Source organism: Anolis carolinensis, chromosome 5, assembly GCF_035594765.1.
Source record: "Anolis carolinensis isolate JA03-04 chromosome 5, rAnoCar3.1.pri, whole genome shotgun sequence".
NCBI lineage: Eukaryota > Metazoa > Chordata > Lepidosauria > Squamata > Dactyloidae > Anolis > Anolis carolinensis.
This window is the reverse complement of record NC_085845.1, coordinates 184,452,772-184,730,878: the sequence shown is the minus strand read 5'-3', so window position 1 is coordinate 184,730,878 and position 278,107 is coordinate 184,452,772. Positions and strand designations below refer to the sequence as shown.

Here is a 278,107-nt window from a genome sequence, read left to right as displayed (position 1 = left end):
CCATGTTCTTGCCTGACGTTTCGCCCATATCTATGGCAGGCATCCTCAGAGGTTGTGAGGTACAGATCCTTTGGAGATAGGTAAAGCCTACAGTTTTATACAGCTATGGGTGTTGGATCACTGCACAGAGATCCCAACATGCCATCTCTATAAAATATCAAGAAGGAAGCAGGCTTATGAATAAGTAAGAAACAAAGGCAATATTGAAATGTAAAGAAGCAATGTTTATAGTCTAAAATGTAAAAAGAAAGGGAAGCATATAAATAATATATTTCTAATTAAATTTTCCCAATTTTTAGTGCTGGATTTCTGGTGAGCGAATAACATCATCAAATTAAGTAATTTCCACATGCTATTATTTGCTTCTTACTTTCTAAGTCATATTGGTAATGTCCAGTTCTTTCAATATGCTGTGTATGTAGACGTTAACAAAGAAAGAAGCAGTTGTTATATCTACAATAAAAATGACATTTCAAAAGATGTGACAGTGGACCTAGATTTATTTGTAGATGAAGTAATTTATTAATACTGTTTAGTGTAATATCTAAAATATATTACCTTTTCACATTGATTCTATATGTTATGAATAGGCCACCATAATTGCCCCCTCTTGCATATTTTATTATATGTTGAGCAAATTAGCTATTGATAAAGCTATTAGATGGTTGAGAACAAGGGAGTTTAATCTCTTGGTAAGTGGTAGCATCAGAGTACACGTGACTCCCTGAGCACTTGGCTTCCACCATAATGAGAATTCCTGTAAGCAAACGGGCTTTCAGTATAATTAAATATGCTTTGTTCCAATCAATGATTAATACACTGACATAATGTTTTGGCTTGTATAAAAACATGTCTACTCGTAACTTCATTGGCCATTACCATTTTTGTTATTTGCTACAGTCTTTACATCACTGCATTAACTTAATTGCTTTAAGTGTGATACACCTTTCCTCTTGCCAGCAGACTGGATAAGAGTAGTAGTTCAGGTCAATTTTCACAGCAATATGGGAAATTAAGCCAGGACCCTATAGAGGAAAACAACTGGTGGAACAAATCATTCGGATTTAAGTTTGACTTCCTTTTTGCTTGCACAAGGAGTATCCAAGCGGTATCTCCCTGCTGCAATTTCAAGAGCAACAGCCTGACCACCTCATACATGTGTATAATGCCCAAGGAGGAGGTGTCCATCCAATGTAACTTCCCAACAGAGATCAGCACTGCAGTATCTACAATGGCTTCATTCCTCATTCCCTAGCTTTGTGGCATCTTTGCAACCAAGGCAATAGACCCTGGAGAGAGATAAGAAAAAGATGGTTGTAGATGCAGCTCCCATGTCATGTTATTTGGCATTCTAACGTTTGCAGAGTGTTCTACTTAAATACTACAAGCACAATAAAATCACAATGTGAATACATCATTTTCTTGAGAGTCTTACATGGGGAAGCAATTTGAGCAAGAAAATGTGGGCTCTTTTATATATCACTCTAAAATCTAATATACCGTAATGAAGAATGACACAGAACTATTTTAATAAAATAAAGAGAAGTAAAATCAAGTAAGGGAAATTACAGTATAGTTATACTGTCTGTTGTCTTCATCTTGCCATTCCATCTGCCTGAAGGTGATTTATTAAGGAACTAGAGAAACCTTTTTTGTACATTTTCAGAAATGTACCTTATGTACGTCTCTGAACATACTAATGTCTTGTTGGTTAATGTCTTGTCTGTGTCCCCAGGTTTCTGATATTTTCTATAGCTTGCTGTCACTTGGAGAAGAGTTTGGGTTAGATCTCTGATATACATGACTTATGACCACTTCAGTCAGGCAAATTGATTTTATTTTTAATTCCATGGTTTGACATCAGATTGACCCAAGCTGCATATAGAATTAGCCAGTGGCCATGGCAACCACATCTGCTGCTGCAATATATTTTTTCCAATTGATGTGATCCCATAAATTACTGCTGAGGGCAATTTTGTCCATCTATAGTTTATACTGACAGTTAGGAAAGAGTTTATAGAGATTAAGATCGACTGGCAAGAAGGTTCCCCTTCTACACAGCTCACTGTGTTCCTCTTTCCTCCAGGTGTGATGAATATGTCACACAGCTGGATGAGATGCAGAGGCAATTGGCAGCTGCAGAGGATGAGAAGAAGACCTTAAACTCTTTGCTGCGGATGGCTATCCAGCAAAAACTCGCCCTCACGCAGCGTCTGGAAGACTTAGAGTTTGATCATGAGCAGTCTCGGCGGAGCAAAGGCAAACTTGGAAAGAGCAAGATCGGCAGCCCTAAAGTAAGTGAGGAGGCATCAGCCACCGTGCCAACCATAGACACTTTCCTCCTGCATAGTCAGGGCCCACAGCAACCAAACATACTGGTCAGCAGTGGCACTCAGAGGAAAAGGTATGCATGCAGTCATCTTTATAGTACAGTGCAGTGGCCTGACCTGAATTAGGGTCACCCACTAAATTGAAATTATTTATATATATTGGTTGGGGATAATGAGAGGCTGGGGAATGGGTGGGACAGATAGTGGTTTTTCAATATGTGGCTTTTAATCCCCCCTGCCCATAATATCTTCTTGTCCTTTTTGATATGGCTGTAAATCATATCCTATTGAAATTTCAGCATATTCTGTATGTCTTGAATGTACCTGCTTTCCGTACTGCAAAATGTAGCTTTGCTGGGGAGGTGGTGGGGAGAGCTATATCCAAGAAGCACATTCACAGCCAAAGGGAACCAATCTGTTAAATGAACTATGGTGCTAATAAAGTAGCCCCTTTGCTCTTCGGTACTGAAATACGGGTAGAACTGTGTTTGCTTCATTGTGCTTCTCATGTGTTAAAATGAACAGATCTTCAGGACTGAATTACTTTTATTGAAAAAGCAGATGAACATGATTTGCAGAGCATAATCTGGTTTTGTGGTTGACCTCTCAATAGGAGGGATGTGAATCACATAGAACAATGTCGGCAAATGGCCCACCACTTTGGGAATGATGGTATTGGGAAAGAGACAATTTCCAATAAATATCTAAATAGGATTTCTATTGACTGAAGATCTTTGGGACATCATCATCTGATTACTACCTGTTCAGTGTAAATGTTAAACGTAAATACTGTCAGTGATGCAAGAGAGTATACATGGAGCCTAAATAATAAATAGTCATTAAAGTATCAACTGACAAAAGAGATTTGGAAGGGAGAAGGAAGCAGAGAGAGTATCTCTGGTTTTCACTGCCTGTGACTTGCCAAGCTATACACAGCCATGTAGAGTCTCACTAATCCAAGCCTCGCTTATCCAAGCCTCTGGATAATCCAAGCCATTTTTGTAGTCAATGTTTCCTGGTGCTAAATTCGTAAATACAGTATTTACAACATAACATTACTGCGTATTGAACTACTTTTTCTGTCAAATTTGTTGTATAACATGAAGTTTTGGTGCTTAATTTGTAAAATCATAACCTAATTTGATGTTTAATAGGCTTTTCCTTGATCAGTCCTTATAATCCAAGCTATTCGCTTATCCAAGCTTCTGCCGGCCCGTTTCACTTGGATAAGTGAGACTCTACTGTATAATGTTCTGCCAGATTCTTGGCAACATCCAAGAACAGTATCAAACAGGCAGCCAAACTTAAGAGAATTTTCAAGTAGCCAATAAAAACAGATCTTATCAAACCAATGGCAAGTCATCATACATGGCTGGGGTTCTTTGCTCAGCTTGATTGGCCACAAGTTAAGCAGCTACTCATGACTTTCTAAATATATGCAGTCAAGACATACCTGATTGGGAAATATGTCCTGCTGTGGGATGATAGCAATGATAGAGTGGTGGTGTCAATATGTTGGAGTTGTTTTGGAAGCGGGAAAAGAAAAGTAATGTGATATTGTCATTCAAGGGGCCATTGCTTGGTAATTAAAGTAAAAACTCTTTTGTTTCCGTATGTATTTTTTTCTTGGATCTCCTGCAAGACTATTCTCACCTTCCCCTTGTGATCAGAGCCATCCCAGGACTTCAGGGACTCACCTACTGCCTTTATTAAGAACCCCCCCTGATCACGCCTCCACAGAATCATATCTTCTGAGGGGCCCCCCTTCCATGAGTGAATTCTTCCATGGGCACCGTCTCAGCAAGGAAAAAAGGTTAACCGTGGCCATCCCAGGTAAACATTTTTTCCTTGGGTGCATGTGGTGCAAAATGATTTGCTGAGTCTAGGAGGAGTCCTCTGCAAAGACAGCACATGTGGCATGGACATTTTCATGATTAGCCCATCGGCCATATCAAAACACTTGGCAAACACATTTAACACATACACGTTTAACACATACACATACAGCATACAGGCCACAGTACAACACAAATTAAAATGAACAAGCCCTGCACGTGATTTCTAATTTGAGCAAATTTTTAGATCTTTGATACAGAAGAATCCTCAAGCTGATTTAGAATAGCCCCACTGTAGTCATTCAGTGTATCACATTTCTATCTGCCTCAATTTAAGTCATGGTTTGAGGCTCTGTTAACCTCTTCATAAACCATGAAGCTGTGAATGAAACTCAGGGTTCAAACTTCATTTATCTCTCTCCTCCTTCTCAATGTGCAAGGTCTCAGTGCAAAGATCTTAGCTTGTTTTAAGCCAAGATTCACTATTAAGTCTTGGCCATGGACTCTCTATGTTTATGAGCTAGGAAATTAAAATAAAACCATGGTTTATTTTCCTGAGTGTATATAACTTTAGTTTAACAGGAATCTCACCACTCTGCAGCTTCATATAACCTTATTTATGAACCCGTTGAATGATCATGCAGACCAGGCCCATGTTACTATATCAAAAACCGAGTTTTGTTTGTTTACATTATATTTGAATTTTCTCCAGTGTCTCATCAGAAAAAATACAAAAGGTGGTAAAATGTAAGAAGAGTTGTATGAAGCATCTATGACGACTTTATTGGATATTGTATTTCTTGATATATTATCCAGTAAAGTCATCATAGCTTCTTCATGCCCATAGATAGCTGGATATTTTCAGAGCGGACAAATTATCTTTTTTAGCATATACAAGCAATATTTTTTTCTCCTTCAAGGAAAATTGTAAAGGTAAATGCAGTATGATAGATAAGGCTTAGAGATTTTAAAATTATATTTTCAGGTCCAAGGAAGTTTCTATGGAAAGCTGTGAAACCTTAGGAAAGTGAGAAGGAAGAGGGAACTTCTTGATCACAGTCCAAAAGATCTGGTTTCTGTGGGCTCAGCTGCATTTAACTCTATGCCGGACCAAGGGCAGTGTCTTGAATTTTCACCCTGAATATACAACATCAATTTTTTTCATGCCCTTGAAAGTGGCATACTGAAAAGTGTATAATAATGAATCAGAGGGGGAATACCATAGAAATGTAAATCCCACAGGGTAGTGTATAAGAAGATAGATAGATGATAGATAAATAGATAGATATGTGATAACTAGGTAGGCCTAGGAAAAATCCATTTATGGTCTTACATACATATTTTAAGCGGAACAGCTTAATATTTATATCATAAATAGCATTAGAACTTATTTCTCTACATGGAAACCATCTCCAATTGTATTCACTGGAATATAATTTTGAAGACATCAGTTTCCTGGTGAACCTGAATGATTATTTATAAACTAGGATTTCCCTAAGATGATGGTCTACAAATGTGTTTGGCTATAACTTCCATCACTCCCAGACTGGTTCAGACACAAAGCTAAGCCAGGATTTTTTTTCATGCAATTGTGGTTTGTTTAAATGTTTTTACCCACACCAGGTAAAACAAACCATGGCTGGTTTTTTTTGGCAACACAGTCCAATTTGAATCCAAGGTTTGGTGTTGGTTTAAATCCTGGATTGGTTTAACTATGGTTTATAATTATATCTGAACCTAGTATCCTGGTTTATTCCCACTTTTTGTCTGTACCTTGATCAAACTTCTTGCTTAATCCATAAAGGTGTAGAAAAAGGGCAGAGAAAAAGCAAGCTACATCTCAAGGCTTAACATTTCTCACTTGCTTCTGCCTCTTCCTCAGCAATTCCTCATGTATCCTCATTCTCTTTGTTAACAGTCTTCTTTCCATTCTCAAAGTCTGCTACTGCTGGAATGCCTATGTTTTATGCTGATTTTTGTTTAGAAAGGAAAAAATGAGTTAAAGAACCCATGTGTATTTTAACATCTATAAAGTACTGGAAAATGTTACAATATTGAGAATTAAAATATGATGCTTGATTTTAATATCAACATATTAAAAACAGAAAAATCTCAAAGGAAAGAAAGGATTAATTTTTTTATTGGTTAATGTTTGCCTAGCTGTGTTGCTGGGAAGGCATTTAGCTAGTATCAGCTGGGCCATGGGTCTACTCCTAATTTGGTCACATATTTGGGTTCTTTCAAAATTTTGCAAAAGTATTCTGGTCAACATCACAAAATAGTTATTATGGGTTGTGTGACAGATCAGAAAATAATAATATTTTATTAATATTTTATTTTATTTCTTAGCTGCCACTCCTCGTAGCTTGAGGTGGGTTACAGCATAGTTAAAGCACATAAACATTGTAAAGATTCTATAAATACACATATTAAATGTATTTCTATAAAAGATACATATTAAAATGTATTTCTATAGAATACATATTACAATACCCAGAATAGAGATTAAAAATGCAGGACATGAGTTTAAAATTCATGATTAAAACTAGCTCGCTAGGACTGCCAGAAAAGATAGGTCTTTAGGTTGTTGCTAATCAGGAAGTGAACAACTTTACCACAAAACCACCTAGTTGAAATGCAAAATTAACAGATTAGCAAATGTGAAAGCTGTGAAATTTTAATAATTATAGACGGTGCCTGGAAAATGTGGAAGATAGGAATTAATATCTAATAGTAGAGACTGCAAAGCATTTCATGTAAGACATGTACTACTCAAACATGTAGACAAGCAAAGTGTATTCTCCAACCCACATTCATCTGTCACACACCCCAACAAAGACAACACAAATGTCATAATCAATTTCTTTAAAACATTTACATGGATATACTCAACAAAAATATTTTAGGCTCTACAAATATTCAATGCATGCTGCAAAGACATACTTGCATCTTCCAAAACTTTACAAACAACCCTCACAAAAATATTATCTGCAAATACCAATAAAACATTTCAAATATATAAGCATTCAGCCTCTCAACCTGAAAAATACCAACTAGGACCCCCAGTCTCTATGAACACAAATACAGCAACAATTTCCAGATAATGGGGCACAGGGGATGATGTTGGGGAACTGCCAGAAGAGGTGAAAGAGAAACAAATCAGCAGTTGGCCAGATCAACTTTGCTTGACGGACTCTGACTTGTTCAGCAAACCATAGTTAAAACAAATTTTGGTTTAGGATTTTCTGTAAATGTACCCATAGTGTGATTTTTATACCTAATTGTGACAGGCAACCAAAATAAAGTAAATTCTAATGTTGCCTTGGCAAAAATGTCTCCTGTGTATCCTGCTCATTGCTTACAATATCCTCTCTTCTACCTCTCAAAAGTTTTGCCACCAGTGGAACGTTACCAAAGGCAGATCATCCCTCATGAGGAGCACTTGAGAGGAATTTTCATGGATTTGGCATCTAGGCCCAGTACATGTTACCAAACACAAGGTGGGGGCATTTTTGGTCATATAAGTAATTCCACCATCACTGATAATTGCATTGTTTGTGCTAAAACTGATCCCAAGCTAACCTGTTTTGGTGGAATTGATTTGATGTATTTGGGATTCCTCCAAATGGAATAGGTTAATATCCTGGCATTCTTAATTCAAAACAGAACAAAACAAAAACAAACACCTCTCTTGTGCTTATTTACACCCTGCCATTTGGTTGAGGTACTTCATTTTGATCTCTTACAAGCTAAACTGAATTTATTTATTTATTAAACAACGTCAAGCAAAAGATGCCAAAACACAACATTCCTTCTGAAACATAAGCATGTTGTGGTTCAAATAAGTGTCTAGGTGAACCTGCAGGTTCCCACTGAGAAACCTTCTATTTTCATTTTTACTTTTTAATTTATGCCTTTAAAGGGTAGTCTTCTCTGCAAACATTGTCTGCCCTTGATGCCAGCTAATTTGGAGACACATAAAAAAATCTTCTGATTTTCCTGTTCTTCTTGATTGCAGATTGCAGAAGGCTCACAACATGACTGGATGTGATTTTGTAGTTATGGCTTCTATAAGTTGGAACATAAAATGCTGACTTAGACAGGTGAACTACAACAGAGTAGAGACATTTCAATGTATTTTGCCCCTTCAGAGGCCACTAATATGTGTTAAGCCAAACTATGTTTTTAAACAACATGCTTAAGATGCCCAATTTCACTCTGAAGGAGAAGTAGCCACATTAGCTGTGGTCCTGATTCCATCTGGTACGTTTAACAGTGCAACCTTAATTTCCATGAATTAGCAATAAAGAGTAATTGGAAGTTCAAAAACAGCATAAATAAATGGACATGAGACATGTGTACTTGTAAACAATGCTAGGACTGTCTGTAGGGGCACTATGATGGTGATGATTCTTGCACAAGGAGAAAACCAAAAAGCCAAACCAGGAATTTTTACCTTGCTTTCAACAAAAAGGATACCAGGGAGCGTCCAAGGGAACTGCATGGCACTGTCTGCCCAAAACAACACAGACACTGTTAGGGTTTGCTTGCTCACATCCCACCCATGAGTCCACTCCATTCAAGTTATTGGCCAGCATATTTGGGGTATTACAGCAGGTATATTTCTCTATAGAGGTGTTGCGTATTCTGATGATGTAGCAAAATAGCCTGCCAAATTTTCATCCTTTTGGTAGATGGATTTAGAAAGCAACAGGTTATTTCTGGTTTGAGATTCTCTGTAGTGTTTTGCAGAATTATATATTGCTACTTGTTAAAAGTTTTGTTCCTGAGGATCAGTGTGATTTCATTCAGTTTGATGAACCTACATCCTTCCACTGAAAGATCTAGCCATTTTAACCCTATGGATTATATAGGAATTAAATTATGTGGCATAATTTAAACATTATTTAAATTAAACATTAAAACATTAAATTATGTTTTAAATGTTTACATTTTAAAATAACAGGAACTAAATATGTATGTGTGTCTATCTCTCTCTGTGTGTGTGTGTGTGTGTTGTATTTCTTCAATTCTAAGACACATTTTTTCCATAGAAACATCTCCAAAAATTGGGTGCTTTTTTCTGTTGGTGGTACTGAAATTGATGTACATTTTTCAATCAGTGGCATCTTAGAATTGAAGAAACATGGTGTATAGAGAGATAGATAGATAGATAGATAGATAGATAATATATAAAGCACTTTAGACCTGGGAGTTCACTTGATAAAACTTAACATTTTTCTCAACGGATGTTAATAGACAAAAACTTTTATTGGAATACGTGTTCCAAAGAAGATGGCACCAAATGTACATCCCTTGTTCCTAGTACACATTCAAATGGTTTTCCTGCTCTTAATAGCATTCTAATATACAATACTCTGTGTGGTAGTGATTTTATTTACTGAACGTGTAGGTTGCCAGGAAATCATCTTATGGCAGCATTTGGAAAAGAGGTGAAGATTTTTTTTTTTGCCCATCCATTTCATATGAACAGATTCCAAAATAAATTGCTTTGGCATAACAAAACATGACTCACTGGAAAAGATAATAGTGCCAGGAAAACTGGAAGGCAATAGAAAAAGACTATGTATTACAGATGGATGGCTCGGTAAAGGAAGCTATAGCACTGAATTTGAAAGACACAAAGAGCCTGATAGGAACTGGGGCTCTCGGAGGTCTCATATTCATAAGGCTAAAGTCAACTTGATAACGCACAACAACAACAGCAAGCAAGCAAGCCCACAATCCTAACTTTAGCCTGAAGCTGTCGAAGCACAGAAAGGAGAAGTGCTGCTCCTCTTGTAGTGATCAAATCCCATTTCCCTTTCAGAAGCAGACCTAAGGGTGCCCTACAAACAAAGACATATGGATATGGTAATGCTGTATCTCAAATGCTTTTGCTTCCTCCAACTTAACTTTTCTAGCCTTTGTGCTAACATAGTAAAATTGTCCAGTTATATTCAATCAGAAGACAATAAAAAAACTGCTCTCTAACCACATCCTGCCCCAACTATAGCAAAAAGGCACTGCAATTGATTTAGCAGTGCTCTGGCAGTGGATTTAATCTGCTTCCCCCACCAGCCCCATTGCAAGTATGATTGCTCTATACATTTTTTTTTCTTCTCAAGAAAATTTCCTTTTTCAAGCACAGTAACTGCAATCTATTATCATCAACCTCAGTAATTGTAGTTTGGTCCCCGTTTCATGCATGGAAGGTCTGGTTCATATGTAACATTTATGAAAATCAGATGGGAATGCAAATAATAAGGACCAACTGTTTTCACTAAGTGTGAGAAGGGACACCTCCCACTTGTGAAGGTTTAAGCTCTTGTACAGTTTTAGAAAATATGCACTGATATATTGATGCAACCAGAAATATGATGTCGTATGCACATTATATTCTATGTACTTAATTTACTGAAGGCTGTAGGATTATGATGGGCCACTTCACTGAGACCTTAGGTCTAAATCCAACAAGTTCTGGAACATTAGTTCTCAATCTGGGGTCCCCAGGTGTTTTTGACCTAGAAAAGCTCATAGAAATCCCAGCCAGTTTACCAGCTGTTAGGATTTCCGAGAGTTGAAGGCCAAAAAATCTGGGGACCTCAGGTTGAAAACCACTACTCTAGAAGGTTACACAGTTCCCAACCCTGATTGAGGTCCTAGATCAGCCCCATACAGTTTTTAAGATCCAAAGAAGTATACAACTATTCCCACATGCACAACTGAAGTTTGGAAATGAATGTCTCAAATAATAGTCCCATAATATAAGACTATATTAATAGTCCTCTAATTTCCTAAGAGAATGGAATGATTCTTGTTTACTAATGAAACTTGTTTTATCTGTGCTTTTTGCATAGATTTCTCCTTCAATTACCTTGCTGGAGCTCCCTCTACTGAATGGCCTGGGAATCAACTATAAAAATAGTTAACTACTGCTATAAATTGATCAAATCATTCAAAGACACTTGTAAGATGAAATGTGATTCTGCAGTTTAAAGAAGAAACAAACAAATTGAGAAGTCCCTATAAATATATTCCAATTGTTTTGGGTTCTGACCAATAAGGGAAAACGGTAGACCAAAGTTGATCTGTGACTGTTTCCTACTGGCAAACTATAAACCCCAGTTCTTTTTAATCCATAGGTTTTTCAAATTATGCCTACTTCTGTAAACAAGATAAATTGTAGAGGGGAAAGAATTTGGCTTCTGCAGAATGCATTCTAGTCTGCAGAGAGGAATTTGCATCTGAAGCTTTTCATGTATTGATACCATCACGTTGTTAGGGTTTTTTGCTCCAGCTGTGTTGCTTTGGATTTAGTCTTTACTGGAAAGAATACGCCAAGACACACAACGGCTAAAGATACCAGATGCCTTTATTGTTTGGAATACAACAATACTGCTCATGTATATAGGGCCTATGCTACAACATCATAAATCACCCAAAGGCCATGGCACCTTTCCCAAATACCAGAACCCACTTTCCTCCACCTCAGGGCAGTTGACTTTAATGGCTGTGTCATATGTCCTTGCAGCATCGTCTCCTCCCTTTTGGCCAAAGGCCATGTGTTCTATGTCAGGGCTGATAGCTGGATGGCCTGAGTGATTGATCCTGACACATATATAGACAGAACATTGAAATGAGAGGCAGCTTCCATTTGCAGGGATCCTGTTTACACTCTGGAGTCCAGCAGAGCAGTTCTATAAGGATAACCATAAGGCAAACTGCAATAATTGGGCTGCTCTGAAACGAATGCTAGCACGTTCTTTTGTGTCCATTTCATTTTCTAGTTTTCAGTGTTATTTTATTTTGTCTGCTATTTAACATATCACATCTCTGCCTGTGTGTCTCATCGTTATTTTTGATCCTTCCATATTTGATATGTTCATTCAATTAAACCAATGAGTATTACCTGTGTGTATAATCATTCCAGCTGTGGTATAAGTCTTCGTAAACAACAGTTTCAAGATTAGGAAAAAAAACCCTTTGTTTCACTTGGTTTAACTTTTTAACAAAAACTAGTTAAACATACTTTTACCTCTTGGTGCCACTGCTTTGTGCTTATTCTTCTGATCTGGTTAGGTTTCCAAGTACTGCAGTCAAGACTGAGACCGTGCATTTCATGCTGAGCAATATGATTTAATAGATGTAATGCCTCAAATCCACTGCTGTGCCTCACATACTAACTTCTGAATTTTCATTTTGAAATTTATAAGACAAGTTCACTTTACTATTTATTTTACTGGCGTTATGTATCTTATTTCAGAGCTTAGGCAAATAAAGTAACTGAGAGGGAGAGGATACATGTCTAACTGTCAGGTGTTATTGCCAATTATTAATTTCAACAGTTGTGGTCTCACTAACAAAAAGAATAGTTCACAGTTAAAGAATGCATTCATCTCAAAGTTGTTGTTTACAGGTTCTTACTGGTTGTAAGTTTATTACAAGTGTGATCACTAATTGAAAATGAACCTGCAAATGGCACACTGTGAGAATGAAATCGCCTTATGGTTGCACTGGTTTCGATCACATGGGTGCAATTTCTGGCATGCTGTTATAGAGCATTATGCATGTTTAACACTGGTCACGGCACTGCATCCCCAGTTTTGTGTTATGTGATTTTTCTGAATTTTGTCAAAAAAATTGCTTATAATGATACTATCAATTCTCATCTAGTGAACTATTCAAAAGTAATATGTCAAAAATAATCACATAGATATGCACTATGCCACATATTATGGTATGGTAATAGCTTTAGGTTGTACCTTTGAAACTCTTGATCTGTTGGTACTTTTATCCAACCTTAAATGGATCCAGCAAATTATGTTAACTTCAGATGTATGCCATGTGGAATGGTTTCAGAAATTCGCATGCCAACAAGAGCTATTTTCTCCTGAACTCATGAACCTATATGCCACGTTTTAATATGAGCACTTACATTCTTGCTGCTAAATGTTGTTTCTGTGTACTGTACAATTTAGGAGATACGTTTTTTAAAAATATTCTTTTTCTGTGTCTATTACATGACTAACCTGTTGACTAAACTATCTGTCGATTTAGTGAGGAATGAATGAAAACCATGTATTTACAGGAACATTAGAACATTATAAACAACCATTTGCAAAGTGCAGAGTAACATGATTATTCTATGTATTCATTCCAATATGTTTGCTACTAAATAATTAATAATTTTCATCTCAAATTGGAAAAGAAGCTATGAAAACCTATAAATGAATATTTTAAGAGCCCAGTTGCTTGCTTCCAATCAAGCAATTATGTCATATTTTTTCTATCAGAGTATTAGAAGTACCTAGATCAGTGGTTCCTAGCCTTTGGTCCTTCAGTTGTTTTGGACTTTAACTCCCAGAAATCCCAGCCTGCTGACCAGCTGTTAGGAGTTGTGGGGGCTGAAGTGCAAAACACCTGGAGGACCAATGATTGCGAATCAGTGCCCTAGATGAATTGTTACTATTTGGAGAAATACACAATTCAGGTTGCCGGATCAGATCAATGGCTCATCCAATCAACCATCCTGCTTCCAACAGTAGTCAGCCATAGGTCTACAACCCTTGCCCTCCCTTGGGCATGAAAGCAAGAAGTCTTTTCTGTTGTTTGTCTTTAACATCCAGATATAGATTTCTAACGTCCTGATATACTGCCCACAAACATTGAAATTCCATTACAACACTGTGACTATGATTGTGTCTCTTGCTTCCTTTAGAACCACCTAGGCCAGTGGTTCTCAACCTAGGATCCCCAGATGTTTTTGGCCTACAGCTCACACAAATCCCAGCCAGTTTACCAGCTGTTAGGATTTCTAGGAGTTGAAGGCCAAAACATCTGGAGACCCACAGGTTGAAAACCACTGACCTAGGCTAATGAGCATTTTCACACCTTGTCAGTAAATGCTGTAAGTTAATGTTCCATGAAGAAATCAATTCTTTTCACCCAAAAGCTACTGGGAATATGAAGGAGGGAGGATATACATAGAAAGAGAACATACGATCTCAACTGTTTCTTTGGTCTGAAATGTAAACACAATCCAAGCATGGAATACTTTTACAGTAGAGTCTCACTTATCCAAGCTAAACAGGTCGGCAGAAGCTTGGATAAGCGAATATCTTGGATAATAAGGAGAGATTAAGGAAAAGCCTATTAAACATCAAATTAGGTTATGCTTTTACAAATTAAGCACCAAAACATCATGTTATACAACAAATTTGACAGAAAAAGTAGTTCAATATGCAGTAATGTTATGCTGTAATTACTGTATTTATGAATTTAGCACCAAAATATCACGATATATTGAAAACATTGACTACAAAAAATGGCTTGGATTATCCAGATAAGTGATATCTTGGATAAGCAAGGCTTGGATAAGTGAGACTCTACTGTATTAGTGTGACTTGTATTGGAAGAACAATACCTTGCTTGTATAAAATGGCTGCTGGAAATGAAGGTTGGCATGTTTGTAACCTGAAACTAGCATATTAAATATCAGGTTAACATTTATTTTCTATTTATTTTCAAACAGATAAAATAAACATGTGAAAATAGGGATTTTTGCTCAAAAGTAGGTAACTTGGCTATTTTAATAACCTTTTCTATGTTGTTTCCCATTCCTTCAGGGAGCATTTTGATGTCCCTTCAGATTCTTTGAAGGAAACTTGACTTTCTGATTATTTTGACTCCTCAGGAGTCTAGTAAACTGGGTCCAATGGGTATATATAGTTTTTCCAGCTTTATTACTGAGACTAAATCCATCTAAACCAAGAATGGACAAACTTCGGCCCTACAGTTGTTTTGGACTCCAACTCCCACAATTCCTAACAGCCAGTAAGTTGGCTGGGATTTCTGGAGGGCCACCTGCAGGGCCAAAGTTTGCCCATGCCTGAGCTAAACACATGAAAACTTGCACAGAAATGGTTGTCAACACTACCTGTGGGTTAAAAGCAGTTTGGATTGGTTGAGATATCTTCGGTGCTAACATCTAAGCACCTAGAAACCTACTGTACACTTGAGTGAAAATACGAATCCATTAAGGTAGTTTGGGATTAAAAACAAAACATTATTGTAGGCAATCTGTTCATCTCCACATATTACTGGACTGCAAGTCACATCATCCTCCATCATTAGCTATGGTAGATAGGACTGAAGCCAGTTTCAGTTCAGCAATATTTGCAAGACAGTGAAATGTCATATCCCCATAAGATCAAATTAGTTTAATTTTATCTCAGCAAACACAAAAATGATAGAATTGCAGTCAATGAAAAAGAGGATACGGACTCCAGCTGCATATACATGCCTGGAGCTTTTTAAACTATGTGATGTTTGGGACTAGAAGTTTTGGATTTTATTTATTTTTGTGCTAGTAACTGGTACCATATTTATGCCCATTGACTGCAACTGTTGCTTCCCCCCTGAAAATTATCCATGGACTGCCATTTTGAGTAGCACTATCCTAGAAGGTATAATTTGTTAGATTATCACTTACCAGACTGCAGAAGACAATGAAAGGGCATTTGCCAGAACTATTACTTCAATAGGTCAGAACTGGCCCTGCCATATGTCCAATACCATATAGCAATTAGCAATCTCATTTCGTGTCTGATTTATTTATTTATTTATTTCCAACATTTATATCCCGCCCTTCTCACCCGAAGGGACTCAGGGCGGCGTACATAAGTGGCAACAATTCGATGCCTACACATAATTAAAACATAGCAATGAAAATTCAATTAAAACAATATAAAAATATAAAACATATGGTTAAAAATCAGTTCATCCAAAATCCGTGTGCGATCTTAAAACTTGAATATGTATCTTCACTGATTCCTAACTGGTGTTCTGATATTGGGGTAGTCACGTGGCATGAGTAGGGTTGTCTTTCCTCCTCTCCCCCCTCATTATTCTGAAGCAGGATGAAGTTGCTTTTACTCTATTCTTCTCTTTTCTTTGCATTATCATTTTTCCATAATTGTGCCATTCTGGCAAAATAAAAAAAAATTGCAAGGTGTACAGGGTAAGGCATATACAGGAAGGTGAGATTTTAGCAAAATAGTTAGGAAGGCAGAGTTGTTGGACAATGCAGCACCAAAGCTGCACCATGGCATGATTGCAGAGAAGTGTGATAATGATTGTGCCAATATTGGGAAGTTTTTGTTTGCTTCAACAATGCAGTTGTAGAGAGAGAACAAGCTGGTATGATAAAGCCCTTGCCCATACACAAACCACCACAATGCATTCGTGCTTACTTTAGTGTTGCTCTTCTGTTGAGGCTATATCTTGTTCCCTTCACTTCTTTCTACATGGATTTCAGAAATGTGATATAGAAACTAAATTAAAATCAATTATATGAGAGAGGGAGAGGGAGGGAGGGAGGGAGGCATCTGGCTGGCCACTGTCCAAAATTCTGGACCAGATGTAGCTTAGGTCTGGAATCACTCATGCAACAACAGGATGTTAGGTAGTGGATGCTAATAGGATTACAGATAAATCAGAACCATTGAAAAAGAAGAGGGGAATTTCTCAAGTTGGTTAAACCTTCATATATACAGATGCTATCCTTGTCTCAAACTAGGTAGCAATACCTCAAATAACCACCGAGTAAAGATTTAATGTGCTCAGTGTTCTCCAGGTATCGGGGTAACCAAGTGATTTAGCTAATAAAGTAATTGAAAGAACAGATTAACCATTGTTCTTTAAGTAAATAAATAAGAACAGTAATGATGCATGAGAGCAAGCCTGATATGTTCCTGGAGGCAGTTCAAGCATACCTACCCTTTGGGTTATTTATCTCCTATTATATCTAAATAGTGGTTGTCTGCTGTTTGCATTGGAGCTTTAGGCATATTGCTTTGGAGGACAGAGGTACTATTTTACTGTTTTGCTTTGGGGAAAGTGTAGCTATTAAGCTTACGGTAGAGCTTAGGAAATAGCAATTACTGGATAATATGAACAACTAGCTAATATGACACAGTTGCTTCAGGGTAAAGTATTGCCTCAAATAACAAACTCAAAAGGCTGGAAGGGTTTCATTGGAGGTCCTGGACTCAGATTTCAGAATATATGAGGTTTTAAGGGGCAACCTCATTGTGGTCTTTGCAAGACATGATAGCATTAGGTCAGTGGTTCTCAACTTATGGGTCCCTATGTTGGGAGTTGTTTTGGCCTACAACTCCCAGAAATCCCAGCCAGTTTACCAGCTATTAGGATTTCTGGGAGTTGAAGGCCAAAACATCTAAAAACCCACAGACTGAGAATCACTGCATTAGATGGTTGTTTGAAAACTTAATCTTTGTTTTAGAAATGAATATCTATGCAAAAATTACACTGATTAATTCTGTGCTGAGGCTTCATGTGAGATGTATAGAAAAGAACTCGGTTTAAAAAAATTCCTTCGTACTAACAGCAAAAATAAATCTATCAAAGACAGCTTTAACGGTTCAGGGCATTTGCCTCTATTGTGGTAAAAAAGGCACAGAACACTTTGTGATCACCATGGAATAGCATACCGCAAAGTCATAAATGAAAAGCAGGAAAACACCTAGAAGCCATTAATAACTGATAAAATGTAAACAAAACCTTATGTGACTTGTTCCATTGTTGCTGAGTTGCTTTATATTCCTGTGCCAGATGCAAACCAATGCAGCGTAGGACAGATTTCAGTAGAAAGTCAATGCTTATTCAGTCAAGTTTTTTAATTCTTTGAATACTAAGGGAACTAAGTGAGAGGTTGATAACATGCAGAAGAACAGCACTAAGAATATCATCTACAGCTTAACTCACATTCACCATCTTTTTATATTGCAAAGCCATTGAACATATTAAAATTTCATGCAGAATGGGATCTTGTGTTTTTCTTGCATATGATTACTATAACTCAGGCATGGGCAAACTTCAGCCCTCCAGGTGTTTTGGACTTCAACTCCCACAATACCCAACAGCCTACCGGCTGTTAGGAATTGTGGGAGTTGAAGGCCAAAACACCTGGAGAGCTGAAGTTTGCCCATTGCTGAGCTATAGCTCCTCCTCCTAATCCCAAATTTGCTTTGTCACACAGAAACACACTGACTCTTAGGTTAATTAATAGTCCTCTCTGTGTCAGCTTATGAATTTCTTTCTATAAAATGCTGCTGTATATCCTCATACTAAGTATTCATGAATGTAATGGAACTTGCTTTTTGCTAACAAAAGTCTACAAACCAACTTTTTTATCGTGTCATAAGCGATTTGAGAACATACTGTAAGTCGCTTCTGGTGTGAGAGAATTGGCCGTCTCCAGAGACGTTGCCCAGAGGATGCCTGGATGTGTTCACTGGAATAATAATAAGAAGAATAATAATAACTTTATTTTTATACCCCGCCCCATCTCCCCGAAGGGACTCGGAGCGGCTTACATCAATTACAGTAAAAACAATCGTTAAAATCAACATAAGGCTTCTCTCATGTCCCCGCAAGCTAGAGCTGACAGATGGGAGCTCACTCCATCTCTCAGATTCAAACCGGCAGCCTTCAGGTCAGCAACCCAACCTTCAGGTCAGCAGTTCAGCTGGCACAAGGATTTAACCCATTGCACCACCAACTGCTCCACATTGTTTATTCTGTAAGTGCTGTACATTTCAGCATAGAACCCTCAATGTGAATAAATCCTGGAACCATGAAAGAGAATAACTCATTATACAGTAGAGTCTCACTTATCCAACACTCACTTATCCAACATTCTGGATTATCCAACGCATTTTTGTAGTCAATGTTTTCAATGCGTTGGGATATTTTGGTGCTAAATTCGTAAATACAGTAATTACTACATAGCATTAATGTGAAATGAACTCCTTTTTCTGTCAAATTTGTTGTATAACATGATGTACTGGTGCTTAATTTGTAAAATCATAACCTAATTTGATGTTTAATAGGCTTCTCCTTAATCTCTCCTTGTTATCCAAGGTATTTGCTTATCCAATGTTCTGCCGGCCCGTTTATGTTGGATAAGTGAGACTCTACTGTACTTAGAAATCTCTTGGCTCTACTCCTTTTATGTAAAGTAGTTTATTGCTGAATTCAGTTCATAAAACATCAATATTTATTTATTTGCCTTTAAAAAAACTTTCCAGCCTTTCAGCACTGAACTGAATGTGGTTATACAGCTTCCTATTTATATTACTCTACAAAAGGAATAGGTCCACCATTAAATATTAGTAACATAACTATATAAATAATTGAAGTGTAATATTTTTCCCTTCCAAAAGACCTTCTCAAAGTAATAAACATACTGTCTTTACCTTGCCAAAATATGTACAGTAATTTACTTGAACATACATAATATGCCCCACAGGAGGGCAGTGTAGCTTTCCACAGAAGGAAAAGGGATGCCATTAAAAAGGGATATGAAGGCTTATCTAAAAAGTCCCTCCAGAGGAAAAAGTTCCTGAAAATATTGAGGCTTTCCAGTTTCTTTTTGTTTTGGTTTTATCTGCATGTTCCTGGTTTTGCAACCAGACATTTTCTTAAAATATACCAGATTTCCCTCTGTTCTTCCTCCTCCTCTCCAACTGGACTTAGGCAACCGACTTCCACCAATTTCCATTGTACCCTTTGTAATATTATTTGCTAATATTTGTAATATTATCTGCCAAGCATTAGGATCATTTTCTTTTATTGCTAGCATTTCTCTCCCCCCCCCCCCCCCCCGGATTTCTGTTGTTCTGGATCCTGAGGAAAACACTGTTTCTTGATAGTGAGCAATTTAGTTAATTTCAAGATAACACAAATATACAGCTATAGAGAGGTACATTTCATTTCAGAACACACTGGGTTAATTTAAACTGATCTGGGGAGTGAGAATTAAGAATCCTTGGTAATGCTAGATGTTCCCCAAGAAATAATTTGGGATCCGGAAAATATCCTGCACATCTACAAAATAATATTGTTTTGCACAGGAGCAAAACCTGGGACTTTCAGATACTTTTTTCTTGTCTGGAGAGGCTCTGAATTAACATGGAAAACAAACAAAAGCATACTAAAATTGCTGGGACAACAGCTGAAACACAGTAGCAATATTAATTCTCACATCAGGCATATATTTGCATTTCTATATTAATCTTCGTGCAGAACAGTTTAATATAATTAATCCTTTCTCTCCTCAGTATGAAGATGTATATTTACAATAATATTTATGCTAAAGCCCACTCTGCAGACAGACTGCAATATCTCTGCTTTGTAGGGGTATAGAGACCAGTCACCCAAGTACTAACTTAGCACAAAATGAAAATAATCACTGAATATTTTCTGCCAGATGATGAAATTATGATTTCTCTTTGTGCCTTATCAGAAGTATGGGGAAACAGAAATGTAGCATGACATTAGAAAAATAATTATTTGTCTGGACTATGTCTCCCAGAATCCCTACTGCCACTGCTGGCAAGGGATTCTCAGAGTTGTCCCCCCCAAAAAATAACATTTCCAGGCCCTGAAAATTGGCACAAAGATAACATATCTGAGTAGTTTCCTAAGCGTTCTTCTAGAATATAATTAGAATATTCCAAGTGCTTTATGAGTTCAACGCAGAAAAAAAGTCAGCATACTTAAGTTCTGGAGAGGATAGTTGTATTCAGTACATATATATATGTATGCATGAGATCCACTTTTTAATGTAATTATTGTAAATTAGAAAAGCTCATTTTCTCACTTTCCCTCCTAAAAAACATAAAGTAAATGGCTGTGATTCCAGTTTTAGAGATGAGAAACCGAGGCTAAAGGATATTGATTTGTAATGTCAACATGATGGAATTTGAACTTTTACCTACACCACACTTAGATCAGACTCCATATATACTGTAGATACTTTGCACCTTGAAATTTTTTTAGTAAAGGTTCATAAAAAAATCAGTAAAACTTTTAAAGTCCAGTCAGCATGTAACTCTATGTAACACAAATTTTGTTCCTGGTTTATAAATGTCATTTCCTAAATGGTTCTATCATAAAAACATGGGAAAGATTTATTAAACTGCAAAAATTTTGTTTTTGTGGTCTGCATAAAAGTTAAAAATGGCATATTTTCATTAAGGAAAATTACCAATGATGTGCCGAGACTGAAGGAAATAATAGTATTACCCTCAGCCACAAAAACAAAGTTTCTGGAGTATAACAACTACTTTCAAAGTAAGTACTGCACAATTAAACACTTTCATTAAATAACACTTTCAAACTAGGAACAATTTTTTTTCAAATTTTGTTACATAGTGTAATCAGACTGTGTATTCCTCACTAAATCTCTTCCATTACTTGCCTTGTCTGTTTATTATTTACTAACCCCTTGTGTCGTCTCTTTGTATATATGTCTAATTTATCAGTTTCTTGTAGATTGTCAGCAGCCTGCTGCCTCCATACCGCCACTCGGCTCACAACTAGCCAGGAGGCAAGACTGTCCGACTGTCAGGTAATGTACTAACTCTTCCGTCTCTTCCTGTCAGACCTCACTGCATGCTGTTACTAGTCTGTCACAGGCAATAACTACATTTCCCCCTTCCTTTCCTATGCACTTATCACTCCCAATCCTATCTAAACTCTGTCTTCCTACTCCCCATTTTTTGTATTTTTTGCATTTACAGAAAAACAAATATAACAATAATAAATATATGTATATTCATAATGCAGGTTGTCTCCGTTATCTGAAATACTTGAGACTAGAAGTTTTTTTTTAATTCAGGTGGGAAAGAGGGCTAGCCACACATCTAGCAATGGCTGAGTTTGACTCAAGGAGCTGTCAGAAATTTGATAGGGAAAGAGGAATGTCGATAGGACTGTAGGTCCTGTAGGTTGTTTCAGAAAGCCCCTGTAAAAAGCAGGTTTCAGGGAAGGAGAAAGTCTAATGTCCCTGGGTGTTGATAGGAATGTTGGAAAGCTCAACTGTTCAGCCAATCTATGCCACATTCTCCTTCTGCACAGCCAGTGATGGCACACAGCAAGGTGGGAGCTCTGGAAACGGATTATAGGATGAGTGCAGCATAGAATGGCTCAAAATGTTGGAGCAAGGGTTTCTTGAGAAAAGCTAACTGAGCCTTGTGTGTGTGACTAGTTCCACTCCCTTAAAGGCAGAAGTGATAGCACCAGCAAAAAGTTGGTTTTTGGAATCTTTCCGATTTTGGATTTCCAGAAAACTGAGATACAACCTGTATACAACCACCTGATACCGATACAATGGATCCTGACCACACAGCTACATTATTCTTGTACATGCTGCACACAAAGGAGACAGTACATGGGGAAAACCCCTCCCACTTTGTATGTAGAGGGTGTGCAGCCCCTTGCAATAGGTTATGCTTTACATTATCAAAGTTCCAGGTACATGAAAGACAACAGTATTGTGCATGGCAAGTCAAAACAGAGGCAGCCTCGTGGTTTGCAGATTACCGTAGTTAAGGCATGCAGGAACATCTGAAAGAGATTACTAACAGGCAGATATCATCTGGTAGGTAACTGGAGAAGACAAGGTTTAAGAATCAGGTTTCTCTAAGGCTTTCATGGCTGGGATCACAGGGTTGTTGTATGTTTTCCGGGCTGTATGGCCATGTTCCAGAATTATTCTCTCCTGATGTTTCGCCCACATCTATGGCAGGCATCCTCAGAGGTTGTGAGGATGCCTGCCATAGATGTGGGCGAAAGGTCAGGAGAGAATACTTCTGGAACATGGCCATATAGCCTGGAAAACATACAACAACCCCAATCAGGTTTCTGTTATGCTTGTAGCATATTTAAATAGCATACTGCTATGCTCACCAGAGTACTTCTGTGCTTATTTTCTTCTTCCAAAAAGGAACAGTTCTGGCTTGGAGTAATTCCTGGCGTCTCCAAGACCTCTGTCTATAATCATGGATAAATACTAATCAGTGTAGATCAGGAGTAGAACTCTTGTAGCCCTCCAATGTTGTTAGGCTGCAGTTCTCAGCACTCCTCACCATTACCTATCCTGTCCAAGGGTGCTCGGTGGTATGGCCCAGCAACATCTGGATGTCCACATTGTCCTCATCCCTGGTGTAGATCATATTTAGCTATAAATGGACCAGATGAGTGGAGGGGCAGCTTCCTCTTTTCCTTAACAAACAGCAGCTTTGGAAATATCTGAACTATAGTGTGCAGAGGAATGTAAAAACCCTCCCATATACACTGGTTTCCTGCAACTCTCGGATACTCAAAATAATGAATATTCTTTTTTAAAAAATTGAGAATTAAATCAGTAGTCCATTTTGTGCTAAATAAGAAATTGTGATTTATTCATCTAACTCAGTGGTTCTCAACCTGTGGATTCCCAGATGTTTTGGCCTTCAACTCCCAGAAATCCTAACAGCTGGTAGACTGCCTGGGATTTCTGGGAGTTGTAGGCCGAAATACCTGGGGACCCACAGATTGAGAATCACTGAAACTAATTAATCAACTAAAATACCCTAAAAGACGCCGTTTGGTTCTGTGTAACTTGCACAAGAAAATCACATTAATGTTAGATTGAAAAGGCTTCCTTCATTCCAATGAAATATTAGGATTTTAAGTAATTCAAAGCAGTCAGCATCTAGATGTGGTATCCCATCCAGACCTGAACCCAGCCTAAGTCTTTTAAGCAGATGCCGTAGGATATATTCACTGTCACAGAAACAGCTTGCAATATTTGTTTAAGAACAGACTTCATTTCCAAGAGAACAATGTTTACCAAAGATCTGACAGGGTGTGGTTCAGTTATTCATATCTTGTTGGACAACTTTTGAAAAATCCATAGCAGAACAGAAAGCAGCCATAGCAAACTATACTAAATACTTAATCCATCTAAATCCAGTTTGGAAAGAAAGCTACATTTTTCCAAAGGGTGATAGCGGCTCATAATTCCTACTTGTGGGAGTTTACTCGTAACAGTATGTAGGTACTCCAAAGAGAGAGAGGGGAAAGGGTGTTTCGCACCCCCCCGTACACACACACACACACACACACACACACACACACACACACACACCATTTTCGCTTTTTCTTTATTTCTTGCAGATTTTTTTATGAATGGGTAGGAATAGTCCTTGGGGGAGGCTTCCTATTAGTGTCCCACAAATTATTAATGTATGTAAAAATAGACAGGTGAAACAGAAGAACATTTTATGGTTTAGTATTGTACAGAAACATTAAGAAATATGTGCATGTTGCCTCTGCTGAATGAGATTAAAAACTGCTTGGAGAGAAAAAGGTTATGTGATTGAACGTTCTCTGAAATAGATTGCTTCCATCATGATGCTTTCGTTAATGAAAATAAATACAGATTGCTTGCCACTAGTTTGCAACATGTCTTGTATAGCTTCAATATTCAAATTACAATTGAATGATGAAACATTACCATCTCTCTAGCTAACAAATTTGTAGTTACAGAAATCGTTGTGTTTAGTGGTCTTCTGCAACTCTGCTCGTATCTTCTTGTATAACAGTAATAAACATCCCTTGGATAGGCACTTAAAGAAATTTCTTGTTTCCCTTCTGGGCATGTGCAATTTTTAGACTAGTTTATTTATTTATTTACAACATTTCTACCCTGCCTTTCTCACCTGAGGGGACTAGTTTAAACTTTAAGGCCATTATGGGCTGAAATCCTCCCTGAAAATTTTGGGAGATGTATGAGGTCTGTCAACCTTTTTAAAAGAATTGTTTTGCTTTTAAATACTACATTCCCATATGAGTCTGCAACCTCCTGTTTTGTGAATGATTATGTAACCCAGTTTTAAAATGGCAAGCATTGAAAAAAATATTTTTTCACCTATAGCATGTGAGAACCTCAGCACAGTGGATATTTAGACTGCAATACTGTACAGGCATATCTCAGTTAAGAAAGATTTTTATTTAAAAGGGCGTGTTTTTGATATTTTTTTGCCTATCCATTTTGCCATCTTTTCTGGATGGAAGTTTTTTAAAAACAAAACACAAGCAAACAACAGCATTGGCATTGGGAGAAGAAGGCTGGTGGAAAAAACACAGACTTTTGGTATAATGGTGCAGCTGTGTATCTAAAGTAAACAATGCAATAAAGCTGAAGCTGGGAAAGAATAGGATTGTACTCTAGCCAATGCTTCTGGGGCTGTATGTGCCTCCTGGCAACAGGCAAGGTAAACAGCAGCTGACTTTCTAATCCTTTAGTATGGATGCATGAACAACAAAACAGAAAAGGCAAAGCAAATTGAGACAGCTTCACCATCTATTCCCAGCTTGTTATAAAAGGATAGATCCAGAAATTTGGCCAACAAAATGAAAACACTGTAATGAGAAAAGTAGTGGTGAAAGAGGTACAAATAATCCCTGGACGCATTTTGAAAGAAGCTTTAAATTGATTTCTAGGCAGTATGCCGTGTTTTTGATTCTGTATGCAAGATTTACTTAATCTAGTTCTTTTATTTCACATGCGCATATTGTTTATTTTGGCTAAAACATTAGCTGAAACATGTTGAAGCACTGGTCTTTTGCGTGGTGGAGGATAATTACTTTATTCATTCAATAATATTACTGGTACCAATTTTTCTGTTAAAGAGGTAATTGCCCAGGAACACAACTACTTTGTTAACCAGGTTGTTGTCGTTGTGTGCTTTCGTGTCATTTCTAAGCTCTAAGCCTTACCTTCCTCATAAACTGGAAATGACTTGAAATCACAGCAACCACAAAAGGCACTTCCATACAGGTCCAAAATCTGCTCCAAAGTGGGTTTAAGTAACCCGCTTTGGCACAAATTTCCATCCCCATAAGTTGCCTCCTCATGCCCTACTGGTGTGAGGAAGTGATATGCCAAGAGGGGAGGGGCAGAGGAGGAAAATCTCTCTCTCCCCCCCCCATCTTCTGGCATGTAATTTCCGCATGCCAGGAGGGCACAAGGAGGCAACTTACAGTGACCAGGTCCCTTTTACTTTACTTTTAGGGGTAAATGGGGCCAGGAGCCCAAAATGTTCGGGATGACAATGGGGACTCATCCCCAGGTAGTCCCAAGTAGGCAACTACTGGTCAAATGACATTCAGTATAATGCCAAGTTTTTTTTAACTTTGTTTGTGTTTTTAAATATATTACAACTGCACCCTTTGTTCACTTCTGACATGATAAAAAATAAAATAAAATTTTAAAGTCCCAAGACTACCCCACAGGCCCAAAACCTCATTAGACCCGGTCCTTTCAGGTTTATTCTTGGTTTATTCCAAATTAATTAGTTTCTACCAGAGGCATTGTTTGGACTCCTCTGGTAAAAACCAAAATAGGTCCCGGGATATGGGCCTGTTTGGTGAGCCGAAAGACAACCCCTCCACAGGTTTTCTTGGCAAAATTTGTCCACAGGTCTTTGTCTGCCTCTGAGACGGAGAGTGTGTGACATGCCTGCAGTCACCCTGTGGGTTTCCATGGCTGAAGCGGGTCAAATCCTGGTCTCCAGGGTTGTAATTCAACCTCAAAACATTACAGCATTCAGACTTTCTGAATAAGATTCAGTGAATTCCTCTGGAAAACATTCTGTAGCTAAGTAAAGTTGAGCTGTGTTGTGGTTTTCAACATATTCAACCAGGATAGAAATTTAACAGCTGCATTATCTCTAGCCATGGGCTTTGTGCCTATGTCAGAAAAGCTACACGTTGGTACTTGTTATGTGGCTGTTAAAGAACACAAATGTTTTGCCAAGGAAAATAAAAACAAAACATAATTACAACTATGAATGCATTGTCCAGAATTGAAAGTATCACTGTGTTCATTTAAATAGGCTCAATATTTGGATTATGTGTTTAATAGCCCCTGTATTTGTCCCAATTTTATTTAAACATTTTGGCTTTAAAGTTGGATAATTTGGAAAAAGACAGAAAGATAATCACATTATGTAAAATATATTTATCTTTTTTCCAACATTTGGAATATAGGATGTTTTCTAATAATAGTGCTATTCATCCTGTTAGTAGAGTTTTAATAGCTTAAAGAAGAAACAATGTCAACTCCCTAAACATTCTAAGCCTTGACTTAACAGTATTTAATTTGGTACAATAAAATGATAACTATACTTATCATATTTATTTGATAATCCAATGGAATTTTAAAATGAAATAAAATCTTTACTTGGTTTTCAAACGTGTAGCTTTGAACACAGGGGCTGGATTAGCCTAGTCATCTTTTACAGGACTGTGGTTTCAGGGATTGTTTGATTGTACAGTAGAGTCTCACTTATCCAACATTCTAATGTTCTGGATTATCCAACGCATTTTTGTAGTCAATGTTTTCAATACGTCGTGATATTTTGGTGCTAAATTCATAAATACAGAATTACTACATAGTATTACTGCATATTGAACTACTTTCTCTGCCAAATTTGTTGTATAACATGATGTTTTGGTGCGTAATTTGTAAAATCATAACCTAATTTGATGTTTAATAGGCTTCTCCTTAATCTCTCCTTATTATCCAACATATTCGCTTATCCAACGTTCTGCCAGCCCGTTTATGTTGGATGAGTGAGACTCTACTATACTATTGATTCTTTTGTGTCTTGTAAACCAATAGATAATTGTCTGTGTTGAACTAACACACGCTCCACATAAAAATGATGACACATTGTGAGAGTGTTCAAAGACAATCCTATGTCTCTTCAGAAGAAAGGACTCCTTCAGTGTGCATATGTGTTTGTCTGCCAACTTGGGCATGTATTTTAAACATTTCTCCCCTTCTTTTAATTTTCAGTCCTGATGTAGCTTTTCCAGAAGAACAGCCACATTCCAGCTCTCAGTGTACCCCCCTCAGTTGTCTACCTAAACCGCCTCCTTAACCCTAGTCTTCATATGCAACCTAAGAGTTGGGGGCCACCCCCCACAATACAGACTGAGTCGAAGATCTCACAGCAAAGGTACAGTTTGCGCTGAAGGAACCAGCAGGCATGACTGCCTTGTTGCTGTATCGATGAGTCCGGACACATATCTGCAGTCTCACAACTGAGGATGTGTGGAAGAACATAAAGCACAGTGCCCAAACTGTTGAGAAGATCTTCAAGGTTCCTCTGGTTACATCCAGATAAACATGTCTGCAGTTTGGACGTTAAAATCTGTTCCTCCCAGCTGTTCAGCTTGTGCTGCTAGTGAGTTGAGAACCTAAACTACTAACAAGCAGAACAAAGAAAGTACGATACAAAACCTTATTTTGACAGTCCATTTTCAAGCACCAACTTGTGTTTTCCGTTCTATGATTTAAGGGGTGTTACATCCGTCTTTTTTTGTTGTTGCTTTAACTACATTTGCACCATGAGTTTACATTTTATTTAAAACTGTCCTTGGTATGGGTTTTTATTCTATTAATGTTTTAATGGTGCAGAAATATTTTACATTAGAAATGATATGATTTCCCCCCCTGCCAGTTAGGGTTTTTATTTTGCAATCGAAGATTGTTCACTTGGTCAAAGAGTGTGGCCTGGTATTGTTATTGTTTTCTTAATTGCACAAAAACGTTGAAACTGAGTTGAATTGGAATGTGAACTTTGGGGGCATTCCAGAGAAAGTTGGATGTGCCTAAATCCCATTGAAATAAAATAGGCACAGAGTAGAACATTTTATTTAATTCCATTGATTTCAATAGAATTCTGGTGTGCCTAACTTTCTCTGTATTGTGTCCACTGACTTGTACTTTTCTGCTGCACTGGTATTGTTTACGCACTTGTTTTATAACTAATCTGAAGTTAGCTGCTAATTGTTTTGCTAGTTCATTGGAATCTAATTAAGCCTAAAATGGGTTTTCCTGAACAATGCATTAATGATGGATTATTTGTGATTAACTTTCAGTTTTAAGTGGGATTTTTTTTAGAGATTCCCTCCTTTTTTCCTTCCCTTTTTTATTTGTATGTGTGTGTATGTCTCAGATGAGCTGATGACTTGGTGCTGTTCTTTTTTTCTGTTTGGTATTTGGAAAAAATGCAAATGAACTTGAAATATGCTGTGGTTTATTTTTTACTGAAATGTTTAGGGTATTTTTCACTTGCTGCTCCCAAATTCAGTGTTACTAGGTTAAAGGCCTTATTCTGGCAAAAGAGGTAAGAAAAGAGAGTTAACCAAGTGTGACAAAATTTTTAATATCCAGATGCATATAGAAGTGAAGGTAATTAAGTTTAAAAAGACTGATATCTGGGATGGAAGGTTCTTGCTGTAGTGCATTTTTTCCTTGCCAAAATTCCCAACAGCTATAGAGATCTAGCTCATTGTCAGTTCAATGACAAATACTCAGGTGAAACACAATACACGGTTTCTGTCCCCATGCTACATAGTACTCCTGCTCTAAGATTCCCTCCTTTAACAGCTTTTTAAAAAAATGTTTGGTGGATATAAAGAACACAAAGGATGATAAATTTATTTTGCACAATACTCAGAAGCAATCGCATTGCTGGCTAAGCTTTGAGTTATCACTTTGAGCCTTTTGCTGGGTTCCCCAGATATAATGCTACCCAGGATTCTTAGCTCCCCATCAGGTAGCCTTAATACATTTTAAATACGAAAGGCCTGGACACATTTAAGTTTCCTTATCTGCTGCACAGGTCCAAAGGAGAGAAATGGCAAAATACCTTGAGCTATGCATCCATTTTGAAAGAAATCAAAAGAAGCTGGGAGAGTTTGGTCTGAACCATTTGAATCTGAGGAAGATTTTTTTTATAACCCAAAGGCAAATAGAGAGGGAATGTTAGCCTAGAAATCAGAAAGTCTAGTTGGCTAATCTTTGTGCCTAACAATCATTATCATGAAAAACCAAGGTGCTAAACACAGGATAATCCTAATCAGCAATTCATGTATTATAATTCCATCAGAGCAGTTGAGCTTTTCCAAGAGACAGAGGTGAAAAGTAATTCTGCAATGGAGTCCACAATCCATTCGAAAGCATCCTCTTTGCTTCTCAAGGATAAATATCGTAGAGGCTTAATGAAATGGAAATATACTGACTTTAAATGGTGTGTGTCTGGTACAGATCTTCTGTTAAAAAAGTAACAGCCATTTGCACGTATTCATGTGTTTCCATGTTGATTATCTTGTGATCCAATTCCAATTTTAATGCTATATCTTCTGTCCATATTCTTTTGTAATGGAAGAAGGAGTATCTACAAAGTCTTATATTTTAAGAACATCTGGGTCTGCCAATTACAGCTTTAAATTGGGCTTTTGTGTTTACAAATTAGTTACTGTGCAGATGAACTGACAATGTCTGCTTGTCTGCTGGGTACTTCAGCTATGAACATATTTCATCCATCCCAATGAACTCCTGATAACATTGACGTAAAAAGGATCTGGAATCCCATCCAGGAGCAGAGATGTCAAATCAATGTTGGTAAACACTCAAATGTGCCCCATGGAGGTTTGGTTTGATTTGAATGGTCAATGATCTATCCTACATTATGCGGTATCTAAGACCCTACACACACACACACATATATATATATAAAGCATGCACAATCATGTCTCATAGTATTAAATAGTATTGACATGAATGTGCACACACCAGCGTTTTTTCTGTTTATGTTAGCACCATTTAATAATATGGGGCATGACGATCTGAAGTCCGTTGAATTCACAAATTTGAAACCTACGGATCCAGAGAGACCACTTGGTTCTTACTCATGGAGAACAACAGGTTTTTAAAATACTTTGCTCCAAATTAATCATGTTCCTTATTTTATTTACTATGACACTATCAAAAAGTTATTTCAATTGGGCCAAAGTACAACTCAGAATGTTTGGACGGGTTAGAGTAAAGTGTTTGTGTATTTCAGATATGAAAAATATTGTCACTCTTGTATTAATTGGCCTATTATGAAGCATAATTAGGAATTATAAAAAACAATATTATAGGAAATAAACTCCATTAAGTGCAGTGGGGCTTTGTTCCCACGGATAGGACTGTATCCTGAAACTTCACTCCTAAGCACACTTGTTTTAAACCTGAAAGTCAGAGGGCTCAACTCTTAAGTTCACATCAGTTTTTTTTATAACATAGATTGTAATTTGAAGTAATGGATGAGGAGGGATCATTATTTTGAAATGGTGATTAAACATATTGGAAAGTATAATTAGGTTATATTAGGTTAAACTAAAAAGAAGAACTGTAAATGACATTTGAATATCTACAGCAATATACCCCCAATTCAAAGATTACTATAGGCATGTGTATGTCCACCCGCAATGTACAAGGGCAAAGAGGTGAGGGTGAAGAACCCATGCCAATTGGCTTTGCGGGGCCTCAACATCCCCAGTGCCAGTTTTCATGCCTGGGATGTGGATCGCTGTATATTTGTCTTGTGCAGCCGTGGGATCCATTCAGATCTCTATGAACAAAATAGATACTTCTAGATGTGGAAAGCTCCTACTCTGTGCTTAAAGCAAAAGCTGGGTTATCCATATACTGAAAGATGAATGGCTATAAACTCAAGATCAGGAGGAATCCCGAAGTGATAAGAATGACTGAAAGTTACAAAGGTGGCAGTGACATCCAAAAAGCCTCTAATGCAGTCTCTTGGCTATTTATAATCGGGAAGACACCTTCTTTTAGCCATTGGAAACGGCAAATGTTTTTCATAAGATTTTTTTTTGAACAAAATTACACTTTGTCCACAAAGTTAGCTTAACTGGACTTTACAAGTGTTCATAACATGGGATGTATATCTATCTAGCAACAGAACAGGCCAATGTTTTACGAAATACTAGGCAATACCGTACTATTGAAGCCTATAAGATTTCTGCCTAGCTGTTAATCTAATTCTACAAGTGTTATTGGTTGATACTGGTGACTGCTGTACAATTGTTTTATTTTAAATTATTTTGTTTCCTTTGGTTATAAAAGTGTTAAGTTATTTTGGAATTCCAAGCACTGCAGACCTGCATTAGAAGCACAGCCATTCTGTTATGTTTATTTTTAAAATAGCACTTCCCCTTCCCCACAATTGTACATCTTCTTTATCTGAAAGGAGCATATAGCTTTCAGAATTTTCCCTCCATTATTAAATTGTTTGGGTTAAATATTCTGTGTGATATGTATAAAAAAGAAAAGCAATGAATTGCATTGAGCCTCAAGGCAGAATGCATCTAAATATGCAATATAAAAAAGCTTGCATGATATAATTTCATGTACCCTTTCCCATAACTACAACGATGAAGCTAGAGAATTCTTATTTTATGAGATTATTCTTTTCCCCTCCCTAAATATTGGAAATGCATGCCTGATACAACGTCTATTAAGAGATGCACGGCTTAATTGCATTTTAATCTCTCTCCTCCAGAGTTCTTCAAAATTCTCGCTATTAAATCCGAAGGCGACAATGTGATAAATTGACAAGATACAAAGGAAAAATGGTACATTTGGTAATTGGAGTTTATTTTCTGTCCAACCCTATAGAAATTAGAGCCTTGTGTTTCAATTTGTGTGTTGACAGGAAGGTACATACGCCGTTCATTTTTATGCACTAATAAAAATTGCACTGATTACTTTGATATTTTGCAACACAAAGATTTGGTTTTGTTGAAACCTTATTAATTCTGTTTTGAAGATTTGCCAAAAATGTTTGGGAATCAGTCTTGCCAACAATGGTGCGGGAGGAGAGGAAGAGGAAAAAATAAGAATAATCTAGCTTTTAACAAAATATTTATTCATGGGTATGGCTTTGTGCACCATATCTTTGAATAAACAAAACAACACCTCACTAGTTATAGATCTAGTGCTTCAAACCATGTGGTTTGACTGTTAAAAGGTTGACTAAATTGATCCTTTGTAAAAAAAAAAAAATTAAAATCCTCATGTTTTGTGAATTTTGTAATCTATGAATGTTCCCCTTTGCATGAATATCTTTATCTAATCGACCACACGAAAGGACGTATTGTGTTATATCCAAATGGTTTTAAATACTGGTGCAGTTTGCGTTAAAACACAATTTGTATACTATACATTTGCCTGCTGTTAAGGTTGGCTATTCCTAAACTGAATTGAAGTTCTGTTGTAATGCCTTTTTGAGGTTGGATGGAGTATTTCTAGATGGTGGAGAATACAAATAGATGTGCTCATTGACTTAAAAGATTGAATGATAGAAACTTTTATTGTGTTGCAACTCTAATTTTAAGGCAAGAATGTTTACTAATTTTGGATTCCAAAACCATTTGATCTGAACGCTCTGAAAAATTGCCATGTCAAGCCCTCTCCCATCCTGGTCTTTATACATGTGGACAATCTTAGGCGAATTTCCTTGTGAGGGAATCATGTATTGTTACATGGACGATCATGCAGTTTGAATGGTTGAGAAACGAAAACAGTCCAGAATGGAAAACAATGTCATTAGAAACTAATAAACTGGTTCTTACATCATTATGTTTCAACTAAAATTATGGTGTAATGCATAACTATCCCAGTAAATAAACTGGTCATCTTTTGTTCATTGAACTCTGGGCTGTCTGTGTATGCTTTACTGTGGTGTTGTGTATTGAAAGTGCTACATGGTCCCTCAATCTTTCGTTGAAAAAAGTAATGGGAAGAGAAATCAATGGGTATTTATATTTTTATATTCTCTTAGAAATACATTGTCCCTGATTAGATGACAGCGAACCTTTGTAGTTCTTTCTTTCTCCTAGAGCTGCTAAAGTCCCTACCAGAAAGAAAGTTAAAAGGTAAAGGTTTCTCCTTGAAATTAAGTCTAGTCGAGTCTGACTCTGGGGGAGGGGGGGGGTCATCTCCATTTCTAAGCCGAAGAGCCAGCATTGTCCATAGACGCCTCCTAGGTCATGTAGCCAGCAATACTACATGGAGTGCCATTACCTTCTCACCAAAGCGGTACCTATTGATCTACTCACATTTGCATGTTTTAGAACTGCTAGGTTGGTAGAAGCTGGGGCTAACAATGGGAGCTCACCCTGCCCTGCGGATTTGAACTGCCAACCTTCCGGTTAGCAGTTCTTCAGCCTAGCAGTTTAACCCACTGCGCCACCGCAGCCCCATCAGAAAGTTATCTGATTTTTAAGCTCATAAATAGAAATGATGGTTCCTAACTAGTGGTCCGTGGTCTTCATTCACAGAAAACCTGAGTTGATGTACATGTATATAGTAGTGTGTGCATATGTATGTGTATGAGAGATAAAGCACACATGGAGGGAAGGCACATACAGAACATTAATATGAAATGTGTATCCTCGCTGTCGTGTGGCACCTTAAAGACCATCAATTTAACAAAATAAGTTATTCATCTGTATGTTCCCTCAAGTAATTTCCGAGTTATGGAGACCTTGAGGGATATTCTTGGCAGAATTTGTTCAGATTGGTGCTCTTGCCTTTTTTCCTGCTCTTGCCACCCTGCCCAGGGTGACCCAGGAAGCTGTAGCAAGGAGTTTGCAAGACCTGAGCAGAACTATTAATAACAGCTTGCCTTGGAGTTCTCTTGTTCACAGGGGAGATGTCAGGTCCTTAGTTGAACTTTGTTTTGTTGCTGATTGCCATCAAATCAGCAACAAAACAAAGTACAACCAAGAGCCCTTCCACACAACTATATAACCCAGGATATCAAGGCAGAAATTTCCCACAATATCTGCTTTGAACTGGGTTGTCTGAGTCCACACTGACATATATTCAAGTTCAAAGCAGATAATGAGGGATTGTATTCTGCTGTGTGGAAGGGGCCTAAGATTGAGCCATAGTGGAGGAGGTTGTGGCTTGTTGAAAAAATTTGCTGGCTTCCTGTCAATGGCAGATGCATATATAAATGATCCTTACACCTGTGGATGTCTGTTTTTGGTCCCTATGGAGGTTGTTATTTCTTTCCTCCCACCACAACAGCCAAATACACATGCTTATTTTACACCTGTGAAGCCCCCAGCCCCAGCTGTACCTGGTGGAAAGCAAGGATAATTGAGGGGGAAACATCTGATTAAATCTCCAGCACACTGCAGTGACTAAAGGAATAATTTCACATCTGCCTATGACAGCATACCTGGAAGCCTCTGCAATTCTTCTCTCCAACTTTCCACCAAGTAATGACTTTGAGGAGGGATTCAGCATCTCTCTGGTAGATCTGGCAATGATAAATTGCTCAGCATGAGTCTATCCTTGGCACTACTATTGTACACTAAGCTATGCAGGGTTGTAGTATTAATACGTTTAGATCCTTCCTCGGTTCAAGGCAACATTAAATAAGTATAAGAGATGGAGATTAAAATGCATACAAACAGGAACATGGTGTTAATGTGGAATTAAACTATAAATAGAGTTGCCATAAAACAGAAAGGTGTTGTGCCTTGCTGACGTATGGCAACCCTATTTTTGGCAAGATTTGTCCAGGGGCGATTTGCCATTACCTTCCCCTGAGGATGACTTGCCCAAGGACGCACATGTATTTCCATGGCTGAGTGGGGATTAAAGTCCTGTTCTCAGAGTAATAGTATGAACGCAACACTTGCTCACAAACTATGTAGAGAATTAAAAGCATTTATAGTATGACCATTAAAAAGGCAGTACTTAAAGACAGAGACCCCTGGCCATTCAGTTAAGCGTGTGAGAAGTAATGAGAGATAGGTAGTATCTTACCTTAAAGGTAAAGGTAAAGGTTTTCCCCTGACATGAAGTCCAGTCATGTCCAACTCTGGGGGTTGGTGCTCATCTCCATTTCTAAACCGAAGAGCCGGTGTTGTCCATAGACACCTCCAAGGTCATGTGGCTGGCATGACTGCATGGAGTGCTGTTACTTTCCTACTGGAGCAGTACCATTGATCTACTCACATCTGCATGTTTTTGAACTGCTAGGTTGGCAAAAGCTGGGGCTAATGGCGGGAGCTTACCCCGCTACCCGGATTCAAACTGCCAACCTTTTGGTCAGCGAGTTCAGCAGCCCAGCGGTTTAATCTGCTGCACCACCGGGGGCTCTTACTTTACCACTTGATAAATAGTCCAGTATTTGTACTTAGTTGGTGGTGGCACAGTGTGTTAAAGCCCTGAGCTGCTGAACTTGCAGACCAAAAGGTCCCAGGTTCAAATCCCAGGAGCGGAATGAGCGCCCGCTGTTAGCCCCAGCTCCTGCCAACCTAGCAGTTCGAAAACATGCAAATGTGAGTAGATCAACAGGTACCGCTCCAGCGGGAAGGTAACGGCGCTCCATGCAGTCATGCCGGCCACATGACCTTGGAGGTGTCTATGGACAACACCGGCTCTTCGGCTTAGAAATGAAGATGAGCACCAACCCCCAGAGTCAGTCACGACTGGACTTAACGTCAGGGGAAAACCTTTACCTTTACCTTTTTCCTGTCTTTAATCAGAATTCACAACTTAGAATATTAAACTTTCAATAGGTGATTGATGTCTGCCTTTATAGTTGTTATCACCCCATCTAAATCTAAATGTATAAAGGCAAGAGGGTAAAGGAGGCAGCTCACTAGACAATGGTATGAGAATCCAGAGTCTCCCCTAATACAGCCATCTTTGTAACCTCTAAAACAGTCAAAGCTGACTCATTACTTCTGCAAAATGAAAGAGAATAAATTGCTACACCTGTGTAACAAAAATCAATATGACCTGTAAAACGTCAATGACGCATAACAAGCACACTGGCACATAATTCATTGTGCAATTCTGCTTAACTTAGTACAAGGAACAGCAGGAGACATAAATACTGCTCTGGAAATCCTGCTTCATCATCCTGCTGGCACCTAAAATGTTGTTTGTAACCATATAAACGTTAATGTATTCTGATTTATTCTTAGATGGGGAAAGATCACACAATTACAGAGAATAACTAGAAGCCCAGCCAAGACATGTTTAATATTGGTGTCAGGTGCTGATGCAGGAAAGGTTTACAAGCTGGCACAGCTAATTTCCTTGTAGTTCTTCCACTTTGGCTAAAACTGAGCACAAGTTAAACTAGTTATAATTAATGCCTGAAGATCTAAAGTGGCCTCGATTTCTGGTGACAGTTCTTAGTCATAAGAACAATTTTATGCCAAATTTTGCATCAGTGGAATAGGTGGCGTCCGTGAAAAAAATGTCTGGAATTTTGGAACTAATCTCTGTTATTCCTTCCTTGCTGTCAGATAGAAAAAGAAGCAACACAGAGAGAATGCATTTCTATCTAATACAGCAGTCTTACCTATATTAAACAAGGCTTCTTCTCAGGACTGAAATCTCAATTATGATTTAGGAGCCATTTCTTTGTAACTGCACATAGTTACAATTTAAAATGTGTTATTGTTATAGATCCTGTCTCTAGAGAAAAAAATATAAAACATAGTAGCATAAGGAGATATATTGTACAGTATATACTGGGCCTGGGTAAACTTAAGCTCTTCCAAGTGTTTTGAATTTCAACTCTACAATTCCTAACAGCCTCAGGCTCCTTCCTGTTTCCAATCCGAAAAGAAACTGATCACAGGCAGACAAATATTAATACAAAAGAAAAATACTCTTCTCTGAGAACACCCAGAATATGTTCCCCTTCATTTCCAGGAAGGAAGAAATAGCCCAAAGACATCTGGTAATGTATGGAGCAGGATTTAAACTCTAAATCAAATATCTTTTAATTAAACCAGGGGTCCCCAAACTAAGGCCCGGGGGGCCGGATGCGGCCCATCTGTGATGTCTCATGGGCCTTGTAGTCCCGTTCCTAGTACTATTGTGGCAGACGAAGAGGAAAACATGGGATTTCCACCGGTTCAGCCAGAATCGGAGCCCCTGCACCTGGAGGATGTTTGCCCTCAAGAAGTCAGCCAAACAAGCCTTGGGCAGAATTCTCCCCCGTTTTCCCGGAGAGACAATTATAATAGAGATAGAGGAGCCAGGGAGGCGAATCGCCGGAGTGCCAGAATCGCAGCCAAACAATTAGCTGATTAGGTCTGCTTCCCTTGGGAAATTCTAAGGAGTCATGCATCTGGACAGAGTGGTTTCACTTCTAGTTCTCCAGGGAAAGTGTTCTTCTGGCGGGAAACGAGACCCTATTTAGGTGTTTTGCCGCGAAGGAAATCTTGCGGAGTCAACTCGTCAGCTTGAGGAGTGAGATCGTGTGTGGACTTAGTAATCCCAGTTCCTTGTTTCCCGGACCAAGTTCCAAGCCTGCCTTGCTTCACGTTTGACCGCGGACCTCGCCACGGACCTTGTTCTTGTTTCTTGTTTGCCTCGTATCAAGTCTTGTTTCGCCAAGAATCTAGTTTGTTTTCCAGCCCTGTTGTCAAGCTTCAATGGACTAAAAGACCTTGTCATCTCCCCACACTATTGCTTAGCAAAGTGTGTGTTTCGGTTAATGGATTATAACTTTGGACTCTAATATCTCATATTGGACATTATTTTCCTGGACTATATTTGACCTTTCCTGAAAGGTCTACTTCTGAACTTTATTCTTCACTTGTTTTTATTGACTTTATATATTCCTAAAATAAAGATATTAGATAGAATCTGGCCTCTGCGCATGGTTATTGGTGTTCTGTAGCCTGGGTCCTGACACCATCGAAGCCATTTATCCGGCCCCCATGGCACAAGGTGTTGTGACTGCGCCTTCGGGGATTATGGTTGATGGGGATGGAATTCGAAGAGGAAGAAAAAACCCTCGTGATGAGGGTTCACTGGAGGAGTTGCGCAGGAAGCGACTTAGAGAACTATATGGGGGATCTTCTGAGGAAGATTCAGATGGGGAGATGGATGCTGAGGAACAGGTGGTGGCTGGGGAAGCGGGCACTGAATGGGCACAGCCACCGGAGATGTCTGGGGATTTGGGGTCTATGGATACTTCTGAACCTGGGATTTCTGCAGGAGCTGATCCCAATTGGGATGCTTGGAGAAGGGAGGATGGTTCTTTAAGTGTTCATGGGGCTAAGTGTGGGCAGGATGATTGGGACTCCGACGAATTGCTAGGTACTCCAGATCCACGAGCTCTAGCTGTGTGGAGCTCAGACTCTGAGTAGATTTGGGACACCTGGTGTTTGGGTGTGAGTGTTTGGTCACCCAGGAGGAAGGGGAATAAAATGGGAATGTTTGGCCACTGCACTTTGCGTGTGGCAAGGTGTTGCTGAGGCGCCATTGGGATCTCTGTGTTTCCATGAAGACTGGACTTGGACTATGATTTGAATCTGCTGTTATCACCTAGCTTGGCTCTCGCTGTGTCTTATCATGGACCTGTTTTGGATGACTGCACCCTCTTCAGACCTTGGATCGGAATTTGACCTTGCTACTGTCTTCGCCCTGTGATTGATGACTACTATCGGCTTTTGACTCCTGGCTTGCTCTTTGGACACCGCTGTTATCTCCTGACCTGACCTTGGAATCCCGGACGACGTCTTTTCACCATCCTTTTGGAGCCTTCGGCTTTATCCACATTGTGGAAGCAGTCTACTGCATTCTTTGTTTGTTTGTTTGTTTCCTGACCAATTTGGTGTTTCCTTTTGGGAACTGTTCCTTTGAAAACTACAGAGCCGGCTGGCAGGGCTTGGACTCAGAAAGTGCAGTTTGCACTAAGTTTGTTTAGCTTTGTTTTTACCTGCTTGTGTTGCTAAATTATATTTTTGTTTGAACTGCTCTTGAAGCACTGATAGTGAAGTGTTTCAAGGTTTTTTCTGTGTTAACATTACTTTTTGGCTTATCTGCTGAATAAACTCTATTTTTGTTCGCTAATTGGCGTCTGACTCTTGACACAAGGGCAGAAGGGGGTTAGACTAAATGACCCAAGGGGTCTCTTCTTCTCTTACAACCATTATTATTATTATTAACATTGAGGCTGGGTGGCCATCTGTCAGGGGTGCTTTGCTAGTGCTTTTGATGCACAAAGGCAGAAGGGGATTGGACTCAATGGCCCAAAGGGTGTCTTCCAACCTTATTATTATTATTATTATTATTATTATTATTATTATTATTATTATTAACATTGAGGCTGGGTGGCCATCTGTCAGGGGTGCTTTGCTTGTGCTTTTGGTGCACAAAGGCAAAATGAGGTTGGACTTAATGGCCCAAGGGGTCTCTTCCAACCCTCTTTATTATTATTATTATTATTATTATTATTATTATTATTATTATTATTAGTAATAATAATAATAATAATTGAGGCTGGGTGGCCATCTGTCAGGAGTGCTTTAATTGTGCTTTCGGTGCACATAGGCAGAAAGGGATTGGACTCAATGGCCCAAAAGGTCTCTTCCAACCCTTTTTTTATTGTTGTTGTTGTTGTTATTATTTTATTGTATGACACAGCAAACAAGATAGATATGCTGGAATAATAATAATAATAATAATAATAATAATAATAATAATTATTATTATTATTATTATTGCTCGGTGGCCAACTATAGTCCAGCCCTCCAACGGTCCGAAGGATCGTGAACCGGCCCCCTGTTTAAAAAGTTTGGGGACCCTTGAACTAAACTGTGGCATCAAACTGCATTAAAGACATTGTAAAACTACAACTCCCAGGATTCCATAGAATTAAAGCAGGGTAATTGAAGTGATGCCAAACTGTGTTAATTTGAAAGTATCAATGCACTCTGTGAGTCCTGAAACAAAATCCCAGTGGATACTGAGGGTCCTTTGTTGGCCGACGAAAATAGAAGATTGGAAGCATTTTTTCCTCTTTCCTTTCTATATTTGTTGCATTCAGTGCAAACTTGTAATTAATTTTTTTTCAAGCTTGCGTGATGTGTTTTGTACATTTTGGCTGAACAATAAAACTCTCACTCCATGGTGGATTCTGTTTGATATTTGAGGAAACATATAAAGACAAAATGAATGCCTCATCTCAAGTATTTTTGCTTTTTCTTTCTTATATTATTTTAATGTAGTGTAAAAGTGTAATTAATTAAAATAAATAAATAAAAATCTTGCATGGTGTGCTGGGTGCATCTACACTGTAGAATGAATGCAGTTTGACACCATTTTAACTGTCATGGCTCAATGCTATGGTTGTTTGGTGAGGCACCACCCCTCTTTGGCAGAGGTTACAGCTCTTGTAAATCTACAACTTCCATGTTTCTATAGCATTGAGCCATGGCAGTCAAAGTGTGGTCAAACTATTTTAATTCAACAGTGTAGATGCACCCCATGAGTCCTGAAATGAACGCTCAGTGGAAACTGAGGGCCCATGGTTGGCCTAAGAAGATTGGAAGTATTTTTCCTTGTCTTTTTTTCTTTTCTATATTCTTTTCATGCAGCAAAACTTGCAATGAAAACAAATAAATAATAAAGACCTTCACATGGTGTGTTTTGCACACTTTGGTTGTCTAATAAACCTCTTACTCTGTGGCTCAATTTTTTTTCTCACTTGGAAGGCCAAAGACCTTGCAAAACTACCGTTTGCAAGATTCCATAGCATTGAAATATGGCAGTTGAAGTGGTGTCAAACTGCATTAATCTAGTGTAGATGCACCTTTACATGTCTTGCCTCAAGTATTTCTACCCTCTTTATTTTCTACTTCTTTTTAATACATGGAAAACTTGTAATTAAAATAAACCAAAAAAAGAAAAAGCTTGTATGGCGTATTTTGTATATTTGGGTTGGCTAATAAAGCTCAATTCTGTGGTGAATTCAACTTTTCCCATTTTGCCCTGAGAGAGGAAGAGCATAAAGGTAAGCAAAGACATCTGTCTCAGCTTCAACAGGCAGGGTGCTGAGGTGTAAAAAGGTATATAAAGGCGTATAAAGGTAAAGGTTTTCCCCTGACATTAAGTCCAGTCCGACTCTGGGGGTTGGTGCTCATCTCCATTTCTAAGCTGAAGAGCCGGCATTGTCCATAGACAACTCCAAGGTCATGTGGCCGGCATGACTTCATGGAGTGTTGTTACCTTCCCACCGGAGCGATACCTATCGGTCTACACACATTTGCATGTTTTTGAACAGCTAGGTTGGCAGAAGCTGGGGCTAATAGTGGGAGCTCACTCTGCTCCCCGGATTTGAATTTGACAACCTTTTGGTCAGCAAGTTCAGCAGCTCGGTGGTTTAACCCACTGCACCATCGGTGCCCCCCATAAAGGTGTATAGTTTGGTATAAAGTTAAACAGAGCTGACCAAACACACCTGTCTCTTACCATTACATACTTTTACCTGTGTTCTTAACATACATCAAGGGAACCACTGACTGCATAGGGAAGCTGATGAAGACATACAACCTACAAACTATCTATAGACCCACCAAGAAAATCCAACAAATGCTCTGTGCAGCAAAGGACAAGAGGGGTCCTCTCACCTCTGCAGGAGTCTACCGGATACCATGCAGCTGTGGGACCCCCAAGTCTACATAGGGACCCCCAAATGCAGCAGCATTGCCCAGACACGAATCAAGGAACACAAAAGGCACTGTAGACTAACTCAATCAGAGAAGTCAGCTATGGCAGAGCATTTGATGAACCAACCTGGACACAGTATATTATTTGAGAACACAGAAGTGCTAGACCACTTTAACAACCACTATGTCAGACTTCACAGAGAAGCCACTGAAATCCACAAGCAGGTGGACAATTTCAACAGAAAAGGGAAACCATAAAAATGAACAAAATCTGGCTACCAGTATTTTAAAAACTCTAAAATCAGGACAGTAGAAAGGTGTACAGTTCGGTGTAGAGGTATATACTAGTGTATTGTTTGGCATAAAGGTGTGTAAAAGTACACATACCTGTCACTCTTCACAGGTGACTGGAGGTGGGGCACTGAGGTGTATAAAGATATATAAAGGTGTATAGTTTGGTGCAGAGGTATATAAAGACGTATAGTTTGGTATAAAGGTGTATCATTTGGTACAAAGTCATATAAAGCTGTATAGTTTGGTATAAAGGTGCATAATTTGGAATAAAGGCAAAGGCATATAAAGGTGTATAGTTTGGTATAAAGATGTACAGTTCAGTGTAGAGGTATATATATTGGCATCTCATTTGGCATAAAGATGTGTAAAAGTAAGCTGAGTGGCCAAACACACCTGTCTCTCTTCACAGGTGACTGAAGGCGGGGCACTGAGATGTATAAATATATATATAAAGGTGTATACTTTGGTGGACAGGAGCCCATGATGATGCAGCGGGTTAAACTACTGAGCTGCTGAACTTGCTGACTGAAAGGCTGGTAGTTTGAAACCAGGGAGTGGGGTGAGCTCCTGCTGTCAGCCCCAGCTTCTGCCAACCTAGCAGTTCGAAAACATGCAAATGTGAGTAGGGTTGTTGTATGTTTTCCGGGCTGTCTGGCCATGTTCCAGAAGTATTCTCTCCTGACGTTTCGCCCACATCTATGGTAGGCATCCTCAGAGGTTGTGAGGCATGGAGAAACTAAGCAAGGCAGGTTTATATATATCTGGGGAAAGTCCTGGGTGAGAGAGTAGATCAATAGGTATTGCTCCAGTGGGAAGGTAACAGTCCTCCATGCAGTCATGCCGGCCACATGGCCTTGGAGGTGTCTACGGACAACGCCGGCTCTTTGGCTTAGAAATGGAGATGCGCGCCAACCCCCAGAGTCGGTCACGACTAGACTTAATGTCAGGAGAAAACTTTTACCTCGGCGGAGAAGTATATAAAGACATGTAGTTTGGTATAAAAGTGTACAGTTCGGCGTGGAGGTATATAATCGCGTATGGTTCGGCATAAAGGTGTGTAAGAGTAAGCCGAGCGGCGAAGCACACCTGTGCCTGCTCCCAGGTGAGGTGAGGCGGGGCGTTTCTGGCGCCCAGAGCGGCCAATGGAAGGCCGAAGCCAAACGGGGTCAGCGTCGCGCCTCGGGGCCGGCCCGGCTCAAGGCGGGGCGAAAGCAAAGGCAGGGCTTTTTCCTTTTAACTGAAGTTATGTGTTTCTTTTAAACAACACACGACGGGACGGGCGGCGGCAATCGCAGCAACAAGAGCCAGGATCCCTGCCTGCCTGCGTCTCTCCTGCGAGGGATGGTGAAGGATATGGAGGCGCCCGAGAACCCCAACTTCAGGCGCATGGCCATCCGGAGGAAATCCAACCCCGGTCTGCACAGCGCTGCCGCGGTTTTCTCGGCCGCCCCGACGCCGCCTCCTCGGCCGTCAAGCCTCCGGGAAGCCAGCCCAAGCCCAGGTAGGAAGCCCTGGCAGATTGGCACCACTCTGTTTGCCTTGACTCAATGCCACGGGATTCTGGGAGCTGTAGATTGACAAGCCCCTTTCAGGCATGGGCAAACTTCGGCGCTCCAAGTGTTTTGGACTCCAACTCCCACAATTCCTAACTGCGGGTAGTCCAAAACACCGGAGGGCCCGAGTTTGCCCATGCCTTTAGCCTTCTCTGCCAAAGAGCGTCACCAAACCCATGGCTTGCTGTGAGTTTTCCAGGCTCTATGGCCATGTTCCGGAAGCATTCTCTCCTGAGGTTTCGAACACATCTATGGCAGGCATTCTCAGAGGTTGTGAGGTCTGTTGGAAAACAAACAAGTGAGGTTTTGTACATCTGGAAGGTCCAAGGTGGGAGAAAGAACTCTTGTCTGTTGGAGGCAAGTGTGAATGGTGCAATGAATCACCTTGATTAGCACTGAAAACACTTGCAGCTCCAAAGCCTGGCTGCTTCCTGTCTGGGAGAATCCTTTGTTGGGAGGTGATTAGCTGGCCCTGGGAGCCCTCGGTGGTACAGCAGATTAAACTGCCAAGCTGCTGAACTTGCTGATCAAAAGGTCGGTGGTTCGGGAAGGTAACGGTGCTTCATGCAGTCATGCAGGCCACATGACCTTGGAGATGTCTATGAACAATGCCGGCTCTTCGGCTTAGAAATGAAAAAGAGCACCAGCCCCCCCAGAGTCAGGGAATACCTTTACCTAGCTGGCCCTGATTGTTTCTTGTCTGGAATTCCCCTGTGTTCTGAGTGTTGTTCTTTATTTACTGTCTTGATTTTAGATTTTTTAAAATAGTGGTAGCCAGATTTTGTTCATTTTCATGGTTTCCTCCTTTCTCTAAAATCACGACAGTAAATAAACAGGCGAATTCCAGACAAGAAACAATCAGGGCCAGCTAATCACCTCCCAACAAAGAATTCCTCCAGGCTGGAAGCAGCCAAGCTTTGAAGCTGCAAGGCTATTCAATGCTAATCAAGGTGGTCAGCTGCAACATTCACACTTGCCTCAAACAGACAAGAATTCTTTCTCACTTTCCTCATTTCTAACAAACTTCACAACCCCAGAGGATGCCTGCCGCAGATGTGGGAGAAATGTCAGGAGAGAATGCTTCTGGAACATGGCCACATACAGCCCGGAAAACTCACAGCAGTCCTGTGATTCCTGCCATGAAAGCCTTTGACATCACATACAACTCTCATGGTTACACAGCACTGAGGCAGGTTCAAGTGCTGTCAAACTGAACATTTTTCCACTTCAATCCACTTCAAATGCTGCGACTGCCTCCCTCAAAATTATGGAGTTTGTAGTTTGGGGTGGGGCCTTTAAACTGCTCATCCAGGGAAGCCCTGAGCCTCCCTAAAGTACTAGCCCCAAAATTCTGCAGGAGGCAGTCACAGTATTTAAAGTGGATTGAAGTGGAAAAATTCTGCAATGTGGGTGTAACTAACTACATTGTAGAATGAATTAGTTTGACACCACTGTAACTCAGTGCTATATAATTTTGGAATTTGTAGTTTAATGGCAGAGAAGGCTAGACACCTTTAAAAAATGCAGTTCCCATGATTCCATTTCACTGAGCCATGACAGTGAAAGTGGTACATTAGACTGCACTAGTTTTAGACTGAGTAGATGCAGCCTGAGTCACACCGGAGGATCTAGATCAGGCACGGGTAAACTTCAGCCCTCTAGGTGTTTTGGACTTCAACTCCCACAATTCCTAATAGCCATAGGAATTGTGGGAGTTGAAGTCCAAAACACCTGGAGGACCAAAGTTTGCCGGTGCCTGATCTGGATTCATATGAATGTAGGAATCTCTAGTGCTGAAGGACTTGGACATTCGTAGAGATGTATTCTGTCTGGTAATTTTTTAATTGGCATTTTTTCAACTTTTGTGAGGGCCCTGCACCTTTATCCCTCATGAATGTGGAGAGGTGATTGTATTTTATCCTTTCTCAAAAGATCACCATTTATGTATAAGTAATATTGCTTAACGTAGATTCATTCATGCCAAGTATCTTCTTTAACAGAACTGGGAAAGGTCTATCCTGTAGGGAAAAGGTTCGCAAGGCTAAAGCGCAAAATGAGATCAGGCTTGCCAGGGACATTAAAAACAACAAAAAAGGCTTTTTTGCTTACGTTGGTAGAAAAAGGAAGAAAAAGGAGGCGATAGGGCCTCTGCGAGAAGATGGGGTGATGGCGACAGGGGACAGGGAAAAGGCAGAACTGCTTAATACCTTCTTTGCCTCGGTCTTCTCACAAAAAGAAAGCCATCTTCAACCTCAGCAACATGAAATGGATGAAGGATTTGGGGAAATCCAACCCCAAATAGGGAAACAAGTTGTCCAGGAACACCTGGCCACTCTAAACGAATTTAAGTCGCCAGGGCCAGATCAACTACATCCAAGAGTACTGAAGGAACTAGTGGAAGTTATTTCAGAACCACTGGCGATCATATTTGAGAGTTCTTGGAGAACGGGAGAAGTCCCAGCAGATTGGAGGAGGGCAAATGTGGTCCCTATCTTCAAGAAGGGAAAAAAGAACGACCCAAACAATTACCGTCCGGTCAGCCTCACGTCATACCAGGCAAGATTCTGGAAAAGATCATTAAGGAAGTGGTCTGCAAACACTTAGAAACAGATGCAGTCATTGCTAATAGTCAAAACGGATTTACCAAAAACAAGTCATGCCAGACTAATCTGATCTCTTTTTTCGACAGAGTTACGAGTTGGGTCGATACAGGGAATGCCGTAGATGTAGCGTACCTGGATTTCAGTAAGGCCTTCGACAAACTAGTAAAATGTGGGCTAGACAAAACTACGGTTAGGTGGATCTGTAATTGGCTAAGCAAACGAACCCAAAGGGTGCTCACCAATGCGTGTTTGCGTCGTCTTCATCTTGGAAAGAAGTCACGAGTGGAGTGCCACAGGGTTCTGTCCTGGGCCCGGTTTTGTTCAACATCTTTATTAATGACTTAGACGAAGGGTTAGAAGGCACGATCATCAAGTTTGCAGATGACACCAAACTGGGAGGGATAGCCAACACTCCAGAAGAAAGGAGCAGAATTCAAAACGATCTTGACAGACTAGAGAGATGGGCCGAAACTAACAAAATGAAGTTCAACAGGGACAAATGCAAGATACTTCACTTCGGCAGAAAAAATGGAAATCAAAGATACAGAATGGGGGACGCCTGGCTTGACAGCAGTGTGTGCAAAAAAGACCTTGGAGTCCTTGTGGACAACAAGTTAAACATGAGCCAGCAATGTGATGCGGCTGCTAAGAAAGCCAACGGGATTTTGGCCTGCATCAATAGGGGAATAGCGTCTAGATCCAGGGAAGTCATGCTCCCCCTCTACTCTGCCTTGGTCAGACTACACCTGGAATACTGTGTCCAATTCTGGGCACCGCAGTTGAAGGGAGATATTGACAAGCTGGAAAGCGTCCAGAGGAGGGCAACTAAAATGATTAAGGGTCTGGAGAACAAGCCCTATGAGGAGCGGCTTAAAGAGCTGGGCATGTTTAGCCTGCAGAAGAGAAGGCTGAGAGGAGACATGATAGCCATGTACAAATACGTGAGGGGAAGTCATAGGGAGGAGGGAGCAAGCTTGTTTTCCGCTGCCCTGCAGACTAGGACACGGAACAATGGCTTCAAACTACAGGAAAGGAGATTCCACCTGAACATCAGGAAGAACTTCCTCACTGTGAGAGCTGTTCGGCAGTGGAACTCTCTCCCCTGGAGTGTGGTGGAGGCTCCTTCTTTGGAGGCTTTTAAACAGAGGCTGGATGGCCATCTGTCGGGGGTGCTTTGAATGCGATTTCCTGCTTCTTGGCAGGGGGTTGGACTAGATGGCCCATGAGGTCTCTTCCAACTCTACTATTCTATGATTCTATGATTCTATGATTCTATTTGTCTATAATTGTTGCTCAATCTCTTCTACACATCTACGCTCAAAACTAAATTGTAGTGATCTGATAGACAAGCCTTACCTAGTAAGGAATAAATGAAAAGTTTCCGGTAAGTGTTGACATATCCTTCTTACACTATCATGAGCAAACAGTGCAATAGGGAGAATTATGTGATCTTCCAAATGCTGCTGCTTTTCTAACTCATGGTGACCCTGTCACAGGACTTTCTTGGGAAGATTTTTTCAAAGGGAGTTTGCCATTGCCTTCCTCTAAGGCTGGGAAAGTGTGGTTTTCCCAAGGTCATCCAACAACTTTTCAAGATCAAGCAAGGAATTGAATCTTAGTCTCTCAGAGTACACTGTAGAATTGATGCAATTTTAACACTACTTAAAACCACTATGGCTCCATGCTATGGAATCCTGGGACTTATAGTTTGGTGAGGCACCAGCGCTCTTGTCCAGAAAAAGCTAAAGGCCTTGGGAAAACTAATTCCCAAGATTCCATAGCATTATGCCATGGCCATTAATGTGGTATCAAATTGCATTAATTCCATAGTGTAGATACATCCTAATCGAACACTCAAGCTACTGTCCCATGCTTCTGGTGAACTGCAACTCCCAACATTCTTCACCATTGATTAGAGAGAGTAGAAGTTGTAGTTTGACCCTACCTGGAGAGCCTAAATCCAAATGTTAAACTAGTGTGTGTGACTTTGCAGCATGTAACCCATGAGCTTAAAAATGTTATGTACTCAATCTCATTCTTTGGGCAAAAATGCATATGGATAGTTTCCCTTTTGGTTAAAACGAATATGCATCTGTGATGTCTTAAGTTAGTCTTGTGAATGAACCGGAATTTCTCTTTCAGCCTCAGGCCTTGTTGGCAAGCTTGTTTTTGTAAACATTCAAATATCTGGCCTGTAAAATCAAAAATATGGAACTCCACAGGTATCCAGAAGATTTTTTCACTGAAGCTCTGCTGTAGCCTCAATCAGCTTTGGCTATGTATTTATTCCATCCATATAATGTCTTTCCTCCATTGTGCCCATCTTTATCTTCACCATAATGTAGTGAGATAAGTCAGAAGCTAACTGACCATCCAGGGACTCTATGGAGGCTGGAACCTGGATTTCTGAAGCCATTGTCCAATAGTGGAACAACTATGGCAATTGGCTCTCAGTGTACTGACTGAGGACACTGTAAAGCTATGATCTTCATACTAAAGAAAGCACTTCTAATCTTCAAATGCATTTCCAACCATTAGTCTTTCTGGGAACACTTGTTTGCAGTTAAAGGAGCAGTTTAATGTCCCAGCCAGTGGAAAACAAAGACCTTTTGATTTGCTGATAAATATCAATTTTTGATATTGTGGACATTTTGTGGTGGCTGTTCATCAGATGAAGCTCACATATGATACCACCTACATTGGCTGTCTCTCAAGGGCAAAGGGAAGCACTTTCAACACTTTCATTGTGGTTGATTTCCCCCCTGAAGCTGTAGACTGATTCAGCCCAGCTCTTGGATGCCTATCTCCACCTACACGACTTTTATAAAAACTCAGCAAATCTGCAGCGGGATTCATTTCCCTTTCAAATCTATATAACATTCCATAGACTGCATGCAGCTAAATGCTATTGGCAGCTTTGGGCACAACTAGTGCAAGTGACCTTCTGCCTGGAAGGCCCTAAGATAATACTGTGTGTACATTCACATTTGAAGGCAAAGTACTGTGTGCTGAGTAGCAGTGAGATAAGATGCTTGTTGAGTCTTGTTCAGTTCATTTTCCATTTGTAGAAGGTGAACTAGACCTTGAGGTGGCCATACAACTTAACACTATACTCTTTGGTACTATATCCATTCTTCTATGAAAAGTAAACCTGAGCAGGCATAACTGCAAATATTTGTAATTCATGTTAGACGTTTGGAAATATGTTAGCTATTTAGGTTATTGCAGGGGAGCAGAGGACTTGACTGCAGCAGTTTTGTTTCCAGTGAGTTGGATAGTTCAGCACATGGGGAACTATTTTTAGAGAGGCCATGTTGTACATCCCAAAAAAGGAAAAGGTGTAATATTTCTATGTTAAAATATTTCTTTCATATATATAAAGGAACAGCTTTGGAGGAATAATCACTGTGAAAAAAAATCTTAACTGGTTACTCATTGATAGGACCAGTCAGTCTGCTTGTGTAACACAGATCATGATACCCAGGCCTGGGTTGTTATGGTGTTTGAGAATCCATACTATACTAGGCAATGCACCTGGGTTTTGGCCAGTGCCCAAAGCAGTTGGGAATTTATGAAGGTAAAGGTGTGGATAAGAGTAAATAAAGCCCAGCATGAGAAAATGGGAAACCTGGCCATATTGGCTAGCTCTTCCCTGTGCTTGCTTTTTATTTGGTAGCCCAGGAAAACATGAGGTAAGCAATTTGTCCTACGCAACTGACTGCAATTTGATCTTTAAAAAAATATCAAAATATTTATATCCTACCCTTTAATATTCTGAGGTATAAATCTGGCAAACAAATATAATCTGTTTAAGCAATTTAAAAGACAACTGAACCGTAGTATAATTCAGGAAGACTGAATTATTATTATGGTTCATATTAAGCAATTCAACCAGTTTAGAACGTATTACAAAGATGACGCAAAAGTCACTTGGCAGTTACAAATGCTGAGCAGCCACTGAAAAGGTTTGGATAACATATCTAACTGGGTTGTTGTATGTTTTCCGGGCTGTATGGCCATGCTCCAGAAGCATTCCCTCCTGAGGTTTCGAACACATCTATGGCAGACATTCTCAAAGGTTGTGAGGTATCTCACAACCTCTGAGGATGTCTACCATAGGTGTGGGCGAAAAGTCAGGAGAGAATGCTTCTGGAACTTGGCCATACAGCCCGGAAAACATACAACAACCCTGTGATCCCGGCCATGAAAGCCTTCGACAACACAACATACCTAACTATTTTGATGTTCAATTGAACTTCTTAACTAATTTAACTGTAATTTATTTGTTGTTAATTTACAGGTTTCTGTAAATTACAGGTTTCTATTATTTGTATTTATTAATACATTTAAGTTTTGAGTGACTTCTTTGTCACTCTGTCTAATACAGCAGATATATAAAAGAAATTCAGGATGACTCAAGAAGTCAAAGCTTGTCTGGACAAGATGCTATTTGTGATACAGTGTGTGAAACACTGCCAAAGTGCATTTGGGATGTCTGTGATCAGATTATCTAAGCATTTGCATGTTGTGAAACTGTGTCAACTGAGGCTGGGCTGCCTGTCAGTCAGGAAGCAACAGAAAGTGATCTGTCAACGATAGTCATTCCCCAGGAAGTCTATAAAGCAGGCATGGACAAACTTTGGCCCTCAATATATTTTGGACTTCAACTCCCACAATTCCTAACAGCCTATTGGGAATTGTGGGAATTGCAGTCCAAAACATCTGGAGGGCTGAAGTTTGCCCATGTCTGCTATAAAGGCTCCTTTACATGGGCTTCTAAATCTGAGTAAAAATTTAGGACACCACTGACATTAGGCTGGACCTACAGTATCATATAATGGATATCATCTGCTTTGAACTGAGTTATATGATAGTGTAAATTCATATAATCCAGTTTAAAGCAGATAATCCGGATTTATATGGCAGTGTAGATGGAGTCTCAGCTTAGTTTGAGACTAGACCACTTCACATGTTTTTCCTTATACAACCTGGCTCTTCATTTAGGTTTCAATGACAATGTCTTGGGTTTTGACAGTATTTTCTACTCCTATCTCCTCAGGATGTATACACATTTCATACCTTCATAACTTGGACACAGTACATATGGTTACATGTACAATTCTGCTATAATACATACCTGTATTTACTCGAATCTAATGCACACCTCAATTTTCAAATCCCTGAAATAAAAAAAAAGTATTTGCTGCTGAATGTAATGCGCAACAACAAAAACTGCACTCTTTGTAATATGGTCAAAAAGGTGTGTTGCCTGCTCAGAATTGCTTCATTATAAACAATTCTGTTAAAACACTAAGCTTCCAGCAATGGAAAAGAAAACCATGGGGTGCATCTATGCTGTAGAATGAATCTACTTTAATTGCCTTTGTTCAATGCTATGGAGTCATGGGAGCTGTAGTTTGTAGGTTTTGAGCCTTTTCTGCCAAAGAATGCTGGTGCTTCACTAAACTATGAATCTCAGGATTGCATAGCATTGGGCTCTGGGCATTTAATTAGAGATGGCTTCCCTCAAAGAGGAGCTCCAGGGTCAGCTCCTGAAGCACCTTCCCCTTTTGCTTTGGCTCAGCACTAAGATTAATATATGACGCGAACCTAATGCACGCCCCAATTTTGGCAAGGTCATTTAGCCCAAAAAGGTGAGCATTAGAGTCAAGTAAATACTGTGTTTTTCAATGCGTCTTGGCAATATTATGACTAACAGAGAAACATTAGTCACAGAATGTGAACTTTTAATTGGCTATACTGGGAATCTCATGAAACATGCAAAATTGGCACCTTTCTATATCTCAGCTAGTTAGTGCCAACCTTGCCTGCTTTTATGTTAGGTTTTAAGTAAAGAAGAGTCCGACCAGCTTTTTCCCCTGGATGAACCAATCAAAGCCACTCCTACAAGGCATTTTTAGACCTGCAAAATATGGTTGCCTCTCTGTATAGTCTGCCTTCCTCTTTCAGTTCTGTCCTCGTCGTCTCTCATCAATTCCTTCTCTTCTTGTCCCTCTGGTTACAAACCACTGCCACACACTTTTTGTTTAATGTAGTGTTCTTCACCACTGCACAGGTACAGGCAGTCCCCGAGTAACAAACATCTAACTTAGAAATGACTCATAGTTAGGAATGGGGTGAGACAACAGGAAGTGAGAGGAATCTACCTTTCGGAAGGGAATTTAACTCATGGAAGAGTCATCATGGGGAAAAGGTGTCTCCACTGAAGTTCTATCACCAATCCTTGTTTCCACAATAAACCACTTTTTTCAATATCCAATGATCACAGGGACAAAAATGCAGTGAAATCTTCTGAATAGGAGCACAGACAGCAAATGAAACACCACAGGGGTGTGAACTCTTCCTTATGCTATCCAAAGCTTGCATACACACACGCACGCATGTGTGTATGGATGGAGATACACTTAAAATTTAGTTGTTCTTACTTACATACAAATTCAACTTATGAACTTGGGGACTAACTTGGTTAGTCTTTAGCTCTATCCACACGTCTCCCTTGGTTAAGGCTGAGGTGCCTTGGTGGGAGAAGAGGGCATAAGGAAATATTTTTTTTATTTTTTTTATTTACAGTATATTTATATTCCGCCCTTCTCACCCCGAAGGGGACTCAGGGCGGATCACATTATAACACACATAGGGCAAACATTCAATGCCCATAAACAAATCAAACAGAGACTGAGAGACACACGCAGAGGCAAGTTAACGTTCTTCTGAGGGGATGTTCGATTCTGGCCACAGGGGGGAGCAGCTGCTTCACCATCCACACTGACGGCACTTCCTCATTCCAGGTCGTAAATTAGTTAATCTTGCCTCCCCACTTTATAAGTGGTACCTTATCTCCTACTTGATAGATGCAACTATCTTTCGGGTTGCTAGGTCAGCAACGAGCAGGGGCTATTTTTTATTTTTAATTGACGGGTGCTCACCCCGCCATGGGCTGGCCTCAAACTCATGACCTCATGGTCAGAGTGATTTAAGGCAGCTGCTCAACAGCTGCGCCACAGCCCGGCCCCAATAGGAGAGGTATTTCCATCTCAGCCAAACACCAACTCCGGCAATCTAACTCTTGCTCCTGGGTGCCTAAGCCTTTACAAATGTTGTTAAGGCCAGGCTTTAGCACAACAGGTTAACAATCAGCTGCTATAAATCTTGCCAATTGAAAGGTTGGCAGTTCGAAGCCCAGGTCGGGGGTGGGGGGGAGTGCCTGACCTTCAGCCCAGCTCACTGCTCACCTAGCAAATTGAAAACAGCTGTGAGTTGATAAATTAGGTACTGCTTAAGCGGGGAGATATTTTAATGGCACCATAAGGTAATACCAGAAAATGCTGGTGATAAAAAAGGAGGAGGTGTGTGAACAGGGGTCTTTGACATGGAGAACAGCACCCCCCCCCCCCCCCCCCGCCGCCTTGGCTGGACTCGAGCACAAGCTCTAGGACGCCGAAGATGGAAAATGCCTATGTACCTCTATCTGTACTGTGTCTATCCTATCAGCATATAACGGCATTTAATGTTAGCCGCATATGTGTTCTGTGATCCTCCCTGAATCCACTTCAGGATGAAAAAGCCAGAATATAAATACTGTAAATAAATAAGTGGGTTTGTGTAGAAAATATGTAGCCAGGCAAGCAGGGAAACTCCCAATACTCAATTTTATTTTATTTTCATCAGAATAAAATGTTTAATAAGTCAAATGGTTTTTGTTGTTGTGTGCTTCAAATCCTACTTACAGCAAACATACGAAGACTCTGTCACAGAGTTTTCTTGGCAAGATTTGTTCAGAAGTGTTTACCATCACTTTCCTCTGACGTGGCTTGACCAGAGTCACACCGAAATGCAAACCTTGGTCTCCAGGGTCATAATCCAGTTCTGAAACCACTACATTAGACTGACTCAAATAAATAGCTTATGTACAAGTAATATGGGTCTTGTTATTTTTAGAGTGAACATTTGTATAATCTGGAACCCAACTACTGTATTATAGCATAATTTACTGCAACCCATTCTTTTGCATTATAGCAGAACTTATTGCAACTCATTCTTTTTCACTATAGCCAATTAAAAGCTGTCAAGTGATGTTTATTTCTGGAGCAAATGAATAAACTCCTGGCATGTTTCTCATTACCTGCAACAGAGTGGTGTGTGTATATGTATGCATGTGTGTGACTGTGTGAGAAAGTGAAAGTGAGAGAGAATGAATGACATTATGGGTCATTCATTGTTGCCACTCTTGAAAACTGACCTCAAAATTGAAGCCATGGAAGAGTGATGTTTCTCTAAAAAATATCACTGATACGCTAATTGATAGTGTAAGTTATGTGGGGACTGGGGGCTCTGTAGAGATGTAGTATTAGAGAGAGCACCATAACTCTGTAGAGCAGGCATGGGCAAACTTTGGCCCTCCAGATGTTTTGGACTTCAGCTTCCAGAAATCCAAGCCAGCTTACTGGACTGGAGGACCAAAGTTTGCCCATGTCTGCAGTAGAGTTATGATACTGTAATTATTGCCTTAAAGCACCATAGGTTTATAGAGTTATACTATGAAGACCTATAGTGTGGTAGAGCGGTGCTAATATGGTAAAGTCTTGTGGAAGAAAACGTAAGCATTTCTACTAAAAGGCATAACTCCCCCCCTCCCCCTTATTTGAATATAATGAGCAAGACAACAAAATATGATTTGGTTGTTATTGGAAAAATAGTGTAACAGTTTGCTTTTGTCCTGGAATTACTAGTAATGGAATGATTTATTTTCAAACAGTCTCATTCTAGTCTCTACTTGTTCTGCACAAGACAATGCCTGAACCATGTTTGAAATCTAGTTAAGTATCTAACCTGTTTTGAAAACACTGCAGCATATCTGGCAGAGAGGGAGCCTACTGCAAATGCACTTTAGTTAATCAATATTGTTAATAGGTTGCACACAGAAAACCAGTATCAAAGTACAATCTTAAAATTATTCAGTAGTTGTTTAATATTGTAGACCACAAAATACAATTCTGTTTTAAATTAAGTTCCTGGAGAGACTTTGAGGAAAAGCCCATAGTGCAGTGGAACTAATTTCCCTGGAATACACTTGTCTCATGTATTTTGAGTTAAACAAATTATCTGCATCAGATAGCAAGTTGCATCACCTGCAATTATATCCTTCTACATAGGGAATAAAAGGCATTTACATTCCCTTAAGTGTTTTCTACAATATAGGAAAGACTACAGAAAAGCTGCGTTTTTTCTTGCTGGTCTAGTTGTTAAATTGTTGTCAAAATATACTTAATTGCTTTGGTTTCTTCAGTAGTTTCTTCAATAATACAATTTAGGTTATGAAGAATGTTTTATTAGACATGCATTGAACATTCTGAAATATATAAACTGTGATATGACTGCATCCTTTCCTTCTCTGCAATTAATGGAATGGAATATAGTACCTTTGGCACAAAGATGTCCTGCTGGGAATGAATGGTTACCGACTGCAGTGTTCTTCACTGAAACATATCGACAAGTAACTTTGCTCCTGGGTGCATTAAAGGAAATATCTGAGGATGTATTAACCTAGTTCATAATAATGTAGAGACTGAGCTGGAAAATGTTTGCTTGAGGCATTTGTGTGTCAGTGTAAAATATATGGGGATCCTTCCTAATCAAATGTTTTGTTAAATAATACAACAAAAGGAGAGATGTGTATTCTACAATCAATACAAAGAGCTCCATAAAACTCAATAAATTTAAATTATTTCTGTATCTCCCATTTTGTCCACTGAATAGTGAGCTACAGTTTAGTTCTGAAACTATAAAATGTGAACTGTAAAACCCAAATGATAGCCTTTATCCTGGGGGAGGGGACAGACTTTTGCCCAATAGATGCTTTGGATCTTAAGCCCCATAATGCCTTGCCATCAGGGGCGGTTCAACCGGTAGGCATACTAAGCGGTTGCTGAAGGTGCCATCCTCTAGGGGGCGCATTTGTCTAGACAGACAATTGTACATAGATAGAGATATATATAAGTATTTCCCATCTTCGGTATCTTGGAGGATTGTGCTCGGTTTGGGGGGGGGGGGGGCTATTGGTCCATCTCCCTGCCGAAGAGCTTTTGTTCGTAAACTTCCTCCTTGATCGAATCACCGACATTTTTCTGGCATTTCCTTATGGGTGCCTAAATATCTCCCCACTTTTAAGCAGTATCTATTTGTCTATCCACATTTTGCTTTCAATCTGCTAGGTAGGCAGAAGCTGGGCTAAAGACCAGGAGCTCACCGTGAACCGGGCTTTGAACTGTCAAGCTTTGATTGACCAGATTTACTGCAGTTGGTGGGTTATCTGCTGTGTTGCCACTCTTGTTTAATGTGGGGCAAAAACTCAAGATAGTGGGGAAAATTGAACTTTGGCAGTCTAAAATAAAATATCTATAGTCCTTTATACAAGCCATTCCCACAGGTCTGACAGATACTATCTTAAAATATTGTGATACGTATGTATGCCCCCCATTAATCAAAGTAAAAAAAATAAAAAAACCCAAACAAGCCTAAATATCACCCCTTCCAATAGATTTTGCTAGCAACAAAAAGTATCATTGGTCTGGTTTCTTAAATACTTTTTTGGGGCTGAACGTCAATAAACATAGCTGCCACTGAAAATTGAAGCAAGAGAGTTATGAAGCTCACCATTTTTAGTCTTTTCTATTGTTCAAAATTGATTTGGAAAAGCTCTGAGATTGTGGTTGAAATGACACCCCCCCCCCCCAAATTGACCCAATTCCATCACCTCTTAGCTTCCTACTATTTTATGATAAAAATAAATGACCTCAATTTAATATATTGAAGACATGTGTTCTCTTCTACCTACACGATATGAAATCGGGATTCGGCTCCGAGAGCAGTCTGGGGAGGGGGGTACCATCAACACAGGATTTCCCATCTTTCAAGGACTTTCTTTCAGTCCACATCCACAAATAATAATCAACTCATATGGGGATATATAGTATAAATAATTAAATACTTATTGCATTTGTGTTGTTGATAGAGGCTGGATGGCCATCTGTCGGGGGTGCTTTGAATGCGATTTCCTGCTTCTTAGCAGGGGGTTGGACTGGATGGCCCATGAGGTCTCTTCCAACCCTAGTATTCTATGATTCTATGACAAACAAGAGAAAATACGAGGGACAGAGTTGGTTTGTAATTCTTTTTTTTTCAATCCTGTGCCCTGTTTTGATCCTTAAATAATGGGAATAAAAGATTTGGGTATGAAAAATATATATATTTGGAGTCCCTTATGGGATAGGGCCCCAGTAGGCTCAGTATCAGATAATATTAATCATCTTCACACATAATTGCTTGCATTAAGTTCCAGCTAGGATGAGTAATAAATAATGGTTTTTGCTAAATGGTGGAGGAGATACCCACACACATATGTGGTGATGAGGCCCATCTGTGAATTGATTTTGAGTGACAGTCATTTCTGGTTTGAGCTCTGTTTCTGGGCAAAGGATCGAGCTGTTACGACAACTAGCACTCTTGTTTTACTTGCAGCCATCAGGTTCTCTGCATAACAACTAGATAAGAAATGTAAGGCTTTACCTCAGTTAACAAAATATATATGTTCTTGGGCACTTTTTAAAATAGAAAATTTGGTACCAGCAGTATAAATAACATGAAACAAAGAGGGATAGGTTCCTATGTTAGAAAAAAAGAGCATGCTTCAACAAATTTGTTTATCTAAAGGTAAAGGATAAAGGTTTTCCCCTGACATTAAATCCAGTCCTGATTTATTGTATCTGATTCTGGGGGTTGGTGCTCATCTCTATTTCTAAACCGAAGAGCCGGTGTAGACACCTCCAAGGTCATGTGGCCGGCATAACTGGAGCGTCGTTACCTTCCCGCCGGAGCGGTACCTATTGATCTACTCACATTGGCATGTTTTTGAACTGCTGGGTTGGCAGAAGCTGGGGCTAACAGCGGATGCTCACTCCGCTCCCCGGATTCGAATCTGCAACCTTTCGGTCTACAAGTTCAGCAGCTCAGTGCTAACAATAAAACAATAAAAACGTGGGAAATAAACTAAACCATTTTGAATGGAGACAATTTGGAAACTTCTTCCAAAATGTATCTAGGGATTAACTTTCTTTCAGCAATGTCCACTTTTGTAAAATTTCTGTTTTGATTTCCAGACTTAGAGATCTGTGCCTGTTCAACATGTTAAAAGGATCAGGTGAGGCAAGCTTATTTGCTGTTCCCATCTGTTTTGTTGTTCAAGCATGCTCACTAAGTCATTTTGAAAGCAGCTGCTGTTCACCTTGTAGACACGCAGTAACAGGAGATGAGTAGAGTGGAATCCCCTTCTTTTCCAGCTTACGTTTTAGTGCAGGCAGTCCCTGAGTTACAAACACCTGATTTACAAATGACTCATAGTTAAGAATGGGGGTGAGACAACATGAAGAGAGAGAAATCTACCCCTAGGAAGGGAAATTCATTCCTGGAAGAGTTATCAGGGGGAAAAGGTGTCTCCACTAAAGCTTTCTCACCAATCTTTTTTTCCACAACTGGACAAATTTTTCAAAATCCAATTATCACAGGGACAGAAAGTGAGGTGAAATGTTCTAAACAAGAGCACAGATAGCAAAAGAAACACCACAGGGGTATTTACCCTTCCCTATACTATTTAACCCCCGGTGGTGCAGTGGATTAAACCACTGAGCTGAACTTGCTGACCAGAAGGCTGGCGATTTGAATCCGGGAGCAGGTGAGCTCCCACTGTTAGCCCCAGCTTCTGCCAACGTAGCAGTTCGAAAACATGCAAATGTGAGTACATCAATAGATACCGCTCTGGCAGGAAGGTAATGGTGCTCCATGCAGTCATGCTGGCCACATGACCTAGGAGGCATCTACAGACAACGCTAGCTTTTCGGCTTAGAAATGAAGATGAGCACCAACCCCCAGGGGTACTCTAAATTGTTGTTAATTAGTTCAGTCACTCACGCATATGTAAGGAGTCTGGTTGGGTTTCCTGGCTTAACAACTGTTGTTCAACGAAGAGACACTTCAAAGGAACATTATTGCCATCACACAGAAATGTTACCAAAACATTTATTTGTTCAAACTAATTTTTTCTCATGATTACACATATAAAAGGCTCATACATCAATTGTACTTCTTTTCCCACAATCTAAGGGTATTTAACCTTTTATTGTATCCCGGTAACATCTTTATGGTTCCTGCCATTTGGTCCCCTCACCTCCACTATCCACACATGTCCCGATTTGGTCCTTTAAAGACATGGTGAAAAGGACTGTAATTCTTGTGGCCTTGGCAGGACCCAAGAGACATTTAGAGACTATATCTCATCAGCTGACACATTTTCTTACTGATAAGATATTTGGTGAGTTGAAGATGTCAGACCTTTGAGACATCAGCATCCATTCCAAGGGCTTTCTAGCTAGAGAATGTATGTATGTATATACTTTATTTTGATCCTGCGTATTTTCTAATATAAAGAGTCAAGCAACTGTTAATGTTAAAACACAATTAAGCAAGATATATTAAAATGCAATTTTTAAAGTTTCCAAATCATTTTTAAAAAGTTTCTTGCTCAATTGCATTTATTTTGGATATGGGTGAGCGTTTACTTTTGTTGGGGTTCTGTGCCTTCAAGTTGTTTTTGACTTATGGCAACAATAAAACAGGGATTTCGTAGCAAGATTTGTTCAGAGAGTGTTTGCCTTTGTTTTCTTCTGAGGCTGAGTGTGATTGGTCCAACTGAATTTTAGTAGCAGGCTGTCATGGATAGCTCTGAGGGAAAGGGTGAGGAGATGCCCGTTGAAGGACCAGCGTTAGAGCTAATGCCCAGCAGCTCCTTCAGCCAAGCTTAGAAGAAGAAGACTACCACTTCTCAGCCTGCAGAACAAGTGCAAGTAAGCTCTTCTGAGTAGGCAGAGGAAGGATTCAGTGTCCCAGCTTTTGTGGATTTGTGAAGAGAGAAGGCTCAACTTCGCTGGTCCTCTAGATTAGCAGAGAAATGAGCTAGCAATAGATGACACCTGAGAACCTAGCATATAAGGAGCGCAAGGGTAGCACCTTGTTGGCAGCAATGTCAGTGTTTGGAGCTGTGACCTCTGACTGTTTATTATCTTGGATTCATGATGTTTAGACTCTGTCTTTTTGGATTGAACTTGGATTCTAGACTCTGTTGGATTCTGCTTTGAACCTTGGAATGGACTATCAGCTTCCCTGGTGCTTTTTCCTGCTGCTGTTGTCTTTTGGCTGGAGTTTTTGGCATGAACTCGAATCATTTGTTAACTTCCCTCTTGTAAATGGGATCAAGGCTTGTGACACAGAGTGGAGATTTGAACCCTGGTCTCCAGAGACATAGTCCAATGCTCAAACAACTGCACCATCCTGGCTCTTGCTTTCTTTTATTTTAGTAAATGATATTTATGGATTTAGGTTTTGCTACAGGAATCACTACAATAATTTATTTAACAATTTTAGTACACACTTTGTCTGATATTGCTTTTCCTAGTGAAAAGTATAGGCTAAGGTATAAGTTAGGCAACTAATGGGAGGGCTTCATAGGTTTATGTCACTGATGAACTGCTTACTGATTTTAAGTATTTTTGCTCTTTTGTGTCCCAGATTTGGAGCTTCTAGTAGAGTGAGGGCTTGAAACTACAATTTGCCTTTTGTCTTGAGCTCATTGTAGGAACCTGTTGATATGAATTGAATATTAAAGCACTGTTACGAAATGTTGAATGACTGTTTGGAATACTAAGAAGGCACAAAAATGCAGTTTGTTTGGGAGCCACAAGCAACAGCCAAATAGAAAAGCTGAATCAGAGAGAAAGGAATATGGAAATGAGGTTCCACAGAATAACCCCAGAACTGATTGATGATATAAACAGCATCAAGTTGAGAGAAAAAACCTGAATGCGATGTAAACTACAGTCAGGGACAAGTAAGGAAAGGGCACAAAATACACTGACTTTATTGAAAATCATTAACAAGAGCTATGAAAAAGTAAGCGACAGGAATTTAATTTGTTGTCAGCAGCTTCCAGAAGCTAGCCAAAAAAAGGAAAGGTCGAACGTTCAACTGTAAACCTGTATTTGCATTTTCTTCCTTGGCTCTCTTCAGTATTCACTCCAAGTCTTTGCTATTTTCTGCTAGAAGTATGTTGCCATCTATGATTTCAAATTACTAGTGTTACTTCCTCCAATTTTAATGCCTCCTTTTTTCTGATTCCAGTTCCACTTTATGTATATAATATGTTCAACATACATGGGAAACAAATAAGGTGATAAAATGCAGCCTTGCCTGGCCTGCTTCCCAATTGGAAACTATTATGTGTCTCCTTATTTTGTCCTGAGTCCTACACATCAGAGAAATTAAATGCTGGGCTAAATCATTAGGGTAATCACATGTTGTATCAACTACTTGTTCCATTAATTACCATTATGAGATAGCATGATATTCAACCCAAGCTAGAGAGAGATCTCATTTTTCTTTGTGTTAATAGGTATTAACCTTAGGCTTAAAAAATTGGAGTACTCTCGGTTGTATCTGTTGGATGATAATGTTAAAAATGATATTATTTGAGGTATTAATATTGCTCAGAGCGAAATCATGCTTCTGTTTCCTTTTATATTTCGTGTTAACAGGAACTCATTAACATTTTTGTGCTAAGAATAACCTGTCTAACTCATCTAGGTGCTAAAAGTTCCCTTATAATTCTTATTATGTAGAGGCAAATGGCATTATTGAAATATTAATGCAAATGATGATGAGGGTGCATTTAATCTTTGCTAATGCCACTAGGTGAAAGTATGAGAGATCTTAGTAGATAGTTTTAGCAAAATATGTGATAGATGATATTTGTGTGCTTTCAGTATTTTGAGTGCAATTTAAAATAAGGCCTAGAAACCAGGTGGAAGTGTCTCAAATTGTATATATAGCAAACATTGTAAGGAGCTGCAGTGGCGTAATAGACTAAACTCTTGTGCCAGCTAGACTGCTGACCTGAAGGTTGTAGGTTCGAATCCGTGAGATGGGGTGAGCTTCCGTTTGTCAGCTCTAGCTTGCGGGACTTGAGATAAGCTTCCCGTAGGATAGTAACACATCTGGGTATACCCTGGGCAACGTCTCTGTAAATGTCCAGTTCTCTCACACCAGAAGCAACTTGCAGTATATTCTCAAGTCGCTTTTGACATGATAAAAAAACGAACATTGTTTAAATATTTTCTGTAGATTACAGTTTCTGAATATATTGAAAACTATTTTGTGTTTAAAAAGACAAACTGGAAGGAGAATATTACAAACATTTATTACTTGAGTTATGCTGGTAATTCTCTTAGGGTTTTGCAAAATGGTCATTGCTTTTATAGAAACCACTGGGTGTTTTTTGCATCAATGCAGTTTAAATGCAGTATAAAGTCTATATAGTAATTTTTGTGTGTGTCAGGAATGACTTGAGAAGCTGCAAGTCACTTCTGGTGTGAGAGAATTAATTGGCTGTCTGCAAGAACGTTGTCCAGGGGACACCTGGGTGTTTTTACCATCCTGTGGGAGGCTTCTCATGTCCCCGCATGGAGCTGGAGCTGATAGAGGGAGCTCATCCATGCTGTCCCCGGGTTGGATTTCAACTGGCAACCTTCACATCAGCAACTCAACCTTCAAGTCATCAGTCCTGCCAGCACAAGGATTTAACCCACTCTGCCACTGGGGCTCCTATATAGTAAATAATGTTCCTTCTCTCATTAATATTGTATACAAAATAAAAATCAATACAGTCAACTCTCAATTAACCAACACCCATGGAGATTAATAGATGTTGAATAAATGTAGTTTCTTCTTTATGGTCTCTGTGAAATTGTACATGTGGTAGTACCTGCACCTGCTATTAAAATAGGCCTCATTAATACTATACCATACTATACCATACCATACCATACACTCTGTATTGACTATGTTAATGTTGAAGCACAATTCAAAGCAAATGAAACAAATAAAGACAATCTTAATATAGTACAGTTTTACTATTGTACTGTATTATTAAACCAGCTTTCTTACAGCATTTTATTTCTTCGATTTTGTTGCCGGTTGTGTAAGAATTCTGGTTGATTGAGTTCCTGTTAACTGAGAGTCTACTGTAGTTTTAATTGGACTTTGGATGGTACTCTTTTTGCTGTTGGATTTTTAATTGTGAAGAACATACGTATAGTTTCACTTATTAGCTTTTTCTTTGGTGTAGCCTTCTCATTCCCCTGCATAAATGAATGCCAATATGAATTTTAGGGGCATACCTATCAATTTGAACCTGGGACCATGAAAGGAAAAAATAGACATTTTAATTGCAACGAACACTGACTTCACTGTAATTGCAATGGACACTGATAGTTCCTTTCTATTAAATTTTATGCTGCCTTCTAGCATTATATATTGTCTTTGTAGTTCCCCTTTGATTAGCAAGATCCTTTTTTAAAAAAGAAAATCTATCAGGCATATTTTTATGAGGAAGGAGTATGTAACATTAGAGGACACACTTCAAATAGACTTCCTCTGTCTGTTCCTTCCACTTTGTTCCAACCTCTGCCAGCAGATTACATTTACTTTTAACACACAGTGATTGCCTTTTCTGTTTTGAGGGTATGCAAAGTACCAGTCTGGCAAAAGAAATTCTTTACATGTGGCAGTCGTTCCCATCCCACCGCCCAGGAATTGTGTTTTCCAAAGACTTGGTCCTCCATATGTGTTGGAGGTAGTAGAGCTCTTGGTGGCTTCTCCAGATTCCTTACCTTCAGCAAGAACATGTTTTAGAGAAAAGAAAGAAAGAAAAGAAAAAAGTACACATTTTGCTATTCTAGATGGGAGGCAGAGAGTGAGCTCTCACTGTGTGCTTCAGCCATGCTTGCAATATGCTTTCACTCCACTTCCTGTAGTTTGACACTTTGATGGATATTCATAACAGGACACCTTCTTTACATACTAGTGGGAATTGTGAATAATTAATGGAACAATCTAGTGGTATGAATTGTGGAGAGATTAATGTAGAAAAGACTTCTAGTTCCTTGTCAATTTCATTCACAGTAAATTCTTTCTATCTGTACAGACTGTTCTTTGGCAAGGGGGCAATTTTGCTGCCCAAAATTTCTTGTGTGTAGGATTTAGATTTGAAGATGCATACGTGATATCCTCCAGCTCAGTTCTCTCTCACTCAATCATGGTTTGAAACTGGAAAGAAAGTGAAGGGACACAAGGGGCCTGATTTAATTTGATTTAATCTGATTTATAAATAGCAATGATATTAATAATAGTTTGATTAAATAAATAGTCTTCTTAAGTGTTGGAAGAGATCAATCAGTAGGTTTTGCCACAAACGCCACATACAGGCAGGGCAATAAAGCCTCGGGAACAATAGAGGTGAGTGAGGGTTAGAGATGGTGTTTTGTTTCAGTTTGATTTTGATAGATGGACATTTGTTGTTTGTTGTTTTAATGTCTGACCTAATGGTGCCATGTGCAGGATGAAACAAGATGAAAGAAGGAGCGGGAGTGAGAACAAGGATGTTTGTGAGGTGAATTGTACCTGAAAAAATATTATAAAAACCCTATGTGAAATCTCAGTCGGTGTGGCACCTTCCTTTCAGGATGGTCACCCTCAGCTCTATTTGCAAATAAATCTGTGTATTTCTATCTCCTCTGCCTCCTAGTTCCTTTATTGGAAAACCGAGACTAGGGGCTTCTAAAAGGTTTGCCTTCTTAAAAAGGGGCATTGCATCTGAGCCTCTTCAAAAGCAAACAGTGAAGCATTGCCATTATGAAGGCAGTACTTCTACAGTTGTGGAAGTTGAGTGGACTTAGTAATTCTGTCTCATTAAGAACTGTAAGGAATTCTGCTTGTGAAGTTTTCCTCTCATTTAGGCATCTATAAGTTCACAGAAAATGTAAAATAAAGGGAATGATTTTCAAAGCTAAAATCTCAAGGGTGATATAATACAGCTGTCACCAGGTATGACCTCAGATTGCATGAGTGAACACTGTCATGTTCTATACATGCATATTTTGTGACCTTGGCTAATAGTGAGCCCTAGGCGCACTGGACTCATTAAACCATATTCACACAGAGCTCTCTAAAAGAGGAATTGTATTGAACACACAGAAATGAAGATATACACAGCAATTGCACTGGGAGACAGCAAATATGATAAGAGTTTCATTAGTGGTAAACAGTACATGTAAGATACACTAAGATACTTAATAGAATACAAAGTAGCCTTGTTAACAGCATGATCCAGAAAAATACAAATAATATCCCTCCCTTGCTCTAAATTTTCAAAGGGCTGGATGAGCTGGTCTTTCAGGTCAGATACAGTGGTCATTTAGTGTAAATGTGTGAAGACCAGTAAACAAGCCTACTAAAAGTCAGATACCCTGAGTTCAAAACCCTCTCTGAAAAGTTTTTTTGTTTTGTTTTGGGGAAGTAGGGAGGACTCTTGTATTAAACTATATAGTGTGCAATGAAGCAACTGCCTTGGTTAATACCTCTGCTCATGGACTAAAAATTCTTAATGTAATTCAGTTCAGCTGTTTCTCTTTCTAATCTTCCTTTTGAATTTCCTAAGGACTGTGACCTGTAAATTCATTACTTTATATTTGGAAAGGTTGAAATGTTCTGCAACTGGTTTTAGGGTATTGCTATTTCAAATGTCTGAAGAATATCCATGAGAATATATACTGAAACAAAAATCGGTTTGCTTTAAAGGTCTTGCCACACTACATTTCTGTTACCCCGCCTTCCTACTTTATATCCCAATAAGGGTATAATTATGAGAAATTAGCTGAAAATGAGCAAATTTGCAAGGCTGTGAGAGTTTGAGGTTAAGAAGTTTAGAGCTATAGGGGATATTCATTGCAGGGGAAAGTGCAAAGGTTCAAAGGAAAGGAAAATATACTTCCCTTAATACATACAACCCAGAGAAAAAAGGAAGCATTTATGAGGAGCTGCAATGTGCAAGGAAAGTAGTCCCCAAAAGACAAACATTAGAGATGATGAAAGCTAGGTTCCTTTGGTTGAAACTTTCTTGTAGCAAATTAAGGAGCATTAACATTCCTGGCTGGAACAGAGTAAAAACAAGACAGGTAAGCTGATCACAGTTCTTGATTCCAGAATGCGGACTTTGAGAAATAGAATGAACTAAGAAGATTGTCTGACCAAAATCCAAAATTCAGGTGGTCTGTATGACTGGTTTCATCTAACAGGAGAAAGGTTTTTAGGCAGTGATTTCAGCAGGATAGAGAGCCACATCTTAGGCAATGATTTCAGCAATAGGTCTCTAGAAAGAGAAGGCAGACAACTCAAGCTCTTATGTATATTAAATTGTACCCTAATAATTTAATTAGGGCTATTGACACACCTATTGTTGTCACTAATGGAATTCAGAATAGGTGTTAGTTGCAAAATCAGATTGGAGAGTCCTTCTTGCTAACTGTTTCCTAGGCCAAAGAGTCAAAGTGGTGGTGCAGATTGTCAGGGTTGTTGTACAGATTTTAACTCAATAGCCAATGAGGAACTCAGAATTTCCCCACAGGATACTTCTGTTACTTAGTTGAATAGCCCTTTGTTGGCCTTTTTACTGCTTGCCAAAATAACCTATTTGCCTACGTTTCCACATAATGCAAATACCACCAAGTTTATTTACCTGTGGAGCATGTGATTCGTATATGTGTACTTCCCCTTTTGTTAGAAAAAACAGCACAGGGCAGTCAGTAGAATTTAACCTTGGAACAGCAGAGAGGTCCGAGCATTAGCCTAGTCCAGGCAAGGAAGGCATTGCAAAGACAAGAGACAAATGCCATAGATGTCTCTACTTAAGGTAAATTTCCTTTAAATAGTAAAAAAAATATATGTATGTTTACTAATAGTATTTGCCATTGTGGTGATATACCATGAGTCATATTATCTGGCTTTCTTGATTGATATAGGAATACCTTTCCAAGTTCTGAGATTTTTAGTATTATTTACTTTAGTATCACATACATGATATTTGACTGGTATGTGGTTTTCATAGAGGAAATTAAATTGTGCTCTTTGACATCTAGTTTTCTGTGTAATTTTTTGTAAAGCATTCTTTCATGGAATCTTATACTTTCATCCTGAAATTTCACAGCTCAGGTGAGTGACATAGTGAGAAATAAACTTGGCTATCATTGTCTAATTAAATCATCCAACCCAGACTGTTTTAGTTCTGAAAGCTTGGTATTTGTGAAACAGGTGAGAAGTTTTCTGCTGACAGTTTTCTTCTGCTGCAAAGGTAAAACATCACATGTAATAGATTGCTAATTTATGTGGCATACATCAACAGAATTGGGGGTTTAGTTTGATTTAGCAGCATTAAAGGAGCTGAGAATATTCTTGTGGGAAACAAATGTTCTGAGATCAAGAACATTTATGATCCAATATTAAAGTATTTGAAAATGTATTATCACATGAATAGATATGATAACATCTAGCAATGAGTAATTGCAAATAAAACCTGACATGGAAATACAAGGATGCATGTTGTTCCAAGGATAAGCCTGGACATAATTACTTTACAAATACATTCATTCTGGGTAATCACAGAAAAAACTACTGTAGTAAAAATTCAGTGTAATATTAAATGTATATACTTACTCTCATGGCTATACACACACATCTGTCTGTGAGATTAGAAGTCTGCAGGAACCAGATGTTTTGCTCCAATTTAATATTGTTATATGAACTCTGTAACTATGCTGTGGGATTAACCCCCACCGCTTCGAAATGCACCATCAAGATTCCTGTGTAGAAAGAGAGGAATAAAAAGAGAGATCAATTGTCTTAAAGATGGCCCTCCAAATAATAGCAAAAGCTGCACACCATCTGTCTTACGCATATTTACTTGGGAATAAGCTAGTGATATCATGAAGGGGATTTCTAAGAGTACTTTGTGTATGCATGTGAGAGCACTCATAGTAAGGATTATTAAATGATAGTGGGTGGGAGAAATAATTTTCCTTCCCCCTGGCTTTGCCCTCAGGCCCTAAAATAGCTACTGTGATGATGTGACAGTAGATTTAAAATTACAGCAGGATACAGACTGTCCTATTTTGGTGGTTTCATTAAGGCAGTGGTTCTCAACCTGTGGGTCCCCAGATGCTTTGGCCTTCAACTCCCAGAAATCCTAACAGCTGGTAAAATGGTTGGGATTTCTGGGAATTGTAGGCCAAACACATCTGGGGAACTACAGGTTGAGAACCACTGCATTAAGGGACGGTTGTTTTTACCTCCTAGAATATGATAAAGGGACAGAGAAGACTGCAACATCTATTGGTACTTTGTATTTTCAAGAAGAATTGTTTCTACAACATTGGGACTCATAATCATATTTCAGTAAGCACTATTCACAAAGTATATTCTTATAATTTTTGTTGGTATGCTTCATGTAGTTTAGAGCTAGTTTCTCTCTGATTGCCTAGTTTATTTGGTACCTCAAATCTGAGCAGACTCCCTGCCATGGAGAAATCACAGTGAGAACTTCCTTGAAAGATGACCAGCCAGTGTCTGATTAGAAAATCTCCAGCAAATGAAAGTCTTTTCCCCTTTATTTATTTATTTACAGTATTTATATTCCGCCCTTCTCACCCCAAAGGGGACTCAGGGCGAATTACAATGAACACATATATGGCAAACATTCAATGCCAACAGACAAACAACATACAGTTTAGACAGACACAGAGGCATTTAACATTTTTCCAGCTTCACGATTCCGGCCACAGGGGGAGCTGTTGCTTCACTGTCCACTAGTGGCTGTACTTCCTCATTCCTTTCCTTGTGTTTTGCTGGCAGTGTTTTACTCCATCCTTGCCCCAATGAGACAAAAAAAGCAGCCATTTGCTCCTTCCTCACCTTCTTTTTTGTCCAGAGTGGAGTTCAACAAAGGGGAGTCGTTCCAAGCACTTGAAGTGGAATGGAGCAGTGTCAGACATTTTTAATAAGGGTTTTCTTGCATAATCTATTCAGAGAGACTGCTCGACATTTTAAACAGAGCTTACTGTAAAAGCCAGTGTGCCTCTATTAAACATGCTATACTGTAAAAGGGAAATGCCATGGAGATTTGGATCATCAGGAGGGGACTTGGACTTTACGCAGTGATAGTCATAGTGTTGGAACCCTGTTCTGTGCAAGACTAGCTATAGTTAATTTGACAGCTTCACATAGGACAGAGTTTGCCTGGATCTTTGTGGAAGTTATTTTGCCACTGCTAATGTATTCGACTTTTTATTGTCAGTGCCTTATTGCCCTTTGTTCCCAGTGTCGACATGGTCCTTGTCTGCATTAATGATTCTCTAGAGCAGTATTTCCCACAATGGGCGATATTGAATGATCCAGGAGGGAAGTAGTAGCCTGGGGTGTAATTGTTGGGCAGTGAATAAAAATAAGAAGGATACATGAAAAAGAGAATAAAAAATTGTATACATTTCATCTGTTGTGTAACAGAGTTAAAGTCATAGTGATTACTTTATTTTCCAAGTGAACCCACAAAATGCGATTTATAACCAATCAGTAGTCAAGTCTCCCAACATGTATTAACAAGCAAGTATTGGGAGGCAAATGTGCTGTGCATTCTTGTGAAGTCCAGCATGAATATGTGCGTATAAGGACTTTTATATGGTAGGATACTATAAATAGGCAACATGTATGAAAACTAATTTAGATTGTTTCCTAATTGTGTGACAAGCAGTTAACAAGAGTACAAGTGTAATAAGTTTTTAGAAAATGTTATTAATGCTGTTGATAAATATTAATAAATTGATAGCAGTGTACCAGGTTCATCCTTCCCATTAGAATTTTTAGAGATGTTATTCGTAAATTTTATTTCAATATTATTCTTCATTATTTTAGTTTTCTGTGTGTAATGCAAATGTTACTATGGTTGGTTTTAATAAATAGTTTTATAATGTTGAGCTCTGAAGTGTTTTTTTTTACTACAGAATTTTTACTATGTTGTAGGACATTGTATATAGATACATAAAAGGAGACAGAAGGTATGTATCACGTGAGGTGCTGAGTAATTTTCCTTCTGAAAAGAGGGTGGTAGACCAAATAAGTTTGGGAACCTCTGCTCTCAAGGATTCTGACAATACAAGTAACATCTGAGACAAAATGTAGGCTTATGACTCGTAACATCATCACCTTTCTTCTCTTTTATGATTTTTACCATCCTTTTTTGATGAATAACCCAGTAATGCTTTGAAAACTTGGATAATGTATTTTAGCTGATCCAGTTGAGCTATCACTGCTTTGTGGGTTTTTACATTTTGTATTTTCCTGCATGGTCAACATGGCTACTCTAGAATATATTTCAGATTTTTTGTAATTCTGGAGCACAATTCTGGAGCATATGAAATATGTCAAAATGTCTCTCTTGTTCTATTACTGAGCTATGGTGAGAAAGAAAGAACCTATAATAGCAGGTGGATATTTAGAACAAACGCCTGGAGAAAGCTTCTATTCTGCTTCCTGCTGCACTAGAGCAGCATTTGCATCCATGCTTTAGTTTGTACTGTGACATTTCAACCAGTAGAGGTCAGTGGAGGAAATACATATGGGCCAAGAGTGGCTGCTTTATCTCTCCAGTGTGTGAAATTACTACAGTGAAAAATCTTTTCTCTTCCTGCAGTGCCCTAGTATCCTGTATTGCTTTGATTTGGTTGTATTTGAGGATAAAAATATATAATAATTACACTAAACAGAAAAGATAATTTTTTAAATTACAGCAAAGGAGATTCCATCTGAACATTAGGAAGAACTTCCTGACCATACAAGCTGTTCAGCAGTGGAACTCTCTGCCTCAGAGTGTGTTGGAAGCTCCTTCCTTAGAAGCTTTTAAACAGAGGTTGAATGGCCATCTGACAGGGGTGCTTTGATTGTACTTTTCCTGCATGGCATGGGATTGGACTGGATGGCCCATGTGGTCTCTTCCAACTCTTTTATTCTATGATTCTGCCCATTCTACGGTTGCCATAAAAAATAGATGCCTTATAATAGAAATTTACTTCAATTAGTTTTCTATTGTTTGACTGAGTGGCCTCTTCTTCTATTGGACATATTTTCAGTTCAGTGAGTAAGTTTTCACACACTGATTTGCACTTAACTGGCCTGTGTTTGTTGGATCCAACGTTAATGGCTTAGTATTTTTTTTCACTCTAGCAGTATTATTTTTCAATAGTAAAGACAACTTTTTATAAAAGGAGAGCTTTCCAAATTAAAACAATTAAAACAAAGGGATTCTTTTTTCTTTACTCATTTGATGAAATGTCATTGGGAAAGTCATTCATGGGCTTCAGGGGTACTGCTGCACACGTGCCTGAACCGTGTCATTCTTCTTCCCACTTGTTTTCTTTTTTTGCATCACATTGTATCTATTTTTGTTGTGAACATGAAGCCTAGCATTGCATAACATCTTACCTTATATGCGTGATGGAAATGTTGATGCTTCCATGGCCCCAGTGCACAAAAAATATTAATAACAGTTTGAATCTAAGAACCAGGTTAACTAATTAAGTTTAGGCAGTCATTTTCAGGGGAGTGCAATTGAAAAAGTGAATGATTTGATAGCAAACTCTAAATATAATCTTGGAGGCTTTAGAAATTTGCATCTTACACTCATAACATACTGTATGATATTACAGAGGCAACATTCTGAAGTCTTATTATTTCTCTAAAAATGAAAATGGTTAGCTATAACCATCTTTTCCTGATATTATAAATGAAGTAGCGGCCCCTGAATTTTACTTTTAATAACTGAGGTATCCTATAATGAATATAGTAGAATGTTTTCAGATGAATGTTTTCCACCTTAAGGAAAATAACAATAACAACAAAAATAATATATTTTAATTCGGTATATGCTTTCCACAGACATAGTTCATTTCATTAGATTCATAAATTGTGTCCTGATGTTGGTAGATACATATGTACATGTTAGTGTGAGTGAGTTAGCACTGTGAATAGTGGGGACTGAAGTGCAAAAAATATAGAGGGATATATGGATCACAGGCTCTGGATTTGTGATTTCCAGTGACAGTGGATTGTCATACCCCATGTTATGAAATGTTGGTGATGTGTATGCAGACACACTGAAGTTCACATGACTTATATTTAATAATATGGAGCATGATCATCTGCATTTTTTTTGGATCCACACGGGGGTCCCAGAACTGAACCAGATAGGGCGAGCACACTGTGCAAACAATGATAATGAACAGTACCAGTTGCAAAATGTTCTGGGATGGTAGTAGATCATAACTTGTGCCATAATACTTCTATAAGAAACATAACTGCACATCATGATGCATTGTGAAATGTCAATATTTTATTTTAAAAGTCTGTATCGTTCTGTTATCCAGGCGGAGACCACTAGGGGGCACAAGAGGGAGAAAGATAGTCCATTTCATGGGGGTGGAGGGTGGGTTGAAGGAGGAAAATCATTTCTCCCTGTTTTCCTGTTACTCCCCCCACCCATTTCCCTGTAATGGAAACTACCCATGTTTATGATATGGGAAAGGGGGAGGGGATCTAACCAGCAAAAACAGGGAAAATTGTTTTCCTCCTTCAACTCCCCTGCCCCATAAAATGGACTATTCTTCTCCCTCTAGTGTCCCCTAATGGCTTCTGTCCAGATAATGGAACAGTATCCCAATGCTAATACTGTATGTTGTTTGTCTGATGGCATTGAATGTTTGCCATATATATGTTCATTGTAATTTGCCCTGAGTCCCCTTCGGGGTGAGAAGGGCAGAATATAAATACAGTAGAGTCTCGCTTATCCAACACTCGCTTATCCAACGTTCTGGATTATCCAACGCATTTTTGTAGTCAATGTTTTCAATATAACGTGATATTTTGGTGCTAATTTTGTAAATACAGTAATTACAACATAACATTACTGCATATTGAACTACTTTTTCTGTCAAATTTGTTGTATAACATGATGTTTTGGTGCTTAATTTGTAAAATCATGACCTAATTTGATGTTTAATAGGCTTTTTCTTAATCTCTCCTTATTATCCAACATATTTGCTTATCCAACATTCTGCCGGCCCGTTTATGTTGGATAAGTGAGACTCTACTGTACTGTAAATAAATAAATAAATAAATAAATATTGGTCAGTTCTTACATTATGGGAGGAAGGGTGTTTGGAGGGAAGGTGCTAACTTTTCTGTTATCCATAACCTTTCTTCTGAAAAACATTTTCCACAGCCTTTTAGATTCTTGGCAAGAGTTATTTGTAGTTGCAAAGAAGGAAAGTTACTTCAATGAGTGAAGTGGTTGAGCAGGACAAATGTTCAGCACTCCCCTTCTTTTCATGCAGAACTTGAAATCCTTAGACAATCAGCTCAGTTTTATAGATTCATACAACTTGCTTCAAGTATGTGGTCACTCTCCTTGGGATTATGCTTATATCTTTCTATAAATATTACTTGAGTTACAAAGAAATAATGATTTCTCTCCTTTTGACAGTAATACCGTTCATTTCTCTTTAGCCTTAAAAGCCACAAAGGAAGTGAGACACTGCAAGGTCTTCAGTGTGTAAGCTTTGCATGTTCGACTTCAGATGTGGTTGTGTTCAGGAAGTGCACTCAGCTAAAGGGAAAACCTGAGGCTAGACATGACCTGTTGAAAACAACTATATCTAAGTTAATTTTCTCTGCTGACTTCACAGTGAGTTGAATTTGTTAATTAAGGTAGGTGAAGATAGGCTGGGATAATAGCTTGAAATAGTTTTTTTTTTTAAAAAAAAATTCCATTTATACTGGAAATATTTAATGTTAACATAGCTCTGACAAACAGGTAAAGGGAAAATATGAAAAACATTTATTTTGAGACTTTATTTTGGTAAGCATGTTCATAGTAGCTTTTGTGATCATCTATAGTTTAAGGCATTTTAATTGTCCAGTAAATTAATGAAAAATACATTATTGGAAATAAGTGCATGGACTTCTTAGCAGTCTATTTAGGAATAGCTGTGAATACTACATTTTATTATTTTTTATGTTATAGGCAATGAACTTGGCTTGTAGAAAAATATTCAATTCCCTTTTCAAGTAGCATAAATGTCAATGTTGTGTAAAATCATTAGAATGCATTCCTGACTTGTGAACATGTGGCAAAAACCCACATGTACCATGTTTCCAGAGGGAGGATATTCCATGTGACTTGCTTCATGAATTCCATAAAAAGTAATGCTGCAATAAGCGAAGCATATGTTTTAAAATGTCATAGGGCATGGAACAGGTATTTATTTAGTGTTTAAAACATAAAACATATTTACAAAATATAATGTAATTAAGCATGGCAACTGTTTTCCAGTATATATGATGTTATTTGTGACATAAGTTAAGTAGCAGGTTTGTATATGTATATTCAGTGCTCTGTTTGAAACTTTGCAAAATGATACTATTACAAATCCTTCCAACTTTGTATGAGTTTACACAAGACAAAGAATCACGGATACACATGTACTGCATAGTCCATTCTTTATATCTGGAGCAGGAGCACCAGTTAATGTAAGCAAGTATATGGCCATATGTACACGAAAAGATATGTGAGGGCAGCTTCTTGTGTTCATGTACACCACAGAGGCTGATTGACTTCTGTTCATGCCACCGCTGCCAGACATGATAGGTATGGGTTCTTATAGTGGCAAGTCGCTCCATACAAAAAAACTTGAATTGCAGAGCAGCTGCCGTGTGGTCACATTTCAACTGGTCATGGAGCAGCTGTTTCTCTGAATGCATGCCAATTTAGTGTTTAAGAAAATAAAATCTTTGTCCAGAATACTCTGAAGATGAGAGTTCAGTACTGCATGAAAACCAATGGGGATAAACTGCACAAATTTACACGAGCCCGTTTCCTTAAAACAAAACAGAAAAAACTATATTAACTGCAGTCTCCTGTTTGTTTGTGTTGTAGCACCAGTTATTTGCTTATATAACTTATCCGTAAGTTACTGACAACCTCATTAAGTCAGTAAATAGTGTTTACAGGAATAATGAAAGTAATCTAAGAGAAATTGGGAGGTTTTCTGAATGTAGAATTCAGGCATTTTTCTCCCTTCCACACTCTTAATCTTCCAGATGCCCATATAATAGGAGTAAAATCCTTCTTTGATGATGCTTCCTCTCCATGGGATCTGATTTTCCTTATCTAATCCTTTGTGTGTATGTCAGAGTTGAGAATTAAAAACATTATGAGATATATGCTTAGGACAATCCAAAGCATGTGAGAGTAGGGTGACTTATCCTCACAGTGTGTTTGCTAAGGAAACACTTTTGAAGTGCTGGATTCACATTTTTCCTTGTAGATGTGTTTGTGGTGCTACTCTTAAGAGTCTGAAAAGGATATTTTGAAATCTAACTCTAGATAGAACAAATCCTGTTTTTCTCATCTTAGCTCTAGTAAAATTATTTTAATAACTCTTGGGTTCTCCAAACAGCGAAAGTCCTGTTTTTCCTCCACTCTGTTTATAGTGTTATTATTTTGAAATATTTAGATACAAAATCAAATATGTCTAAAATTTGGGCCAAGCCTTATGTTACACTGAGTGAATAGCATGCAAACATATCTTTGGTTTTTCGTTAATTATCAAAAGAGGAAAATCTCAGTGAATGAGGAGGAGAGGTTGCCCGTTCCCCACTGTGGTGATTGAAATGAAAATCCCTCCATGGAAATCTTTCCATAAATGCCAACATGTTTTTTTTCTTTCTGGGCCGCAAGGGAAAAGTGTCAGATTACTTTCTGCACCATCAGTAATTATAAGGGGTAAGAAAAGGATGTATTTGCAGTGTGCAACTAAGGTGACTTGTTAGAGGAACAGGCTGATGTTGTGCCAGGACTTCGATTTCTACATCCTTTCTTATCATGGTTTCTCTCCTCTTGACATGTTTTAACTTGCTAATATCCTTCTTAAATTGTATTGTCCAGAACTGGATAGAGATACAACAGGTGAAGTCTAAATGGAGTAGAAAAGAATGGTATTTCTCCCTTGATCTAAACACAACACTTCTACTGATGCAGCCTATAATTCCATTGACTTTTTTGCTACCGATATCACATTGTGACTCAAATTTAGCTTGTCACCTTCATGTTTAATCTTTAAATCAGGAATGGGAACTGAGTGTCTTCCAGATGTCAATCAATCAATCAATTTATTAATGCTCCGACCAATGGTCATATGCATATACAGAAACAACATCAAAGAAACATCTATACAAAACACTATAAAATCCAACACTTAAAAGTAGGATGCAAGCAGGATAAAACAGAACATGCAAACTATACATTGTGAGGTGCAGCAGCACAAGTGCAACATGTGCTGAGAGCTGCACAATTACCGGTAAAATGCCAATGTATAAGATCAGTCATTTAAAAAACATAAGTAAAAATATCAACCAAGCATCTATAGAAACCCTGTAAAATTCCATGGTTAAAAGCGGGTGCATGGAGTATAAAACAGAGCTTGCAAAATATAACCGGTAAAAAGCCAGTATAAAATATCAGTCATATTAAAAACTAGATAAAAGCATCCCCAGCGCAGTCGATTGCAATGTCTGCAATCAGTCTTGCTCTGATTTTATTTGCTGCCAAGGTAAAGAGAGAGACCTTATATGTGATTGTGGAGTTGGTGTCAGATAAAAGGTAGAAGATCTTTTCTGCAACCGTGTTCAATTGTAGGTACCATAGAATAGGCCCTAAGAATTTATTTCTTCGTGCAGAGTATAGAGTGCAGGCAAACAAATAGTGGGGCAGGTCCTCAATTTCTGGGGCCCCGCATACGCATATGTCTTCCAGATGTGACTGATTCGTAACTCTCATTATCCCTCACCATTTGCTAAGGTAGGTGAGACCTGCAGTCCAGCAACATCCGAGGTCCACACAATTTCCACTGCTGTTTAAAATACATAGAGTGTAATATATAAACAAAATAGTCCACAATATTTTGGTGATCAAGGCAAAAAACCGTAATGCTGCTCCCAGTAGATGTTAAAAGTTTGCTAAAAGAATACTTTCAATAGCACCCTTAACTTACTCCTTTGTGACTGGCTAATATTTATTCCCATTTTAGGTTTTTGTGAAATTGGGAGAATTGACAAATTGTTGTCCTAAAATGAACTCAGAAAATGGAAATTTGAGTCCTGACTAAGAGGAGTTCCTAAACAGAATGAAACAATTGTGTTTTGGAATACCTAGAGTTAGTACCTGCAGAACAAGAGCTTTGGTGTTGGCAAACCCAAGTCACAATTGGTGTTGGCAAACCCAAGTCCCTCCCCGCCTTTCCCCGCCCAGTTCCACTCTGATTGGGGGGATTTCGATCCACCCAGTCAAAGAGCCAATCAGAGTGGAACTGGGTGGGGAAAGGCGGGGAGGGAGATTTGAATTGCTCCGCCTGTCTTTTTGCTTATAAAAATTGCTGCACTGTATTATGTGACATGTCATCACTGCGAGCGATTGCGTCTTGACATCCGCGTCAGCTGACTCGAAATAAAGACAACTCGGTTCTCTCTCTTCAAGATTTGGGTGAGATTATTGTGGGAAGTAGGGTTTTTAATTCGCAGTGCCCCCGCTGGCCAGGATCGAATCCTGCGGTCAGAGGGCATCAGTTAGTCCCTGCTCCAGGGACGAACCCTAAATTTGCTCGACAACAGAGCCACTACACAATCTGTTGTATTTACGGTAAATACAATAGATCGTGTAGTGGCTCAACAAAAATAATTTACCCTAAAAGTGCTCTTGCATTGTGCTAAAATAGAAAGTTGTATTTGAAAGTGGCCTTGTTTTTGAAAAATCTGACCCATTTTGCATCTGAAATGTACTCTGCATTTTTAAGCACAATGTTCTATTTTGTTTCAGAGAATTACACTCTTTAACATTAATGCTAGTGAAGATAAACAGTTAATGAGAGAATCCCCCTTTTGTAGTTGTGGTTTATGTTTTTCTTTACTGTACAACAATCCTTATTTCTTTTGTAAACATATGAAATAATTGAAGTGCATTTCAATCAGTTTTAAAACAAATCCCCAGATAGTTTTATATAGAAAAGCAAGCCTGTAGAACTGTTCTAACATAGAGAGGAAAGTACATTAAATTTTGGTTGTTTGTTTCATGGTTAAGAAAGCAAACACACGAGAAAGTGTCCTAGCAGCATTCAGACCACAAAACTGGAGAAAAGAAACATGGATAATATTTAATTGAGTTGTATTGATTTTGCTGTGTTCTCTGTTAAGGTACATCTCTAGAGAGCTCTGGCTATAGTGCAGATGGCTAGTGGGTTGAATAGACGCCGCTTTGTTATAGGATGCCCCATTTTGGGTTAAAGTGCTTTCTGCTTAATCAGTGAGGTAACACTGAGCTATAGCATGACTAACAGATTGGAAAGAGAAAGATACTGAATGAATAACTATTTTAGATATCCTAATAAGACTTCAATCTTAGAGCAAACTGGAGAGAAGCAATTAGTTTATGATAAGCTCCCTGACTGTAGGAAGTGTATGAAATGTTAGCAAATGTCACAGTTCAGCTCTGAATCAACCTTTATTCTTGATAATGTCAATTGAGCTATTTGATTAGCTTGCCTGTATTACTGCCATAGGATAATGTCAAGTTCTACCCAGAGCCGGCCATAGGTATTTTTCAAGTGTAGGCGAACAGAATTTTGGTGCCCCCCCCCCCCCAAACCAATCACTGAAAAATAAAAGCGTTGGATAAGCGAAAATGTTTGATAATAAGGAAGGATTAAGGAAAAGCCTATTAAACATCAAATTACATTAAGATTTTACAAATTAAGCACTAAAATATCATGTTTTACAACAAATCAACAGAAAAAGCAGTTCAATACCTTGCGGAGGCAGGCCACAGGAGACAAGGAGTTGCCTCGATGGCGCCCCCAACAAGATGGCGCCACAGGCAAATGCCTAGTTGGCCTGGTGGTTGAACCGCCTCTGGTTCTACCTTTAGTAAATCCAAAGTAAACTGAAAGCAATGTATATGTCTGATTCATCTTACATTTATAGTGCATGATACCTTCCCCACAATGCTGGAACTTGATCTTCTGGGCTTACTGTTGGATCCAGGATCACACTCAAGTTGTAGATCTGCACCTTCAGTAGAAGTTAAACCCATCAAGCATAGGCTGAATCTCTGTTCTCTGACCAGCCTTTTGACTGGACAGGGGCAGCTTCATCTGGTCTGGATTAAGTTTCAGTTTGTTCATCTTCATCCAAATCCATAACCAATGACAGGCACAGTTTAAGACCAAAACAGGTTCAAAAGCAAGTAATGGAAAGGTGTAACACAGGTGGATGATGGCACCAAACCCCAGAACTCCAGGCACTCTCTCCCAGTGGCTTCATCTGTATGTTAAATAGTATGGGAGACCGAAGTGAGCCCTAAGAGATCCCCCTGGCCAATGGCCATGGGTTTGAACCAGAACCCCTCAGCAGCAGCACCTGGATTCACCTTTCCAAGAAGGAACAGGGTCCCCAAGTTCCACCTCGTGATGCAGCTTAGAAGGATACTGTGGTCAATGCTTTCAAAAGTCACTAAGAAATTCAGCAGAACAGGGACATGCTCCTTCTGTCTAGCTCCCAACATAGGTAATCCACCAAGTCTACGAAAGCTACCTCTGTTCCATTAAGGTCTGGAACCAAACAAATGGATCTAGAACAGTGGTTCCCAAACTTTGGTCCTACAGGTGTTTTGGATTTCAGTTCTTACAGTTTCTAATAGCTGGTAGAACCAAATCAAACATTAGCCTTGCCTAGAGTAGATTCAAATCGATAGCACTTAAGTAATAGGCCCATTCATTTCAGCGGATCTATTACAGATACTACTAATATTGGATTTAGTCATCAATCTTTGCAAGGTGGTGGTGGTGGGGAATTACAAACCTGTCAAAATGTATGCAATTAGAAATTTTGATTTCCACAGTAGAATGAAACTTGTCCAGCTCATGAGAAATAACCTTAAGATTTTCTAAAATTTTGTCCCAACTGTATTCAGCATTTTTCATGCTCATTTTCTTTTCTTTTAAAATATTTTTTATTGAGGTTTTCCACAAACAAAACATTATACATAATATATTTTACATAAAATGGGGAAAAGACAAAATCGGGTCCAAGGTAAATAGGGGTAAAGGGGAAAGGGAACAAAAAGAGAGAGAGAGAGAGAAAAAGAAAAGCCACATACATACACACACACACACACACACACACACACACACAAAAAGTGGGGATAAAACACTATTTAGTCTTCCATCCTTCCTTCGCGGGATCTTAAAATTATTTGTCTTTAATTTTTATAGTCCTGGTTGCTCTATTATTGTCTATCTGAATCCTCAATTCCAAGGCTTGTTCCTTATTGATTATTCATATATTCTCTATATTAAGTCCAGTCTGTCTTTTTTATTGACTGACCCCTGTGTACTTTTAATAAAAAAAGTTAATTCATCCATGTCTCGAATCTCTTCAATTTTTCCCTGCCATTGTTCTTTCATAGGAATAGCTTGTGACTTCCATTGTTTCGCATATGTAATCCTTGCTGCCGTATTGATATGAACAGTTTATCTTCATTTAAATTAAAATTTGTTTCTGTGTCAGTCAGTCCCAATAGATAGTATTTTTTGAGATTTTCATGTTCATTTTCATAAGTACTGGGTTTCCAATATTTCTCCCTGTTTTTTTTTTTTAAAAAAACTGTTACTTTGTTGCGTATTTCCTCACTGACATTACAAATAGTAACTAAGTGATGAAATTCAGTACTTCCCTTTTTTAAAAAAAAAAAGGCAGTGAGTTTTCCCATACTAAGTGGAGACTTCAGATACAGTAAACTACTTACAAGATGAGAAGTGCACGTAACATCTTGCTGGATGAGTATCAAGTTAAATTATGTTCATGGGGATCTGTAAGTAAATCTACCTGTCTGATAACTTGTAAAGGTGAAATGCCTGGTCATTTTCATGTTATTGGAGCGAGTGTTGTGTGGGCATCTATCTGTCTTTGCTTAATCAAATGTAAGCTCAGGTTTGAGGGCAATGTAATACAGTGCAGAGGTGTATTGGGACATTATCGTTTCAAAGCACAGTATAGAACCTGCTTGGGCAAAGCCAGATTTTTTGGAATGCTTTTATTTTATACAGATTAACATCTCATAGCTAGACTTTCTCAGAATATGCCTTTTCCATGCTTTTATTCTGTTGTACAGAAAGTTTGAAAAGTTGGAGTTGAAATTTCTAATCCTTGTACCTGAAAGGTTAGTTTGTTTGGGCTCATTTTCCTTTCAAGGCTCCTTTTGTTATCCTCGGTGTACTGTAGTGACTTTTGCTGGTATACTTGGTAGTTTGTCTGTTGTTAGAGGAGAAAAAATGTGACCAGAGCCTGATTTGTCATTAACAGTGTGCTCTGCTAATGGGAGAAGGAAAGAGACAGGTGGGACCCCATATTTGTTTTCAACAGCTTTAGTCTCAGGGATTAGTGTTGTAGTAAGATTATTTCTCGTGAATGGAATATGTATCTCACTACTGTGGGGTTAGGAGCAAAGACATATAAAAAGTGGATTTTGTTTCATGTTTCATTAGATAGTTCAGTGTTGCAGGCACAGCTGTTTTGGCAGTGAAAAGGTTGCCATAAGATTACAGTATAGCAGTACAGTACTTTTGACAACAATGACAATGAAATACAATTTAAACCAAATAACAGCTACCTTAAAACTGCCCAGCAACTGTTACTATAGCAGCAGTTACTGGAAGTGGCAGGAATGAAAAAGGTGTTGACTGGAACAAGAATGTTATGCTTTTTGTTTAAAATTTTCAAAATCCCCTTTCATAGGATTTGGATGCAAAACATTTGCATTTCTAAAATTATATTCCTACCCAAAATATATGCAGGTTACAAAAGTGTTTAAACATGAAGTGTCCAGCTCATGGCTGTGAAGGGGGTGTTGGGTGTTGTATCAGGAAACTACAGTATATTGTTCTTGAGAGCAGTTAACTGTAGCATGATGCTAACTAGCTACTCACTGCAACGTCCTTGCAGACGGCCAATTCTCTCACACCAGAAGCAACTCAGGTTGCTCCTGACACGAAAAAGAAACAAAAAACTTTGTGAAGTCTGAGTTTGAGAAAAGGGGAGAAAACACAGAAAGGTAGTAAGTAAGAGACACTGTCCCATCTTGAAAGTGTTCATTGATGAGATAGGTTGGTTGTATAGTAATCTGGATGCATCTTTGCTCTCGGCTAACTTCTTTGACCTTCTGATGTAAAAGCTTACTCTTTCGGGTTGTCTAAACACTCCAGCTTCTTTGTCTCACCCTGCATTCTCACTGCCATTGCTATTTGAATGTAGGAAGAGAAGAAGAGGCCGGCACAGCTGCACCAGACCAGACCCAGCAGCTGAGGCAGAGCCCTCCTTCCCTCCCTCCCTCCCTCCCTCCCTCCCTCCCAGCTGCCACTCACTGGCCTGGCCTTTGAGGGAGAGAAGGGCAGGCAGCATCTGCTGGGCTTAAGCCTTCTCTCCTATTTAGATTGTGAGCCTGAGGGCAAGGAACTGTCAAATCAACAATTTGTAAACCACTCTGGGAGCTCTTTTGGCTGAGGGGCATGCTGTAAATAATCTAAATAAGTAAATAAATAAAATTGTTAATTTGTGTCCCCTTCTGGGCATGCAGAATTCCCATAGGGACACCAACAATGTTCCATTTTCTCCAGCGAGTTTTCTTTGATATATGTGATGACCCATGGGCCTTGTAGTCCTGCTCAGGACATTGTAATTCCTGATGAAGATGAAAACTTGGGTTTTTTACCTTCCCAGTCTGAACTGGATTCCTCTCAGCCAGATCTTTCCCAGGCAGATCTGGGAACCTTGCACCTGCAAGAAAGTTGTCTCCCAGAAGTATGTCAAACAAGCCCAGAGCCTACTTCTCCCGTATTCTTGCGCCGGGAGTTTTGTAAACAACAGAGAAGTTTGGATTCAGCTTCGCGCAGGAGTGCGAGGATTGCAGCTAAGAATGTGGCCAATTAAGACTGCTTCTCGTGAGAATCTTTGGGGAGTCTCACATCTGGTCTCAGAGTTAGCTTTCGGTTCTGATTCCCAGAGAACTGCTTCGGCGGGAAAGCTAGACTCTATTTAGGTGTTTTACCCGCGTAGTAACTTCGCGGAGTCAATTCGTCAGCCTACGGAGCGAGTTGTGTCTGGACAGCGCGCTCCGGTTCAAGCCTCGCTCCTGCTCAAGCCTTGCCTTGCTATCCAGCCTTCGCCTTGCTTCCCAGCCTTTGTTTATCTACGGACTTTGCCTTGTTTCCCAGGATCAATCCTTGCCTTGTTCCACGGATTTATCAAGTTATTCCACGGACCTTGTTCTTGTTCTTAGTTACCTTGTTCCACGTTCAAGCCTTGTTTCAAGTATCAAGTTATTTCCTAGCCTCGCTCAAGTTTCATGGACTAAAGGACCTTGTCATCTCCCCTCACTTTGCTTGGCAAAGTGAGTGTTTCGGTTATTGGATTACAACATTGGACCTTAATAATTCTTATTGGACATTGCTTTTTTGGACTAATTCTGACCTTTCCTGAAAGGTCTAATTCTGGACTATTTTCTACACTTATTTTTATTAACTTTATATATTCCTACAATAAAGTTATTAGATAGATTCTGGCCTCTGTGTATGGTTATTGGTGCTCTGCAGCCTGGGTCGTGACAGTTTGACTCCGCCACCCTAAGCACCAATTAACCTCGGCCAGAATGTCTACCGGAGTCGTACCTGGGCCGAGCGGCCAGCCGATTACCTACACCATCGACAAGGAAGAGGTGGACCGAATCCGTGATAAGCTCAATGCACAGGATGGAGAAATAAGGGGTTTGAAGGAACGCGGAGTTCGTCTTCCGGCCATGGCGTTGCCAACCAAGTTTACTGGAGAAGCTTCTAAGGTTCATGTCTTCCGTCGCCAATGTCAAGCTTATCTGGAGGCCCGTGCTGCCGAGTTTCCCCAAGAAGACATCAAAGTGGCATGGGTTTACAGTCTTCTAGACGGGCCAGCGGCCAGCTGGGCGACGGCACTGTTCGACCAAGCCTCTCCACACCTAAGATCAGCGCAACACTTCTTGGACCACCTCAAGGAGACTTGGGGAATCGAGGACAATTTGGAGGCAGCCGGTCACAAACTCCGTCGCCTTTTCCAAGGAGACAGACCTATGTCTCAGTATATAGCCGAGTTCCGAGTGCTGGCCCACAACACCGGCTGGAACGATGTAGCCCTCAGGGGACAATTCCGGGAGGGTCTCAACATTGAAATGCTGGAAGAAATCTCCAAGGTGGATCCTCCCCAGACCCTCGAGGCACTCATTGATCAATGTTTACGGGCTGAAGTCATGATTGCCAACAGGAAACAGTGGGTTCGAGGCCAGGGCAGTAGAGCCGGGGCAAAACCCCCCGCTCCCGCCAGCGTTCAGCCACGTCCGGTGTGGAGACCCCCACCGCCAACCCCATACCCCAGAGGAGGCGAGGAGGTGCCGATGCAGTTGGGCAATGTGCGTCCCAGACTAGATGCCGCCGAGAAGGCCCGTCGTCAACGCTTAAACCTCTGCTGGTACTGCGGGAACGGGGGCCACTTCGCCAGAGAGTGCCCAGCCAAAGGGAAGCCTGCCGCCCGTCTTGCGGCGGCGTCCTCCACGGAGACGAAGGCGTCTGAGCCGACTGGCACACAGCCGGCGGGGGAAGCCAACGACCGGGTGTAGAGAGGCTCGCCAACCCGGTCAAAAAATCCATCCAAGAGCCGCCAACCGGGGTCCTGTTCCTTCTCGTGGTTACATTATGGTCAGCAAAAAGGGGACCCGTCATGATCCACGCCATGATAGACTCTGGAGCTACCAACAATTTCATCGATAGAGAGTATGCCGACTCTCTGGGATTACAATATCATGATTTCAAGAATGCCCGTGTGGTGCAAGCCATAGACGGCCGTCCCCTCAAGACGGGCCCCGTAAGTCAGTGGTCGGAACCCACCAGGATGTGGATAAGGGAACATATGGAAGAGATTTCCTTCTTTGTTACCGAGGTCCCCCATTTCCCTGTGATTTTGGGAATTCCATGGCTGACTCTCCACGACCCTAACATCTCCTGGTCCAACAGAGAACTGCAGTTTGCTTCACCGTACTGCCAAAACCATTGCCTCGTAGCCAAGGTATGCCATGCCACAGACACCGAGCCCATCATCACCTTGCCAAAGAAGTACTCCGAGTATTGGGATGTATTCAATGAGAAAGAAGCCGAAAAATTACCCCCACATAGACCTTATGACTGTGCCATTGACTTGGTGGAGGGGGCCCCGATCCCGCGAGGGCATCTCTACTCCCTGACTGAACCAGAGCAAGAAGCTCTCAGGGAATTCCTAGAGACAAACCTTCGCAAGGGATTCATCAGACCCTCTCAATCCCCAGCCGCCTCCCCAGTGATGTTTGTGAAGAAGAAGTCAGGGGAACTACGCTTGGTGGTGGACTACAGAGCATTGAACAATATCACCAAGCGGAACAGCTACCCCCTGCCCTTAATCTCGGATCTACTGGATCGGCTTCGAGGAGCCAAGGTTTACACCAAGCTGGATCTTCGGGGGGCTTACAACTTAGTTCGTATCAGGGAAGGAGACGAGTGGAAGACCGCCTTCCAGACCAAATTCGGACTATTCGAGTCCCGAGTTATGAATTTCGGTTTATGCGGAGCCCCCGCAACGTTCCAGCATTTTGTCAATGACATTTTTCAGGACTATCTAGACAGGTTCTTGATAATCTACTTGGACGATTTTTTGGTGTTTTCTAGATCACAATCAGAACATGAGAACCACGTCAAAATGGTGTTACAACGCTTGCGGGACCATGGACTTTATGCCAAGCTGGAAAAATGCGCCTTTGATCTACAAGAGGTAGATTTCCTTGGTTACCGCATCTCGCCTCTAGGACTTTCCATGGATCCAGCCAAGGTTTCAGCAGTATTGGAATGGCGGGCGCCAACTAACAAGAAAGAGGTACAGCGTTTCTTGGGGTTCGCGAACTATTACCGCAAGTTCATTCCAGATTTTGCCCGCTGGTCCGACCCCATCACTAGCTGCATCCGTGGAAAACAGCCTTTCCGCTGGACTGATCAAGCAGAGAAAGGGTTCCAGCAACTAAAGAAACTATTCACCTCCCAGCCAATTCTACAGCACCCAAATCCTGGAACCCCTTTTGTGGTGCAAGCGGACGCCTCTGATGTGGCAATTGGGGCTGTACTCTTACAACCGGTGGGAGATCACCTCCATCCCTGTGCCTTTTATTCTCGTCAACTAACCACACCAGAGAGGAATTACACCATTTGGGAAAAAGAACTACTGGCCATAAAGGCAGCCTTTGAAACTTGGAGACATTGGCTAGAAGGGGCCAAATTTCCCATTGAAGTCCACACTGATCATCGTAATCTAGAACATCTAAGAACTGCCCGCAAACTAAATCAGAGGCAGCAACGTTGGGCTTTATTCTTTGAACGTTTCAACTTCCAGATCCATTATGTGACCCCAGCCCAAACCAAGCAAGCAGACGCCCTGTCACGTAAACCGGAATACGCTGCAGGACGCAAGGAGACCTTTGAATCCCAACTGCTACAACCCGAGAACTTTGCCACGCTCACGGTGGGGAACACCAAATCCATTCCCATTGGTTCAACTTCCCCTACTCCAGGACCCATCTGTGCTCAAGAAATCAGGGCTAGTCAGCAAGCAGATGCCTGGGCGCAGGACCAACTTCGCCAAGGTCTGCATTTCCCCTTTTCGCTTAAAGATGGGCTGCTCTGCTATAGAAATCATGTTTATATCCCACCCGGACCGGGCAGGGAAAAAGCGCTTCGTCTGTGTCATGACTGCAAACCAGCAGGACACTTCGGACTATTTAAAACTATGCATTTGATCCTAAGGGATTTTTGGTGGCCCAAGATCCGCAAGGATGTGGAAAAATATGTCAACACCTGCCCAGTATGCCAGCGCTCCAAGATACGAAGGGAGAAGCCCTCAGGGCTTTTACACCCCCTTCCTACCCCATCTCGCCCATGGGAAATAATTTCCGCGGATTTCATCACTGACCTACCACCTTCCTGTGGATTCACCACGATCTTAGTGGTGGTGGACCTTTTCACCAAGTTAGCCCATTTCATTCCCTGCGAAGGCCTCCCCACGGCCAAGGAAACTGCGGATCTATTTCTTCAACATGTTTTCAGACTACATGGATTGCCCAAGAGTTTAGTCACAGACCGTGGATCTCAATTCACCTCTCGTTTTTGGAAGGCACTACAAAAACTATTGGGCATAGACTCTCGCTTATCTTCAGCTCATCATCCCCAAACAGATGGGCAAACGGAGCGCACCAATGCCACTTTGGAGCAGTATCTTCGCTGTTATGTAAACTATCAACAGGACAATTGGGCTTCTCTGTTACCACTGTCTGAGTTTGCCTACAACAATGGAGTTCAAGCTTCTACAAAAGAAACGCCGTTCTTTGCAAACTACGGCTTCCATCCACGTTTCTTTCCCCCTGTCATTGAAACTTCAGAGGTTCCCGCAGCAGAGGATTGGCTGCAGGAACTCACAGCGGTGCAACAACTTTTGCTCCAGCAACTGGACCAAGCCAAGGAGGACTATAAACGCCACGCTGACAAACATCGCCAGCCGGGCCCCGAAATCAAGGTAGGAGATCGGGTTTTCCTGTCCACTCGCTTTCTGCCCTCCCACCGCCCTTGCCGGAAGTTAGATGCCCGTTTCATTGGTCCCTATCCAGTGGTGGCGCAATTTAACCCCGTGACTTTCAAACTCCAACTTCCGCGTTCAATGCGCATTCACCCAGTGTTTCACCGTTCCCTGCTCCTTCCGGCGGATGGTGTGCGACCTGATACAGACCAACCGGCCCCCCCTCCTGTTTTGATGAATGGGGAGGAGGAGTTCGAGGTTGAGGACATTTTGGATTCTCGCTTTCACCGCCGCCGCCTACAATATCTCATTGACTGGGTGGGTTTTGGCCCTGAGGAACGCTCTTGGGAAGACGCCTCCACAGTCCATGCTCCTGATCTAACCCGTCGCTTTCATCAGACCTATCCCACCAAACCGCGACCTCGCGCCTCGGGGAGAGGGCCCCAGTTTGGGAGGGGCCTTGAGGAGGGGGATAGTGTGATGACCCATGGGCCTTGTAGTCCTGCTCAGGACATTGTAATTCCTGATGAAGATGAAAACTTGGGTTTTTTACCTTCCCAGTCTGAACTGGATTCCTCTCAGCCAGATCTTTCCCAGGCAGATCTGGGAACCTTGCACCTGCAAGAAAGTTGTCTCCCAGAAGTATGTCAAACAAGCCCAGAGCCTACTTCTCCCGTATTCTTGCGCCGGGAGTTTTGTAAACAACAGAGAAGTTTGGATTCAGCTTCGCGCAGGAGTGCGAGGATTGCAGCTAAGAATGTGGCCAATTAAGACTGCTTCTCGTGAGAATCTTTGGGGAGTCTCACATCTGGTCTCAGAGTTAGCTTTCGGTTCTGATTCCCAGAGAACTGCTTCGGCGGGAAAGCTAGACTCTATTTAGGTGTTTTACCCGCGTAGTAACTTCGCGGAGTCAATTCGTCAGCCTACGGAGCGAGTTGTGTCTGGACAGCGCGCTCCGGTTCAAGCCTCGCTCCTGCTCAAGCCTTGCCTTGCTATCCAGCCTTCGCCTTGCTTCCCAGCCTTTGTTTATCTACGGACTTTGCCTTGTTTCCCAGGATCAATCCTTGCCTTGTTCCACGGATTTATCAAGTTATTCCACGGACCTTGTTCTTGTTCTTAGTTACCTTGTTCCACGTTCAAGCCTTGTTTCAAGTATCAAGTTATTTCCTAGCCTCGCTCAAGTTTCATGGACTAAAGGACCTTGTCATCTCCCCTCACTTTGCTTGGCAAAGTGAGTGTTTCGGTTATTGGATTACAACATTGGACCTTAATAATTCTTATTGGACATTGCTTTTTTGGACTAATTCTGACCTTTCCTGAAAGGTCTAATTCTGGACTATTTTCTACACTTATTTTTATTAACTTTATATATTCCTACAATAAAGTTATTAGATAGATTCTGGCCTCTGTGTATGGTTATTGGTGCTCTGCAGCCTGGGTCGTGACAATATACTTGAGCAGTTGTTGTTATCAGATACGATATTGTCTTTCACTATGGGTCAGTCAACGCCGGTGGCGAAGTGTATTAAAACGCTGAGCTGCTGAACTTGCAGACCGAAAGGTCCCAGGTTCAAATCCCGGGAGCAGAGTGAGCACCCGTTGTTGCTCCAGCTCCTGCCAACCTAGCAGTTCGAAAACATGCCAATGTGAGTAGATCAATAGGTACCGCTCCGGCGGGAAAGTAACGGCGCTCCATGCAGTCATGCCAGCCACATGACCTTGGAGGTGTCTATGGACAACGCTGGCTCTTCGGCTTAGAAATGGAGATGAGCACCAACCCCAGAGTCAGACATGACTGGACTTAACGTCAGGGGAAACCTTTACCTTACTTACAGGCAACTCAGTCCTGTAGATTAGTTGCAATGGGATATAGACTGATTCCTCCGGTTGTACTTAAGGCCAGCCCTTTTGCATCCAGATATGTTGTTGGTACTGAATAATGTTGGCCTTGCATTTGCTGGAGCTGGTTGACTTGTTTCAAAGCAGGGGTCCCCAAACTAAGGCCCGAAGCCATTTATCCGGCCCCTGCGGCGGCAGCTCCCTCCTCCTCCGCCGAGTAAGGTGCATGCAGCGTGGGGGTAGGAGGGAAAGGCATGCACCTTTCCCATCTCCTCCCTCGCCTGGTACGTTCCTTCCAAAGCTTTGCTTGTTTATAACGGTATTTTAATTATTATTGAATTAATAATTAATTAATAAGGGGTGCTTTGCTAGTGCTTTTGGTGCACAAAGGCAGAAGGAGGTTGGACTAAATGGCTCAAAGGGGTCTCTTCCAACCCTCTTTATTATTTTTATTATGATTATGATTAACATTGAGGCCGTATTTATTCCTGTTTTAGTGTTTTGTTTTTTTACTTCAAAATAAGATATGTGCAGTGTGCATACTGCATAGGCATTTGTTCATAGTTTATTTAAAAACTATAGTCCGGCTCTCCAATGGCCTGAGGGACTGCAAACTGGCCCCCTGTTTAAAAAGTTTGGGAACCCCTGTTTCAAAGAGTAGTAGAGACCACATAAGCGTTGACTCTGGGAAATGTCAACTTACTCAAATTACTTAATATTTCCTGTTCTTGAAATGGGCTCTTGTCCCAGGTTTAGTTATTACCACAACAAGATTGTGGCAGTGAAGATAAAATCTTACTCCAGCTGAAATTATTGTATCATTCACTGTATTTAGCTTTCAAAATAGCAGAACGTTCTGTTCACTTTCAGTCTTATACACTTACAATTGATTATTTTGTCACCTTTCATTAAAATTAATAGGCAAAATCTATTTGTTGGAGGGTTGACAGCTTTCCTTTTGATTCTTTTGGACGTGTATGCAGGAGGAAACTCAATTACATTAACAACATAAAGTAGCTGAATGATGAAATGACCTGATATCCATGTAAAAAGGTGATATTAAAAATGAATTGTCACCATTTAGTAGCCAGAAATTGAAGGACATGAATATACTGTAGGTGGACACACACAGAGGATCTAGTTGTGCTTCTGATATACTTCTCATTTTTTGTGCTGCGTATTGCTTCCCAGTCTCTGTGAGAATTACTTTTGTTCCCCTCTCACACAAGACTAATTCAGGAGTAAGGCATTTAAAAAAATTAAAAATCCCCACATTTTTATCTGAAAGCTCAAGAGCCAGATTTGTTTTTAATTATTCACTAGCATTACTGTAAATAAACGAAGCAACTGTGGTAAAAACTGACTCATTATAATTTATAATCCAGGAATTGGCATTGTGGTGATCATTTCTGTCTCCATGTATTGTCAAAGGTTTTCAACAAGGACACTGCCTCCTTCTTCCTCCTAATTTGATTTTGTTGACTCTTTGGACCACACAGTTGTGGTCACAGATAGGACAAACTCTGCTTGATGAAATACCAAAACCTGGCACATACCAAAACCTCGGCCTTGAACTGCCTCCTCCCAGAAGAACTTCAAACAACCAATTTCCAGCTTGAGTGGCTCATGAAATGGATCTTTGCCAGATTCTCAGAAAGTATGTGGGATCTTGTTTCTCCAATATTGAAGGAACTATTCTGAAAATCTAGCGGAAAGATTTTTGATTCTTCACAGTGGATAGCAAAGACCAGTTCCATTAAATTTCGGTCGCTGAAGGCAGAGTAGGAGTGATGCAGCACAAATTGTTTACAAATTTCATGCATTATCTAATTTGGATTAATTGTTAGACATTCTGCAAGCCACTGTAATGGGACATCAGATTCCTGTTCATTCACCGGTTTCCTTCTTTCAGACCATAGTGACTTTGAAACAGGGTCTATCATATTTCCTGCATGCTCAGCACAATACATTCATAGTTGCTGATCTCTGTACACTACTATTCTATAAATATTTAATAACAGCGTAGTTGTAGAGAGCCTAAAGGCTCAATTATTTGAATTACTGTAAGGCAGAAGTGGAAGATTTTATGAAATCTGCAATCCAGTATTATAGATTGGAATAAAGGGATATCAGAGGGCACCCAAACTGGAGGGGTTCTCATTATTCCTGCAATTAAGAGAGTAGGAAGTATATACATTCACCAAGCTGCATTTTGGAAACTTGATTGAAGGATCTTAAGATGAGGATGTCCTCTGAGGATCTGTATATCATCAATATATGAAAGAAAACGAAGAAGCTAAACTTGGTTGTATACTCTCGTGAAAAGCCCAAGCTCTGTGACAATCTATTTGCCAACTAAATAGGGCCCCATGCCTATGTAAATCCTTGCTAGATGAAGTAAGGCTGTCACTTCAGACAGGTCAGTTTTAGGCCACTAGGTCATCTTGTCTGGCCTTTGGGTTTCATATTGTTGTCCCCCACCCCCCTGAAATGGGATGGGAGGAAGTTAAGTAAACTCTGATGCTGAAACTCAACCAGCTTTCCTGCTCCTGCAGTGATGGGCTTGAACCGCATCCGCACAACCCAACCACAACTTTGAGTATTTTTATGGCTGAGTAGCCACTATAGGTATCCTGGAGGTTGCGGGTAAGTAAGGGATCCATACTTGGATTAGGAGTGCACATCTCAGCATCTGTAGAGCAAGCCTCTTCAATCTGTGGCCCTACAGGTGTTTTGAACTTCAGATCCCAGAATCCCTGACCAGACCATTGAACAGGCTTCTGGGAATTGGAGGCCCAAACACATGGAGGACCACAGGTTGAAAAGGCCTGTTGTAGAGGATCACTTTTGTAGCTCAAGAGCAGTGGTCCTCAACCTGGGGTCCCCAGATGTTTTTGGTCTTCAACTCTTAGAAATCCTAACAGCTGGTAAACTGGCTGGGATTTCTGGGAGTTGTAGGCCAAAAACATCTGGGGACCCCAGGTTGAGAACTACTGCTCAAGAGTGTCACCTTTCTACATTAACCACAGACAGGCATGTCTGCTACACCCGTATTTACTTTTCTCCTCTTTCAAACTTTGTATTTTTAAACTTTGTATTAGAAATCATGAGAAGTGGTTGAGGCTAATGAAAGACAAAACAAACAAACAAACATCTGGATGCATTTTGGAAGAAGCTTTCAAATTGTTTCTTGAAGATTTAAAGTATTTTACTGTACTTGTGCAAGACTTACCTAATCTGATTATTTTTAGATGCAAAGTTCTCTAGAACATGATTAACCGCTTTTTCTTTTTGGGGAGAAGGAACCTATTTATTTACATTTTTCTCCCATCTTTCTCCTCATAGGGACTCAATGTGGCTATCAGTGAACCTATCCGTATTCATTCCATGTTATTTCTACCTATGGTACCAAGCTTTATTTTTAAAAACTAATGTTCAGGAACATATCTACTTGGTTGACTGAGGTACATGGAACTAGCACATTTTTACAGTCTTAACAAAAGTTTTTCTGACATATTTTCTGACCTATTGCAACAATTTGCAATAAAATCAAAAAATGTGAAAAAAAAGTAAAAACTTGTAAATCTGTTAGTCAGGGAGGATACTCTTGAAATTCTTTTTGCGTGTGAAAAAAATTAAGCAATAATTTGCAGTGCTGCTTTTTATCATACTCTCTGTTCTTTGAATTGCTATACATTTCAAACTACTAACAGTCCTCTCTGTAATAATCCTTCTTTATGCCTTTTATGAACCTCTACTGTTTCCTCTGTTTTTGCTCCGATTCTTCAGTTATCCTCTTTTCTCTATCATAACTTGCAGGATACCTTATTTAACCATTTTTAAAAGAGTCCCCGGTGGCGCAATGGGTTACACTCTTGTGCCGGCAGGACTGCTGACCCACTTGTCAGCTCTAGCTCCCCATGTGTGGACATGAGAGAAGCCTGCCATAGGATGGTAAAACATTAAACATCCAGGCATCCCCTGGGCAACGTCCTTGCAGATGGCCAATTCTCTCACATCAGAAGCGACTTGCAGTTTCTCAAGTCACTCCCGACACACAAAACCCCATTTAAAAAAAAAAAAAATCCATCCTTTTTCGTGCTTCTTTCTTCTTGTCCTCCTCCTTGTAATCTTCCCATTTTTGCCCTATCTCTTTTGCATTTGTTCTCCTCCTGTCTTTTTCCCACTGATTTCATTGGAAGTAATGCATAGGACTCCCCCCCCCCCCCCCAGAAAGCCAACATGAGTACAGTGCTGCATGGCTTGCTTGCTGCTTCATGTTAGAAAAGAAATCTGATGTCAGTGGGTTGTTATCCAAGAACAGCATAGAGGCTTAATGACAGTGACCCTTACCACCTTCACCTTTGGTGGTCTTGTTCATTATCTCCAAAGAAGATGCAGTAACTGTTTCTACCTGATGCAGCATATCTGTCTTGTTTGGAAAGGAGCTGTGTTGGAAGGATCCCACATTGACATTATAATGCTTAAAAATGACCTTTAAATGCTCTCCCCAACCCCAAACAGTGGGTAGTGAGAAGCAGTGGGTAGTTGGAATATTTCCTGAGGGCAGCAAATAGATGCTGCAGTTGGCCTGTAGCATTTTAGTTGTGTCAACTTGTCTTAGGCTGCCCACCGCCTAGTTTAATTGTCAGTCACTGTGTATACAAAGTGGAAGGGGTGAAAAGCTGTTTTTACACATGCCCGCCTAATGTGTTTGTACAGATAGTCTGCTCTTTCATGACATAGCTTTAAAAATGCTTCCCAAAATGTATTTCAAAAAGCTTCCATTCTCCCACTTAAGCAGGATAGTGAAAATAAAGTTTTCCCATCTACCATCCCTCAAGATAATGGCAGGGGAGCTTTGCTAGGTATACTTCTATAAGCCATTACTTTCCTTTACTATATCGTTTTACCTTTATGAGAAATGGCTCCATGCAGTGAGTTGTGTCAATGAACACCAGTGGTCCTCACAGGGTTTTCAAGAAATTTTCAAGTTATAATGCTGTCTGCCTATATCTCCCGGTGGTTTAGTGAGTTAAACTCTTGTGCTGGCAGGACAGCTGACTTGACGGTTGTGTTGCTGACCTGAAGGTTGCCGGTTTGAATTCAACCCTCTGTCAGCTCCAGCTCCATGCGGGGACATGAGAGAATCCTCCCATAAGGATAGTAAAACATCAAACATCCAGGCATCCCCTGGGCAATATCCTTGCAGGCAGCCAATTCTCTCTCACCAGAAGCGACTTGCAATTTCTCAAAAGAAAAATAATCTAGAAAGGCTAGAAAATACTGGAATATTTTTGTTGAATAAATTCTTAAATTAAAAGATTGAATCATTCTTTCAAAAAAATTATATACACAGAAACTAATCTAACAAGTACAGATTATAGGTAGTCCCCAAGTTACGAACAGGTTGGTTCTTAGAATTTGTATGTAAGTCAGGACAGGTACATTTTTAAAGTGTAACTCCAGCCACATAGTCCTCATGGGGCTTGTTCTCCGGGCCCTTGATCATTTTAGTCACCCTCCTCTGGACACATTCCAGCTTGTCAACATCTCCTTTAGAGATGTTTCTGCAGGGTACTGATTTACAGTGGGACAAAATCCCTGGATGCTCAAATCTCATAATGTACAATGGTGTAGCAAAATAGACCCCTTATACAAAATGATGAGCAACTCAAACAGTTGCCAGAGAGGCTACAGCATAGTATGGCTCCACATCAGAGTAGTGTTCTGCACACTGCAAATTTAAAGTTTGCTTTTGGGATTTTTTCCTGGTGAATATTTTCAGTCTACTGACACCAAGAAATTCTATGGTTGGTTGAATCCATGAATGTAGAACCCGTGGATGTGGAGAACAAATGATATACTTTAACAGTATACTATATTTTTGTTACAGTACTGTTTTTTTTTCCTGTGCTGATTTATCATAGCACTTTTATTTGTTCATGGCAATTTATATTGTGTGCTGTTGCAATGGAACCAATTAATCAGAAAGCAAGGTTGACTAAACACATTTCCCTCCACCATCTGGAAATCTCTAACCTAAATAATAAATCCTCATATAAGGCTGTGAGTACATATAAACAGTTGGGAGCTCACTTTCAGATAGGCTTTGGGTTTGTGCTTTAATTCTAATCTGATTTTAATTGGACTGTTGTATAGATGCTTGCGCTTTGCTGTTAACCGCCTCAAGGCTTTTCCGTGGATATTTAAAATAAATAAAACGATTATATCGAAAGATGAGGCCTGCCCGGGGAGCACATACATCAAGGTTAACCCGGGTTTTGTTGATGCTGCAGTTTTGTGTGACATGAGAAGTCACCTGCTAGCCTTGCTCAGTATGTGCTAAATGTTGTAGGTCCCTTCGTTAGGGATTTGCAAAGCTGGAGCACAAAGCATGATTGTTACCAAATAAGCGGTAGTCACACACTTCTACCAATAGCCTTAGGAGGGTTGGTTACCATGGAATCCACCATCTGTTCACTCCCCACTGGAATGTGATTATCCTTGCTGGGTTGGGAACCAGGAAAAGCAAGGGAGTGTGTGCTGCCTGCAATTATCTGCAATGGAGTGTGTTAATGGAAGGCTTGGATTAGCTCGCTGGAGAAGCATGTAAGGGTTTCTTTAAGAGAAAAAAAATATTACAGAACCAAAAGCACAAGCAGTTTCTCACCAGGAAGAGTGAATTTCACTTAGAGAAGGTAAGCTAAATGCACATGTTTTTTTTTTTGTTTAATTGGTGGCAATGTGGGTTATAATAATTGATATTTCATCAATATGCTTTTATTGTCAGCCATTTCTTCTACAGAAGCGGATCGGAAAGGGAGGGAGGGTGTGTTTCGGTGTAACAGATCAAGGGTACAGGAAAGGGGTCTTTTGTCTTTTTTGTGTGTGTGCCTTTTTAAAGGAGGGAGCTTCGGCAAACCTTGCCTTAATTAGCCTTTCGGTTCCTTTTGCCAAATGTACAATACTGTGCATTTTTTCCATCAGGGTTCTAAAGAACGGATGAGAGATTTGCATGCTGCATTTCATGGAAGAATGATGGTATGAGAATCCATATTTAAAGATTTATTTCTGGGGAGCAGTTGTTCATCTGTATGGTGCCATGAACACAATAGATATGTGATTTTGGCAGGAGATGCAGATGATGCAGGAAATATACGATGGCCGGACATGAGGCTCATTTCTCTTTCAATATTAAAGACTCGCTCCATTAGACATTATTGTGCAGTGAGTTCTTGAACAAGTTTGCAGGGGGTGTGTGCCTGCCTATAGAAAACAATGTGATATTGCTTTCCTGGCTGAAAAAGAAATAGTTAAAATCAGAGCCACACAGGAAAATGTATGTCAGATGGTAAGTCAAGCTACTGTATGTGGTGTATATCTCAAATACATGATTTATATTTTTGTGCATAGATAATGCATAATTAGGTGGGACAAGGAGGGTTGCTTTGCTTTGGGAATTATCATAGTCAACCCCTTTCTGCTTATTTAAGGCCACATCACTTGTGTAAGGATTTTCCCTGCATTGGCTCACCCTCTCTGCAGTTTGTATGCTGCGGTTTGCTAAGACTACCATTTTTGTTTTATGTGATGTGGATAGACTAGCTTAGGCTCCCTTTAATTATGGGATGCCCGTCTCCTAATGCCACCAATCTGGCTGTCTGTCTGCCGCTGCACTTCACGTGTTAGTAGGTCAAAATCTGGAGGAGAGAACGGTTCGTATACCATTGTCCTGAAAAAAAAAAAAGACTTTGGAGATATCATTTGTACATTATCAGTTTTGAAAAAAAATGTATGTTAGCATTTTTTGAAAATTTCATATTGGCACAAAATCCTATGCAGTTGTCAAAAGTGCCATAACCTGAGTCCTCCTTATGTAGCAGTTGCTCCCTTCAGTTTTATGGTTGTTCAAGGATGATCTTTGTTTGTGGAGCTCCCTTTATAGGAAGTGTGAATGAAGAGCCTTTCTGGATGGATGTTTCTTAGCTGTGGAACCCCCATCTAAGAAGTAACTATTGGCATTGAAATATCCTCCATGAACATTTCCCCCATTTTCATGGTAGTAGACAATATGTGGATTTTGAAAATATTTACTGTATTATTATATTAGATTTAAAATTTTAACCTTGTACAGTAGAGTCTCACTTATCCAACATAAACGGGCCGGCAGAATGTTGGATAAGCGAATATGTTGGATAATAAGGAGGCATTAAGGAAAAGCCTATTAAACATCAAATTAGGTTATGATTTTACGAATGAAGCACCAAAACATCATGTTAGACAACAAATTTGGCAGAAAAAGTAGTTCTATACGCAGTAATGCTATGTAGTAATTACTGTATTTATGAATTTAGCACCAAAATATCACGATTTATTGAAAACATTGACTCCAAAAATGCGTTGGATAATCCAGAATGTTGGATAAGCGAGTGTTGGATAAGTGAGACTCTACTGTATGTAGTTTCCCCCAGAAAATATCTATTTCACTTCTATCAACATCTAACAGCATGATGTCTCTCAAATCCCCTCACTGGCTTCTCTCTGATCTCCATCAATCCCTCTGTATTTTCTGTTCTACTTTCTGTAATCTTTACTCTTCCACCATCCAATGGGCTCCACTCCCTTGAAGAAAATGCTGCCATTTCCCCAGTTCTCTTCTTGCTCTGTATGTTTGGAACAACCTCACAAAACATGTGGGATGGTGTCCTCTCTTCCTACATTCACATTATTCTTCATACAACACTATATTTTCTATTTTAAAAAATACAAGGTCAACTCCTTAGTTCCCATGCTTCTCTGTTACCTGATATATAAACTAATTATGAGCAAATTGATTTCCAGTTTGTCCCTGCTTCCTTTTCCTTCCCATGCTTCCCCTATAAGTTTTAGATATCTCAGGACGAGGACTTGTCCTCTTGTACTCCGTTAATTATGGACACTGGTGAAAACAACAACAATAATAACAACAACAACACTTACATATGCCTGTGCATGTTTTCTCAGAAGTCAGTACCAGGAAGATGTATGTAGAATTAAAGTTTAGAAATGCACAAGCATCAAAGTGATACTTTTTAATTGCAAAATATACTTTTTTCCTGCAAGGTGTTCATGAAGTAAAGCTGCAGAAGTACATAGGTAGATAAGCCTTGGTAAATGCAGGTCAAAGGCAACTCTCCTACTTGTCTTCCTTTTGCTGTCCTTGAAAGTTGCTCTTGTTTTCACCAAATTGCAAATGAGGAATAAGATTGTACCCAGACTCATCATTGCATAGCAGTCAAGGTAGTAAGAATTAGCACCATGAGATAGAAATTAAACCTTTTCCTTTACCTCAGCTTTTCCAACCCACAGGTCCTTCAGATAAATTGGATTACAACCTCTAACATCACAAGCTCATGTGGACATGCTATTCCAGGTCAGAGAATACTAGTTGACTTTTATCAGCAAAGTGTTTATGACACAAGAGATTGCTGAATCAGATCTTCTACAGTAGTACCTGCCACACTGATTCAGGTCAGTCTGTGGCAGTGGGAGAGAGGGCTATAAAAGTAACTAGTGGAAAGGTTAACTGGTTGGGTTAGACCGAAAGTCTCTCAAATTCAGATTCCTTTCTTGACTAGTATTTTATCATTTTGTGTTATAAAGTTGACATAGTCAGGGCAATTTTGTGGTTGCTTTATCCATTCTGCTGGTTATTCCCAATAGTCCCAGCATTGTAAATTCTCAGCCTAAGGAAATTTAAAGCCACCTTTTATGTATAGGATCATTAAAGCTTTTCTCCCTAAAGGGATGCCTTCCTTAGTTTTCACATGTATCTTCATATGTATCTTCACATTCCCTGAAGGCTAACGCTTGCATAAACATGAAGCAGAGGTCTTGAAAACAGAGGCTTCACGTCTAGAAAGTGGTTAAAGAAGTGTATATACCATTTCAAAGAGTTAACCAAAACTAGCATTGTGATTATTTGTGTTTGAATGAGCTCATTTCTCACATGATTCATATACACAGTTGGAGTCTTTTTTTAAATATTTTTCATGAATGCCAACCTTTGGTTGACATTTATGAAGTTTGATTGCATAGGTCACAGTGTTTGTGGTAAACCTTCAATTGACAAGTATTCCAACCTATTTTTCTTTCTTCCTGCTTTGTAGGGAATGTCTTTGTTTCCACAATTTTCATATGACAGCCACAACTTAGTGTAAACACAGCACTCTGCTGCCCCTCAGAAAAATTAGTTCTTGAGGTTTACTGTTTCCAAAGTATTGCTTACTAAATTCCAAATAGCTGTTGATTAAATGTTCGTATGTTAATTTTGTCCTGACAGACATGGCTTTGATCCAAGTGGCAATTATAATCTTCACCTATACTGTAGCAGTCACAGCTCACTATTATTTATCCTAACCTGTGTCCAATCTTTCTTCATGCACTTAACAGACAATTTGTTTAAGGAGAGTCTCTTTCAGAATTGCCAGAGGGAAAGATGAAATTGTATTAATGCTGTGCATCTAGGCTACAAGAGATGTCACAATGAATTTGTGTTTATTTTCTGTAGAAAAGGAAAGACCTTCCCATTTCTTTTGTCAAATCATCAGAAATGTAATGTAAGGACACGCAGCAGATGCTCAATGCGTATGTTTCTGTTCTTTCGTGTGTGGAACAAATGCATGGTTGAAAAGCAAGTCTGACATCAAGTAATTGAGTTTGACTCAATGTATAGAAGTCGAAATGAATAGCAAATAAACTGACCCAATTGTTTCCTACAAACAGACGAGTCTTTCTGTTCTTCTCTTTGACACATTATTCTGGAATGCAGTTGGGCATGACTTAGATTTGTCTATGGCATACAGGCTGTTGCCTTGCAGAGCTTAATTTTTGTTACATTTTCAAGGCTTTAGCGTTAAACATAATCTCAAAGGTTTGTGGGATCTTACTCAAGGGAATGTCTCTGACTCAAGGTTAAAACTGGTATCCAGTTTGAAAAAACATGGTCTCTGTTTACAAGCTACACCTTCAGTTTTGTGAACGGTGATAAAATGTCAGCAATACTGCATGTGGGAGGACAAACCAGCTGCTGTGATTTTGTTATTGCTGGAAAATATACAGAATTAGGGTTCAAAATGGCTTATGCTTTTAACGGGGTTAAGGAGACAACCTTAGTGTCTCCCTTTTATTCCCCTTTCCCCTTCCAGACTTAAAAATGTGCCTCTAAGGTTTAGAAATAATATCAGGTTTCCCCCTCTAATGTCTTTGCACGTGCTGTTATAAAAATACAGTATCCAATGCAGGAAAAAATATACACAATTACACATACAGTAGAGTCTCACTTACCCAACATTCGCTTATCCAATGTTCTGGATTATCCAGCGCAGTCAATGTTTTTGTAGTCAAGGTTTCAATACATTGCAATGTTTTGGTGCTAAATTCATAAATACAGTAATTATTACATAGCATTACCATGTATTGAACTGGATTTTCTGTCAAATTTGTTGTAAAACATGATGTTTTGGTGCTTAATTTGTAAAATCATAATGTAATTTAATGTTTAATAGGCATTTCCTTAATCCCTCCTTATTATCCAACATATTCGCTTATCCAACGTTCTGCTGGCCCATTTATGTTGGATAAGTGAGACTCTACTGTATATAATATGGGATTCATTTTTCTCTCCCACCCTTAATACAGCTTTTGCACCACATTACTACTACCTCTGAAAGTTCCCTGAGATTATATGGAATGGCAGTGGAGAGAACTGCTTGCTTACCCCACCTTCCTTAAAGAGGGTTCTTGACCTTGCATGAATGGAAATGCTTTCTTCTAGTACACATATGGGCAGCCAATGGCATTGGGAGGCTTTTTGTGGAGCCTGACACATTTGTAAGGTTCTATGATTGTATTTTCCACATGTTTCCTGCTCAGCAAACTGATCAGAGTACAGAGGAGCACATGGAAGTGAGCCTTCTTGTGTTTGCCAGGTCCACTTAGGAGGTGTTTTGCATGCTGGTGGGAGTGTGATTTAAATGAAGAATTGGGCACATGGCATGATTTGGCAAGATTATTCTTGTGATGACTTAACAGAAAAACGTGTTTAAATCATTCACTATCTTCTCTCTGTGCTTCCCATTGCCAGTCAGCTGTGCAATGGTTACCACGTGCAGTAGAGAAAGTCAACATGTATGAGGATCTATTTGAGATCTCCTCATTTATGCATGCTGAGATGGGATGGTGATAGAAAGATCTGAAGTTTTCTCCATCTTCAATCATAACTTACAAGTACAAGGCACCATTGAGCTGGATTTGGCACAAAGTTCCTTTTTCTTGTAGTCTTCAAGTAGCCTTTTGAAGCTGGAAAATTATCACTTGTGTACTGGCTGAGTAAAGAGGGAATTATTGTTGCTCCTTCTGGTGCAGTAAATTAGGTGACTGCTATAATCTTCATTGAGATAAAAACAGCTTTCTAACTGAAGGAATGCCCAGAGCTTGTAAAAAGGAATTCTTAGTTGTGTCTTCAGTCCTTTTGTAATGATAGAGAGAATCTGCAAATGTAGCTTGACATAGTTTTCGTGTTTTTCATGTCTTTCAGGAAAGATGAAGATGAAGGTACAATAAAATAGTAGGCGTGATGGTATGAATGTGACAATGGCATATTCGTTATTTAAAACACCATTGTTCTTCAAATTTTACATGTTTTTTAAAAAGAAGAGGAAGCTAATATTGTGTGAATTTGATTCTATATGTCAAATTATAACTTTGTTGCTAGGTGAATCCATTTTCATATTACGTTTTAACAATCAGCATAGTATGTATCTGTTTGGCAAAGGCTGGGATCACAGTATATAAGAGGGATCATACTTTGCAATCATTACATCAAATGGCTTTCTAGATGTTCACTTTCACAAGGGTGCTTTATTTCTCTATTCAGCTTTAACAGGCTTTGTAATAATTAACCATTAAATCATTTAACATACCTTTTTATTCATTGTAATAATCAGGCTCCCTGCACTTTCCATAGGCATCATGCAGACATTGCATAAAGGTTTTCATGTTTACATAATTCTCTCCCTTGTATTATTCTTTAACATCATAACAATAACTTAACCAGTAATCCATTCAGGTATCCATTCTCATCTGTTGAGGAATTGCACGTGTCTAAACAGGCATCTGTGACTACACCGGCATTCAAGGATTAATCTTGTTAAATCTTAACAGCATTCATTCATATATTTATATATTCATATTCTTAGTGTAGCCTTACTAGTATCAGCATAAATCAGCATTTTAGGACAGTATGTCAGGGCTAACAGGAATCTTCATTGCTGATTAAACAGTGTCTTCATACATTGGAAACTCACCATAAGACATTGTGCCCCCTGTGGCACAATGGATCTAAACCCTTGCGCCGGAAGGACTGAAAGGTCAACAGTTTAAATCCAGGGAGTGGGGTGAGCTCCCATCTGTCAGCTCCAGCTTCCCATGTGGGAACAGGAGAGAAGCTTCCCACAGGATGGTAAAACATCCGAGCGTCCCCTGGGCAACATCCTTGCAGACGGCTAATTATCTCACACCAGAAGTGAGTCGTTCCTAACACGAAAAAAATCTCTCTTTATGCCCACTAAGCTAATCAGTTGACCAATCAAAATAAACAATACCTGAGGAGTTCCCTGTCTTTCCTTATCTATAGCTCCACTATCGGATTCAGTAGACCTTGTAACTGTTCTGTCTCAGCTAGTGAACCTATGTAAAGGTTCATTTCCAGGTCAGTTAGGGGCTGTCCTCCTCTCTTGCATACAATCAGAGAGGCATTTCTTGTCTTATTTGAATTTCAGAGCATCTGGCATTTATCCCAGACTGTCATTAAAGCTGAGGCTGGTTTTCCACTGCCACACACATGCACACACTCATAGAACTAACTGCTTGTATTAATTCTCATGCCATTTGCCCATCTTATACTTTATAGGTGATACTAGGGTAAATTCCATCCTTTAAAATTATATGATTTGTCCAGAATGTTGGCAACTAAATATAACTGGCAATGTGGAACAGGAATCTCACCAGCATTCTCTAATCACACAGTTGATTGAGAGGGATTATTTTGGATCAGTCTGAAGTTATATTATTAATTATCTGATTCATCTCTTATATTTTGCTAGGAAATGCTATACAATTTTTAATCAATAAATTGGTATTGGGGATTAATAAACCCGCAGTATTGGGAACTGGGAAACAGGTTGGGAAGTGTTTTCAAAATCTCCAGAGTACACGATTCTGCAAGTAACTGCTTGATGTAGAGCTTGGTTTTACACATACAGTAGAGTCTCGCTTATCTAGCATAAATGGGCCGGCAGAATGTTGGATAAGTGAAAATGTTGGATAATGAGGGATTAAGGAAAAGCTTATTAAACATCAAATTACGTTATGATTTTACAAATTAAGCACCAAAACATCACGTTTTACAACAAAACGACAGAAAAAGCAGTTCAATATACGGCAACATTATGTAGTAATTACTGTATTTACAAATTTAACACAAAAACATCGCAATGTATTGAAAACATTGACTACAAAAACATTGACTACCAAAAACCTGACAACAGATAAAGATAGAATTGCATAAAATGAACTTACAGTAACAACATTGTCGGAAGTTAAATCGGTAAAAAGTTCAGTTCTGTTAAGGCAGACTGTATTGGATAATACAGAACATTGGATGAGTGAAGGTTGGATAAGAGAGACTTTACGGTAGTTTGAAATCATTAGACTCTCATTTTAAATGTTTCCTCCTAACAATAAGGAAAATGACATAGGAATGATATCATTTTGGAACCATACTTTAAGAATAGGGGATTAGTCAGGTTTTATGGAGTTTCTGTTTTTATTGTCCCAAACTGTATACCAGGTCAAGAAGCAGAGGAATTATGACAGAAAATAATGCCCAGAATTTTCAAAATACAAGCTTCCTCATAATTTTTGAATGCTAGAGAGAGTTGATATATTTTTTAATGGTGAGATCTGTGCAGCAGTGATGGACATTTGGAAAAAGAAATAATATGTTTATCTAGATTTATTATATAGAGATGCGTTCATGTAAAGTGGTTGTAACCATCTAGGAAAGAATTTTTGTGATATTGGTGGAAAGCACACTGAAAATAGTAGCTGATGAAAACGAGTTTGGTATTCTGAGGAATTCAGAAATAGATTGAAGATTATGTCAGTAAGTATTCTAATGATACCTAAATTAGTAATGGTTTTGCATTTAGTGTATTTTATTTTTACTTGTAACCCCATCTGAGTGGGAAACAGTGGAGCTTGAGCTATATATCCCAAGCTAACCATGATATCATTTCACGTCCATCCCCAACCTGGTGCCTTCCAGATGTTTTGGTCCAAATCTTGAAAGTAGCTAGGTACAAGTAAGGAGAGACTTGATTATTGCATCCCAGAAATTAAGATATAACTAAGTTGCATTACAATCATAATGGGGAAAGAGGATAATTTAACACATTTGGGGGTATAATTGTAACCTTTTTGTGATTTTTAAACCATTACTTTCACTAAGAAAACTCTGTGTACTTCAGTGTGACTTTACCCCTGGGTAAGGCACAGTGGTTTAAACCGCTGAGCTGCTGAACTTGCTGACTGAAAGGCTGGCAGTTCTAATCCAAGGAGTGGGAGTGAGCTCCTGCTGTTAGCCCCAGCTTCTTCCAACCTAGCAGTTCAAAAACATGCAAATGTGAGTAGATCAATAGGTACCGCTGTTTTCCTTCCTAGAACTGGAGAACCTAAAGATGGTAGTGCATGTGCTGGAAACCTCAAGGTTGGACTTCTGCAATGTGCTTTACATTGGGCTACTTCTACACCAAGTTCAGAAACTCAAATTAGTTCAAAACATGGCAGCCAGACTAGTTCAGGAAAATCCAGGAATGAGCATATTGCATCTAAATTATAGTCACACCACTGGTTGCCAATTAGGCAAAGTACAAAATGTTGGCTTTGACCTTTAAAGCCCTACATGGTTTGAGTCCAGGTTACTGACAGGATCACTTTCTCCCGCACAATCCGTCCTGAACACTTAGTTCCTCTGGGAGGTGACTACTCCAGCCTGCCAGAACCTGACTGGCGACTGTCACCCAGAGGATCCTTTCATTGTCCACCCCACAACTGTGGAAGGAACTTCTGGGAGAGCTCTGACAATTCAGCTAACAGAATTTAAGAGACAACTTAAGACCTATCTTCTTCTGGCAGGTCTACCTAGTCAATTTTAACTTGTATATTTTAACCTGCATTTTATTCATACATTTTAAGCTGCATTTTACCTGTATTTGTTATATGCATTTTAATAGTACATATAAATAGTACTGTTTATATCCCACCCTCTCTCCCTCATTGAGGGACTTAATTGTACATTTCCTTGAGTTGCAAAGAGAGTGGGTAATAAATTGCCTATTATGTATTATTACTACTACTGCTACTACTACTACTATTATATATAGGATTGCTGACTTAATCACCAACACCAGGGGGAGAGAAAGATCTTCTGATATCTTTATTCTCAAAAATGCTTTAAGATGACATTTTGTTAAGAAAAAACATTTTTTTAAAAATTCGCTTATACAGTAGAGTCTCACTAATCCAAGCCTCACTTATCCAAGCCTCTGGATAATCCAAGCCATTTTTGTAGTCAATGTTTTCAATATATCGTGATATTTTGGTGCTAAATTCGTAAATACAGTAATTACAACATAACATTACTGCGTATTGAACTACTTTTTCTGTCAAATTTGTTTTATAACATGATGTTTTGGTGCTTAATATGTAAAATCATAACTTAATTTGATGTTTAATAGGCTTTTCCTTAATCCCTCCTTATTATCCAAGATATTCGCTTATCCAAGCTTCTGCTGGCCCGTTTAGCTTGGATAAGTGAGACTCTACTGTATTTATTCTTGTAGAAAAATTATTCCTACTGTTTGAACAAACTAATTATTCTAGAGTAGAATGGGACTGCCTTTTAAAAAACATTTCAAGTGAATTTTTTCATATCGTACAAGTATTTCTATTACAGCTTTTGAAATTATATGAAATCCTGAGATGGTAAATTTCCTTGAAATAAATATTAATTTAGCCTAGTTTTCTTCTATATGAGGGCTATCCAGAAAGCCACACCCAAATACCACATCTCATGTAGTCACCATTCAAATCTAGGCACTTACCATAGCGATGAAGGAGCTTTGCAACTCCTTCCCCACTAAATTCTGCCGCTTGTCCTCAACCAGCCGGTCATCTCTTCCCGCAGCTGCGCAGCATCGCCAAAATGCTGCATTGCCAGCCACACGTCCCCATTGTTGGAAACAAGTGGTTGAGGAAGCAAGCGGCTTTCAACTGCATATGGTAAATGTTTTCTCCTATACTTTGTTCATTTTTAATTCTAAAACGTAATGTACTTTTTGGACAACCCTTGTATGAAGGCATGAAGAGTTTTCTTGGCAATCTGCTTCTATGTTATGAAGACCAGTCTTTTTGTTTAGAAGTATTGTGGTGGGAATTAGATATCTAGTTTGGACAGGGGCTTCTTTGTCTACGGAGTTACTGCCGCATATAAATCTAAACGTTTCAAAATTGTGGTCAGGATGAAGCCTTCCCCATTCTTAATGGAAAGCAGTAGCTTTTTGTCAACTTTGTGATAATAGAACTTGTATTTCGTCATGGTGTTTAAGGGCAGTTGCTGCTGCTGCTTTGTAAATGCTGGTTTTGTTGAGGCTGCTTAGAACAGATTTGCTTCATATCTTACATGCCTCTTTCCCCTTTACTTCAGTTGATTATGTAAAATAAGCATTGCACTGCCCTGTTTGATTGGAAAAGGCTCAAATCTTCATTTACATACTGCAGTTATTTAACTATACAGTTGAGGTGTAATTTGTGTTGCTCCGTGTTATGACTCTTCCAAATTACAATCTTTTCTCAGTAATAAATGAATGAACTTCTTGCTCATGCATGGCGCTTCCAGTCCAGTTAAGCAAGGTGGAAGAGCAAGGAGAGTGATATGAGAGACAAAAACTGGATGTAATCAAGACCTGCTTGTATTCTGTTTAATACATCTACTTCCTTGGGCTTTGGTCTGATCTGATTTAAAGTTGCTTACTGTGCAGAAAGGTGGACTGGTATCCTATTTAAGATGTCATAAACTGGACTTGAAACATCATAATTATTAAAATTCATCTTTATTGTCATTGCATCATTGCAATGACTAAAAGTGCCCTGCAAAGCAATTTTTCAGCAGTGTAGGGCCCACAACAGAAGGATTTTGGAGACAATGGAGAGTGGTGTTATGTGTGATTACACATCCTCCCTTCTTGCAGGAAGGCAATCTATTGGCTGCATTTAATCTCTCTATATAAATTCATCTGTATAAAATCTGACTAAAGTTGGGAACATTATCAGGGAGGAATGTTAAGTGGCACTATCCAAAAAAGTCTTATTGGACAATAGACAAAACCTTTCAAACCTTGAGACAAGAAGCAAAGGTAAAAAGTGACAGAAATAGGGTCAGAAACATGAATGTAACAGTTCAGCAAAGGAAGAACCTTTAGGTGATAATCAAAACTTTAAAACTGAAGAGGAAGCTTCTCTCAAAGCACTCAAGTGAAATCAATCACCGGGAGCAGATGGCTTACCAAAAGAGCTGTTCAGACTATAGAGATCTAATCCACCCAAATGCTAAGAAAAAATGCAAAGAAAACAAAAGTATGGCTCACAGACTGGATACGCTTTAATATACATTTTGATCCTCAAGAAAGGGGACACCAGGGATTATAGTAACCCTCAATCTATTGCATTAATCTCTCATGCACGCAAAGTGATGTTCAAGATTTTAAAGCAAAGACTTATTCCTTATATATATATAGAGAGAGAGTGAAAAATGCCAGATGTCCAAGTTGGGTCAGAAAAGGAAGAGACCACATTGCAAATATATGTTGGTTAATTGAACACATAGAGTTCACAAAGCCCATAGATTATCAAATACTACAGATTGCTCTAAAATGAATGTTATACAGAGTGTCTGCAAAGTCTATCATTTAAATATTGTACCATTTAAACGGTAGAGACTTTAAGGGCACCCTGTATTTATTACAGCTTCAGTTGTTTCTAGAACCTCAGCAAAATGCATGTTAGGGCCATGGTATTGATAGCTCCAGTTTGTAGGCTGCTTTTCTGTTGCACTCAACACAGTAAGGTTTGTGATTTTTGCACATGCATAATCTGCAGTAAAGAATAGACCCTTTTACCCAGCACATCTTTAAAAGCTATAGGAATATTGTTGTAAAGGTTTGGGAGAAAAATTGTTTTTTTTTTAGACTTTCTCAGTTTGAAAACATTGGAACTTCCGGTGGCGTGACAATGGCGACAGGCTGGGTTCGACCAGGGCTCTGGCTGAACCAACCGCTTAATTGACCTGGTAGAGCTGTAGCTCCCTCTCCTCCCTTGGATTGATTGGGGAAGAGACGCTGGTTCCATCGGCAACTCCGACGGCCCCAACGACCCTCGCCCCTCAAGGGTGAGGTTCTAGTGGGTCCGGGGAGCCGAGATCGGCGGGTCGACAAGCGGGAAGCGGGGACAAGCCTGCATTATCTGCCAGCCTAGTCACGGCATTTTCAACCAACAGAGAACAAGGGTAGCTGAGAGCTACCACAAGATAATAGTCCGAGACAACGATTACTATTTAAAACTCAGTAGCCGGCGATTTGACGAGCGGGAGCGCCGAAAGAGTTAGCCAGCAATTTAAGAATCTAGCAAACAACTCATAATAAATAAAACAACCTGTGCGGTTCCGTGCCAGACGAGAGAAGGGGAAGCGACTGAGGAGAGTCCGTGGGGTAAGAGTTGCAGAGTCGCAGAGGCGGAGTGGAGAGGTCCCACGAGGATCCGTGCCGTTTGGAAAAGCTGCGGTGTCCTTGGCGCCATATTGTTTAGTCTAGAGAGTGCCTTCTTTAAACAATCTGCAGGAAGTGGGTTCTGACGCAAGCGCAACCTCCAAAGACCCGGAAGAGACAGGAAGGAACCCAGGAGGGGTGAATGTTCCTGTGAGGACTCCATTTAGTGTGGCACAACGCAAACCTCAGCTAATTTATAGATAATGGAAGCAAATTAAGTATCATAGTGCCGTCTCCCACGGCGGGGACCTACTGAACCGCGGAAGGTACAGAGAAATAGAGGGCGAAACAGCAAACAAAAGGAGCGGCCCATAACTAAGGCAAACGGAAGACCGGTAAGAAGAAAAGAAGGGGGGCTGCCCATCCTACTTTCTCAGTAATAACCGGCCGCATGTTGTATATAATTGTTAATTAAATAATCGAGTGGTAGACCCTTCGTCATCTATACACTTTAGGGTAACAGAACGGATATACACAGTCCCATTTGTGTCCTTAACAACCACTAAACCACTAAACCCGGCAATGACAACCCCCAAGTGGAAATTAGAGAAAGATAAAATGGATTCTAGAATAAATGTAAGAAGGTCCTCTCTCCCAGAGGAGGGGGGTCTAAAAGACATTTTAAGAGAGATTAAGAAAATCTCGGAGAAGCAGGACCTACTACAGAATGAGGTCCAAATGATAGCAAAGAAACAAGACTTGCAATATAAAACATTTCAGGAAGAAATGGCAGACTTAAAGAGAGAATGGAGAGAGGAGATTGGCGTAATGAAGAAAGAAATTATAAAAAACTCAAATGACATATGTGATTTGAAAATAACAAATAGAAGGATTGATAAAACCCAAAGTAAATTACAGGAAAAGATTGAATCCATAGAAGAAAAGGGATCCAAGTTGGAAAAAATACAGGAAAGATTAGAATTTCAAGCCTTAGAATTCCAATTGAGATACAGAAATGTGCAAGAAGAAGAGAATGAGAACATAGGATGGGTGATAACACAACTAACAGCCCAACTCCTACAATGTACCGAGCAAGAGGCCTGTGGGCAAATAGATAGGGTTTATAGGGTGCAGTCAAATTTTACTAAAAAAAACAAAGCAATTAAGGATGTTATTGTCCACTTTCTGAAAAAAACTACACGTGATGAAGTGTTAAAAAGAAATGCCAGGAACCCAATTTGGTACAAAGAGAGAAAAGTGATTATTTTAAAGGAATACCCAAAGTCAACGCTAAACAGAAGAAGAAAATACTACTTCCTCACAGATGAACTGAAGAGGAGACAAATTAAATACAGATGGGAGAAATATGAAGGCCTAATGGCAACATACAAAGATGATAAGATTTGGATAACTACGGAAGAAGAAGCAAAAGACTTCTTTAGAATACTAAAGAAAGATGTCAACGTAAACAGAGCATCGTCATCATCAGGCAGCGGTAAAAACCCGAAAGAAACGAAGAAAAGAAGATTCGACTCACCCAAACAAAACGACCCAACAGTGGCCGAATTGGATTTGAATACAGATCAGGAAGACTCGGATGTGGGAGAACAACAGGAAGAGGAAAGAACCCATAGAGATGAGTAAAGTTAGTTGCCAATTAAAATGTTTCTCCAATAATGTTAATGGGTTAAATTCGCCGAATAAACGGAATAGATTATTTAACAAATTAAGAAAAGAAAAATACAATATTATAGCAATACAAGAAACACATATTGACCTCAAGCATATAAAACTTCTAAACAAGGGCTATCTAGGCCAATCTTTTATTGCGGCAGATAATGCAAAGAAAAGAGGGGTAGTTTTATATGTAGATGATAACTTTCCAGCTAAAGAAGCATTTAAAGACAATGAAGGTAGGGTAATTGCGGTAACCATAGATTTTGGAAAGGAAAAAATATTGATCTGTAATATCTACGCTCCTAATGGTTCCAAAACAAAATTCTCCAAAATATTGAGAGAAAACATTGATAAGACAGAATTTGACCATATGATACTCCTTGGAGATTTTAATGGAGTTTTAGATACAGAATTAGATAAAACAACTAAATCGAAGAAAATGAAGGGGACATCTTCCCTCCCAAAAAATCTTATAGCAGTAAAGGATGAATATGATTTAATAGATCCGTGGAGAGAATTGAACCCAAAGAGAAAGGATTACACACATTTCTCAAACAGGCATCAAGCATGGTCCAGAATCGATATGATCTGGACCTCCAAATCATTGCTGACAACAATATCCTACATAGACATACTAGTTAGAGAGTTATCAGATCACTGCCCACTAATAATGGTAATAAACAAGAGGTATGTGCCCAAAAAATGGAGGCTAAATGAAAACCTACTCAAAAAGGAACATGACATTGACAAAATTAAGGCTATGACCAGAGAGTATTTCAGTATAAACGATAACGGGGAAACAAGTCCCCAAACGGTGTGGGATGCATACAAAGCAGTAGCAAGGGGTTTTTTTATACAATTAAACTCTAGTAAAAGGAAGCAAAAAGATTTAGAATGGAGCAGATTGAACAAAGAAATTGAGGGAAAAGAAAAAGAATTAAAAACCAACCCCAAGAATCAGGAGTTAAAAAAAAACCTAGCGCTCTTACTTAAAATGAAAGAAAAACGGGATCTAGAAGAGGTGGCCAAACAAATTAAATGGGTTAAGCAACAAGCGTTTGATAACGCAAATAAACCAGGGAAGTGGCTCGCCAGATTAATAAGAAAGAAGAAACAAAATAGACAAATCACAAAAATTAAAATTGAGGGGAAAATAGTAAATTCGGATAAGGAAATAAGAGAGGCCTTTCAAAAATTTTATGAGAATCTATATTCTAAAGATAGTATAAATCCAGAGTCTATAACAGAGTATTTAGGTAAGCAAAAACTGGAGAAAATCTCAGATGAACAAAGATTGGACCTTAATAGGGAAATATCAGAAAAAGAAATCTGCAAGGCAATAAAAAGCTTAGACAGTAATAAAACGCCAGGTCCAGATGGCTTTATAGCAGGTTTTTACAAACTAGAGCAACCGGAAGTGATCCTATTCCTAAAAAAAATAATGAATCAGGCACTTCAAGACCAAGTCATTCCCGAATCATGGAAGGAGGCAATTATAACAATGATACCTAAAGAAGGTGTAGACCGGTCTGAGGTCAGGAACTATAGACCTATATCGCTTTTAAATACTGATTATAAAATCTTTACAAAAATCCTGGCCAATAGACTCAAAGATTTTTTGGATGGATGGATAGGAGAAGACCAAACAGGTTTCCTCCCCTCCAGAACTATTAATGATAACGTAAGAATAATTATAGATGCCGTGGAATTCTATGAACAACACAATCAAAGAGAAGTGGGTTTTCTTTCTGTTGATGCAGAGAAAGCCTTTGATAATTTGAATTGGACATTTTTTAAATTGTTATTCCAAGAATTAGACCTAGGTATCCAAATCCAAAACGCTATCAATAGTATCTACGAAGACCAATGGGCGAGAATACAAATTAACGGGCAAGAAACGAATAAAATTAAAATCAGTAAAGGAACGAGACAAGGTTGCCCTCTCTCGCCGTTAATATTCATTATGGCCTTAGAGATCCTCCTGAAAGCAATTAAAAAAGATACAAACTTGCAAGGTATTAGATTAGACAAACAAGACTATAAATACCGGGCCTTTGCGGATGATATTATTTGCATCATAGAAAACCCAATTCAGAACACTCAAAAGTGGATCTTGAAAATCGAAGAATTTGGAAAGGTTGCCGGCCTTAAAATCAACAAAGAGAAAACAACGATTCTTACTAAAAATATATCTAAAAAGAGACAAAAAGAACTACAGAACAGCTTAGGCCTGGAAACACCATCTAAAATAAAATACCTAGGGATTTGGATATCAGCAAAGAATAACCAGTTACTCGATTTAAATTACACCAGAATTTGGAAGGAAATTAAAAGCGATTTGGAAAAATGGAAATATTTAAATATCTCATTAATGGGACGAATAGCAGTAATAAAAATGAATATTCTCCCAAAATTACTTTACCTTTTCCAAAATATACCAATTATAAGAAGCACAAAATTATTCAAAGATTGGCAAAAAGAAGTTATGAGATTCGTTTGGAAGAACAAAAAAGCAAGGATAAAATACAGTACGATGATCTCACGGAAGAACAGAGGGGGATTAGAGGTACCAGACCTCAAATTGTATCATGACGCATGCGCTCTTTGTTGGTTAAGAGACTGGACTAAATTAGAAAAACTTAAGATTCTAAATTTGGAAGGCCATGATTTGAGAAAAGGCTGGCACGGGTATTTATGGTATGAGAAAGCAAAGATTGAGAAGCAATTTGGTAATCATTTTATAAGATCTGCCCTTCTGAGAATATGGGAAAAGTACAAATGTAGGTATTATACTAAAACCCCGCTTTGGTTATCTCCAGTAGAAGCCAACCACAGAAGATTATTAGGGTGGAGAAAGTGGCCTACATATAGAGAATTACTAATCATAGATAAAGAGAAAAAAAATTCCCCAAAATTAAAGGAATTAGCATCGATTCAAGAAATAAACAAAAACGTGTCATGGTACCAATACTTCCAAATTAAAGAGGCCTATAAAAGAGACAATCTGGTGGGCTTTGAGCAGGATCAGGGATTCTGGGACAAATTCATGCTTACAAATAAGAAAAACATAAGTATAATGTATAACAACTTATTATCTTGGGACACAGAAAGTGTGATAGTAACAAATTCAATGATACTATGGGCAAGGAACATAGAAAGACCTATTCAGATGTATGAATGGGAAACCATTTGGAATAAAAAAATTAAGTACACATATTCTGTAGATTTGAAGGAAAATTGGCTCAAACAGATACATAGGTGGTACCTAACACCAAAAAAGATCGGCCTAATGTACAAAAATATGAGTAATAGATGTTGGAGATGTAAAACCCAGATAGGATCCTACTTCCATATGTGGTGGAAGTGTAAGAAATTAGAAAAATTTTGGAATGTAGTCTTAGAAGAGAGTAATACAATACTGAAAACTAAATTTGATAAAAAACCAGAATTGCTCTTACTAGGTTTATATGACCCGTGTGATAAGATTGACCCCAATATAGACAAACTCTTTACCCTCTTTATTACCGCAGCAAGACTTGTGGTCGCTAGACTTTGGAAGTCCGCCCAAATACCAACAAAGGAACTATGGTTAGAAAAGCTACTGGAAATCAAAAATATGGACCAATTATCCTTCTTGATCAAGAGCACGAACGGAACAGCTGTGAAAGCTACTGACTGGACTAATTTTGAGGACTATTTAAAGAATAAGATACGAGTAAGCAAAGATTGATTAATAGATGGAAGAAGACTCAAAAATGGAAGTCAACCCACACACCCATGCCCCATCCCCCCCCCCTCACCCCCCTCCCCCCTGCCTGCCAAATCGGTTACACACACGACTATGGTGGTAGGATCACAATGTTTTGTTCTTGATATATGTTTGTTTGTTTATTTGTCTGTTCGTTGAGAAAATCATAATAAAAATCATTTGTACAAGAAACCCTATTATTAACAGTCCTTCTCAGGTCTTGCAAACTCAACAACATGACGGATTCCTTGACTGAGTCAACTGATCTGTAATGTGGGATTTGCCTTATTATTATCTTCTCTGGTGAATCATGCTATCTCATGAAATCTTGAAAATATGGTAGCTTCTGTTTAGTCATTTTTGCTTCTAGTAAGAGTTTAGGATTGATTTGTTCTTGGACTCATTTATTGGGGGGTTTTTTTGGCAAACAACATTATCAAAATGACTCTTCTCCAGCTCCACACTTGATTAATTACTATATAGTAATGAAAAAAATAGCGTGATAAAATGCAGTCTTGTCTGATCTTTTTAACAGTTGGAAGGTATTCTGCTTTTCCATGTTCTGCCCTGACAGTGTCCTCTTGTGCAGGATATGGGTTGTCTGTCAGGAGAATCAATTATTGTAGATACTTTCTCGTGATCTTAAGGCTCTTCTGTAATCTATAAAACACAAGCTGACTTTTATCTGAAAATCTTTGTTTGAATGAGAGCCTACAGATGGGAAACATTCAGCATACTGTCCATTCCAGTTCTCTTCTCTCAAAAGGGTTAACTAGGATTGTAATAATTGTTGAACCAGTTCTACAACTGGTTCATCTAAATCTGTTCCAGATTTGCGTAATAGTTTGCTGGAGTTACTAGAGACCATGAAATGGACTAATTGAAACAGAACCTTGATTAGAAATGGCAAGTTATTTGATTCAGTGTGGTTGTCATGGGTCTGCAAGTCACTTGCAACTTCTGCCGACCCTAACCCTAACCTTTCATAGAGTTTTCCTGGCAAGATTTGTTCAGAAATGTGCTATTACTTTTGAGGATGAAAGTGAGTGATTTGCCCAAAGTCACCTAATGGGTTTCTATGGTCAAGTGGGGATTCAAACTGGTCTCCTGGAGTCCTAGTCCAACACTCAAATCACCACATTGGTTCTCTGAATCAGTGTATAGGTAGCTTGTTTTTTTAAAAACAGTCCTGGGCTTAGTTGTGCACTTCTCAGATAAACTCTGCTGCCACAGGGTTGGGGATGCCAGTAACAATGGAAACACTGCTACACATCATTTACTGTTTACTCCCAAGGGCTTTCCCCATAGACTCAAACTGGGAATTACAGCACTTCATTGGGTACCATTATTTTTACAGGCATCTTTGGCCTCCGTTTTCAGTGACTATAGTGGCAAGATTGGGCTGCTGCTTATATTGTTAAGCTCCAGGGTGACATAAAAATGTAGACGGCTAGAGGAGCCCCTTGGACCACTTGTGTGTTATTGTAAGTACTACAATTCTCTTACACGTAGTCATTCATGTCTACTCTTGATCTTTACAATATTTTTCATTCCATTTCCGGTTTTAAAGAAACTCAGATGAATTAGAGCTGCAGTCCAAGCTTAATTTATTTCAAATGCATTAGGGAAGTGGTTCTCAACCTGTGGGTCCCCAGAAGTTTTGGTCTTCGACTCCCAGAAATCCTAACAGCTGGTAAACTGGCTGGGATTTCTGGGAGTTGTAGACCAAAACATCTGGGGACTCACAGGTTAAGAACCACTGCATTAGGGGGTTTTTTAAATAAAAGAAACATATATATTGAACATATATATTCAATCATTTATATCAGGCTGTGTGTCTTTTTCCCCAATATATTTAAATTTCTGAACTTGAGTTGCTTAGGGAAGGACTGATTTAAATCGCTGGTATACAGTGTACCTGTATGGCCCTGATGGACATGTGTGAGGCTGATGGAGAACATAAATATACACACATACATCTCAACAATATATATTCCTTTCTAACCTCCCTTGAAGGAGTGACTTACTTTGGGGAACTTTAAATGAAGGCTATGAACCAGAACAGTATAGTAGTTTGAGCATTGCTCTACAGCTCTGGAAACCAATATAGAAATCTCTGCTTCACATAGAAAATCATTGAGTGACCTTGGGCAATTTATGATCTTTCAGCCCCAGAGGAAGGCATTTATGGGTTCTTGACCCATTATTTACACCAAAGCAATTTAAATCATTCATTTAAATCAAGCTTGATGCTGTTCACATATATGTCTTAAAATTGGTACAAATCTAATCGGTAAACTATAATGGTTTACAACTCAATACAATAATTTGCAACATCAAAGAAGGTGTTTTTCTTTAGATAACTTGATTGTATTAATGTAGTACGTCGTACATAATAAATAAATAAATAAATAAATAAATAAATAAATAAATAATAGTACATAATACTCATCTATGTCAAGCAGCAGATTCTGCAATATATTAGAAAAGGTGTGAACGAAATGTTGCAAGCATGAAACAATTTTCATGCTATCCATCCATGTATTTTTGCACTTTTGACTGTAATCAGAGAAGAAAATGCTGGCTAGTTTGGCTCCATATTTCTTCATAGGCTCAATATTCATTTCAAATGATAAGTAACTCCATGTATGTGATACAGGTAACTTATCAACCTTCAGAAATGTAAAAGTATAGATTTAGTAGATCACATGTAATTGTAACTCTTTTAAAAATTGAAACAAAACTTTATTTTGTATTACAGGCAGTCCCAAGTTATGAATGAGATAGTTTCTGTAGGTTTGTTCTTGTAAGTTGGAATAGGTACATTTTTTTAAGTGTAACTCTTCCCTCCCCCTATATATATTCCTGTATACCAGTTCAGAAGATTTCACTTTCTATCCCTATGATAATTGGATTTTGAAAAAAATTGGCTTGCTGTGGAAACAAGGATTGGTGATAATGCTTCAGTGGAGACACTTTTTTCCCATGATAACTCTTCCAGGAGTGAATTTTCCTTCCTAGCGGTAGATTTCTCTCACTTCCTATGTTATCACCCATCTTTTTTACTATGAATCGTTTATAAGTCAGATGTATGTAACTTGGGGACTGCTTGTATTTTATTTATAATATTTTGATTTGGTGAAGGGGGAATTTATCTATTTTTACATCATTGTAAAAACTCTCCCCCAGTATTCTTACATCTTACAGGTCTCATGAGTACTGAAAGGAACTGGAAAGTAGAGGCCCTTGGTCATTGTATTTGATGTACACAGGTTTTTGCTGCTAGGTCTTTGCATTACCATTACTGTGGAACAGGGAAGTGCTGCAGCCTGAAGATAGCACATGAAAGAAAATTTTGCTCTACTGTTGCAGCTGTTTGCAGGGGAGCTTGCTTCGTTGCCTGATTTATAGCTTTGAAAACCACTGTAAAGTAACCATGAAAATTAGAATGATAGATAGTGTTTTGCAATACTTCTTGATTCTGAAAGTGACTTTCCCCCTAGTTTTTAGAGAGCCAGGAATAGTTACATAGAACTATTGAAATGTTGAACTGCTAATTAATGCTGACAGAAAAAGTAGAATGTGTCTTTTTATTTCATTCTGTATTATCTTAAGGACTCACTTATTAAAGATGAAACAACCCTTAGAAATGCAGAAATCCCAGAGTAAACAAATTACTGCCAAAAATTTTGTTGCAAACATATTTGATAAACTGTGATTTTGTATGAGAGGCACCAGGAGGTTGTGAAAATAGGAAACACAAACATTGTGTATGAAACAAGGTTTTTGTAGAATGAACCATCAAAAAGCAAATATGTCACGATCTTAGCCACTTGTGCGGTCTATTTTGGGGCATTTCAGCTTTTGGATTTCTGGAAAAGAGATACTCAATCTATATTTGCTAGTAATCCTTTGGCCAACCTCATAAGATAATCAGTATTGTCCTCCATATCAGAGCAGAAAATTGAGGCTTGAAGTGAGATAAATATCACCTTCCCTTTACTGAAAAGCTACATATACTTTATATTTTGTAGGGCTTTTTCATCACCCATTTAGAAGGAGACACATGTCAGGATTTTGATCGACTGAGTGTTGTTTTAGTAAATGTTTACTTAGTCTTTCCAAAGTACTTTATTATTAAAGGACACTAGAAATCTACAAATGCATGACATTGCTATTGTCAGAAATAGAAATCCCTTCTGGAATTATCTTTATAAAGGTTTCTGAGCCAGTTGCAGAATCACAATTCCCACCCAATGTGTCATTTCTACCTCTGTGAGAAAAAGATTCTACTTCCCCTAGAGCAGTTGCCAAAGGTACATTGTACATATCCATTCTTCCCTTTGCTCTTCGTGATATAACTTCAGGTGTCATTTTTGCTACACCAACAATGAACTATCAGACCAAGATCTTGTGTTTACCATGTATCCAATTCGGTGGATAATCTGGTCAGTGGAGGATGCCTGGGCATTGATTGAATTTTCAGCCAGCTCGTTGTACTATAGGCTGATTTGAAGCTCCTTGCAAAAAGGAGCATTTGATACCTCTTTAACACAGGCTTGTAAAAAAAGGGGTGTCTTGTCAATGTAATCAGGAGTTATATCTGTGGATCCCACTGATACTATGAATTCAGTGGTCACAAGCGTATGAGCTGCTGCCATAGCCAATGTTTTGTTTCAGTCTGATGATGATTGCTGAGTTCTTTTGATTATTCATATAGGCCTCACAGTTCCAAATTGCTCAATAATAGGACTTTGTGGATTCAGTATAACAATGTGAGATTGCAGAGATCTTTCACTTGGCTTTTATGCTAACGTTGGCTTTGGTTAGCATAAGCACTGCTAAGTACAAAATCGGTTGTAGACCTTTGGATTCGATTAATGAGATGGTCAGCACTGTGTCTGTCTTAATCTCTCACGAATCCTTTTATCTTTTTAATCATCCATGGATGAAGCAGCTGTTCTCTTACTTTCTTTTTAGGAACCAAAGGCTTCTAGGAATTGGAAACAGAATTTTAATTGAGTGAAATTGGTTTCTATTGTGGCCATTTGCATCAGAAACCTTAAACTTTCCTAGTATTTTGTAAAGAAGCACTTGAAATGCATTTTTCATATTCTATGAAGCAGATTGTGCCACTTGATTTTTGTTTTTTGTTTATCTTAAAATGTCATGGTGTCAATTTTTAATTTTATTTGCATATATTACTTTTAGATTTCAAATGATTTGATGGCTTTGCTACACTTGATAACACATTTCAGAAGTGTCAGTCATACCCAGGCTTAATTTTCTTTAAGAGGAGATCACTGGAGACTTACAATATTTTGCAATATTTGAGTTCACTTACTAATCTGGATAGATATCTATATCAAATCTCTAAGAGTGGGGCACAACCCCCCCTCCCCCGAAATCGTGTTAGTTCTAGACCTATTCATCTGCTATTCACTTAATAAAAACTACTGTTTTAATAGTCTTTTCTCATATCTAAATAATATCTTTTCATGAAAGGGAAATTTAGCACTGACTTCAATCAGAAGTCTTGATAAACACAGTCATTCTGTACATTACAGGATGAGGAACCTTTGGCATAGAAGCACATCCTGTGTAGTTTCCCTAACAAAAGATGTTGTAGACAATGGCACCAGGTTGTTTAAACCAGGAATTTGGTTCCATTAGTCCACACACATCCATTCTCTTCCCAGTCCTGTAACATTTGTGCCAATAGCAAAATCTCTCTCCTCCCCCTTTCCCTCTCTCCATATAGCAAAGCAGCACCATCCACATATAAGAGGAAAGATATCAGAAAGAGAGCCTTAGCTTACAAACACTAAAAAAACCCTTTGAAAAACACCTCCCAAACAAATAAAATACAAAAAGAACAACTCTATTTGTGTGTTCAGTTGTTAGAGGACACTGAATGTGTGTATCTTTTGAGATAGGAAGAGAGCGGTATGAATATACAGGCAGACCTCCATATCCACAGATTATGCACCCATGGATTCAACCATCCATGTCTTGAAAATGTTTTTTTTCAAAATTCAGAAAGCACAACACCATTTTTCTGTGCTGTCATAGAGAATGAGACTTGATCATCCATAGATGTTGGTTTCCCAGAGGAGTGTCTTGCAGTGGAAAATGATATGGCTGGTTGGAAGTTTGAACTATTTTTATTGCAGATCCAAGGTATTCATGATTTCTAAAATTGAGTTTTCTTCCTATTGCAAGATTTGTCAGTTGGTGATAAGAGGGTGTGGGTGTTTCACACAAAAGATTGGTAACACACAAGATATGATAGCTGAAATTTAAAAAACAAGAATGTCTGAAAATCGTGATTGTTATTGAGCCTTTTTTAATGCCAGCATTTTACAGTTTGTTGTCATGATGGGCAGAAAATTATTATCAAAGAAAGTAACATCCTAATTCTAGAGTTCTAGCTTGACTTTACCAAAGAGATTGTAGGCAAATAGCTAGGATTCATTTGTTTAAATGGAAGTAAATTCTGGGCTCAATGGGAAAGTCTTCCTGCAGTGTTTTATCTTGAGATTTTTGCACTGAGACTTACTGGCATGTTGAAACTTAGAATTAATATGGATTTAATCCACTCATATCTTTGCCGATTTGACACAACTAGGTACTTGGCCTTGTTTTCAGTTTTAGTGTGAGGACTGTCAGTTTAGACCTTATGAAGCAGTATCAAATACAGGTTCATATTTTCTGCACTAGTCTTGTAGAGCAGGATAGCACTATATTCACTTCCTTACATCAGTTATTTCTATCTAGACTTAAAACTGAATATTCCTGTTGAGTGAGGAGTGGAGGAATGAAGGTGTACGTCCTGAGGGTTGGGATTTCAGCAACATAATACCCTCTAATGCTAAATTAGGTTGTTTAAGTGCCTGTGTGTCTGAAAGCAAACAAAGAAAAGAAAATTGATGGAAGGAATAAGAATGAGCCTGTTGATAGTTAAACAATTGGTCTAAGTATGCTGGCTGTTGTGATTGTCAGGGAACAGACAAAGTAGAGATTGCTAGTACAAATGCTAACCATTTTTTCAGTGCTCTGGACATGGTTCAATAACATAATTGAAGGACTACCACAATACAGCTCATTGTCATCATAGGTGATCACTCTTGGTGGAGTATGGTTGTCTTCCAAAGGTAGAGTCTTGGGTTAGGATGGGTTAGGATGACTGAATCTCTATCAACTACCCATACAATACAGCTATATCTCAGTTAATGAAGTAGATGAGTTTCTAAATTTACTTATACAATACAGCTATATCTCAGTTAATGAAGTAGATGAGTTTCTAAATTTACTTCTTGGTGAACAAGGATAAAAAGATGTGCATGCAACAGAAATCCTAACTTCACATATATAGTGTGTTGGGGTCTGAGTTGATGTTGACTAAGCAGGAAAAAGTGTCTTGGATTGTGATGGGGAATTTGACAAAACATCTCAATGTGTAGCAGTTCTGAAAAAGGTGGATTCCATGATGAAATTTATTTGGAAAGGACATTTTAAAAACTGACACAATTGTTTTGATTTAAAAAATCTGCAGTATAATCACATAGCCAATATTATGAGTACCATTTTTAAAAGTGTGGTAGATCTGGAAAAGGTGCATAAAGACAGCAATCCAAATCCATTCTAATCCAATTAATTGCTATGATGAAAACTTGTACTTAGGCTGTTTATTACTAAAAAATTATACATGAATGATGTATACACTTGGAACAGTCTGGAGAAAGTGCATGTAGAAAGTATTTATCCCTCCATATAACACTAGAACCTAGAAGCACACATTGAATCTGAGAGCTGGAAGATTCAGGATGATAAAGGGAACTGCTTCTTCACAGAGCAAGTAGTTTAGGACTGTTAAATTCAGTGCCAAAAGATACAATGTAAGTTGTCAATTCAGATGGCTTTGAAATGGAATGAGACTAATTTCATGGGAAAGACTATTAAAGAAGATTGTATGCTACCTCCAGTACTAATGACAAAGTACTTTTGTATACTTGTTGCTGAGGCACACAAATGGGAGGTGCTATCACATGCACATCCTGCGTGTGTGCATTCCTAAGGCAACTGACATCCTTCTGGAGACAAAATACAGTGTTTGTATACTGGGCCGGGCTGTGGCGCAGCTGTCTAGTAACCAGCTGCAATAAATCACTACTGACCGAGAGGTCATGAGTTCAAAGCCCGGGTCAGGTTAAGCCCCCGACCATTAAATAGCCTGGCTTGCTGTTGACCTATGCAGGCCCGAAAGACAGTTGCATCTTTCAATTAGGGAAATTTAGGTAAGCTTTATGCGGGAAGCTAATTTAACTAATTTACAACATCATAAAAACTGCCAGCAAAACACGAGGAATGGAATGAGGAAGTACAGCCACTACTGGACAGTGAAGCAACAGCTCCCCCTGTGGCCGGAATCATGAAGCTGGAAAAAAAAGTTAAATGCCTCTGTGTCTGTCTATATATGTTGTTTGTCTGTTGGCATTGAATGTTTGCCATATATGTGTTCATTGTAATCCGTCCTGAGTCCCCTTCGGGGTGAGAAGGGCGGAATATAAATGCTGTAAATAAATATATAAATAAATAAAACTGTCTGATGTAAAATAATTCTTATGTTCTTATTGTGCTCCCACATTTTGTTGTTAACTGCTGTTAAGCTGACTTTGACTTAAGAAGAACCTATGAATGAAAGTGTCGAGGAGGTGAGGAGTCTTATAACCAAGGTGAAAGAAGAAAGTACAAAAGCTGGGTTGCAGTTAAACATAAAAAAGATTATGGCAACCAGGCTGACTGATAACTGGCAAATAGAGGGAGAAAATGTGGAGGCAGTGACAGACTTTGTATTTCTAGGCACGAAGATTACTGCAGACATAGACTGCAGCCAGGAAATTAGAAGACGTTTACTTCTTGGGAGGAGAGCAATGACCAATCTCAATAAAATAGTGAAGAGTAGAGACATCACACTGGCATCAAAGTTAAAGCAATGGTATTCCCCATAGTAACCTGTGGATACAAGAGCTGGACCATAAGGAAGATAGACACTTTTGAGCTATGGTGTTGAAGGTAAATTTCCGATAGTGCCTTGGACCACAAGAAGATCCAACTAGTCCATACTCCAGGAAATAATACCCGACTGCTCACTGGAGGGAAGGATATTAGAAGCAAAGATGAAGTACTTTGACCACATAATGAGAAGACGGGAAAGCTTGGAGAAGACAGTGATGCTGGGGAAAATGGAAGGAAAATGAAGAGGGTCCAACCAAGAGCAAGATGGATAGATGTCATCCTTGAAGTAACTGGCTTGATCTTGAAGAAGCTGAGGGTGGCGATGACTGACAGGGAGCTCTGGCGTGAGCTGGTCCATGAGGTCACAAAGAGTCGGAAGCGACTAAATGAATAAACTGCAACAGCATGAATGAAAGATCTCCAAGTCAGCCCTGCTTCAGGCCCTTCCTTGATTGAGTCCTATCTGTCTGAAATGTGGTCTTCCTCTTTTCCTACTGCTTTTTTACTTTACCAGACATCATGGTCATTTCTAGTGAGTCATGTCTTCTCATGTATGTCCATTGTGCAACAGTCTGAATTTAGTTATTTTGGCCTTTAGGGAGAGTTCAGGGTTTATTTGATTTTTTTTAGCAGTTTACCGAACTCTTGATATGGATGTTATGTAAATTAATGTGTGTCTACACTATGCTCTTCAGTCTTTTTCTTTTGGGTTTTAACCACAGTTTTTATTCCAGTGGCTTTTTAGTAAGTGGGATATGACCATAATTCTTGGTTTGATTTCACTTGGGAGTTGTTATGTTCCCCTCAAATCACCAGTTTAAACAAAATCCATTTATTCAATAGCAACAATGAAAGTATACTCCCAGTGCCACTTGTATTTTTTGTTTGACCAGTTTGCAGAAATATCTGTTAAATAACTTACTTTTTAAAACTTTAAATCTGCTTTGCTTTCTCAACCCATAAGGGTTCAGGGATTCAAATAATTGATGTACTGGATGCAGTCTTTCAGCTTTTCCTGGTGGTTTTCTCTAACAGTTTGAAAGTTACATAATTTGGCTTCCCCAGCAAACTATGTAACTGGAATGAGGTCTATGCTTTCCTGCCCCCTCTCAGTGTCTTGCTTATTTGCATGCTTGCTGATGCATGCTTTTCGCACAAAAACAGGCATGACTCAAGGGAGGCTGGGCAGTTTGTTCATGACGCTCTTCAGCTGTAAACTTCCAGTGAGTGGCGATTTAAAACTCCTCCTAGATCGGATCGGCAATCCTTGCAGCTGAAGAGCATTGTGAGCCTGTTATATGATCTTTGCTGTTACGAAATTGTTTCTTTGAGTACACAACACACACCAGTTTGATGAATGCTATCTAAATACATGATTACCATGTCGTCTGATCCAGGTAAAGGCTTTAGTGTTAGTTGTTTGTGTTGTTCTTTACTTGCTGTATCAAATTCGCTTAGTCTTTGGTGTAATATAATAAAAAACCTGAGTGTAGTTTGTGTGATGCTTCTGGAATGCTGTGGCCTCTCCCCTCCCCTGGGTTTGATTCAGTTGATATTATTCATAGGAAAGTGTAATGTCTGGTTAATATATCATTCACAAATATTTTTGTTAGTTTTCCCATTTCCTGAATGTGTTTGCAACGTTTCTTGTGCAGCTGAATTTACTGTTAAGTGATTTTTGTTTCCGGCTCCCTTCTTGATCTGACAGCCTGGGAGTTCTCTGTTTACCATTAAATTGTTCCTATAGTTCCTTTTTTGGTAAATTGCTTGTACTGAAAAATCAATTTCCTTTCTTATTTATTGAATTGCGGTTGTCCTAGGAATCTAATGCTGCAAAGTAGGTTTTCTTTAAAACACACATGTATGTGTGTATGCAGTAAACCAAGAAAATTCAATTTTAGGATTATGCATAAATTGTTTCTTATAGTTGTCATTTAAAGTTTAAATAAAAGGCAACTAATTAATAGGAGCCATTCTGATATTTATAATCTTATTCTGTAGGATACAAATATTAACTGTTTTTATCTCACCATGAAGTCATATTTAATTGAAATGAAACATTGATAAAAGCATATTTGGCATGTAAAATGTTCAGGAACATAAAAATCGAAGATACGAATGTATCCTGTGTTCATCCGTGCCTTTTTCTACATGCGAAAGTACACTGTGTGACCAATAATATTTGCTGAATTTAACAGTACAGGAGTGAAATATGCATCCCATTCATTTTTAATTGTTAATATCTTGCTATTCTTAAATATTTTCATTTATTAGATTAGAATAGATTATTTAGTGGATAGATTCAGTCAAAGAGACCACATCACCAAGTGTGCAACACTTGAGAAGGGTTATTGATAACAGGATGATTTAGGGTACATCTGTACTATAGAACTAATGCAGTTTCACATCAGTTTAAGTGCCTTGGCTAAATGCTATTGAATCCTGAGAGTTGTAGTTTGGTGAAGCACCGGCGCTCTTTGCCAGAGAAGGCTAAAAGCTTTGTAGAATTACAGTTCCATAAGTCCATAGCACTGAGCCATGGTAGTTGAAGTGACACCAAACTGCATGAATTCTACACTATAGATGAATCCTTGGTGGTCTCTTATTCATAGGTCTCATAATCGAAGATGACGTGGTGTCAATTAATACCATGATGAAAACAATAGAGATTGGAATTAGGCAGCCCATGGGCCACCTACCATCCTTAGGGTCTTTTGGTTCTGGTATTAATATATGCAGTGCACCATTAAGTATTGGTCTTTATTGATACCAAGACTTAATGACACAACTGCATATATGTGGTCATTGTTTATACCTCTGTTAATGGATTGAAATGGTTTTTGGGTATTGCTGTTTCTAATGTTAGATTTGAGTCCGTATATCTTCAGCCATAGAAATGTAGAGGGTCATTGCTGGTGCAAAATGGTATATATCAAGCAAACACATATCTGGTGTTGTGGGTGATGTTTTTGGCACCTGTCATATTGCTCTGTGAGGACAAAGTTGGGGTCTGGGTTTGTGGCAGGGTCTTGTCCCTAAATTACCCGTCATGTTATGCATCCTGTTGTAACTGAGTAGTAGGTTTAAGATTTGGAAGTTGTCTGTATATCAACAAAGAGCTACCTCCCAGGGAGAAACCTAGGATTCTGTAGGATTGGGTTTTTATTCATGTCTGGAGTGACTTGAGAAACTGCAAGTAGCTTCTGGTGTGAGAGAATTGGCTGTCTGCAAGGACGTTGCCCAGGGGACGCCCGGATGTTTTTAGCATCCTTGTGGGAGGCTTCTGTCATCTCCCCGCATGGAGCTAGAGCTTGTAGATGGAGCTCATCCATGCTCCATCTATGAAGATGCATAAAACTGAAAGAATACACTGGTTCCTTTTAAATCCATGATTAAAGTAAGCAGTCGGACAACATACAGTAATGTAAAATGCATAGACCAAGCTTTTCTAGTTCTATAAGTTACATTTGGAATAGTAAACCATCACACCTGCTTCCTAAGTAGCCTCACTGTATCTTCTTCAGCAAGCCATTAAAATGGTCTACACACAAAAGAATCCCAGGCTTATAAATAAACACACATTAGAGTCTTGAGTTAGCACAACTTTCAAGTTAATAGTAGGGTTTTCTTGTCCAGAATTTCATTCATGCTGGATTTTCTGAAGCTGCTTTGATTCAGTAAGTGGGTTTGAATAGACGTTCCTGAAAATCAGATTCATCTTGGAGACATATCTTGAGTTACTATAATCTGTTTTGATGGGTTTAACACAGATTAAAAATGTGAAATGTAAATTACTTCCCAAAGCAGAACTTTCTCCTGACTTGAACTAAGCTTATGATGCTCTTCCTGAAGAATTCCAGTCAGGTCACCAACGGGAAGTGCCTTGCCTCCGAAAGGACTTTGAATTCTTTGTGTTGTGATGTGAACACACAGCAGAGACTGGCTATTCTCTTGTGTTTTATAATCTGGTGGCTGTTAAGAAAGGAAAGTGCACTAGGAAATAAACAATTGTGCTTAAGGGGGTTGTGAATGAAGCAGACAGAAGCAGCTGCTGCATTTTACCTTCATCACATGAGTTTTTCCTTTTAACAGAAGAGGGTAATCTGCTTAGCTTTGGCACTATATTCCATGTTACATATTCACTATTCTCCCTTTTCTGCCACCTCAGATTAATGCCTAGCCTTCTTGGCATTCGTAGGAAAAATGTCTGCCTTTATATTGTTCTTGAAGAATGAAAAAAGTGAATAATCTTTACTGTAAGGACATTTGCTTGAACCATTGCCTTAATATTTTTAGAAACAGGATGCCACAGAAAGATGCTTCAGTGCACACAAACACCGGAAGTTTGAGAACTGACCAAACAATTTCATGATTTTATATTGTGATTTTTTAAAAAGATAATAATGAGAGATCGCATATTAGGGTTGTTGTTTGAGGTCATGTATCTTGCCCAAATATTTTCCACAGCAGTTTGATTTTATTTTTTTTCCTATATATAATATGAAGTTATTATTACATAGCAACAACTTTGTCATATACAGTAGCACTGTGCAGACAGCCAATTAATCCAGAATGAATTTTTAAAAATTGCATGGCACATAAATCAAATATGTCACCAACATGAAAGCATCTTGATTGTATTAGTGTAACTGAGAATAATCTTCTCTGTGGTAGAAAATAGTACTTATATTCACGTAACTATAATTAAAATATAAAAAGTATTATTATTATTATTACTGTTTTAATACAACAATTCTTCAGAATAATACTGGTGTCTAGTTTTTTTATCGTGTCAGAAGTGACTTGAGAACATACTGCAAGTCGCTTCTGGTCTGAGAGAATTGGCTATCTACAGAGATGTTGCCCAGGGGACACTTGGATGTGTTGCCATCCTCCTGGGAGGCTTCTCTCATGCCCCCACAAGCTAGAGCTGACAGAAGGGAGCTCACCCTGTCTGACGGATTCGAACCAGCATCCTTCAGGTCAGCAGCTCAGCCAGCACAAAGGCTAGTAACAGGTTATTATTTCTGACACCTCAGGCAATATATATTATTCTATAACTGTATAACTCCTCTCTGAATATAGTATACTGTACATTATAGCCCAAAAAAGTCCTGTGGAATCTTGAAGTCTTAACACATTATTATAATATGAGGTTCTTGTATATTAGTTGCTTAGCATGCCCCACTTGCATTGAAAGAAGCAGAAGTTATAGTTTCTGGTCCCTCAGGCAATATCTATTATTCTAAAACTGTATAACTCACTCTCCTAGCATACATTAAAACCAAAAAGTGCCCCGTGGCATCTTGCAGTCTAGGTGTGTTCAATTTCTGTTTAGAACACCAGGAAACAATAGGGAAGTGTTAAGATATACGGCATGTCATAACCAAGACAGGTATAAAATGAAAGATGGTATAACTACATAAACATCTTTCCACACTGAATTCTAGACATTGGCCAAAAATGCAGTAGGATGAGTGCAGAGACCGAGCAACAGTGGATACCAAAACCAATGGATGCTCAAATGCTATTATAGGCAAGAGTGTAGTAAAACAATGTCCCAAATGGCAAAGTCAAGGTTTGCTCTCGTTCTCTTGCTCTCCCCCCATATGTATGTCTCATAGATTTATTTATTACGGTTGATGACCAGCAACATAACATGTACAAGCATCAGAATAGCATACAAACATATGCAATTAGATATTAAGAAACACAGTGAAGAACAAGGTTAAAACACAGTATTGAATGTGGTAGTTAAAATGATATAAAACATTTATATGCTAAAATGGCAAATGTAAATGCTGAAGTAAATATTAAAACCTACTAAAACCTTGGCAACATCTTGCACCGACAAGCTATAGCTGCTGCACAAAAGCTAGCAACTTTGGCAGTAATTTTGGGGTCTTGGTCTGCCAAAAGATAATCAACATAAAACCTTACAGATCTCCCTGGTAAACTTTCTAAAATTGGATTTATAAAATGTCTACGAAGGTCTCGGTAAAAAGAGCAGTACAACAAGACATGCTCCACATGTATGTCTCAAGCTGTGGATGATTTCCTTCGTGGATAAAGATGTTCCATCCTATTGCAAGCCAAACTCTGCAAGTAGGTTAAGGTACAATTCTTAAATAACGAAATAATAATTGTAACAATGAATTTCCTTCAAGTAAAGAAAGGATTGGGGAGAAGGTCTTCTCTCTCTTCACCCTTGCACCTCCTTCGTTTTTCCCCATCTCACCTCCTCCTCATCTTCCCATCTTTCTTCATTATCCATCCGGCTACCTTTGCTGGTGTTTTTTCTCTTTCCTTAGTACAGTGGTTCTGTGTCCCCAGATGTTTTGACCTTCAACTCCCAGAAGTCCTAACACAGTGGTTCTCAACCTAGGATCTTCAGATGTTTTTGGCCTACAACTCCCATAAATCCCAGCCAGTTTACCAGTTAGGATTTCTGGGAGTTGAAGACCAAAATACCTGGGGACTCACAGGTTGAGAACCACTGCCTTAGTAGCTTGGGCTCAGGTTTTGGCTCCCCACACACACCTTTGATAGCAGCCACTTCTTCGACTCGGGGAGAGGAGGGCATAAGCCTTTCACAACTCTAACATTGAGCTAAAAGGACCCCATTTGGGATTGGGACCCAAGCTGTGCCCTAGTGCAGGGAAGTACTTTGATGCAAATAAAAATATCTGCTCCCTGCATTTCTGCATTAGCTTTCAGCACGATTCTCCAAACTGTTGATTATAAAAAGAAAAGAAAGGAAACCACAATGGCCTGAAATAAATCAGTATGTGACGTCCAGGATTAGAGTTCAAGAAAAAGAGAAGTGCCTTTTCCACACTTTCAGTTCATTTCATAAACTGCATTCTAAGGTAGTTTCTCTTTGTGATAGTTGCCCGTATACAGCTTTCATTATACAAAGTCATTTAATTATACACAAGCTTGGATTAACAGGCAACAATACACAGATGCTTGTGCTAGTATTAAAATTTTGATGTGCACAGCACAAGGTGTTTTCAAAGAGATAACCATTAGCCTTTATCAGCATAAAAAGGATGGAAGACTCTAGCAGCATATTTGATAATAACTGATTTATTTTAGTATGACCCTTTGTGGATTTTAATCTACTTCTTCGGACAAACTGTTACACTATTAAGCCAAAGATTTTAAGAGAACGATTGCATAGATGTGGGTGCGGGATCAATGTGTTACATGTTCCGGAAAGATTAAAATTGTGACCCTGGTATTAAAACAGAAAAAAGCTGTGTAAAATAGTACAGGCCTATAAATCCACGTGACACTGTGAAAGGTTTTGGTCTCTTAGTGCTGAGGATTGAAAACAAATTCAGAATGGTATTTATGATGACTTGCCCTTCATTCTTGTGTAGGATATTGGTGTATAGTGTTTCCATGTCTATTGTGGCTAGAGTAGAGTTATCTGACACACTGGGTAGGTTTTCCTCAAGAAGTCTATTGTATTATATTCCTCTTATAGTTTGATCTATGGGTCAATGTGTCAGATCATCAAACAGCAAGAGTTAAAATGCTTGAGCCATTCATTGTTGCATTTTGTATTTTATATATTTTGGGCGGTAGATAGAAAGTGCCTGGTCAGTGTTCCTGTGGTATGTCCATGCAGCACATTCATTGGGATTTCTCTGTGTAGTTTGTAGAGTACTTCTGGTGTTCATTAGTGGGATCTATAGATAATTTTCTGCAAAATATGGTGTTGGACAGTCTCAGCTTTTTGTAAGTCATCGATCTTGTTCGTGATAACCATGGCCCCTCCATTGTCAGCTTCTTTAATGACAATATTGGAGTTGTTTCTGAGACCGTGATAGAATTTTGTTCCATATCATTGAGAGTATGTGGTAAATTATATCTCTTCTTCAGTATCTCATCTTGGACATAGTGGCAAAGCCTTTATGCCATAGAAATTCAGTGGCCTATTTCAACCAAAATCCATGTAGTAATTTTATAGCACCCAGTGATTTAGCGTAATGCCTATGGTCCTATTGTGAGACCGAGGTGGTGCTTGTTCACTGTTCTTCTTGCTGGCATTGCAGTCCCTGAGATATTCTGAGTTATAGTCAGCAGTAGAAAGTCTCTAGATTACCGCAGAACTGTGTCGTATGTGGGTTTGGAGCAGCAAAAGGATAGGCTTTATGAAAGAAGAGACTTATCTGCCTGGCTCAGCTTGTGGTTGGATAGATTTACAAAATTATTGTCTGGGCTCAAAGTATTTCTGTTGTGGGCCACCACGGAGGCTTGTAGTAGGAAACATTCTTTTTCTTCAGAAAAAGAAACTGAATCATACAGAAGATTTTTGTTGTCCTGGAGAAATGTTGTCACGTGCTGAATTGTGCAAGGGGCTGTTTTGTGTATATATAGTTCCAGATTTGGAATTTCCTTTTTGATCTTTTGTTGTTTGCTATACAGAATGCTGTTGGAATTATTTAGAAGTTTCCTGATGAGTCTGTTGCACAATTGGATGCACTGTGTGTAAAGTAGCTATAGCTCAACTCCAACTTATTAATCACAAAACATAGCTTCACATTTGGAATATTTTTTTTATATTGTATACTCATATCTTGCTGATTTGAGGAAAATTATATTAGAAAACAAGGTCAGAGATGCTCATTTTCATTTCCCACTGGAACAGCTGTATGTGTCTTTGCAAACATCCCAACCCATGCTCTCCTTTCTCTAAAAAACAAAACAAATCCAGATGTCCAACTTGATCATTTTTGCAGAATTGCTTGTTGAACAACGTTATGCACTTTTGTTGAGGTAAAAACAGTAAAACTGAAGAAAAGTTGAAATAAATGCTTGTGTTGTTTTTTTGTAGTTTCTGGACAATTCTTTTTCCATCCTAAATATTCCCAAATCCATTCAATTTCTAGCACTCATGAAAGGTTGATTTTGTAGCAACAAACATGTGTTAGCTGGAAAGTGTATGCACCACAATAAGTTGTTTCCAGTCCTGCCTTCCTAATAAATGTACTTGCATAATATGTGCATATTTACACACATGTTTAAAGTGTGATAGTGGCTACTTCAGTGTTTGAACTAGCCATCAGTGTTTTGGAATAGAGTGATCCAATCCTTGACTACACATATGATTAAATATTCTGTTTTTTTTATTTTCCCTTGAACAGATGCTTGCTAAACTGCAAAATTTATTTTTATACAGCATAAAGTCTATGACACATTGTTCTTTTTGATAAAAGGCTATTGGAAATGTCTTCTGCCCTAGTATTTTCTTCTACAAAATAAATGCATAAATTATGACTGTTAGTGAAAATTCACAGAGTAGATAGAAGCACAGTGAGAAACACCACACTAATTCTGAGAATATATATTTCAATTTTGAGATTAGACCTGACCTGGTCTTATTTTCTCTTTACAAGCACCAGATAGTTATCTAGTTGTGGCTATTTCAGTGTAGGATGTGTGTATTCATAGTGGTTTATACACTTTTTGTATTCGGTGTATTTTTAACATATCAAGATCTTCATTTCTCATTGCACCTTGTTTCCATAAGATATCTAGACCATTCAGTTTTAATGCTAACTCTTGTGCAACGTTAGTCGGCGATAGTACCATGTGTCATCCTCTAGACCAGTGGTTCTCAACCAGTGGGTCCCCAGATGTTTTTGGCCTACAACTCCCAGAAATCCTAACAGCTGGTAAACTGGTTGGGATTTCTGGGAGTTGTAGGCCAAAAACATCTGAGGACCCCAGGTTGAGAGCCATTGCTCTATAATAACCTGCCACATTTTTTGACATTACTTTTGGCAAACATGGCCTACATTTGCACTATCCTCTTGTGAATACAGGTGGCCAATTTCTGCAGCTGTTCTCCCAGTGTGTCATTGACAATATTCATCTCCGTTTTTACAGCTGTGTTAGAGTTGTCATTTCACTAATATCTGACAATTTGGAAGACTACTTTGGGGAAAAAAATCAAATTCTTTTTCTTAATATTGTTGAAATATTCCCTCAGCTGAACTGATGTAATTGGATTTTTTTCTCTCCTTGCAGTTTGAAACCTTTGCAAATGATCAGCAGTTTGGGGTGGAGAAGGGAATTTGTATGACTTGTTCTTGGCTTAAGTAGTTTAAATCTCAAATGTTGTTTCTTCCAACACACACATAAGACACATTTTAAGAGGAGTAGTTAAAACTAAAATTGTTCCCCAAATCACTTCGATGCTCCATTATAGAAAGGCTGACTATTGATAATAATAAAAAACAGAATCACCTATCATTGCTTTTAAAGTTTTTTTCAGTTGTTGTTTCTTCTACAGAATTGCAATTTTTTTTTTTTCGTATCAGGAGCAACCGGAGTTGCTTCTGGAGTGAGAGAATTGGCCGTCTGCAAGGACGTTGCCCAGGGGATGCCGGGATGTTTTTGATGTTTTACCATCCTTGTGGGAGGCTTCTCTCATGTCCCCGCATGGAGCTGGAGCTGATAGAGGGAGCTCATCCGCACTCTCCCCGGGTGGGATTCGAACCTGGCAGCTTTCAGGTCAGCAACCCAACCTTCAAGTTACGAGGCTTTTATCCCCTAGGCCACCAGGGGCTCCTTAGAATTGCAATTAAGGAATATGAATGTGTTAGGTTTCTGCTTTTCTATTCGTTTTTAGAATTTCCTGCCCATAGAGAATTAGAAATGGTAGAATCTGGTTCTGGAAGCATCTCTAAAGCCATGTCTACTTTCCAATTCCACCAAATTATATACTCTTTCCAAGTGCCTACAAAACTGAGATTTACTTAAGTATTGATGTTTTGATAAGAGTATTAGAAGAATAAAGTAATGTTAAGACATTCCTTGGATTTCTTGCAAACTTTTATATGTTCCGTCACATATGTTCACCTTTGTTTTTGTCATTCCAGGTGGCAGCACATGTCCAAAGATCCTAACTCCACTCTGCTCAGCAAACAGCACAGCTAGGCTATATGAGCCAGGCATTGGCTATGACGTGGCACAGGGGATAAATGGAAACTTGCCAGTTAAGCACTCCCCACGGCCAACTTCACATCCAAAACCACAAGGTGAGTCACAGCTCTGCTCTGCACCTACCTCTGAACCTCAGGCTATTGCTTGAATCAAACACGGTATATTCTGTACTGCAAATAAAATATGGATAAATAAAATATAACTGCTCGCTTAGAATATTTGAAGATAAGCACATACTATCATGAAATATTTAATACACTGTATTAGGAATAGAAAAGTGTTGAGATAGTATTGGTGTTTAGCTTCTCTATAGCAGGGATTTTATACACTTTTCCATTTGCGACCCCTTTCCACCTGAGAAATTTTCCCGTGACCCCACGTATATAGGTATATAAAAGAGGTATAAAATGAAACATTTACTGATAATAAATCAGAACTTGCAAGGCTTGCTAAACAGCACCTGCAAGGCTAGCTGCTTCTCCTTTTTGTGGAGTACAGCTGAAGCATTTTCTGCAGACTCCATTGGAAATCCTGCACTTTGTTGCTAACCGATTGGTGTAAATGAGTGGCATTCAGAAACCTTTTACTGTGGCCAAATTTTTCATGAACCCAACCTTGAGCTTATTTGGGGTTGGGACCCACAGTTTAGGAAGCACTGCTCTACATTACTTAAAAGAGTACATTTTAATTGACTAAATCTCGCTAATGTGTTCCGATTGGAAATATATAGCAAATTTAGAATTGAGAAGTAATCTTGCTTTTCTGACCTGGGAGACAGTTCTAGGATATGGTGTCTCTACCTTTTAGTTCCTGAGATGAAAATATTGCCCTTAAGATATAAAAATTCTAAGAGAAACAGAAAGTGTTTTTCAGATATGTTGCTGTGACTGTCATTCAGTGTAATTCACAGAACTGTTTACAAGTAAAGTGAAGATAGTGACATTGTGAACAGCCTTTTGTCTTCCTCATTTGGGTCCTTTTTATCTCAGTTTGTTCAGTCAGATTTAAGTGTTTTTCAATGAAAATGCAAATAAATACAATAAGGCTACTGTAACAGTGGAATCCATAAACATAATTTCACTTCTTGTGCATACCATAGGCAATTCTCTGTTATGCTGCCCCTGGAAGTTACCATAGGGTTGTGCTGAAGGACCTAACACAATCCTAGAGATGATACTACTACTCTGGGGCCGGGCTGTGGCGCAGCTGTTGAGCAGCTGCCTTAAATCACTCTGACCATGAGGTCATGAGTTCGAGGCCAGCCCGTGGCGGGGTGAGCACCCGTCAATTAAAAATTAAAAAAAAAATAGCCCCTGCTCGTTGCTGACCTAGCAACCCGAAAGATAGTTGCATCTATCAAGTAGGAGATAAGGTACCACTTATAAAGTGGGGAGGCAAGATTAACTTATTTACGACCTGGAATGAGGAAGTGCCGTCAGTGTGGATGATGAAGCAGCTGCTCCCCCCTGTGGCCAGAATCGAACATCCCCTCAGAAGAAGGTTAACTTGCCTCTGCGTGTGTCTCTCAGTCTCTGTTTGATGTGTTTATGGGCATTGAATGTTTGCCCTATGTGTGTTATAATGTGATCCGCCCTGAGTCCCCTTCGGGGTGAGAAGGGCGGAATATAAATACTGTAAATAAATAAATAAATAAATAGGATAATCCTGCTCCTTGTATGCTAGGACAAATTACTTCTCTGCTCTAATACGATCAGGTAATTTAATGGCATTTGGTCATATCCTTGGTTCTAGGTAACTGCAGTCCAGCTAGGAAATGGGATACGTCTTCCTGTACGTATGTGTTGTTTGAGGCAGCTGTACGCAATACTTCTAATCTGAAGTAAAGCTTGGAACAGGTTCATGGAGATTCAGTGGAATTGCTGATTTAATGACAATCCGACGGCTAATCCACACTTCCTTGGATTAGGTTTTTTTCCCTTTTTCTCTGGATTGCAGAGTGGCAGAAGAAATAGATGGCATAAAGACAAATCTACCATGCTGTCCTTGGTGATGATGTGTGTGAGTGGGATGAATTTTCATTGGCAGTACTCCTCATACCTTGTCAGTAGAGCAGAATGTGATATTTGGTTTTTATAAATGCCAAGCCTATTTTACCTTTTAAGCAAGCAATACAAGCTGCTTCAGAAACAGATTTCAGAACGGAAGCTATAAAAAATAACATGTTAGAAGTAGATAGTTACATCTGTTTATTACATGAGTGTACCTACCAAAGGATGTTAGCTCATTCCGACCTTTTTCTGTTTCTTTATTTTATTAATTCAAGTATTTACATATTGCTTCTCTGCTCTAATATGGCCCTGAGATGATTTCCCAGCAAACCATTCCATTAAAATTACATAATATGCAATCAATAAGTATATTAGCTAGCAGGCTTAAACCCAATGTACAAAACTGTTGGCATCCAAAAGGAATCGCTGCTTTAAACTAAAAAAGTGAAAAGTGGTCCATTTAATCTCTCTAGAGAGAGCATGCTATAAGTGGGATTCTTCCATAGAAAAGACCCTGTTCTTTGTCACCACCGACGTATCTTTTGGCTAGACATGCAAGAACTCCTTGATAGAAGAGAGGTGACCTCTCAAGCATTTTGCCTGCAAACTGGGGGTTTCCATTCTATGGTTTCAGGAACCAACTTAAAAAAATGATGAAGACGACGATGATGATGATGATGATGATGATGATGATGATGATGATGGGCTTCTATGAGTTCAGATGCAACCATTCACAATTTGAAAATAATCCACTTCCCTTCCAAAAAAGCAAAGCTTAGATTTTGCAATTTTATATAAGGGACACAATTTTACTCACCGTTGCATATAATGGAACTTGAACACATCCACAGATTTTGATACCCTGGAGTCCAACTCCAGTAGCTACCAAAGGCCCATTGTTCTCTGAGTTGACTATCATCTTGCCATTCTCCATTAGGGACAGGTGTCACAGCCAGGTACTTTCCCTATGTTTTGATCAAAATCTAGCATGCTTGCACCAGGCACCTCTTCTGCAAACATATCTGTTTCCTCTCAGTGTCAAACTCTGGACTTGATGGAAGGAGAGAGCTCAGAGCTGTGACTCCTGAAAAGACAGAATTGTGAACAGCTAGCTGACTTTTAAAGATGTTGTGTCTTTGTGAGGGTCCATCTGGGTCATCGTCTTTCCAACATAGGACACATTCAAAAGAGTGACTTGTGGAGAAATGTGGAGTCAGCCTCTCTGTCTGATAATACTTCACTCTTACATCCTAAAAGATTTACATTTAAAAATATGTAGGCTTAAATACCAGGAAGACACCAGATCCCAAATGCTAAGCAGAACCCTAGACAAGAGTTGGATTAGAGTATGCCACCAAATCTCAGGCGCTGCAGGCTATATTTCAGAGAAAGGAACTGGCAAAACTAGGTCTGAATATTCCTTGCCCAAGAAAATCCTATGGAATTTATGGGGTCACCATAAATCAATAGTCAACATGAAGGCATACAGCAGAAGTGTAAAGCATCTCTTTTATTTTTATTCAAGAGAAAGTGTGCTTCTGTTACCAGATATTTCCTCTCTTCTTCACAACTTGAGGACTAGGGGCTAAATGGGTGAATTTACTTCATTCAAAAGTGTTTTGGAGTGCATGATCTGTGAAAGGCTTTTGTAGTTATTATAGCTGCCATATTGAGTAACTCCATGATAGAAATGGGTAGCATTACGTTTGGTGTGAAGAGAGCAGAGAAAGACTTTCCTCTATATCGCATAACATTAAAAACCAGGTGTACCAAATTTCAGGACTATATTTACTTTTACTAGCATTGTTCCGTAGGTTGGTGAATTTTCTAGGTTAGAGTCTTTCATGTGTTGTAGTTTAGAAACTAAAATGATCATATCACTTGCTAGAGTCCCATTTAAATGCATTTAAACTTTTCCTTACTCACCCCATCTGATTACATTATGTGTTTACCAGGCTTCAGCATTAGGTCAATTCTCATAAACATCATTATGCTGCATAACATTTTTCTTGATCAGGATTTCTCCAGATCTTCAAATCTTGCCCTTTGTTAGGCATTTTAAGGATGTTATGCAAATAGAGACTTTGAATTTTTCCTTATGGCCAACACAGCAAATTGTTTTAATTGCATCAAGAAGGATATAGATATATGGATGGAAAGACCCTTGTTTTGATTTCTTGAAATTAGTATATTTTTGTGCTCATATTCCTCTGAATAAAGCCTGTTTGGAGTATTGTATTAATTGTGTAGAAAACACACTGTCAACTAGAGTTGAAATTAGTGCGTAGTGTGACCAGTTCTCTCATAATCCACATTATTCTTGTTGAAATGTGGTAAGAGATACATATAATTTAAGTGGTACTTAGAATTTTGAACACAATTTGGTGAGATAGAACATGAGATTGCAGACTTGTATTTTGTAGCTGCTTAGCATTTTTTCTCTACCCTACAGATCAAAGAAAACTTATAATGTTTTCTTTCATTCTTCTTTGTGGCCATATGTCCAAGGATCTGCTTTTAATGGAGTGGAAAATTTTCAGTCTGTCTCCTACTTGAGCTTTGTGCTGGCAGATAACAAAGGGCTCTGACCTGATTTTTCAGAGTGCTATTTGGTGCTTGGTTTCTTTCTGAAAAGCAGCTTAAATCTCTGGAAACCAATTGCACTATTATATGCCATTTGTGAGCCCCAGCATGGGAGAGTAAATCCCTGAAAAAGAATCAGCTCCAGCATTCAGTCCTTTTTACATTTATTTTACATACTGTTTGTCATTTAAAGCAACAAATCTCAGATTTGAACTGAAAAGGGTGAGTAATTGTGAGCTGGAGGTGCTAATAAACAAGGCAATTAGAAAGTGAGATGGTTGGGTGTAAATTTCCTCATGATTTAGCCATGTTTCAGTGAGTTCAGTTTAACTCCTAACCTGACAAAAGAAATGTTTCCTCTCTCTTCCTTTCTCCTCCTTCCTGAAATGCCTAAAGTCTCTGTCCAAGGGATGGGTGAGGCTTTATTTCCAACATTTATACCCCGCCCTTCTCACCCGAAGAGACTCAGCAATTTTAGGACATGGGAAGCTGCTACAGTGGAAAGAAAGAATTGCCCGAAGTTCAACAGGCCTTTTGCACACACATCCCATATCAACCATGAGATTTTTTTTTCAGGGTGTGTAGGATGGAGGAGTGGATGGCAAATGTTCTCCCTTAAATTTAATTATCTTTGGAACCCAATCTTTGTGTTTGTCCTTAAAACAAGGCACAGGATGAACCTTTACTGTGTTTATATAGTTGAATCACATGTATATGGTTCAACATCATCTCAAGAAAGTGGAAGGAATAATCTCTGTTGTTACTTGGTCCTGACTTGAAAGATTTGTGGGAAATAAATAAAATACTAGAACTAATGCACTTTTATAATACTGGCCTACACACATTTTGGTGCCTCAAATGGTTGACTAGTTTCTGGGCGTTTTTGATCTGCTGATTCCAAAAAATGACACCCTCTCACCTTTAGTTTTTGAGATACAGAACATGTCATCTATCTACCAGTCTTTACTCTGCTCTCCCATAAAAACATCAGTGTTTAAATTAATCTTTTAAGCATGAAGGAAATATATTAACATTTAAACAAAAGTATATTAAATGAAAATCTTATTATTCCATACCAAAAATTAAAATTTTACATTTAATTTAAAAAATGCAACCATTTGATGCAATCTGCCCAATGTAATTTGCTGAATCAGCACCACAAATAACTCCAGTATCAGGCCTAAAAACCAAGGCATGAAGATATTTTTTGGTTGGGCTATGTAACCCTTGAGCCCCAATGGCGCAGTGGAGTAAACCACTGAGCTGCTGAACTTGCTGACTGAAAGGTTGGTGGTTTGAATCCGGGGAGCGGAGTGAGCTCCCAATGTTACCCCTAGCTTCTGCCAACCTAGCAGTTCGAAAACATGCAAATTTGAGCAGATCAATAGATACTGCTTCGGCAGGAAGGTAGCAGCGCTCCATGCAGTCATGCCGGCCACATGACCTTGGAGGTGTCCACGGACAACGCTGGCTCTTCGACTTAGAAATAGAGATAAGCACCAACCCCCAGAGTCGGAAATGACTAGGCTCAATGTCAGGGGAAAACCTTTACCTTCACTTATGTAACCCTTGGGATAGAAGATTGTCTTCTGTGGACATGCTTTGTATTTTGAAACTATGACACTAGATTTCTTTATTGTTTTGAGCCTAGACATCTCAAGACAATGGTCTTCCTTTTCATTACCCTGTTCTCACAGTTACATCAGTCCCCAAATAATGCGCAGTACTAAAGTATGTTTAGGGTTCTGATACCCACTATCACCTCAGCCTCTGCTTGAGAAAATAATTTCCCTGTACATCAGAGATTGACTGGAGCGCTCAGTCAGTCCCTTTCCAAAGGGCTGCCCTTTGTGAATCATGAATGGCACCTGTCTCATAATTGGGAAGTATCTCCAGAGCAGTGACATCAGAAATGCAGCAAGTGGGGATCCAAAGAGAGCAGGCAATTCTTACTTTTTCACTTAATTTATAACCATGTAAGATGCCTCTGTTTTCTACAAGGCAGAAAGTTTTGATTTCCTTTCACCAGCTTTGCTATCTCAAATACAGATGTCATATCTGCATTGCTGCACCATTCATAAGGAAGGGAGTGGATATCTCAATATCTACACAGTTGAATTATTTGATTTTGGCATTTGTTCTGGAACATTGCTTCCAGTAGTCTTCACTATGCTCAAGTTGATTTCTGTAATATGCCTTTGCTTATCGTCGATAATCCCATCTAAGTTATTTCCTCTTTCATGGCCTTCTTCCCCAGGATAATTCTCTGTCCTCCTTATTCCTCAGACAGTTAGTCTCAGCTTCTCCCCCTCCCTTGTAACAGATTTATCATCTCCCTGTAAGCTGGATGTTCAATTTTATGGCAATTATCTGATGTTCATTGGCCTAGATCTGCCTGTCAGTTCCAGGGAAAACATTGACTGGGAGACCACAACAGCAAGTAGGTGGATGTTAAACCACATTCAAAAACACTGAGTGAAATATATAGCTGTAATGAGCTATTATGACAGTTCGAAGAAAAATATGGTACCAGTAAATGCTGTCCTTCTGATTATCCCTTTGTGATATTTTCTTTCTCTCTCATATTTCTGCAAGACTTGTTTTAATGCAGGAACTAGGAGGAAGGGGTAGCTCATTTGACAGTCTAATAACAGAGGGAAAAGGATTGGTTGCCATTTCTTTATTTTTATCCAGGAGGATAACAAAACCTATAAGTCAATTCTTACCTGGGGATGGTGGGACTCCAACACATCTAGGGACAGTAAAGTTGAGAAAACTGCCTTAAAGTATGGGATGCCATCTTACAACCTATTTAGGTTTTGAAACTGGTCTGCATCTCTCTTCTCTTACTTCCACATCTGCTGTTCACTGATACTTGAAACATCTCATTTGTCAAAGATTACAAATAATAATTTTAATGGGATGTGGCTGGCATGACTGCATGGAGCGCCACCTATTGATCTACTCACATTTGCGTGTTTTCAAACTGCTAGGTTGGCAGAAGCTGGGATTAACAATGGCGCTCACCCTGCTCCCCGAATTCAAACCGCTAATCTTTCGGTCCGCAAGTTGAGCAGCTCAGCAACTTAATCTGCTGCACCACTGGGGGCTCCTGGGAGAACATAGATACACGTACAAATCAAACAATATCTTGAGTACCTCAGAACAAATACAGAACATTTTCCCCCACAACTGAATCACTATGTCCTTTGTCTTCATAATCAAGAAATATTAGTCACATGTTTTATATGGAAGCTGATGATTTCAAATTCAAACCATGTTATCTAACATGCCCACATATCTTACCTTAATCCTATAATGCATGTTGTTGTTTGTCTGTGACTGTCTATGTGACACATCTGCAATGTTTGCAACAAAGATACAGGGAAGAATGGAAGTGGCCTAGGAACTAAGGAATGTGCAGTCATTAAAGCAACCCAGGACGTTGTTTTTTTGTTGGTCCTTGGTGGCCAAGCAGTAAAGTGTCCTCCACCCACTCCAGATGACTTAACTTCAACGAAACTTTTCAAAGCCATATTCATTTGGACAAACATCTACTCTTGTGTACATACTCAACATGTCATGCACACATGTGCTCTCTTGTACACACATTCTAGTCATATACAGGCAGTCTCTGAGTTACAAACATCCGACGTACAAGCAACTCTTAGTTAAGAATGGGAGTCAGACAACAGAAAAGGATAGAAATCTTCCCCTAGGAAGGAAATTCACCCCAGAAATAGTTATGATCATGGGGAAAAGGTGTTTCCACTGAAGCTTTCTCACCAACTAACTACAATTTTTGGTGGGCGATGGAAATAATGCAAGGTTAGGGAATGCTGGCCTTGTGTGTTTAATTTATTATTACGGTCTGAAGTCCAAATTGTTTTTGAAGGGGGTAATGATATAATTTTGCATTGTCAGAAATTTTAGGAGTCTTGTTCGACAAGATATATAGGGAAGAAGCAAGAGGTGTGGTTAAAGGAGGAAGGATGGGATCATTTGAGGGACCAAAGAAAGAAACCTTGTGGTTAGAGTAAAAACTAGTGGTGCTAAATGAAACTTACTGATTATTCTCACCCACAAAGACCCTGCTGTGGCAGAATCTAGAATAGCCCTTTAAAGGCTATTTCTGTTACCTTTGTCATAGTGCACTGCTTATTAATGATGTAACATTTGAAAGTACTGCTTGTGTTCCCATTTCATTTATCTATAAGTTTCTACAAGTGTGAATGGAAAGAGGACAGCAGTTTTTGTATCATGGCAAAGCCCCTCAGCAGAAACAGAAATCTATGTGATCTGGTGATCTTGGAAAAGGGCATAAACAATCCCATAGAACTTTTGGGGAATTCTTGGGTTTGAACAGCATTGATGTGTGACGTTCCTAAAATACGAAATACAGCTTAGTGTGTATTCCTTTTTCTTGCAGTGCCTCCCAAGCCATTACATCTGCAGAACTCACAGTCATCCATTGCCCACCAGTCCCCTAGGCATAAAGCTTTATATCCCACGAAGTCAAGAATGGAGCACGTTACTCCTACCTCTTCTTGTGTGTCAAAAGAAAAAAGTAGTAAAGTGTCTGATCTCATCAGTCATTTTGAAGGAGGCAGGTAAACACGTTTCGTTTTTATTTCTAGGTTGCAGATTAATAACAGAATAAGTGATCATGAATGAAGAAATGGTGTGTGTTCCCTTTTTACCGCAGCATACAGGGAGCTGTTTTAATGTTTGTCTATAGCAGTGAAAGAACCCCTCAAAACCTGCTAATTTTAGGTACACTGTTGTAATTGTCTCGGCCCCTTGCCACTTGTTTTGAAAAGATCTAATTCCCAATTGAATGAAATGATCCTTTTTTGAAAATGGAAGCAGGAGGCAGAAGGTTCATGTAACACTAAACACACACATAGGGTGAACCCTATTTTATTGCAGTGAGAAAACCAGCCCTGTATTGGAACCTCGCCCTGCCACACATTGTTTTGGGATCAATAATCCTGAATCTATTGTAGAGGGTCTAGGCTACTGGGGAGGTCTACACCTGCCATACAAAGGAAATATATGACAGTATAATACAATAAAACCATAGAAATTAACAGTAATACAACTATAGTATTATATATAAAGCATAGCACAGTAAAAGCAAATTGGAAGCATAAAAACAACAGAGCAAACTGAATATATACATTGAACTGACCAGGTGCAAAAGAAAAGTAGGTTAGCAGCATAGCTTGCTTATTATATGTCTGTTGTATATTTCAAACTGTAGTCTGCATTCCTATCCAAATTTAGCAGATATTCTGGTTTTGCATTAGATCGTAACCCAGGTGATACTGAACATCATATAGTTAGCAACAGATTGGATTTAAAGTTTCAGCTCACAGTTCACTTGGTTTGTTTTATTTTTTTTGAGTTGTCTCCTATTGGTTTCTGGGAGCACGAGGTTTCTTTGAAAGAATGATGACCTTAGAAACGTTTTAAAATATATTCACCATTAGGCGATGGTGCTTTATTATAGCAGATTATAGAAGGGCACCTGATGTTTTGAGGGCAGTGGGGTAAACATCTGATGCAGGTTTTTTTTAGTAGATACAGAAAATGATAAGAATATACATGATTTCTTTTCTATACAGATACAGTAGTCTCACTTATCCAAGCCTCGCTTATCCAAGCTTCTGGATTATCCAAGCCTTTTTTTTTAGGGTCAATGTTTTCAATATATCATGATATTTTGGTGCTAAATTAGTAAATACAGTAATTTCAACATAGCATTACTGCGTATTGAACTACTTTTCTGTCAAATTTGTTGTAAAACATGATGTTTTAGTGCTTAATTTGTAAAATCATAACCTAATTTGATGTTTAATAGGCTTTTCCTTAATCCCTCCTTATTATCCAAGATGTTTGCTTATCCAAGCTTCTGCCGGCCCGTTTAGCTTGGATAAGTGAGACTCTACTGTAGTTAGGTAGATAGAGTGGAGGATGGTTGTTCTGGACATTGTAGGAATAAGAGTTTGGAGTTGGAAAGTAACTGTAGAGCAGACACCCTCAAACTCCAGCCCTCCAGCTGTTCGGGCTTCCAACTCCCAGAAGTCCTAGTCGTTTTGTTCGGTGGTCAGGAATCCTGGTAGTTGGAGGCCCAAAAACAGTAGGAGGGCCAATGTTTGAGGAAGCGCCTGCATTAGAGGATAAAACACAAGTGTTCGGTATAGGGAGGGACCTCAGAGTAAATACTGTTCCTGCTTTCAGATCACTTCATCCTATATAACAGTAGCGGTGGCACGCGTGCTAGAAGGAGCATGTAGCACCTTCTCTCCTGGCACATGCACTGCCCCCCGCCTTCTCACTCACTCGACTGCCCTCCCACTTGCTTGCCTGCTTGCTCGCCCACCCCCCACTTGACCATTCACCTGCCCCCACTTGCTCACTCACCCATGTCCCCTCACTCACCTCCCTTGAGTTTCCACCCCCACCCCACCCCCCCCCCCCAGTTTGGGCACTCTATCTCAAAAGGTTCACAATCACTGCGATATAATATACAATATGATGCCCATACTCACAATGCTAGAATCTATGATTTCATTAGAATCATAGAGTCGGAAAAAACCTCATGTCCAACAAAATACTCCTCCTTAGGCATTTTCTAGATCTATGAAAACTATGGTATTCTTGGGCCTGAGGTCCTTCATTTCAATACGGTTCACTACAGGTAGTCCCCGAGTTACAAACATTTGCCTTAGAAATGAGTCATATTTAAGAACAGAGGTGAGACAACAGGAGGTGAGAGAAATCTACCCTGAGGAAGGGGAAATTCATTCCTGGAAGAGTTATTATATCCTGGTAGCACTATTTGTTTTTATTAACTATAACAAATGTTTTTCCTTGCTAGGGAATTTCTGAGATAGGTAGCAAATCCATGTTGCGTCAATTTTCTTTAACCAACTAACCATTGGATTTTTTTAAAAAATGAAAATGAAATAAAAATATTTAATTATGTATATCCAGCTGTACTTTTCCGGAGATGAAAATGGAAGTTAAAGAGTGTACAAGGAAAGGGAATCTCAGGGGTATGGGTGGAAGTAATACTTAAAATATGTCAGAGGATGGGGATAATTTGCAGGGGGATAATTTTGCTCTTCAGAATTATTTTGTAAAAGAGCTTTACAAATCAGCAGCTGATGCAACAGATACTTATATCTGCGGAATTACAACTCACAAATTACAGATAAAGAAGCCTTATTCTCTTCTTTGCTATGGAGGGAGGGACCCTAGCTTATTCAACTGTTTCTGCTGGCTGGAGGAACTAAGCGGGAACCATGAGCAGCATGTAACAGCACTTGCAATTGTGAAATATTATTGTTATTGCTACTGTGTTATTATTATATTTATTTATACCCCACTTATTCTCTCCACAAAGGAGACTCAAAGTGGGTTATTATAGGATACTCATTATGATGATAATATTTCATATGGCATTTGAAGAATCATGGTGCTTTGACAAAGCAGTTGACCAGTGTAAATACAGAATCTTTAAAATATATGCTGAACATGCTGAAAAAGAGACTACAAGAGCCATCCACTCAAACCCCTTGCCATGTAGGAATATGCACTCTTCCTGTGATTATGGTACAACTATTATTTAAACCAGTAACTACGTGGCCACATGTTTTAGACAGGGGAAGAGAATATATATTAATGTATAAGTTGACCTTGTTTATAAATCAAAAGCAGGTCTTGGGGCCCAAATTATGGACTTTGAAATGACCTCTGGATAAATCAGACCAAGCTGTCATCTTTCGCCATTCTACTCAGAGAAGGGGATGGTTCCATTTTAGATAGGAGTTAAGATAAAGTACTCATTTTGACCAGGTTAATTGGGTCAATTTTTAACCAAAATTTCTAAACATTTCCATTAACATAGGGTAATTATTAGTGGAGAAGATACCTAAACTCCCCAATACTCATTTTTCCCCAAGTGGGGCAGTAGGGCAAGTGGATGATATGGAAAAGATTCATTTCCCCCCTTTTTGCTGTAATAATTGTACAGCCATCTCTCTTCTCACACATATTCCTTCTTCATAAATATTTTGCAGAGACCTAGGTTTAATAAACATGTCTTCTGCTTTTAGTTGTGTAGATAGCAGAAGACATTGACTGCAGTACATTCATATCAGTGGTATATGAAGTATGCTCCATCCAGTTATACCTCATTTTCATCAAGCCACATCAGCCTTATGATTGTCTTCAAAGGGCCATTGAATCTATGGATGGAGTATCTCTAAGATTTAGCCATTATAAGCCTCTGATAATAGGTTCACGTTTATTTATTTATTTATTTATTTATTAAAAGGGCTTTCCTTTACAAATCAGTTCTCTCTTTTGTTGGCAAAGAGAGCAAAAATTGTATTTAAATCCAGCTGCTGTAAATGTTATTGTTTATTAGCTTTACGTGTCTGTATTTTATTCTTTTTAGCTCATCCATTCCTAGTGAGCTGAAGAAAGAACTCTCTGCTCTAAATGTTTCTAAATCTCAAGGAAAGCATGGATCAGCATCATCACCTCAGCCAAAATTCCTCACCCAGCATCCTCTCCAGAAGCAGGGAAATGGTACGGATCATTCTCAGGATGTACAGAACCGCACAGCCAATGGAGTAGTAGCACAGGGCCAGTTGGACTGCAGGGATGGCACGTTATCAATCCATGAGGCCAACGGGGCCATTCCAAATGACAATGCTTCGTCTAACAACAGCATGGTAAATGGGGAAAGAGAAAGCAACTGCATGGACTCATTGCAAAGCACAGCCTCTTGTAAAGCGCAAATGATCAATAGCTGCTGCCGGACCCCAAGTGTGAATACATTTCCATCTGGAAAAGAAATTGTGGAAATGATTACCAGTACAGATGATAAGCAGGTTGAGGAGCACAATAAGCATGACACAAGTGTGGAGACAAAGGTAAGGCGAATGAATGAATGAAGAAGAATGAATGAAAGAAAGAAAGAAAGAAAGAAAGAAAGAAAGAAAGAAAGAAAGAAAGAGAAACAAATTACCACATCGTGAATTTGAAACAATTTTAATTTATTTCATTGTAACAAGATTTGAACAGGATTGTTGTATGTCTTTAGGGCTGTGTGGCCATGTTCCACACAGCCCGAAAGATGTTGGCTTCCCAGTGACAAAGGACTCTTGCCACACCCTGGACTCTCCACAGATAGATATTTTTTCCTTTCCTTGCCTAGTTTATCCATGCCTCACAGCCTCTGAGGATGCCTGCCATAGATGTGGGCGAAACATCAGGAGAGAATACTTCTGGAACATGGCCACACAGCCCAAAAGACCTACAACAACCCTGTGATCTTGGCCATGAAAGCCTTCGACAACACAAAGATTTGAACAATACGCTACATGGTTGTTGTGTGTTTTCCGGGCTGTATGGCCATGTTCCAGAAGTATTCTCTCCTGACATTTCGCCCACATCTATGACAGGCATCCTCGGAGATTGTGAGGATGCCTGCCATAGATGTGGGCGAAACGTCAGGAGAGAATACTTCTGGAACATGGCCATACAGCCCGGAAAACACACAACAACCCTGTGATTCTGGCCATGAAAGCCTTCGACAACACAATATGCCACATATTTTTCTTTTCTTTTTTGCTACAGTTTCAGTTTATGTGGGTTTTAAAGGAGTTGATATTTTGTTTACATGGTGCAGAACTGACATTTATCATGTCAGAAGTGAATTGAGGGTACAATTATCATGCATTTTAAAAAATACAAAGTTAAAACTTGATGTTATACAGTGTTCCCTCACTTATCGTGGGGGTTAGGTTCCAGGACCACCCGCAATAAGTGAAAATCCGCGAAGAAGGGACACTATATATTTTACATTATTTTAGTGGTTATACACTATTTTAAGTCTTTATCAACCAGTTGTGTGTTGATAAATCACCTCCTTCTCCTCCTCCTCCTCCGGTTGCCGCTTGGGCTTCTTTTCTCTCCCTTCGGCTTCTTCCTCCCTTCTTTAGGCTGTAAATTGTAATTTTTTATGATTTATAATACTCTTTTAGAGTTTATTGAAAAACCGCGAAACAGCGAATCCGCAAAAAGTTAACCACAAAGTGGTGAGGGAATAATAATAATAATAATAATAATAATAATAATAATAATAATAATAATAATAATAATAAATTTATTCTTATATCCCGCCCCATCTCCCCGAGGGGACTCGGTGCGGCTCACAACAATAATAAAAACAGTGACAAATTAGACATTGTAAAATCAAACATGAAAAGCAGTCATACAATCAATACATACACTGTACTAGATTTCCTTTAGACTGGCGAGTGCCTCTGGTGTCACTGTGAGAAGTGTCACTCCATTGTGCATGTGGCAGGGCTCAGGCTGCATTGTAGTAAGTGGTCTGTAGTTTACTCTTCTCCACACTCTCATGTCGTGGACTCCACTTTGTAGCCCCATTTCTTAAGAATAGCTCTGAATCTTGTGCTAGAGCGCAGTCTGTTCAGCGCCTTCCAAGTCGTCCAGTCTTCTGTATGCCCAGGAGGGAGTCTCTCATCCAGTATCAGCTACTTCTATCAAAATAAAACAGGTATCATAATTAAGCTAAATATGAAAGCAGTGGTTAAGGTAATTGCTTGGCAGACTTCCCTACCAAAGAAGATCCCAACTGTCATTCCAGAGACTTCTCATTTGTTTGGGTACTACATTGTGCGTCTGTACATTTTTACTCAGCAGAAATGGGTGGAATGCTTAATGTGTGTCTTTTCCTCAGTACATTGTGCTGAAGGCCAATCTGCACAGGAAGAACAACCAAATTATGAAATGGCTTTTGGCAGTAATATGCAGGACAAGGCAGAGTCAGGGTGGTGGCACGGTGATATATATCTATATATAGGGTGGAAATTGGCAAAAACCTGGAGAAAGTAATAGAAGGAAGCAGTTTTGTCTGAGCCTCTCACCTTCTGGATGATGAACTAATGTTGGGTCATGTGGCCTTTGAATGGTACGGTTCCTCTTTCAGATTTACCCTTTGATTCAGATGGCATAAATTAATGGCCTGCAGTCATATCATTGGGGCTGTTCTCGTGAGTCTTTCCTCTGGGCTTAGATTCCCACTGGGATTTGCCACTCCCTTGGAGCTGCTATAAAGTGCAAAGGGCATCTAACAGAAGCCGGCCTCACAGAACATTGGCACATTCAGGAACAAAGGAAGTGAAGCACAGAAATGATAAAACAGGTTCAAGTCACAACTCAATATTTAGAGGCCACATAAATCCACCCCCCAGTATAGCTAGTGGTGAAGCAGTGATGAAATATGATGGCATGTGCAGTTCAGAATATCCAAAGGCCGTAAGTGCCTATTCACACTGTAATCCTAGTCAGTATTCTTGAATCTCTGACCAATTACATGCCAGTTTCACCCAGCTATTAAAATGGATTAGAAAGCAAGGAGATGGGACAGAAGCTCATTTGGAATTGAAAAGAAGATGAATGTGCCAGGATAGACTATAAATGTGACATGATCTGCAGATATAAAAGGATGCCCGTCCTCCTGGCTTGATTGGTGGATCTTGTTGCAGTCATGAAAAATGCTCTTTCAGTCTCTTTGTTCTGGAGATTCAGAATCCAATCCAGCAGACTAGCTTTGCTTTACACAGAAGAATAAGAAGCGTGAATCACTTGCTGACAGGATACAGTTGTACATACAAATCACTTTAAGAAAATTACTTAGACTGCAATAACTTAGAAGCACTTCAGAATGTAATATATAGCCTAACAAGCATTTGCATATGTTGATGTTAGAGAATACCCACTATTTACAAGTCTTATAGGAATCTGTTCTCACAGCTACCGTGAATGCCATGTCAACATGTTTCAAATGCATAGCCCAGCAAGCCAAGCCAGGGTGGAATCAGGGAAGGTTCACCCATTTCAGTAAAGTCAAATACATGTAAAAGATTTGTCTTATGACATGTTTACAAGTAACACATGTCTTATCTTTTCACTGTTTATACTGTGGAAAGGCTTAGATTCATTACAGTTTCTTGTGGGACATTTCTGAATGTATCAGAAAAATAAAAAGCATAAGAAAGTCACAGTGTTTTTAATGTAAAAGCAGGTGAATACTATAGTTCAGTTTATATTATCCTCCCTTTCATGACCTTTAGACTAGCAGCAGGATTGCACAGTCTCCCGTTCACTCCATTACTTATTTAGTCTAATCAGAAAATAATTGTTGTTGCTTACCCTTCAAATTATAATCATAAACTTGCTTTGAAGTACAGTTTCTGATTCAGGTTTGAAGGATAATTTCTAACTAAAGATTGCTGTTTCAGATGCCATTGTAAACTATAGGTAAAAAAGAAATAGTGTAGCTTACTGTTAAACTCATTTCTTTAAAACCAATTCTCAAAAGCCTACCAGAACTTTTAAAAAGTATTTGCTTCCTTATGGAAGGACACCATGAGGAGGTAGGCATTCCCATTGGATGTGACTGTGAGAGATTTCTTGAAAATCTTAGGTCCTAAGAAAAAAATCATACTAGAGAACGTTTATGCCTCCACATAGCCAAGACCTGGGATGTACAGGCTTTATTGGTCACATCCAGTACTTGAATTTTTCCAAGGAACAAACTGGTAGATAGCCGACATAACAAGGAAGTTGTGTGCTCCCTATAATCAAGTGCAGGTCTTGAATTCCTTAAAGTTCCCAAAAACCTTCAAAGGCAGTCCATGCAGACCAGTGGTTCTCAACCTGTGGGTCCCCAGATGTTTTGGTCTTCAACTCCCAGAAATCTTCACAGTTGATAAACTGGCTGGGATTTCTGGGAGTTGTAGGTCAAATCACTTGGGGACACACAGGTTGAAAACCACTGATGTAGACCATATTCCTGTAATCCAAATGGGATGTAGCTGGATCAGCCATCTCTAGAAGCTGCCATAGTTTGCAAGCCAGTTTTAATTAAGCAGATATATTTTCAGGCAGTGTCTAGCACCTTTGTCAGTTTGTTCAGCCTTATCAAATTCATCAGTTATGCTAGACAATGTTTTAGAATTCCAAAGGAGAAATGGCTCTTGTTGACATAGGGATACAGGTGGCAATAAATTCTAAATCTTGACAACTCTTTTAGTGATTTCATGTCAACATGTCAGTGATCAAGAAATTGGCAAGGAATTCCTTGCACTGACTTCTGAATCTGACCCATATAGGACGAACAGAATCACTGTCATTCAGTTTTTCTAAGTCCCATCCCAGTGAGGTGGTCCAAAAGAACACCATGGTTGGTGATATGGAGTCCTACTTACCTGTTCAACAGAACCCAAGGAATATAGTCCTAGCAAATGTCTTTTTAAAAGCACCAAAGCTGTTTCTAATGCAATAAACTGCATTATTGCAGGGGTGTCAAACTCATTTTCATCAAGCCACATCAGCCTCATTATTGTCTTCAAAGGGCCATTGGAAGGAGAATCTGTGGATATATAGGGTTAGCTATATATATATATGCATTATGATGGGTGCTCTTTAGTTTTTACCCAGTTTGGGTCCCCAGATAGTGAATGACAGCTAAAATGACATGGCGGGCTGGATTCAGCCCATGGGCCTTGACTTTGACACATGTGCCATAATATATCTTGAAACTAAACTGAGATAGTTGAAAAGATCTACTCCCCTGTTTAAGGAGCTCCACTGGCTGCCGTTCATCTTCCGGTCCCAATTCAAGGTGCAGACCATCATTTATAAAGCCCTAAACGGTTTGGGACCCGCCTACCTTTGTGACCGTATCTCCTACCATAAACCTGCCCGACCTCTCCGATCATCAGGGGAGGCCCTCCTGTCGCCACTACCTATATCTCAGGCTCGCCTTGTAGGAACAAGGGAGAGGGCCTTCTCTGCGGTGGCCCCTCGCTTGTGGAACTCGCTGCTCATTGAAATCAGGCAAGCCCCCACCCTTTTAGCCTTCAGGAAAGATTTAAAAACATGGCTCTTCCGGTGTGCTTTCGGAGAGTAAATGTTCTATGCTACTCCCCCCCGATATTTATCCTCTAGACTGGTTCACTATCTGATGTCCCGTCCCTCGAGGTTTTATTCTGATCCCTTTCTCACCCAGAGTTTTAATTTTTAATCTAGTTTTTAAATGTAGTATTCATGCGGCCCGCTCGTGTTATATTGCTGTTTTGATCTTATGTTGTACTGTTTATTTTATGTAATGTATTATTTAATTGTATTATGTTATGGTTTATTGTATTGTCTTGGGCATGGCCCCATGTAAGCCGCCCTGAGTCCCCGTTGGGGAGATGGTGGCGGGGTATAAATAAAGTTTTATTATTATTATTATTCATCCCATGTATTACTGCTGTACAATCAGGGTTTTCATTTCTACACATCATATATTTGCTTAGCTATTTTATATCTGTTTAAATATGCAAAGTGTTTTACTATCTTGATTTTATGTTTGATGCACATGTGTTGCCATTTTAGGGTTTAGTCTCTTTGAAATGCAACCCGAATTTACTGTACACAGGGACACAAGCCAGTGCAGTGCCACAGAATTAAAGACAGTGGCTAGAACACAGCCATACAGCCCAGAAATCACACAACATTCCAGTGATTCCAGCCGTGAAAGCCTTCAACAATAGAGTGGCCTAATACCTTGTTCTTCCCAACATTTGTGAACCAAAAATGATTATCTTAAATTGCAATTAGTTTTATTGCAATTCTTTAGTTTACCTACTTGGAGTGGAAAAGAAATTGGGCCTCTAGATTCCTATCTCTATGAGTTTCTCCTCTGGTTTCCTATAATTTGGCTTGGAATGGAGGAAAAGAGAAGTAGTGTTTTGATATGTATGTATAGAAACATGTTCAATTCACCTATAATTTCTTTATTATAAAAATCATGCTGTATGTCTTTCTAGGAGACAAACGAACAGAAGTGTTACAAGATTGCTAATGAGCTTTTGCACACAGAGAGAGCATATGTTAGCAGACTTGCTCTCTTGGATCAGGTAAGAATGGGATTTTTCTTATTAAAAAACATTCCTTTTCAACAATATAGAATGAAATTCTTACCTTTGGCATGGAAAGCTTGTTTGAGAAAAGTTTACTTTTAAGCTATACTGTGGATAGCACTGAGGTAGTCTTACATGTTGACTGTAGTTGCTAATTCTTCCACCCTTTTGCCTAGCTTTTCTGAATTTTCTGAATTATGAATATACCTTCCCCACCACTTCTGTACCACTTCCTCCTTGTGGTTCATGTGCAGCATCTCCTCCTGTGCCACAATGGCTTGGCCCACAACCGTCAAGAATAGTTTCTCCTGTGCCACCTTCCCCTTTGTGCAACTTTCTCTCTTGGCCAGTTTCAGAAACAACCAATCTTCAGGCCTTTGGTGACACTGAAAATTAAAGCCATTATGGATTTCCAACATAGAAATAAAAAGCAGCCCATTTCAGCATCTCACTTTAAGTGATGACTAATGGCTGAATAACATGCCCCGGAATTACTCATATCCTCTGCTAGAATGATGGATCTCATTAAGGTTCTATCACCAAAAACACTGTATTTGCCATTTAAATGTCATACAACCCACAAGCTCTAATTTTGCTCTCCTGAATCAGTCCTCTCTTTTCTTCTCTCTCTTGCAATAAAACATTTCTTTTCCTAATGTCTGTAGATTTTATGCTAGAATTCTTTTTCATCTCCAATGACTGCACAGTTAATAACTCCCTTTCTAGGTCATTGGGTCATGAATTCAGTTAAGTTCAAAGATAATATTTTTTTATTTGAAAAGCCTCTGTGTGTGAAATAAAAAGAGAGAGAACATTAGCTTTTGAATTTTCTCTCTGAATGTGAAATATAAAGAGCTTAGCATAACTTCCTTTCTTGGAGTACAAACTTGACATATCTTACAAGCTTTAAATTGCTTGCTGCTCAGATTCTTTCTCTGTTACAACTTACTACATCTGTTAGCTGTGCCAGTGTATGCGATTGCTTAAGATTAGATGAGAAGCAATTTGTTGGTAAGTTAAACAAGTATTCCTTTGTATTAAAGTAATAGGAATATTAGACTCTGAAGCTATAACTGGCATGATCAAATCAACATAACGGTATATCGTTCAGCCTTCTGAGCAGTTTATTTTCCTTGGGCCTCCTGATCAAGCCTCTAATTTCTGGTAGATTAGAAATCACTCTTCCATGTCACTATATCCTTCGTGATAGTAGCCTTCAGCTCTTCCCATTTTTATTCCAAATGTATAGCAATGTTGTCCCTCTCCCTTCAACCACCTGCCTCAATTTTTTCCCTTTATGGCTTTTCAGCCTCTCTTCCCTCAGCTTTGCCTCAATCATGTCTCATTAGTATTTGAATTTTCAACTTGATTTTCCCAATGATATTTCTCTCCAGCTCATCATATTTCCCTTCTCTCTATTGTAAATCTTGAATTGTCATCTGACAACTTCAGATTTGGAAGGTGAGGGTTGAGAAAGCTCCATGGGATCTCCAAAAAGACCAGAAGGATGATTATATAACAAAATAGCTACTCTTACCACCTGCAAGGTGTGATTGGCTCTTTTGGAGCATTTTCCTGTCACTTCATGGTTCTTTCTGAGGTTATTGCGGGGACCGATGCAGTGCCTGAAGTTGGTCACCCACAAAAACCAGTTTCTCACAATCGGGTCAAAATACAGAAATGTGGCATGTTTAAAAGCAGAAGATGAAATGGAGGAATCAATGTTTACTGATGTAATGAGAGGTGATGAGTTTCCTATTCCATCTCTGCCAGAAAGTTTCCTTTATTCAGAACAATTTATAGCATGTAGCATCATCACAATTCACAGTTATCATAACCGAAGTATTATAGCTTCAGTCTAGTCTTTTTAAAAATTTCTCACTTTAATTTGTCTTTTTGGCAGTTCATGATATCTGCAGAATTCTGGCCTGCACCACATTTAAGATGATTTCATCTTCTACGAATCAGTTTTCTTCGTGATACATCTTTTGCAACCACCAAAAAAATGAGAAACTGTTTTGCTGTCTAAGAAGCTTTAGATTAACTGTAGTTTAGGCTGCTATCTAATTGGACTTTGGCTACAAGCCAACATTTCCTCAGTGTAGTGTAAATGTGGACAGAACTATACAACCATGCAGAATAGCAATTCATACCCATAACTGCGTGACATTGCACAACCACAGTGGGCATAAACAATGCATCATGCTGCTATACACACAACTTTGTTTCTGACCCTATCAGCAGATATGTATATTGTTCTATGCGAAACAATTTGTCCCACATGTGCTACATGAAGCATACATGTATATGTGACAGAATGCCAACTATAATGTCAATAAACTTACCTATGACTGACTTGTTTGTAGTTTGCCTGTTTCAACAAATACTTACTTGCAGAAGTGGTTCTGAATTGGCCCATAAAAAGATCATCATAATGGAGGACTTAAGTATAACAAAGGAATGGATTTTGTTTGCTACAGTTCAGCTGTAAATTCTTGAAACATGTTTTCTGTCTCAACTCTTTTTTTTTCCTCTTGCAGGTGTTTTATTGCAAACTGATGGAAGAAACTAACCGGGGGTCGTTTCCTGCTGAAGTTGTTAACAAAATCTTCTCCAATATCTCATCCATACATCAATTCCATAGTCAGTTCTTGCTGCCAGAGCTTGAGAAAAGGATGCAAGAATGGTAAGCTTTGTTGCAAATTATTAGAGTGAAGTATTTTATGAAGAAGACAGTGGTGAACACCATCTGTTCTAAAACAGAATCTAGGATTCTGTTTTAAAGGGGAAAATCCTACCTTTTTGTATTGAGATCCACAATTTTCATTTATATTTCATTAACTTATAATAATTACTCTGGAAAAGACAGAAAAGATACTGTATTCACACAGGGTTTTTTTTTAATTGGACTTAAAAGTGTTTGCATCTATTCAAAAATGATTGAACGGGAGAATAGGAGGAATTTGTATGCATTGTTCATATTTCTGAAGGAAAATTTATCCTCTTCATTGTTTGTTGTCATGAAAGAATACTTTACAAGAACATTTACAGTCTGAAACACAAATATGATACCTTTTTTCTTGATAGTAAGGTTGTAGTTATTAATTGTAGATTAACCTTACAAAGATTGACAGTAAATTAAAAAAAATATATTCTTAGAGATTTGAGACACTGTTTTGCTTGCCTTTTGTTACATCATTTAAACTGTATTATGAAATTAATGAGCCCCTGGTGGCTCAGCGGATTAAACTGTTGAGTTCCTGAACTTGATGAACAAAACGTTGGCGCTTCGAATCCGGGGAGTGGGGTGAGCTCGCACTGCTAGCCCCAGCTTATGCCAACCTAGCTTTTCAAAAACATGCACATGTGAGTAGGTCAATAGGTACCACTTCGGCGGGAAGGTAATGGTGCTCCATGCAGTCATGCTGGCCACATGACCTTGGAGGTGTCTACGGACAATGCTGGCTCTTCGGCGTAAAAATGGATGAGCACCAACCCCCAGAGTCGGACATGACTAGACTTTATGTCAGAGAGCCTTTACCTTTACCTTTACCTTTACCTTTACCTATGAAATTAAAGTGAAATATTATAATTTATATTTTCTCTGGTCCAGTTATAAATAGCATACCACTTTATATTTCCATTTTTATTTTATTCCTTTTTTGTGTTTTTAAGAAAATCCTTTGCGTAAGACTTTATTTGTGTGCAGTGTGAGGAGAATTTTCAGATTATTGGTTTTGCATTATTTTACTCGATATCTAAAAATAGTTTAAAAGGTGTTAACACAAAGTCATATTTAAGAAAAAATGTGTTGAAATCTGAAGAAGAAGCTAAAAGTTGGATGATAGCTTAAGAGTTCTTTTATATCTTAACAACTGCATTTAGTAGATATGACGGTTCTTACTTCTTTCTGTTTACAAATAAGATTGTTAGGTACCAATCAGGAAATGAAATTCCTTCTTTTAAATTCTCCCAAAATAAAACATTGCTATATAAGCAAGTCCATCACCCAAACATCCTGGATTGTGTGACAGCAGAATTGATTTCTCCGTTATTCAATGGATTTGAATTAAAACGTGAATTTATTCCATATAAGGGCTGACTGTTCATTTGCAGGCATACCATCTAAAATAGATCAATTTGATATAAGAGAGCCAAACTATAATTGCAGGAAGGCTTCTGTTTTCAAAAATACATTATCTTAAAGCAGTCATCTGTGACCACTATATTTAAGAAGACTTTGAAGTGGCAGAGCTGTCTTGGAATTTTTTTTATAATGATGGGCAGAAGTTCAAAGAAAATTCTTACTTATTCAAAGCAGAAGTTTTCAGAAAAACTTGCCATGACCATGAAGGAGGAGGAACACTAATTCCCTGGTGATATTGACAAGCCAGAAGGCAGCACTTCGTTGCGGTGATTAAACCGTGGTTTCTTAAGAAGAGACAAGGCAGCCCCTTTTACTTCCAATGTAAACATAAAACTGGAAGTTTTCCAATCAAGTATTAATTGATACTGTGCCTGAACCCTTGTGCTGTCAGGACTGCTGACCAACAGGTTTGCGGTTTGCATCCGGGGAGAGCGGGTGAGCTCCCTCTGTCAGCTTCAGCTCCCCATTCGGGGACATGAAAGAAGCCTCCACAAGGATGGTAAAACATCAGACATTTGGGCGTCCCCTGGGCAATGTCCTTGCAGACGGCCAATTCTCTCACACCAGAGGCAACTTGCAGTTTCTCGCATCACTTCTGACACGAAAAAACCTCTTATTATCTTCAGTTAATCCTCATATTTTAATAATAATTTATTGCAAAACACAAGCCTCATGAAGGAAAGTTTGAAGAAAGCCTTTTCCCAGAAAACCGTGATCATTTTTATAGGTCTTCAAATCATTCCTGACCACTGCCTTTTCTCTCTACAAGGAGACAGACTCAAAGCAGCTATGGCAATGCTATTTCAGGAGTTCGATAGCAAAATTTGCTAAAAATGGATTTGCCATTGCCTTCTGTGGCTGAGAGAGAGTGACTTCCTCAAGATCTCCAGTGGACTTCCTGGATTCGGATCGGGTTTCCCAAAGTTCTAGTCCAACACTCAAATTACTGCACTGTGCTGGCTTTCTCAGATTAACAATGGATACTCAACCAAGAACTAGGGAATTTCATGCAAAAGTTAAACTATGTTATATTTACCCTAAAATATTAAAAATTTTACATTATTTATGTTTATAATGTAAGGAAGCTATTCTTTACATAATTAGTGCATTAAAAACTGCCTGAATGTAGGTAAAAATCCCACCCAGGATTGCGTGCACACACAGAGTCCTTGTTTGTAGCTCAAAATAAGAGGAAATAGTTCCATGCATTTTGCAAAAATCTATATTTTACCCACTGAAAGGGAACTAGTGAGGTTCGAAAGAAAGACACAAATAGGCAGGAAGGATGCAGGAAACAAAACACTTTTATACATGTGAAGTAGAATATTAATGTGAAATGTAGAAAGGTATACTTAGAGACAGAGATGGAATAGATTTCATGTGAAATCACTAAATGTGGAACCGTAATTGGTGAAGTCATTCTACCTGCTATGATACAAACTTTTATTTATACATGTGTTCTTGTAGCAAGATAACTATGTTAACAAGTGGGTTAACAATTTGGCTTCTTGGAATTAAGAGGTTTACATTTATGTCCTACAATTAAAACAAAGTTGTCTTTTTCCATTCAGGGACACAAACCCCAGGATCAGTGATATCCTGCAGAAGTTGGCGCCTTTCCTCAAGATGTATGGAGAGTATGTGAAGAATTTTGACAACGCAATGGAACTGGTGAAAACATGGACTGAGCGATCACCTCTCTTCAAATCCATTATTCAAGATATTCAGGTAGAGAGAGGGACTGTGTGAGAGACAGGCACAATACCTTGGTAATAAAGATAATATCTCTAGCATTTCTTCACAGCTTTATTAACGCCTCCAGTGAAGAAATTGAGAGTTTGGAGGTGTATGTTCAGTCCCATCTGTGATCTTTTGTATCTTGGTAATAATAGCAATTCACTAGCTAATCTCGAAAATTCATTTTAGTTTCTCTTGTAGTAAAAGGGAGCATTTATCATGGTAAATTGGTAAAATAATTTGCAATAAGTGATGTAATATGTTAGGTGCTCCAGGCCTTCACATCCTTCACCCTTTTATGTATAACCTGCCTTCAATCCATTAACCCTCCTGCTTATCTAATGTTTGTTTATGGCCAATGGGAACACCTCTAGATATTATCAATAGTACAGTTTTAAAATTATTACACAAAATCACTGGTGAAAAAAGGAGAATATTATTAAATCATTTTGCCAGATATCTTGCACTAGAGTTATGTTTCCCCTGTTTCCCCGAAAATAAGACTTCATGGAAAAATAAGACATCCCCTGGAAATAAGACCTAGCACATCTTTGGGAGTAAAAATTAATATAAGACACTGTCTTATTTTTAAGGAAACAGGGTATGAAGTTTCATTATTAACAAATGCTTGTTGATTTCTAGAAACAGAAAGTCTGTGGAAATCTGACCTTGCAGCATCACATGCTGGAACCAGTACAACGCATCCCACGATACGAGATGCTTCTGAAGGACTACCTAAGAAAATTGCCTCAGGACTCTCTAGACTGGAAAGATGCTGAAAGTAAATGTTGTTGTTACTTTTATTATTATTTCTATCCTGCTTTTTCGCTCTAAAAAGAAACCCAACGTGGCTAACACTAAAAACTGTAAACTATTTGAGTAACTTATATGCTCAGTGCTTCAAAAGAACTGTAACAAAGACAAAGAAACTGTAACTGTAACAAAGAAACTACTTGATAGAGCAATGCTGGACTGGGAAGTTTTCAGAAGCCAAACTTTCTAAATACAGTAGAGTCTCACTTATCCAACATAAACAGGCCGGCAAAACGTTGGATAAGCAAATATGTTGGATAATAAGGAGGGATTAAGGAAAAGCCTATTAAACATCAAATTAGGTTATGATTTTACAAATTAAGCACCAAAACATCATATTATACAACACATTTGACAGAAAAAGTAGTTTAATACGCAGTAATGCTATGTAGTAATTACTGTATTTACGAATTTAGCACTAAAATATCACGATGTATTGAAAACATTGACTACAAAAATGTGTTGGATAATCCAGAACGTTGGATAAGTGAGTGTTGGATAACTGAGACTCTACTGTATTTTCTTCACTGAAATGTCCCTTTTGTTGAAATGTCCCGAGAAAACAGAAATAGCCCATATTCATTTTTGCTTTTTGAGAAGGACAGATTCTGAATGCATAGATTACATTTTTCAGAATTATTTTGGAAGAAATTCAGAGCAAATATATGTACTGCCTTACCCATCATGTATTTCATTTGTGTATGACGTTACTCTAGAGCTTTAATGTTTGGAAAGGAAACTGGTCAACTTTGTGGAGTTGTCAGTGGCTGTTAGTCATTACAGCTTATTGCAATGTCTAGGTTTGGGACTGTCCGCCATTGATTAGCAATGAAGTTTTAAAAACTATCACCTTGTTTCTGGAGTTCCCAGAGATATTTGGGTGGGATATAGGGTGTTGCTCTAGATCAGGCATGGGCAAACTTCGGTCCTCCAGGTGTTTTGGACTTCAACTCTCCCAATTCCTAACAGCCTCAGGCCCCTTCCTTTCGCCCCTCAGCCGCTTAAGCGGCTGAGGGGCAAAAGGAAAGGGCCTGAGGCTGTTAGGAATTGGAAAAGTTGAAGTCCAAAACATCTGGAGGATCGAAGTTTGCCCATACCTGTTCTAGATGGAAAATTGGTGTGGCAGGACTCTTTGTGTCTAGTTAGGAAATATAAAAGGTAATCATACAAAACGTGAAGTAAATCAACATTTGAGACGGCAATTTGTATTTTGAAGCCTGAGCAAATTGTCTTTTCTTGGCTATTGTTAACTTACAGAATCCCTGGAAATAATATCCACAGCAGCAAGTCACTCAAATAGTGCCATCCGGAAAATGGTGAGTGGTTTTCTACTTCACATAATCTGCATTATTGATTTTGTTTTAGTCAAAAAGGCAATTCTACGAAGGCTTTAGGAAGGAATTTTTGCAACTATTAAGCCCTTATAGAGCCAGTGTAGTTCAGTGCTGGGACTGTTGAATTACATCTCCATTTGGCCATAGAAACCAACTTGGGACTGTGAGGAAGTCACACTCTCTCAGCCACCGGTGGTGCAATAGGTTAAAGCCTTGTGGCAGCTGGACTGTTGACTGAAAGGTCAATGGTTCTAATCTGGGGAGCGGGTTGAGCTCCTGTCTGTTAGCTCCAGCTTCCCATGCAAGGAAACGAGAGAAGCCTCCTACAGGATGGTAAAATATCCGGGCGTCCCCTGGGCAACGTCCTTACAGACAGCCAATTCTCTCACACCAGAACTGATTTGCAGTTTCTCAAGTCATTCCTGACACAAAAAAGCCTCAGAGGAAGGCAATGGCAAGCCCTTTGTAAACAAATCTTGCCAAGAAGACCCTGTGAGAGAATCACTTTAGAATGGCCATATGTTGCAAATAACTTGAAGGCAGACAACAAAGTATATTTTCTATATTCTTTGGATTAGAAATAATTGAATGAGGATCTCTTAGTTTAGCTTGAACACACCAGACTAAGGCTGCTATTCTAGTTATTGTGTCCAATATCTCTTATCTTTTGGCTTTGTTTTTCACTGAATAGGTGTTCAGTGTTCTTCTTTTGTGACACTTAATGATGATTTTTAAAAGATTGAAATATTTTACTACCAGAGACATTTTGCTACAAAGGTTATCCAGAATTCTCATCTACCATCACGGAAAATAGCTCTTTACAAAATGCTTTAGATCTTTAAATGTGTTCATGCTTTAATAATTGCTATTAAGACAATTGCCTCAGCCTGTATTAATGTAGTCATTTCTTTTAATGGAAAGGAAAACTTGAAGAAGTTATTAGAGGTTTATGAAATGTTGGGAGAAGAAGAAGATATAGTCAACCCTTCAAATGAACTCATAAAAGAAGGACAGATACTTAAACTTGCTGCTCGAAATACATCTGCCCAAGAAAGATACCTTTTTTTAGTAAGTGTCTGTCTCTGATATCTTCTTTCTTGTGTTCATTCATAACCTCTTTTTGTTTTTCATATTTTGTGTGATAATCTGTTTCAGTGATTTAGTATTGATCTGAAATGAAGGTGGCTTCTTGAAAATCAGTGTAAATGTGCACAACTTCCTCTTCTTTCTGGTAAAGTTTCCTTGGTGTCTTTAAACATTGTTTATTGTAACAACTGAATAGTTGCTATGTGTATTCAATGCTTTCTTAACCAGGACAGGTGTACTTGGAAACCACCTTTGTAGCAGGAATCACAGTGTAGATGTAACTTTAAACCATGATTATGGTTTAAAGGGAGAATTTGTGTCCTAATTTGCAAATGGAGGTTTCCAGAGATACTGCATTCTACTAAATATCCTGTGCTGTAGCCATATAGGACCCTTTTCACAAATTTCCATCATTCCATCATTCATTCTGAAAGCAAAAAGAAGGGCAAATTGCAGAAAAACTATACGCTTGTAAAGCTTAAACACATTCTTTTTCCAACGATGCCTTCCTCTGTCTAGTAAATGATAGATTTTCTGTTCCTTGTAAACCAGAAGACGCATTTTCGATATTTCTGCTCTGCCACTTTTCCTAATATTCACAGTTATTTCTTCCATTCCAATGCATACAAAGAATTGCTCAATGATAGGATGAGGAAAGTTCACATACGTCCCACAAAGGATTTAGGTGACATAGATGTGGCTTAAACCATCAAAGTAGCCCTGGAGAATCCTTGTATATGTTGAGGCTGCTGTGAGCCTAATCCCTAATGATTCTCCTTTCCAGACGTGTTTTATATAGTGTACTCCAGAGATAAGTCTCGAAGCTTCAAATCAGTATAACGGCTGAATCTCAGGACACTTAAATTACCTTAGTGGAATTGTTATGCATCCATGAAATGGCATTTAAATGAGCCGCTGGTGATCATTAAGAATTGAATATGTTAATAGTTTTAATTCTGACAAGCTTCAACTTCAAACCTGCTTTATATGTAAATCTGATGAGTATGATCAATTTTGAAATGTGTGGCCTGTCTTCTCTGAAAAATCATGTTTAAAAGATAGTTAATACAGTTTCTCCCTCCTTCTGTCTCTCTCTTTTGATTACAAATGCTGCAAATATAAGCCATGCTTTTAAGAGAAATTGCAAAGTAAATCCCTCATGGGAAATGCTCCACAGAAGTAAATGGCAGCTACAACTTAATTAAAATATCGTTGCATTCATAGACAAATTGTTTCTTGTGGAATAGCCGGCTATCAACCATTCAGATTTGGGTTATTTTCTGGATCTCTCCAAATAACTAGATATGATCAGCTGTTTCAAAATGAAATGGGAACTGAGGAGAGTTTAGATAAGTGGTTCCCAACCTTTTTTTGACCAGGGACCATTTTGGCCAGGGACTATTCTCCAACATTAGTACCAAAAGGGTTACGAATCAGTTTTTGGTCAACTTTACATTTGGTTTGGTTATTTGGGGTGCTGATTCAGGAAATTGCATTGGATAGACTAGGTCTAGTTTCTGATACAGAACATATGCCATCCAGTAGTTGCCATCTGCTTGCCCACAGGAAACCATATTTAATAATCTAAGCTGATGTGGTCTATCAAATGCAATTTTCTGAATCAGCATCCCAAATAACCCCAGGAACAGGCCTAAAAACAAAGACACCAAGGCGCCCCAGCTTCCAGGCACCACATGAAACGGCTCCGCTCAGGAGGAGGGAGGAGAAGGAGAAGCAGCAGTCAGGAGGCTTGTTTTCATGTCTTTTGTGAGTAGTCAGCCTCTCCTCTCCCGATATCACAGTTGCTTTGGCACTATAAGAGGGTTTTGTGAGACCAGTCGCTCTCATTGCAACGATGTAGTAATGGTGAGGGGCCGTGGACCATATTTTAGTTCTTGGCGACTAATGGAGGTCTACAGACTGCAGGTTGGGAACCACTAGTTTAGATGGATGGTATTTTTAAAAAATTAAGTCATCAGTTTCTGTAAGTTTTTCTTGAATACTGCTGGCTTCATAAATGTAAACTGAGTCTATTTTGGTATGCTAGAGACTATGTTACCGCTTTGCTGTTATCCTATTCTCCTTTGGTTAAATTACCAGTTACGTTAGCTGACCTTCCTGTGTTCATTTGCTCCATTGTGACATCTGCTGTCCTGTATGAAAACACAAATGTGTCAAAATAAACCGACTTCTAACATAGGTGTTTAAGTAAATTACTATTCCTAAGAATCCAGACCATCCATAATTGCAACAATGACAGAAACAGCCCTCACTCCCATGTTGCTCCATTTTTCTGTATTAAACCACAAAACTCCTAATACATAGAGCATTTGTTGCCCATATGTGAAAAGTAATACAGTAGAGTCTCACTTATTCAACATAAACGGGCCGGCAGAACGTTGGATAAGTGAATATGTTGGATAATAAGGAGAGATTAAGGAGAAGCCTATTAAACATCAAATTAGGTTATGATTTTACAAATTAAGCACCAAAACATCATGTTATACAACAAATTTGACAGAAAAAGTAGTTCAATATGCAGTAATGCTATGTATTTATTACTGTATTTATGAATTTAGCACCAAAATATCACAATGTATTGAAAACATTGACTACAAAAATGCATTGGATAATCCAGAACGTTGGATAAGCAAATGTTGGATAAGTGAGACTCTACTGTAGCAAGATTTTAAAAATGCAACCCCAAACAGTAATATATCAGTTAAAAGATACAATGACTAACAAAATGTTAGTTTATCACCTTTGAAAATAAGATGTACCCTAATTCAGCTTTAAGAGTCTTATAGTCTGATACTTAGCAACAAATAGGAATTTATTCATTCTAGTTTTCTCATCCTCCATGCCCATCTTCAGGTTGCTGATCTGTGCTTCCTTTTCCTCTGTGGGGTAGGCATTGCAGGCAGATGTCTATATTGCTGTAGCATATTTTCACTCCCAGTAAAGTAGCTTTGAGAGGTGATTGCAGAAAAGCAATAGAAGAGGTGCATCTTGTCTTTTCTGTGCTTCTAGTCAATGTTTTCTCCTCTAAAAGCTTCAAATGCAAGTAGCTTTTTGTTCTTTTCAATAAAGAATAGCTTCAGCTGTCTAATTGTTTGGATTTGTGTCTACCATGTGCTTTGTTCTCAAGTTCCTGCTCTGTACAATGGAAAACGTAATATTTTCCCTTGTGACAGTATTCAGTGTGGTATCATTACAGTGGGTGAATATTGTGGGCTGTTTGTGACATGATTCATGATGTCTGATCCAATTCCTACATCATATCTCTCTCTTTATGTTGTTTTTGCATATTTTAGAGCTTTCTTTTTCCAAGATAAATGTACAAGTGCATGTTACCATTACACCCAACCTGTCTCTATGGAAACTGATGTTTCTTTGGCTTTCTTTTTTTTCCAGTTCAACAACATGTTGTTGTACTGTGTCCCCAGATTTAGCCTAGTTGGATCTAAGTTTACAGTTCGGACAAGAGTCGGCGTTGATGGTATGAAGATTGTGGAAACGCACAATGAGGAATACCCACACACATTCCAAGTGTCTGGGAAAGAACGGACTTTGGAATTACAAGCCAGGTAGGAGAAGTCTTTTAAAAAGATTGTAATGCTTAGCATGGTAACACAGTTATAAAGTATTTGCACCTTGAGCTGAATGAACTCTGCAGTTTGAATACACTGACTGTATGCCCAACCCTTGACTTTCTGTGGACCATAATCATGAGACTAAGACAAACAGTGTTAAACTACCAGTTGTGTGATGATAACTACAGCTGAGCTACATGAGAAAAGGTAAACTAATGCAGAGCAAGGCAATTATGTGATAGTGGTATTTAGGAACATCTCAGAAGTTATTTTGTGGAGAAGATCACAGACCTAAGGAGAGCTTATAGTATCCTGACTCTTGGAAACAGCAAAGCATCTTGAAACCCTTTGGCTAGTGAAAGAGAAAACCCTTACTTGTGGACTGAAGGAATATGCTGAATGTTAGTTGCTGTTGTTAGCTATAGATCTCAACTTAACATCCCTTCATCATAATATAATACAACCCAACCAAAAATATTATTGGTTTCTTGGTTTTTAGGCCTGTTCCTGAGATTATTTGGTGTGCTGATTCAGAAAATTGCATTCGATAGACCGCATCAGTTCTAATTTCTTAGATAGGGTTATCATAGTTTTCTATGGGTGAGCAGATGGCAACTGATATACGTAATATGTTCTGTACCTCAAAAAACTAGAGCTGATAGGGAAAAACTGGTGTAATTTTTGGAATCAGTAGGTCAAATAAACCGAGAAACAGGGCTAACATTTGAGGCACCAAAATATGTGTTGAGCAGTGTAATAACCCAAATGCAGACCTTACCCCGTCCCGTATACCACTATCCTGGCATACACCTCCTTTAAAGCCCTGAAGATGCCTCACAGAGCCATTCCATGTTGCACTTTGAGCAGGCAGGTTCAATAAGGTCTGGCAACACCACCACCCTTCATACTGGGATGCATTGTAATGCCATCAGTGTCCTTTGACAATATCAGTGCTTCTCTAATACAGTAGAGTCTCACTTATCCAACACTCGCTTATCCAACGTTCTGGATTATCCAACACATTTTTGTAGTCAATGTTTTCAATACATCATGATATTTTGGTGCTAAATTCGTAAATACAGTAATTACTACATATCATTACTGCATAATGAACTACTTTTCTGTCAAATTTGTTGTATAACATGATGTTTTGGTGCTTAATTTGTAAAATCATAACCTAATTCAATGTTAAATAGGCTTTTCCTTAATTCCTCCTTATTATCCAACATATTCGCTTATCCAACATTCTGCTGGCCTGTTTATGTTGGATAAGTGAAACTCTACTGTAGTTTCTCTGTCAGAGGGAGGGAAATATTGCCAGATGCTTCCCTGATCCTGCCTGTTCACATTACAGCATAGACAGCATGTAGGAAGTGGCTTTGGGGCTTTAAAGTAGTTTGGAAGGGAGGCTTTGGATGTGCCCAGAGAGAACAGGAAATACCAACCTTCTCAGTACCACACATGTAAGGGGCAATGTGTTATCGTCACCACCTGGATTCTGGCCATATTCTATTTACATTTAAATTTACTTCTGTGAAATAATAGTCTGGCAATTTTGATTACTTACTTCATTGTAATTCAGTGTGCTGTGGGAACATTTCCTGTATTTGTCTGTATTTTACGAGGAAATTCTGTAGGAACCTCTCTGGATCTAATGAATGATGATCCTATCAGTCTAATCTTCTTCCCATTCCAATTTAGTATATTCTTCATATGTTCTAGGTGTTAATTTTCACTGTTGCTTCAAAAAGCACATTACTGTGCCAACAGTGAGTTTGTTCTTTTCCTTTACCTAAAGGGCTTGTATGTTTGCCTTCTGATTCCATTAGAGTGCACATTAGTGCTTGTGGTTAGTAAAATGCATTTCATTTTATAGAATGCTGCTTCCTGTTGTTCTCATGCAACAGTTCAATTCTGTTGAGGAACTGAGCTTAATGTTTTATTAGATCAATCTGATTAACCATTCAGCTTCTGACATCTGCCTTATGGATCTCAAAAGCATCAATAAAAGGTATTGCTTTCCATGTTGCTTGCAACTGACAGAAGTTATTTTTTCCCAACAAAACTTAAATCCTGTTATACAAGAGGAATAATGATTAAAGATGTGATATAGCTGAAAGCTGCCTTTACCCCCAAACTGGAATTTAAAATAGTTTGCAAATACAAATAAATATAGCTAAAAAGAAAAGAGAGAAACTGTAAAATACAATTGGCAAAGAAGTAAAAACATTTGATAAAATAAATAAAAGGGAGTTTTGAAAAGTAATTTTAAAACAATTATTTAAAAATCTTCACTTCTAAGAAGCTGTTGGAATAAAGAACGACAGCGTGGAAAGTCAAATACTGGAAATATCACAGAGATCTCAATAGACAATGTAAATTTGAGATAATATTTTAACAGAAAGGTAATCTTTCAAAACCTTTGAATGCAGGAAAGATTTGGTTTCTTCCACTGGATATTTTCAGTATTCTTACTGTTATATCGTCTGATTCAACTGGCTCCAATATAAATTGCCCTGGGAAATTTGAATCTTAAACAAGTAGCTTATTCATATTTTCTAAAATTGCTGTTAACGGTTATCTCCAACTGTTTCTTTTAGTTCTGAACAAGACAAAGAGGAATGGATAAAGGTAAATGTTCTTTCTTAAAAGTCTTTCCAACAACTAATTTGTTGTTAAGATTTATTACATTTCCTGCACCTGGCTGACATTACTGTCTTGCTGAAATTTGCCTTGTGTTTGTGATAGCTTTATAATTAAACCACTAGTGCTGGTAGCTTAAAAAATTAAATAATAACAGTAGTGTTATCTGACTATCTTCTGTTTCTCAGGGTGCATGCATGACCTCCCTCACTTTTATCTGAGCCATACAAAGATAACTCAGGCAAAAGCGAATTAATATGAGATGAAGCAGGAAAACTCTGTTTTGTCCCAAATGGGACAAAAAGACCCATTTCTTTCTAGGTGTGGGCCATGTGTGGATTGGGCCTGGGGATTGCGTTGTGTGACTTCCGGACACAATCCACACAGCTGCCTTGGGATTTCCCCCTTCTCCTGGTGTGACATTTCTACATGCCAGGAGAGGGCCAGCAGCAATTTAATGGTGGCTGGGTAAATAATATATACTTTGGGGGGGGGGGGGTTCTTTTGTGTCTGGGTGCCCTGCAGGAAGATCCAGCAGGGCATCTAGACACCCCCCCCCCCCCAAAGCGTGGGTTTTAGGGAGAAGCATGTGGACTTTAACCCGCACCCAATCAGGTTTCTTAAACTGGTTAAAGGGTTGTGTGGAACTGGCCTCATTGACCTCTTTTGGCTTGCCATTAATTGGATAGATACTGGTACCATTAAATCTTTATAGCTCTTATCCTTTTTATTCATTCACCATTCCAGGCTCTCCAGAGTACTATAGATGCCTTTCAGCAGAGGAATGAGACATTCAGAAATGCCATTGCAAAAGAGTATGATGACATGCCTATTGAAGTCTCTGTAAGTTCAAGCCTGAAGCAGAGAACAACTTGTGCAATCTAGACCACAGTGCCTCCATTAGGGTTCCTCTTCTAAGTTACTTAATTGCAGTTCCTGTGGCATATTTGCATTCACATGTTCTCCTATTTAGATGCATATATGATATAACACTAGTGATACCATTATGCCTTCAATGTACATAGTTCTTTTTATAATATAAGATTATAGGGACGAAAGAGTCTATGATTTACCATGCGCAGTAGAAAGCTTGAGGCATGAGTTAAAACAATTCTTTTTAAGACAGCCTATCTCGCTTCTGCACTAACAAGATCATTGGTGGAGATCAAAACTGTGCAGATAAAATTAAGATTGCTTGTTACAGTCTTATTAATGTTGAATATATTCATGTCACCTACTATCATTTGTTATCCATTTTGATTACTGTCTCAATTTTAAAGCTATATCTTTAGATTCAGCAATCTTTGTTTTTTTTTCTCTAATTGGCATTGTTTAAAAATGAATCCAGAGAACAAGTGCCTAATTCTAGCAGCAGGAGACAGACATGCAGAGAAGATTTTAAAAGATGCATAAAGTAACATAAAGTATTACAACACAGAAATATATTTTCTTTCTTTGTCAATAATAGTGCTGTGTTTTTGAAGACTGGAAATACATTGTCAGGTTTAGAATTTATTTTTAATTACTTAAAAGAGAAAGTACATATTTTTCTTCTATTAAATGTGCAGTTTTTTGCAATAATTTTAATCCCATTGTTTATACAAGCAACCAATGCAATTATCTTAAAATATTCCTAATTATATCATTTTTTTGTGGGCTGAGCTAGATGCACAGCTGCCTTTTAAAACAATTGACATATGTGTGTAGCTATCTCCATCTTGTTCCATCTTGTAACTTACTTGGGTCTGGGCATAAACATTTCCTCTACTTAACCAATTGGATTATAAAGGCACATTAAACTGAAATGGTAAACATGCCATTGTCATTTTAGTAGCATCTGCATCTTAATTGTAGGGTCCAAAAATGCATTTAATTTTCAGAACAGCTTGTGTTGTTGTTGATCCTTTTCTGTGGTAATAATACATCAATATTTGTCCTCCTGTCACCACTTCAGACTGCTGAACTTGGGAAGAGAGCACCAAGATGGATTCGAGACAATGAAGTCACCATGTGCATGAAATGCAAAGAGCCCTTCAATGCGCTGACAAGGAGGAGGCATCACTGCCGAGCATGTGGACATGTAAGCAGAGAGCTACATCTGCTCCTTAGTGCACAATATTGAAGCAGCCAACGCATTCAGAAACTCCATCTGGCGGTGTTTTTTGAAAGGACTATTTGGCTGGTGCACAAATACGGAAGCATTTTTTTCTTGCTACAGCAAAAAAACCAGAGCTTGAATAAGAGGCCCACTGTGTGAACCAAAGCTGAGCCCTCTTGAGGACAATTCAGGACTTTTTATATAACAGGGTTTCTTTAGCAGTGAATGGTTTAGTTCCAGTTGAATCTTTTTTTTTTTTGCCTTGATGCTAAGCCTCCTAAAATAATTGCTTTTCTTCCCATAAGTTACTACAAGTATCTGATTCTCCAGGGGGTAAAAGAAGACAACTACACTAGAGTCTCACTTATCCAACATAAACGGGCTGGCAGAATGTTGGATAAGTGAATATGTTGGATAATGTCTATTTTATTGTAGTTTTTATTGTAGTTTTTATTGTTTTTATTGTTATTTTAAAGCTAATTGTATTGTTTTAATCTATTTCTGTAAACCGCTCCGAGCCAAACTGGGAGTAGCGGTATACAAGTCTAATAAATAAATAAATAAATAAAAAATGAGGGATTAAGGAAAAGCCTATTAAACATCAAATTAGGTTTTGATTTTACAAATTAAGCACCAAAACAACATGTTATACAACAAATTTGACAGAAAAATTAGTTCAATACGCAGTAATGCTATGTAGTAATTACTGTATTTACGAATTTAGCACCAAAATATCACGATGTTTTGAAAACATTGAATACAAAAATGTGTTGGATAATCCAGAATGTTGGATAAGTGAGACTCTACTGTAATTCCAATTCCCTTAGTAAGGGGCTAAAAGAAGACATAACTAATTCCAATTCCCTTATAATTTTTCCAGGTTATCTCTTTAAGTCTTCATTGCATACAGGGTTCTAATTCAAAGCCATGAATCCAAGAAATAAGAAACCCCTACTTTGTGATTTTGTTAATAAGCTAAGAGAATTTTATTTGCCTGCATATTGTTAGTGCTCAAATCTCTTACAAAAGAAATTTATTTTAGATTGCTCGTCCTCAGACCAGACTGATAGAAGAGCATGGTATATATGTGTTCATTTCTTTCCCAAAATCAGAAGTGAGAAATTTTTGTCCCTCCTAATATTTTGGACTAAAAATCCCAAAGTGTGCTGGATGGTATTGATCAGAGTTGTGGTCTAAAACATATGGAGGGCAAATATTTCCCTACTGTTTTTGGCATACTCCTGTGTATGCTTTCGTGATGTTCGGCATACTCTTGTGTGTGGTTTCTAGAATCACTCTTTCAACCATTTTGCAATATTTCACTGAATCTCTCTGTATAGGAATACAAAGATAATGTTGCTAAAAATGTTATTTGCTTTCATTTTAAGGTGGTTTGCTGGAAATGTTCTGACTACAAAGCTCATCTCGAGTATGATAGCAATAAACTGAACAAGGTTTGTAAAGACTGCTACCACATTATAACAGGGTGTACAGACAGTGAAGAAAAGAAAAAGAGAGGAATCTTGGAGGTATGTTATAGTTATTTCATTATCATGTCATGTAGTTGCTAGTTACTTAGAAATGAGTGTTTGCTGGATGATTTTGCAGCATTTATATTCTGAGCTTTTGGACTGGGGATGAGTTCACAATTCTTATCATATAATATAAGGACCAGAAAATGGATGAGAGTCACATTACCGTCATCCAGGTATCCTTAGAGGCCAAGACAATGCCACCAGTGTTTGGATAAGGTCAGCCACTCAGATGTGACTTGGTCTCCAGCAAAGACATCATCTTGGGTTTCCGCAGTTTAGACCTCTTCCAGAGACCTAGCTTTATTTGGTGTGGACTTTTCCTGGTTGAAGAAACCATGTATAGAGCAAAGCTATCTTGAGAAACTCCCAACTAGTGCCTCTATAAAGGCAATTTCAGTAATCTTGCATTCATCCCAATTCAGAAGGATATCAGATCTGCGAAACACTGTGTCCCTTGCCCTTGAGAAGCTCTCAGAAAGCCCATGGCTTAGCCAGGACTAGGGTTCATCTGCCCCATGTCTTCCCTGACCACAGATTTAGAAGGCTGGCTGCGTAACCCAATATTTGTTGCCTTTCTCAAACTCTGGGAGTATATTTATGGAGATACAGTAGAGTCTCACTTATCCAACATAAGCGGGACGGCAGAACGTTGGATAATATGTTGGATAATAAGGAGAGATTAAGGAAAAGCCTATTAAACATTAAATTAGGTTATGATTTTACAAATTAAGCACCAAAACATCATGTTATACAACAAATTTGACAGAAAAAGTAGTTCAATACACAGTAATGCTATGTAGTAATTACTGTATTTACGAATTTAGCACCAAAATATCATGATATATTGAAAACATTAACTACAAAATGCGTTGGATAATCCAGAATGTTGGATAAGTGAGTGTTGGATAAGTGAGACTCTACTGTATAACTCTCTGTTCTTGTTGCTTCCGCACCATTTTTTTTGAGAAACAGCAAAATACTGATTCAGCAACTAGGATGAAAATTCCTCTCGCATTCTATGATGTGCCTGTAAACAAATTAATGACATCTGGAAAACTTGGTGTTTGCTATGTTGAACTGAAATAGAATATTTTTTGTCTCCATACAGATTGAATCCGCAGAAGTGTCAGGAAACAGCGTAATATGTAGTTTTCTCCAATATTTGGAAAAATCCAAAACCTGGCAAAAGGCTTGGTGTGTTATTCCTAAACATGAAGCCCTTGTATTATACATGTATGGTGCACCACAGGTATGTAGGGAGGACATGTTTGAGAAAAACAGAACATAATAAAATTCCATACCTTGTGAAGGGCAAGCTAAAGAATATTTGAAAACTGGGATACTATATTTTGCAAGAGCCACCGTTCTGCAAATGCCACAGACACAACAAACATTTGGACTTATTCCTTCCGCTTGCGTTTTATAGTCCCTGGGGTGCCTAGGTGGTCTGATAAGTTTCCATATTGCTAAGGATATAATATATATTTTATTCTTACAGCATCTATCTCAGGCATGGGCAAACTTTGGCCCTCCAGGTGTTTTGGACTCCAACTCCCACAATTCCTAACAGCCTACCGGCTGTTAGGAATTGTGGGAGTTGGAGTCCAAAACACCTGGAGGGCCAAAGTTTGCCCATGCCTGATCTATCTGCTGGTCATAGGGGCGGGTGAGGAGGCAATCATATATTACCGTGTAATAGTAGTGCTTTTATCTCTAGTAGTTCTTTATTTCTAACCCAAAAAAGGGGGTGCGATCATTATGTGATGAAAAAAGTTGGTGCCTAGGGTTCGCCAGTTTCTGGCTTTAAAAAAAAACAAAAACTGTCTTAATTCCAAGATGATGATGGAGAGAACCACTGCTCTAAGGGGAAAGGAAGGAGTGAAAGCAATTGTTCAAACTGTCTTTAAGCAGAGCTCTGGTTTGTTTCTGTCTTAATTAAAACTACCATAAGCCCCTCCTCAAGTCGTGAGGAGAGGTGGGTAAGAAATACAATGTATTATTACTATTATTATTATTATATTTATTATCTGCTGCAACTACTTGGGAAAATGAAAAAACCATTTTTGGGACCCAAAAGGACTATTATATTGTAAAATACATTCTATGGGGAAAGACTAACATGTCTTTCTTTAGAGCATCATTAATGTAAGATGTAAATTGATGTGAGTCATGGAATCAGTTAAGAAATGTTAATTCTCTGCTTTGCACCAGATCCAAAACAATTTCCTTAGCATCTTCTTTTTGTTTTCTTAGGATGTGAAAGCTTCGGCTACAATCCCCTTGTTGGGTTACATCGTGGATGACACCCCAAGAAGTGCTGACCTCCCACACAGTTTTAAATTGACTCAGTCCAAGTCTGTGCACAGCTTTGCAGCGGACAATGAGGAACTGAAGCAGAAGTGGCTGAAAGTCATCCATTTAGCTGTCAAAGGTGAAATACCAGACTGTCCAAACGATTTGAGGATGAATTTGGAGGATCAGCATGAAAGCTCTACAAAACTGGATTCTGAAACTTGAGACAGCAAATGGTCTGTAGGATATAAATTCTTTTGCTCCACGCAAAGTTGGTTTGACACTACTTCTGAAGAGAACAAAAAAGCCAGCCTTCTTAACTCTATACCATATTTCTTAGCACTTTATGTTGGAAAAGAAAGAGAAAACGTTCCTCTTAGTGAAAAATTTCTTATATTTATGTTGTGTCAATAAAATTTATGTACAGAGCCATTCCACATTTTCTTTTTATTAAATGAATGTCTTTATCAAAATGTTACCAATATTACGGTACTACTTATATTTCCAATAAAATTACATCATTTGAAATGAATGCTGTTAGGAAAAGAAACTGTGGCTTTCATAATTATGTCAGTCCTGGTATATCTTGGTTGTTTCCTAGTATCCATAGCTGTGTGCTTCGAAGTTAGGCCTCCACATTACCAAAATAGAAGTGTAGTGGAATGTAAAGGCAGTTTGGCTTATTGTATCTAAATTTTAGCACTATTTACACTGTATATACATTCTGTCAGCTAAAAATAGAACCATACCCAGAGTGTCTAAAATGTCAAATTAGCTATTTAAAAACCCATACTTTTCCATTTTAAAGTACATTAAATAATAAGTACGGTATATAATATTTGCAGGGTATAGCAGTAGAAGGGAAATGTGCTATATTTAATTCTAATTTTGACTTCATTATGTTAGAGTCATTCTAGCGTATTGTAAAATAAAGCATGCTTTCTCTTTAAAAATGAGCAGAGGGTTCTAAATTAAAAGCAACTAGTGACTTGCTTATCTCTTATGGTATCCATATTTTTATACAGTAATACAGATCTTTTAAAAGTTGCAGTGAATAAATGGCATGCAATGGGTATTAGTATGTGAATTCTAGCTGTATAATAATAATAATTTCTGTTCCAAGTCCCGTGCCTGTTACCTTTGCGAGCTGGTGCTACCTTTTTAAAATTACAAGTGCTTCAGTACTTAATAGCCTGTTCTTAAATGATCATTTCTGATCATACGTTTTGCCTTTCTAGTTGGTCGAGAACACCCAGACCTTAATCTTCTTGCTCAGTTCTGTCCATTTGCCTTGAGTCTCATTATTGAGAGAAAAGTGGGATATAAATTAATAATAATAATAATAATAATTACTATTATTATTATTATTATTATTGTTATCCAAACATCACTTCAAACCATGATTAAGGGAGGTTAGGTATATTTCATATGACGTCTAAATGCACAAACCATGGTCTAAATGCATAAACCATGGTTTGTGATCTGTCATTAAAAACAATAAAACCATGTTTTGTGCATAGTCTGACATGATCTTTTAAAATGATAGATAAGATCATATACATTTGAAGCCATCTCTCTGCTCGCATTGGGAAAGTAGAATACTGAGCAGGAAAAAAAGGTGAAAATCATGATTTCCCTGATTTGTAATTTGTAATTGGTTTAAGTCCCAAATTTGGGTTTGTACAACTCTTGATTTGTTGTGATACCTGAACTGAGTCCTTTGTAACCCCCACAAATCATACGCATCTTGCAACAGTGAATACAGGACCAGGAACTGTATTGGCTGTTCCATGTGATACACAGGCATTAAAATGGGTGGCAAATCTGCCACTTACTTCTATGATTGCACCCAGTATTTGCATGAGTAAATATTACATACTATGTCATATGTGCGAACACTAATGTTGAGGTTATTATTTCTTGCCAAAACCTGAGTGCTTGGATCTTACTTGAGTATTCAAAAGCATTCTTAGAGAAATAGGCTGCAATCCTGTATTCATTTGTCTCGGAGCAAGTCTGATAGCCTTACATAGGCTTGTTTTGCTAATAACATTATGTAGTATTGAGCCAAAATTGATCAAATCATAGTAGGAGCTTTATTGTAATCTAATATTTATTCAATTTGTGGTGATACATTTGTGCTAACTTAAACTCAAGGGAACAATTTTGACAATTACAAAGGCAAGTAACTGGACAAAGCAATTGAGGTCTCTTTTGCTGCATAGCCATCATTCAGAAATGTTAAGGGGAAAAACATATTGTCTATTGGTTGTTCATTTTAAGATGTATTTAAACAGTCTGCACTCAATAATGCTCATTGTATGCTTTGGGTTTAGTCTTGTTCTCATTTTTGCTCAGAGCTCTCTTTCCAAATTATCACTGATATTTTTGAGTATTTTCCAAATGCTGGCCAAGATATATTCTGTTCATAAGCAGTGTGATAAAGTGGGAAATAGAATCTTCAGCTAACATTCAGATTCATTAATTCATTAATGAATAAGTGCCAGTACTGTCACATAAATATAAGGATTAGCCTATAAAATTAAACCAAGGGCTAGTCTAGAGTCCTTTTCCCACATTCAGATGCCTGTGGAAAAACACAGGTGGGACAGCAGCAGCCATCTGCTTATGTTCCCCGAACTATTACTGAAAGTCATACTTTAATACTAGAGTTAGTATACAAAAATTACTTCTTTTTAAAAGAAACTTTCAGCTTTGTTGAGTGGCTCAGATCATAGCATTGTGAGAAAGACTCAACCTTATCCATCTTTACTTGCCTTTTTAGAGCCAAACAACCCCAAAAATGGTATTAGGAAACAGCCCAGACCCTTGTTCATTTTCTGATCTACAATACACACCTTCAGATCTTAATTATTATTTCCAGAGGTGCAATGCTTAGAACCATATGCACCATAAAGCAGCCTCTCCTAGTCTGGTACTGTCCAGATGTTTTGGGTGTCAACTTCTACCAGCCTGTTAACATGAGCAGGTAATGGGGAAAGATCATGCAAGTTGGAGTCCAAAATGTCTAAAAGGGGAGCAAGTCAAGGTAGGCAGTTGTTGGCATTCTAGTCTGATTCCTTTCTTCGTGCATTAGCTTTTTCTGTTATTCTAGTCAAATTCAGCAATAGTGTAGTGATGTAAAGCATCATTTGTTTAGATGAGACTGGTCTGCACTAAGTGGAAATCCTCAAGTTTGTCTGAATTTGTTTGTTATTATTTCCTATCTGCATTTTGTGGAAAGATAAACTGCAGAGGACAAGTAGGCTTGCTAATTGACTATTTTCTTTATTTATTGAAATAATTGAAATGGAAAGTACAGAGACATTGTGCCATCCAAAGCCTTCTGTTCAGAAGATCTTTCCAGTTGCATCTCAGGCAAAAGCCCCACTTTCTTGTCCACATGTATGTGCCAGATCATTTTCCTAAGTGAATAGTGAAACCCCTGCATACAAAGGCAGGACTACCTCTGTGCTGAATAATCTACCTGATTTTAAGTTGGCTTCTGCCTTCAGTTTAGTAACCGAAGCAGTTTTGAATGGGCATTTTCTTTTCATTTTCAGGGCTTTCCCCTACCTTCTAAGTGATTGGCTTTATAAGTGATTGATTTGACGTTACAGATTTACTTTCTGAAGGCAGGGGTTACTACATGGCAAATTTAGCCTTATGTGGCCTAGCTTATAACATGTCTGGTCTGGTTTATACAATTTTACCTTCTGATCAAACCAGTTGAGTAGTTGCTAACAACCAAGAGTGTCTTCTTATATAATGTTTTTTCTACAAGTAAAAACCATTGGTCATTCCATTTAACAATTACAGTTGAGTGAGGATGTAATATGACGGTTACATCTGGCATCCTGTGAGCAGGCCGGCATACACATCCCAGTTGAAATACTTCTTCTGTAGGGATATTAAATATCTAAATCTAGCTCATGGTACCTCTCTGATGTTGCTTTCAGTGCAATGTTACCTATTGACTCTTAACCTCACAACTAACGTTTTATGTGCATAGTTTGAAACTATATTTTCTTCTCTCTAATTAAATTAGCTATTATACTTGTTCTTTAAGGAAATCTGGAGGCTGGAAGTTTTCAGACATACAATATATAGTCTCACCCTCCCCCCCTTTCTTTGAGAGTCTTAAGAGTTTCTTCTTGTTGTTAGGTGACCTTGCTTGAAAGCATATCTCTGCTTAGGCCATGAGTAGTGAAAGAAAGAGTCTCATGGATCTCAGTTTTGTTATATATATCCAAGAATGGAATGGTGTCTATTTTATCCCTGTGAGGATGTCAAGTAGGACCGACGGGTGGAGATCTGGGGAAGAGGAAGGAGGTCAAGCACAATGGGTATTGTCAGAATCCATTTTGCCACTCCCAAATTGCAGGTGTGGAATGGAGGGAGGGTGGGATCAATTTTTTTTATTTCACTTATCTTAGCACTTACTATTTAGGAAAGCACGTCCTGTGATGTCAAGCATTAATAGCACACATGCGTAGAATCATGTTTCATGGAAATCAATGAGGTCCAAGGTTGGAGTCCTTGACTCTTACGTAAAGCACAGCTAATGATTACTTGTAATGAAGACTGGAGTAAAGACGTCATAGTCTATTTCATTACCATGTACTGACTCTTAAGTCTTTAAAGACATTTTTTTAAATTCCCAGAGTACTTGGAGGTTGAGGAAGGGAAAACAGTCCTTTAAATAGATTTTTCTTCATGCTGGTCAACATATGAACACAGACACACCTTTTGCTGTCAGCATTTCCATGCCTTACCTTATTCGAAATAAAACTTTATAACTTCATTAAGAGATACAGGGTTTTATATTTAAAACTTGTCTTTTTGTCTGAGGAAGTTATTCTGCTTTCTTCTGCTTGTATGTTTGACTGGATCAGCACTGGAATTAGCATACAATGAAAATAATGCAAGAATTATTACATCTGCAGGACAAATTTCCTTAATGCTGAGGAGAGGCAGTTTTTCTGAACCAATGCCTTCTGCCATTGTCTCTTTGCCCAATATTTTATATTTAAACAGTGTAAAGCTTGTTTGTGCTTCAAGATGCAAGAAGTTGATTAAAGGAAAAACCGTTTTTGTTTTCTAAAGTGACTTTGAAATCCTGTGGTTGTTTTAAGCCATGATGATTTAAGAACATTTACAACCTTTCTGAGCTTGTCTTTTCAAATTGATCTAAAGGTTTGGAAGGCTTAATGAAAATTGAAATAGAAGGCCTACATTTGTCATTTGATATGAAGGTGGCCATTTAGTTTTTGTGAAATGAATTTGGATATTTGAATATTGAGTTTGTATTGTTTTTGTGAAATTTCCTCAAGGTCAGTTTTTAAAAAAATGTTTTGAAGTTTTGATATTTCTGGCTTTTCAACTGAATATTAATTGTAAATATGTTTAAATGCTGTGTATGAAATACTAATTCAGTGTCAACCATGATCAGCAACTGGGAGCCACTATGAGAAATACACATCCCACATAATTGTTGTCAAGCATGTTGCTTACATCGACATAACTGTGGGTAATATATGTTTTAATCAAGCATTTTGTTGGTATGGATATAACTACAGATAATAGAACTGTAAATCAACCCAGCTCAGATAGGGTTGATCAAGCCCATTTCAAAATGCATTTTCAGATAGTGGGTGAAGAAAATTCCTGGTTAGAATTAACTGCAGTTAAGGATACTTTCAAAAAAAGTTAATTGTTTAGCAAAAGATAGGGGAAAGGAATGATATGGAACAAATTTTGAATTGCTGAACAAAACTCAACTTTGAAAAGAGTAATTAGCAATTAGCTACTGCTTCTGCACTTGTTAACAAATAAAGTTTCAATTACCTGAACCCAATAACCACTTAAGTCCTAAAACTCACTGTGCCAACGCATCGCTACCTACATTCTGGCATAGATATACCATGCCAGTACAGCACCATGTTATTTATTCTGGTGTTCAGAGCTCATAAGACATTACTTGTTAGAATACAAATTTTGAATAACTACGTTGAACCCAAGCACCCGACCTTTGAACATTCAAATTGCCAACATAATGCATAATGCAATCTTTGCAAGGTGTATAAAATGCAAACATTAATCTGACTATTATCTATAAATGTTTTCACAATCATTTTAGCATATTAGAAAGCAAAATAGCATATGAACGCATGGTGTTATTTGCTTCATGTTCTACTTGTTTCTCCCAATTAGATGTAAGTTGGTTTCACAGTTGAGAACAATGAGAGAATGGCTAACTTACTTCTTTTAACCCTTTTTATGCCCTGGGCAGAATCTACAGCTGACTGTCAGATTAAATTGGCATAATTCTGCAGAAAAAAGGTATTCTCTTGCTGAAGTTAAGTAAGTGCAGGACTCTGTGCTTTTTACGGAAGAAATAGCTTTATGCCAGGCCAGTTTGGGAGAAAGTCAATGAATGAAATGCACAAGTATTTGATTAAGCACAGAGGTATGGCAAAGTGTAATACTGTTTTTGTATGATTCCAATGTTGCTGCATGTAAATAACTTGGATGAAGAAAGGGGTCTGTATAGCACAATGGCGTTTGAGTAGCTTTTCCCTAAAGCATAGTTTGATCCTCAAAATGTTGCTCTGATTTTTGTGGCACTCATTGCATTGAGTGTTTCCCTAATCAGTTTTCTATTTGTGGTGAAAGGAAATTAAGTGTGGAGTTTTGTTTTTAGGGCTAAAGCAAAGTCGATCATGCTAGTGTTAACACTGGTAAATGTTCCAAAATAAATAATTGTTCTTACCTGTAAATGGCTTTCTTCCTGTCAAGGAAAAAAAGATAATGCTTTGTTCAATTGTATATTCCAAATGACTACAGAGAAGTGTGTTTGTAAGTAGATTTGTTTATAAAAACAGAAGTCCTGGTTTTCACATTATTGACAGATAAATCACACTGAACTGGAGGGAAGCTAGTTCTGCTGATTCAAAAGGCAGTTGTGCACAATGCTGGTTGGCTGCTGCCTTGAACTTCATGAAGCCACCTCCATCCTCTGCCCAGAAATGTCATGCAATGTTTTTTTTAAAAAAATATTCCATTGTTGGTTTTTTAATTTGTTTCAAAAGTTTGCCTGAAGAACAAGTGACAGTGGCACTTTAAACAGATTTGTTAACATGCAGATCCTGTTTAAAGCATCCGCTATGCAGGTGTTTAGATAATATTAAAAACAAAGAGAGTGTAGGAATGACTGAGGGATTGTGAAGGGAAGGAGAACCTGTGACACTTTTTTTTATTAAAAAATTACTATCCTACAGGTCCTACATGTGCAACTCCTCTGTGCACTACTGCCCTATCCAATGAACTCAGCAGAGAAGTTGTTGTGCATAGGAACTTTAGATATGCATGTAACACACAAGCACTTTGTGTGTAAATAACGCTTATCATTATTCTCAGAGAAAGTATCTCACCTGATAAAATATAAAATACAAACTCCATGCACCTGTAGAAAACAAGATCCTTATTTAGAACAGAATTAGGGAGCGTTTGGTCTTCCAGATGTTTTGAGCTCCCAGAAACCACAGACCGCATGTCTAATGCTAAAGATTTATGGAAACAGTGATCAAAAGCATCTGTAGGGCTTCAAGTTTCCTGCCCATGCTTTTGAAAATGTTTTGTTGATTTTAGGACATGTTGTGGATCAGTAGAAATATATTTAATATTTGCATGTATCTGCTTCTACCCCACAATATATTAATTAGCAGCATGCGTTATGTGTGGTGTACAAATGCATGTCACTTAGCTAGAACTTCCTTCTTAGATCGTACTTCCACAGAGTACTCATTTTAGCCACGTCTTCATCTCTGATTTTTAAATATTGATTGTGCACTTGGTAGTGCCATCTTTTAACCTTTCCCATCTAAAGCCTAAAATCATTTTAGGCAGAGCCTTAATCATACAAAAATTGATGCACATGAGATAAATATAGCTGTCAGGAAAAAAAAAGTGCCCATTCTGGAATGCACTAATCAAAAGCTACTTTTCATTTTGTGTCCTAAGATGTGCCCTGCTGCATGCTTATTACTAATTTTCTGAAGTAGTCCTGTGTGGGGTGAAATGTAGGGTCCTATTCAACCTCCAGTGGCTGTAGTGCGATATGGGTGTCCTTATTAGTGAAACTGGTGTACTAATTTCCGGTACCTGATACTGATTAGCAAGGGCCCTTGTGTATAGTCATTAAAGGAAAACATACAAGTGCCAATTTTGCAGCTAGTTTTTGCAGTGCCCTCCTTTTTCTTAGAGAGTATAGATTTGGTTTTTCCCCAATAAATCTTTGTGGGTTTCAAACTCAGTCATAGACTGGGATTTACACTGATCATGGCTAATGAATCTTATCCTTTGGGTATTTTCCTAAATCTAGATCCAACCTATCTGTAACCAGCATTACCTGCAGTGCCAGACAGTTATGTTTAGAAGCTGTAAGGTCTTAGAAATGTATCTGCAGTTTATTCTCACAGAAGAACATGAAGGCAACCCATGAAAATGACTTTCCTGCCTTTGTGCATGTGAGCAATCTTGGCAAAGCTAAATAGGATAAGAGATAATCAGTTGTTGACACAGGCAATGAATCCATGGATTATTTTTACCTGGTGGATTATGTCACCTCAGTTTAAGAGGAATCACAAAGAAAAGATTTGTCCCTTCAGTTTCTTTGTTATTGTTATTGTGCTTTTTTTTTTTTTGCTAGAGCAAAAAATATTCTCATAATGATAGGATCTCTGACTTAACCTACATAATTTTTTGGCATTTTAGTTTGTAGCAAACAGAAAAATATAGAATTTTTAAATTTGCATTAGTGAACAGTATTTTATATTCAGAAGTTAATTGTAATCCATGTGGAATAAAGTTAGAAGTATCCACTGTGTATATTATTCAGTAAAGGGAAGCCAGTAAGTGTCACTGTTGTGACTCTTACTCAGTGCATTCCTGAGTGGACCTGCCTCCCCTCCTTGTTCAAAGTGAAGATTTTTATTTTTCCTATTACATTGTTGAAGTAGAATATTTATTTTTATAGAATCTTTTTTGTTAAGTTATTTAATGCCAGTCATTTTCAGTGTAGAGTTAATCATTGCAGATGTATAACATATTTGTGGTTAATTACATCAAAATAGATTCCTTCAACAGAATGATAATACTTTTATTTAATCTCTTCTTGAGCAAATGCTTCATGCTGTTAAGAGTTCTATATGTAAAATATATAGAACTTTGCCTGTTTGCCTTCCTAATCTCAAGAAACTGAGGCAGTGAGATTATAAACAGGACACAGGAGTAAATCACCAAAAATGCTTCGCTAGACTCTATTCCAAAGGCACATTAGCCTTTATGGTGCCACAGCTGAAAAGAGGCAGGATGATATATTGTGAATCAGTGGAAGTGAGAAAAAAACTACTTAATAATGTCAGAACAACACACAATGTGTTACTGTTCCATTTGATAAGGGGTGGGTTTCTTGGAACTTCAGAAACAATAACGTTCTTTTTAAGGGTGTGTTCTCTTGGGGCTTTACCATAAATAGATTGCAAAGTGTTAAAAAGGAAATATTGTGAAAGTGGTTAATTTCGTCCATTTATTATGATGTATATGAATGTAAAATACCTGCAGATACTTGTATATATTTCTGTAACATATGTATATATTTGGTCCATAAAGATGAGAGCTGGAATAATGTAAAAATATGCACTTTACTTCTCGTTGAAAACTTTAACAATTTGTATCCTGTAAAATAAAAGCATCATTAAATCAGAAAATAGTCTTTGTGACTTCAGTGCTCTTGTTCATTTCGGTGTCTCTCCATACTAGGTTTAAAATGAGAGTGACCACATTGATTATGTTGTGACCACACAGGTCATGTCGGGTTCTGAAAGAGATGTTTAAAGAATTAAGTGATGATTTCAGTGTAGTACCCATTACTAGAAATCTTTTATTTCAATACCAATAATAACTTTATTCTTATCACCCACCTCCATCTCCCTGAAGGGACTCGGGGCGGCTTACATGGGGATCAAGCCCAAAAAACAAGTGTACAAGATATAAAATAAAACACATAACAACAATATAATTAAAAACAATTAAAACCACTGAATAAAGGCATCATAAAATACATCAATGAACATCAAAAGATCGAAAAGTGGGATAAATAAAATTGCAAGGGGAAAGGGCAGGGCTTTCAAGAGGTATCCATCTCATTTGAGATGTGGTGCTGGGTGAGAGACAGAAATAATACTGTTTAAAATCAAGACTAAAATCCTAGGAGCCAAAATTACTAATTTGAATACAGCAAGCCCTTCATACTTGTGGCTTTAACTTTTCTAAATTTGATCATTCCTGGATTTGATTAATATGTTACCTCTAGGAATCTCAAGATCCACCAGGATTATTCTTTGGTCAACATGTGGTGGAAATGGGCCATAAAGTTGCCCTGGAGATCTAGAGTTTCCTAAAGCAGTATTCTCTCAGGTAAAAATAAGCATTTCTTTATTTCTTTATTTTTCACTTTCATGTGAGTCCTGTGCTCCGACCCCTTGCAAATGCTGCACTTTGGACATATCACAAGATGACATGAGTCATTAGATATATTTTTTTCGCGTCAGGAGCGTCTTGAGAAACTGCAAGTTGCTTCTGGAGTGAGAGAATTGGCCATCTGCAAGGACGTTGCCCAGGGGACGCCTGGATGTTTTGATGTTTTACCATCCTTGTGGGAGGCTTTTCTCATGTCCCTGCATGGAGCTGGAGCTGATAGAGGGAGCTCATCCATGCTCTCCCCGGGTGGGATTCGATCCTGGCAGCTTGAAGAACAGCAGCCCAACCTTCAAGTCACTAGGCTTTAACCCACTACTCCACTGGGGCCTCCAGTTATTAGATAAGATAATGCTGAGTTAAGTTAGAAAGTAGTATGAAAAGAAGAGGACTACATTACAGGTGGATAGACTCCATCATTGAAGCCACTACCATGAGTTTGAAAGATCTTATCAGGACTATTAATAGCAGTATATCTTGAAAGTTTCATTCTCAACCTACAAATTATCTACAGACCCACAAAGAAAATCCAACAAATGCTACGGTCAGCGAAGGACAAGAGGGATCCTCTCACCTCTGCAGGAGTCTACCGGATACTATGCAGCTGTGGACAAGTCTACATAGGGACTACCAAACGCAGCGCCCAAACATGAGTCAAAGAACATGAGAGGAACTGCAAACTAACTCAACCAGAGAAATCAGCAATAGCAGAGCACTTGATGAACCAACCTGGACACAGTATATTATTTGAGAACACAGACATGCTCGACCACTCCAACAACTATCATGTCAGACTACACAGAGAAGCCACTGAAATCCACAAGCATGTGGACAACTTCAACAGAAAGGAGGAAACCATGAAAATGAACAAAATCTGGCTACCAGTATTAAAAAACCTCAAAAATCAGAACAGTAAATAAGAAGCAACACTCTGAAAAAAGAGGAGTTCCAGACATGAATCAACCAAGGGTAGCTAACGACTCTGAACAAAGGATGCTCCCAGGCAGGAAGAAGCCAGGAGATGAAGCTATTCAATGCTAATTTAGGTGATTAACTACAACATTCACACTGGCCTCCAACTGACAAGAGTTCTTCTCTTCACCCTGGACTTTCCACAGATATATACATAAACCTTCCTTGCTTAGTTTCTCCATACCTCACAACCTCTGAGGATGCCTGCCATAGATGTGGGCGAAACATCAGGAGAGAATGCTCCTGGAACATGGCCATACAGCCCGGAAAACATACAACAACCCTGTGATCCCAGCCATGAAAGCCTTCGACAACACATTTAGTCTTTAGACTGTAAAGAGAATCCAGTTTGTCTAAGCCAAGATTGTAACTAAGTGATCAAGAGGGATTTCTCAAAGTAAGCACCAGTTCATGGGCCACATGGGCTGTAACAAGTAGATCTGCCCACTCAAGTCAAGAAGTAACATGCCAGGTGAGGACAAATTATGGGGTTTGTTAAGGAAGAGAATTATTCCAGTGATACGTTTTTTATATTTTTTTATTGTGACGTTTATAAACAACTATTTTACATTTCTTATTACAATAAAGATAGTCTTTTCTCGATATAATAAAATACATAAATCACAGCTTGGAACCAATATACCAGGGTAATGAGGGGGAGGAGTGGATATCGGGGAGATGGGAAAAGGGTAGGGGATATGTGACGTCGACACGCATAGTGAATAGCAATATTGAAAAGAAGACAAAAATATAAAATAATAATAATAAAGATATAAAAAGAGAAAGAAAATAAAAAAATAAAAAATACACACATACAAAAGAGAAGCAAAAGTGATGTGTTTAATGTTCTCTTCCATACTAGTCCTCTTGGGTATCCAGCAAGCCATTGGTCCTGCAATATTCAACATGATCAAACTCCTTGATGTCAAAAGTTACTTTACTCCACTGCTTGAAGGTATTTCGGCCATCTGGAGTTTCCACCACAAAATTTCTAATAGAAAGCATGGGAAGTGTGACTTGCTGGAAGATCATTTCCATTCCCCAAGCCTGTAGAAAAAGAAACAAGATGGGTAAGTTCAGCCAGGTCTCGCTAGGGTACAACAACTACTAGCCCCTCCAATTATAGTGCCAGAAGTCTTTGGCAGATTGGAGCCTAGGTATCTTAAAGTTATTCTATCACTATTCCAAAATCACAAACCAAACAATCTCCTCTTTTATGTGAAGGAATCTTATGTGCAAAGAATATTTTTTTAAACATTGTTCTTAAGTAGGTTGCATAATTCTGCTATTATTCATCAACATCTTAGCCATGTATGATCAGTGTGGGGCACTTAATTCATCGAATTCAAACAGCCGACATTATAGGAAACTTTCTTAGATAAATACAGCTATAGTGATAGTTAACATAAAGACCCATGACTGAAGTCACACAGAGATTACAGCAGTGCTACTCAAAGTAATGGTGCCATATCTGGGCCCCATCTAGTCTTTGACACATTTTTAGGAATAGAAATAAACAATGGGCAGCTTTCTTTGCCAGTATTCCTGCTGCTCTTAGAGTCATGAATGAACAAAAGTAATATAAAGTGCAGATGCCCACATATCTCTGCAAGTGAGCAGCATTAAGTCCATTCTATCTGAACTGATTTATGACTGATGGGGGAGCATGTGCCATACATATTGTTGAAACATTATTCCAGCCTAAGTTGACATGCTCCCAACTTGTAATCTTTGGCTTACATTCAAAAGCTCTCTGCAAGGGCTCAATTCAAGCTTCAGGAAAAAGTGGAGACAGAAATAGTATTGAAATAGAGAAAGGAAAATTATCAAAAGCATCGAAAGAGGCAGCTTCACCCAGTTTTGATTCTGGCCTTGGACATGCAAATTATTCTTCTCCTTGTTCTCAAGTTTAGTTCCTGCTGCCACTATTCTTTTCCACTATGCAAAAATATTACTATTAACTTTTCAGGTGATATTACAATGCAGTGTTTTTTAATGTCCTCTGTCTCTAGTAGGATTTCTTCCACTCTAAGATGCACTTTTCCCCTGATTTAAACATCTCTAAAAACAGGATGCATCTTAGAATTGTGGGTGATATATATAGTCCTTTTTTGTTGGTGGTGGTTCTAAAATTAGTGTGCATCTTACAATCAATGGCATCTAAGAATAAAAGAAATATGTCACTCACCTGCCCACATGTGTTGCAGCTGATGGAGCTGCCTGGTTTCCAGTCCTTGAACTGACGAGCAATCACAACATCACCAAATGATTTTCTATAGTAAAACCTACATTGAAGTAAGAAGACAGTGAGTTCTGGATGGCCAAGCCCTTGTGTATGTGTATGTATCTTGCATATTTACCAAGTGTCCAATAAAAAAAATCTGAGCCTGGATAATAATAATAATAATAATAATAATAATAATAATAATAATAATAATAATTGCACAGACAGACTACAAACAGAGGCACAACTATGTGGCCCAAATGATTCATTGGAACCTATGCCTCAAGTATCACCTCCCTGCAGTTAAGAACTGGTGGGATCACAAACCTGCAAAGGTTGTGGAAAATGAACACGCAAAGATACTGTGGGACTTCCGAATCCAGACTGACAAAGTTCTGGAACACAACACACCAGACATCACAGTTGTGGAAAAGAACAAGGTTTGGATCATTGATGTTGCCATCCCAGGTGACAGTCGCATTGAAGAAAAACAACAGGAAAAACTCAGCCGCTATCAGGACCTCAAGATTGAACTTCAAAGACTCTGGCAGAAACCAGTGCAGGTGGTCCCGGTGGTGATGGGCACACTGGGTGCCGTGCCAAAAGATCTCAGCCGGCATTTGGAAACAATAGACATTGACAAAATTACGATCTGCCAACTGCAAAAGGCCACCTTACTGGGATCTGCACGCATCATCCGAAAATACATCACACAGTCCTAGACACTTGGGAAGTGTTCGACTTGTGATTTTGTGAAACGAAATCCAGCATATCTATCTTGTTTGCTGTGTCATACAACGTCGTTGTGTCAATAATAATAATAATAATAATAATAATAATAATAATAATAATAACAACAACAACAACAACAACTTGTGGTTTTGTGAAACGAAATCCAGCATGTCTATCTTGTTTGCTGTGTCATACATCATTGTTGTGTCAATAATAATAATAATAACAACAACAACAACAACAACAACAACAACAACTTTATTTTTATATCCCACTCCCATCTCCCCAAGGGGATTTGACTAGACTAGATATGTGAAGGTCCAGGGGATTAAACAAATGGGAACTTTTCTTGAGTCTTTCATTTCTGGAAAAACTGAAAAAATGAATTGTGGAATATTTTCTTGTACAAAGAAGAGTGAAATATTTAAGACAAGTGTTCACATATTGACTGCCTAAAGTCTTTTAAAAAGTAAATTCAATTTATAATTATGATCTTAACATTGTGATACACTGTATTTTCAGTATATCACAATGATAATGTAATGTCAAACAAAGTCATATATAAAGTAACAAAATAATTGCAAAGAGAGGAGTAATCTTTCCCCTCAAAGATTTTAATTTTTTTCATGGTGTCAACAATTTCTATTGGCAATACATCTTTGTATGCAAAAGTAATTTGGATAAATTGCTAGAGCAAAGTCCCCTTCCTTCCATTCTGTGCACAAGTGTAAATTCTGGAAGCAGGAAACTAAGTTGGAACTGGTTTTCCAGGTACTGATGAACTGCAGGACTCCCATAATCCCCTACTGTTGTCAGTGCTGGCTAAAACTGATGAGTGTTAGATTTCAGCCACAGTTGCCTATATAGAGATTGCAGATGAAATTGAAAGATGTTTCTTGCTTTAGCTTCATCCTTTTTTACTTTCAATTATATCAGAGTCAAAGCAGAATGGAGATCTAACAAACATGATATTCCAACCATTCTATCTTTCCTCACCTGAAGTTTGGGTTTATGTTTACATGATGCATTTTCTCAATTTTGCGCAGGTCGCTACCATGGCAAACTGCTACATTGCAGTTGAGGCAGTAGAGGCGCACACTGTCTGGATCATGGAGCTGGCGCCGCTGTTCGCGTTCAGCGACTCGCACCCTGTGGCAAGCAACAGCTTCAAGCTGAAGCTTTTCAATCTATGGGAAGGAAGAAAAAAAGTGATTGATGGATATTAAAAGCCAACAGATCTGACATGTGTGACATGGCAATACAGTGGGAACTGGCTGGGAATATGGTAGTAAGGCATTTGTTCTTTCTTCTGCTTTAGAATCCTTGTTTGGGCTCTTCTAGGCTTGGAAGCACTGCACCCGAATACAGTTATCCACCCACATTTGCAGTTTTGACTGGTGGATTTGATAAAAAAATGCTATCTTTAGGAATCTCTAGGTCCGCAAGTGTGACTTTATGGTCAACTTCATCCAGTCGTGCTGGAGGGCCTAGAAGTTTCTAGTGAGAACCCATCTTTAGGAATGTTTAAGTCCTTCAGTGTGATTATTTGGATAGTTTCCAGTGGAGTTTGGCTATAGAATTGTACAAGAAGATCTAGAAATTTCTATAGAAGGGTTATCTCAGGTAAAAATAGCAATTTTGTTATTAATAGTTTTTCACATTGGGGGGGGGGGTCCTGTGTCCCTAACACCAGCAAATATGGAGGGCCTACTGCATCTCTTATTACTACTTCTACTGCTTCACTCAATGGAAATATGGAACATCAGTCACTCTTTAGATATAGCCTACATGTCACATATGTCCTTTGCCCAGCCAAAACATACCAGGGAATATGAATTATATTGTACATACATTCCAGTCACACTACTCTTAATGATCTATATAAAGTTGTTTTTTGCCATTGTTCCTCATGCTATAGAATGGAAAAAATAGATATACTAAATAGGGCTACTACAGATGGAGATTTCAAGTAGAAAAGCTGTTGTGGTCCCTAAAGTTAATGCTATAGAACTTGGTGAAGTCCTCCTTCAAAGGGACATTGAAATTTTCGAGTTTGGCTAGACCATGCCCCATGTCTGTGCATTTTAGAAAAGCATGATTTTTTACATTTTAGAGAAGAGCCAAAAACCTGTTTGAGTAGAATCTTCTCAAGTTGTATACAACCAAATGTAAGCATGCAAGGCAATTGGCTTCAGTTGTTAGAATAATATATTATCTCTGATCTGTTAGGAAAAAGAGAATATGCCAGTGCATAAAAATAGCAGTTCTTCAGAAGTGCTTTCAGTGCCCAAAAACATATACTCTCTCATAAAACAACTGGGTTGTGGCGCAGACGGGAGAGCAATGAGTCACTGACCAGGAGGTCATAAGTTCGAGGCCCGCTCAGAGCTATGTTGTTCGTCTTTGTCCTGTGTTAAAAAGGCATTGAATGTTTGCCTAATATGTGTAATGTGATCCGCCCTGAGTCCCCTTCGGGGTGAGAAGGGCAAAATATAAATGATGTAAATAAATAAATAAATAAATAAATAAATAGATTGTTTTATATTATGCACTCAAGAGACAAAATAAAGTAGACTTTGGTAAAAATAACACATTGGTTTATCAGTCAGTTACAAATATGTTTGAGATAGTTTCTGTGCCATGCGGTCTGTGTCTGCCTGCTCTCTTATAATAAACAGCAGGCAAGTGTTTGCAAGTCTGCAATCTGAACAGTCCCAAAGTCTAAAGAAGTCTGTGCTCTGTGCTCGTCTCAGATCGGATCATGTGAGCTGCAGTCCCTCCCACAACTTCTCAGGAAAACATAGAACAAGGAAAGAAAGCTGCATTCTAGAACATACAATAAGTAAGCAACAGGATTAAAAATAAACAAATTACTATAGGAGGCTTGAAGAAGGTTGTTATTTCCAACAGTGCACCTATATATGAATTAATTATATGCAAACACTGCTTATCTGATATGATCAAAACCAAAATTACTTCTTTGTATCACAGAGGATAAGGCAGCTAGCAAGGCTGATAGCAGGACAGTACCTTTCCAGTAATGTGGAAGTATTTTACACCACTTCAAAGCACTGCTTGAGGGATGTCTCAGCATTATTACAGCATATACGTTTGTCACAAGCAAATAGTCAGGGCTGAATTATCTCCCTCTGATTTTAATAAGTCTACACATTAGATTCAACTTATCAGATCAGAGATGAGATCCTACCTCATTTCTACCAAAGCAGCTTTGAATGATTTTTTCCCTTACTTCAAATATACTGAATGGTATATATATCTATCTACTAATTCCCATGAGCATGTGTGCATATATGTGTGTATGTGTGTGCGTGTGCACGTGTGTATACACACAGAGCAAAAATATGTCATCTCCAGCTCAATTTCTTTACTATTTAAAAATATGAGTTATTAAGAAAAACTTTTTTCCTACAAGCAGGCATCTCCAATCCCCACTCTTTTTTCTCCTTTTCTTTTGCCCCTATTGTCAGATCAGGCCTCAAGTATGTTATGTATGGTAATTTCCCTCTTTGTCAATGCATGCTCAGTAGTTTATCATTCAACTTGTTATCCTTCTGTCAAACTTTTCGGCCGGTGTGACAAGATGCGGGTGCTTGGGAAATGTTACCTTGCAGTCGTTCATCAGTTCATGGATGCCCAATAAGATAAAACCCTCTTCAGGGTGGATGATTTTGCCTAAAATGGCGAAGAACTACACAAAACCCGTGTGCCCAGTTGACCCCTCCATTGGATGATTCCAGCTTCAGACGTATAATAAGCTACGAATACTGGGTTTTTTTTTTGTTATGAGCATTGAATTGTGCTAGATCAATCTATATAACTGTAAACAAGAAACATCGTATCAAAACCTCATGTTGGTACTGACTAAATCAAAGTCTTGTTACCTTCATGCAATACTCATGTTGAGGCATCTGCTGAACCCGTTTTATGGCCCTTTCCATCAGACTTTCCAGGTCCTCATTGAGTTTCTCTCTGCTTACTTCTTTGCTGTTGGTTTTGGCCAAAACAGAGCAGATACTGTTTGGAGCACGGGCACGGCCCCGGGCCTAAAGAGATGAAAAAAGGGAACTTGTTGGTTCATCACCAGTTATTCCTTAGCCTATTCCCAGGCACAGCCACAAAATTTACCCAATAATTATACCATCTTCCCCATTGCAACCCTGTTGCAATCACGTTTTCCTAGAGAGTAGATCTGACTGACCTGCATCATGGCAATCTCATTTGTCATCAGCCCATAACGGACCACAATATTACATTCGGGGACATCCAGCCCCTCCTCTGCAACGCTGGTGGAGAACAGCAAATTGAGTGCTCCCTTGCGGAAATTTTGGATGACATTTTGTTGCTCTTGCTGAAAGGAATGTGGATAGAGATGTCAAGAATGTTCACACCCTTTCCCTATAATCAGCTATAGAATGAAAACCAAGGGTGTCTCTTTAGCAGAAGCCCTTTTAATGGTAACATCATCCTATGATATTCCTCCCTCGATGAGGTCTAGAGCTTAGTCAGTGCAACCACTAGTTTTGTTGGCTGTAGTATTCTTGTGCAGCTCTGATTTTCAGAAGACTTTTTCATTTTGCAGGCTGGCTTAAAAATTAATTTACATTACTGAGTCTATGATTTCATTATTTTAAATATGACTATGGTGCTTCTAATTTTACTGTTTTGATGGTAGCATTTTATCAGGATTTTGTTTGTTTGTGAGAACCACCATAAGAACCAATGTGGCCGAAAGGCAGATTAGAAATATTCAAATAAAAACATGATCAGATTGGCTACCTAACAGACTGGACCCCACAGCCTGTTGAGATGTTTTGAGAAGTTTTGAAAATTCAACTTGAGTGTGGGAATTATGCAGCCATTCAAACCTTGTTAGACTGTGGTTCCCATCAGCCCCAGCCAAAATAGTCAGTGGTGAAGTGTCCTGGGAAATGGAGTTAAACAACATCCCATACAATGCTCTACATCGTGACTGCTCCTGCTCATGTCACCAAGAAACTCCCTCTATTTCTCCCCTGTCCCCTTGAAGGCCCAGATTAAGAGATGAACCAGCATTTCAGTTTACTGGTAGTCACACTTGTCAGTTAGCTACCAAGCTAGGAAGACTTTAAGGATGGATCCAGTAGCTGATGTGTGGGCTCTATTTTTATATCTGTCTTCCCAAATCAGTGGAATTCATCAAAGGTTGTAGCAATTTTTAAAGTGAGAACTGTTAGTCTGATCGGCACAAAAAGAAAAAAGAAAGTGTTGTGTCATTTTTATGAATCATTATAGTTCAAGTTTCATGGACTATTACCTACTTCTTCAGATACATACAGTCAATGAAAGCTTATACTGAAATAAACGGGTTAGTCTTAAAGATCCCACAGGAGTCTTTTTAATAATCTAAACTTGCATTTATATTCCAAATTTATAACTATACTTAACATCCTAGTTTTTATGGATTTCCATCCTGTAACTCTTGTCTCCCTATGCCTTACTCTCCTCCCTTCACCTACAGAAGAACTGAGAATCAAACTCACATCTTTCCCATTCGTTAGACTTACTTGTGTCATGTGTTTAATCTGGTTGCTATATCCAGCTCCAGTCAGAACAGCAGCCTTGATCCCAAGTTCACGCAAAGCCCGATTGTCCTGTAACCACTGGTGAAGGGAATGAGCACTCTGACGTGTTCTAGTGAACACAATGCCCCGTGAGCAATTCAGTTCTTGGAATTGATCCTGAAGCACCTGCTGCAGTTTTTCAAGTTTGGGATTTTCATAGCTTTTGTCTTCTGCTAAGGCCAGCAGTTCTGCCCTGTTCCCTGCAAGACAAGACCCATAGGTTTCAACTATAGCTGCGGAGAAGTATATAAGCAATCTTGAAATATAAAGTATGTATTCATGTATAAGTCTAGAAATTTTAATCAAATGTTCACACACTACCACCACCAACAACAACAACCCCAAACCCCAGATCAATTTATCCACAAGTCACTGCAAGTACTGTAGCTTAACTCTTATCAAGAAAGGAACCACCCCCTACTGCTGGATTAACCATTAAGCAAAATAAGAACATGCTTGGGACATCATGAGAAGGGGACACCACAGAAATGTATACAAATATAAGGGCTTATGGCATCTAAAAATTTTTACTATCCTCAATATCATGGCTTTAGACCAGTTTCATGCTATCATCCCAAAACTGCACCACTACTCCTACTATCAAGACTTACTGCCAAAGATCTCTACCAGATGGCGCTCAGCTGGGTGATGCAGGACTTTCATGGCATTTTCCAGTTTGTAAAACTCATCCAAAGCATTGAAGGCATCAATCATGCGGACAGTGTCATTGATCAACAGAGCATCATTATATTTACGGAGGTGCAAGGCACACACACGGGTCTTTTGGCAAAATTCTTTTGCACCTAGCAATAGGAATATGGTAAAAATAATTACATTATCCTTTTGGTGATTCCATACATTGTTTCAGGATTATTTCCTCATAATAAGTTAATGGATTGTTCACATGATTCTCGGGAAGAACATTTGAAAACAAAGTGTGTATCTACCATGGTTCAATGCTTTATAATCCTGGAATTCGTAGGGAAGTCATGGATGATGGTTCATCAATGGGTCTTCTTTATTATGAGATATAGAAGGCCCCACAAAAATTAAAATACTTGTCCTCCCATACCCCAAATTATAGCTTTTCCTGGTGAATGTTGTGAGCGGAAAATGAGGAATGATGGAGCAGTTCCTCAGATCCATTGAAGTGGTATGATGTATTGTCATTTTTTCTCAACCTCTTCTGGCTCTAGTAGCATTCCCAGGGGGACCAGATATGGAGCAAGAATAATGCTGAACTCTGATAGGATTTCTGATACAACTTCAATAATGTTTTGTTTCTTTCTCTTGATAATTTCATTTGTCACTAGTAAATATATTTTGATTGACTGAAGCAGTATCCTGCTTCACCTTTGATTCAGTAGTCCATAAAGAGCATGGTATTAAGCCATGAGAAGAGCTTTGCTGAATCAGACCATAGGCCTATCTAGAGTTAATTTGCTGGTCGTACTGTGGACATTCAGCTGCTTGTAGGAAGAGTACAGAGAGGACATGTATTTATCCTTAAATAACATTCAATGTAAAATGAAATTGTGAGAGGAATTCTTAAATCAACAAATTAATGGGAAGAGTGATATTCTAGAGTTTAGTTCTCTCTACAAGTCAATGAGAAAATCATGTATATTTGGCCAAAAACATCAGAGAGAGACTGATACCATTTTATTTCATTTAGATTTCTGTTGTGCAGTTTTGCTTCATTGTATTCATACATGGAATGGGTCACTATTAATTATTACTAATGTTTGATGAAAGCAGTAATATAATGGATTCACCCTTTCTTTCATATTTAGTATATATTTAGTATTTCTATTGCATTTTAAATACTGCTGTTGACTTATTCAACAAAGTTATTACCAATTACAGGTTGAACATCCCTTATCTGGAATTGCAAAACCCCAAATTGCCCGCCTGAGTGGCTGAGAAAGTGACACCTTTGTTTTCTGATGGTTCCATGTACAAAAACAGCATTTCATTCACAAAATCATTTAAAATACTGTATAAAATTATCTACAGGCTAGGTATATAAGGTGCATATGGAATGTAAATGAATGTCATGTTTAGACTTCAAAATATCTCATTGTGTATTTATATGCAAATACATGTATTCCCACATCCAAAGAAAGAAAGAAATTTAAAACATTTCTGCGCAAGAATATTCAACTTGTACTAAATTAAATATATTAAAATAGATTATTCTTCGTAGTCTGTTTATCAGATTATATTTTGAGATGCATGGAATTCAGAACTGAGTGTGATCCAATCAAAGCTACTTTCTCTGCTATGCAAAATGACTGGTTGGTACATCTTGATGAGTGTCCCTGCAGCAGATACTCTCCTTGGGGTTGTTTTATATCAGGGATGTTAATTATGCAGTCCTTCGGATGTTGTTGGTCTGGATTTCCCTGCAGCCTTTCAGATATCTAGCATGGTAAGAGGTGACAAAAGGAGTCCAATAATATTTGAAGGGCCTCACAGATCCTAATTGTTTTACCTAAAACTTCTAAACCTTCCTGTTCTATTGTAGTCATGACACCTTCCTATGAGGTATAGCATCCTATCATTTTAAGCAAGAAAGCACTGATGTTGAAAAAGGGGGAAACAAACCTGTCACTGGGAATACATTTTCCCTTTCTGTTTTCTGACACATGCTTACCCTCCTTCAGAAGATCCACAACCTGTTGCTCAAAGGTTTGGGAACCAAAATCTGTACTCAGGCTTGGCAAGTCCAGATAAGTACAGATCTCGGTCATTATCATCTTGAGCTGTTGTCCAAAAGGATCCTGAAGGGAAATGGGGGAAATGCCAAATTAGGATGAGTAAAGGAATAACATGGGTTTCTGCTAATTTGATTAGCATTTAGACACTTCTTGTCATTGTTTCTCTGCTCTACTGATGTTCTCATAGATGTAGAGGACCTTACCCGTAACCTTGGATCAGACAGGTCATATTGCTTCTTTGGCTGCGGGATGCGAGTATCAAGGTAGAATTTGTATTTCTCAGATGACATGATTTTTTCAGTGTCCAGGTTGGCACAGATCTGTGAAAGGTGATGTCAACTGCATAAGCATTTCAGCTAAAGAACAAACCCATGATCAGATTTCATGTTGTCTCATTGCCAACAGAAGAAGCTCCCTGAAGGGAGTGGGATTAAGTGGCAGAAGGGGGAGAAGGAAAGACAGATATGCTGCGTCACTTGCTGATGTGCCTGATATTTGCTAGAATTTTTATCTTTAAAGTCAACGTAGAGGGAGCATTTTTGGGTGAGCACTGAATCCTGTGCTAGATCACTCTGAGAGAGATTTTATCATTTCACAGGACTCTAGAAGCTGCTTTATGCCAAGTGAGGCTATCTGTCCCTCTGACCTTGTAGAGGTCTGACTGATGACGACTCTGGCATCTCCAGCAGATATCTGTCCCATCGCCTGTTATATGACATCTTTTAAACTGAAAATGGCACTATTCTGGCAGTCGTTGGCATGCAAACTGCATGCAGTACCATTGAGTTATGTTCTCTCTTTCACTTTCTCTTCCTCTGTGAAATAAGTCTTAATTTGTAGCTGACAGCAACTTCTTCATAAAAACAGGGAATTTCATGGATCTGAGTTTCATGGGTTTTCATCTCCCAGCACCCATCAATTTTTCTTCAAAAATTCTGTCTGTGTGCATTTTTTTTCCAAAACCAGAAATGACTAGTGTTCACTTCTACATTTTTAAAGGGAGCATGGAAGGTCAGAAAAGCACCCACCACTGCTCTAAAGCAAATAACTGCACATTGTGTTTTAAGGCTTTCTGGAGTGACAGTTGTCATGTCTGAAGGGAGGGGGGAAGGAAGAGTCAGAAGGACTTCAATAAATGATTGGGAAAACATTGCCTACATGCTCTAGAAATTCATGCAAAAGTGTAAAGGAAAGAAACAGTGATGTCAATAATAATAATAATAATAATAATAATAATAATAATAATAATAATAGGCTTTATTTATACCCCACCCACTCTCCCCAAAAGGACTTATACCCCACATTTCTTCCATGAGGCTCACCTGCAAAATGTGGTCCTGGGCTCCCTCCAAGGAGCTGGCACCACCTGTCCCCAGTGAGGCTGTGAGCCCCAGGATTTGTGGCAAATTCTTCTGGCCTTTCAACTTGTGTTCCAAATAATGTTGCATAATCTTGTTGTAGGTGGTTTCTTTGTGCGTGTGGTGGCACTCATCAATCACCAGTAAAGAGAAATCTGCATAGATATATAGAAAAAGTGCCTAATTCTACATTTGTAGTCATTGCTATTGTCATTGCTTAATAAATTAAAACTGGAAATTTCAAGGAAAAGGATCACAGAGTGATCACACTTCTGACAAAACCCACAATTATAAAATATAATCAAAATAATTGGTGGCAGCAGCTAGACACAAAAGAGCATCTAATTGACAGAGTTCGATAAAAAGAATAATGGAATATATGAATATATATGACAATAATGAAATAGATTAAAAAGTACTTAAAAACTGTCAACACAAAGGGTCTAATGTATTTATTGATAAATACATAAATAAAATTCCACACATGTAGTGCTACCAATGAATAGGCTTTGCTTTTATTTATTGCCAATGTCATGGCTTTCGATAATGAATCAGAGAATAGAGTTTCTGATGTTGAGCATGAACACGTCTCAAGCGCGCTAACTAGGTTATTTGCCATTTTTAATAACAAAGGGTGCATCTACACTTTAGAATTCAGTTTGACACCACTTTAATAGTTCAATGCCATGGAATCATAGGAGTCGTGGCTTTACAAATTCTTTTGTTTTCTCTGCCAAAAGATTCTAGTGCTTCGCCAAACTACAAACTCCAGGGTTCCACAGCATTGAGCCATGGCAGTTAAAGTGGTGATAACCTGCGTTCTTCAGTGTAGATGCATCCATAGCTCACCTGAATCACGTTTACTTTTGCACAAGACAGTAGTCTCATACATTTGTATAGGCTAGCTATCAGTTTCTGTTTGTTTCATTCGTATGGCCCCATTTTAGTTCTTGAGTGCTACTTCTGAATGAGCTTTTTTGTCCCGCATCCGAAAAAATGAATATTTTCGTCCCATTGGCAGCAATGGCTGGGCTTCCCATGCTCCCCTTCGCCTCAGTTTTAAAGCTAGAGGCTAGCTCCGCTGCCATTTCTCACTGTTGTTTCCCCCTTCAATCGGGAAACCTACCTTGTGCCAGTGCTGTTGAGGTCTCTTCATTGGAGCAGACCCACACTGGGATCCTTGGCGCTTGGCTGGAACACACTGCATTCGCTGGCGGCTTGCTGGGGCTTGCCTTCCATTGCGTTTGGTGGTGGCCTTGCTCTGCAACCGTGCAGGCCCATAAAGGCACTGGCAGGAGCATGTGCTTTGGGCCTGCATGCCACATGTGCACTCTTTCCAAGAAGAGTGCATGTGTGGTGTGTAGGCCCAAAGCTCATGGGCCTGCAGTGCCTGCAGCTGAGTGCTGAGTAAGGAGTGCTCCTTACTTGGCACTCAGATGCAGGCTCTGGCAGGCCCATATGCTTTGGGCCTACATGCCACACACTCATTTTCTCTGGCAGACGCACGCGCTTTGGGCCTACACACCACACCCACACTCTTTCCAAGGAAAGTGCATGTGTGGCATGTAGGCCTAAAATGTGAGGGCCTACCAGGGCCTGCAGCAAGCGCCAAGTAAGGAGCACTCCTTGGAAAAAGAGTGCATGTGTGGCATGCAGGCCCAAAGCATGCATGCCTGCCAGGGCTTTTCTGGGCCTGCACAGAAGCCTGGCAAACTGTCAGTGAATGCAGCGCATTCCAGCCCCGCACCATGGATCCCACCATGTGTCTGCCCCTAGCTCTGATGAAGAGACCTCAGCAATGGCACAAGGTAGGTTTCTCTGAGCGCAATCCCTTTCCTCTCCTCTATAACTACAATGCCAAAAATCAGGCTTGGAGCTGGTACTTGCTTCTTCCGCCTGCTTTCTTATGGACTTTATTTTCATACCGGGAGCAGCCTTCCTGTTCCGTGCCTCCGAAGGATCAAAATAAGCGAAATAAATTGATTAAGTGGGAGAAATGAATTTCGCGCACATGACTACAAGACAGCACATGTCTGGGAGCTTTGTGAATAGAGGCTTGGGCATCATAGTGATGACCGTCACCCCAGCTTTCTAATTGATTTAAAAAACGCAGCGGAGAGTTCCGTAGATCGCTCACAAAAAGGAACGGAACGGGACCGCAGCAGACTATTATTAAAAAGACTTTTTTATTTCATTTTCCCCTTCCCTGAACTATGTAACAAATCCCCCCAATAAAAAGTAGCATTTATTTTAACAGTAACCCTCTCTATCTGGTTATTTTGTATCTTTTCTCTGACTCCTTCCTTTGCCTGCAATCTCTCTCTCTCCCTCCCGTCCCTTTAACTCCGGATGAGGTTTCTCAGCCATAGATTAATATGGCGGTCGATACAAATTGGCTCATATCTCTATCAAAATTGCCCCTAGAACGCTCCTCTTTTAGTCCTAACCCTTTCTAAGGCTCCTGACTCGAAGACAACCAGCAGACCCAGAATCGGTCCAGTTTTCGGCACCTCAACAGCTGACTGTCAAACGGGACCGACGGCTCCTTTCAAGCTAAACTGCTGCCTTATCCCGGACTTTCCTCTCCCCGCGGAAAGGGTTTAAGAGATCCCTAGCCCCTTTCTGTGAACTGGGGATGGGGGGGATCGCTCTCTCGCTGGGGAGACATAGTTCTCCAAGGACCCTCGCCCTCTGCAGCTGCCAGGGGGTGCCCGGACGGATGCCCTCCACGTTTCATTCATACTTTTCATGATTTTATGAAGGAGAAGAACACTCTTCCCCAGACCTACCCCTGGACTTATGAAATCCTATACTTCCAAAGACTGCAACCCACATGTGCCTCTTCCCCATGCCATCTCTACGAATTCCTCCCATCACAGATGAACTCTTTTTCCTCATGTATTTGTGAATTTTCATATTCTATGTACTTGGACACTCTCATGACTCACTGCTGTATGAATTTCTAATCGTTGGGCTAACTTCATGGATTGTGAAATTATGCTGCTAGAACTCCACTCTTATGAAATTCCATATCGGGTTCCCCAGATGTTGTGAACTTCGTCCTTATCAAATGTTTTCTATTGTTTATATCATTCATGATTCCCCTTTATGCAATGTCACCCACCTTTATGGATTCTCCTTTATTTCCTTGAAATCTATCTATCTGCCTATATGTATTTGTACTCTTTGGGATCCCCGGAAAATATGTATTCTTCCCAGCAGGGTTTATGTTCCAACTTTATTTTAATTTTCATTCTATCCCATATAATTGCCAAGTCATGAAATCAAATGGGAAATATTATGACCCCAACCTGAACTCTAGCCCTATGACCCGGACCTCCCTTCCCAAAAACAAAAGGATAATCTGCCACAGTTTAATCCAATCTCATTCCGATCGCATGGACAATATTGGGCGAGTCACCAAATTCCTAAAGGTGACTCACCCCCAAGGCAAACATTGTCATATCCCAGGCCAGGACGCCGCAGGAAGGCACCCTGTGGGGCCGTCAATGACGGCTCATCACCACCCATCACCACTTCCCGTCTGACACCCCAAGGCATATCTAAAATCTGTGAACGTGACAGGACCCCGGACACCCTTGATGGGTGCCATTAATTCCTTTAGAAATCGGCCGGGTCAGGATTAATCTATCCGGTCACCTCATTGTTTCAATAGCTCCCGCCTCCTCCTCTCTGATTGGCCCGAGGGGGGACAAAAAGCGGCTCCCCATTGGGCCAGCAGAGCAAGGCGGGAAACGAAAGCCCGCCTCGTTCAACCTCTCAGCCTATCCACGATCAGATGGGCGGGGAAGCGGGGCGGGAAATTCAAAGGGCTGTCAGACCGAAACATTGTATAAATATGGCTTTATTTGAAACATATGTTACGCTAGTAGATTGAATGATCGCTATTAGCGTCCTTTTCAGCTGAATTGCTCAATAAAAACTCCTTGGCGGATTTTCCTTCATCTTTGGCGGACCTTCTTCATTTCAGGCTTCAGGTTGTATTGCGGCTTATATTCTCCTTTTGGCTTCGCCAAGGTCCGTTCCCTCAGGACCGGGTCGGGTTTCTCCTTAAAGGGCCCGATCCCCTAAAGTGCGGTCGACAACAATAGGAAGCAGGATGATGGAGTAGATAGTAGATTTTTCTGATGTTTCTCCCTTTTCTTTCTTTCTCTTTTGGTATGTGTATAGGTGTGTGTGTGGGGGGGGGGGAAGGGAGATTTGTTGATAAATGCTAATAACTCTGGCAAGGTATAAACACCCTCTGCTGATGCACATATCAAACCATCAATTTCCTAGATTCAAATTTAACTCTCTCAGATTCAAAGCACCATGGTCACCAAGCCTCCATTTTAGATACTCACCTGTCAGCTCCACATGCACATCCTCATCTTGGCTGTCGAGAGCATTTTGTAGAATCTTTGCTGTGCATATGATCAAGTTATTCATTTTTACTACATCTGAGAAGATCATTTTCTGGACACTGTCACCACTGATGGCTTCAATGTTGAAACGATTCTTCAGGAAGCTAAATTCATTCTTTATGTGCTGATCTACTAGCGGGACCTGCAAGGCAAGGGTGCAGAACAGAAATACATCACATCATCAGGAACTGCTTGGTCTCCAGCTATTCCCCCCACCACAATATCCATTGGTCTCTTACCATGTTGACTAAAACAGCCACTTTGCTCTTTGCTCGGCTTTCCAGGTGCCTCTTGCAAACATAGGCAGCTGCCCGGGTTTTTCCTGCCCCTGTTGGCAGCCATATGATGATATTCTTGCCTTCCAAGGCAGGTTCAATTACTTCCCACTGATATTCACGCAGCTCCATGGTTTGAAGCCCTGAAAATCAGTGCTAAAAGTGTGAAGATGTGTAAGAACCCATTAATTCAGAAAAACCCTAGGCAACAATACATTCTTCTGTGTCTCACTCATAAAACTTTTTTGGTTTTTTAAACTTTGTCATTTTCAAGAAGACTTTAGACTGAATAGATCGTGGGAACAAAGAGACAAAGCTTGGGTTGAGGCTGGTGGAGGCAGAGACAAAGCTACGTCTGAAGGAAAAATTGGGAAATAAAATGGTGCATCTACACTGTAGAATTAATGCATCACTTTAACTGCCATGGTTCAATACTATGGAATCGCGGAAGCTGTAGTTTTAGCTTTCACTGTCAAAGAACGCAGGTCCTCACCAAACTACAGATCTCAGGATTCCATAGCATTGTGCCATAGCAGTTAACTTGGCCGTGGTAGTCCACGCTCTTGTTACATCCCGTTTAGACTACTGCAATGTGCGCTGCGTGAGGCTGCCTTGGAAGACTGTTCAGAAGCTGCAAATAGTCCAACGTGCTGTTGTTAACTGGGGCGTCGCACAGGGAGCATACAACCCTCCTGTTGCGGCAACTCCACTGGCTACCTATTAGCTACCGAAAATGATTCAAAGTGCTGGCTTTAGTCTATAAAGCCTTAAATGGCTCTGGTCCAATTTACCTGTCCAAACGTATCTCCTGCTATGAACCAGTTCGTAGATTAAGATCTTCCAGGGAGGTCCTGCTCTTGGCCCCACCGGCCTCACAGATGCGGCTGATGGGTACAAAGGACAGGGCCTTCTCGGTGGTGGCCCCATGGCTGTGGAACTCCCTCCCAGTGAGATCAGGGTGGCCCCCTCCCTCCTGACCTTTAGGAAACAACTAAAGACCTGCCTATGGAACCAGGCGTTCAGCCCATCATAGGAACATTTAAAGTTAAAATGAATGTTGAAAGTGCAATGACCCAGGATTGTTTACGGATAATGGCTATGTCTTTGTGTGATATATGACGTTATTTTATGTGATGTGTTTAAGAAGGTTTAATGTTTAAAGAGTCAACTTTGATGTTTTATACTGTTTTTTATAGAAGGCATTGAATTGTCCCCTTCGGGGTTGCGAAGTGCAAATAAATAAATAAATAACAGAGTCAAACTGCATTAATTTCATAGTGAAGATGCAGTCTAGGAGTTAGTGTGAAGGATCTGAAGAGAATAGTGGAAGTAAGACAAAAGATGGAAGTCAGGGTTTAACATGGCCCCATACAGTTGGGGATAAATTTAATGTAATGGAAAATTGCTAGGGGCTATTTAATTCTTCCTGCCAACCTAGCAGTTCAAAAACATGCAAATGTGAGTAGATCAATAGGGGGGGGGGGGGGGGTAACGGCGCTCCATGCAGTCATGCCAGCCACATGACCTTGGAGGTGTCTACGGACAACGCCGGCTCTTTGGCTTAGAAATGGAGATGAGCACCAACCTCCAGAGTCGGTCACGACAGGATTTAACGTCAGGGGAAAACCTTTACTTTTTAAAAAATTTAATTATGGGACCTGAAAACAGCAGGATCATAACAATTTTATCAGAGGACATAAATTAGTATGACTGTGTTGATATATTTGGTACCATTTAGATAGGTATGGCAGCCAGCCCAAAGTTTTATGTAGCTTACTGGATTGACAGAATGTTCCTCAATATATGGACACTCAAGAATAAAATATTAAATAAAAAAGTTTGCTCTCGGTCTTTGTTTTGGATTCTCATTAAACTCAGGATCTAAGCATACTCATCCCTGTTTTCCAAAGCATGCTTAATCTATTCATATATTACTATTTTAAAAGGATATACGTATGCAATTCAAAGGAGTTATAAGAAACTGCCTGGTTTGTTTCCACATCAGAAGCTAAGCTTAGCAGCTGAGAACGAGTCAGTAGTTGGGTGGGAAGAAACTCCACCCATGGATTAGAAAATAGCTTGTGGTACTGTATCTTGAAAGAACTAACCTATGCTAGTATAAACTTTTTTCAATAAAGTCTCTTTCGTCAGATGTATGAGAAATTCATTGGTAGAAACCATTGTCTTTCTGTCCCATTCTCTAACCCTCCGATCACTCTCTTCCATACCAAGACACAATGGCATTTCTAAGGAAAGCTCAAGTTTAGACAAGATAGATAAAAACAATGAATGATAATAGCAGTCATGAACATATATATTTTTGTCTAGCTTTCTTCAAATTAAATTATTACTATTCATGAAATCAAAGCAAAAAAGAAAAACAAACAAAACCCTTGGTCTCCAATTAGTCCTAAGCAACTTATTCAAACTTCAACGTTTGTTCAGCAGTTTCAACCCATCGGATTAGCAATGTTATTACCTACTTGTAAATAAGAAAAATACATATATACAGTACAAGCAATCTTTCTATACCTTATTGACTACAATGTAACTTGATTCACTAGCAGTTATTGATGACCTCAACATATTACAGTAGCTTAGGTAAGAGGTTTGCCAGCAGAAGGTAAGCTTCTACTTCACTTCTCCCCTCTCTTTATCATGAATTAATTACCTGCCTTTAGATCCAGTGCCTCTCCTATGTTGTGAAGCTGCTGTTTCTGTTTTTGTTTCTTGTCAGCCTCTGGAGAAGCTTCCCACTCCTCTGAGCCTTTTACTGTCTACCTTCTAGCCAGAAAAACGAAACCTAGAAGCGGCTTTGACAGCCTGGGAGCCCCAGGAAAGGGGAATCTTGACAGACGCAGCTGCAAGACTTGTTAAATCTCCTTGTGACAGAACCAACCAGAAGATTTTCTGCCCCAGAAAAAGTGAAGCAAGTGAAGCAAGAAATAAAACAAAACTATGTAAAGGAAATCCCCATTGTGTTCAAACAGATATTTCTGTTTCTAATGAGTCCAGCAAATCCGCCATATTCACAGATTCTGTATCCACAAATTCCACCACCCAAAACTTGAAGATATTATTCCTAAGCAACTTGTTCAAACTTCAATGTTTGTTCAACAGTTTCAACCTGGAGGCTGCTCTTTAAACCCATTTTATATAAGATTTTTTATATATGTCAATATATGTAACATGTCAATATATGTAACACTGACCAACACGCATTTTGGTGCCTCAATCAAAAGACAGACCTGTTTCTGGGAGCATTTGACTGCTGATTCCCCTTATCAGCTCTAGTTTTTTGAGCTATAGAACATGAGGAGCGGCTTAAAGAACTAGGCATGTTTAGCCTGCAGAAGAGAACGCTGAGAGGAGACATGATAGCCATGTACAAATACGTGAAGGGAAGTCATAGGGAGGAGGAAGCAAGCTTGTTTTCTGCTGCCCTGCAGACTAGGACGCGGAACAATGGCTTCAAACTACAGGAAAGAGATTTCACCTGAACATCAGGAAGAACTTCCTCACTGTGAGGGCTGTTCGGCAGTGGAACTCTCTGCCCTGGACTGTGGTGGAGGCTCCTTCTTTGGAGGCTTTTAAGCAGAGGCTGGATGGCCATCTGTCAGGGGTGCTTTGAATGCGATTTCCTGCTTCTTGGAAGGGGGTTGGACTGGATGGCCCATGAGGTCTCTTCCAACTCTACTATTCTATGATTCTATAGGCCATTTACTAGTCTTCATCTTACTCACTAGTAGAAATTGTGATAACCATACCTAGGAAACTATGAGCTGATGCGATCTATCCAAAGGCTTTGATCTTTTGTTGTCTGCACAATTGATTTTAATCAATAAATATTATCAATGAAATCAAGCAATTTAAGGCAGTCACAGACTGCGGACCACAGATAGCGAAACCCATGGTGTGGATGCCAAGATCCGTTAAGCAGATAACCGGCATTGGCTGCGGGCCACCTGTGGATCGGTGCCTGGTGAAACGAAGAAGCTATAACCCAATGTTTCCCAATCAAGAAGTCTCACCAGTTGAAGAAGCCACTGACGTATTTTATTCAATCTGGCTGGAAAGGATGACAGTAAGCCACAAAAGGAAGCTGACATCCTTGATACAGGCAAAATATACATTTTTATACTGTCTTTTGTTTTTCCCGCTCATGCCTAGCTGGAGCTGATTGGCGGAGCCAGTCTTGATGTCACAGCCAGCTGGGAGGATTCCCTCTGTGAGGCGGGACTGCGGCACCCATCAGCCAATCAGAGCGTTTCCTGCTTCTAACATAAATTTCCACTCTCCAATGGCTGACAGGGGACAGGATGACCTTTTAGACAAAGAAATGCATAGTTTCATGCGTGGATTATAGTGTCTCAACTCCCGAGGTGAAAAAAGAGGGGCCATTTGGTCCCGTAAGTTCTATTATCTTGTTGATTGTCTTTATGAGTCCCCGATCATGCGGGTCTAGCGACTCTGCACTAATGTCCATTGTTTCTCATGGCAAGATATTGCTGATGATGATGGGATTTGATGATCCATCCTTGGGAAAGGGAAAATGGCATTGTGGAAAATGGAGCAAGACCTCCCGGTATCAGGGAAGACGTGCCAGGTGATTAACGTTCTTTGTGGCTGTATAAATGAAGGGCAACTCTGGGTCCTGTTGTCCTCTGCACAGCTGGATCTATGGGAATGAATAGAGATGAACTGATTCAAAAGATGATGGGTGATTGAGCCCATTGTAGTTAGGTGATGACAAGGAAAACTGCTGGAAGGAATTCTGTGGTCAAGAGGTGCTGGTGAAAGGTTACCAGTGTCTTGCTTGATGGCTTCATGTCTCCAGAAGTTTTATATGAAACATAAAATATTACATGACACAAACAAAAAGGAGTTCATGGATACTGGGGAACACAATTACGGGGGTCTGGGTACCCATGGGGGCAAGAGTTGGTTCAGGATTAGTTGGGGTGAAGGGAAGCTATATTCTGGAGGGAAGGGAGGGAGCCCCATTCTGAGGGCTGTGGTGGGGCCATGGAGCTAAGCGGTTACCAGGGTAGGCTGCCAGAAATGGGGAGGAGAAAAAGACACAGGAGGCAAAGAGGATACAAAGAGTTGATTATGAGGATAAAGCACCACAGTGCACATTTATTAAAAGGGGTTATTTTGTAATAGAGGGGGAAAGAAAGTATTCAGGGCACTGGTAGCTGCTGCTGGACTCCTCCACTCCTTTGATCATTTGCATTGCCGATCAGCTGGATCTGGTCTTTATTAATTTGACGTTGGGGTGGGGGGTAGGGAGGGATTGTGCTCAACCTCATTAACTGTGTAATGTGACTTGAGCATCCACAGATTTTGGAACCAAACCCCAGCAGATACCAAAGGCCCACTGAAATGCAGTTAGGCTTGAGTCTTAGAGTGCAACAATAATATAGAATTAATGTAGTTTGGCACCATTTAAAGTGCCATGGCTAATGCTTTGGAATCCTGGATTTGTAGTTTGGCGAGGCACCAGCACTCTTTGACAGAGTCTAAACACCTTGTAAAATTGCAACTCCTGTGATTCCATAGCATTGAGTTATAGTGGTTAAAGTGGTGTCAAACTGCATTATTTCTACAATATAGATGTACTCCTAAAGAGTTTTGGCTTTCAGATTTTGGAATATTTGCTTTTACATAGTGAAGCATCTTGGAGATGAAATAAGCTATTGAGAAGGGGGATAGGGGAGAAAAGAGAAACTGGGACTATATTGTCTATATTTCTATAGTATACTATGGCACGTTATACCATAGTGGGCCCTTGGTATCTGCTGGGCTTTGTTTCAATGACCCCACTCCCCATGGTTACCATAATCTGTGGATGTTCAAGTCGCATAAAAGTAAAATGATGCCCTTTATATCAAATGGCAAAATCAAGGTTGGCTGTTTGGATCTTTTTTAATATCATATTTTTAACCCATGGATAGTCGAATCAGTGGATGCAGAATCTGTAGGTACAGAAGAGTGTATTCTCACCCACCCACAAAATCTCTATCTATCTATCTATCTATCTATCTATCTATCTATCTATCTAAAGGCCCTACCACACACCTATATAACCCAGAATGCCAAGGCAGGATAATCCACAGTATCTGCTTTGAACTGGATTATTTTGAGTCCACACTGCCATATAATCCAGTTCAGTGTGGATTTTATACAGTTGTGTAGAACGGGCCTCATATAATCCAGTTCTAAGCATATAATATAAGATTATAAATATAATATCTAAAATTACAGGACTCGGAGCAATGGCTTCAAATTACAGGAAAGGAGATTCTACTTGAACATTAGGAAGAACTTTCAGGTAAGAAGAGCTGTTCAGCAGTGGAACTCTCTGCCCTGGAGTGTGTCGGAAGCTTCTTCCTTGGAAACCTTTGGCTGGATGCCCATCTGTCAGGGATGCTTTGATTGTGCTTTTCCTACATGGAAATAGGTTGGACTAGATGGCCCATGTGGTACGATAGGCATGGGCAAGCTTGGGGTCTCCAGGTGTTTTGGACTTCAACTCCCACAATTCCTAACAGCCAGCCAGTTGAAGTCCAAAACATCTGGAGACCCCAAGTTTGCCCATGACTGTTCTATTCCAACTTCACTCTTTTGCTAAAGATCTTGGAAAACTTCCATGATTTCAAAGTGTAGAGCGATGGAAGTTAAATTGCATCCCTTCTACAATGTACTACGGATTGATGATGATAAATGGAAACTCTTACGTGTGCCTGCGATCCGCAGAATAACATGCCACTCAGGTTTGCAGAACAAAAATAAAGGAACTTTACTGATTCCACGAGATTAAAAAACCCAGCAGTACAGTAGAGTCTCACTTATCCAGCATTTGCTTATCCAACGTTCTAGATTATCCAACGCAGTCTGCCTCCCACAGATCCACAGCTGTTTCTCGAGGCAGCAAAGATTGAATTTTTATGGATTTAATTTCTGACAATGTTGTTACTGTAAGTTCATTTTATGAAATCCTATCTTTATTTGTAGTCAATTTGTTAGTAGTCAAAGTTCTTGTAGTGAATGTTTTCAATACACTGCAATATTTTGGTGCTAAATTCGTAAATACAGTAATTACTACATGGCATTACTGTGTATTGAACTGTTTTTTTCTGACAATTTGTTGTAAAACATGATGTTTTGGTTCACAATTTGTAAAATCATAATGTAATTTGACGTTTCATAGGCTTTTCCTTAATCCCTCCTTATTATCTAACATTTTCACTTATCCAACGTTCTGCTGACCAGTTTATGTTGGATAAGTGAGACTCTACTGTATTTACATTAGTCTCTCTGATCGCTTACAGAAGTCCAAAGTCTTAAATAGTCCTTTCTCAGTCCACAAATCAGCTTCAGAGAATACAGCCCTGGTTCTTCACCCTTTTTTCTCAGCAGCAAACAGGCCTCAATATAGCAAGGGCTCTCTACGTACACAGCTCTCTTCACCAGCAGTACTCAGTCAGTACTGAAAAACCTGTCCAAACTGGTTCTGCGGCAGCAGAATAGAAACAGTATCAATCCCCAGGTCTTTGCAGGCTCAGCCAATCGGCTTCATGCACTTCATTTTCCACACAGCACAGTGCTTTTGCAAACCATGACACAATGGAGAAGGATCTATAACAGCCTTGGGTAAACTTCGGCCCTCCAGGTCTTTTGGACTTCAACTCCCACACCAGGAATTGTGGGAGTTGCAGTCCAAAAGACCTGGAGGGCTGAAGTTTGCCCATGCCTGATCTGTAATTGAGTCTAAGTACCTCATCACTTGAGTATCTATCTGTCGGCCACACTTCTCCTTCTCCGTTTCCTGGTTCTCCCTGCGCCCTCTAGGGGGAGCCATTGGGCCTAGGAGGCAGCCGCACTACAACTCCCGGTAGCCTTTGCAAAGGCCTCGCCTCTTGCGAGGGATGGCACGCATGCGCAGGGCCTGCCGGGAGTGAGCGGGGCCGGCGCCAGGGGTCGGCGGCGGGGGAAGGTGCCAGAGCGTGAGCCCTTCCCTGCCGCCGCCGCTTCCTCCATTCATTGCCCTTCGCCTCCTTCGCCCCGACCCTTTGCCCGCTCGCTGCTCCTTCCCCTGCCGCCGCCATGGAGGCGCTGATTCCCGTCATCAATAAGCTGCAGGACGTCTTCAACACGGTGGGCGCCGACATCATCCAGCTGCCGCAGATTGTGGTGGTGGGGACGCAGGTGAGGCGGGCCGCTTGGGGGCGGGGCCTGGGCGCGAGTGGGCGGGGCCTTAGCTCAAATGGGCGGCGCTTAAGCCAGGATGACCTCAGCCTGGCCAGAAGGTCCAGGGAGGGGTGGGTTAAGGATGGCTTTTATTTTAATTACTCTTATGAATATTTGTATTGGGGTTTTATTATTTGATTGGAGGGTTGGCATACACATGTAGTCTCCCTTATCTGAAATGCTTGGAACCAGACTACGTATTTTGGAATATTTTGCATAAGGTTGACTAAGGCAAAAGCCATGAAAGGCCGGCAGTATCTTATAATTCAACTTAATAAATAGTTGATTAAATGTTTCCATGGGAATACTGTTGCATTTCCATATTTCCAATACCATAGTATCATATTTCCAATATTATTTTCCAACATAACAATTTCCAATACCATAGCATCATATTTCCAATATTATTCTCCTATACAATGATTTTCAGCACTATAGTATATTTCTAATATTATTTTCTAATGCAAGTATTTCCAGTATCATAGCATTATATTTCCAATACCATTTCCAATACAATGATTACCAATACCATAGCACCATTTTTCCAATTCCATTTCCATTTCAACTATTTCCAGTACCATAGTATCATATTTCAATACTATTTCCACTACAATTATTTCCAATACCATAGTATCATATTTCTAATATTATTTTTCAATGCAATGATTTCCAATGCCACAGCATGTTTAGATAATAAATTCACATTATGTGTGAAAAATCAAATCTCATCAATGGCATCCAGTACTATAGCATCATATACAGGATATTTAGGACCCCTTTGTGACTTTTGGCCCACCCTGTACATTATGAGATACCAAGGAGACGGGACCCAAATCCAAACATGAAACTTATTTACTTATTTATTTGCCTTGTTTTATACCCCGCCCTCTGTCCTTCATTGGGGCACTCAGACCAACTAAATAGGAAATTTATGTTTCTAATACACCTTAGCCACATAACCCAAGGGTAATTTTATATGGGATATTTTAAATAATTTTGTGCATGAAGCAAAGCTTTCTTATATTGAACTATCAGAAAACAAAGGGGCCGCTATGGGTACATCTTCACTGTGGAATTAATCCAGTTTGACACCATTTTCCTAGCGTAGTGTCATGGGATTGTGTAGTTTTACAAGGTTTTTAGCCTTGTCTGCCAAAGAGTATTGCAAACCCCAGAATTCCATACCATTGTGCTATGGCAGTTTTCAAATTGCATTTTCAGTGTAAATGTGCCCTATGCCAACCCCCCCCCCCCCAACCCGGTGGACGGTTTTGTATTTTGGAGGATTTGGGGTTTCTGGATAAGGAATATTCACCCTGTTTTTACTGCCTATTGCAGGTATTATTCACTGTTGATTAAGAGGGGAATTATTAGTGTTCGGAGTACATTGCAATCCCTATAGAGCTCCACCTTATTGGCATTCTACTCAGTTGAAGGGGGTGCCTTCCAGATTGAAGGATTGAAGTGGGGTGGGGAGATACAATTTTCAGATCCTGTCCTAATTAAACAATTTGTTCCTGAAAGATAAAAAGCAGCTCTGGGTGATATCTTGGAGGCACAGGCTGTCCTAGTGCTGCTGAAGCTCTTGCATACCTCACAGTAAACGTCCTTTTTAAGATTGCAGCAAGAGTCTACATTATTAGTATTCAGTGCAACAGACTTATGTAGTAGATTTAGACTTTTAAAAAACCACCAAGGTAATTCTGGCAGAAAAGAGGCTGGTTAGGAGGTTCCTTGGGGACATTGGGGTATCTGTTCTTGGAAATGAGAGCGATCTTGCTCTGAGCCAGAAAGGCAATTCTGATGTCCTTAAAGCTGATAGGAAACGATATGAGTGCCATAAATGCAAAGAAAGAACATAGAGCTTCAGATCACTGCTGCCTGTGGAGTCTGAGGGTTCATCTACATTGCAGAAATAATGGAGTTGAAACCTGTTTAACTGTCATGACTCAATAGTATGGAATTCTGGGAGTTGTAGCTGGTTTGACACCAGCATTCTTTGAGATAGAATACTAAAGACCTTGCAAAACTACAACACCTATGATTCCGTAGCATTGAGCCAAGGCAGGTGAAGTGGTGCCAAACTGCATGAATTCTACAGTGTAGATGTGCTTTGAGTGTACAGTAATCCTTAGTAGTGTATGTGAAATAATGTCCTCACTTGGACCATGTAATGCCCAATTGTCATGATAGACAAACTAGGGAACGAACATTCAAAGATTGTTATGCTGTCCAGTCAGTCTATACCTAAGAACAGGAGTCCCCAAACTTAAGGCCTGCAGGCCAGATGCAGCCTTCCAAGGTCATTTATTTGGCCTCCACTCCAATTTTTAGACTAAGGGTCACCCTAAGTCTGAAACAACTTGAAGGCACACAACAAAAATAATCCTAATTAACTTGACTATCTCATCAGCCAAAAGCAGGCACACACTTACCATTGAAAACTGGTAAGTTTATATTGGTTAAATTGTTCTTTTAAATATTGTATTTGTTCTTTCATGGTTTTTTTGTACTACAAATAAGATGTGTGTAATGTACATAGGAATTAGTTCACTTTTTTCAAACTATTGTCCCCCCCCCCCCCCACACACACACACCACCACCACCACCACAGTCTGAGGGACTGTGAAGTGTGGCCCTCTGCTTAAAAGGTTTGCAGACCCCAGCCTAAAATTGAATGTGAATCCCTAGGCCAACATTTTTTTCAGCTGTACATACTGACTCAAGTAAGAGTTAAAACTAGACTGGGAAAAAAGAAAGAGTGAGAGGGATGTGAGAACAACAAGGGAAATGATTGAAGCATATGAGAAATGATTCTGAGAACAGACTTGAGGCATATGATATAGTTCTGCTGCTAACATAAAACAAGGCTGTGGCTTGTTAGCTGCCTGGCCGAGTAATGAGCAATACAGAAACCACTTTCAGTTCTACAGAGAAAGGGTGTGGCTATAACTGCTGATCAATAATTCAGGGATGAAAACCTGAAAATGGAGAGATCTGAAACATCAAGTAGTAATTGATATGCAGGATTAAAAAAATGGGAAAGTCAAGACCTCCAAAGGACCTAGAGGTCCTTTGGAGACTGGGCAGAATCAAGTTATATTCCAACTAGAGTTGACCTGCTAAAATCAATGGGACGTGGGTAAGCAGTGACATACAAGTGTCATTCACTTGAGTGTATCTGATATTCAGGCTAAGATTGGATTTATTTCATTTATAGAACTTAGGCAGATAAATGTGCAGAAAGATAGTCAGATATCTGAGCATTTAGGGCTTTGAAGGTAAGCTTGAACTGTGCCTCTGGAAACCAGATTTTTTTTTGTGACAGGAGCAACTTGAGAAACTGCAAGTTGCTTCTGGTGTGAAAGAATTGGCCATCTTGCAAGGACATTGCCCAAGGGGTATCTGGATGTTTGATGTTTTACCATCCTTGTGGGAGGCTTCTCTCATGTCCTCTCATGGGGAGCTGGAACTGACAGAGGGAGCTCACCCTCTATCCCTGGATTTGAACCACCGACCTATAGGTCAGCAGTCCTGCCGGCACAAGGGTTTAACCCATTGCGCCACTGGGGGCATTGGGTAAGCCTGGGCAAGTCACATACTCTTAGCCCCAGAAACCCCTGTGATAGTATTGCTATAAGTAGTAAACAACTTGAAGGCACACAACAAAAACAAGAGTCAACACATATTGCACATTCCTTTCAAGCTCTGACCAGCAATTTGTTTGTTTTCTTTTCTCTTTTTAATAGCTCTCTTGCATATGGCTTTTCTGCCTTAATTCTTATTTGCTTAGTATAGAGACTTGGTTTTTATGCACTAAAAGCATGAATCATCACATCACCCTTAGATGCAGCTTCATTTTGGATTGAACATGTTGATTTCTGCTGTTGTGCTTTCCTCCTCCATGCCTCTACTTGCTTCATGCTTCACTGATACTACCAGGTTGGAAAATATGCTTTGTTGAACTTCGGTGACCTAATTTTTAATCTCTGTGGACCCAATTTAGACCTACTTAGAAAGTGTTCCCATGTAGAACTGGAGCAGTATTACACAGATGTCCCCGCCTTGCTTTTCCAGCTGTATTTTATACATATGAAAAATTAATGTTAGAATTCCCTTTTAAGATCAGGGGAGTTCCACTTAGTAGTTGAGTGATCTAGTACTTTTTCTGTTGTATGTGCAGGAAAGTGAACAAATCTTCTTGCAGGTTTCTTTGCAGTGGTTACTTAGGGTGGATCGGTGTTGCTTCATACAAAACAGGGAAACTTCATTTATCTCAATCAAACCATTCCAACATTTGTAGGTGATTCATCAGTTGTCTACCTTGTACTCATGGGCTTTGTTGTATCATGTGGCATCAGTCTCTCAATTTTAATTGCATTGGGTTCTTATATCAATGAAGTAACACATACATCGAGGACCAAACCCAGCCTAGTCATTGCAAGAGTCTGGGTCATTAGGTACATGTTTTGGAAGCTGTTAAGAATATAAAGGGGGTGAGGTATAGAATACAATAATAGAGTTGGAAGAGACTATATGGGCCAACTAAAAGCACAATCAAAGCACCCCCGATAGATGGCCATACAGCCTCTGTTTAAATTTCCACCATACCCCGAGTCGGAGAGTTCTACCGTTGAACTGCTCTCACAGTCAGGAACTTCCTTCTGACGTTCAAATAGAATATGCTTTCCTGCCATTTGAACCCCTTGTTCTGAGTCCTAGTCTCCTGGGCAGCAGAAGACGGACCTTCTCCCTCTTCCTTATGACATTCTTTCACATTTTAAAACTTGGCTATCATATCTCCTTTCAGTCAAAGAGTGATCTGACCATTGATCACCGGTGGAGCCATCTATAGCCGTTGAAACCTATGTGTATGCTATGTTGTGAGAAAATAACTGTTACTTAAAACAGCACACAGTACATCAGTGGTTCTCAACCTGTTGGTCCCCAGATGTTTTGGCCTTCAGCTTCCAGAAATCCTAACAGCTGGTAAACTGGATTACTGGGAGTTGTAGGCCAAAACACCTGGGGACCCACAGGTTGAGAACCACTGCAATACAGCAAATGAAACGTGCAATCTGCAATGAGCACAATGATGCTATGTCCTTCTGTGCTTGATTGCCCGACCCCATAGAGATGCCACAGCTTGGGCGAACCCCAGCATCCCTTTAGATGCCCAGTGCAGAGGCTTGGATGGGAAAAGGAGTTGGTGAAAACTGCATGCTAAAGCTGCAGCATGCCAAAGTACAAGGAAGGAAAAGAGGTACAGTAGAGTCTCACTTATCCAACATTCACTTATCCAACGTTCTGGATTATCCAACACAGTCTGCCTTTTAGTAGTCAATGTTTTTGTAATCAATCTTTTCAATACATTGTGATGTTTTGGTGCTAAATTCGTAAATACAGTAACTGCATAACATTGCTATGTATTGAACTGCTTTTTCTGTCAAATTTGTTGTAAAACATGATGTTTTCATGCTTAATTTGTAAAATCATAATGTAATTTGATGTTTAATAGGCTTTTCCTTAATCCCTCCTTATTATCCAACATACTCGCTTATCCAACGTTCTGCCGGCCCGTTTAGGTTGGGTAAGTGAGACTACTGTAATAGGGAAGAAGTGGCTGTTTGAATGAAGAGAGGTGAAAAGTTAATTGTGTTGCAGTTGTAGTTTGTAAGCCACTTTTAGAAGGCTTCACATTGAAAGGTAAACAAAAATAGTGTAATAAAAGGACAGATGGACAAGGAGAAGCACCTGGAGCTTTTCCTGCACCGTCTGGCCATAGTGACATCTACATCTACCATCTCACAAGAACAGCGTGACTTTGGGAACTGAAAGGTCTGTGTACATTCATGAGCAAGAAAGAAGGCAGGGGTGAGTAAAGGTGATTGGAAGATGGAAAGTAAAAGAACATTTCTTTCCTCTAAGGGGGTTGTGCCAAGTGGACTTTGAAAAGTATAGAAAGATGTAATGTCACAGGAGGGAGGAAAATGGCATATGCAGAGGAGGAGAGGGAGGAAAAATACGAATTGGGGAATTGGCAATACTATAATTATAATGATCAAATAATTATGCAAAACTACTACATCAACCATCATTTTGTGATTTGCTCTGCCCTTGGATTCTATTTTGTGACTGATCAGCCTTGGCCATTTAAATTTTTCTCTAGTGGGATTTGAATCACTAGGTGAAAGAGACACGATTGTGGGATAGTGCAGCCTATGGCAAACAAAACAATCGGAAAATAAAATGTCCTTTCCAATTATATAGTGGATGATACTGTTTGCTAAGTAAATACTTTTTACTTCAGGTTGCAGTGGAGAGGCATATCTGGCACAGTTCCATTGTGCTGCCCTGGACAGCCATCTAAGTCTAAATGAAACTGAACTTAAAATATGCTGTATACACACTGGAAAAGTGTGTTTCCCATCTTTTTGGAGCTGGACCAATTAAGGAAAGCAGTACCTGAACCCAAATGGTTTTAGTTAATAGTATTTTGGATTATGCGATAAAGCATTTCTTTTGCATTTTGAACTTTTTTTGTATTTTGCTATTTTGAGTTTTTGTTGATCTCTTACTGATAATCTGTTTTTGCTTTCCTTATTGAAAGTTTACAGTTTGTTGTAGTATTTTCTCCTCCTACTTTTGGTACATTCAACTTTTTAACAAAGTTTTTTCCATTTGAAAATTTCCTTGGTTTTGGCATCTTCCTTGGTTTGCTATAGCTTTTAAAATCTGTGTTACACATTTTATTATCATGGTTTTAACTTTCCTTCAAGCACTCCATACCTGATTGATTTCAACAAAAAACATTTTCAGACACTTAAGGAAAAAGAGGGAAGCTCATTTTTTGTTATGACTTTTTTTGGGAAATACAAGTTATATAAATACCTGCATGTATAAGCTTTTGCCTTTTTACAAGCATACATTTGGATTTTTTTAAAGCAGCTGTGGGTTTTCCTCCACTTAATTCATTGGCAACAAAATTGTCTGAGGATTATATAATAGTAATGGTGAGTAAGACTTAAAAATAGTGCTGTTGGAAAGAAGCTGGTTTTCTTATGAGGAAATGTTCTGCTTGGATTTTAAACCACATTTGCAATTGAAGATGCTGGACAAATTATAAACCAAAAAAACCAAAATACAATCTCTTATTCATGTGGAATGCCATATGCACAAATCACTTCTAAAATGGATTGGTTCATGCAGCTTGAACATGTTTGGTATCTGTAGCCAGCTAGCATCTACAAGCAAACAAGCAACATGTCCCCTTATTAGAAAAACACTCCAGTATAATTCACTGGGGAAAAAACATTTAAAATGTATTGTGGAAAATCTCAAGCCAAACCAAAGCAAAAGCTAAAGCTGCGAGCAGCAATCGGACTGAAGCACAATTGATTTGTCTCTCTCTAGAGCCAGGACATAGCTAAGAAATGGAGGTGCTCGCCCTGTTTATATAGACCTAGCTTGGGTAAGACATTTCACAGCTTTCTTCTATTCTGATTACCTCAACAGGAAGGGCTCAGAGGGAAACCCGTGTTAGTACGTGGCAGCCTCTCTGCATTTTCCTGAATAGAAACCAAAAGTAGCCACGATTGGCAGCCGCGTGGTCTACTTTGGATGATAAAAGATGGAGGTGGAGCCTTTGCTGTTACGGGGGTCTGAATCAGCTGAAGACTGTTTTTAAAAATGGATCCATACACAACCCTATTAGCTAGTATAGCGAGAAAGAATATTCAAAGTACTCCCAACATTTAGGGGGTTGCACTTTGCCCATCACTGTGTTATAGAAATCTCTTCTGTGTGATCTAACCTAGAATTTGAATGACACAGGTAATATGGCCTCTTCTTCACTTTTCCTTCTGCACCCAACCCCTGTGTATTCTGCATTTGCTATGTTGGATATTTTCAATTTATATTATATTCATAGTGTCATAACATTTTCAGGTGGTTTTTTATCTTTGCCACAAAGGCCCTTCAAAATTTTACTAAATATGATAAAATTCAAATAAAGAAAAATAAAATACAAATATACACACCCTAGCAGCAGATACTTTTGTGTTAAGAACTAATCTCAGTTCTCAGTCTGGGAGATTCGAAGGCCTTTGCTGATTTTGTAAAGGAATGATGTCAGTGAAGTGGGCCATGTGAATGTGCATGAAAAGCTAGGCTTCCTCTTTTCTTTTCATTTCCTACCAAGATAATGTTTTTCCTCTTCTGAGCTGTGTCACAGGAAGAGAAACAAAGTGAAACTGACACTAATTAGCGGTTCATACTGCAAATTCTCCAGTTGAGCGGTACCAGACAGGGCACAAGTAGAAGCAAATTTATGCCCCTTCAGTTAGTCCAGTATGTTGGCCATAGATGTGATGCATTATGGTGTGTGTGGTATGAAGAAAATAATAATCAGTAAAGGCTTTTAACTCTGCTGGAGTGAGAATTGAGATTTATAACACAAGGGGATTTGCTTCCTGCTTTTGGGAAGGAGGAAAGACCTTGGTTGCCAGTTATCAGGATGCAGAGGTGCTAGTGAACACACATTGCAAACATATCCTGGATAACAGTGTCCCAAACAATTTCAGAAGAAAATCCTGTAAAGCATTTGCCCTTAAATAACTAGATATGCCACAACATAGGCAAAAGAGGCAAAAGCAAGAAGTGAAGGTACCATCACCAGGGGCTTGGAGGGAAGGGGCAGTGTTTGTTTCCCTTGCTGCCCCTGGCTCAGCTCCTGGGGACTCTGGCCACTTGGTGCTGCCAGACTCCATCTTGACCCACCTCCGTTTCAGCATCCTGGGGTCAGCACAGAGATACTGGCATTTTTTCTTCCGGCCATGGTCCTTGACTCACCTGGGCCCTCTCGAGTGAATGCTGGCACTGCGACACCAGTTTTGTCTCATTGCCTGATGGAACATCTGCTCCTTTAAAACTATGTTTTAATGTTTTATTGCATGTATATGTTTTAATTGTTTTATAATTTGATAAGTTATATTTATTATTTGTTGTATAATGCGGCATTGAATTTTGCCATAATCTGTAAGCCGCTCTGAGTCCCCTTCGGGGTTGACAAGAGCAGGGTATAAATATAGTAAATAAATAAATAAATAAACATTCAATTGCTCTGATGTATAATTTATACTCAGGTCAAGGAGCTATCACGTGAATAGAATATGGTGGATTGAAATAGTTTCCAATAGGCAAGGGGGTCATATAGGGCTACATTTGATAACCCTATCTCTTTAACGTGTACACTGAACATATCATATGGAATGCAGAATTAAGCTCAGAGGAAGGAGGTGTGAAAATTGGTGGATGGAACTTTAATCAGCCTCTCTATTTACTCTGTTTAAAATATGCAGATGACACTTTACATCTAGAAGAAAATAACAATGATTTGTAAAGATCTGAAAAAATTCAAAGAAGATAATTCAATTGCAGGTTTACAGTTGAACGTTAAGAAAACAAAAATAGTCACTTCAGATTTTCCATACATTGGCTCAGTCATTAGTTAGAATGAAGACTTCAGCCAAGAAATCATAAAACTCAGAAAGGCAGCTATGAAGGAACTAGACAGGATCCTGGAAAGGAAAATGTGCATAATTGAATAATACAGTTAGGAGTTTCAATGTCATGTTTCTAATTTTTATATATGGTTGTTAGAGTTGGACAGTGAAGAAAACTGATTGGATAAAAGTCAACTCATTAGAAATGTTATAGATATATCCTGGACCACTAAAAAGAGAAATAAATGGGTCCTAAAACAAATCAAGCTTGAAGTCCCCCTAGAAATTAAGATGTCTATATTGAGACAGTTGTACTTTGGATACATCATGAGAAGACATAACTCAATAGAGAAGAAAATGATGCTTGGTCAGCTAGAAGGCACTATTACAGATAGACTCATACATGGACACTACAGCTGTGCAAGTAAGATCTCAGCAGGGCTGTTGAAGACTTGGAGGTCTCTGTTGATGAGTTTCCATAAGTCAACAGCCACTTGATAGTGAGGGGAATAATTCTCAGTGTCACTAGCTATGTGTACTTGAGCTTATCTAAGCCCATAAGAGTCTTCAGGAAATAAAAGATTTTCCTGAATATCATATAAGTTTATTGAACAAGTGAGGATTTCAGGTGCATATCGAGAGGACTCCTATTTGAAGGAACTATCACACCCATAGAAGATTCGTGTCTCCTACATTAAATAAAGGCCTAAATAGGGGTGAGATAGGTATAGCCTATAAAGCGCTAAATGGTTCCGGCCCAGCCTACTTGTCCGAACGTATCTCCCGCTATGTCCCATCACAGAACTTGAGATCTTCCGGGGAGGCCCTGCTCTTGGTCCTGCCAGCCTCACAGGTGCGGCTGGCGGGGACGAGGGACAGGGCCTTTTCAGTGGTGGCCCCCCGCCTATGGAACGCCCTCCCAAACAAAATTAGACAAGCTCCCTCCCTCCTGTCTTTCCGAAAAAGAACAAAAACGTGGTTATGGGAGCAGGCATTTGAGCATGAGTAGCAGCAGAATTGCAATATGAATATGTGACTCATTGACAGACCCCCACTTGGACATGAAAAATGTGCCTGAAATGTATATTTAGATGGATAATTATGCACGTTTTTAATTTATATTTTAATTTTCATTGTAATTTTTAATCTTGTGAAGACTTTTAATCTGATGTCAACTGTGTTTCTGATGTATATTGTAAGCCGCCCTGAGTCCCCTGATGGGTGAGAAGGGCGGGGTAGAAATGATGTAATAAATAATAATAATAAAATAAATAAATATATGTGTTATGCTTTTACTGTATGTCTGCCCTCTTCTGAATAAGCAAATGTATGAGTGTGCATCTTCTATTGCATGTGTGTAGAGGGAAACAGACTTGTGGCTTTATAAATGTGGATCCTAGAACAACAATGCAGAAGTCCAAAGTGTGTGTTCGAGAAGTTTGTAAAAACAGTTGATGGATCAGGTCCACAGCCGTACTACTGTTTGGTTCCATAAGAGAACACACTAAATGTATTGGGTTTGTAATTAAATACATGGATTTGTATAGAATAATTCAATTAAGAAAGCTGATAGGACAAAAATCACCTTATGTGGTCCCTGGATTTGTACTGGACCGTGAGTTAGCAGCTGCTGGTCTGCAGAGAGTTTTCATGAAAGAAACAGTTGTAGCCAATGGCACAGATAAAGTACTGATCTCCGGTGCAATTTTTTAAGAAAAAATGATTGCTCATTCCCATTTCAGCTTGAGAAGCACTGGCATAATAGAAAAATTCTTCAAATGTGTGTTTTTGAGTTCTGTGGGCTGCTATCACTATCCTGACACAACCTAGACATGTTTCAACAGGGAGATCTGCCTGTTCTTGAAAACCAAGTGCTCTGGGGAAGGTTTTGTAGTGATGTCTGCCAAAGATTTGTGGATAATCAGACTTTGTAATTTGTTTCAAGGCTGTTGGATCAGTGGAGTGAATGTTTCCTGACATGTCCATTTTCAGAGTAGTGGCAAAAGTTCGGTGCTGGAAAGCCTGGTGGGAAGAGACCTGCTCCCCAGAGGCACGGGGATTGTTACCCGAAGACCACTCATCCTGCAGCTGGTGCACGTCTCTCCAGAGGATCGTCGGAAAACAGCTGGAGATGAAAACGGTAAGGGCTGCAAGTTACAGGATTAAAAATAATTGTTGATCACATTTTGTTCTCACACAGTCATGCCAAATGAAGAAAACATTTGAAACTGTGCTCTGCTTTGTGACATTTCTCCCTCCCCTTAGTGGCTAATTCTATTTGTTCAGCATCTTGTAAGAAAGGCCTACTTTTTGGATCTTCATATGAGTAGCAGGAATCAGCTCACTCCTGTATTCAACAGTTGTAGATCTGAAGAAGCAGCACTGTGAAAACTGGCATACAATGAGGCTCATAGGATATTTTCACTATTTCATTTTGTGTCACAGACTCATAGAGTTGGAAAAAATTGCAATAGTCATAAAACTCCCTGCCACTGCAGGAATCCACAGCTAAAGCAGCCCTGTCAGGTGGCCATCCACTTCTTTGAAAACAAAAAAGAGCTTTAAAAAATTGTGTCAGAAGCGTCTTCAAAACATACTGCGGGTCGCTTCTGATGTGAGAGAATTGGCTGTCTACAGAGACGTTGCCCAGGGGATGCCTGGATGTGTTACCATCCTGCTGGGAGGCTTCTCTCATGTCCCTGCAAGCTAGAGCTGATAGACAGGAGCTCACCTTATCTTGCAGATTCGAACTAGCAACCTTCATGTCAGCAGTTCAGCTGGCACAAGGGTTTAACCCATTGCGCCACCATGGGTCCTACAAAAAAGAGCTTACCATGTTCTGTGGTAGCTGTTGTTGAATAGCTGTTATTGTCAAATTCAATACCTTCTTTCTCAAGTTTGATTGGAATCTTACTTAGTTTAATTTGAATTCATTGGTTCAGTACCTACTCTCAGTAGAACTTAAATATAAACCTATGGCATTAGTCCCATGGTCACCTCTTATTATTTAATTAATATACCACCTTTCTTCAGCTATTTAAAAGTAGGAGGTCACATGTGGTTCACTCTTACAGGCGTATATCACAACTATTTGTTGGGGCTAGTTCTGCTGTTCTGTGTGTTCAAATCAATTCTGATGTAAGAAGACTCTCTTCTAGGTAAAAGCTATTGCAAAGAGGTTTGCTATTTGTTGTTGAAGGCTTTCATGGTTGGAATCACAGGGTTGCTGCGAGTTTTCCGGGCTGTATGTCCATTTTCCAGAAGCGTTCTCTCCTGACATTTCACCACATCTATGGCAGGCATCCTGACAACCTCTGACTATGCCTGCCATAGATGTGGGTGAAACATCAGGACATAGTGCTTCTGGAACTTGGCCATACAGCCTGGAAAACTCACAACAACCCAGGATTGCTATTGCCTTACTCAAAGGCTAAGAGCGTGTGACTTGTCCTGGGTCAGTCTGTGGTTGCAATGGATGCATAGAGATTTGGTCCTGGTCCAATACTGTACAGGATTTGGTTATTCCTGGATTTGAATTATGTGATAACTTTAGAAATCTCAAGGTCCTCCAGTGCAACTCTATAGTCAACTTCCTCTATAGGTTGATCATGGAATTGCACTGGAGGACCTAGGGTTTCTTAGACAAACATTCTCACAGGCTACAAAAATAGTGGGTTTTTTAGTCAAGGTTTACCCATTTTTGTGGAGACTGCTCCCCAACCCCAGGGTACTTTTTATATGAGAAAATTTTGTATTGTCAAAGTAGACTAGTTAACTTTGCTTTCTTATATTGATTGCTTATATTAATAGTCCACAATTAACTTCTTGGTGAAGTCAAAGGTTAAGAAGTAACTGATTATGAGTTGGAGCTTGTTCAGTATTTTGAATGTGACATAGTCCTTCCCCCAACCTTAGCTGGGGGAAGGAGGAATGGTGTGTGAAAAGATACAACTCCTACTATATTGGCTAACAAAGCCAATAGTGAGGGATAATAAGATTTACAGTACATCAGTATTTGGAAGATCACAAGTTCTGCTACTAAAAATAAGTTAACTATTTTCTTAACATAAGTGGGAACTGAAGTTCCTTTTCTCCACGTTTCTAGAGGGAATGCCCTCTTCTCTTCACTAGACTGAATGTTATCTTTTGGAAATAATTATAACATTATTTTCTCCCTGGGGACAAAATATATGTTTTAATTCATTAAGACTGCATGAATCCTTTTTAATTTTAGATTTTTAAAAACACCAAATAAAAACAACAGGGTCACATGTGTGTTGTTCAATCAGCATAAATCCCCTTTCAGTGTTTGTGCTTGATTTCAGTATTTTGAGTGGTTCAATTTGAACTTAAAGTTCCTTGAAGAAAAACAGATGGGTTTGAAATGTTTGTTTGTTGTTGCTGTGTGCTGTTAAAGTTAATGTCAACTAATACTAAACCCATTAATGAGAAATCATCCAGATCCTTGGTTGTTATCTGCCCTACTCAGGTCTTGCAAACTCAGGGATGTAAGCTTTTGATTGAATTGTTTCCTGGATGGCATGGAGGAGCAATCCACTTATTCATGAGTTATTCTCTTGCTCTCCAACTGAAAATGCAGGGAATAACTCAAGTGAGTGGATTTCCCCTCCTGCCATCCAACAATGAAAAAGAGGATGACTGTCTTACAGGTGTAAGACAGTCATCCCCTTTTTCTCCTGCCTCCCACTTTGCCATAAATTATTATCTTTTCCAGTGAGCGTTGTCATCTCATGGCATTTCCAAAGCAGAAGAGTTTCAGTTTAGTCATCTTCACTTATAATGAGAGTTCAGGCTTCATTTGTCTTAAGACTTGCTAATTTGTCTTTTTAGTGGTCCATGGTATCCATAGAATTCTCCTCCAGCACCACATTTCAAATGAGTTGATTTTGTTTCTATCAGCTTTCTTCATGATAAAGATTTCACAACCATATATAGAAATCAGAACAACTACGGCCTGGGTGGATTCTGACTTTGGTAGTTCATCCTATGTCTTCACATCAGTGAATTTTATCTAGCTACTACATGGCTATCTTTCCATCCTTGTAAAATGCAGTGTGTGCCACCACTTGAATGAGCAATTTTGTAGTGATTTAAATAAAATTTTGAATCTAAAAAAATACCAGTCTATTTACATAATAACATGTATTGACAGTGAGATACACTTAGGTTATTAAACATACTTCCCAAAGCTATCTTTAATAAGAATTGGGATTTGGGGAATTGTGTGTTTATCCTTATGCATATCGATTTCTCCCACTCTTTTTGCTATGGAATGATTATAAAGGTGAGTTGTGTGTAATGGCTGGCTAAAATATATAGTCAGATATTTTATATACTTTAACATCTCCTCTTGCCCTGATTTTCAGCATCTTAGGACACACTTTACTGCTTGGTACAAGTTAAAAAGGAAGCAAGACTTTTGCCCTTTCTACAACCAAAGGATTATTTTGGACTTTCCGCTACATCTGCTTCATCCTTTTAATTTAGGCTTTAAGCCTTCTCAGTGGGGATACTATCTCTTCTGTGGTGTTTTTAAGCAGAATCAGAAAACTCCGAAAATGCAATTAGTGTTTCTTTTTGTAATCACATAAAACAGGGCCTATCTGAAAAAAAAATGCTGATCTCCTTTCATTTTCAAAGTGTAGCAGTTTTCATGACTCACAAGCCTATTTCCCCATGTTCTCCGTAAGACAATCATTATCTTGGGGGATTCCAGGGTACCATACACATAGAACAATAAGCAATTTTAAACAATTCCAGATTAAAATGATAAAATAACTTAAATAGTGTAAAATGTATTAATCATGACTACAAGTTAAACAGTTTGAGAGACTACAATTTTAATAATCAATGTACTAATAATGAAGTTTCTATACGTTTAAAGTAAATTAAATCCCAGAGGCTTTAATTAAAAAACCATGTCTTGATTCAGCGCTGGAGAGACCCCAAGGGATAGGTATTCCATAACTGGGGTGTAACAGTTCAAAAGGTCCTCTCTCATGTGTCTCTACCCCACTATTCACAGTAGTGGGACCCAGAGAAGAGCCCCTTCTGCAGACCTCTCAGTCAGGTATGTGTAGGGAGAGTTGCTCCTTCAGGTAGTACTTTAGGCAGTATTAAGCTAGGTAGGCCAGTGTTACGAAGCTTTTTGTGTTCTTCTCCTCAAGATGCCCACAGTCAGAAGGTCACATAAGCTTCTCAAAGTTGCTCGCTTCTAAAATAGACAATATCAGAGCCTGATGGTCCAAAGTCCAAAACAGTATGAAGAAGCTTCCTATATTCCTAAATTGTAAAGTGATGTTACTGAGCCTAGAACAAACCTAGTAGGCAGAGATGAGTCATAGCGTTACCTGAAGGGATTTCTTTTATTGGTTATTAAAGACAGAAAAGAAAATGATAGCAATTCTTTAGATGCTTGTAGTAAGAAATTTCCCTCCCCTCCTTAATTGCTGAGCTTTCAAAATTGTGTGTTGTGTTTAAAAAGAGTTGTTATGGATGGCAAGAAGGACAAAGCCTAATTATTTATCCAAAGATATCCCACAATTCTTCATCAAACAAATGAAGGGGGAAGGGAGAAAGAAAGAAAAGAGGAAACTGCTGCTGTTACTCCATAGAGAGTGCATTTCACCATTGTCTTACAAAAGCCTAAGTGAGGAGGCAGAAGACATTCAAATTAGGCTCTACCGGCTAAGAACATCCCAAAAGATTCTGGGGTGAGGAGACAGTTAAATTTTCATGTATGAAAATATAAAATTCATGCTGGTTAGGATTTATGGTCCAATAAAGCTGAAGGATACAGAAGAATGCTTGAATAACCCAACTGTTTTGTAGGGCATAAGCTCTTAGTTGTACTGTTCAGGGTTGTTGTTTTTTTAAAAGACTGTATGGTAACAAACACAAAAACAAAGAGTTCGAAACCTCTTTGCCAATTAATAGATTTCTTTAAAAATGTCAAAGGGAAAGTAGAAGGCCCTGGGAAGGATATCTTTTTTTGTTGCCTGTTTTAGAATTCACTTGCTGTTGACCTTCAGGATTTGTATTTATGTATTGGCCTTGCTAAATGGCAGGCCTTGTAACTCATGGTACATAGGACACTAAGCTATGACCATTACACAATCAGCTCTACTTGCAAAGCTGCCAGACATGTAAATTACTCTGAGTCCTTAAATGGATTTATGTGATCTGTCGCTCCTTCTTTGTTAAATTCACAAATGTTTGTCTTTGGATAAGTCACTTTTCCTTCCACATCCTTCTCTGTTTTTGTGTTTATGTATATTGAATGTCATAAATAATTTCACTCTACCATCTGAATAGATTGCACTGGTGGTTTTACTTGGTGAAAAAAGTTTCCTTCTCATTGTTTGGGCTGATGACTGGCCAGAATTGCAATATTTCTACTGGAATCCTCTGATTCCATCAGTTGGGTTGGGGTTCCTTTTTCTTTGTAGCCCTCTATGGTGCTGAAACCTTAATCGGAACACTTTTCCAGCCTCCTAGAGCAGTTCCTTTTAGAGAGCAAAGGGATGCTGGAGCCATTCATCTGCCTTTGGGGATGGAGAGACATCTCAGGAGGTGATAGCATTCAGTTTTGGTTTCAGTTGATCAGGAACAGCCAAGAAAAAGGGAGCCTCAGCAAGATGTCCAAGCAGCTGTAAAGCATTCATTCCCATAGAGGAAACTGAGAAAACCAGGAATTTTAATGATCAGAGATACTATGGTCTTACACAAACCCTTCCTTGCTATATTTGTCATTTTGTGCTTTAAAGTGGTTTACAACTTATGGTGTTCCTCAACTGAACCTATCATGAACTTGTCTTGAGGAAGTTTTGTTAATTGGTGTTTGGTTTTTCCTTTCTCTGAGTCTGAGAGGGTTGACTTGGTCAAGGTTATCCAGTGGGTTTCTATGACCAAGTGGAGATTTAACCTCTGGTCTGCCTGATTTTTTTACTGTATAAACTTTTCATTCTTGATTCTGATACTATTTTGGTCATACTTAACATTGCTTCTTAACAGTTTAATATAAAATACTTCTTTACATTGTAATAGTTGAGGGAATTGATCAGCCATAACGAAGTGGTCAATGATTTCTTGTTTTGAGCATTATTTTCTTGATAGTAATGTCTTGAATTATGACTATCATATAAGTAAAATCTAACTGCATTGGTGATTTCTGGATCTGCACATATCTCCTTCTGCATGCTGAAATTCCTTCAAGCCTATTAATAAGAGACAAAAGGGTAACATGAAATGATCTGGAGAAAAAGCAAGCCAAATTGTGCTGAAAAAACAACAACTAAACTTGTGATGCTGTTTTCTTTTTAACTGCAGACCCTGCAACATGGAAAAATTCAAGGCACCTTTCTAAAGGTTTCTTGTTCACTTCTTTTCCTCCCTACACAAAATCTGCATGCTTACTTATTCTAGTGCCATGCATTTCACACCACTTTTATTGCTGCCTGCTGTCCTTTTTTGCACATTTACACACTGGCCAATGTGCTCAAGAGCTAGTTGTGGTTTGCCTGTTGGCTTAGTAGGTTCTTTTTCTTATTACTTGCTTTCTTTTTTCTTTGTTTCCTGCCATCAAATTAGAATGCAATGTAGATGCCAAACTTAAAAAAATGCAAGATAGTGCTTTGTTATCACTGTCACAGTTCATTTGTTAGCAAGTTGTATTTTGATATTGGTAGAAATGTCTTTGAAATAATGTTGCCGAAGGAGCATTAAATCTGATGTGGGGAGCCGACAAATAGTGGGCCAGAAGCAGCACTGTTTCTTCATTTCCTGGAAATTCTGGGATCCAGCAGCCAGTGGCGCTCTGTCCAATATCAGTCTAGGAACCACAAGGTATAGTCACACTCATCTAAATACTATTTACTAAGCACAAGAAGAGTGCTTGGTGATGCAATGCAATGGGCCTCTCGTCAGGACTGAAAAGCACTTTGCGTTACTTAGCAAGGAATGTAGTTTTGTTGGCCTTCCTGCTGCATTCTTCCTCTGGTATGAACAAGACTGTTGAGACCTTGCTGTACTTCTGAAAAGGCACTTGGCCTTGCAACAAGATCTGCCCAAGCCCCTGTAAGATAAAATTTTAGATCCATGTTTTAGAACTTGCTTCAGCTCACATATCAGCAGGAATTCCTTGTTCTGTATAGATTACAGGAGCCTTTATCACCTGGCCTCACCCCATAGATCCAGTAAATGAGTTTTATGGTCAGTGTGGATTGTTGTCCTAAAGGGCAGGAAATCCCTTCACATAAAACCAGAAATCTGTGATTTTGGTGGTTCCATTTTACATGTTTTTCTATTAATTTCACCCTTATTCACTTGGATAAGAACAGTAAAAATATTAAAATTTGCATACATAGAACAAAACAGTTCAGGTATCAAATCAGTACAAAAAATAGATTGCTACTGGCTCCAGTTGAGCTACAGTCATTTTGGTGAATTCATATATAAAGCAATATGATCTCTGCTTCTGACTTCTAATTATTTATACTGATTTCTATTAGAACTTTTTAATTAGATTGGAACATAAGTCTTAAATTCTTACAGTCAATCCAGCTAGAGTAGACCAATTGGATCTACTGTGTTTAATGTGATTTATCAACTAAGTAAACAGTACATGAGTGGGTCTACTGTACTTGGGTCTATTAAGAGAAATTTGATGTGAAAAGACTCTTGAGCTTCTGGGATTAAAATGTAATAAGCAGTATATATTATGTATTAGTCTTAGCAATTAGACTCCATCAGCAATAAGGCGTTTATTTTATCATGAAAGCAGAGGGAGTAAATCCACAAAGAAATCATATTTCAAATTGAGAATGTGTATTTGAGTTGCAGTGCTTCTCATCTAATGCCACAATTACTTTTTTCTAGGGGTGGATGCTGAAGAATGGGGGAAATTTCTACATACAAAAAACAAGGTAGTTTTTTAAAAGAAAAATTGTAAAATCTATGCATGCAGAAGTAGATAATTCTGTACATGGGGCATATACACCTATATTCTTGAGGTTTGGGAGAATCTTAGGCAAAGCACATTCTGGTAGGCTCTGGTGGACTTTCCTAGTAGTAGTAGTCAGAACAATTTCTGAATGGCCGAAGGCTGCATTTTCATTTCCCGAATGAGCCCAGAGGAATTTCAGAAGCATTGTGGAAAGTTTACATAGGAGATAACGTCACATTTATCATGCAATTTACAAAAATGGTCTGTATTTTTTAAAAAAAACAAAAAATGAAACCATGATGTATGATCAACAGTGGATCTTACAAGGGTGGTGAGCCTTCACTCCCTGGAGTTTCCTAGGGATATCAGATTAAAGTTCACTATTTATTCCCAACTTCCATTGCCCTGTCCTCAGAAAGATACGTAGAAGAGGCAGGCACAACTCCTACATACCCTGTTTCCCCGAAAATAAGACAGGGTCTTATATTAATTTTTGCTCCCAAAGATGCACTAGGTCTTATTTTCAGGGGATGTCTTATTTTTCCATGAAGAAGAGCTCACATTTATTGTTGAACAACAAAATGAACATTTATTATATACTGTAAAGTAGTTGTCATCAGAAACCAGCATAACCAGACAAACTATGAATCCTATCAAGAATTTCTTGTTACTACCATTATTTACATGTACAACAATCTATGGTACCTCTTGCAGTTTAGGTTTCACAAGGTTTCCACGCTGATTTCTCTCTATTCTAGTTTCAGTGTAGTCATGAATGATGAATAATATAATATACTATAATAATAATATGATAATATAATAATAATAATATAATGATATACAATATATTAATGAGATAATATAATAATAGGATATAATAATAACAGAATATGATAATATGGAATTAATAGGATAATATAATAATGGGATATAATAACAGAATAGCATAATATTATAATAATAGGATAATATAATAGAATAATAGAATGGAATAGAATGATATAAAATATATTAATAGGATAATATAAAATGGAATATAATAATAACAGACTGCTAATAATAATAAAATAATAATAGGATAATATAATAGAATAATAGTATAGAATATAATGATATAAAATATATTAATAGGATAATATAAAATGGAGGGAGAAAAAGTTCTCCCCAGAGAGGAAGAAAGAGAGGCAGGCACAGGTTCCACATTGCTAGACCCAAAGGCAAGTGATTGGTCCTCCTGTGACAGTGGTTCTCAACCTCTGGGTTCCCAGGTGTTTTGGCTTACAACTCCCAGAAATCCCAGCCAGTTTACCAGCTGTTAGGGTTTCTTGGAGTTGTAGGCCAAAACATCTGGGAACCCACAGGTTGAGAACCACTGCTTTAGAGGGAGATGGAACATTGCTTGATTTCATCTGCATGGGTTCCCGTCTCCTGTGGTCTTCAGGAAAGGTTGCTTGTGTTGATAAATTGTGGCACACATGATATAATATTTTTGACTTATTTATTTTTTTAAATTTCAGCTTTATACAGATTTCGATGAAATTAGACAAGAAATAGAAAGTGAAACTGAAAGGATTTCTGGAAATAATAAGGTAAGTGTCACCTTATTGAACTGTGAATCCAGTATAACCCCCATATGTGTGAGGCGGTGCATTCCTGGACTTCGCATGGATGCATAAAACTGTGGATAATAGCAAATTCTATTATTTTCAATGTATGAATGGCAGAGGTACAGGGAGAGGGTGTGGCTTGTACAGGAGGCTCTAAGTGAATTACTGAATAAGTGAAGCCATAGATAAATGAAACGGCATATAATTGGCTCTGCAGATAATGAGGATTACACTGCAGCTGACATATTTGAAAACAAACACTGTTCTGAGTTCCATGTGGTATTCTATGCATTGCTGAGTATTCTGTGTACAAGGTGAATTATATTTTCCTACTGTTAGTGTTTCTCTAAGATTCTATTGTTGTTGTGGCAGATCTTTTTAGACTTCTTACTCTTGCTCCCCTTGCACATCTCACCACTGTTTTCTCTTGATGGACAATGTATGATTGTTGTGGATGCTAAAGGCGGTCTTAGGAGACAGTCTTCTGAAACAGCAGGGAGCTGTGCTGGTCGTAGTTTCATTGGTGCGTGTCTGGTGATGAACATGTTTGTTCATCAATTTTTTTTAACCTCAGAAGTGGCAAGAAACATTTAATTCCTACAGAAACATATGAGTAGCTTTGAATTATCCCAGTTGAACAGTCATTTATAATTTGCTTCATGTATAGTCTGTTACATATCAGCTTGATGAAGTCTTCAAGCAAGAAAACATTTCAGCAGAGAATCTGGAGGCCATGATTGGGAAGCACTTGTACAAATGAGTCACATGTATCTGTTTCCAGGGTTTTCAATCTAGAGGCAGAATATTGATGATGTTGTTTTTAGTAATAATTTAGTGTTACTTCATTTATTTAATTTATATTCCACCTTCTTCTGAATATGTGACCCATAGCAGTGCTGCTTTCTAAGGGCATGGCTTGGGAAAGTCTTCTAAGTAGGTTCCAAATATCAGTGCAACATGATCTTTGTTCTGTCAACTCTTACCTGTCTTTCAAGCTAGTCACATTTTGAAAAGAAATAGCTGAAATGTTCAAGGACACTTGAATTGAGTATGAATTATAGGTAGATGCCTGACCTTAGAAACAGCAAAGATTTCAAGATTAAAATGATTCTTTTTTCCCTTGATTTTCTAGGGAATCAGTCCTGAACCTATTCATCTAAAGATTTTTTCCCCTAATGTAGTCAACTTGACCCTTGTAGACTTGCCAGGAATGACAAAGGTAAGAAAATAATTTTTGCTGTGCATTTAACTGAAAATTGCTTATGCTTTACAAAGGATCAAATGTTCATAAAACAACCATTTATAATATAAAGCAGAAGTCTGCAGTATTTTTTTCGCTAGGGCTTCTATTTGACCTCCCTTTCAGTCTCTACTGCCTTTTCCCAGTTTTGTCATCGCATCACACTGCAGTCATGTCTGTTGGGTCACTTTTTTTCTTTGCAGCTACTTGGTCATCTCATGATAAATGCAACATGGCAAGACTAAAGGGAGAATAAAAGAGCAAAGTACAGTAGAGTCTTACTTATCCAACACTCGCTTATCCAACATTCTGGATTATCCAACACATTTTTGTAGTCAATGTTTTCAATATATCGCGATATTTTGGTGCTAAATTCATAAATACAGTGATTACTGTGTATTGAACTACTTTTTCTGTCAAATTTGTTGTATAACATGATATTTTGGTGCTTAATTTGTAAAATCATAACCTAATTTGATGTTTAATAGGCTTTTCCTTAATCTCTATTATCTAACATATTCGCTTATCCAGTGTTCTGCTGGCCCGTTTACGTTGGATAAGCGAGACTCTACTGTAGCTACGAGGGTTGAATGAAAAGTAATGCCTCCACCTTCGTTACTTGGTTTTGGATGGGAATACAGTATTTTAATAAATCAAACACAGAAATAATCCTTAGAATGTGCTCTTTAACTACCACTATTCACTTTTCCACATAATCACCAGACAATTGAATAAATTTCTGCCAACAATGAACAAGCCGTCACGGAAGAAGTCTACACTCTGTTTCCGAAACCAGCGTCTCACAGTACCCATCGTGCACAGATCTTCTGATAGCCAAGCAAAGCAATAATGTGACCCACACGTTCTTGTGAAATGCCGATTATGCTTGAAATTTCTCTCTGAGTGATACGACAATCGTCTTGAATCAATCTGTCAACCTTTTGCTTGTGAAACTCAGTTATTGCTGTCATAGGACATCCAACTCTTTGTCACGCAAGTCAGATGTTCCCACCTCAACATCTTTAAACTTACTTGCCCAACGACGCACAGTACGCGCATCAACACAATCACCATAAACAGCTTGCATTCTCTGATGAATCTCCTTCGGGGTGACACCTTTTGCTGTCAAGAATTCAGTGACTGCACATTGCTTAAGTCTCATTGACCGACCGTATGGCAGGGTTCCATACTTTGCACTTTAACAACACAGCCGTTCAATGCTAAGGCTTCCCACCAAATAGAACGGTAGAGGAGAGTCTACTGAACAAGCCAGTACCTGCTGCATACTAGTACTGTCATCTGTTGAGGAGTTACGAAGGTGGAAGCATTACTTTTCATTCAACCATCGTACATTTCTCCTCATTGGGTGGCTCAGGTGTCCTTTTTATCTCTTACCTGGAAATGGCCTTCAGGGATGCTTTGAATGAGATTTTCCCGCTTCTTGGCAGGGAGTTGGACTGGATAGCCCATGAGGTTTCATCCAACTCTATGATTCTATGATTCTATGCTGTATTGTAAGAACCTAGCTTCAATTGAGCAACTCTTACTAAATGTGTTTAAAGCCTAATATTCTTATAGGTTTTTACTTTTCTCTCACACAGGTGCCTGTTGGGGACCAACCAAAGGATATAGAACTTCAGATCCGAGAACTAATCCTTAGATTCATTAGTAACCCAAATTCAATAATTTTGGCAGTCACTGCTGCCAATACAGACATGGCCACCTCAGAGGCACTTAAAATAGCGCGAGAGGTGGATCCTGATGGTAAGTACAAAACTGCAGATTCTAGATTGCTTCCCTTCCCTTTTCTTAGAAACCATTCTCCTATGGCACAGTAAATGGTATAATTATTACTTTGCAGTAGCATACAGTCGTAATTTATATGATTAAGATGACAAGGTACCTTTAATGATTAATGGAACTGAGGCATTTCAGACTGAAGGCAAAGCCAGGTCTATATCCTGTTAAACTGCAGCAACAGCTATAACAATTATTGGCCCACTTCAGGCTATTTCTCCAGGCTTTCTAAACTCTAGTAGTTTATGAAGTCAGAAATGAGGTTTGAGGCCAGCTGGCACCCATCTATCTCTGATTCTATGGTTTTATGATCTGGTGCTTTTCATTTCAGGCATGACAGGGAACTTTGGCTTACAGCAAGTCAGAAATAAGAGTGCTAAAGATCGGAACGGGGAGTCAGTGAGAGTAGTGCTCAGCCTTAGCTCTTTTTTCTACTTCTGCACATCATGGTTTATGAAGTCTAGAATAATCGTCTGAACTGATGGGCCACTTCTTCTCAGTTTATGGTGTTTCTGTAGGCATCTTTGAATGTATTAGTTCATTTTAGTTTAATGAGACTGAATAGCAATATTCTTTGATAAGTAACTTTAGCCCAGGCATTGTATGCAACAGCTGTGTAACAATTTGGCCTACCGGCTACTAGGAACTGTAGGAGTTGAAGTCCAAGACACCTGGAGGGCCGAGGTTTGCCCATGCCTGCTTTAGTCTTGATATTTAGTCGTGTTTCGAAACTTGGATTATCAGTCTTTGATTGTAGTGGATCTGAAACACAAAGCTTCATATTTGTATTGCTCACTTTGACCAGGATACAAGAAGATAGAAATTGAAATGTCCTCTTGTTTAGATTGTAACTAAACAGTTTGCAGCTAAGCTGAGACCAAATACACCTCTAATGGTGAATTTCCATTTTCTTTCATGGCTTTGTTCTTTGGCATTTTTCACTAGGCTTTTTTGTAACTGACTTGAGAAGTTTATTTGTGGTCAGCTAAATGTAAAATGACAGTTTTCCTGACGCTTCTCTAATAGGGCGGCGCACGCTTGCTGTTATCACAAAACTGGACCTCATGGATGCTGGCACTGATGCTATGGATGTCCTTATGGGAAGAGTGATACCGGTTAAACTGGGCATTATTGGTGTGGTGAATAGGTAAGTTGAGGAGGGAGAATGGCATGAGAACTTGGTGTTTAAAGCATTCCTGTGATTTCAGAGCAATGTGATTCATCCCCATGGATCGTACTCTATAGAGAGGGTTAGAATTCTTGTATGCAACATCTGTGTAACAATTTGACCCCCAAATTCTTCTGAAATCACAGAAATCCTGTATCAAAGAAATAAATGAAATGGTCATCCTTTATTGCAACATAATCATCTGATTATATCTCAACTTTTTAGAAGTCAATTAGATATTAACACTAAGAAGAGTGTGGCTGATTCGATTCGTGATGAATATGGTTTTCTACAGAAAAAGTATCCCTCTTTAGCCAACCGGAATGGAACAAAATATCTTGCCAGAACCCTCAACAGGTACACAGAATTACTTACATTCTGATTTCCCCCTTTACTTGGGTCACCTTTTTGTAGCTCATCCCAGTTGTGTACCTATTTTTTGCACTTGATGGTAGTGTTCTTATGATTGATGATCAATGACATTCTGTCACTTGCATATCCTTTGTAGTTTTGAGGCTTATATTGCAAAGAACGTGAATAGAAAGCTAGCCATTATTTATGAAGCATCAGATGATTTGGACTTGGTGATGATGGATTGTATGCTAAATTGTGCTGGCTGAATATTTGGATTATGATATATTCTCAAATAATGGCACTGGATCAATATTTCAGTTGCCATATGATAATAACAAAATGATCAGTGGGTTACTGTGAATACAACAAAATGATCCTTAGAAACCAATCGCTAGTTTATTTGTGGACAGCCCTGTTGCTATGAAATAATTTTTGCCTTTTTTGTCTTTGAATTTCACCACTTGCATATCTTTTTCAAATAAGAAATTTAAATGCTACCTTTTTTTCTGCAAAAGATTGTAGATAATAGTACTAATAAACATCCTTTATATCTTGAAGTATAAAAGCCAAATTTCACAAGACAGATTATTACAATAACCAGAAAGATTTGTCTCTATATCAATTTCCCCATTTCCACTTGCTTTTAGCACTGTAGACAGCTGCTAATAGCTGCCACTAATACCTGCTTTGAATAGGTGGCTTAAAATTGGTTAACAAAGGGGGAATTAAGTGATCTCCCTATGTTTCCCTCCACTTTCACAGGATTCAAAGCAACTTGCTGTATTTGCTAATAAAAGAAACAAATCACAGAAACAAAAACCCTGCAGCACTCTGTAATTATGTTTTTTCTTGTATCAGGTCAAGCAGAGCCCCAAAGTCTATAGGCCCAGAACTGAGGGGGACTGGATGAGGAATCATTAAATAAATATTGGTCCTAGACTTTCTGTAGCTTTTAAACAACTATTTTTTTCTATCATGCAGGTACTTTGAATGCTGAATAAATAATAATATCTAAAAAGTGTGATTGAAAGCTAGGTTACCTTGTTTGTTTCATTTGTCCTTCTAAAAGTGCCCTTTGTTCCCAAACTCTACTTTCAGGTTACTCATGCATCACATCAGGGATTGCTTACCAGAACTAAAAACTAGAATAAATGTTCTAGCTGCTCAATATCAGTCCCTCTTGAACAGCTACGGGGAACCTGTGGATGACAAAAGTGCCACGTTATTGCAGCTTATTACCAAATTTGCCACTGAATATTGCAACACCATTGAAGGGACAGCAAAGTACATTGAGACTTCTGAACTGTAAGTTCAAGTTCTGTTTTAGAGACTTGTTGCCACAAAAGCTGGAAGACATTAAACTTTAAAATACTATTTTTACTATTACTATGATTCATTCACTTATATTAAGCTGTTTCCCCAAAATGTGAGCCTGAAAACAGCTTACATAAATTAAAGCACAGAGAAAAACAGAGAATACAAATACAGCAAATAGCAATTTTTAAAAAAAAGAAATCCAGGAAAGGAAAAAAACTGAATGCTTCTACACAATAGTGTTTCCAAATATCAAATTATTAAAGAAATGTCAAAACTATTGTATACAGCAAATAGCTGCTAGGTCAGGACATATGATTGAGGTTTTCCATTTCTTTCCATGCATCCCAGTTACTCTTTTTTGTTTTCCAGGTGTGGCGGAGCTAGAATTTGCTACATTTTTCACGAAACCTTTGGGCGTACTTTAGAATCTGTTGATCCATTAGGCGGCCTTAACACCATTGACATCTTGACAGCTATTAGAAATGCTACTGTAGGTATTATCCTTTAACTTCCTGTTAAGACGCTATGTCCCTTTTTAAACCTGCCTTCTGCAGTGGGTGGCCTTGCTTTACTTGGCAGTGTGCACTCCTTAGGCTTACATCAGGGAGTGTTATAATGCCCTGGCGAATATGGTGTCCTTCCTTACAGGTGAACAAAGACTAATCAATTTCTCTTTGGTTTGACTAGGGTCCACGCCCTGCCTTGTTTGTGCCTGAAGTCTCCTTTGAACTGCTTGTCAAAAGGCAAATCAAACGTCTGGAAGAACCTAGCCTGCGATGTGTAGAGCTTGTTCATGAGGAAATGCAGAGGATCATTCAGCATTGTAGCAATTACAGCACACAGGTAAAAGAAGTCACAAACTGTTGCTGTGTGCCTTCACATTTGCAAATTTGGTTATTTGATTTAAAATGTTATCTCTAGAAATCGCTAGATCCCCATTACAATTTTGTGTTCAACTTCCAGCAGAATATGAACATAGTCATGCTGGAAGACCTAGAAATTCCTAGAGAGGTTATCTCTCGGATAGGAAAATAGTATTTTCTTTTTTCATGGTTTTTCACTTTTATAGGGGTCTTGTGCCCTTAACTTTAGCGAATGTGGAGGGCTGACTGTATTATTACTGCATAGAATTATTCTAAAACCTAGGAAAACCTGTTAATCAATCTCCATTTTGCAAGATTCATTAAAATGAAGATCCTCTTCTATTTAGATGACCAACCAAAAGTTTAAAATCCATAAATGTCTGAACTCTCATGTAAACTCAAAGAGTATTGTGTATGCACTTGTATATAGGGGTAGTTCTCCTGTTACGGACATGCAAATAAATACGTTCACTAACTCAGAGGCATGGCTTATACACTTTGGTCCACTTTGGTCTAGTTTAATCTATGCCATTAAACTAGAAAATGTTCCCACAGATGCATCTTTTGGATTAAGGAAAGGGGTTTTTCCTATATGAATTACTTGTCTTGTCTCCCCCATAAGCTGAAATCTAATACTTTTGGCATTTATAGTTCATTCAATTGCATAATTTAATGTTACAAATGTTATTTGAGTGGTAGTCCTGTAGATTCAGAAAAGAAAACTCTTTCCGGGTTTTGTTTCCATTCAGGAATTGCTGCGATTTCCTAAACTCCATGATGCCATTGTTGAGGTTGTGACCAGTCTTTTACGTCGGAGGCTGCCGGTTACAAATGAAATGGTAACTATTGCAGAGATGGCTCTTTGCAGTCATGTGCTCTGAAATTTTTACCAGAACATTGTGGGAGAGAGCAAATTTCTGAAAGAAGTGTCTAAAAGAGGGAAAACTGACAAGGCAGTAGCATGTAATCCAGATATTAAAATCTATCATGTCTGTCTCCTGGTGCAGAAAATCAGTTTTGCCTGTAAGCCATATATTTTGTGACAGTCAATTGTGTCTTGAAATCAATGTGATGGAATATTCTGTGTTCTTTCCCTGCCACTCCAGCTAATCTTCTCCTTAGTACCTCCCATTCGGGGCACTATTTCCTTACAGCAGAAAGTCCTCTTTTCCTGTCTTACTGTTTTTTCTTTGGTTCTGTTTATTTTCTCTTGCTCATCACATGATAATATTTTGGAGGATAAATTGCCAAAAAAACATTCTTTAGGTTGGGATTTGCTTGTCAAGATTGTTATTTTATTGGAGTTATTTTTTGCCAGTTTTAATACTGGGCCCTAATTTTATAACTTTCTGGCAGACTTCTGTTGTGCATCCTTATCTCATATGGTTTTTCATCAGATAAAATTATGAATGCAATTTTCTTTCTTTCTTATAGGTTCATAATTTGGTAGCTATTGAGTTGGCCTACATCAATACCAAACATCCAGATTTTGCAGATGCCTGTGGGCTCATGAACAACAACATAGAGGTAAAGGAGGAAATTCATCCTTCGTTACTTAAAAATGACTGTGTCATCTTGTGTACAGGTCTCTTAGGTTACTGAAAGTGATCAGACATTCACATCAACTGAAAATTAATTCAAACTCTTGAGACCATACAAATAATGATTTTTTTCTGGTTGGGCTAAAAGTTCATGGCTTGCTTATGCAATCTAGTAATTAGAGGTACGCAGCCTGTGGCGCAGGCTGGTTAGCAGCCAGCTGCAACAAGTCACTCTGACCAAGCGGTCATGAGTTCGAGGCCAGCCCATGCCTGTCTCTGTCTCTGTTCTATGTTATGGCATTAAATGTTTGCCTTATATGTGCAATGTGATCAGCCCTGAGTCCCCTTTCGGGTGAGAAGGGTGAAATATAAATACTGTAGATAAATAAATACGCAGCCTTTGAACATAAAGATTTGCTATTTTAATATCACATTATTTTAATACCACAAAATACCATCCTGGTGTTTTGAATTAAAAGTTTTACTTTTACACAATAAATTCCTAATCAAGACACTTACTTTTTGAAAGGAGCAGCAAAGGCGGAACAGATTAGCCAGAGAGTTGCCTTCTGCTGGGTCACGAGACAAGGTGAGTATATGCCTGATAATCTACGGAAAACTGCAGCTACCATTTGAAGTGCTGGTTAAAACCAAGAAGATCTTCTCGTTGCTCCAAAGAGACACACAAAAATTCCCCACTTGGAGATTCTTTTCAAAAGTGCATGCTTTCTTCTGAAATGCAGCCACTGAAAGGGATTGAAGTGGGTGAGCTGGAATAAATAGAGCAGCAATGCTGATGTCGTTTTTGCCCTTTTTGCCTTCTTTAGTCCACTAAGCCTCCTGGTGCTTTGGCACCCTCCTCCCAGGAGACCTCTACTGCTGGTTCTGCTGAGGTTGATGGCAAGGTCTGTCTCTCTTTCTTCCTCTAAGCACTGCATGCTCCATTGTCCATGTGGTGCACATTGGGAAGGCTTAGCATTATTCTCACAAGCACTTACTGAACACTTTGCCTGCTGAGGTGTTGGATTCACTCTTGGACCGATGGCTTTCAAATGGGTTCTTAGTAGCGTTAGTGCTCTTTGGACATTTATCAAGAAGGTGCTTCAATAATTTGCAAATTGTCAGAGCTTAGAAATCCTCTCCTTCCTCCCAGACAATAGCAACAATGAATAACAATAATACATTTTATTTCTTATCTGCATCTCCCCCAAGGCTCAAGTTAAATACAAAAGATAACTAAAATCATAAAACTATTTGAAACTCATAGATTAAAAGACCACAAACATAATCATCATCAATGTATTATCCACCTTTCCTTATGGCTCAAGGTGGATTTAAAAGTGAAAACACACTCTAAAATCATTCATACCTATAAAATGTCAATTTAAATTTATAGTTTAAAATCAACTGGCTAGGCCTGCCAGAAGAAATAGGTCTTTAATTATTTTTAAACTTCTAACAGCCTGTTTAGCTGTCAAAACCCTTCCAGCAGGTCATTTCAGCCTATGGGAGGAGGCAATCATGCAAGTAACTGGACTCAAACTTAATTTGAACAGTCTGCCTGAATTTGATATTTGCCTTATAACATATTTCCCTATCTGAGACATACACAGTTTCTCTGGCACATATTTAGGGTATCTCTCATTTGGAAGATTGATCTGGAAAGGTTCTTTTTAAAGTTAGAAATCTGCTTTAGGGAGCATGAAGACAATTAAAATCTGAAAAATCTGAAATTCTTTTGCTTTACTTTCTTTCTGTCCTTGGTTTATATGAATTTTCTTACTTTAATGTCTAAATAAACATATTAGATGCATGTTTTGCCCACTTACAGAGATGGGCAGCTAAGCAAGTTGCATGTGAAAGAAATTTGGATTTTTTTTTTCTGTGCTCATTGCAGACTCTTAAGGTCTTCCCCCAACTACCTGTATTATCCTTCCTCCTGAAAGATGTATGTGGCATGTGAGAGGTTTGAAATTGGGATAGTGAAAGATCTTTGAGGCTTCTTCTATTACGTAAAAGAACACACATTTATTAAGCTTCTATATCTGAGTGTTACTGGGCAGTCAATCAACCTTGTCTTTGAGAAGGAATTTATTGCACATCTACTGTATGAAGCTGCATGTTTTGCACATTTGTTGTCAGTGTGAGTGTATTATCTTATTACTGAGTTTTTGTTTCAATATTTGCTACTACAAAGATAGTTCCATTGATATAGCTGTAAAGAAGTAGAGAATTTGCTAGAGGAATTCAACTCCTGCATTTTTCTCAAACATGTTTCCATAGCCTAACAGAATATAGACAATAATGACATTTTATCTTGTCATTATGGGGTAAGGCATAGAAGTCAACTTTTGGGATAATGACATGATTTATATAGATTACTGTCAAGGGGTGCTTGCTTTTGGACAAGCACCCCATTGACTTAATAAAGCAAGGTGAATTAGCCTTTTGACCTGAATGTCCGATGTTAGACCAGTATTCAAACCAGGAAATTTCCCAAAATTTATGGTTTCCCACTTTATCTGGAACAATCAGCTGTGGCTAACCACTTTGGAACAGGCCAGAACACCAAATTCAGTCAGTGCTGTAATCTCTTGATTTGTTGCAAAACTGTACTTTCCAGCTTTCTTTGGATGAAAGAGTAGGCTACCCCTATCAACTCAAGTCTAATTTGTTTCCCCGGGACGAAAATGGAAGTTAGGATACAAATGTTGTGGGGTGAAGACTATGTACCTTAAGATTCTTAAAAACCAGAAGGGATAAATAACCAGTAAACTAAATACAAACTTCTCTTCAACAAGGGGCTGCCCAAGGTGGAATATGAATTATTGGTCTTGCAAATAACTGGATTTGAATGTTGTACTGTTGTTTTTCATTAGACGTCTCCTGCTATAGGAGAAGGAGTCTCTGAATCTGGAACAGGCAACTGGAGAGGAATGCTGAAAACCTCTAGAGCAGAGGAGATATTAGCTGAAGAAAAGTCAAAACCAGTACCAGTTCTGCCTGCCAGTCCTCAAAAAGGACATGCTGTAAATTTGCTGGATGTGGTGAGTTTCTACAGAAACAGAACTGTAATGAACAGAAGAGAACTGGGTCTTGGTAGCCCATAGCTAAGGACTTGCTCCTGTCTATGTTATGTCAAGGAAACCAGATGGTTCTTCAACCCTGCCTGGTTGCACAGAATGGCTTGGCAGGGTCAATTTGGGTGGGGAGTGGCGGGTACAGTAAGTTGGAGGAACACTTATGGTTCAATGTAGCATAGGTACACACACACATCATTGAGGGGAAATTGGAACAGGAGACAGTTTTATCAGTAGAACTGAGGCAAGTAAGTTCACTTTCCTTTTATAGATCCTCCTGGTTTTCAATGTCTGCTTCAGGGCATTTGGAAGACCATGAGAGTGGGGGGAGAGAGACCCCTTTTATATAGCACTTCTCAGTAAAGTACTCTGTTTGTAGTTGATGCTGGCCCTTGCAGCCCTATGCTTCTACTTCAGTAGTGAGAACCTAATGGACTGGGTTTTCTGAACTGTCCTTTCCATAATCTTATACCTTACTTTGATAGTGTGTTTCATTTAATGCCATTTTTAGCATGGATCTGTAGGGATGTTGCATCCTCAGGATGTTTATGATCTTTTTGTAGCTGCCACCTCCACATTTTTAAGCTAGACATACAGATAGATATTGTGTCCCTTCTGGGTATTGAAATCCAAAAGATTTCGAGGTTGAAAGGCTCTACACCCCTGGTTGATTCTTTCTACCATAACAACCTGTAAAGAAATCATGTTGTTATTTAGCAGCATTGATTTTTGCATGTTCAGGCTGAAACATGTTTTAAATACCAGGCTGTTTGGCACCTTTCTATAGTTCAGTATAAATATAATCTGGTAAAATGCTTAGTTACGAAATACTTGTAGTAACACTTGCTTTTGTTATCTTAGCCAGTTCCTGTTGCACGCAAGCTTTCTGCCCGAGAGCAGCGAGACTGTGAGGTGATTGAACGCCTCATCAAATCATATTTCCTAATTGTGAGGAAGAATATTCAAGACAGGTTAGTGATACTGAAGTAGTCTTGCAGCATGCTGATTTTATTATTTTGACATCTAATTTTATGTGCAGATGAAAGTGAACACTAATCCCACATCGTTAGCCTAATGTGGGGCTGTAAGGATAATGGCTTGCTGAAAACGGGTGATATTACGTTAAAGTGTGTCTTATGTGTCCAAATTCATAATTACTTGGCTCTTTTAGTTTTTTGAGCTTGGGACAGGAAACCTGATACCTTCCAGTTACTTTTAACTATCATGTCATTACTGTTGTACATGCTGATTGGAGTTGATGGGAATTCTAGTACATCCGGCAGGCATTCTGGGGGAAAAGGGAAGAGGACCAACCAAGGGCAAGATGGATGGATGGATGTTCTCCTTGAAGTGACTGGCTTGATCTTGAAGGAGTTGGGAGTGGTGATGGCCGACAGGGAGCTCTGGTGTGGGCTGGTCCATAAGGCCACGAAGAGTCGGAAGTGACTGAATGAATAAACTACACACACACACACCCTTTTCTGGAAAAGAAAGTGAAATTCTTACCTAGATTCTTAAGGCACCTGATCATTAGTTCTAAAATTATTTCTTTTTGCTTGTAGTGTGCCAAAAGCTGTGATGCATTTTCTTGTTAACCACGTGAAAGACTCTCTTCAGAGTGAATTAGTGGGACAGCTGTATAAGGCCTTATTGCTGGATGATCTTTTGACTGAATCGGAAGACATGGCTCAGCGCAGGAAGGAGGCTGCTGACATGTTACAGGTACCACAGACCCTTTAGTTACAATGCTTCTTTATACTTTTCTGAAATTATAAGGCTGGTACTTTGAGGCATACACTAATTAAAACTGTCATAGCATGTTTCTGAGTTGAAATAGCCATTTGGTTTAATTTAATAAGAATCTCAGATGTAGTTAATGCACTCATCACAGAGGTCTACATATTAACTGCCACACTAGAGGAGTTTTATGTTGCATGCTATGCCTCGGTTTCCTTGACTCCTGATGGAGACATAAACAGCTCCTTAAATGACATTGGCTGGTTATCCTGTACCATATCACTCATTGCACTAAAAAGGCCTAAGCTGCTCATTTCTAGTCTTCATATGTGGTTTAGACAAGCTAGAACCCACGTGTGTTCCTTTTTTTGCATCCTTTATATTTAAAACAATTAGAATGTTTTTATGGGAAAGGCTTGGTATCTGGTATGACAAAACAAGCATGCATTTTTTGTTACATTTCTATCCAATTTCTCTTGTGAGTGTATGCTTGCAAACTGCGCTGTCTCTAACTTTATGTCCATAAGACCCTATGAAATGGGACTGATAGGGAATGCCCCCAAAGTCAACCAGTAAGTTTCAGAGCTCATTTGGGGCAATAATCTAGATCTCACAAATCTCATTCCAACACTCTTAACACCCATCTAGGTACATGAAGGAATCTGTACTGTTTTTACAACATAGTAGTTGAATCTTCTAAGATCTCAAGCAAATGTGTCCCCCCATGGCTGATTTTGCTGTCTTTCTCATAGGCCTTGCAACGAGCCAGTCAGATTATTGCTGAGATACGAGAGACACACCTTTGGTGAAGGCTTCTCCACTTTGATGAAGAAATGGATGACTTGAAAATTGCTAGGCGTTATATACTCATGAACTCCCTAAGTGTACTGCAGTATATATAGATGCTCATGTAAAAGACATTTGGTTTGGCTTTCTACAGACAGAACAGTATGCTTTATTTTGCAAAACAAGTCATATATAATCATTTCCCCTCCAGTTCTCTGGTGCAATGGACAAGTCTGTTCTCCCCTAAGGAACTGGGTTTGAATTAAAACTGGGGAAGGAACTATATACAATTCCAGTGCCTGGCTTGCTAAATGAGTTGCCCGTGGATAGGATGAACAGTGTAGTATTGTGATGTAGCTTTTCCAGCTGCTTTTGCAAAATAGGTTTTTCACCCATGAAGAAAGGACACCCAGTATCTTCTTTATAATGAATTAAATTGCATGCATTCAGGTATCACGGAGATAAATGGCACAGTAGAAAAACCGTCATAACTTGTGTAATGTGTGACCTCATGTTTTAGAACTTTAAAGAAATCTTTGGTTAAGTTCCAAGCTGCATTGGTGGGTTTTTAATTCAGATGAATCTGGAATAATTTATAAATAGGGATTCTGCTGAGAGGCAATGTTAGCCAAGGAGAAATCTGACTCACATCAATTTTTGGTTAGAGACCGGACCAAGACTCTGGGACCGTCAGTGTAAAAGAGTTGCAAATTAAAAAGCAGCAGCCTTAAAATCATAGAGGTCATGTTTTTCTTAAATATGGAAATAGGAATGGGTAGGAATGGGCAATTTTAGCCCCTCTCCCCCCACACCATATTGGATTGTAGCTCCCACTATTCCTCACTATTGCTCTATGGGATGATGAGGGTTGCAGTCCAATAAGAATCTACACAACATGAAGCTGTCCATCAGATTGATTTATATTATTTGCTGCGGTCTATCATTGTGCTGTCATGTTTTTCCCCACATAACATAGAGTTCACTTACTTGATAAAATCCACATCGGTTTCTCAGGATTCTATAATTTTGACCTGCACCAAGGAGTCATGTCAGAAATACACATATTAAGCTCACTTTGATCTGCTTACATTAGGGAAGTAGTTACCGTGCCCATTCTCAACTTTTGTGCTCATGGAAAACGTGTGGGCTTCATACATGTGGTAACTGTTTTATCCACTCAACCTTTACACAGCATGCTGAAAAGTTAAAATGGTGTTCTGAAACACTTAGGACAAAATGAATTTTTTAAAAAACATTTTAATCAGAATATTCAACAGTTTGAAAATGAGTTGTCTTTCCCACCCATTACATTAGAACTGCATTGCATTTTTACTTAAGGCATTTTAATCACATGACAAAATAATTCTGCTTGAGGATCGCTTCTGGTGCATTGGAAAATTTATGGGACAAGATCAAGCCTAAACTCAGTTTACCACCTGACTGAGAAATAGAAGTTCCTCTCATGGAATCTAGTAAGCTGGTCCTAGTGTCTGACAATGTAGAATCTCTCCACATTATGTGTGACATTTCTGATAACTGTTTTACTTAGCATCCTCCTCCTTCAACATTTGCCAGTGTAAATGGTAAAAAGATGTCCTTAAACATCTCAGTCTGTCATATCGGGACCTCAGTTTGCTGCATCGGGCAAGCATACTTTTGGAAAGAACCATTTTTTCCCTTAAATTACTCACATATACATACATGCAAACAGTTACTTTTACTTAACTGGTTGAAAATGGGATATTCTAAAAGTCTATTGTTGCCTACTTTAAACCCCCTAATAAAACAAATTAATTTACCTGCCAAAATACCTTTTGTGAGTGTTGGGAATTATTTCCTCTTCAGAAGTGCTTTGGAAGTACTTCAGTTTTGCTGCTGACTAGAAAGTTAAATTTAGTTTGTAAATGTATTCTGTCTTTTGAAGGACTAAAAAGTAAATGATGAAATAATCTAAATACTGTATGTGCAGAGTGGAAATTATTGCATACAATTGTCTCCCTAAGTGTGAGCATTAATTTGTCTAAAAGTGAATAGACATTTTTGAGACCTCCCTCCTTCCTCATTTTTCCCAATCCTACTTAGCTTTTTTAAATGATTTCTAAATCAGTCACAAAAATGTCCATTTCTCCCCAAGGGCACAGTGGCAGGTGCTGCCAATGAAGTGAAATTAGTGAAATTAAGATAAGATGCAGTCTAAGAGTTCATTCTGAACTCACTACTAGCATTTCTGAGATGAACAGCCCCCAGAAAGTTGTTTTAATGGGATGACCCATAATATCACTCTTCATTCTGATCCGATACTGAGCTGTATAGTAAAATGAATCCCAAAGTTGTGTTCCTCTAACTTGGCTGTGATATAAGCAACCTAAAGATTATGCCTTTCAGAGACTCAAGAGTTTAAAGTATAGGTCACAGAGTATGAGCTCCGTACCAGGATATCAAAGTCCTTCATGTGCTTTAAAATAGTTTTACCTTCCTAGATTATGATCCTCTAGGTTTTGAAGGACAAGCCTGTACCAGACAACCCAGTCTCAGGTTAGACTCAAGACTGCAGTGGAGTTTCCAAGCAGCCTAGTAGTTTAAATTTACATAGTTGCAAACTGTGTGGATATTTATCAACAGCTGTGAACAAATTTAAAATGGCAGCTATTATTGCCACCTCTGTACTAGCGCTCTTAAATATGGCTCATACAGGAGAGAAAACTGATTTGAAATTTAGCATGCTATGTACATATTACATAGTTTTAAGGCCATTTGGGTGTGACTTCATTTCCAGTGCTCTTCCTGTCTTTAGTAGACTGATGCACCTAAGATAACTGAAGCCGTGTCTAACATAAGCCATGTATCTTGCCATATTTCAAAAATCACTGTCTAGTGCAATTTACGATATAGAAAATTTCAACCTATATAAACACAAGATTAGACAAGAGTACTGTATGTATGTAGCAACTATTGTAAATAAATCTGATTGTGGTAAAATGAGTTTTACATCAATAAACCACCCTTTGAAGTATGGCTTCATTTTACTTGTGAAGGCACCTGTAAAAAAGTGTGCATAACTACCAGGGCAGTTGCAGCTCATGTGTTTCAAGGATTTCATGGAATTGCAAAACTGGTCAGCCAATAACATGGAGAAGTAGCTCAATAACATTTACCTTTCTTTAAATTTCACTTACATATTCCAAGTAAACAGAGCTCTAGAAATGTAAATATTTATTTAATATTCAAAATGAATCTAACAGGGTGCACCTGATAGAATTGCATGGCTGAAATGGAACAGTATCCAACATCTACTAGGTGATAAAATGTTTTCAAAAATATTCTGGAAAGGCCAAGTATAGTGATATCAAATAGGAATCCACACTATTCATCATGGAAGGTTGCTTTTTTACGACAATATTTGCATTTATATTCTTTGTAATACACACAATATAACAGAAAAGTTATTTGGGTTTTTTATTGTAGGCAATATTACAAATTCTTCAATCTTTACATTATTTGGGTAGAATACATGTTTTGTGATTCAAGTATGAAATGAGATCCATTTTCCAAGTAATCCTATAGTTCAAATCTCACACAGTGAGAAAAAGTATCAGCACCACAAACGTCCCATTCTTCTTGGGGTTAGGCTTACGTTATATTACGTGATGTACATACTTTGTCTTGAAGTTCTTCAAGTAATGCACGTTTTCCTAATATACCTGCAAAAGGTTAGCAGTTTTGCTCTTCATATGCCAACTGCAGCCATTTCACAATATAGTAATTTCTCTTTCCAATCCGAAGGAGTGACAAACCATTCCGCAAAATATGTTGTCCAAGAACAAGAACAGCATCAGGATCAGTAACTTTGATGTGGTTTATAGAAACGCCACCGCTTATTATGTCACGATGCCTTGAAAAGAAATTGTATAATCAGATGAAATGGAAGAACAACTTGGTGTAGAGTAATTTAGAATCAAATGAATTTCAGTGAGGGATATCAAATTGGCTTGAGCAACCTTTTAGTGTCTAGACATGTTTGATTACAACTCATATCACTTTCCTGCAATAGCTATGCTGACAAGAAATTAAAGACTAGGAGGGTACCAGGAGTGGCCAGTTAGCTCCTAATTACAAAAGTGCATAGTTCGCTGACACACAGAAAGAAGCAGGCACTATCCCAGTATGAGATTACAAAGGGGTAGCTCAAGGTAGAAATACTACAGTGCTAATACCATTTCTTTGCCACTCAGTTAACAGCAACAAAGATACAATTGAAATGAGAATGGAATAGTGGAGGTACCACCATACATTTGGCATCATGATCTGTTACTATCAAGTTATTTGTCTAGGATGCTGCAATGAAACCATTGAAACTCATTCTGATTGTGGAATGGATTCCATTGAAAACATTTGCAACCAAAGGACTGGGATCAATGGGTTCAAATTACAGCAAAGGAGATTCCACCTGAACATGACGAAGAACCTCCTGGACGTAAGCAGTGAATTCTCTGCCTCAGAGTCTGGTGGAAGCTTCTTCCTTGGAAACTTTTAAACAGGCTGTATTGGCCACCTGTGGGGTGCTTTGTGCTTTTTTCTGCAGGTCCAACAACTAGATGGCCCATGTGGTCTCTTCCAACTCTTATGATTCTATGAAAATGAACTTTAGTGCTACGTACTTTTGCATTGCCGAATATCTATTTTTGTGTCTGCCATCTTGATGAATGGGAGATCTTAAATTATCCTTTAACTCTAGCCTAGTTGACTTCTCATTTTGACACCTCTCCCCCCTGCCAAACTCACAATTACAATGTCCTACAACTTGCATTAGTGAATGTGGGATTTTTAATCCCACATATAGGACAATCCATGGGAATATAATACAAGAGAAGCGAGGTAGGGTTATTGTAAAATACTGCCTTGGAAATTGAGAATCTCAACTCACCCTCTTGGTCCATCTGCAATCGCATTAGCTTTCCGACACAAATCAAGTACTGTTGTTCCAGGTTCAAGCAGCAGCTCAACATAGGGTGCCTCATTGAAGAGTTCCTGTAGTTCTTGATCAGGCATAGTCTCCAGTGCTGCTATATCACTGTGATAAAGGGCCCTTGTACATCTGCCGGGGGGGGGGGGGGGTGTTAAAAAAAGAAGGGAAATAGTCAACATTTGTATTACAACCAATATTTGCAGAAATTGCTTACCAACCTAAGTATTTTTGCCACCTGAAACGGCCTTTACCTCTTAGCAGATTCCAGACCTTCTTTTCCATGAACAAGCTTGGTTACTTCGGCAGCAAGTCGTTTCTGCGGTCCCCATTTCTCAGGCTCTTTAGCATGCATTTCCATAATGTGATCAATTTCCGGAAGAGGAAGGAAAGTGAAAAGCTTCAGATACCTTAAAAAAAGATAGCAACACTTTGCCTCAGTACCAGACACAATAAATCTATGCACTGTATGTTTGTTTCTGTCCCTGCGTCTATGTCCTGTCATGGAAGTTATTTTCCCCCAAAGCAATTAAACAATCTAGCTTGGTCAAAGATGACTTGTTAAAAATGGAGAATGTGATTTTACAATGCTATTGTTACTCGTATCAGGAGCAACTTGAGAAACTGCAAATTGCTTCTGGTGTGAGAGAATTGGCCGTTTGCAAGGATATTGCCCAAAGGATGCCCGGATGTTTTGATGTTTTTATCATCCATGTCTCATGTCCCCCGTCTCATGTCTACCAGCTGGAGCTGGTAGAGCAAGCTCATTTGCGCTCTCCCCGGGTTGGATTCAAACTGGCAACCTTCAGGTTAGCAGTCCTCCCGGCACAAAGGTTTAACCCACGAGGGTTAAAAGCAAGGCTAATGGGTAGTGTTATAAACTCTTTGTGCAGACAGAACTGTAGCAGAACTTTAAAAGAGGTTCTTAATCTGCAAACTCCTTAAAAATCAAGAACGCTAATATTTGAGATAAGCCAATAAGCTTATAACGCCTAGGACACATTTGAAGTGTCTCATTCATTATTTATAATGACTGAATTACAGTAGAGTCTCACTTATCCAACACTCGCTTATCCAACGTTCTGGATTATCCAACACATTTTTGTAGTCAATGTTTTCAATATATCATGACATTTTGGTGCTAAATTCGTAAATACAGTAAATACAACATAACCTTACTGCATATTGAACTGCTTTTTCTATCAAATGTGTTGTATAACATGATGTTTTGGTGCTTAATTTGTAAAATCATAACCTAATTTGATGTTTAACAGGCTTTTCCTTAATCTCTCCTTATTATCCAACATATTCGCTTTTCCAACGTTCTGCTGGCCCGTTTACGTTGGATAAGTGAGACTCTACTGTACTGGGTGCTTCTTTAATCTTAATTAGAGGAATAATGCGGCCTGGACCTTTGGTGCAAAGTGGATATTCTTATTTACATGTCACCTTTTCCCTAGAAAGTAATTCAGTTTATACAAGCCTTAGACAATTCTTCAGGCCTGAGTGGAAACGTGATCTGATTCTCCTTAGTTCTAGTCTCATATTGTAATCCAATATCTCCCAATCTGGGTCCCTTTGGTCTATGTCCTCCAGTATGGCCAATGGTCAGGGATTATACTACAAAATCCACAGTTGGTTGGGAAGTCTCTATAACCACTAGAACACACAAACAATGTCTTTTTCCTTTTAAACATTGCTTTTTAAGAACAATTAATGAAGTGGAAATGTAATACTTGCCTTTTTACATCTTTATCTGGCTGTCGGACAAAAAACTGGTATAGGTCAAAAGGAGAGGTCTTGTTTCTGTTTAGCCAGACTGCATTCCCAGAAGATTTCCCCAATTTATTTCCAACAGTATTTGTAATCAGTGGCACAGTTATTCCAAATACATCTTCACCTGTAACCCTGACAGGAAACAAATGACAACAATAGCATTATATTTCTTGCCTACGTGGCACTGATCTTTGTTGGCAATGCAACAATTAGCAGAATGTTAGCACTACCACCTTTGCTATGAAATAACTCAAAAATCACTGCAGAATTCAAATGTATCTAGTGTCAAACATCTCTATTAACCTAGTCGTCTGCACTCTCCCATCAATTATGTCCATTTCCTTGAGAACATCCTCACCAAGGTCTAGCATTCACATATATTTATTTTCATAAGGAGCTGAAATGATACAAGTATGGCTGAGACCAAAGATCTACATGACAAATTAGTTCAGAAAACACAATCCTCTTTTGTGTCCTGTTTGTTAAAAAGGTTGTAGATGAATAAACACCCAAATACAGTACTGTATCTGGATTCCCCCAAAATTGCACCACATGTAGGTTTTTGCCCTTACTACATTTTTTTTCGTGTCAGGAGCAACCGGAGTGAGAGAATTGGCCATCTGCAAGGACGTTGCCCAGGGGACGCCCGGATGTTTTGATGTTTTACCATCCTTGTGTTAAAGCGCTGAGCTGCTGAACTTGCAGACCGTAAGGTCCCAGGTTCAATCCCGGGGAGCGGAGTGAGTGCTCGCTGTTAGCTCCAGCTTCTGCCAACCTAGCAGTTTGAAAACATGCAAATGTGAGTAGATCAATAGGTACTGCTCCGGCGGGAAGGTAACGGCGCTTCATGCAGTCATGCCGGCCACATGACCTTGGAGGTGTCTATGGACAACGCCGGCTCTTCGGCTTAGAGATGGAGATGAGCACCAACCCCGAGTCGGTCACAACTGGACTTAACGTTAGGGGAAACCTTTACCTACTCTTTACATACAAACCCCACTTGCATAGTTTCTAACAGACCTCACAACCTCTGAGAATGCCTGCCATAGACCTGGGCGAAACGTCAGGACTGAATGCTTCTAGAACATGGCCATACAGCCCAGAAAACTCACAGTAACCCAGCTTCCCAGCTTCTTTGCTAAGCTAGGTCTATTTATGTGTAGGACTATATAGCATAGGCCCGTGGCCCCTTCTAGTTAGGGATTGTGGGAGTTGAAGTCCAAAACACCTGGAAGGCAGACGTTTGCCCATACCTGTCTTACAGTGTAGATCATGGGCAAATTTGTGCCCTCCAGGTGTTTTGGACGTCAACTCCCAGCCTTCCTTCCTAACCCTGGCTTACTTGGAGACCAGATCGTATCCCGACATGATGTTGCCCAATTGGTCGGCGCCGCCCAGCTGGACGAGGCAGCCGTGGTGGCGGCGCAGGTGGAGGAAGTCATAGGCCTGCAGCGCCGGGTAGAGGAACTCGGCCAGGCCCATGCCCTCGGGGCTCTCGAGGCGCGCCCGGCAGCTCTGGCGGCTGAGCAGAGTGCTCATGCGCAGCCGGACCCCGGCCGGGCCGCAGAGGAAGCCCAGCACGGTCTCGCGCGCCAGCCAGGAGGTGTTGTCCAATAGGGTGAGGCGGCCCAGGCGCGCGCCGCTCCAAAAGAGCTCGCGGTGGTTCTGGAAAATCCGCTGGAGGCCCTCGCGCAGCCCCTCCGCCTGCGCGCGCGCCTTCTCCTCCGAGAGGGGCTCGCGCGCCTGGGTGCGGCCGCTGGGGTCGCCCAGCCGCGCCGTGGCCCCGCCCACCAGGGCGATGACGTCGTGGCCCGCGCGCTGGAAGTGCAGCAAACCCAGGAGAGGCAGGAGGTGGCCGGCGTGCAGCGAGTCGGCCGTCGGGTCGAAGCCGCAGTAGACCGCGATAGGCGGGCGGCCGGGCTCCAGAAGGCGGAGGAGATGCTCCTCGGCGGCCTGCGGGGGAAACACCTCATGGAACAGGCCCCGCTCGCACTGGGAGGCCAAGAGGCCTTTCTCCTTCGGGGGCTGAACGTGGACTCCCCGGCGGGGCCTGAACACCCTCGTCTCCGCGCTCAGGCAGCGACGGCCGGCTCTCAGCACGGGCGCCGCCATCTTGTTTGAAGAAAGGCGCATGTGCGGTGCGCTAATCTTGGAGAGGGGCGGAGCTAAGAGTTACACGCTTTGGAGCTGGATGCGGACAGTATTCAACTTGTAGTGTAGCAGCCTTCTTGGTTGGAGAAAGGCGCATGCGCGGCGCGCTAATCATCCCAGGGAGGGGCGGAGCTAAGAGTTGCACGCTTTGTAGCTGGATGTGTACTAAACTCGTATTATAGTGGCCATCTTGTTTGAAGAAAGGCGCATGCGAGGTGCGCTAATCATCCCGAGGGGCGGAGCTCAGAGCCTTGCCCCTGGATGGGCTCAGCTCATAATATGGGCGTCGCCATCTTGGTTGAAGAAAGACGCATGCGCAATGCGTTAATTCTATTGGGGTGGGGCGGAGATAAGAGTTACACGCTTTGCAGCTGGCAGTGCTGCTCCACTCGTAGTATGGGCGCCGCCATCTTGGCTGAAGAAAGACGCATGCGCGGCACAGAAAGCCTTTTAGGAAGGGGCGGAGCTAAGAGTTGCTGTGAGTTTGCCTATATGGCAGGCATGGGCAAACTTGGGCCCGTCAGGTGTTTTGGACTTCAACTCCCACCATTCCTGGCCTCAGGCCCTTTCCTGTTCCCCCTCAGCCGCTTAATGTCTTTTAATATGTTGTTGAAGGCTTTCACGGCCAGAATCACTGGGTTGCTGTGAATTTTCCGGGCTGACGAAGTGTGTTAAAGCACTGAGTTGCTGAACTTGCAGACCGAAAGGTCGCAGGTTCAAATCCCGGGAGCGGAATGAGCGCCTGCTGTTAGCTCCAGCTTCTGTCAACCTAGCAGTAACATGCCAGTGTGAGTAGATCAATAGGTACCGCTCCAGTAGGAAGGTAACGGCGCTCCATGCAGTCATGCCGGCCACATGACCTTGGAAGTGTCTACGGACAACGCCGGCTCTTCGGCTTAGAAATGGAGATGAGCACCAACCCCCAGAGTCAGACATGACTGGACTTAACGTCAGGGGAAACCTTTACCCCTATGGCCATGTCAGCTAACACCTCCAACAAAGGGTGCCCCCAGGCAGGAAGCAGCCAGGCTTTGAATCTGCACGGCCATTAAATGCTAATCGAGGTGACCAATTGCAACATTCACACTTGTCTCAGGCAGACAAGAGTTCTTTCTCCCACCCTGGATTTTCCACAGGTATATTAACCTCACTTGCCTAGTTTCCAGCAGACCTCACAACCTTGTGAGCATGCCTGCCATAGATGTGGGCGAAACGTCAGGAGAGAATGCGTCTGGAACATGGCCATACAGCCCGGAAAGCTCACAGTAACCCTGTAATACCTTTCACTCTGCTGTTTGGGGTGCAAGTGGGTGGAAGGCTTCTTGGGGAACTTCCATCACTTAATATAGAGTCCCAACCATTCTACTTAAGGTCCATTAACTGAGTACATGGCAGAATATAGTTTCTGAATCATTATGCTGAGATGTTTTAATTTTCCACAAGATGGCGGTGTTTCGCTTAAATCATAATACCAGTATTCACAATTGTTAGCTGCCATCAAGTCAGCCTGGACTTATTTCCTGAAAACACCAGCAGATAAGATTAAGTAGGCATCCGTAGGGGCATTGAGAATGAATCTAACTCCTGTTTCTTTGCTTATCAAGTGGTTACTGATCATATTGCTTTCAAGATATATGTAGGATAACTGCGGTCAAGTTGACTTCAAATTACAGAAACCTGATTCATCCTCAGCAGAGTCACCCACCCTTTCACTGACAGTCCTGTGCAAATGTTAAAGGTTTACAGCTGTGACTTCCTTGATTTAGTCTATCCATCTGGAATGCAGTCTCTGAGTTTCATACGGCCTTCAAGCATTATTTTCTTTTCTAGTGAGCCACATCCTTTCATGATGTGCCCAAAGTACAACAGTCTCAGTTTAGTCTAGAGAGAGTTCAGGCTTCATTTGCTCTTATTTGTCAACTTCACCAGACCTATATAATCCTACCAAGATCTGTTGACAAGTGAGAGAACCAGAGGTTGCTTGTTTCAAATCCTACTCCAAAATATGATCCAATAGTACTTTCAATTTTCCCTTTTTACATGGTACTATTTTACCTTGATTGCATACTCCAGTTGATTTTTTAAAAAGTATAATTCCATTTTTACATTGTTATAATAAGAATCAAACTGCAGAGAATGGCAAGAAATGTCACTATGGACAAAGCATGAGGAAGAACAGATCTGATTTTATGTTTGAAATGTATATTTTTAATTCATAATGTATTTTAATAGTTTTAATTGTTTTATGTGCTGTCTTATATTGGTTTGTATGGGCATCTAATTGTTGCCACTGTTGTAAGCCGCCCTGGGTCCCTTCGGGAGAGAAGGGCGGGATATAAATGTGAGAAATAAATAAATGTATGGCTGTAATACCAAGGCTATTCTATGAGGGGTGAGATCTAATGCTTTCCTCAGCACTATTTCCCTTCTCCAGCTGTATTTTTTTTGCCCTGTGGTATGCAAGCCGATAGTAAGAATATAAAAGAGCAAGAAATGAAGGCTACAATTTTAAATGTATTTACCTGGAATTAAATTAAATGCAATCTGAATGGGATGAAAGAGTGCAAAATTTTAGGACTACCTTTTTACTTACCAATAAAAATGACCACAATCTGTTTTTGCATGTTCCATGTTTCTGTTTAGTAACAGACTTAAACTGCATGAATGGATCTGGTTTCTGGAATTTGTGGAATGAGCTAATCTCTGCTGCCATCTCATTTGGGAGTTAAAGAGGCCAAGGTTGTTAACATCCTGGTAAATACATCACATGCTTGTTTAGGTGATTTATATACTTTGTTTACGAGAGATGACAAAACTGATGACAGGTCTCCCTGCAGAGAAATTGCCCTTGTTCTGTCCATGAACACCTGAATTCCTCATCTTTTAAATGTGTGATATCAGCTCTGTACGGTCATGCCAACTCATTCTGAATTTCGGGCAGATTATAGAAGTTAAGCATAAAAAGAGGCCTGATTAGTGTATGTTTGTGATGAATTTCTACTCTTACATTCCAGAAAGAGAATGCAATGCAGTACATTGGTGGGAGGAGCTGGTACAGCTACTGCACTCACCTATAATGGTAGAAAGAAAATATCCTTACATGGTTCATACTGCGAAATATTTGCCCTAGTCTACTTAATGAAAAGGTAAACCTAATGAAGGATGCATCTACACTGAAGAATTAAGGAAGGTCGACATCACTTTAACTGCCATAGTTCAGTGCTATGGGATTATGGGATATGTAAATTCATACTGTTTTTAGCCTTCCCTGCCAAAGAGAGCTGGTGCCCCACCAAACCACATATCCTAGGATTCCATAGCATTGAGCCATGGCAATTAAACTGTAGTCAAACTGCATTAAATCTGCAGTGTAGATAAATTTCACAACCTGGTCAATATAGATTATAGGTAAGGTCACATGCTGGGAGAAGGAGTTGCTTGTGGTGCAATGGGTTATACCCTTGTGCCGGCAGGACTGCTGACCGACAGGTCTGCAGTTTGAATCTGGAAGAGCGGGTGAGCTCCCTCTATCAGCTCCATCTCCCCATGCGGGGACATGAGAGAAGCCTCCCACAAGGATGGTAAAGCATCAAACAATCAGGCTTCCCTGGGCAATATCTTTGCAGACAGTCAATTCTCTCTCACCAGAAGTGACTTGCAGTTTCTCAAGTTGCTGCTGACATGAAAAAAATGCTGGGAGAAGGGCAACATATAAATCAGTTAATTAAAATGGCATGTATAAACTTGCCCTCAACTATGCTTGTTGGAACTTTGCTCCCATGTTTTCAAAGAATAGTCAGGTCATTTTTTCCTCACCTCACATGAATGCATTTCTCCTCTTTACCAACTGCATTTCATTACTTCCTTGCTGTGCCAATTGTAGTTTTTGCCCACTCCAACCCCAAACTGGCATAGCACTATCTTGGAACGCAGTATCACAAGTTGCTGCCCTCGTTATTTTAAGGATGAAAAGACTCCCTTCTGTATCAGCATTAACCTCTAGATTCAAATTCAACATAGATATGGGGAGTTTCAGCGGGAATAGGATTTGTACTGAAGAAAAGCAATGATAAAGGTGTGTTTGAGAGTCAAGTACTCCAAGGTCATGTCATGCAGATAACAGAGTAAGAGAATTCAAAATATACTTTATGTCTTCTCATAGTCTTTTAGAGCCAATTCCTTTCCATATCTAGCCTTTACAGTGACAGATTAAGGCTAGTTGCATGGGAAGTTGTTTACATTTGGGTGTAACTTTGGAGTGCCAAAACATTAGTCCAAGATACTATTCATTATCAAGCCTAAATGTATTGTTCACATCAGAGGGAGTGCTAACGGATATTTCAAATGTAGTGGAAATTATTTGAAAACTGGATGAATAGAAGGGATCAATTGGAAATCGCCACACATTATCAAGATCTTCATTTCAGCTGAAAGCAGGACAAAAATGCCTTAGGAGGTATTAGTTTGCTGGGTTTATTGTAACATAATGAACTGGGGCTGAACTTGGGATATGCTGAACGGGTCCTATGGTTGTTCTGACATGTTTTGCCTTTTCTATACCGATGTTTGAAATGTGTATGAGAATGTTTGGCTCTTAATTGAACCAGGCACAGAAAAGTTCAACATGTTGACAGGTTGACACAACCTGAACTCCACTTTTCAGAAAGTCATTAATGTTGACTGTCTCAGCAACTTCCGATTACTCATTATTTCTGCTTTCTCTCAACAAATATTGAGAATTTCTGAAACAGGGAATGGTAACTACCATCCCACATCTCCGGACTGCCCGAGCCTGGGGAATATGGGATGGCTATGTAAACAGTTGAGACCAGCTCTGTCTCAGAACAAGAACAAACTGCTTACATGGGCTCAAAGTCATGGTTTGCTTTGGATTCTTGGAGCAACTCACAACTTTGGTTAATGTAGTTCAAGGCTACATTAAGTGGCTCACATTAACCCAAATCATCCATCATAGAGCTGATTCACCCATCCTTCAAGATATCTGATCATTGTAGATGGTCCAAGGACATTGGGATTTTAATCCCTGCTAGGTCATAGAATCATAGAACCATAGAGTTGGAAGAGACTACATGAGCCATCCAGTCTAATCCCCTGCCATGCAGGAAAAGCACAATCAAAGTACAGTAGAGTCTCACTTATCCAACATAAACAGGCCAGCAGAACATTGGATAAGTGAATATCTTGGATAATAAGGAGGCATTAAGGAAAAGCCTATTAAACATCAAATTAGGTTATGATTTTACAAATTAAGCACCAAAAAACATGTTATACAACAAATTTGACAGAAAAAGTAGTTCAATACACAATAATGCTATATAGTAATTACTGTATTTACGAATTTAGCACCAAAATATGTATTGAAAACATTGACTACAAAAATGTGTTGGATAATCCAGAACGTTGGATAAGCGAGTGTTGGATAAGTGAGACTCTACTGTACCTCTGACATGGCCATCCAACCTCTGTTTAAAAGCTTCCAAGGAAGGAGCTTCCACTACACTCTGAGGCAGAGAGTTCCATTACTGAACAGCTCTTACAGTCAGCTCTTGCATGTTCAGGTGGAATCTCATTTCCTGTAATTTGAACCCATTGCTCCGAGTCTTAGTCTCTAGGGCAGCAGAAAACAAGCCTGCGCCCTCTTTTGCAGGTTAAACATAGCTGTTTAAGATGCTCCTCATAGGGCATGATCTCCAGACCTTTGATTTTAGTCGCCCTCCTCTGGACACCTTCCAGCTTGTCATGGCAGGCCATGAAATCCAACTGGATGACCTTGGATAAGTTGCACTCTCTCAGATTCAAAAGTCATTAATGGCAAACTTCTTCTGAATCAATCAGTCTTGGCAAAGAACTCCTATAATAGAGCCACCATGTGCTCGAGCTGATATGAAGCCACATAAGAACAACAACAATGAGATTTGAAACAGGGAAATTTAGTCTCATGAAAAGTCTGAGCCCAAGTGTGAAGATAGGGTTTTTTTTAGCATATTGGTTTAGGCTGCATTAACTGGATGTACACCAGTGCAAATCTGATACCACGCACACCAAATCATAAGATATGACTAATAATAAAAGCAATGAGATTGGCTTGATCCACAGGTTTTCATATAAAGACACTGGCACCACATGTCTGTTTTGTGCCAAAATCCAAGGGTAGGACCATTATCGTATCTCATTTGAGGGAAAGACTAATTCATGTAGAATATGATGAAAAAACATGTACCTAGAACAATGTCTAGCTGACATACCTGCTTCACAAGTTAAGACGGCAGGAGACTTGTGGTATCTTTAAGACCTATTTATTTATTTTTCCTTAAGCATTTGCTGCTTCTTGTCCGCTTCTTCATGTAGCCAAAGAAGTGGAGTAGAATCCACAGAAACCTATGCTATAAATCTTATAAGTCTTGAGACTCCTTTCTTTATATATTGAAACAAACTGAGATGGCTCTCTCTCAGAATGTTATCCTGAGAAGGAAAAGAAAACAAATCTACAAAAGTAGCCATACCAAATTGTGAGATGGCATGATTGTGAAATAAAAGCAAGTACATGATGAGAGAGGTGGCACAACGGGTTAAACCGCAGAGCTGCTGAACTTGCTGACCAAAAGATTGGCCGTTTGAATCCAGGGAGTGGGGTGAGCTCCCGCAGTTAGCCCCAGCTTCTGCCAACCTAGTAGTTCGAAAACATCCAAATGTGAGTATTGTAGATCAATAAGTATTGCTCCAGTGGGAAGTTAATGGTGCTCCATGCACATGAACTTGGAGGTGTCTATGGACAATATGGGTGCTTCGGCTTAGAAATGGAGATGAGCACCAACCCACAGAGTTAGACACAATAAGACTTAACGTTAGGAGAAAACCTTTACCTAACCTTTTTACTACGTGATAAGCACATAGAAAAATGACACATTGAACCTGTGGATAGCCTGTTCTGTCTAGATCAGATAAGAGACTATTCCGAATAAGTTTACACAGTTGCTGTCCTTGCAGACCTGCTCGTTTTTGTTAAGGATCATGGCGATATGAGATAATTCTAATATAATGGGTAATACAAGACATTGACAAATAAAACATTTAGGAGCAATGGGTTTTTAAGAAGGAATCTGATACATTGGCAGTGATAACCTATTAAAGTTCTTCACGGGTTTTCCAAAGAGAATGATTTATTTTTAAAAAGTCTGTTATGGAGGAAAACTGCAAATTTTGGAAATGTTCTTATCAAAATGTGCATCAAATGAGTTTCTCATCCACTTCTGTTGACCCCATTTGGCACCCACTCCTGGAAGATTTGCAACACTTTAAGGAATGTAGTTGGAGTTTCTATCTGGTATCAAAATAGTACAAATCCATGACTCCTTCAGCAACAGGCTTGGTTGCCATACCACTAAATCCAGATTGGTTTGATTGTGTAAACTGGTCTTTAGATACAATGTATTTTCTTTTTTCTTTTTAAACTGTGCTGTTACATAATGTGTTGGCCAATGCCATTTATTTTTATTACATTACATTATTTCGCATAAACAAGATTTCTTTTTGATCACCAGTAGGTGTCACACTCCATAAAAGATAGTGTTAAAGGGTTACCTGTACAAAACACTGCTTGCTTTTGCCCTATGAGCTGCCGTGCATGCTCAACAAATGCTGCTAACTTTTCAAAATGTGCACTGGTTTCAGTCATGACTATGACTGAATGCCATTAAATTACTTGATTTCTTGTTACAGCATACCATAGAATTGCATTAGAGGATCTTTAGATTCCTAGAGAGGTATCTACTTTAGGAATTTTCTAGGCCAGGGGTCCTCAAACTTTTTAAGCCGAGGGCCGGTCCACAATCCTTCAGACTGTTGAAGGGCCGGATTATCATTTGAAAAAAACAAACAAACAAATTCCGATGCACACTGCACATGTCTTATTCGTAGTGCAAAAACAACAACAACAACAACAGCAAGAACAATGAAAGAACAATACAATATTTAAAAATAAAAACAATTTTAACCAACATACATTTGTCAGGATTTCAATGGGAAGTGTGGTCCTGCTTCTGGCCAATGAGATAGTCAAGTTAATTAGGGTTGTTGTTGTTGTTGTTATTGTCGTTGTTGTTGTGTGCCTTCAAGTCATTTCAGACTTTGGGTGAGCCTAAGTCTAAAATTTATTTATTATTTATTTACTGCATTTATTTACTACATTTGTATCACACCCTTCTCACCCCAAAGGGGACTCAGAGTGGCTTACAAATTATATGTACATACAATATATTATATTATTAGCATAGCACAATATTAGCATTATATATTACTATATTGAACTATACCACTATACTGTAATATTATACGTAATATAGAATATATAATTAATATTATTATATGGTATTATTATTAGTGTTACATTGTATTACATTATAATATTATTAATATTATATGTATATACAATATATTATATTATAAAACTGAGGGCGGGGGCCAGGTAAATGACCTCGGAGGGCCGCATCCGGCCCCCGGGCCTTAGTTTGGGGACCCCTGTTCTAGGCCCTTCAAGCAATGCATATCGCCTGGGCATGGGTAAATGAAATCATGGATTCAAGCTCTGCAGTTATGGGGATCTTGCTGTATTTTAATTTCATGTTTAATTTAATCTGCAATCTCCTTTTTAACATTGGGTACCAGAATTGGGTACCAAGAAGTAATTCTATACCTGTGTGTGTGTGTGTGCGCGCGCGCGCGTGCCTACAATCGGCTGTTGACTTACAGAAGCCAATAATTTTAGGACTTTCTTAGGCAAGGAATATCCAGAGATGGCTTTGCTAGTTCCTCCTCCTTAAATATGGCCTTCTTCAATTGGTATTTATTGGCAGTCTCCTATCCAAGTACTAATAGCTAGTTCCTCACTGTTATCATGAATTTCAACTGTTCCTTCCTGCTATTTTGTTACTGTGCAGCGGGTGGCGCAGCAGAGCCCCTGGTGGTGCAGCAGATTAAACTGCTGAGCTGCTGAACTTGCTGACCCAAAGGTTTGAATCCGGGTAGCAGGGTGAGCTCCTGCTGTTCGCCCAAGCTTCTGCCAATCCAGCAGTTTGAAAAACATGCAAATGTGAGTAGATCAATAGGTACTGCTCCGGCAGGAAGGTAATGGTGCTCCATGCAGTCATGCCGGCCACATGACCTTGGAGGTGTCTATGGACAACACTGGCTCTTCAGCTTAGAAATGGAGATGAGCACCAACCCTCAGAGTTGGACACAATTAGACTTAATGTCAGGGGGAAATCTTTACCTTTACCTTTAGCACATGCGTGCATGTCTGTACATGTACAAAGTTTTATTTTCCCACAGAATGAAGGAGAATCAGTCTTTGCCATCTTATCAGGTCTCTTCCACTTTCTATTGCTCCAAAGATTAAATAATGGCAACAATAAACTCTACAAAAATTTCAGTGAAAGCCAGTGCAATACAGCTGGGTTAAATTTCAAGTCAGCCTTGCTGGGTGCAGCTCTCCTTATGTGGAAATCCGCTACCCAGCCCAACAAAATCCCTCACATAAAGGTTCACTCACAAGAGGAATCCGCTATTATCCATCAAACACAGATGAATTGTTCTTTACAATTGTACTTCCCGGTGCAAAGCTGCTGACCCAGTGTCCAGGAAAGCTGTCTCCAAATATAAAATGTAACAATGATCTCAAAGAGAAAAAACGCAGACAACAGAACTTCTGATTTGTCCCCAACAAGAATGAAGAGAGATACAATATTTAATGTGCATTGTGGGATAGTCTGAATTCCATTTTGCTGTTAATTTAGAAAAAGAATTATGTTTTTACTTTAATTTGCAAAGTACATAATAGAAACTGATTTGCAATAATGATATCCCAAAAGCACCCAACAGAGCCAGGTTTGCCAACTCCAATGCCATGAGTACAATTGTTTGCCCGGCACTAGTCTTTAGTGCAATTAGACCCTGCAGTAAAATCAATTAACGAGGTTTTGATTTAAAAGCATAATACTATGACACTTAATCATAACTTAGTCCTACGATAGTCATTAATTCATGTTTGACCACTCTTGTTTATTTGCAACCAGTCTGTTTTCAAATTTAATGCAAGTGTTTGCATTATTATTTTAAACTACCTTTTGCACTGCTAAACAGAGATGGTTAAATAGATCTACTCAGTGCTGGGTGTGTTATATTCAGACACAAAGAACAAATTATTCATTGTCCCATTAAGTACAACCAATGCTTCAGCCTCTTTCTCATTCTAAAACGCCCTCCTAATGTATGTTCAGTTACAAACAGCGATACAGACTCCACATTCCACAGTCAAGTTTCAACAGATAAGACTTCTAGAGACATACATCTCCTTTATCTCTGGGCTTGTGAACATATTTCAATAGGAATGGGAAATCTGTAAAACACTAGATTTCTATGGAGCCCTCATCTCCCTCAACTAATGTGCAGAGAGGTTTGTAGCATAAGATATCATGGAGTGGTTTAATGATCAGATGTAATATAGGAAATCTTATGCTACAAACAGGGCCGGCCCCACTCATGCGGCAGCTGACGCCGCCGCCTCGGGCGCAGGCCCGGGGGGGCGCCGTCAGGCTGGGCGGGAGGCGGGGCACCGCCCTGACGGTGCCCCGCCTCCCGCCCAGTGCGCCCTGGCCCGTCTGGCCTGCTAGAAAAGGCCAGACGGGCGAGCGGGAGTAGCGTGGGAGGTGGGGCCAGCTCTGACGCCGCTCCCCCCCCCCGCCCAGCGTGCCTTGGCCCTGCCTCCCACGCAGCGTGGGAGGCGGGGCCAAGGCACGCTGGGCGGGGGGGGGGGGGGAGCGGCGTCAGAGCTGGCCCCGCCTCCCACGCTACTCCCGCTCGCCCGTCTGGCCTTTTGTAGCAGGCCAGACTCAGCGGAGGTTTCTCCAGGCCGCGATTGCGGCCTGGAGGAACCTCCGCTAAGTCTGGCCTGCTACACAAGGCCAGACGGGCGAGCGGGGGTAACGTGGGAGGCGGGGCCAGCTCTGACGCCGCCCCCCCGCCCAGCGTGCCCTGGCCCCGCCTCCCACGCTGCGTGGGAGGCAGGGCCAAGGCACGCTGGGCGGGGGGGGGGAGCGGCGTCAGAGCTGGCCCCGCCTCCCACGTTACCCCCGCTCGCCCGTCTGGCCTTGTGTAGCAGGCCAGACTGAGTCTGGCCTGCTACAAAAGGCCAGACGGGCGAGCGGGGGTAGCGTGGGAGGCGGGGCCAACTCTGGCCCCGCCCCCCCGCCCAGCGTGCCCTGGCCCCGCCTCCCACGCTGCGTGGGAGGCGGGGCCAGGGCACCGGGGGCGGGGCCAACTCTGGCCCCGCCCCCTCACTATTCGCCCTGGCCCCGCCTCCCACGCAGCGTGGGAGGCGGGGCCAGGGCACGCTGGGCGGGGCCAGGGCGCCGGTGGCGGGGGCGCTTTTCAGCACCCCCGCTTTACATAAAAAAATATCTCCGGCCGGCCCTGGCTACAAATATCTTTCAGTTAAGGTGCAGCAAGATCCCTTTGCATGCTGATACAGATTGACACAGCCATGAATTTGGATTAATATTCTTCAGCATCATCTAACATAGTTAATAAATAGTATGATGCTGGGAATAATCAACACCTGGAATACCAAATATCAACACCTGGATAGCGCATGGCTGCTGCAAAACACATGTGACTGCAAGTGGCAGTCTATGTATAATTTGTTCCCTATTTCCTATTCTTACTTACTTTTGGCATTTCCAATGTTTGCTTGGTTTACAAACAAATCCAAAGATTGTCTTGGAAAATACACTCCACCATAAATGAATGCTTTTCAGACATTTTTGCAATAGTTATTTATCCCCCAAATTGCTATAATTCCTTACTAAAGGATTCAGATAGATCAAAGCCCAAAACAAAAGAGGTGAAAATATTGATCCCAGTTACGAAGGGCTCAGCCTGAATATTGTAAATCTAAGAAATATACTGTGACATAAGCTGTAAGTACTATGATAGGATGGGTGTAGAAAATGGGATAAGAAGGTATGGTGTAGTTTTAAGCAATATTTGATTTGTTTTTAATTATTTCCTTCAATTTAAACCACTGGGAAGGAATTTAGGGGGTCATTGTTGGGCCTGTTTGAGGCACGTGCAGATTTAGGATTATGAAGATCCATGTCCTTGATCAAATGCCCTATTCTGGCCCTGAGCACCCATGAAGCAGGTTACATCCAGCCTTCACAAGTCATCTCGGGAAGTTTTGGATTGATTCCTTAGAGACCACCATGAAGAAAAAAGAACGCCTTATGTATACCATCTTAAGTTCCTTATATATTTGCCCCTCCACATTTGTGGATTTCACTGTTGTGGATTTAATTATTTGCAGATTAATAAGTTCTCTCTCGGAATCTCTAGATTCTCCAGTGTTACTCTATGGTCAACTTCTACTGTAGAGTTGCACTGAAAGACCTAGCGTAGGCATGGGCAAACTTCAGCCTTCCGGGTGTTTTGGACTTCAATTCCCACAATTTCTAACAGTGGGTATGTTCTCTGTGATTTCTGGTAGCTGAAGTCCAAAACACCCGGAGGGCCAAAGTTTGCCCATGTCTGACCTAGAGAGAACAATTTTCTGGGCATTTGGGTCTTCTAGTATGATTGTAAAGATTTCTAGAGAAGAGTTCTCTTAGATAAAAATAGTGTTTTTATTCACAGTTTTTCACTTATCTGGAGGTCTTGAGTCAGCGAATATGGAGTAGCAGTGTAGTAATAGCAGTGGGGCTTATACAGTCCTTTATATGTTGGCTGCATTTCTCACAGACAATAATGAACTCTAATGAAAGTTGCAGGCTCATGTGACCCCTTTGTTTCAGAGCAAAGTTGAACCCCTGGTTCTGAACCCCAAAGGTCATTTCTGTATTTCTCAAAGCCCTCTGCATTTTAAAATGTGTTCAACTTATTTCCCCCCAAGGGCTCAGGTGCATTTTTCTCTTTCGATTCTCACCAGGCCAGTTTAGTTTCAAGGGATGCCCTCATTTTATAAACAGGATAGGAACAGAAAATAATTTTTGTTTTCTTCCTGTAGTTAAAAAGATCTAAATCAGGGGTCCTCAAACTTTTTAAGCAAAGGGCCGGTTTACAATCCTTCAGACTGTTGAGGGGCCGAATTATCACTTGGAAAAAAACAACGAACCAATTCCTATGCACACTGCACATGTCTTATTTGTAGTGCAAAATAACAACAACAATGAGAGAGCAATACAATATTTAAAAATGAAAACTATCTTAACCAACATAAACCTATCAGGATTTCAATGGAAAGTATGGGCCTGCTACTGGCCAATGAGATAGTCAAGTTAATGAGGATTGTTGTTTGTTGTTGTTGTGTGCTTTCAAGTCATTTCAGAATTTGGGTGAGCCTAAGTCTAAAATTAATTATTTATTTACTTACTACATTTATTTACTACATTTATATCCCACCCCTCTTACCCTGAAGGGGACTCAGAGCAGCTGTATATTATATTATTAGCATAGCACAATATTAGCATTATACATTACTATATTGAACTATACCACTATACTGTAATACTATATGTAATATGTAACATATAATTAATATTATATGGTATTATTATTAATATTATATTGTATAACATTATAATATTTTATCAATATTATATGTATATACAATACATTATATTATTTAAACTGATATAAACATGTATTATAAAACTGAGGGTGGGGGCCAGGTAAATGACCTTGGAGGGCCGCATCCGGCCCCCGGGCCTTAGTTTGGGGACCCCTGATCTAAATGCTCCTAAATCTCCTTTGTTGAGATAAGATTCTTTTTTTTTGCAGGTTGCTGAGTATCAAGGTCTTCTGGATGTCTAATACAACTTCCTATCTTTCCACAGTTGCCAACCCATAAGAGAGGAACTATAGGCTTCAGATACAAATATAATTTATTAATGTCTATTAAATGCAAATAGCAGACAGACTATTGGGAAAAAAACAAGGAAGTCCTAACTGCTGCTTATTTCCATATTACCTAACCTCCTAAGGTCAATTTTTTTAAGAAGTGGGGAAAGTCCTTATTTGTTAACAAAATGAAGGAAAACTACACTATGTACTCCAAAAACTAGAGTGCATCTGGAGGAAATCTCAGGATGTGTCTGACCAAGCACGGGCTAAAGCCGCTATTAAGGCTTACTCCGTGGCTCTGCGAGCAGCCAGGAAAGCTTTCACAACTGCCTGCATAGCGTCTGCAGCCAACAGGCCATCGGAGTTGTTCTGAGTTGTTGGGGAGCTCCTGCGGCCTCCTGAGACCCAGGGGCTTCCTGATGGCTTGGCAACTCGGTGCAGCGATTTCGCTCACCATTTTGCAGGCAAAGTTGCTCAGATACGTCGTGAGTTGGACTCCAGCTTAACTGTAGTTCCAGCGGAGGTAACCGAGGTACCTGTCTGTTCGATCTTATGGGATTCTTTCCGGCTTGTCCTTCCTGATGACGTGGAGGGGATTCTTGGGTCTGTGAGGGCGACCACTTGCGCTCTGGATCCTTGTCCTTCTTGGCTGGTTAAGCTGGCCAAAGATGGGTTGTTGGATTGGTTTGTGGCTATTATAAATGCCTCCCTGGTTCAGGGGTCAGTTCCATCCTGCTTTAAGCAGGCGGTAGTAAAACCGTTATTAAAAAAGACCTCCTTAGACCCATCTGTATGTAACAACTACAGACCAATTTCCAACCTCCCATTTTTGGGCAAGGTTCTGGAGTGGGTGGTTGCCACGCAGCTCCAGGAGTTCCTTGATGACACTGAATTTCTGGACCGCTCGCAGTCTGGCTTCAGGCCTGGGTACAGCACCGAGATGGCTTTGGTCACCTTGGTGGATGACCTCCGCAGGGAGCTGGACAGGGGGAGTGTGACCCTGCTGGTTCTCTTGGACATCTCAACGGCTTTCGATACCATCGACCATGGTATCCTTCTGGGGAGGCTCGCCGGGATAGGACTCGGTGGCACGGTTTTGCTGTGGCTTCGGTCCTTCCTGGAGGGCCGTTCCCAGATGGCGAAGCTGGGGGATACCTGCTCGGACCCCTGGCCTTTGACCTGTGGGGTCCCGCAAGGGTCTATCTTATCCCCCATGCTATTTAACATCTACATGAAACCGCTGGGAGAGGTCATCCGGAGTTTTGGAGGGCGTTGCCATCTCTACGCGGATGACACGCAAATCCACTACTCGTTTCCATCTGAATCCAAGGAAGCCCCTCGGATGCTGAACCAGTGCCTGGCCGCTGTGGCGGACTGGATGAGGAGGAACAAGCTGAGGATCAATCCTGACAAGACAGAGGCTCTCCTGGTCAGTCGCTCGTCTGATCAGGGTATCGGGTGGCAACCTGTGCTGGACGGGGTTGCACTCCCCCTGAAATCACAGGTTCGCAGTTTGGGGGTCCTCCTGGATTCAGCGTTGACGCTTGAGGCTCAGGTGTTGGCGGTGGCCGGGAGGGCTTTCGCACAACTCAAACTTGTGCGCCAACTGCGACCTTACCTCGTGAAGTCTGACTTGACCACGGTGGTCCATGCCCTAGTTACCTCTAGACTGGACTACTGTAATGCGCTCCAAGTGGGGCTTCCCTTGAAGACGGCTCGGAAATTACAACTGGTCCAACGCTCGGCTGCCAGATTAATAACGGGGGCAAGTTACAGGGAGAGATCTACTCCCGTTTTAGGAGCTCCACTGGCTGCCATTCACTTTCCGATCCCAATTCAAGGTGCAGACCATCATTTATAAAGCCCTAAACGGTTTGGGACCCACCTACCTTCGTGACCGTATCTCCTACCATAAACCTGCCCGATCTCTTCGATCATCAGGGGAGGCCCTCCTGTCGCCACTGCCTGTATCCCAGACCCGCCTTGTGGGAACAAGGGAGACGGCCTTTTCTGCTGTGGCCCCCCGTTTGTGGAACTCACTGCCCATCGAAATCAGGCAAGCCCCCACTCTTTTAGCCTTCAGGAAAGATTTAAAAACCTGGCTTTTCCGATGTTCTTTCGGAGAGTAACTATTACACACTTCTTTTGTTACTCCCCCCAACATCTATCCTCTAGATTGTTTTTCTATCTTATGTCCCTGTTCCCCGTGGTTGTATTCTTATCCTTTTCTCACCCCAAGTTTTAACTAAGTGTCTCATGCGGCCCGCCCTGTTATATTGTTTTTTTTTTTTTTTGGATTTTGTGTTGCACTGTACATGATTATTTATTGTATTGTTTAATTGTATTATGATATGTTGTTTTTATATTTTGCTATATTGTACTGTTCTGGGCATGGCCCCATGTAAGCCGCCCCGAGTCCCCGTTGGTGGCGGGGTATAAATAAAGTTATTATTATTATTATTATTATTATTATTATTATTATTATTATTATTATTATGTTGTTGTGTGATTTCATGACCAGAATCACAGGATTGTTGTGTGTTTTCCAGGCTGTATGGCCATGTAGAAAGAGCAAGCAGGAAAATACTTATTTTCCATGTATTATTTTTGTCAGATTCAAGGGAGCGATTGGTTAAGACAAATTTCACCATTCTCTCCCCCTCTCTTTCCACCCCAAACCTGTTTAGCACCTGTGGTGGTCACTGGAAAACAAGGAGAGAAAGGTATGTGCTACAATTTCATCAGATTACTTAAATCTTGACAAAGTACACATCATATTTGTGTGACTTTAAGTTACCTATTGATTTATGGTGACCCCACTAAATTTTATAGGGGTTCTTGGGCCATGAATACTCAGAGGTGATTTTGACAGTTCCTTCCTCTGAAATATGACCTATAACGTCTAGTATTGTTTGGCAGCTTCCAATTACTCACCAGGCCTGATTCAGTTTAGCTTCTATGATTGGACAACAGATGGTGCCTTCCATGTATTTACATTTCCTATGAATTTGTACATTTTAGCTATATCAGTGCTTACATTTGCAGTATCATGTAGATCAGCAATGATGATTGTAAACTCAGCAAGCATAAAGGTGACTATCGCAGGGGTTTCTTGGCAAGATTTGTTCAACTGAGGCTTGCTATTGCCTTTCCTACCCCAACAGAGTCTTGCCTCCCAGAGTCCTAATCCAGCACTGGAGGTGGGCAAAGTGCAGCTCCCCAGAACAACTCAGCAGAGTCCCTCAAAGTACAGACATCCTAAAAAATTTAAATGGCAAATAATGCTTTCTGCACTTTGGCACATACAGGCCTTGGCTTACTGTAGCAAAAACAAAAAGCTTAAAAAATTTATGCGATTGACATAGGTTGACAGGGAACTTAAAGGCACAGGTACACAAATCATTCTCACCTTGATTATTTTAGTGGGAGATGGAATAGACTGAGCCTGGGATTTTCTGCAGACATAATTCATAAAGTTATAGCTTCTGATTAATACAAACAAAACACCTCCCTGCTTTCACAAAGTAGCAAAATCTCTTGGCTCAGGCCCTACATTTCTGTTAGTCCAATACCTTTGGCTCACAAGAGTTCATTTTGCCAACTTCCTGTTTGTTTGTTTTTTAATTAGGCTTGAGGTCCCTTGCAGCTTTATTGATCCACACAACAAGCAAGATCATATTTGAATATAAGTAAATTCTATTCCCCAACTTCTTTGGCACTATAGTACATCAGGTTAAAATTAAATCTGACTTGGGTCCAAAGAGCATTTGGCAATTTGAAAGCAGAGCCATCGAAATTGTATTATTACTGGGTGTGGGCAGACAAAGGACATTGCCATTGTTCCAGGACAGGTAAAACCAGTTGGTCTTTCTCTGTGATTCAAAATGGAACAGAATAGTATTATAAGCATGAGTACAAGGGCTTTTGTCCTATAAGAAAACAATCTGTTCTTTCCTTAATGGTACACTAAAGTCAGATTCAAGACACCCGCCAAGGCTTTGGAAAACAATTGCCAGCAGCTTCAGCCTGCATGACCTATGATCAGGAATAGTTAAGAGTTCAGTTTCAAAACATCTGGAGGATACAATTTTTAAGAAAATGGGCATAGAGCCTTTTGCAATGTGCAATATTTTGTGGGAAGTAAGTTTGAGCAACTACCATTTTTGTAGATATAAAAACCAGTGTATTCCAAATATGTAAATGAAGAAGTTAGATATAAAAATGATGTCAGAAGAGATGTGGTGGAGTCTCTTTCTCTGGACATGTCTAAAAAAAAAGAAAGGCCAGACAGTTACTTCGCCTATGGGTTCCCTTTCAATTTAACTTGCTGTACGATTCAGAAGCACTGACAGATATAAAGGGGTCTACAAACATTTTAAAAGTATTTCACACACTTCTTTGGCTCCTGCAGGCAAAATGTTCACCATTCTAAAAATAAGTAGAATTTCCCAGTAATAAAGATCGTATCCTTTGGGGACTTCCCTAGCTCCTCCTAGAAAGGATGCATTGTTGAGATGGGTGTGGAGAAGGCTAAATATTTATTTTGCATGCACTAAAACAGCAACCAGAAAGAGCCTGAACTGCTTGAAATCAGCCAAGTTTAAGGGGAGATACTGACCATCCCATTCCTCACCACCCACCCACAGCAAGCAAGATTTATGGAGATGTCAGAAAAAAATACTTAACCAGATGTCTATCTGAAAGTTGTTAAAAGAATAAAATAGGAAACGAATAGGGTGTGTTTGTGTCCCAAAGATCAGCTTCTTTGTCAGATTAGAGAATGGTTGATGTAACATCAGTTTTTAAAAGGAATCCAGGATATTACAGGTAATGTTTGTTTCAGGGGAAGTGACCAAAGGCTGAATATACTCGTATAAAGATAAAATTTTCAAGCATTTAGAACTATAAACCCCAATGAAGACAGATCAACATGGCTTCTGGAAAGGTTAAATCCCATCTTATTAACCATTAAGACCTATTTGAGTGAAAATGAATTTGTGGGAAATGGCTAGCTAGCTCGACTCTTCTAATGGTCTTATATTTTTCACACAATTTTATTCCATGTCAGGTTTCTATCTGATCCATGTCTTGTTCCCTTTGACCACCCAGGGAAAATTCTCTAGGCTCTAATCTAATGAAAACACATATAGAGCTAAAACTCATTGAACACTGTAGATCTTACTTTTAAGCAGACATGTATAAAACATTGCTGTTAGTAAACATTATACATAAAGTACCATGCAACAAAGTAAAAGAAAACCTGACAGAAATCAAAAAGCTTTTCAGATGTCAAATGAGTGCTAGGTAGGTAAACGTTTTCCTCTGATGTTAAGTCTAACTGTGTCCGACTCTAAGCCGAAGAGCTGGTGTTGTCCGTAGACGCCTCCAAGGTCATCTGGACGGCATGACTGCATGGAATGCTGTAACCTTCCCGCCGAAGCAGTACCTATTGATCTACTCACATTTGCATGTTTTCGAACTGCTAGGTTGGCAGAAGCTGGGACTATCAGCGGGAGCTCACCCCACTCCCTGGATTCAAACTGCTAACGTTTCGGTCAGCGAGTTCAGCAGCTCAGCAGTTTAACCCACTGTGCCACAGGGCCCCCCAAATGAGTGCTAGAGAGTAGATTTTGGTCATAGGATTACAGAGATGGATGCAATGAAGAGGCACTAATAGTGTAAAAAAAGCAATTATCCTCCTGGGGTGCATAGTGGAAATGGGAGGTACTGTTTTACAGTGGCTCTGGTCCTTCCTGGACAGTCACTTCCAGGTGTTGTAATGCTGGCGGACACCTACTCGGACCCACAGCCTTTGTCCTATGGGGTCCTGAAGGGCTCAGTATTGTCCCCCATGTTGTTTACCATCTACATGAAGCCGTCCCAACTTACCTGTCCGAACGTTTCTCCCTCTATGATCCAGCTGACATTAAGATCTGCCAGGGAGGCCCTGCTCTCAGTCCCACCTTCTTCCCAGGCACGGCATGGGGAAGAGGGACAGGGCCTTCTCGGTGGTGACCCTTTGGCTATGGAACTTCCTGCCCAACGATATTTGATTAGCTTCCTCTCCTCTGGTTTTTAGAGTGTCAAAACCTGGCTGAACCAGGTATTTGTGGAGTAGCATAACCACAGTGCAATATACATCCACAGTTTTGATATAATTGAAGCAGCGTGGACCATGATGGTGGGATTAGGTCCAATGTTTTAACACTTTTAAAATTTTAAATTGTATGTATTTTTTTGATTTTAAAGTTTAATATTTTGTGTATTTATCTGCTTTATGCCTCAATATGGCATTGAATAATTGCCAAGAACTGGAAGCTGCTTTGGGTCCCCTCCGGGGTGAGATAGAGCAAGGTAGAAATTCAGTAAACAAACAAACAATCAAACAAATAATCCAAGGAAGTAATTTTGCATTGGCTGTATCCTCAATCTATTTATACATGAAAGTAAAAAATAGGTATGCTTATTTATTTATATGTATATTTGACCCACAAAGGATTTTACATGGCTTAATGGATCTGGACCAAACTTGGCACACAAATCCTTCGTGGTCTAACTTTAAATACTGGTGGGAATAACAGATGATGGTGGGGGTTATAGTCCATCCACTTCCAGAGTGTTGTATGAATCCCAC

General features: G+C 39.4%; 5 protein-coding genes across 26 annotated transcripts in view; 3 read left to right on the top strand and 2 right to left on the bottom strand.

Annotated features, from left to right (window-relative positions):
• bicd1 (BICD cargo adaptor 1) overlaps positions 1-33,593 on the top strand; it is a 134,383-nt gene extending 100,790 nt beyond the window's left edge. The window contains exons 7-11 of one of the 12 annotated variants that reach the window (XM_008110392.2): positions 2,087-2,404; positions 3,973-4,163; positions 7,555-7,665; positions 21,527-21,602; positions 27,882-33,593. In XM_008110392.2, the coding sequence (XP_008108599.2) occupies positions 2,087-2,404; positions 3,973-4,163; positions 7,555-7,665; positions 21,527-21,602; positions 27,882-27,966 (781 nt within the window). In that variant the 3' untranslated portion in view covers positions 27,967-33,593. Of the gene's footprint in view, positions 1-2,086; positions 2,405-3,972; positions 4,164-7,554; positions 7,666-21,516; positions 21,603-27,881 lie in introns of those variants that run through there. The other 11 variants (XM_062981095.1, XM_003220819.3, XM_062981096.1 and 8 more) reach the window with 11 other exon arrangements.
• A 10,233-nt stretch (positions 33,594-43,826) lies between these two features.
• fgd4 (FYVE, RhoGEF and PH domain containing 4) lies at positions 43,827-186,367 on the top strand. 4 transcript variants are annotated; one of them, XM_062981099.1, is made up of 17 exons: positions 43,827-44,177; positions 135,647-135,805; positions 144,732-144,912; positions 148,770-149,250; positions 155,227-155,316; positions 157,860-158,005; positions 161,038-161,194; positions 161,846-161,984; positions 163,274-163,332; positions 164,272-164,418; positions 167,851-168,023; positions 170,630-170,660; positions 171,420-171,515; positions 172,627-172,752; positions 174,159-174,299; positions 175,414-175,554; positions 176,559-186,367. In XM_062981099.1, exons 1-17 carry the CDS (start codon positions 44,018-44,020, stop codon positions 176,820-176,822), a joined length of 2,691 nt encoding a protein of 896 aa, XP_062837169.1. In that variant the 5' UTR covers positions 43,827-44,017; the 3' UTR covers positions 176,823-186,367. The 4 variants fall into 4 exon arrangements, with proteins under 4 accessions (XP_062837169.1, XP_062837171.1, XP_062837170.1 ...); XM_062981101.1 differs by lacking the exon at positions 43,827-44,177 and adding an exon at positions 67,614-67,701; XM_062981100.1 differs by lacking the exon at positions 43,827-44,177 and adding an exon at positions 96,899-97,144.
• A 2,261-nt stretch (positions 186,368-188,628) lies between these two features.
• Positions 188,629-213,404, bottom strand: dhx58 (DExH-box helicase 58). Of its 5 annotated transcripts, none has more exons than XM_062981103.1 (13): positions 213,244-213,404; positions 205,427-205,618; positions 205,128-205,329; positions 200,728-200,918; positions 199,609-199,725; positions 199,342-199,468; positions 197,297-197,488; positions 196,629-196,885; positions 195,284-195,433; positions 194,967-195,128; positions 192,061-192,251; positions 190,297-190,393; positions 188,629-189,155 (listed from the first exon to the last, which is right to left on the bottom strand). In XM_062981103.1, the coding sequence occupies exons 2-13, from the start codon at positions 205,592-205,594 to the stop codon at positions 188,967-188,969; spliced, it is 2,043 nt and encodes a 680-aa protein (XP_062837173.1). In that variant the 5' UTR covers positions 205,595-205,618; positions 213,244-213,404; the 3' UTR covers positions 188,629-188,966. The 5 variants fall into 5 exon arrangements, with proteins under 5 accessions (XP_062837173.1, XP_062837174.1, XP_008108587.2 ...); XM_062981104.1 differs by having other exon boundaries at positions 205,427-205,605; XM_008110380.3 differs by lacking the exon at positions 213,244-213,404 and adding an exon at positions 208,134-208,497.
• A 27-nt stretch (positions 213,405-213,431) lies between these two features.
• On the top strand, positions 213,432-251,685 carry dnm1l (dynamin 1 like). Of its 4 annotated transcripts, XM_008110386.3 has the most exons (20): positions 213,432-213,673; positions 225,211-225,358; positions 231,568-231,606; positions 233,116-233,162; positions 234,700-234,771; positions 235,922-236,008; positions 237,631-237,793; positions 238,853-238,973; positions 239,220-239,351; positions 240,447-240,653; positions 241,035-241,155; positions 241,353-241,508; positions 242,278-242,367; positions 242,963-243,055; positions 243,599-243,658; positions 243,897-243,974; positions 245,949-246,116; positions 247,011-247,120; positions 247,712-247,871; positions 248,639-251,685. In XM_008110386.3, exons 1-20 carry the CDS (start codon positions 213,572-213,574, stop codon positions 248,693-248,695), a joined length of 2,211 nt encoding a protein of 736 aa, XP_008108593.1. In that variant the 5' UTR covers positions 213,432-213,571; the 3' UTR covers positions 248,696-251,685. The 4 variants fall into 4 exon arrangements, with proteins under 4 accessions (XP_008108593.1, XP_008108594.1, XP_008108595.1 ...); XM_008110387.3 differs by lacking the exon at positions 231,568-231,606; XM_008110388.3 differs by lacking the exon at positions 243,897-243,974.
• Positions 251,686-251,868: 183 nt separating this feature from the next.
• yars2 (tyrosyl-tRNA synthetase 2) lies at positions 251,869-257,630 on the bottom strand. Its single transcript, XM_003220816.4, has 5 exons — positions 256,754-257,630; positions 255,376-255,543; positions 253,890-254,045; positions 253,597-253,767; positions 251,869-252,564 (listed from the first exon to the last, which is right to left on the bottom strand). Exons 1-5 carry the CDS (start codon positions 257,542-257,544, stop codon positions 252,384-252,386), a joined length of 1,467 nt encoding a protein of 488 aa, XP_003220864.2. The 5' UTR covers positions 257,545-257,630; the 3' UTR covers positions 251,869-252,383.
• Between the last annotated feature and the right edge of the window lie 20,477 nt (positions 257,631-278,107).

Coding starts and splice junctions, on each gene's coding strand:
- dnm1l (XM_008110386.3), top strand. CDS start 213,572: ATGGAGGCGCTGATTCCCGTCATCAATAAGCTGCAGGACGTCTTCAAC. Junction 213,674..225,210: donor TTGTGGTGGTGGGGACGCAG/GTGAGGCGGGCC, acceptor GTCCATTTTCAG/AGTAGTGGCAAAAGTTCGGT. Junction 233,163..234,699: donor TTCTACATACAAAAAACAAG/GTAGTTTTTTAA, acceptor TTTAAATTTCAG/CTTTATACAGATTTCGATGA.
- dhx58 (XM_062981103.1), bottom strand. CDS start 205,594: ATGGAGCTGCGTGAATATCAGTGGGAAGTAATTGAACCTGCCTTGGAA. Junction 200,919..205,127: donor TGTGCATGTGGAGCTGACAG/GTGAGTATCTAA, acceptor ATATCTATGCAG/ATTTCTCTTTACTGGTGATT. Junction 196,886..197,296: donor TCTGGTAGAGATCTTTGGCA/GTAAGTCTTGAT, acceptor CTTGTCTTGCAG/GGAACAGGGCAGAACTGCTG.
- yars2 (XM_003220816.4), bottom strand. CDS start 257,544: ATGCGCCTTTCTTCAAACAAGATGGCGGCGCCCGTGCTGAGAGCCGGC. Junction 254,046..255,375: donor CCAGATAAAGATGTAAAAAG/GCAAGTATTACA, acceptor TCTTTTTTTAAG/GTATCTGAAGCTTTTCACTT. Junction 253,768..253,889: donor GGTCTGGAATCTGCTAAGAG/GTAAAGGCCGTT, acceptor CCCCCCCGGCAG/ATGTACAAGGGCCCTTTATC.
- fgd4 (XM_062981099.1), top strand. CDS start 44,018: ATGGTGAAGGATATGGAGGCGCCCGAGAACCCCAACTTCAGGCGCATG. Junction 149,251..155,226: donor ACACAAGTGTGGAGACAAAG/GTAAGGCGAATG, acceptor ATGTCTTTCTAG/GAGACAAACGAACAGAAGTG. Junction 163,333..164,271: donor ATAGTGCCATCCGGAAAATG/GTGAGTGGTTTT, acceptor TTTAATGGAAAG/GAAAACTTGAAGAAGTTATT.